Source organism: Podarcis filfolensis, assembly GCF_964270895.1.
Source record: "Podarcis filfolensis genome assembly, chromosome: 6".
NCBI lineage: Eukaryota > Metazoa > Chordata > Lepidosauria > Squamata > Lacertidae > Podarcis > Podarcis filfolensis.
Genome location: NC_139609.1, coordinates 72,815,714 through 73,104,071, shown reverse-complemented (window position 1 = coordinate 73,104,071; position 288,358 = coordinate 72,815,714). Strand labels below are relative to the sequence as shown.

The following is a 288,358-nucleotide window of genomic DNA, read 5'->3' as shown; positions in this document are numbered from 1 at the left end:
GTGCTCTACCCAAGCCTATGCAGAAGGAGGGCAACTGGGTATACTTGCCCTGGGCCTCAGAGAGCTAAGCCAGCTGGGGGGGGGGGCACCAGGGGCCTGTTGGACTTATGCTGTCATGCCAAGAAGAAGACTTCCACCCCAGACCTCAAACAAGCTCTGCATGGGCCTGGCTCTACCACTGAGCTACAGCCCTTCCTCTAACCTCCCTTTAACAAAAGCTTGATAACCCAGAAAGGCTGCAGGTGATGCTTTTGCCATCATTTATGTCCACGCCAGGCAAAGATACTGGAGGCAGAGAGCCCTAAACGTTGTCAGCTCTTCCGCACTGGAATCCAATAATAATCTAGGACAGTCAGCAAACTGTAAGCCAGGTGCTTCAAGGACTCTGGTGGTTTCTTTCTTTCTTTCTTTCTTTCTTTCTTTCTTTAATTGCTCTTAGCCTGGTTTTGCATTTGGAGCTGGGGAACAAGAAGCCAGAGGAAGCAAAGTGACAAAGCCGCACAGGGGCTTCCGGGCTAAGGCACCTTTTATTAAGCTGACATTTTGAGATGATGTGTTTGGAAAAGATTTTAAATGCAAGGAGATAATAGAAGCTGCATGAAGGGGGTAGGGGGTGGAATTGAATAATTCAAATGTGCATATAAAAGCTTCTGTCCTCCAGACACCTTGGGCGGAAAGCTATAGGTTTGTTTCCATTTCAATCATTTTCCTTTTCTTTTTTAACACTCTCAGTTCCTTCCACTTTATTTCTTCCTCTGATTACTGGGCCCCGTGAAACTTGTCCCCAGTAAGAAGCTGTTCCGTTTCAGCCTCCATATTAGGAATAAAAGAGATCCAAATTCCCTCCCTCTGCTGCCACTACAACACAGCAATCATGCCACACTATGAACATAATAGCTATAATAGCAGAAAGAGTTTTCATTCCAGCATGTGGACTAGAGAAATCACCTAGGGCTGGCTTTTATGTTTACTACCCTGAGCTGGCAACTTCTTATGTCGGTTTTATATACATGTTCATAGGCGTCAGAAGAGCTGGTTCACAGATGCACATTCACCATCTGATGACTCAAGTCATTACTTAACTATGCAAACCATCAGGCATCATCATCAAAGCTTTTGCTTCACTTGATGCCAACTCAGATCCAATATTTTTCAGTGGAGATTTCCCATGTAAGGGTCACCCAAGCCTTTTCATGCATTAAGAAAGGAAATAAAGAACTCCAATATGGCAAAGAGAACAGAGTGCTGGTCTAGGGTCTGGGACACTTGGGACTCAGCTGCATTAGTAAAGAAAAAGCATTTTAAACGTGTTATAACACTGTGACACTGTGATGGCGTTGTGGAGTTCCATCTTTCAGCAATGTGATTTCCCATTATGAGGTTTACGATGTGTTTTCCTGAAATGTTTTTTTTTTATGTGTCTAGATCCAGTCTTGGCTGAAATCCCTGATCAGCCATAACATTCACAGGGCCAATCAATCAATATTTCTCTTTTTTATAAAATATTAATCTTTATTGGTTTAAAATCAACACATACACACAAAGAACATTTAGGGGGGAAATGTAGGGAAAGCAAAGAAGAAAACAAAAATAAAACAGACAAAGAAATAGCAAAATTATACAAAAGAAAATATATATATTACATCATTTACAAACAAACAAAGATATGTAACAATCAATATTTCTCAACCTAGACTATATCTCAGGTTGTTGTGAGGATAGGGGGCAGGAGAGAACCACATATGCCTCCCTAAACTCCTTTGGGGAAAGTAAAATTAAAAGGAATAAATGTACATAGGAATGTGTCAGCATCTAACAAGGCTGTCCCTACTGCTAGCAGAATGAGGCAGCTTTAAGTGGCAGATCCTAGGAGGCAAGGAGAGGTGGCAACATGTTGGAAGAAAGATAGTCCTTTCCTTAAAAATGGGATCAGCATAAGCATATGCTCTTCCCATACTGTTTTCACTCATCCTTGCATTTTTCTTCACATTTTACCCAAGCATGTGCATTTTTGTACACATTACTTCACTGGAGAACTGCATTGCAAAATTCAGAAAAGTGTGAATTTTGAGGGAAGGCTGCATTTCAGTTTGCATATTGTTTCAGGGAATGTGGGTTAGATATGCAATACACTTATGAGAAGCTTATGTTTCATCTGTACAAACCATTAGGACCTGTTTTGTGTCAAGGGTAGGAGTGGTTTCTACCTGTACTCCCTCCCAAACTAAGCAGAAGGCCAATGGCTAGGATATATCTGCTTGGGTCTGAAAAGGTAGCTAAGGGTAACTGAAGGTGGTTTTCTTGAGGTCAGGCTTGCTGGTGCTAAATAAAAACACCCTCAGAAATTTCCAAATTCAGAGTTTTAAAGCACTCAATCATCTAAAGCATTTCAAAGGCTAGATAGCAAAATCCCACTTTCTTTTTAGTTGCCTCTGGGCTCCACAGAGGAAAGGGGAGAGAGAGAGGAAAAATTCACATTGCATTATTCCAGGGATCATAATTTCTCTCTTCCATCTTCAGCAGATTTGTCAGTAGAGTGGAAATACATCCCCAAGTCTTAGCTATATTTTCCACCTCTGGACAGATTGCAACCCTCCCTCTTTCCTTGCAAGTGCAATATGTTCTATGTCACACCTGGCTCCATGGAAAATGAAGCTGAGGGAGAGCATTAATATGCTGCTGACCCTTCCTCTCATTTTCAGACGAGGAGAGAAATCAATGAGAAAGTGCCAGAAGAACTCTGTGATGCACTTATGTTCAGGCAGGGCTAAATCCCCCCACCTTATCCTTGGCTGACAGGCCAAGTCACTAAAGCCAGTAGAGGGGCTAGTCAGTTTGAAGTGACAAAGGCAGCTAAGCCGATAGCACCATATGATCCATTACTTTGAAGATGGCCACACCAGGGATCAATCTAGGGGCCTTCAGATTTTAAAGCACAGGGACTGAGAGGTTGAGTTAAGGAACTAAGCTTCTTTGCGTGAGTTTGATCAGATTCGTTTAGGCCATATTCACACCATACATTTAAAGTGATTCAACAGTCAATCCCCTCTTCTCGGGGAATGCTAGGACCTGTAGCTCTGGGAGGTGAAGAAAGGCCTCCTAACAATTCACAGCACCATTAATAAAGGTTCCAAAAATTCTTGTGAATCCATGACTGGTTAAAGTGGTATTACAGCGCTTTAAATGTCTTGATCCAAGTCTGTGCTATGCAGGAACAAAACAGAATTCAAGATGTTTAGCCCTTGAAAGTACCTTGCTTCTGGCGAGTAGAACACACACACAAACTACAAACACAAGATTCCACTACGAAGGCAAATCTTAAATGAAAATATTGCAGAGTTTTTGTTGAGATCTCTGGATTATATCTTGTTTCATCAGTATGTCAAAAGCGACATGGGGACTTTCTCATGGTTGGCAGCTGAAAATAGGCCCCTGGTATGTCCTAGAATGTGTTGTCTGATTTGAATCATCCAAAGTCACTTAGCCAGCAGAACTTCCTCAACCGGGTGTATTGCTCTCCAGAAGCTTCAACGCTTAAATCAACAGGGCTGCTGCACAGCTGCTTGTGCAGTAGTGCAGATGGTTGACTCATGCCAATTGTTGCATTGATACAGAGGTGCTTTATGCTCTGCTAAAGACAGCAGAAATGAAAAGGTAGTCAGAGAAATGATAGCCCAAGTAATTGCATTCCCAGGGAGGGAGATGAGAATGCACAAGGAGAAATATGTTCAGTGGACAATATGAGATAAACCACTTTCATGGGGGGGGCAGGAGCAGGTAACCAAGGGACACAGGAAGCTGCTGTACATGGGGTCAGGCCAGTGGTGTTGTCCAGGCTCTCCAGGGTTTCAAACAGGGGTCCCTTCCTAGCCCTACCTGGAGATGCAGGGGATTGAACCTAGGACCATCTGTGTGCAAAGCAAATGGTCTACCACTGACCTATGGCCCTTCTCATAGAATCATAGAATTGTACAGCTGGAGGGGACCCCAAGAGTCATCTAGTCCAACCCCCTGCAATGCATCCCACAGCCATCACTGGGTGGGATCGAACTGCCAACCTTTTGGTTAACAGCCAGATGCACTGACCCATTGAGCTCAGACAAACCTCTATCCATCAGGATTTATCCATCCTATAGCCTGATAGACAGACTGCCATCTCCAACTCCTCAAAAGAGTCCATCAACGGTGTCTCCAAAAAAATTTACACATCACTTAGGAAGACAGGCAAACTAATATCAGTGTACTGGAAGAAGCAAAGATCACCAGTGTTGAAGCAATGATTCTTCAACATTAACTTCGTTGGACTGGTCATGTTGTGCAGATGCCTGATTATCGTCTTCCAAAGCAACTACTCTATTCCAAACTTAAAAATGGAAAGAGTAATGCTGGTGGTCAACAAAAGAGGCTTAAAGACTGTCTCAAGACAAATCTTTAAAAATGTAGTATAAACACTGACAACTGGGAAACACTCGCCTGCAAGCGCTCCAGTTGGAGAACAGCCTTTACCAAAGGTGTCATGGGCTTTGAAGACACTCGAACTCAGGACGCAAGGGAGAAATGTGCTAAGAGGAAGGCACGCTTGGCAAATCCACCGTGATCAGCTCCCACCCGGAAACCAATGTCCCCACTGTGGAAGGACGTGTGGATCCAGAATTGGCCTCCACAGTCACTTAGGGACTCGTTGTTAAAACTGTGTTTATGGAAGACAATCTTATTTGGCTACGAGTGATCGCCAAAGAAGAAGAGGAGGAGACTGGCTGCTGACAGATTACTATTGAAGGGGGAGCCTGATGAAGCTGATCTTACAGCAGAACGTATCTGTTTATTTGTTCTGTTTGCATTTAACATGCATTTCCTTATTTAAACATGCAAATAGGGGTGGGGATGATAATAATTGTAACCATATCAGGTGTAGAAGGTAATTTTCCTTCCCCTGTTGTGCTCCTGATAAAAACACAGCTCTGAGGAATGTATTTGCATCAGGATGAAATCATTCATTGGAGCTAATGGAAAGAATTAAGCTTCCACATTTGAGGACAGGAATTACTGGAAATATGCAATAGCTTTCCTAATGGTAGTTTGAAATCTACTGGACTCATAAATAAAATGTACTGTCTATATTAATTGTATGTCCACATATACAATAATATTTTGCAACTTTTCACATGTGGTACTTTTATTATGTAACTTTCGTAGCTGAACAAGTTGCTTGACATCAATACAGGGTGTGTATGCATGTATATATTTTCACATCACTCATGCCACTAGGGGTGACTGAATGTCTCTGCCAAATATCCTTGCAGACAGACAAGAGGGGTATTCAAGCAGGAAACAAATTGCTTATCTGAAAAGCAACAGCAAGTTAAATCTCATGCCACAAATGAAAGAAAGGCAAATGCAAGGGGGGCGGGGGAGAAGGATTCTTCCTGAGTGTCTTCTTTTGATGCCATAAAGCTTCAAATGCGCCAACAGCAGTTTAAGAAGGTGGTTCTCAAAATGAAGAGCCAGAAATGGAGGAAGAAGGAGAGGGCTGATTACAAAAAGAAAAGTAAATGTGGGTAATTGAAGAGGGATGTGGTCTGAAATCTCAGCTCTATTATTTAGTGGATGCAGATGAAATGAAATCAATCAAACCGAAAGCTTGAATTAAAGCCCACTTCGATTTGTTCAAAGGACATTTTTGCAGCTGCAGCCAAGAGGCATTATGGGAAGGGAGCGACGCTAAACTCTTGCTGTTTGGAATTTCTTCTCATTCACCATTTCTCTGGAGGAAACGGGGCTGACAGAGAACCCAGATGAGAAAGGGGCCGGGGGGAGAGGAGGAGGTCACAGTCTATCTCACCAGTTGCAAGGCATCATAGGCTGGCCTCAGACCATACAGCGAAGTCTTTCAAAATTCTGTTGCATCTTTATTATTATTCTCTCCCATTGCCTTTCCCTCCCCAGCTCATCCACCCCCTTCTCTTTTTTTGTTTCTTGCAAGAACGCATGAGATTAATTTCCTTGGATCCCTTCTTTGCTCACGTTTGAGAAATTTCCTATTAAGCACTCTGCATAGCATGTGCATTTTGCTGCCACTCTGCAGCCGACCTCCCTTGGCTTTCACAGCAGCTGTGCTGTCTAGATACCTTTTTCCAAGTCAAGGCACTTGCATACATTGTCTCTTTTTTATCGTAGTTTATGGAACATCTGCTGTTTCTGAATTATTTCCTTTGAATGCTATAATCTTTTTAGTTCTGTGCTCCAATAAGCAACTTTGAGCAGCTAGAAATTGCAGTAAGCATCATTCTCAGCTGGTTCTTCCCACAAACTCCATCTGACAACAAAACAAGCCATTTTCCTCCAGTGTCAAATACTCTGCAAAATGATGCTATCACCGATTTACACTGGTTTGGGATGTGATCACTCCAAATTCCCCTGCTGTCATTGAAGTCTGAATATATGGCACTATAGTAAATCTATGCCATTAGAGCTACATACTTGTGCAGTCAGAAGCCAGTGCCATGGGATTGACAAATCTGTCAGTTTCAGTTTCTCTCTATGTCTCATTTTATCAGTCTTAAATTCAGTTAATTCCACTTCTACATCAATTTGCAATCTTTAAAAATAAGTCCTCATAAAAAGTTGTACTAATTTTGGGGGGCATTTATCTTAATATACACACATTTACAATCATTTTCCCTGTTATAATGAATTTTTGTACATTATTTTCACAAATTTATACATTTTGGTGCATAATTTCCCCCTATGAAAGCTTTTTGTGCACTTTTTTTTTGTTGGGAGGGAAGAGGAGTAGCACTTTTTGTAAAGGATGTGTACACTTGAGAAGAGATCCATGACCTGGAGCATGGACGCATACAAGACTTGGGCATGATGCCTTCCTAGGGCAGATTACCAAACATTCAAAAAGGAAAGATACAGTAGTCATGAAGGAAGAGTATACATGAGTAGCTAACAGTTGCAGGGAGAAGGTCAGACACACCAAAGCTCAGAATGAGCTCAGGCTTACAAGAGAGGTTAATAATAATAATAATCAGAATCAGAATATATTTTCAAAGCAAGAGGAAGAGCAAGCAAGTAGTAAGTCCTCTGTGTGGAGAAGACAAATAAATGCTACTGAGTGACACAGAGAGGGTGGAACTGCGCAACACCTACTTTACCTCTGTCTTCAACCAAACAGAAAGTAGTGCCCAACCTGGTGATAGCAAAATAAATGATGCAAGTGGGGGACTGAAGTCCAAGACAGGGAAAGAAATGGTAAGGGAACACCTAGTTACTTTCAATGCATTCAAATCTGCAGTACCTGGTGAGCTGCACCCAAAGGTAATAAAGGAGCTTGCAGGTCTAATCTCAGAGCCTCTGTGTATAGTCTTTGAGAACTCTCAGAGAACAGGTGAGGCCCCTGAAGACTAGAGGCCAAATATTGTCCCCTTCTTTTCCTAACCAGAAACCCTTGTGTTTCACTTAAGCTGTGAGATAGATCTGGGTAATAACCGGACTTACCTTTTCCAGAATGGGAATCATCCACGGCTGCTTTGTCCCAGCATCCTAGCAGCAAGAGGTGAGCCTACGCAGGGGAAGGCTTTGGGTTTATCCATCATCACAGTTTGTCAGATGTGTTCATGCAGCATATTCATACAAACATTTGCGCATAGAATAAATTTTTGTCTTTGTTGTTATCAAAAGTTCTCCTGCGTAAATAATGAAAGTCAATGAAGTGTTCTATTTTTATTTTATTTATTAAGCCAATGTCTTATATCTAGATATCAAAGCATACTTGCCTAGTGCGCCTTATTATTTATGACTTCTTTGATGGTTCAGTTTTGTTGTTTTTCAAAGATGAAGGAAAGAAGCTAACTAAGCCTTTGGGGAGTCTTGAATCTTCCCGTTACTTATTAAAAAGAGATAATTGTAAAAAGACAGTGAAATCAATATGAGATTATCAGTGCCAACAATCCAGGCACTGAATCACCTTGATATAAATCATTCCTTGCATCACCTTGTTAGCCAGCTTATAGGTAAACTGATGATCTATGATGAATATTAGTTTTGTGAAACATTAGCAAGCCAAAATAACATATCAGTACATAAATAAATAGAGAGACTAAGTTTTCATCTAATTCTAAGGTAAGCTCATACTTTGCACAGCTGCTGATGGTCATATAACAAAGGTTACTTTGTGATGCTGTTGCCCCCCACCCCACCCCCACCCCCAAAAAAATCAATCACCATTTGGGACTCTGTTTGAAAAAAAGCATTATATACAAGAAAACATAAATCCATGTAATGGAAATTCTATTGTGTGGTGCCAAGGGAAGACACAGTGGTGGTTTTAATAATTTGCTTGAGTAATATATTCTGATGATCAGGACATATTTCTTAAATGATCATTAATATCTACAACATACATTCATTTTGTTTGTTTGTTTGTTCGTTTTATTTATAAGCTGCTTTTCCACACAATAAAATCATGCTCAAAGCGGCTTACAACAAAGAAATAGGGATGCATTTCAAACAAACACTGCAGAAACAATTTCATAATAACATAGCAAAACAGTAGCAAATATAATCGTATACAAAAAAGCACATTCCAATAGTACAATAAGATTACTTAAACAACATGCAGCATCCACAAGCAAAAATAACAGGCTGCGGTTTATGTAGCCAGAATGGCACCACCCAGGTACAAGATGAAGTTGTCAACCAGGCTTGGTAGAAACAAAGGTTTGCATAAATATAAAAGATCTTGGAGCTGGGGGAACCTTAAGAGGGGAAATATCTAAAACCTTCCCAACAAAGATGGAGCATGCTGAATTGATATTTGTTGCAGTTGATAATTGAAATACTTGCAAACTGCTTAGATGCCTAATTTTGCTTTAAGTGGTTTATTCTTCTTACTCTTTTGTAAGCCAACTTAAGTATAGAACTAAACATACCCTACCAATCAATGCACTGTTTCCCACAAGGTGCATGATAAGACTGAGCGTTCTTCTGCTTTTACACTCACAACAGCAACAACAACAAAAGCCAGGAGGTTTACTGAGCCACTTATAAGCTTCCATAAGTGGTTGTTGAGTTGTGTGTGAGTCACAGGTTGTGCTGGCATAACGTATTTTAATAGCACAAACCCAGCATGGCACCCCAGAGACAAACTACGGTAGCTGAAATGGGCTTCTGGCTCGAGCTGTTCTGCTGCCCTAGGAGCAATGAATTCCTCCCCCTCCCCCCCAGTCTAGTCGCCTGCTAGACAACACAATACTGGCACATTAAATGATGATGAGTTCACCAGGATACTGTTTTTATATTCCGTTCCAGTAACACTGTAGTACTGAGACGATGAATTCTGAATGCAGGGATGGGGGGGGGTAGTTATTCTAGGTTGATATGCATGGACCAGGATGTTTTCCTCTAACACTATGTATGGGGAGTCCTAAGAAACTGCTAAACCAGATAATCACCAAAAAGTAAAGGAACATTTCAGACATTAATTCAAAGAAAGGTTGTGATTAATTTGGCCAGGACCAACCAGATGAAAAACCTCGGCATTCAGTGCTGAGGTCTGATCCCAGTTGCACTAGCAGGAGCCAAATTAATGAGTCCCAGTAGCGCAACACAGTTTTTGCCCCTTTCCTCCCCCTGCCAATCGACGTTGGGTATTCAGGAGATACAGCATCTGTGCTGGATGTTTTTGTGTGTGCTGGAAGCCTCCCAGAGCAGCTGGGAAAACCAATCCAGATGGGCGGAGTATGAATGAATGTATTCTTATTCTTATTCTTAGTACTACTACTACTATTATGTGGGGGGAGGGGAGAGAATCCTACATCTAGCAAGCAAGAATGCTTGTGCTGAAGGAACAATCATATTAATGCAACATTGAATTCCAGCCTCAGTCCTGATGTATGCAAAGAAAGAATAAAGAAAATGCCTCTGAACATCCATACCAACGCAGGAGGAAGGAGCAGCTAGAATGAGATTACTCTAGGCAACGTTAAGTCCCAATACTTTAAAAAAAAAGAAATCAGTGAAAAGAAGGCTGTAGTTCCCCTCTGTGATGGAGTTTGTCTTAGAAACTAAGTGGCACTGAAAAGTGTCAGTCCAATGCTAGGTTGAGATTGACATAGATAATCTTACCATAACACAGAATCATAGAATTGTACAGTTGGATGGGACCACAAGGGTCATCTAGTTCAATCCCCTGCAATGCAAGAATCTTTAACCCAACATGGAGCACGAACCCATGTGAGATTAAGAGTCTCATGCTCTACGAACTAAAATATCCAGGTGTATAATGTTGGACTCCAGCTCCCATCAGCCCAGCCAGCATGGCCAATGGTCAAGGATGATAGGAGTTACAGTACAAAATGGGGGGGGAGGAAGATGAGAGGATAATGAAGTATGAACTAAATAAGATATCAATTTAATATGAAGCGATAGCCTTGTGCCAGGATGCTTTCAGTGGTTCCTGGCTGGTTGCCCAGGAAAGTATAAAGACAAGGAAAAGTTTCTTACAGTCCTTTTTTATTTCAATCTTTACAGAGAGAAGCTATAAAACCCAGCCTCTTGGATAATGGCATTGTCCCAAGTGAATCTCCAACCTCTTCTCTCCCACTTCCTCATTTGTTGTCATCATCACCTCCTCTATGGCTGCCATTAAGTGTCCTCTGTCTTTGAGCTCTTTGCTCTCCTACTTTTGAGGCTCGCCGGGTTCTGGGAGATGGTGGGTCTGGAATACTTACTAATGACAACATGTCAGCCAGGTGTTGCTCTGGCTCTCCCATGTTTTCCCAACTTTTCCCCTCATCCGCCTCTGAACTGTGACCTCTCTCAACCCCCTGCCGCAAATCTATACTGTCTTCCTCTTCCTCCTCCCTGGAAGGGTCAGAATGGGGAGACAGTCTCCACCATTCCTCCTCTGCCCAGTCCCTAACACCTTGTCTTTGTTTTGTAATTTACTTAACTTGGTTTATCCTGTAATGTGTCTGACAAACTGTCACGTACACAACATTCTCACTACCTTAGTCTATGACTGACAGCTATCACTTCTGTTAACACACCTACACTGGCTCTAAACAACTTGTGCCCAGGATACCTTAAGGCCCATCTGAGCCCTTATATTCCAGCCTGATCACTGAGATAATCCAGAGAAGCACTGCTAGTGGTCCGCCATGTTACAGTTGCTCCCATACTGAACCTTATGAGAGCCACTCACTTACTAAACCTGCTAAAGGCCTATTTGAACAACAACACCATCCCATGATGATGATAAACAACAACTGAATAAGGAATATTTGCTTTTAAATGATCTACTATGCAAATTCTGGCTTTAACAACATTACGAAAACACAAGTATTATACATGCACAGTTCTGAATAAGAGTATTCTTCAATTTAATTTTCACCTGGTGAAGAGCTGATTCAGGTTTGAAAAAGGCTGGTTGAATTTCCATAATGAATCTATCTCTGCACCATATTACTGCTTCTTTGTTCCCCTTATCAACAAATTAAATATTTTCTTTTGAAACAGGGACTCCAGCCTTTTCAGACTTTCACAGCTGGTACTTTGAAGCAAATAGGCATAAGGAAATATTATTAGGTAATTTTTATACCTCCTAAAACAGAGGTGGTGTAGTGCAAATTGATTTTGCACCAACACATTCCCGTCTCTTTCAAACATTACTCCTGTCATTGTCTTTTATTATCAGGACCGGTTCATTCATTGGCCTGGTAGCCATGCTTGTACAACGTGCCTATTTCTCACCCAAGTTTCCTCGTGGATTTTGGCATTTCAGATTGTGTTATCTTTGTTCTGAAGCAAAACTGATGCATTAGGAATTCCCTGTTGCTGCACAAGAACATAAGACGAGCCCTGCTGGAACAGCCAAAAGCTCCATCAAGTCCAAAATTCTCTTTGCACATTGGCCACCAACCAATTGCCTTTGAGAAGCCAGCAAGCAGGACCTGAGTGCAACAGCACGCTCTCTATTTGCAATACCCAGCATTTGGTATTCCAAGAGTGGCTGGGGAAACTCAGCCAGATGGACGGGGTATAAATAAATTATTATTATTATTATTATTATTATTATTATTATTATTATTATTATTTTATTATACCTCCATTATTATTATTATTATACCTCCAACAATGGTTTCTTCAACTCCTTCATGTACCATATTTTTCACTCTATAAGACACACTTTTCCCCTCCTAAAAAGTAAGGAGAAATGTGTGTGCGTCTTATGGAGCGAATGCAGGCTGTGCCTTTGAGAAGCCAGCAAGCAGGACCTGAGTGCAACAGCATGCTCTCTATTTGCAATACCCAGCATTTGGTATTCCAAGAGTGGCTGGGGAAATTCAGCCAGATGGACGGGGTATAAATAATAAATTATTATTATTATTATTATTATTATTATTATTATTATTATTATTTTATTATACCTCCATTATTATTATTATTATACCTCCAACAATGGTTTCTTCAACTCCTTCATGTACCATATTTTTCACTCTATAAGACACACTTTTCCCCTCCTAAAAAGTAAGGAGAAATGTGTGTGCGTCTTATGGAGCGAATGCAGGCTGTGTGGCTATCCCAGAAGCCAGAACAGCGAGAGGGATCACCGCGCAGCGCTCCTTCTTGCTGTTCTAGCTTCTGGCTTAGCCGCACGAAGCCTCCTCAGGGGAACGGGAGCCTTCATCCCACTGCCCTGAGGAGGCTTCATGTGGCTATCCCAGAAGCCAGAACAGCGAGAGGGAGCGCTGCGCAGTGCTCCCTCTTGCTGTTCTAGCTTCTGGCTTAGCCCCTCTGTCCCTTCCCCTACCTCCCGGAAAAGCCCCCAAGAGCCGCGCTCCCTTTAAAGAGCCTCATGGAGCATATGTGCGGCTCTTGGGGGCTTTTCCCTGAGGAGGGAGAAGGAGGGAGTGACGGGCTGCCCTTCTCCCTCCTTGGGGAAAAGCCTGCAAGTGCCGCACACACACACACACTCCACACGGCTCATGAAAGGGAGCGCTGAGCAGAGCCTGGGATGCATACAGGCTCTGCTCAGCACTCGCTTTAAATAATTTTTTTTCTTGCATTCCCCCTCTAAAAACTAGGTGTGTCTTGTGGAGCGAAAAATACAGTATTTCCCACCTTCTGCATCGCCAACAGGTATGTGGGCACTGATTAAATACTGCAAAAATGCAATATTGATGTGACTTTAAGGACAGATACATCTGGATTATGTTCCTACAGTGTTTTACTGGTGCAGTTGTACACTTGCAGGTGTACAAAAGTAGTAAGCTTTTATGTGAAGTAAGCTTTTATTCTTTTTATCTATTTGTATCAGTATTCTTTTGTGTGTCCTTTTACCAATGTGCAGGACTGCATGTGCACATTGTTAAAACACCATGCAAAACAAAACAAATCCTGATATAACAATCTATACGATCACATCAAGATTGTTTTGGTGCACTGGTAAATTTGGGGAGGGAAAAGAGGGATATACGGTAAATGAACTTAAAGTTTTGAAAGAAGTTTTGAAAGCAGTGCTCTAGTTCTGGGGAAAAGTATAGAAATTCTTGTTGGTAAACCCGAATATAGAAGTGGCATGCACGGCAGAATGAACATGAGGAAACAGTAAGATAGCAGACTGGGGGGATCCCCTCACTAGCCAGTCATTTTGCCAAGTCCTGGGAAGAGAGGTTAAAGCACAGCAGCTGTTCCAGCAGTTGAGCAAAAATAATCCACAGTTTCCCCATGTATGGATCCTCTGCTAACAGCAGTGCTTTGCACCCACTGTGTTTTGTGCAACATAGGCCCAAGGGAAGGAAACCTTTCTCAGCCCAAGGGCCACATGGCCTCCTGAGCAAAGGATCAGAGGTTACATACAAGTGGTGGACATAGCCAGAGGTAAAAAGTGGCCAGAATGATAGGCTATATTCGGTGCTATTGTTCTAGAAAAAGAGGTGTTGGAACTCACTATGAACACCTCTCTCGTTCTCTTAGAATGGCAATGGTGCCCACTTGAGAGGTGCCCAAACCCACATGAGAGATGCCGGAACTGAGTTCCAGCTGAAAAAAACACAAAACCCTGACTACATTCAAGCCTTGTAAAATCCCAAGGTTTCTGTGCACACACACACTTCCCTGTTCAGATAATTAAAAGTTACACCAGACCCCTATTCCCCAGACAGAGCTGCAATTTCCAGAGTTCCCTATTAAGTGGGATTGATTGTTAAACCAATCTTTAAATGTATGGTGCTTTAAATGCATTGTGTGAATGTGTCCAGAGAGGCTTGAAGGACATTTGGTCCTTGGGCCTGAGATTCTCCACTCTTCTACCTTAGTTAGTCCACCTTTCACTTTGTTGCATTTACAGGTACAGCTGAAAGTTGCATTCAGCCTAACTGACTACTACAGAAAAATGAAGAGTGCCATTGGTACTCCCAGGGCCATCACCCTAGAGCAAATCCAAATGCTTGGTTTTCCACAGTTGTATGTGATCAATTTGCAGGTATGAAGACAGGTATAGTATAAACCAGAGATAAATTCTCACTCAGTTTCTGCCACTTCACATTTCAGACATATATGTTGAGTTGGCTACATGGGAACCTGCCTGTGCATTTGGTTTTGTGTCTGAGAATAATTTCACCAGTTTACGGAGCAATTTGCTGGATCTCTTCTGCTCAGTGGTTTAGTATGTAATGAGCAACCCTTACAGGGTAAAGCTTGTTGCATTTTTAATGGTGGAGCTATGACTTTAGGGCTGCATTTTTATCCTCTCCCCTTGTTTTTAACACTTTTTTCCCACTGTGCAGCTGTTGAAAGATAAATAAAAAATGATAAAAAATGAATAAAAACGTCTGGAAAGATCAAGATGCTTTATGCAAGCAATGTGACTGAGACATAACTCGCAGAATTAATAGCAAACTAGGTGAATCAGAGGACTTTCTTTCCTCTCTTTTTTTCAGAGGAAAAGCTAGCAACATCATTCGCAATTTGCATAGCTCTGCCCGTGGACAAAAGGTTTTACAAGATGCCAACGGGAATACTCCCTAGACTCATTTCTGTCCTGTAAACAATATGTTGGACTGCAACGTAATGCAGCGCATTTCCTGGAAGTTTCACTAGCACAGCTGCACAAACATTTTTGCTCAGTGATTAGAGCAGCCAGAGCCAAATCTGCAGTGCTCCTCCCTTGACCGGGTGTCATTTTTGCAGCAAAGGAAAGCAAATGAGGAGAACACCATGAAAAGCTACAGGCAAGAAGCTCTGCTTAGACAGTTTCACTGCCTTTCACAGGTGCTGAGCATGTTTCACAATGAGGGAATAGCAAAGCATTGGGATGCACTGGGGCAGGAAGGGTTGTTGTTGTTGTTTAGTTGTGTCCGATTCTTTGTGACCCCATGGACCAGAGCACGCCAGGCACTCCTGTTTTCCACTGCCTCCTGCAGTTTGGTCAAACTCATGTTAGTAGCTTCGAGAACACTGTCCAAGCATCTCGTCCTATGTCGTCCCCTTCTCCTTGTGCCCTCAATCTTTCCCAACATCAGGGTCTAGTCCACTGCTGAAACTTGCCTGTGCCCCACTTAATTTCTTTGGAGTAGCACTCCAAGTTGGAAGGTTCAGGACTGATAAGTGAACTATGGGATTCACTCCCACAGAAGGCCGTGATGGCCACCAACTTGAATGGCTAGACAAATTCATGGAAGATAAGGCTGTCAATAGGTTCTAGCCATGATGGCTCTGCTTTGCTTCCATGGTTGGAGGCAGTAATGCTTCTGAATACCGGTTGCTGGAAACTTCAGGAGGGGAGAGTGCTCTTGTGCTCAGGACCTGTTTGCAGGTTTCCGGCTGGCCCTTGTGAGAACAGCATGCTCAACTAGATGGGCTGTTGGCCTGATCCAGCAGGCTTTTCTCATGTTCTTATGTAGGTAGCAGAATTTAGTTTCCCACAGTGCTCCTAGCACAGGCGATTGTGGGAAATTAAAAGGATGGCTGAATGCAGCCACCTGGCACTTCTTGAGGTGCTGCCAGTACTGCTTGGAGCACTCTTTCAGCACTGCCAGATAAGCCTGCCAGTGCTCACTTATCACTTACAGTGGACTGGGGAGGGGTGGCACCAGAGGACACTTTGCCCAGGGTCAAGCCTTGAGCTGCACCTATGAACGAAAAGTTGACATGTCTACACACACTGACCAACAGCAGCTTACACAGTCTGTGGCATATTCTTTTGTGATGGATAATAGAATGGAAATTGGTCTGGGAGATGTCACAATCGGCACCAGACTTCAAGGTGCCCTCAGCACAGAGCCATCACACCCACTCCTCATCACACACACACCAGTGTTGATGCACTTGCCACAGCAGCAACAATATCACTTATCACCCTCCTCTCTGGTCTCTCATGTGTTGCTGTGGGCAGGTGGAACTGCCACTTTTGAGCAAGAGCCAAGCTTAGCTTCCATCCGCATTTGGGGTAAATTAAAATGGTGGCTGATCACCACAGATGGCAGCCATCTTGGTTACCAGTCCCAAGTGGCACCACTGACCAACCACTGCTAAAATGGCTATGGGGGGGCAGTGTAGAGGGTAGGAAGCAGAATAATCAAGATCTCTTTAAGTCCTAACCACTCAATTTTCAATTTAAACCTCAGATTTCAATTTTTTGCATTTACAGTTTGAATGGCACCCTTGCCAATGTTGGCAAGCTTTGAATTTATGCAGGATTTTGTTTTCAGTTCAGTACGCAATCCCTTTTGCACTTTGAGAAGATTATGTGTGTAGGGCACTAGAACTTACCATCTGTGCTCTTCTCCTGGTGGACTAGAAAATGGTAGGCATGTTATTTCTAAGAGCGTAAAGATTTTGACATTTCAATTACACATAGTCTGTGCTACTGTAACACAATTGCACAGATGCGGGAATTTAAAGGAACAATTGTAGGGTCTCTTATGAAATTGCCTAGCAGAGCTCAAATCTGTAATGGAGAAAGTTAGAAGCACTGACGGAATAAGCTTAGGAGCCAGTCATCATAAAACACATGGGCACCCATATTCACACATTCACCACATGGCATGTTTAAACAAACTCTGATGAGGGTCTATAGTTCAATGGAAAAAATATATCAATCTTTAGTTAAAAGATCTGAGGCACTAGGGCTGAAAGAGGGGAGCAGAACATGAATAAGGCCATACCCCTTACTGGTCCTGCACTGACCCTCCATCAGTGTTTTTGCCTGGATGGGGTGTATCCTTGAACTCTGATAAAGTCTCTTGCCTGCTTGGATGTAGGAATAGAGAGGGGTGTGTGAGTGTATGTAGAAACTAGCTTGCTGTACAATGGTAAAATTCACATCCGTTGCTCTGACCACTTTTGCTTCTGGCCTTGCACACCACTAGCATACAGTGACTACTTCAGGATGCGGGATACCACTGAGATCCTGAGACGGCATATCCCACCACTGCGCCTGCCACTGAAGATACAGCCTGAGGGTGCCACTTGGGTGGGTGGCCTGCTGCTGAAGCAGCTGCCGAGGCTGGTTCCAAAATGGCGCCAAGGCTGTTGCCAAGGCCTGTGGCCTACCCGGGAACTTCTGGCCTCCCCGGCAGTGTCGACTTCAAGCTTCTGACAATGCCCACCACAACCACCACGATGGGAGAAGCAGCAGTGGCTTCTGGCAATATCTCACCAGAATCCAGAAACCATTGTTGCAAGCCAGAAACCTGATAAGCCATGCAGGCAGGGGGGCTGCAGGAGGCCCATGGAGGTGTCAGTGGCCAAGGGAGGCAGCATGTTCCCGTTTCACTTCAGGTGACAAAACAAGACAGGCCGCCCCTGGTTCCCAGGATTCTTCTGGGGAGGCAAAGTGATTTAAATATATGGCATTGAAGCGCTGTTGAAGAGCCACCAGCAGTCAGTAGCTAGGTGGAACAGAGACCTGTCTTAATATGAGGGAGCTTATGAAGGCTTATGGAATGGTTTCAAAAAGTGTTTTATTTTCTTTTGATGAACTTTTAAAACACAGACCTTTCAAAACCTAATCCAATAATGCTGTTCTTTTTTAATGAATGCCAGTGGACTTGCTTTTTATTTGGTACCTTATGCATTTACATATAAATTGCTACATAATGGCTCTGCCCTCTATCTCTTTAGCATTTGATGTTAATGAGCTGGAAGAAAGGTCATTGGCTTGAGATTAATGATGTTTTGGGGCTATCGTAAGAGCACCGTCCCAGAGAAAAGGATTCACCGAAACCGTTCCCGCCACCTTAAAAAGCATGACCTCCTCAAATCCAAGCAAAAATTTTATTAATACTGTGCAGACATGTCAGTAAAACCAACTGTCGTCCACGGCAAACAGTCCATGAAAAGGTTGATAAGTACTGAGAGGATGACAAGGCAGTTCAAAGCCCAAAGCTTGGAGCAGGAGATGGGTTCTAGTTGCCTCCATTAAGCAGTCACAATGATAGCTTTATAGGAAGCCATCAGAACAGCTATGTGGGAGAAATACTCCACTTTGTAAAACAGCATTTGCTGGCCCTAGAAACAGATTTTGAGATTAGAGCATAACAGATACAGAAAACTGCCAGAGGTGGGGGACTGGTTTAATAATGCATGTAGGGGCTGGATTAGTCATTATGCTAAAGTCACCAAAGCCAACTTGGAGCCACTGGTGCAATGAAATCTCTGAGCCCCCTTCCATGGATAACTATTTCCATTTCTATGTACTGTTCCTTTAACGTTCTCCATCACTCCCAGCTAAAATAGTTGCTGCCTTGGCATATCACAGGAGAGCAGAGTTCATGCTTCCTGTTCTGGTATCTGCTTCAAGGAGCCTTTTGAAAACGCTTTTTAAAATCTCCTTGCTATTGTCACACAGTAGGTCATTGAATGCACACATCTTCCCACAAAGGACACTGGGAACTGTAGTTAATAATAATAATAATAATAATAATAATAATAATAACAATTTATTATTTATACCCCGCCCATCTGGCTGGGCCTCCCCAGCCACTCTGGGCGGCTTCCATAAAAACCAAAAATACAATAAAATATCACACGTTAAAAACTTCCCTGAACAGGGCTGCCTTAAGATGTCTTCTGAATGTCAGGTAGTTGTTTATCGCTTTGACATCTGCTGGAAGGGCGTTCCACAGGGCGGGCGCCACTACCGAGAAGGCCCTCTGCCTGGTTCCCTGTAGCTTTGCTTCTCGCAATGAGGGAACCGCCAGAAGGCCCTCGGCGCTGGACCTCAGCGTCCGGGCAGAATGATGGGGGTGGAGACGCTCCTTCAGGTATACTGGACCGAGGCCGTTTAGGGCTTTAAAGGTCAGCACCAACACTTTGAATTGTGCTCGGAAACGTACTGGGAGCCAATGTAGGTCTTTCAAGACCGGTGTTATATGGTCTCGGCGGCCGCCCCCAGTCACCAGTCTAGCTGCCGCATTCTGGATTAGTTGTAGTTTCCGAGTCACCTTCAAAGGTAGCCCCACGTAGAGTGCATTGCAGTAGTCCAAGCGGGAGATAACCAGAGCATGCACCACTCTGGCGAGACAGTCCGCAGGCAGATAGGGTCTCAGCCTACGTACCAGATGGAGCTGGTAAACAGCTGCCCTGGACACAGATTTGACCTGTGCCTCCATGGACAGCTGTGAGTCCAAAATGACTCCCAGGCTGCGCACCTGGTCCTTCAGGGGCACAGTTACCCCATTCAGGACCAGGGAATCCTCCACACCTGCCCGCCTCCTGTCCCCCAAAAACAGTACTTCTGTCTTGTCAGGATTCAACCTCAATCTGTTAGCCGCCATCCATCCTCCAACCGCTTCCAGACACTCACACAGGACCTTCACCGCCCTCACTGGTTCTGATTTAAAAGAGAGGTAGAGCTGGGTATCATCCGCATACTGATGAACACCCAGCCCAAACCTCCTGATGATCTCTCCCAGCGGCTGCATGTAAATGTTGAAAAGCATGGGGGAGAGGACAGAACCCTGAGGCACCCCACAAGTGAGAGCCCAGGGGTCTGAACACTCATCCCCCACCACCACTTTCTGAACACGGCCCAGGAGGAAGGAGCGGAACCACTGTATGACAGTGCCTCCAGCTCCCAGCCCCTGAAGACGGTCCAGAAGGATGTTATGGTCGATGGTATCAAACGCCACTGAGAGATCCAGCAGAACTAGGAAACAGCTCTCACCTTTGTCCCTAGCCCGCCGGAGATCATCAACCAGTGCGACCAAGGCAGTTTCAGTCCCATGATGAGGCCTGAATCCCGACTGGAAGGGATCCAAATGGTCCGCTTCTTCCAGGCGTGCCTGGAGTTGTTCGGCAACCGCTCGCTCAATCACCTTGCCCAAGAATGGAAGATTTGAGACTGGGCGATAGTTGGCCATCGTGGCCGCATCTAAAGATGGTTTTTTAAGAAGCGGTTTAATAACCGCCTCTTTCAGCGGGTCTGGGAAGGCTCCCTCACGGAGGGAAGCATTCACCACCCCACGAAGCCCATCGCCCAGTCCTTCCCGGCTAGCTTTTATAAGCCAGGATGGGCAAGGATCCAGGAGACAGGTGGTTGGTTTCACTCGTCCAAGCAGCCTGTCCACATCCTCGGAGGTAACAGATTGGAATTGATCCCACTCAACTTGACTAGACAGAACTCTAGCACTCTCCCGCCCCGGCCCTGCTCCCACGGTGGAGTCTACTTCTTCCCGAATCTGAGCGATTTTATCTGCAAAAAACTTTGCAAAATCATTGCAGGAGAACATGTGGCCCTCACACAACAGTAGTTCCCAGCACCCTTAACAAACTACAGTCCTCAGGACACTTTGGGGGGTGGAGGAAGTCATGTATGTTAAATGTATGGTGTGGGTGTGACTCCATCAGTCCTAGACATCTTTGCTAATAGTTGGTGATGATGGGGGGGATTGTAGTACCACAACAGCTGGAGGTCCTTAGATTCCCTGCCACAATTTATAGAAATCATAGATTCCTAAGTCCCTTCAATTCCCAGAATTAGTGTGTTGCAGAAAAAGCAACCAAGAGTTTTGTGGCCCTTAAAGACCAACAAATTTATTATGGCATAAAGTTTCATGGACTAGACTTCATCCCTAGGATAGCTCATTTGGTAGAGCATAAGACTCTTGTGGGTTTGAGCCCCACCTTGGGCAAAATATTCCTGCATTGCAGGGGTTGGACTAAATGACATTCATGGTCCCTTCCAACTCTACAATTCTATGATTCTAAATGCATTTGTGGTATTTGAGGTGCCACAAAACTCTTTGTTGTTGCTTTTTAATGGGACTTAAATTAGTCACTTGTTCTCAGTTTCAAATTATCCACTGAGCTATGGCCTCATGCTCGGGCTGATGGGAGTTAAGAGTTCAGCAATATCTGGAGGTCCACTGGTTTCTGAGTCCCTGTGCTAAGGTTCAGCTCCCAAGAGATAAGGAGAATGGGTAGAAAGCATGGAAGGCTGATAGCCATACAGATAGAACTGTTAGCTGCTGGAGTTTGCCACCCATATTCCTTCTCCTTTAAAAAGCTGGTGAGGAGACCTATTTTCTTTGGGAAGAGCTTGTCACTAGAACTCGATAAGGCTGCCTTTGATCAAAGCAGGACTCTGTGAGTGAAGTACTTCTTTGTCCATAAAGAATTAGCACACAGAAAGGGAAGGATTGGGGGAAGCCTTGTGCAAAAAGGGAGTGGAAACAAATTCCATCAAGAGTGATTGGCTTTGATGTGACAGAGCCAGAAGGTCTGTGCCACTGTGAAACAGCACAAATATAGTTCTCTAACAAGACCAAGGAGTCTCTGAGTATGGTCAGGACTTGGGATATCAAACAACTCTAACAGCAAGGGATTCTTGATCACCCACATCAATATCTTTCCTTTGTAAATGGATTTACGGGTCTCAAATAGTTGTGCATATGGCATTCCTCTCCTGGAACTTTTCCTGTTGCTATTTGTACTTAGGACACATTAACACAACACAACTAAACCAGTTTCAAACCAGGGGAATGTTTGTTTTTACAAGATTCCTGAGGATTGCAGCCTTGTGAAGATGATGAGATATTGAGCGTGATGGGCTTTCATAGATTATAGAGTTAGAAGGGACCTCAAAGGTCAAATAGTCCAACTTCCTGTCAATACAATTCCAATCAGTCCCAGCCCACATGCCCAATGGCAAAGGATGATGGGAGCTGTAGGTCAGCCAAAATTCCCCCGCATTGGCAACAGAGGAAATCTACTACTGCATTGCCATATCACAGAAGACTATTGTCATCTCAAGGAGATTAGGGTGGTGCCCATCAATTGCCTCTCTCCAGCCCAAAGAATTCCTGCAGATCCTATGGATTTAGGCTTAATTTAAGTGGTTAATTCTGCTTACTTCATATAATAGTTTCTGTGATGGGATGGTGAGCTGCTTGTGCGTAAAATCCTGATCCCTCAGAGCTTGGCTAAGTTCCCAAACCTCTGTCTGTGATGGAGCTCCTTAAGCATGGCTCCATCAATCGCTCGTTGAATCGGACAGTGGGCGTTTACGGAATTTCTTCCAGCATAAAAGCTCCTTGACGGAAACGCGTCTTCTGGACTCTCGGCGTGACAGTTTCCGCCGAGGAGTGGGTGTGCCTACGGGAGGTCCTGAAACCTCTCCACTGTTCCCGCTTGAAGTATCTCTGAGCTCTCCCTCCGACTCACTTTCCCTTGTAACTCCACTTCTCCCCCTGCTGGTCCCCTCCTCCGCTGAGTGGTCTCTCTCACCCTCCATGAGCCCTTTCACCTCCTTCGTCTCAGATGACAGTTCCCTGACATCCACCTCCCCTCTAGGGCCCCCTTCACCCCCTTCCCTCCCCTCCTCTGCGGGAGGCGAGGGAGCAAAACCCCTGAAGGAACCTCCCTCATCTTCCGAAGTTTCGAACACTTCCCTCCACCTTTTGCTGTTCCCGGTTTCCAAGTACTCCTCCTCCTCGGAGTCTGTACCCTCTTCCAACTCCGATTCCCTGAATCCCTCCAGTTCCTCCTCATCGTCGGTGGTGCCAAAGTACTCCCTCCGGAACCTCGCTACTGGTTGAGGTTTCCTGGGGAACCTTTGGTGGAACGTTTCGATCAAGACCTCGTCATGGACCTCCTCTGCCTTCACCCAGGTGTTTTCCGACTCCGGTTCCCCTTCCCACGCGACCAAATACTCCACCTGATTACCCTTCCACCTGGAGTCGATGATTTCTGCCACATAGTTGCGGCTTTCCCTTTCTTCTATGGCTGGCCCCCGTGTGGATACCCCTTCACCTTCCCCCCTGTATGGTGACAGTAATGACCTGTGGAATACTGGGTGCAGTTTCATGTGGTTCGGTAACCGGAGTCTGAAAGCCACTGGGTTGACCTGTTGGATGACCTCAAATGGTCCCAATCTTTTGGGTCTCAATTTCTTGCAACTACCCTTGAACGGCAACCCTTGGGTTGATAGCCAGACCCGACTCCCCACCCTAATTGTTTCACCTTCCCTTCTGCTCTTGTCTGCCTGCCTCTTATATTCTTCTTTGGCCCTTTCTAAGTTGTGTTGGAGTTGACGATGGATCGCTTCCATTTCTTCTACAAAAAGTTCAGCGGCCGGAACACTCCATCTCTCTCCTCCTTCCCCTGGAAACGCCCTGGGGTGGCACCCATAATTAGCCATAAAGGGGCTCATCCCGGTGGACACATTCTCTGCATTATTGTAAGCAAATTCCGCTAGTGCCAACTTTTCGACCCAATCGTTTTCTCTGTCATTGACATAACACCTCAGGTATTGTTGAAGGATACCGTTTGCCCTCTCCGCCTGCCCATTGGTCTCAGGGTGCCTGGCAGTCGAAAAGTTGACCTCTACGTGCAACAAGCTCATAAGCTTCCTCCAGAATCTGGACGTGAACTGTTTCCCTCTGTCGGAAACCAGCCTCAAGGGGGCGCCATGCAGCCTAAAAATATGTTCTACAAACAATTTTGCTGTCTCTTCCGCCGTGACTGCATGTGAGCAAGCTACAAAGTGACCCATCTTAGTTAACTGGTCTACTACGACTAGTATGGCGGTTTTCCCCTGGGATTTGGGCAGATCAGTCATAAAATCTATCGACACCGCCTCCCACGGTCGTTCTGGTGTGGGTAACGGTTCTAAATACCCCGCTGGCGCCCGCCTTTCTCCTTTGGCTCTCTGGCATTGGTCACACCTTCTCACATACTCCCGTACATCCTCCCTCACCTTGGGCCACCAAAACTCCCTGGTCACCAACCACATGGTCTTGTGTTGCCCAAAATGCCCCGCTGTGGGATTGTCGTGCAGCTGTTTGAGTACTCTCCCCCTCAATTCCCCTTCAGGTATATATAGCGCCCCTTTGTAATACAATGCCCCGTTTCTTTCTTCAAAACCTCCGGGGTCTTCTCCCTCTCCCCTTAAACCTCTGAGCTTATCCTGGGCGTACTCATCATTTACCGTTCCCTCTACCAGTTCTCTTTGCCCCACCCAGGCCGCACCACACACCCAGTGGTCCTCTGGGATAATATGTCTCTCTTCTGGCGCTCCCTCCCCCTCCAAATATTCAGGTTTGCGAGAGAGAGCGTCCGCTCTGATGTTTTCCGGACCTGGCACATAGCAGATTTCAAAATGGAATTTGGAGAACTCCTGGGCCCATCTCACTTGTCGTTGGTTGAGCACTCGTGCCGTTCTCCAATACTCCAAATTCTTGTGGTCCGTACATACTTGTACCTTATGCTGTGCACCAATTAGTAAGTGTCTCCATCTCCGGAACGCTTCGTGAATGGCGAGTAGTTCTCGGTCATATACCGTGTAGTTCCTCTCGGATTTGTTCAGCTTACGCGAAAAGAAGGCACACGGTCTCCATTCCGACTTATTGCTCCCTGGCTGAAGCAACACCGCCCCCACCGCGCGGTCTGAGGCATCAGTTTCCACTCTCATGGGTTTTTGTAAATCCACATGCAGGAGCTGTTCTTCCGAAGCGAATGCCTTTTTCAATTCCTCAAAAGCGTGCTCCGCCTCCGCCGTCCAAACGAATTTCTTCTTGCTGCTCAGACAGTCCGTGATGGGAGCCGTTAAGTGGGCAAAGTTCTTGATGAATTTACGGTAAAAGTTCCCAAACCCTAAGAACCTTTGCACATCTTTTTTCGTTTTTGGTGTCTTCCATTCCAGCACCGCCTGTACCTTGCTTGGATCCATGGCTAATCCCTTGTCTGATAGGCGGTACCCCAGGAATTCCACCTCCTTGGCGTGGAACTGACACTTCTCCAATTTCACCCACAACTGGTTTGCTTGCAGCTGGCTCAGCACTTCCCTGACATCCTTTACATGCTGCTCCTCATTCTCTGAATATATCAGCACGTCATCGAGAAAGGCCACGCAATTCTTGTAGAGCAAAGGTCCCAGTACATGGTTCATGAACGATTGAAAACAGGCGGAGCCTGCTTGTAATCCAAAGGGCATAACGAGATATTCGAAAGCCCCTAGGGGGGTGAACATCGTTGTCTTCCATTCATCCCCCTTCTTTATTCGTATCAGGTTGTACGCTCCTCTCAGGTCCAGTTTCGTGAATATCTTTCCCTTCCTCACCCTGGTCAAAATGTCATCAATTCTGGGCATGGGGAAAGTCACTGGTTCTGACACGGCATTCAGCCGCCGGTAGTCCACGATCAATCTCGGTTTATCCGTGTTTTTTTTGTCCACAAAAAACACTGGGCTGCCCCCCACCGCTCTGGACTCTCTGATGAAACCTCTCTTCAGGTTTTTGTCAATAAACTCCCTCAACTCCTGCATTTCCCTGTCTGACATGGCGTACAGCTTGCCCACGGGGAGCTGGGCCCCAGGGACCAGGTTAATTTGGCAGTCAAAGTCTCTATGCGGTGGTAGTTTATCTGCTTCCCTTTCGCTGAAGACCTTGCTCAGGTCAGCGTATTGTTTGGGCACCTTCCCTTTGTCCGCCACTTCCATCCCTGCTAGAGAGGCTTTTGCCCCTTCTGGCACCTTTCCCTCTTTGCAGTGTTCCAGGCAATGTGCTGACCCAAAGGAGACCACTCTCTGATGCCAGCCCACTAGCGGGTCATGCAACGCTAGCCAGCTCATTCCCAAAATGACTGGCGCCCCTCCCAGGGTGGCTACATTGAATGCTATCCTTTCAGTGTGCCTTGCCACCCTCATAACCATTGGGACGGTCTGTAGGCTAACTTCTCCCCCCAACAGCTCCCTCCCATCGATCGTGGTGACCTGCAGGGGGTTGCTTAAAGGGAGTGTCTGTATCTGGTGTTCAGCTGCAAACTCCTTGCTCATAAAATTACAGGAGCTGCCTGAGTCCAACAGCGCCTTGGTCTTTAGTGGGTATCCGTTTGCCAGCTCTAGCAGCACCTCTATTACTAGAGCTGGTCTTGGAGGTTCCGGAGTGGGCACTTTTACTGCTCCTTGGCCTGTCTGCAGTGCCCTGACAGCGGCAGACAGGCGCTGGCTTTTACTGGCTCCTGGACTTCCTCCTCCTTCCCCCCAACAGCTCCCGCCATCCCTTGCCATTCCTTTCTTTGTGGGCAGACTCTAGCAAAGTGACCTGGCTGCTGGCAGAGGTAACATTTCTTGGCGCTCTTTCCCTCCTTCTTCCTCCCTTCACTGGGATTTGAAACTGCGCGCGCGCGCGCTGTTCCAACTTCCATCGGCTCTCCGGGCGGGAAACTGGGTTCTGGAATCTCTGGAATGCGGAAATCCCTCCAACGCTCTCCTTTCCCCTCCCGCTTCTCCAAGGCTCTTGCCTCCTGGCGCGCTCCAATGGTCAACGCTGATTTGGTCAGCTGGTCCATAGACTCCGCCCTGGGCGCCCGGGAAAGTTCGTCTTTCACCGCCGAAGAAAGCCCCTCTTCAAAGAGCATTTGAATGGGTTCCGCCGATAGGTCCCACCCCAATTTATGTATCAACATTGTAAACTCAGTCCAGTACTCACGAACCGATCGGCTCCCCTGTTTGCAAGCCATCAATTGTCTGCGCACCAGTCCCTGTTCAATCTCGCTGGAAAACATCAAATCCATGGCGCGAAAAAACTTCCTCGCGTCCTTCAGCATGTCACTATTCCCTGCCATCAGGGGCCGGACCCAGTCTCTCGCCCCTCCTTCGAGATGGCCAATCACAAACGCCACTCGCGATGCCTCATCGGGAAAGTCGTTAAACTGCAGTTCAAGAGCATACTGCATCTCTGTCCTAAAGGCTTGGTAGTTCCTGGGGTCCCCCCCAAACTTCTGCACCATTCCTGGCATCTTTCTTGCTAGTGTAGCGCCTTTTGCCTTTTCTGCATCCTGCGCCCTCCTTTCTTCTAGCCTCGCCGTTTGCATTGCTAGCTGGAGTTCCAAAACTCTGCACCTTTCTTCCAGAGTTGGACCTTCTCCAGCTCCTGCTGCTCCTCCGGCTCCAGCTGGGTTGCTCATGATGCCTCTCTGCACAAGCTGCTTTCAGGGACTGTCCGATTGCTGTGATGGGATGGTGAGCTGCTTGTGCGTAAAATCCTGATCCCTCAGAGCTTGGCTAAGTTCCCAAACCTCTGTCTGTGATGGAGCTCCTTAAGCATGGCTCCATCAATCGCTCGTTGAATCGGACAGTGGGCGTTTACGGAATTTCTTCCAGCATAAAAGCTCCTTGACGGAAACGCGTCTTCTGGACTCTCGGCGTGACAGTTTCCGCCGAGGAGTGGGTGTGCCTACGGGAGGTCCTGAAACCTCTCCACTGTTCCCGCTTGAAGTATCTCTGAGCTCTCCCTCCGACTCACTTTCCCTTGTAACTCCACTTCTCCCCCTGCTGGTCCCCTCCTCCGCTGAGTGGTCTCTCTCACCCTCCATGAGCCCTTTCACCTCCTTCGTCTCAGATGACAGTTCCCTGACAGTTTCCTACAGCTAGTTTTGCTGATTGTGACCTTCTGGGGGAAATTCTGCAGGAGTCCCATGTGACACCTGCTATAGGAAGTATTGGCTAGTATTAGAAATTATCTATGTGCGAAGTATGACGTTGCCTTTCCCTTTGGGGCAGGAACAGTTGTATCACCCAGTACTAGCTCTGATTTCTGCAACCCCCAGAGCTTATAAATCCGAAGAACACATCTCCATGGGATCTCCATACAGGCTAGACCACAGAACGTACAAACCACATATAGTACAGAATCCTGTTCTCTCACGATAGCCAACCAGATGCCCACAGGAAGCCAACAAGCAGGACCTGAGTACAATAGCACTGTCCTCTCTGCAGAATTTTTAATCATTAAAAGGAGGGCATTAGAAAACTATCTGTTTTTTAAAGTGCAAACCATATCTATATTAATGGTTGCAGCACAGAGCTACGGGCCAGTCTAGACATTGACATCATTCAATGAAACATTACTATAATTGTGGGAATGGATGTTGTCTTTTTCAAGAAGTAAATAGCAGGTAAAGGATATTCAGAATGGGGCCCCAGCAGGAGGGATGAGGGAATCTTTACTTTGCCTCCCCGCCCCCCACTTGCAGTACCAATCTGTACAGAGGGGGAGAGAGAGAAACCTGCTACCTGGAGCAGGGAAAAAAGGCTCCCGTTCTCACCCTTCACCCCATTGGTACCTAAATGTAGCAGGAAATGAAAGGGACAGATGCTATATGTTGATTCAAGCCTTGTCATTCAGAGGCATTTGGCACTCTCCAGGTGCCCGGCTTGATTCCTTGTTGGCCTCCCCCGTCAGCGACTCCCGGCAAGACAAGGCGAGGTCTTGATCGGCCGATCCTTCTTCAAACGTGAGAGAAGAACACAGCCACTCCTCCTCCCTCACTCCCTGCCATCCCCAGGGAGGGGAAAGAGACAGACAGAAATGTATTTACATGCCTTTATTTCTGTCTTTCCTCAGTGCAGAGAACAACATGTCTGCACTCTCTGATACCCAGCTGCAGAGAGAGAGAATAACTCCACCCATGTACTTCCAGTACAGGGTCATGTGACACTCTGAGCTAACATCCGGTGCTCAGAGCACATAATAGACTGTCCCTTCTTCCCACGGTAGAGTCTCAAAACATCAACATCCTGTTTGGCTTTCCAGCCATCTGGAGCACTCAGCTGCATTGCTCCTTTTTCGTAACAACCCCCCCCCAAAAGAATCAATGCATGTTGCGGCAAGCAAAGCGTGATCCAGAGAAGAAAACAAACAGTTGTTATACACATAACACTCCCCTGTTGTTTCAGTTCCACCCTTGGAACTACCCGCCACTGGTTTCCCCAGTGTACCTCTCTGGTTGTCTGGCCTCCAAGGAATGAGTGCTTCTGCATTACCTTGGCTAGCAACTCTCTGTTGTGTCTTTGTCTCTGACTTAGACACAGCTCCAACCTGTCCTCGGTTGTTTACAACAGCAACACATGCAACAGCTAAGTTAGCAAACTCTTTTGAGTACCTCTTGGGTGGTTGACCCTTTGTAACTCTCTCAGACCTACGTATGAGGTGCTGATCCTCTCTGCTCACTGGTTCTGTCTCAGGACTCCTAGGAGAACCAGTTCCAACAGTAAACAGTGGTTCAACCTTCACCTGTGAAGGTCTATCCATTGTGTGAGATGTCCTCTCAATGACTGTGACGATTGAGCTCTCTGAGCTATCACTGTCACTCTCAGTACCACTGTACTCTGTGAAATCATCATCATCATCTGAATCGTCCTCTGTGGGAAATGTGTGTACTATCACTCTCTCCTGTTCAGGAGCACTCTCTAGAAATTTTGTGAGAATCACCTGACCAGATTCAGACAAAATTACTCTGTAGAGACCCTTTTCATATCCCACAAAAATGCCTCTGGCATTCTTTACTCCACCTGGAGCTTCTGTCCTCACATGAGACCCAAAAACCTTGAAATGGGCAACAGAAGGTTTTCTCTGGAACAGTTTCTCAAAAGGAGAACTTCCCAACTCTTTCGAAACCTTTCTCACCCATGCATGACAAAACGACATGAGTGACTCCGCCCAGAACTCATGTGGCAGATGTGAACTAAGTAATTGCGCATTTATTCCCTTTTGCAATTCTTTGTTCACTTTTACACAAACACCCCTGTTCCACGCTTCCGCTGAAACAGCAATCTTGTGTCTGATCCCCTTCTTCTGCAGGAACCTCTGGAAATCCTGTAAAAGAAAAATCTGCTTCTCATCTGTCAAAAGACGATCAATGTTAGCATCATGCATATCTTTAACTTTGTCACAAAACTCCTGAAACCTTTCTAAGGCTTCTTGTGGTTTCTTTAACACATAAACCCAGACAAAGTTAGAGAAATGATCCACACACAGAAGATAAAATCTTGCATTGCCTCTAGATGGTTCTAGAGGACCAATCACATCAGCATACACCCGCTGAAACGCTCTGTCGACCCTGGCCACCTTCTTGGTGCTCGTTTTGGTCACACCTGCAAGAGAAATCATGTTAGACTCAGAATTACATTCCATGTAATCACTTTGGTCAAAGTCCAACAAATACAGTCCACCTTTCTGTCTGGCAGAAAGATATAACTCTCCATCTTTGAAGATCTTGCAGCTCTTATCATCATAGGACAGTTTCAGTCCTATCTTTGCAATCTGCGAAACACTCAGCAGATTGAACTTCAATTCAGGAACCAAGTAAACATTTTGTATTGTCAAGTTCAGACTCTTAAGATAGACAGTCCCTTTTCCGGTCGCTTCCAGCTTCTGACCGTTGGCTTGTTCCACAGCGAAGCTTTGCTTCTCAAACGTCGAAAAGAGTCCTCTGTGCGGGGACATATGAAAATTACATCCAGTGTCAATTACAAACGAGTTCCCAACATCTGGCGTGGTTCCTTTCGCCATTAAAGCCCTTGCAGGTTCCACCATAGGCTTGGTATGACCTTTGCCTGACGCCTCAGGCTTTGCTGAGCGGCCCTTCGCTCCTTTTGGCTGACGTGGCTTCTTGCAGCTCCGCTGAAGATGCCCAGCCTGTCCGCAATTGTAGCATCGGACAACGTTCAAAGCTACAGCATCCTCTCCAGTAGCAACATCAGTGGGGGAATTAGAACTCCGTTCTTCCCTCCCCCTGTCCTTTACTTCCAGTGCAGCATGCCGGCTGTGTTCATCCTGAACCACAGCACTCAGGGGCACTCCCCCCTTCTTGGCATCCATGCTGAACTCAAGTCTCAGCTCTGCACTCTCGAGCTAGTAAAATCCCAAAAGCTCCTTTTGAGCTGTTTTTCTGCCTCTCACTCAGGCAGGCAGGCAATCTCCACAGTCTCACAGTCAAAACAACTTTCGCTTTCCCGGCTCTGACTGAGCCAGCCCCAGGTGTCAGTAGTTTTCCACTTACTGACTGTCGTTGCTTAGCAACCTTCCCCGGGACGGGAATCCTTATCTCACCACAGGAATTTCTGGTATGCAAGCCTTTCTTTCAGAGCTTGTTTTGCCAAACGCAGCTCTCGTGAACCAGAGAATAAATCAATCTGCATTCACACTTTTAGCCCGATATTCAGCATACCTTTTTGGGGCTCCGTCGCTTGGAAAACACCCCCTCTTGGTGTCCTTCCGTCTGTTCAGCTTCTGGCTGCAATACAGACGTTATCTTCTTTCCTTGGTGCAGAGGATGGCACACGATCCATCAACCTCTCACCTCTCATGCTGATTCCCATGGATCAGATAACCAGCAGCGTCTGCTACCATATGTTGATTCAAGCCTTGTCATTCAGAGGCATTTGGCACTCTCCAGGTGCCCGGCTTGATTCCTTGTTGGCCTCCCCCGTCAGCGACTCCCGGCAAGACAAGGCGAGGTCTTGATCGGCCGATCCTTCTTCAAACGTGAGAGAAGAACACAGCCACTCCTCCTCCCTCACTCCCTGCCATCCCCAGGGAGGGGAAAGAGACAGACAGAAATGTATTTACATGCCTTTATTTCTGTCTTTCCTCAGTGCAGAGAACAACATGTCTGCACTCTCTGATACCCAGCTGCAGAGAGAGAGAATAACTCCACCCATGTACTTCCAGTACAGGGTCATGTGACACTCTGAGCTAACATCCGGTGCTCAGAGCACATAATAGACTGTCCCTTCTTCCCACGGTAGAGTCTCAAAACATCAACATCCTGTTTGGCTTTCCAGCCATCTGGAGCACTCAGCTGCATTGCTCCTTTTTCGTAACAATATTCACATTCTTAATCACAATCTAGGGAAGAAAATTCTTTGACTATCACTCATAGCCGACTAAGATTGTCTTCCATAAACACGGTAAAATTGTCTTTTATGACTGCTAGGTGGTGACCCCACTGGGCGTGGTAATCCAGTCAGGTAAAAAGGGAGGCAGACTATGTTTAAGGCACCTTTTCTAGCCCCTCCCCCTTTTTGGGGTGAGCAGAGTGGATCCTAAAACGGGCTGCTCAGTCATGGATACAGCTGCCGAGATGCTCAACTGCCTCGTTCCTTGAGTCAGAACGACTGAATCTGTATCTACCACCCATGTGCCGTTCATGACTAGGGGCTTCCAGATTTCACGATCCTGCCCCCGTTACCATTTGCCAATCGTCATGGGACTTTTGGGGTTTGGGTTGGGTTTTTGGAAGACGCCTGTGCGTGAATTTGTTTTATGTGTGTAGATCAGTGCACGCTGACCGACGCACATTCTTCGCAGTAGGGCTCTGCTCCGATGGCATGAAGTAGTCACGACAAACCGGTAGATTCCTTTCTGCTGCAGCCTTCATCCGCCTTCACAGCCATTGTAACATACCACTTGTTATCATCCACCTGTTCTGCCGCTGAGGACTTCTTGGATCATTCTTTGTCTAGCTCCTTCCTTTTGACCTTACTGCCTTGGGTGACCCTGCTGGGAGTACGAGATTCCCGACAGCTTCGCTCACAAGGGTCATAGGAACGTGCAAGCCCACTCACCACAACAAGGTGATGACCCAGTGAGTGGAAGAAAATAAGGAGCAGGACCCGGAAGCTGTCTGTGGACAAACGCCAGCTCCCTCGGCCAATAAAGCGAGAAGAGCGCCGCAACCCCAGAGTCGGTCACGACTGGACCTAATGGTCAGGGGTCCCTTTACCTTTACCTTATGCAGGGAAGAAAGAAATCAGCCCTGAGTGCTCACTGGAAGGACAGATCCTGAAGCTGAGACTCCAATATTTTGGCCACCTCATGAGAAGACTCCCAGGAAAAGACCCTGATGTTAAGAAAGATGGAGGGCACAAGGAGAAGGGGACGACAGAGGACGAGATGGTTGGACAGTGTTCTCGAAGCTACCAGCATGAGTTTGACCAAACTGCAGGAGGCAGTGGAAGACAGGAGTGCCTGGCGTGCTCTGGTCCATGGGGTCGCGAAGAGTCGGACACGACTAAACGAGTAAACAACAACAACAATGCAGGGAAGAGCAGAGGACTAAAAGACAAGGAGAAATGGAAGCAGGCTAGATCCTTCCATTCACCAAAACCAAGGGTAACCTATTATTATTAATTATTAAATTAATTATTAATTTTATACATATATATATATATATATATATATATATATATATATATATATATATATATTATTTATATCACCCTATACCATAGATCTCAGGATGGTTCACAACATAAGATTACAGTATAAAAAACAAAAAATACATAACAAAAATAAAAACTATGACAACCCAATAATCCTTCCTCCCGCCATATGTAATGCCTTCCAGATGTTGCTGGACTACAACTCCTATTGGTCCCAACCAGCATGGCCAATACTCAGGAATAGTGGGAGTTGTAGTCCAAAAATATCTGGTGGACACCATGTTAACTATGCCTACCCTAGAAAGTCATCCCATGTGAAATGTCATGAGTCTTACCCCTAATATAAAATAAAGGACTGTTTGTGTCTCTAAGAGTCTAGATAGAAGATTTTAACAGCCAGAGAACTAGGAGTCATTATGGCAGCCTTCACCAGCCTGGTCCCTTCCAAATGTTTGGGGCTACAACTCCCACTAGCCCAATCAGCATACGGAGGGCACCATGTTGGTGGAGGCTGCAATTTAGCAATAGTGTAATGATGGCCTGGCATTTTTTTTTCAACCTCTGCTTTAAAATGGGCACTGGGAATCTTTTCATATTGTTAGTAGTTACATTTTTGCATATTAATAGAGACATCTGTCTCTAGGCAGATAAAAAAAATATGATACATACGGTTCACTCACATAAGCTTTATTGCTACAGCATTTTAGGGTTTTTTTCCTGGGAAAAAGCTGGAATAGAAAGAAAAACTTGGCAGATAAAAGTATATGGCAATGTTATGCTGAAGACATTGTTTCTTACTATAGCTGGTAGAATAAATAAGGAAACTATTGGATTTTCCTTATCATTAAATAACCCGCAGAAGAATTGTAAGTCGGGGATGAAAAATAGTTGTTTTTATTCTTTTAACAAGAAAGACACTTATTGCCACTCAACCTGATCAAATGTTTCCAATTATGATCTAAAGCTGCAGCCTTGGCGCTAAAGAAAGGGTTTTTAAAAAATAAATAAATAAAGGTGTCGTTCTATTAAAGCTACAACATTATTTCAGGCTTCTTTTTCTTTTCTTTTTTCTTGCTCTTACTGCCAGGCAGAGAGAGAAAGAAATCTGTCAAATGCTTTAAGAGGGTGATATTTTCCCTCCATTCTCCTTGCAACACTGTCAGAAGCTGTCTATAGAAGAACAAAATGTGTTCTTGTCTGCTTTGTGCTAGTGTGTCGCTTACTAGTTTAGCGTGTCTGGCCATGTCCCCAGGTACTGGCTGAGCCATAGGATCATGGGAATATCCTATGGCTGGGATGGGCTCTCTGTCAGAAGTTATCTTCTTTGCTCAGCTCACAGCTTCTACACTACCGTCAGCTATCAGGCAGCTCAGAATATTGTTATGTGAGCCCCATTTCCCAGCCACAGTCTGCAAGCAATGGCAGACAGGTCCATTTTCTGCTATGGAAGAAAAAGTGTCTGTGGGAGTCATAAAGCCATGGCAGAGGCTTGTAATACTGCAGGGTGCCCCCTGACCTCGGCTGACTCACACTCTGTGCCTTACAATGTATTAGAATGTATTGACCTTATATGGCGATGGGCGTAGCAAAAGCCATGACTGGATGAGGTAACGTGAGACATTGGCAAACGGCCATGCGGCTGGGGAGAACAAAGGAGAATAAATCGGAGAAGGGCAGACAGAGGAGCTGCTCTTACCATCATGAAAATATAACTGGCTCTCTGTGTCATTTTTCTATGCTAAGCCATCTCATGACGGCTGGATTTCCGTCAAGTGTCATTCCATTCATAATAATTGCCCATGCCCATGCAGAGATGGAAAACCTGTGACCCTCCATATGTGATTGGACTCCAACTCCCATAAGCCCCGGCGAACTTGGCTACTGGTTATGGATGATGGGAGCTGTAATCCAACAACATCTAGAGGGCTACAGGTTCCCCATCCCTTGTCTAGACTGACCTAGTAGCTAGAAGGCTTATGTCCAAAACCCCCAGGCTCCCTGGGACAAGGGAATGAGATTTGATGTGGTACCAAGAATTCCATGCAGACCACATTCAGACCATGTGCACATTTCAGGGGCAGCGCTTACCCAAGTTTCGTTTCTGTTGGAGATCACTGGAGACTTAAACATGTCCATACTTTTTGCATTTATTTACAAATATACAGTGGTACCTCGGGTAGCAGATGCTTCAGGTTACAGACGCTTCAGATTACAGACTCCGCTAACCCAGAAATAGTACCTCAGGTTAAGAACTTTGCTTCAGGGTGAGAACAGAAATTGTGCCGCAGCGGCGCGGTGGCAGCAGGAGGCCCCATTAGCTAAAGGTTAAGAACTGTTTCAGGTTAAGAACGGACCTCCAGAACGAATTAAGTTCTTAACCAGAGGTACCACTGTACAAGATGAGCAAAAGCAGAAGGTCACTGTAGCAAAACCCACTGCTCCAATGTCAGATCTCCAGTGAGATGCATCTGCTTCTAAAACTCTGTTTAGCCCTTCCTGTCCCTTTCTCAAAACTAAAAGTTATTTTCTTTTTTAAGAAATGCATGCATTATGTGATCCATCACTGGGTAGGGGAGATAAGAAGTATATGCCCCCATTCAGAACAGAGCAGTCCAGCACCTTCCAGTTATTTCTAGCCATTCTGTTGTAGTCCAAAATGCTTCTTCACCCAAAAGAGGTGCCAGCACAGTCTGTTGTGTACATTGCCTAAACACGGTCTGTACAGAATCCCTGGTACAACAATAGGTCTGGTTCCTTTGTCCTAAGTAGACTATGGGTTCTAGAAAGAAGCCTCCTAGTTACAGGCCATTCTAGTGCAGGGATTTGACCCTCCAGATGTTTTTCACCACAACTCCCATCATCCCTGTTGCCTAGGGCTGATGAGAGCTGCAGTCCAACAACTGATGAGCTGCAGCTGATGAGAGCTGCAGTCCAGAAGGCCACAGACTCCACCCTGTGAATTTTCACTGCAGCTGAGAAATTTCACGATTGTCAATAAACAAGCATGAACTGCAGAAAAATCAAGCTCTCTTAGATTTGACCATCTAGTGCAGGGCTATCTATTCTGTGTGCCTTCAACACCCACCATCCTGCCACTTGGTCATGCTGGTTAAGACTGATGGAAGCTGGAGTCCAGCACATTCTCCATCTCTGCACAAGTTCATAGAGTGTGCAGTTGTAGTATGAAACTAATTTCTTCCTTACCAGAGTTGCCTGAACAGAGTGGCTGTTTTTTCCATTCTAATTGGTTGCTTGTGGTGTTTAGGGTTTTGATTATCTTGATGTGGTGTTGCTTTCCATGCCAGCTAGGTCTGATGGGAATTGTAGTTCAAGATATCTGGAGACCACCGTTGGGAAAGGCTGCCCTAGAGAGTCAGCAACTGCAAGAAATAAAGACAAAACATTTCTCTAATGGTAAGTTTTATGTTTTGTATATGTGCAGGTTAATCGAGCACATCAGTACAACCCAAGTGTTCGGTCTGTGTGTCTTAAATGATAGATCGACACAAATCTACAAAGATGGTGGACTTAATCTGTACATAGAGGGCAATAACAATTGAGGTTTTAGGAAAATGCTTCTCCTCCAGTCTCACATTTGCAGAACTCCTACAGACCTAAGCGTTTAATAAGCAGAATTGGGATAGGAGTTGATGGGAGTTCTGAGGCTGGTCTAGAGGCAGTTGGTTTTGGCAAGGATCTGATAGCAGCAAGTCCATCTGAAGTGGCATCAGAGAGGCTGTAACCAGTTTCCAATTAGCAACGCCTGGGGCAAGGCTCAAGGCTCTTCACTTTTCATCAATTTGTACTTCAAAAAAATCCCTGCTTTGAGCTCTGGCATTGAATAAGTGCAGTGGCTAAGCCCTGACACTGTGACTAATTTGCCCTCATTACCTAGGAAAAGAGCCAAACCTAGCAGTATGTCTAGGCAAGCCATGTAGGGGAGAAACAAAGGGCTGTAAGGGTGGGTGGAACCATGCTGGGACCTAGGGACATGTATTATCCCTGCAGCTTCAGAGTTGTTGTTTGTTTGTTTGTTTATTACCCACCCTTCACCCTAAGGTTCACCAAAAGGGGTGCCAGTAAAGAGAATAGGAGTGTTCCTTGTTTGAATTCCAGCTGAATTTGACGTATGCAGGACATGAATTGCCATTAAACCACTCCAGCAAGCAACGATCAGAACCATATTTCTGAGGTTTACAAGAACAGCTTACATTTAGAGTTTGGCAGTAAGTAAAAGCAAACTAGCAAGCGGGAGGACTTAGATCCACTTTAAGCATCTTTTCCCCTATGGGATACATTTAAGGACAGCACATCAGTCCATTTCAAACACCAAATCTGCAGTAGAGAGCATTCCCAAAAGACATATCAGAGGGAGGGAGAGAGGGAAGGGAGGGAGGGAAGGCAGGGAAGGGAGAGAGGGAGAGAGAGAGAGAGAGAGAGAGAGAGAATCCATAAACATCAAACAATTGCTTTGCAAACTGGCAAATACTGCAAAAATTGTCAGCGGTTTAGGACAGTTTAGAGGACAACATTGTCTAAGGCCACCAATCATTTCACCAAACCAAAAGGAAACATGGAGGGAAGGAAGGTGGTTGTAAAAGACCGAGTGATGTTCTGTCAATCCCAGCAGGGACACGTTTTCTCCCTTTTTATCATGGCTATCCTATACTCTCATACAAATAGCTTCCGCAAAGAAACAAAATGTTCACCCAGTTCAATCGCTGAAATTTCTGTTGTAGCATGTGGGAGCAGGTGGTCTTGCTGGCACTGCTTTGACTATTGTCAGAGAAGCCTCCAGGGGAACCCATGTCTGCTTCTGTTGGAAGGAAATGGCAGGCATGACTCATAACAAAAACCTTACAAGCCTTATTATTTGTAGCGTGGTTGTATCTACACATCAATATAAAGCCCCAGAGTGCTACATGCTGTCTGGACAATAAGAGGCATGGCCTCTGCCACAGAGAGATTACACCATAACTCCCTGGAGAGAAGAAACAATAGCTTCTTGTATAAATGGTTGACCGAAAGCTTATTAGAGAGATAACCTATTATGAATGAACTGCTATTCCACATGATTCATTAGATGCACAAACCTATTGGAACAGAACCATCAAAATGTCATAAGATGGGTTTTAGTAAAGAGGCATGAACATTTGGCAGAGAACGTTAGAAGATCAGGCCAATGGTCCAACTAATCCAGCATCCTGTTCTCACAATGGTCAGCCAGATCCCTATGGGAAACATGTAAACAGGACCTGAGCACAACAACACTCTCCCCACCAATGATTCCCAGGAGCTAGTATTCAGAAGCATAATGCATCTGACAGTGGAGGTAGAACAAAGGCATTGCAGAGCCACAAACTCACCTTTACCATTTCTAAATACCTCCTGAGTGGCGGTAGGCTGAAACAGACACTTCCAGTCCACAACCCCATTCATAGTTGGCAAATTGTCAGTTAACTGAGGTTTATAAACCAGTTAAAAAGCTTGGTTAATAAGCAACCTTTAACCATAGTTAATAAACCATTTTTATGCTGCGGGTCTGGGTTCACATACAATGCACAGCCATGACTTCATAGTTTAATAAGCCATGGTTTAGCGTTATGTGTGAGCCAAACCATTATCTCCGTCTCTTGAATGATCACCAAAAATATGATAACTGGGTTTAAAACAAAGAAACTGCCCGTCATGATGTCCTGCTTGAACACTAGCTCTTTCTCCAATTCAGGAGTAGTAAATCTGTAGAGAGGGCATTTGTTCCAGTCTGGTGGACAGTCAGAAATTGCTGCATACGAGGATCTCTTGGCTGAAACACCATCACTCTCTTCTCCAGGCATAGAAAAATGTGGTCACTGATTGTCAAAAATCTGTACTTGTCAGGATCTCCTACTGGGATACTAATTCTTTCTCCATCCCAGGATTTCATATCTGGAACAAGATCTCCCTCTCCAGGTCAGGCACAGACATATACAAGTATAACTGCAAAATTCAGGTCTGAGCTAAAGTTTGCAAAACTTGAAAAAGAGGGATCTAGAGTCCTAATAAACTTGTTCAACTTAAAGTTTGTTTCACCACACTAAAGCAAATGGGGAGTTCTTTTTAAAATACATTTATAATAAAAGGCAAGCACATGGAAGTTATTGCATTCCTGTATTTTTTAACCAACATACTTCCTTGCTCATTCTGTAATCCTGATCTGCTTATATATACCACAATACACAAATTCTTAAAATTATGTGAATAAGGATGGACATGTAAATAGGTAACTAACCGTGCCTACTCAGATGTCCTATTTAATTCAATGAGGCTTCAAGTTTTGCACATGTAAACTGCTCTGTCACACTGGCACAAAAATTTCACTTTTAAAAAACCCAGAATTTTTGCAGTTAAGAAAGTGATGGGGAAATGCATGGAAAAGTGTGAGAAGAATTAATGAGAATATGTATAACTACCATGTGTGAGTGTGAGAAGAATTAATGAGAATATGTATAACTACCATGCAAAGCTGATCTGGAAGAATTCAAGATGAATCCTCAGTGTCAGATATAACCATTCCATAAACAAGCAAAAATGAAAGCTTAATAAAGACCATACATAGTCTAATCACCATATGGGCTTTGTGCACGCAAATCCAGATGAATATTGAACAAACAAGTCAACTCTCCCAAAGTAGTCAACCAGTGTCTATTGACTGCTGCTGACAGTTCTCTATCTTAATAATAACCCTTAATGCTACCTTCGTAAAAGCAGCTTTCACCAAGTGGATGCCCTCCAGATCCAGCAGGCCATGCTGGATGAGACAGTTGGGAGTTGTTCTTCAAAACATTTGGAAGGCACTAGGTTGGTGAAACCTGCTCTAAACTCCCACACCTTTCTAGTAATGCTGTAGCCTTGGAAACACGCTGCTGAACCCAAAACATTACTTGTCCGGTTAAAAATCATGGAGACACTAAGGTGCACAATTTTAGAAAACATTTCTGATGCATATGTATGAACCTGGTTTTCTTTTCTCCTTAGTGGAAAATCATGCACTTGGAAAAACGACTGCTGTGTTAGTTAGCATAGGGGAATGCAGTATGGGTGAACCCAGTTATTTTAAAAGCTCCATTCAGATAGTTCCTCATACAATTAAAGTAAGGGAAAGAGTGGGCTCTGCCCTGCAACAGCAGACCTGCTGCCACTACCCATGCATTGGAAGACACATTTGTACAGGGGAGTCCAAGATCTCCCTGTGATGTGGAACCCTGATCATGCAGGAGACCAAATTATGGGGTCCTGTATAGGAATATGCAGGAATATGCAGCTGTCTCATATAGGGATCAAACTTGCGACCTTGGCATCATCAGCACCATGCTCTAACCAACTGAGCTATTCAGTCTTAGAGCAGTCCCTCCTCTACATATGTGTCCCCAAACATGTGGACAGCAGTGATGGGGCAGTGGGCTTAGCTGGGGCTATGCCAGCATCCCTCCCTCATCCCACCCCAGACAAGGATACACTGGCATAGCTCCCTCAGCAGGCAGAACTCATCCACACTTACCTTTTGCTCTGCACTTTCTAGGCCTAGGTCCACACTTTAAAGCACTATATCCCTGCCCCCGGCACATTCCTTGTGAAAAGAACACTCTTTAATGATGAATTGGAACAAACAACAGTTTGTGTTTTCCACGGATTGCTGACCTGTGCTTAGAAATGTGGCACAAAATGAAGTCTGGATGAGCGCTTACACCCGTGGAGCACATGATGACAAAGTCTCCAAAAAGGGGCATGAGCAGTGGCATAGGAAGGGGGGGTGCGGTGGGTGCGGGCCGCCCAGGATGTCATCCCTGAAAGGGGATGGCTATGGGCTATGTGACATGGTGGCTCGGGCACCTGCAAGCTCCACGCTGCCCAAAACAGCAGCATGGGGCTTGCAACCACCTCTCCTTCAGCCACCCTACCCGGGGGGGGAGGCTCGATGCAGTTTGCCCTGCCCCAACTCACCCCGCCCAATGGGTGGCTTGCCCTGCCCCCTGGCGGGGGGGGGGACCAGCTACAGATTGCAAACAACAGGAGCAAAGCATAGCAAACAGGTCTGCAACCAACTACCCCTCTAAGAAGGCTTCAGCTGAGCAATTTGGAATGGGCAGCAAGCAGAGGGGTACTGTGGATGTCCTGGTCCCAGGCCCAATTTTGAAAGGGGGTGCAAACAGGCTTTTTCATTGGAGCCTGACTCCACGCCAGAAGGAGATGCACTTCGGCTGCGGAACTTGTGCCTGGCACAGATCCGTGGGGCCCGGGTCAAGCCTGACCCAGGGAAGGGGAACAGGTGAGTGGGCAGCAGCGCCTCTGCCCACCCTCATCGGCCGCTGCGGCAGCTCTACCACCAAGTCACTTCTGACCCAGTGGCGGAGAGCAGGAGAGTGGGCAGCAATGCTGCTGCCTACCCTCCTTGGCTGCAAGGAACCTCCTGCCTGGCTGCAGCAGCTCCGCTGCCAGGTCAGACTACAGCAGGAGGAGAGTGGGCAGCAGCCCTCCGCCCTGCAGAGGGTGCCCTCTGCACACCACTCCCTTGGGGGAGTACCCCGCATGCCCGCCCCAGGCAGCACAGGCATACACTCCGCTGCTGGGCATGAGATGGGGCAAAGAGAGACGTACACCTATTCCAAACCTCGCTCAGCTCAATCACATGGTGACCAGGCAGAACTTACACAGGTGAAAAGGGTGGTGGAAGTCAACCTGTTTTAAAGGCTTGTTTTCCAACTTGAAGGTTGAAGCTAGCTTAGCTAGCAGCTGCCCTCCTCCTAAACAATGTTCGCAATGAACCAGCGTAAGTTCTGTCAACTTCCTATACTTAAATTTGTTCTGTAAATGATGCTTCAGAAGGGGCATGCTGTGCAAACAGCACTGCATAGGGCACAGTATCCCCAGTAATGCGAACGTATGATTTAAGATGGTCCAAACCTTGTTTTGAGAGGCAGCATTTTTTAAATCTCAGTTCCTTATTCAGGCTGATTTGGCAGCCCTGAATTAATAAGGAGTTTCCGGTTTCAGCTGCACCATATATCCAACCCCTGGTGCCATCCTTTATCCAGTCCTGGCCAGATACTTAATTCTGTTCTGTTTCTCATTGAAAGAACAAGCCTAAATTCTTTCAGCCCTTTGCTCACCTGCTGAGAAAAAACCTCTCTGCACAGTAATAAATGGGCACAATTCATAGCAATTAGTATTTCCACAGCAGGTAGTTAACCCCCAGAATAAAGTGTGATTCTCTCTAGTTTCTCTTATTCAGTTATGAATTCAGAACAGGCACTTTATAATGCTTCCTCTATATATAAATCTCTTGTGTGTGCGTGTTTTCTCACCTCCAGAACAGCCATCATCGCTCACAGTCTGATGCCAAGAATACTAGTTATGCTAAGAGGCCCTCTACCTGCACATGTGCCCTATCCAATTCATTTGTTATTTTGCACCAAATTACATTTGCCCAGCAGATGTAAAAAATTCAGTTGCAGAGGGGTTTTTTTAAATAATCTCACTGTGCAGTGCTGTCTAAAAAAGGTCACTGAACATGTGGAAAGAAGTGCAAGTAGGAAGGGAGGGGTGAGAGGAAAGCATAAATGGGTGAGCTGAAGCCGTCCACTAGCCAGATTTCAAAGGAGCACATTCAAATCCAGGAATTTAGGTCCCCAAAACTACTGATAGTACAGTGGTACCTCGGGTTAAGAACTTAATTCGTTCCAGAGGTTCGTTCTTAACCTGAAACTGTTCTTAACCTGAGGTACCACTTTAGCTAATGGGGCCTCCCACTGCCACTGCGCTGCCGCCATGCGATTTCTGTTCTCATCCTGAGGTAAAGTTCTTAACCCGAGGTACTATTTCTAGGTTAGCGGAGTCTGTAACCTGAAGCATCTGTAACCTGAAGCGTCTGTAACCTGAGGTACCACTGTACACCTCTAACCTATATATATATCTGCTCAGAAGTAGAGATGGGGAAATTCAATTCATTTCACATTTAAAGGAGAACCTACTAAGTTTGCTCTTTCAGAAACAATATGACAACCAACAATACAGCTGTTCTTCAAAACATGGACATGTGCCTGGAAAGAGCAGGGCAAAAGGTATGTGTGGGATAATTCCTTAGATCTTGATTCAACCAAGATTATATTATATTATATTTTAGGATATAATCCCCCCCAAGCTCCCAGCATCTTACAAAATGTTATCATTGCAAACAATTAACAACAGAAATATTAAATCATAATATAATAGAGAAGCATAAGAACAAACAGCAGAAATAAAGCAGATGCAAAACAACATTAAAAATCAACATTGTGTTTTATCTAATCTAAACATTGTTTCCTTGAGCACCATGACTGGGCCAGACAAAATGGCTGGAGGGGTGCAATCCCAATGGAAATTCTCTCCCATTGCTGTTTGCCCCAGGAAGTAAATTGCTAGTGAATAGGACAAAATGGTGTTGCTTACTTGTGTGCCTTTGACCAAGATTTTCTGCAGAAGCCAGCAAGCTTTTTTGCAATATTGAGATGGTCTCCTACTACAGATGTAAGTAGTCATCCTTTTCTGTTCTGCGTTGTATTTGTTGCATGCAATGCTGTTTCTGACTTTGTTCCTGTCCCCTAATGTTTCCCTAACTGTTAATTTCTGCATTATATTTAGGCTTTCACCCAACCAAAAATCCACTTCTGGAAATCTAGTGGAATCTGGTGGAAGTTTAGAGCTAATTTCCATGTCAAACAGAAAAAATCAGACTGGAATCCTATTAACCCGGAAAATGGTGAGAGTAAATTGACAAAATTTCGAGTGGTATACCAGTATACAGTTCTTTCCTGACATTTTCATGGGTTAAACATGTTGGGAGGAGGGAGGATTCCTGTGTGGAAAGGAGGAAGAGAATAGCAACATTGTCCATTGATATGTCACACCACATACTGTTGTGAATGAAAATTAGCATGATATGCTGGCATATCCATCAAAAAGCCACCATTCCATAAAGCAACGGATACTGTAGTATGAAAGGAACATTACGAAAAAGTATAGCTGTGCCAGCATTGTCATCAGGAAACCTAACACAATATTCCCCACATCTGAATGCACTTTTTATTTCACTGCAAGGCATTTTCCACCCAAAACTATGTTATTCATTTTACTGTCCATTGTGGAGGAATTACGTAAAGAACTTCTGTGATGTACGTACCTAATTACATAAATTACGTCAGTTATGTCATAATTATGTTATTCCATCCCATTCATTTCACTGCAAAGGAACTGTAAACAAATACAGAGTGGGGGAAATGTAATCCATTCCATGCTATTTGCCGGCTGAGAGCAACAGCAACAATTAATACAAATTGTATTAACTGGATTGATTTCCATGCCAGATGAATAAGTGAACACTGGCCATTTCTGCTCCCATTTCTGTTCTCACCTGAATTATCCAACATCCCTATCACTTTCTAATCCTGTGGATGACCAGAACCAGTGATCAGGACATTTGAGAACTTTGCACATGCCAAAGATACAAGTGTGCCTCAGAGCTCCTCTTTAAAAAGGTAAACCTGGAACAGGTTGCAGGCTTCAAATACATGCCCAGTACAAGGGGCATATAAAACTGTAAAACAGAGCACTGCAAAACCTTATCTCCAAATCCCAGGCATTTGGGCATTTGAGGGTGTTTATATTTTCATCTTAAAATTCCTAAAGTTTCTAGCACCATTTTTCTTCTTTTATAGCTACTTATGCTAGTAAGACTTGTTGTTGTTGTTTTTCTACCAAAAGTAATTGATCTATCTTTACAACTTTAACTCTGTTCCTAATAAAGCCATTTGTCTGGAAATAATAATTTATAGCATCAACAGATTGTTTCCAACTCTATCTCCAGATTATAAATGTTCTTCAACAGCTGGCTTTGATCTCAACTTGCTTCAGATTGCAACATATTAACATCAAACAACCGTGATGAAAAACCTATTTCTTCAACTACTTAAAGCCATGTTGAGAAAATGTATTGGTTAGTTACTCCATTAACCCTGAACAGACCAAGAGGAGTTCTCAGGTTCAAGTCGCAGCACCAAGGCTGTGATAAGAAAAGGCAAATCCTCAAGTAGACACAGAAGCTGGAGACAAAGGATTCTGGGCCCTTCAATGTATCAGAGTGAAGTCTCATCCACACATCTGCTTATGCCATGCCTGCCTAGAAAACATGCATCTGAGTGCATTTCCCCTTTCCCTACTCCTTTCCAATGGAAAACCTGCTCTTTAGCAATAGATCAGAACAAATGGCAATTCAGTGAAAACCCAAATTGCTGTTTGCTCTGATTGAGCACTGCCACCCAATGAGTGTACAGCAGCAGCAGCAGAAGAAGAAGAAGAAGAAGAAGAAGAAGAAGAAGAAGAAGAAGAAGAAGAAGAAGAAGAGGAGTTTGGATTTGATACCCCGCCTTTCACTCCCTTTAAGGAGTCTCTAAGCGGCTAACATTCTCCTTTCCCTTCCTCCCCCACAACAAACTGTGAGGTGAGTGGGGCTGAGAGGCTTCAGAGAAGTGTGACTAGCCCAAGGTCACCCAGCAGCTGCATGTGGAGGAGTGGAGACACGAACCCGGTTCCCCAGATTACGAGACTACCGCTCTTAACCACTACACCACACTGGCTCTGTATGCAAAAACAATGATTCACTTGTAACATTCTATGAGTGTACAGTCTGTGTACACAATAGTTCAAGCTATACAAATCAACAGTTGTAAATTCTTTCACACAAACACTTGTACACATGTACGGACAGCTTGTACCTGTGTTTAGTGTAACATATGAACAAGCCTATTGTCTCCAATATTCCAGGAAACCATTCTTAAATGTTTGCTTCACAGTAAATCTTCATGTTTCCCATTCACAACCAGAACCTTTACACAGATGTTACACACACAAGCTTGTGCCTGCACACATGCACACACACACACACACACTTTCCAATCCTCCCTCAGCCACCTCCAGATATGCATTCTGAAAGCATCTCACTGAAGAGAAGCTGTCATGAATGGGATACCATAAATGGGCTATTATCTGGTTCTATTTCACATTCCATTTCCCCGCACAATGAAAAAAACTGGTGGGACACCGCAATGGACTGAGCTCCTGTCTTTTTTCTTGCTAACCCTTCCATTCCCTTCCTCTCTCCCCATCAGTTGTGTATTGCACTTGCATTTAGAGCCACTCCACTCAGCTCTTTCCATCTCCTCTTTCCCAGCTCTCAGATATGTGCAACTTTCTGTCTGGATTTCCTAGAGTCTCAGTCCTTAATATTGTTCAAGCCATTCCACTTCTGTGCCCTTGACCATAGGTTGCACATAGGAAGACCACTCTGTCCACACTTACCTCCATGACCATGGTAGTCGGTGAACGGGTTTTGTGATGGACAGAGCAAAAACGTGGACCCAGCAAGCTGGTGCAGCCCATGAGGCATATACAGTACATAATGACCCACCAGGGGTTAATCAAACTCTAGGTTTTGCTGCCCACCAGGGCCTGAAAAGGGGATGGTTGCCAAGCTTCTGGCTGACCAGCACACATGGCTGCTGAGCTCTGTTTGATTAGATTTGGGGGAGAAATTTGGTTCACATCAGATTTTAATGGGAACCTACCTTACTCACACATTCTGAAACAAAATGCAAAGTGAAACACAGTTTGGCTTTAACATAAAAACTCACTGAGCAAGTACAGACAATAAGAAATCATGTGGAATAAAAACTTTCCTGTTAAATTTTGCTACCTGGGTCATTATGGAAAGACTCCTTAGGTTAAATTGAGGTTATTCACAAGGGAGAACTTTGGAAAACTTTGTATGCAATAATTCTTATTGCTCACTGGCTCTTCTTGTTGTTATGGGAATTTCTTTTAGACAACCATTCCTCCATTCATATATCCTCCTTTTTTGCACAAAGTGGAAATAGCCCCTCCCAAACTTGCAGTCTACCATGGAAAAATGTACAAGCAGCATCCTCAGGTTGTTGCTGTTGAAATCTCCATTCAGACAACAATTCCTGCTTTCAGGTGTCCTCCTAAATGTTGTCATCATGAGCAGACTGCTTCCCCTTGTTGTACAACAGGGTTGACTCCAGAAGCTTGTTCTCTCATAATACTGGATCCCATCCAATGAAGCAAAATGTGAGAAGGTGCAGGACAGACAGTACATAGCACACAGTTCAATTGTGGGATTCATTCCCACAAAAGGCAGTGATTGCCTTTAAAAGAAGATTGCAGGTGAAGAAAGTGCTTTCAAGCTTCCCATGAGCATCTGGTTGGCCACTGTGAGAGCAGGACTTTGGACAGGACAAGCCTTTGGTCTGATGCAGCAGGACTTTTAGTTTGATTGCATGTTCTCATGTTTTTTGCGATGTACCCTCTCCCACATGGTTGCAACCAGATAGTGGCATTATAGATAGAAGCTCAACTTGCAAAGTCAGACACATTCAAGGTCCTGGTCAACTTTGGCTATCCAAATTACCTGAACAGAGAGGTCCTTTCTGTCTCATGCAAGCCCACCCTTCCAGCCAAATACCCAAGCCATGATAAGATTTCACCTTTAATTCAATGTATTCTATCTGATTTAAAAAAAAAAAATGTAATGAAACATGTGTAGTTGGAAAGGCCATTGCAGTAAAAGAGATATATAGAAAGGCAATGGATCTGGAAAGTTACCTTCAGGCAGTTCCCCGCTGCTGCCGCCCCCCTCTGTTCTGTGTTAAAAAAAGAAAGGGAACAGAGCAATCTCTAGATGAAAACAAAATAATAAGCTACTTAGAGACATTGTCGGTGCTGCTAAGCAAAATGTCCCCATCTATCCTCATCACTGTCACTTATTGGGCAACCTTTAAAGGCTGGCAGCCTTTAAAAATAAGGCCTGATTTCAATGAGAATTTCTGCACATTGCAGAGGCTGCTGGATAGCTTCAATTATGGCCTGCTTGCCAGTGCAGAGAGCTATTAAAGGGCCAGATATAGAAACACGTTCACAAGAACTGGTGGGGCTTTGGGAAAGGGCACAAGGGAGTCGGCAAACAGGGAAAGCACATGGAGGGTCAGTATCAGAAAAGTCTGCATATTCCTTTGGGTACTTTGTCGCAGAGGAGCAGCTACCAGCAGGGTTTTGTTTTGTTTCTAATCAACAGCTAAGGGTTCTTTTTAAAGATCTTGTGCATTGGTTTTGAAAATGGCAAGGGAAGAAAAGCTGGAACCAGAAATAAGGCGTGACTTGGATGTTCCATCCATGGGCATGCAATTACATAAAGGCAACGGTAGGGTGGCCAGACCCACTGCCTCCCACCTACACATTGGGGGAATGTCTGTAAAGGGGAGAGTGTATGATGGGCAACCAAGGATCCCAATCCCAGGATGAGTCACATGCAAGGAGCCTTTTCCAGGTATCCCCCACTCCAATGTGAAGCACCTTGAGATCGACGGATGAAGAGCTGTATACAAGTTAAATAAATGAATATTTTTTTAAAATACTAGAGGGAATATATAAGCAGCACCTGTGGTTGGCAATCCCAGTGAACCCAGACACTGAGAACGGTGTCTACTTGTAACAGTACAGGATTCCACCCTGGATTCTGCTTCTTGGACTGTGGACATGCTAGATTAATTCATGACATGAATCATACCCTTGGTCCATCTAGCCTGGTGCAGTCTATTCTGACTGGCAGCTGGATTGGGATGTCAAGAAAGGGGCTTTAGAGCTCTAAGTGGAACTCAAGGCTCCAACAATTTTCTGGAAATATTGGGTCCTTTTATGACTTCCCTATCTAGCAATCCATCAAGTTGGCATCCTCCACATGGACAATTGCAGTTCAATGACGAAGAACATGGGTTCTCCCTCCAGGGGGGTGAGTAGGAGACAGCATTGTTTTTGTTTTGTTATAAATATCTAGTGATGTATTAGCATGGAAACTAACTTTTGTAAAGCTGAATAAAAATGTTCCAAAAGGAAATGAAAGGGGCTTCCCAACACCTGTTGTCCGAAATCCTTTTAACTATAGAAGCCAGGGATTAAAACTAAGACTTTCTGCAAACATGTGCATGTGCTTTAACCAATAAGGTCCCTCCTCGTTGTAAAACAGAGAGGAGGAGAGAATACCAAATGCTACTAAATAAATCTAGGCAGGCCTTAAAGTTAACATGCCTCCTCCCTCTTCCCTGCCTCCCCCCCCCCCCCCAGAACAGGCATTTCCATTCAGCCATCAACCCTTCAATCTGCAAGAGATAAAGCTGCCTTTTGAATTGTAATTTGTTACTCTGTTACAGCCGTTTTCCATATCAGTTTTATATGGCATCAAAAAAGCCCTTTCATATGTTAAACCCTCCAATTCATATGCTAATATCTAATTTACAACAATGTAATTATTTTTAGTTGAATTTATTATTAGGCATCTTTGCAGAAGGGGAGCAGGGAGGGAGAGAGGCAATGGCTAATTCTGCGCTGGGGAGGAATAGGAGCCAACCTGCCTGGACCTTTCCACTGCTTAGGTGTAAATAGGTGTGAACGTAAAGCGATTATGTTGCCAAGAAACACAAGGGGAAATGAGCAAGCCTCTGGCTGGCTAACCAGATATTTAACCTTTCCCCTCTTACTGTAACAGCCCTTGCCTTCAATCAATAAGCACACACATGCATTTTCTGGCTTTTATTTCAAGTAATGCTTCTGTTGTGGTGCAAGCAACTTCAGCAGCAACTTCAGCAGCCCCTATCAGGGCCCCAGATATGGGTGCAACACAAGAGATGTGTATGTTATGTATTCAGTGCTCTGTGTTTGTCTGAGCTTCAGTCAGGACTAAGGATTTTGAGCCCCTGTGTTGTGATTTGATACATTATATCCAATGACAGAACATTTCAGGATCTGGGCCTCTGCCATTGGCCCTTAAACTCAGAGTCATGATTCACAGCTTGGAAGTTTAGACAGCCAATCACGTTGGGAGTGGGAGTGGCCCAGGCCTTCAGGAATGTATATAAGCAGTTGCTTTGCCCCTGTTGTCCAGTTCTGTTAGTTCAATAAAGGTTCTTGCTGCTATCACAGTGTCTTGCCTCATGGGAACCCACCTACACCAGTGTATGAGTGGAAATTGCCCATAGCTTTATTGACAAACAGGCATCGGTGGGGCAGGCAGGGCATTGGGTTATGGTCTCTTGATATAAAGGATTTCCAGATCAATAATTACATGTTTCTCTTTTTAGACATGCTTGCCTGACCCTTATCTTGGTTATCTTTTAGGCATCAGGTAAATCCCATCCTCTTCTCCCATGTTTTTAATATAGTTTGCACATTTTACTTTGATTGGGTTGCATCCAATGCTAATCCTGCTAAAAGTAAACACATTTAAATTAATGAATCTAAGTTAATGGGCCTTCAATGGGCCTACTCTGAGTAGGACTAGCATCAGATACCACCCATTGTTTTTTGTTGTGTTTAATTGTTTCTATTGGTTATTGCATGTTGCCTTGAGATGCTTCCAAACGATCTCTTCAAGCCGAATAAAGCGTCCATGGGGTCACGAAGAGTCGGACATGACTAAATGACTAAACAAACAAACAGAAGCATGGAAAATTTAAAGTGATGCACATTCAGGCAAAATAAATAAATAAAAATAACAACAATAATAATCCTAACTTCATATTTACCCTAATGGGGCCAGACCCAGCGGTGCCTTAATGGTGGGATATAAAGTAACAGGTGAGCTATAAATTCAATAAATAACAACAAAAAAGACACTTTTCTGGAATTATGTGTGTCTTCTTTGACATAGATTGAAGCCCTAAATGCTCAGAGAGGCCACACCAATACGGCACGCTGTGTACATACTTGGATGACCTAAAATTAGGTTTTTTTATATACTGGCTGATCTAATTAGCACCATTAGGCTGCACATCAGCCAGATGGCTGCTTTGTAAAAGGAAAGAGCTGGGAAACAGGAAAGAAAGGAGAATAGACTTAATATTGTTCAATTGTATTTGCTGTACAACGCTATTGTAATCCGAACCATTACGCCCATGTCACTATTACTGTCAAGCAGAGCAATTCAGAAGGAGTAGAGATGGAGGAAGGGGGGAGGCAGGAAAAAGAGAGAAAGAGAAAATAAAATAGTGAAATACAAAGCCCTGCCCAGTTGGGAAGGGCAGTTTTTCAGGATGGGGCCAGTCCTCCAATGGCTACATATATATATGTACACCCGCTCCAGGGGGGAAAGGGAGAGCTAGGGATACAGTGACTCTAAAGCCTCTCCTGCTCCATCAAAGGCACACTCCTGGAGCACATTCTTTTTACCCTCTCTACCATTAAAACTCTAGTGGCAAAAAATGAAATACAGTGGGACCTCTGGTTACGAACTTAACCAGAGATCCATCCTCTGGAAGATCCATTCTTAAGCTGAAACCATTCTTATCTTTAGGCACGCTGTGGCGTTTGCCTCCTAGGATGGGTCATAAGGAAAGGGTTAAAATGGGTGTGATGTGATTGGCCGGTGAGAATGCAAGGGGGGAGTAAAAGTTAGAGTGGGAGGTTTTGAAAGTCAGTTGAGGTTTGGGAGTTGAGAATTGAGGTTTGGGAGTTGGAGAAGGAAGAGGGAGGGTTGGTAGAGTTGTATTGTGAGAGAGTGAGAGGAATGGTCAGGTGGAGTCAGATAGATAGTTGGGAATAATCAGTTGGGAGTTGTTAGGAACTAAGATTGAGAAACTGACAAAAGAACAATTAACTAAAACCGTACGCTTGTTCCTGTATTTAAAAATAAACTTGATTATTTGTTAATGTTAACAACTGTCTGGACTCCGTGTGTCCCCGTGAGAAGCGGGGTGATGACAGTGAAGAAGGCAATCACAGTGGTGGCACAGGGTCAATAGACCGTCAAACGTCCGGGGGCCCTGTGTGATCGCCACACACGCTTTCGCTAATGGGGCCTCCTGCACACGATTTCCATTCACATCCTGGGACAAAGTTTGCAACCAGGAGCAGCTACTTCAGGGTTAGCAGAGTTCGTATCCCAAAGCGTTCGTAACCAGAGGTACTACTGTAGCTGCAAATGTTTCTGCAGGCGCTTCCTGTCCACATTCGGAAGGAGAGATCATCACTATTTTACAGCCCCTGCAGACCACGGGATTTCAATCTTAATCTCAGGTCACCTCCAGACTGTCAGTGCTTTGCGGGAGGGAGTCAAGCGCACACAAGAAATTAGGATTTGACAAATTGAAGCAGAACAAGATGCTCTGCTGTGTTGGCACAACAAGGCCACTTTTTAGAAATAGGCCTTTTGTGGTTTTGAAGGTTGTGGGGAAATGCATTTAAAAGTGTGGGATGGGCGAAGGATTAAGGGGAAGATGTATGGCCACTCTGCAAGAAAAGCAGAATGAATGCTCATTGTCGTAGAACACAAATCAGGATGAATGCTCAATAATGACGGACATAGTTTAACCTCCGCACAAACTCTGCATAAGCAAATCAGGATGAATGCTCAATATACAGGTCATTTGACCTTAGAACTTTTAAGCAATAAAAGCCCTTTCATTTTTATCATCAGTGTTTTAGTGTGAAGGAAATTGCAATGGGATTGTTTTTTAAAAAAAAAATATTTAGAATAATACAGTCACTATTTTTAAAAGACCTATGTTGCAGCATTGGGTACATTATTAGAACAACTTTGGCTGCATATACAATATGCCTTTAAAGCACACTTGAAGCACTGTTTTGCCCTTGAAGAATTCTGGGCCCTGTGGCCTGTTAAGGGTTTCTGGGAATTGGAACTTTTTGAGGAATAAACTACTCATGACCCAGTGCCCTTGCAGACAGTTTATAGTGGCAGGGAGATTACATGCACAATTTTACCCTCTTGCATGGGACATACCCTGTCCCACTCTGGAAGGGGGGGGGCATTCCTGGTTGCAGAAACATAAAAGAGGTGAAAAATTGCAGTGCCCTCTTCTTCCAATTATCTCACTCCATGCACAACCACTCCAATTTTTCACACTTTTCAGCTTGTGTATTTTTTATTCTTTTTCCAAGTTGTTAACTTGCTGCTTTATTATTTTCATGCTGAAGCTTCTGGGTGATTGAAAAGTATAGAATTAGTTTCTTGAGCTCTTTGCTTATTGGGAAAGTTTAACAGAATAAATGAAATCATGCAGCTGTCAACATCTAGCGGCCAAATTCTGGGCATCCAAGGCTCAGTCAGCTGCCTCCAGCTTATTAGTCTAAGACTCTAACAAAATGTTTGTTAACATGTGTAATAACAGTGCAGATCAGAAGGGTGCCCATGCAGCCAGGCTTGGAGACAAGTGCCAAAAGCATGATAGTGTCAGGGAGTGGGTGGCACTGTGGTCTAAACCACTGATTCTCTTGGGCTTGCCGATCAGAAGTTGGCAGTTCAAGTCCAGGGTGAGCTGTGTCCCAGCTCCTGCCAACCTAGCAGTTTGAAAGCATACCAGCACGAGTAGATAAATAGGTACCACTGTGACGGGAAGGTAAACGGCATTACCATGCACTCTGGCACTCATCACAGTGTCCCATTGTGCCAGAAGCGGTTTAGTCATGCTGGCCACATGACCCAGAAATCTGTCTGGGGCCAAAGCCAGCTCCCTCGGCCTGAAGCGAGACCCCATAGTCAAGTTTGCCTGGACTTGCAGGATCAGGTATCGGGTTCCCATTCCCCTACCCATGTAAATAAGAGACCAATGACGCTGGTTTGGGGGTAAAAACAGGCCACAACTTTATTGAATACAGATGAAAGAGGTTTGGCTTGGGCATGAGGCAATCAAAATATTACTGGCCTGCCCACCAGAAATGACATGTGGTAAATCCAGACAGGGGTTCCTACGACTTACATTAAATAGGGTGACCCCCCACAGGGACTGCTGTCTGGGGGGAGTGTCTTTGGCCCTGGCCCCTGCCTGGGCACAGGGACATGCCCCCCCCCAGATCCCTTTAACAGGCTACCCCAGCGTTTGGAGGGGCAGGTGGAGACTACAACCAAGCAGGAACCAAGCGAAGGAACCAATAGCCCAGGTGTGGGCTGCTTAAATGGGCAAGAGGTGGATCTGAGGGAAGCCTACCTGCTCCGTTGGTTCCGCCCCCTGGCACAGCCCATGTCCCCAGCCTGCATCCCCATTGGCCAAAGCTGGGAGCAGGCTAGGATCCAGTTCCTGATAGGCAGTGGGGGCTTAAACCCCTACCGCCTATCAGGAAGGGCACCGCTGTTCCAGTTCCCAGGTTGGGGCCCGGTGAAGCCTCTGCCGTCCTGCAACGCCGTGGCACCAAAAGAGGTGAGCTGACTTAACTATCCTGGGATCCTTTACCTAGTGTGAGTGTGTAACCTCTGTCTGTGTGGGTCCTATGGGGGCCTAAGTGGAATAAAATTTGCAAATAGTTGAAAGCAAACAGAAATACTTTAGCTGGGACAACAATTATACAGTGGTACCTCAGGTTAAGTGCTTAATTCATTCCGGAGGTCTGTACTTAACCTGAAACTGTTCTTAACCTGAAGCACCACTTTAGCTAGTGGGGCCTCCTGCTGCCGCCGCGCCGCCGGAGCACAATTTCTGTTCTCATCCTGAAGCAAAGTTCTTTACCTGAAGCACTATTTCTGGGTTAGCGGAGTCTGTAACCTGAAGCGTATGTAACCTGAAGCGTATGTAACCTGAGGTACCACTGTAATAAATGTTACAGCAGTTGCCTACGGAAAGCCAAACACATCACTAATGTGTTTAGCACACAAGCAATGCTCTGGTCCCTTTAGGTCCAAAGAGAAAATTAGACTGGCAAAGTTTATAGTTAGCCAGCCCAAAGTTTTTTAAAAATTGACTAAGGCACTGATTTCCCTCCCCCATACACACCCCAAAAAATAGTTCCTAAAGGACATGGCAACCACAGCGACAGGAAAATTAATCATTTGCAGCTTGAACAGCATAACACTGAGAGACGGCTGGAATGGGGAATATTGAGGAAGCAGGAGGAAGGGAAAGATAAGAAAGTTGAGATGCCTCCTGATTAAACCATTAGAAGCTGGCAGCTATCCACAAACCCTCACCTTAGTGCCACATTACCCATACCCCTGCTGATACACAGGAGCAATTCTGCTGCCCAGAGGTTATAGTTGAAGCTCTGCCCTATCAGAACAGCCATACCTGGTCATTAACAAACAAATAAATACAAGTCCCTGCTACAGAATGTCAGGGGTGCCATGTGGTCTTTGGCCACAATAAGGGTGTAAGGTTGCATTAGCTATGGCAAGGACTAATTGGTTTTGCCCCTATGTTGCAGTCCAGCAGCTGCTATGAGACAATATCCTGCTTCACCCAACATTGGTCTCTCTCTTTCTTTGCAATGGCTCTGAGGTCCAGCTCCGAGGGCCGTCTGGGGGTTCCCTCACTGCGAGAAGTGAAGTTACAGGGAACCAGGCAGAGGACCTTCTCGGTAGTGGCGCCCGCCCTGTGGAACACCCTCCCATCAGATGCCAGACAGATAAACAACGATGTGACTTTTAGAAGACACCTGAAGGCAGCCCTGTTTAGGGAAGTTTTTAATGTTTGATGTTTTCATATTTTTCTGGAAGCTGCCCAGGGTGGCAGGAGCAACCCAGTTAAATGGGTGGCACATAAATAAATAAAAATAAAAATTATTATTATTATTATTATTATTATTATTATTATTATTACCACTACTACACTTATAGCTCAGAGCAAAGCCAAACTATACATATAGTCCTGGGGCACATACAGAGTCCCAGCTGATCTGTATTTCTCAGTAACAAGTGCACACACATCCTCCCTGCTTCTCTGCTTTATGAGGAAAGCAGCTGTCAGGCTTCTGAGACAGGTTTGTGTGCAGTGTGCAGTTAGGTCCAAAATGAGGCAGTCAGTAGCTATCGTCTCTAATATGCTGGGGTAAGACGAATGTCTTACAAGGGCCAGGCAGTCAAGTCACAGAGGATTTGGCAAGTCAGCTATCCCAATGGCTTTTGTGAACTGTAACTGCATCGTAGGGAAGAAAGGGATGCAGCAGTTGGATGAAAAATTTAACAGGCCCGGCGATACTGAGCAGCCCTACTTTGTTACTCACTATATTCAAAGCAAGCCTTCACGCTGGCATCAATCTTGGCTCAGAGATTCATTTATATTTCACTTCCAAAATGATTTATTGACGAAAAGGTGGATCAAGAGGAGCTTCGGAGACTATGCAAGAGAGGAGAAATGAGATCTTTAACACTTTAACTGGCAAGAGCCCAAATCAATTAAACAAGAGGGCTCCAGACGCAGGTTACAAGAGCAAAGAATGAAGACAAATCCTTTGGCAGAGCATGGCCTATCTCTTCGCCAATCTCGAACACGCATACATGGAAAGAGCACCAAAAACTCTAACTAAAGCTTTCTCTGCAATAGCACAATACTATTTCCTTCCTTCCTTTCTCATTTTCATTTTCATTTCTTACTAACGCAGCTTAACACTGTAATTTGAATCTGCTCTCCAAAACAGATTTCATGGATCCATGCTCCCTCTCTACAGGAGGCACAATAAATACCAGATTAGGGTCAAACCTGTATCTCAGTCAGTAAGCGCCACAATACACGCTGGACCAGAGAATGTGCTTGCATTGTGTATTTTCCAAAGCTGTAAATGGCAGGCCCAAATAGCGCTGCCCAATTAACAAAACTGAAGAAAGGAAAGAAGCACAAAACTCTCCTCCTGTGCCAACACTGTCAACCACACAGCATTTCTGCTGCACATTTCTGTGTAGAAATGGACGGCATGATCACAGCCATGTTCCTTCGCAGTTTCTTTATTATAGGAATACTCCCTCCCCTCACACACACACACACACACACACACACACACACACACAATTCAGGTCCCATTGATCTTCAGAGTTCCAACATGTCTTATTTCCAGAGCCCACCTGGTGAGCCCCTCACTGTCTGAGCTCGGATGCTCTTGCCATCATAAGATTTTGTACCTATTTCAGCTACTTTGCAATGTGTACGGTCCCTGCCTGCCTGCACCAATGCTCCTAGAGAGCCAGTGTGGTGTAGTGGTTAAGAGCGGTAGTCTCGTAATCTGGGGAACCGGGTTCGCGTCTCCACTCCTCCACATGCAGCTGCTGGGTGACCTTGGGCCAGTCACACTTCTTTGAAGTCTCTCAGCCCCACTCACCTCACAGAGTGTTTGTTGTGGGGGAGGAAGGGAAAGGAGAATGTTAGCCGCTTTGAGACTCCTTCGGGTATGATAAAGCGGGATATCAAATCCAAACTACTACTACTACTACTACTACTACTACTACTACTCTTCTTCTTCTTCTTCTTCCTCTCCGTTCTCCTTTGCTCACCACTGGGATTACCTGTATTATCTCTCAGACAGCTTGTCTCTTCCCAGTCTGGGATAAAGGCTTCCCATCTCCATTCCTTCATGTGTTCCTCTCTTCTTGTCCCTGTTCACTCCTTCCACATCTCTGCCTCTTGCATCTCTGCTCAGCCTCCTCCGAACTCATTTCTCCTTTAGTACTCTGCTTGTTGCCTCCACTCTACCCTGTTTAGGCCCTGTCTGGGATGTGAAGTCAGCCACTGCTTTACCCACCAACTATGCATGCAATCAGAAGCTTCACCTGCATTGTCCTACCTTGTCTGTCCAGCTCACCTTCCAGAATGGCTCAATGAGCATCCAGCTGCACCCCCCAGCCTCAAACAGCCACCTTTTGGGGCATAGCCTACATAAGGCAGTTTAACTATCTTAAATTCACAATCAGATTGAAAACAAAACTAGGCAATTTAAATGGCAGCAGCGAAAAATTATTTTAAAAATATAGGCCAGTCAAAAATAAACAAAAGAGCAAAATGGATTCCAGCAGTTTAAAAAGCTGTTAAACAGTATTCTAAATTAAATTAAATTAAAAATAAAGGCCTAAATTAGGGGGAAAGCAGGCTGAAATAAATAGGTATTTAAAACTTGCTGGAAGATTTCCAGAGCTGAGGTCATCCACACTTCCTTGGAAGGCGAGTTCCAGAATCTAGAGGCCTTGTCTCCCTTGTGCTTTTCCTTAAATTAGGTTCTTAACACCCATCCTAAACTCTTTGTGCAGAAATATGGGCTTTCCTGTTGACTGCTGTGCCAGTGGCAACTTGACACACATAATGGAAATGCACCTGACATTGCCTTGAAGGGGAAAGATGTTACACAGGTGGGTGCTTCATTTACAGTTGCTTGTTTAGGGCCCTGACTTTTTGGCAGATCTTTGTGAGTGGAACAGTTCTTAAAGTTCCTGTTTCAATTGTTTGCATTACATGTGGCCAGCAAAATGTCCACTCTCCCTCCAGGTCTCTAATCCAAGGGGAAGGGCTGTAGCTCAGTAGTAGGATGCAGTGGCGTAGCGTGGGTTGTCAGCACCCGGGGCAAGGCAAGTAATTTGCGCCCCCTAACCCGTGGATTTGCGCCCCCTAACCCGTGGATTTGCCCTAACCCCAGATGTTGCGCCCGGTGCGGCCAGCCCCCCCTGCACCCCCCACGCTACGCCACTGGTAGGATGCATGTTTTGCATGCAAAAGGTCCCAAGTTCAGTCCCTGAAAGATCTGCACAGGGCTGGAAAAGTGTCTGGAGACTAGGAATGGAGAACCTTTTCCAGCCTGGGGACTACATTCCCTCATGGGAAAGCTTCTGGGTGCTACATAATAGCCCATCCTGCAACACAGCACAGCCCAAATTCAGGACACCATCTTCCAGGTCCGAAATCCCGAGTGAGTCACGGACCCAGAAAAATCACCTTTTTTTGTAGGGTGCCCAAAAACGTGTGTTTTAGGCACCACACAAGATCACAGCTCCCCCCACCCCCAATGCTTTTTTCAAGGCAAGATCTTGACGCAAAATTGTGCGTCTCATGGGAGAAAACAGGATGTTCTGGTTTTTCTAGAAGAGTTGGTGGGTATACATAATAGTGAAAGGTGGGGTGAAAGGGGATAAGTTAAGTGTGACCAGAAGCAAAGACAGGAGTAGCAGAAGATGTGATCTTATCGTTGTACAGCAGATTACATTCCAGCCATGGAAAAATCATATGTTTCTGAATTTTCACTCACTCACACATCTCCATCCTCCATTCAGGAAAGCAAGGGGCATTATTACAATTATAAGCAGGTCTCTGCAGAGCTTGTCTGAGGCCTGGAGTGGGAATCCCTGGTCAGCTGGGAGGCACAGGGCATTCTTGGCATGACATCATAAGTCCAGCAGGTGCCTGGGTTTGCCCCCCTGGCAGGCTTTGGTCTCTGAGGTCCTGGGCCTCTTCATGGGCCATGTTCTAAGATATACTTGAAATATAAGAATTGCAATACTGGATCAAAACCAAATATCTAGCTGGTTCACCATTCAGTCTTCACCACGGTCAACCAAATGCCCCTGGAAAGCTCACACAAACATGGCACAATGAATCTTGTATCTGCTGGTATGTGGCAGGGTTTGTTGTTTTTGCTAAAGACAATAGCCCTTGTTAGATCTGCCACCCTAGTCCATATGCCTCTTCTGAGCCCCTGTTAGAACAAAACTCTGAATCACCTTCTTCTGATATAGAAGTGGCATTATTCATTTCAGATCACACTGTGCTGTTCTGAAGGTCTCGCAACAGACATGCGAGAGAAATGGAAGGTGTGGGGGCAGAAGAGTAGGAAGTGAGAGCATATGCTAAACAGAAAAACATGATAGCGGTTTAGTCTTTACCATTTCTCTAACAGTCTATTTTCTGCTTGAAGAGTCAGGTGTTCTTTCTATCCTTCTAGCATCAAACAGCTGACAGGCTGTCGAAGGTGTGATGGCTCCCGGACATTTATATTGCCTTGGATTGCACATTCTTGACACATCTGATAATTATGCCAAATGAGCTCACCTCATCTTTAGACTTCTGAGCTACACATTAAATTAAGTGAAAGTAGGTACCTGCGCTACAAGGAAAAGGCAGGGTGGAGGGAGACCCAAGCCACACGTTGACAGGTGCTGGGAGCCAGGTATGCCTCTTGACATTCTGACATGCGGATTACAGTGACAAAAAGATTGATGGTCTGGAGAGGAAAATCTAAAGTGCTTTAATCTGTCATACAGGCCAGTGTCCTATCTATTTGCCAAGAATTTCCTACTGCTTGATGTCAGTGGTTTCTGCTAGCAACATGATCACGACGGAAAGATTGCGTCGCACCCCTGTCTGAGAAGCCGTCACAAGCATCTATGGATGTGCACTTTTTCTTTTTGCAACTACTCCAGTTCCCAGTGCATTTCAAGTGGAAAGCTCTTGTGATGGCCTGGGAATCTGATTCAGAGGCTGAACCTGAGGAATCCGAAGCCTGCACAGGAGCCCCCACCTCCAGGACTGGCTGAGCTGGGGCTGGGGCATGAGCCTGAAGGGCACTCACCTGTGCCGGATCCTCAGGAGCAGACACCAGCTGAATCCACTCTGGCTCCGGAGGTGATCGAGGACCCATTGCCTGCAGGTGCTCCTCTCCCAGCCCTGTCAGGGGAAGGTGAGGTTGCCTCTGGGTCCAGTAACCCTCCAGCCTCTTCTGAGCTGCAGAGGCTCAGGGCAGAGAGGTGGAGGGAACTAAGTTCTCGCAGGAGGAGTGCTCGCCTCCAGGCCAGGAGAGGCAAGTTACCTGTGGACCGGGGCCGCCCTATGCCTCAGAGGAAATAAAAGCCAACCCGCCCAGTCCCAGGTTGCAGGAGCAACATCGTTGGTTACCTGTTCCTGCCAGCACCCTGTCCTGCTTTCTGCCAGAGTTCCTGACCACACCTGACTCCCTGCCTTGGACCCCGCTTCAGCCTTGGACTGCACATGGACCACGCCGCACAGTAACACCCCCCCCCCCCGGACCAGCACAGCTCTTTTGTGGGGGTTAAAGACTAACAACAAATTGCTAAAAGAAAGAAAAGGGGAGGGCTGTACTTAATATTAATTTCTATACTGTGGTACCTCGGTTTACATACACTTCAGGTTACAGACGCTTCAGGTTACAGACTCCACTAACCCAGAAATAGTACCTTGGGTTAAGAACTTTGCTTCAGGGTGAGAACAGAAATCGTGCTCCAGTGGCATGGCGGCAGCTGGAGGCCCCATTAGCTAAAGTGGTGCTTCAGGTTAAGAACAGTTTCAGGTTAAGAATGGACCTCCGGAACAAATTAAGTACTTAACCCGAGGTACCACTGTATTGCTGTGGGAAATCAGCAGTCCTCCAGATGTTGCTGGAGTACAACTCTCATCATCATCCCCAACAACTGGCCATGACGGCTGGCTGGGGCAAGTAGAAAGAGTCCAAAAACGTCTACAGGGCTGCAGATTTCCCACCTTAGCTGTACAAGGAAGGATTCATGTACACCACCCGTGGAGGCTAAGGCCCATTGGGCCTCATTGGGTGGGGAGGAAGACAGAGTCCAGGTGAGGCCAGGATCACCAATGACAGACAGAGCCAACTAAGAGTTTATCCACACCTCCAATTGCCCTGCTTCAATTTGGACTCATGGCTAGAAAGCATAGGACAAAACCACTTGGATCCTTGCTTTTCAGGCACGGGACTAGTGGAAGTGTAGGGATGGGTTTTGTTCCCATCCACTTCTCTGCTCAGTTCTGTAGGAAGCTGATAGGCAGTGCCACCCCTTGGACTAGATGGAAGTAAGAAGACAAACAGGTGAGGGCTGGTGGAGGGCAGATTGAGGTTAGTGGGGCAGCATCACATTTACCCTCATGGATCAGCCTCCACTGGACACAACGAATAGAACATTTTTGGCCACTGACCTGTGAGTTCAGGGGGTGTGCCTTCTTGCCCTTGCATCTTTTGCAAGATGGATTCAAGTGTGTACTTGCACAATTTAAGTGCCCTGTCACCCTAGTGCAACAAAACCATTTCAAAAAAAGAAATGGGCATTTTGCAGCTAGGAAAGTAGCAGGGAAATGCATTGAAAAGTCTAGAATGAATGATTACTGGGAAGACGTATAAACACCCCACAAGCAAATCAGAATACATGCAGGATGAATGCTCACTATCATATACCCTCCCCACAAAACCAATCAAAATGCATGCTCAATAAAATCCAAGTAACCTTTCTGTAATAAATGTTCAATAAGCAGGTCATCTGGAGGAACCCTTTGTTGCAATCTTCTCTAAAACATGCTCACATAAGAAGTAAGCAAGAGGTGTAACTGGAACCCCAAGCTCTGGTAGAGAAGTATTGTTGAAACACATCCACACCCTACCATATTGCAGTGGGTTCAAAATCTATTCCAGAAACAGAGTGCAAGGCAGACCTAGTACAACCTGGACACAAACCCAGTCTGTTTTATGCCTGCCTCAAATCCTTTGAGATCAATAATAATAATAATAATAATAATAATAATAATAATAATATACACCGCCCTATACCTGGAGGTCTTGTGGCAGTTCACAGATCAGTGCTGGCACTGTACCTTCATGTATTAAAGACCTCAAAGCATGCAAGAATAGATCTACTATAGTCTGAAGACATTCCATGGCCTTCCTAGATCCCATCTTGCATGCCAGAAGGCTTCTAAAGAAGTGAACCTTGCTCAATGTATTTGTTTACACCTTCTCTGCTATTACCAAGTTAAAACAGATACTCTTCACACACCCTACTGTTTCTTGTTTCCTGTAACATGTTCCCCATTTCCATGTTAAAGAAATTTAACAACCAAGTTTTTCTTAATATAATTGAGATCCGTGCGCTTACAACAATGCAGTGAAGCTGTAGGGGTGTGGAGGTGTTAGATATGCTTCAACTAGTCTTTGCTTTGTTGTTCTTTGATCACCAGTGGGTTTGGTCTTTCTGTGTGCATCATTGTGTGCATATGTTCACTGATCTCTGCATGTATCTTTTCATATCTGTTTCTGCCCAAGAATTATTTCATCTCTTCATTTGGTCCTTGACTGTGGCTAACAACAATGTGACCAGGTGATCTTTCACTCTGCATCCTCATACTTGAAGGTCTCGGTTGCTTATTATTTATTCCAGAGTTGTCTTGATTCTGCCTTCATCTTTTTATTACATATACAAGCTATTCACATCATGGGCAATATTTATAGCACAAGTTTTCTTATTGGATTGCAAGCTTTCCCCTTTCTTGGGAAAATTTCACAAATCTTAAGTTGGTCTTGAACATCTCATAGCTATGGCTCACCATGTTTGACTTAACTGGGTGATAACCAACATTAGTCATTATTGGATTAGGTGCATTGGACTCAATAGACTCAAGTACTCTGAGTATGGCGTAGTTGGATATTACCCATTATGCCTAAAAGGTACACAATAGTTTTATGTGACAAGAATGTGGACAGGTTGTAAGCATTTAATAACCTTGCAAGAAACAAGCATTTGATGACGCAACAACAGAACAAAGAATGCACCATGAATGTGGAATACCATAAGTTCTTATGCTTGTTCATTGCAAGATTATTAAAAAGTAAAGAGTAAAGAGGCTGAACTATTATTATTATTTAATTATGTTCCAAAAATTCCTGTTCCAAGGTCATTGTTTTTCACAGATCAGGCAAAAGGGGAAGTGCAATTATATGTATTGCTTCCAAGGTTAGACAACATTCCAATGGTCAGGGATAATGGGAGTCATGCTGGCATCCAACAGCATCTGGAAGACACCATGTGCTCGTAACAAATGTATTTTATATTGCATTGAACACAGTTCAGTTTCCCCACCAACTGAACTAGGGAGAGTCATTTCATTTCATTTTGTTTCGTCTATATCCTGCCTTTCTTCCATCACAGAATTCCTACATAGGGTTCCAGAAGGTTCCCAATCCAGGCACTGACAAGACCCACACTTGCTTAGTTTCAGAAAGGTTGCTGCTTTATGAGCCTTACACCATGCATGGAGACCTTTCTAGCAGTTCTAACCTCCGGCTGTGGGGATGCAGGTGACACTGGACCATTTTTCCAAGCACAAAACAGAGCATGGCCAACCCATGATGCAAGAATAGTCTGCGAGCCTTTGCTGCAGGACCAGGAGAAGTGTCTCGTCTCGCTGCAACACTATGAGGGATGTGCACCACTGCTGGATATAATGGATTTCTTCCCCCATCTTACTTTTCTAATCAGTGTGTGCTTGTCACATTTATTCCAATGACATTAACAAACCAAAATGAAGCAGTAACTCCCTCTGGCTAAACTCTGCATTCATTCATTTTATAATCCTTAGATAAAAGCTCCGAAGCTAGAATATTCATTACCAAGCCAAGACTCTCCGATCAGGCTGGGCAGTAATGGAATGGAGCCGATTTGACACGAGGGACGTTGCGACAGAAATTACCCTGTCATAAGATTACAGGGACTAAGTGTTATTGGGTGATAAGGTGTGATGTGTTAATACAAAATTATCTTGCCAGCAAAGGAAGAAAAAAATGCAACTGATGAAATTCACGTTTATTAAAAGTCTGACTGTGATATTAAAAGATCTCAGATAAGCCAGTTTATTTCTGCTCCGCAGAGCAAATTGAAAGAGTTCTCCAGCAGGAATTTCTTTAAATGAAAGATTACAACAATAAAACAAAAAAGCTTTTCAAGAACGTTAGGTGGCATAAGAAGGCCGAAAAAGCCTCAAACCGCCCTCCCCAGAGGGGGTTAATTATTAACCCCTTGGCACTTTCCTTAGAGCATCAAAACAAGGATTAGCATTGAAAGCTTGAATGCCATAGGATATGCTGCACACACAAAATTCTATATGTATATATAAAAGGGTGATTAATTATGCCCATCTGTATGACATAAAGTATTAGCAAAGGTTTCTGCCTAAATTATAAACCACCAACATGAAGCTTAAGCGATGTCACCCAGAGCACCTAGACAACAATAGAGCCCTATAAGGTCTGGCGTTTTTTAACACTTTTTATTTGTCACCAGTCAGAAAGCTGCAAATAAAACTGACACCTAATGTGCATTTATTTCAAAACTCAGAGTATACAATACATCATATCTGGGTTAATCCGCTTGGCTGTTGGAGCCAACACGGCAACAAGAAGGAGTGATGGGGTGACATTTCAGTGATGGGAGAATCAGAGTAAACATTACGAAATTGGAAGACTTATTGGCACGCAAAATGGAAAAGACAGGGGGAAGCATGGGCTCAAGCTATAAATCCCCGGGGAACATAGGAAGCTGTCGTGTACCAAAATAGGCCATTGGTCCATCTGCCTTAGTGCCGTCTTCGCAGACTGGCAGTAGCTCTCCAGGGTTTCAGACAGGAGTCTTCCCCATCCCTTGAGATGAACCGGGGACCTTTTGCATGCAAAGCAATCGCTCTTCCACTTCTCCAAAAGAGGGAGAGAAGAAGCTGAATTTCTAGCAGCTTCATGGCTCTGGGATTCTTGGTTACTATGCTTTGAAAACCTACCTGTTTCAGGGGGCTCATTTATGAGCTGCAGACAATGCTGATGTAGATAGACCAACGGCCTAAGTCAGTGTAAGACTTCCTATGTGCCTATGGCTGTATCCAGAAAGGGACTTCCAGTAACTGAATGCTCTTCTCATCTTGAATATGGCAGTTAATCTATTCTGGGTGGGACTGCTTGAAATAATAAGTTCAGAAAATGCTTCGGGACCCATCCTTGCTACTGAATTCTGCAGCCCAGCATTCCTTTTATAAACTGTCATGCTTTGCTGTGTTCAGTTCTTGGATTGATTCATTGAGTGCATTCTACATGTGATGGACTTGAGTCTGTCTGGAAATTACAGCTCTTTGCAAAATTTATCCACCTATTTCCTGGTACAATGCAGCAGGAAAGGCCATGGAACGCAGATTATCTGTAGTTTTCATGGTATGACTGGAGGTACTGGTTGTGGCCTCTTAACAGCCTGGGTCCCCTGTATATCTTTGGGAGTACTAGTTTTACCCACATGAATACTGCTATCTGTTGAGATTTAAAGGGGATACCTAGTCGGATGTCCCCTCCATGCATCAACTGGCAGAATGCAGGGTGGGAACTTCTCAGTTTGGTGCCTACCTCTATCTATCCCCCTCTAGAAATCTCTTCTTTTGAGGAGCTGATTTGCAGAGAATCCCAAGTTCACAGACTTAAGGTCATGCTTTTTTTTTCCCCCCCTCACAAAAGCTGTTCACTTCGCATGGGCGAAACAAGGAAATGGTAGTGATGTGGCCCACCTTAGATCCAGCCACCTTACTATTTTGCTATTAAAAGAGAAAAGAGAAAACACAATAACTGGAAATAATTGGTAATTAAATCCCCTCAGGGAACAATGAGTAACTAAGACACAACTAAGAGCCTTTTTATCAGTACTACAGCTGCTGCCACATGGAACAGGAAGCAATACAAGGTGCAGAAGCTTCAAGAAGGAAGCTCATAATTAACATTTGCTGAGCAGGACGTACTTCTGAGTTGACTTTATGGAGCAAACAGGCATCCCTGGATATTTCAGCACCATATTAAGAGTCATATGGAACTTCCATTTTAATTTTACCTCTAGCGATTTGCAGAAAAGCAATGGCTCAGCAGCACCAAAAGGTTCTGATGTGGATGAAACCTAGAATTCCCCTAAGGGCTGTGAAGTGAAAAGTCATTGCTGTCAATTTCACTTTCTCTTGTTCTGTTGCTTTAACCATAATTGGGGAAAAAAAAAATTTTTATTGTGCAGCATTGTACCACAGAAAGGGGGTTGATCCATTGGAAGCAAGTGAATGGAATGTGCAGCACAGCCGCTGCTCCACAGCTCATGAAGCAGCCCTGTTTCGGATCAGCCTCTTGCGTGTCTCATTTCAAGTCGCAAAGCAGACAGGCGGCTTTACAAGCTCAGGCAGCCTTGCAAATGCCTTCAAATGAAAGATTTTGTGGCATGCCAATTTACAGATCCTGTGCTCCTTCAAGCCAGAGCAAGTGCCTTCAGGAGGTTGTATTTGGAGGGATATTTATTTCCAGCTCATAGGGCATCTGATGAAAAATAAAAGAAGCTATTAAATAAATGATGCAAATAAACAACTACAGAGAGAGAAGTCCAAAAAAGAAAATTGACTGGGGATACCTGGCATACCCCTCTGTGTTTATGTATTGTATTTCATTCTGCAATAGGAGGAGGGGGTGTGTCGCTATCCTGCAAAGAAGAAAATTGAATGGGATGAAGAATCTGCATTTTATTTAATGAAAAAAATCCACACACTTACCTTTCATGCTTTGTTGGTTCATCACACAGATTTTTGTCTTTGTTTAAATACCGCTGGACACCATTCTGAACCACCGTGACAGACTTAACCTTTCATAACTGCACTGATTTTTTGGTTTCTTATCATTTCTGAGCAGCGAGGCTGCAAAATGTTTATAAAGTGGAATAAAAAATTGACTAACCCTAACACTTTTCACATAAATGGATAAAATTTGCAGGCAAAGACATCCCTCCAGTTAGTTAAATCTGCCTAATTTCAAGCAGACCCATCCACTCCTTTATTCCCTATACATGTTTTCCTTTTGTATCTTTTAGATCATAGGTTTGCAGGCAGAGGCTGCCTTATTGGTTACTTGATCTTTTGTATGGCACTCTGGAAGCCTTCTCAGCTGCAGAGCAGAGTAAAAATGCTTTATATATAATGAAGAAACCATCTAAAATGTGTGTTACATGCCTGTGTATGAAACATACATCTTGCTCCTTACAGCAAATGTAGGCTTGCCGTTTCTGCTCCTTGACTACCTCCTTATTCTCCCACTATTTATGATCTGCCTGTCCCTACTTCCAACTCCTGCCTTGTACATCTGATGTAGACTGATACCAAGCAACCATGCATTTCTGTGTTCTGGATAGCATCTTATGCAATGTTGAGTCCAAATGTGCGTGTAGTAGCAGTTGAAGACAAATACTTTACAGGGCAATGCAATTTTAAACAGTCGTGTCTCCACTCAGAAAATATTTGACATGAACAATTGCAAGTGCGTGGTGTGGATACCCACAACTGCCCTTTTACATCAGCTTTCCTTGCCCAAACCTCAATATTCTTTAATGTTCAGAAGCAGATAAGATACAAAAATTCTATTTCTTATGGACCAGAGGCCAAGGGAGGCCTTTGCAATATCCAGACTCACAGTGATTGAAGATCACACAGAACAGAATCAGAAGCCATACTGTGAAATGGGTTTGCAGACTCTGTATTATGAAACTGCCTGACCCTGAAGATGATCTACCGAGGCCCCTGCTTCATGTGCTTCCACTACCACCGGAAGTACTACAGGCCAGCACGATGAGTGACAGGTCCTTTTCTGTGACATCAAGGAGGCACCAAGCCCAGAGAAACTTTTCTCATCCCATTGCTGCTTGTCCTTCAGTGGATCATTAATACCTCCCTCACCCCCTGGCATGGCCATTTTTAGGTCCTACTGTTTTAGACTTAAAAAAAAAACAACAACCAATGTTGCTTTTAAAAAAATAAATGGATGCTGCTTTCTGTTATGAATTGTATAGTAATTTTAACTTTATTGTAACTTGACAATTTGGGGTTTCACATTTTTGCTATAACTGTTAGCCAGCTGTTATATTTTTATATACGTAGCTTAAAATATTGTAAATATAAATAAAATATTTATGGTTGGCCTAAGAAGAAGAAATTGCAAGAGAGAAGTTGGAGCAGAACTTTTGGGACTCAATTGCTTTCTGCTGAATATGTTTCTTAGCATAGGCTGGGTGGAATAAGAACATCACAGTCTTTGGCAATGACTGTCTAAGCTGCTGTCACATTATCTGCCCTGTGCCCTGATCACACATTCCACCCCTGTCTCCAATCCACACTTTTACTGTATTATCCAAGGAGGTCAGTGGGAAATCTATTGCAAATGTTCCGATTATGTCTTAAGAGGAAGCGTCAGCAGGCTCTCAGCATGTGTGACCCTGTAGATTTTATCGTCCATCAGATAAGTAATCCCTTTCCGCTGGAGCAATAACTCTGTATATGAAGAAGAGAGTGTGGTTGGGAGCATCCTGGAAGCCTGATCATAATCTTTGCACTAACAGGCAGGGTTAGCGCCAGCTGCACCCTCCCTTCCCAACATGAGCTGTCAGCACAGCTTTTGTCTCTCCTGCTCAATGTGCTGCTGTTAAAGGATGGAAAAACCTGTGCTGATTTAGATCTTCAGCACCTTCCCAGCATGCTGGAAAAACCAATTTCCTCCCTTCCAAACTCAGTTCTGGGGTACATCTGGGAGAGAAGGATGCACAAGACAGAACTTAAGTAGGTGCAGCTTATCAACACCACTGGAAATATTGTCTTCTACACAATTATTACAGGTGCAGGGGACCAGCCCTTCTTTTTACATGCTGCCCCACTTTCTCTCTGCAGCTGCATACACACTGTACATTTAAAAGCATGTGACTTCCCCTAAAGAATCCTGGGAAATGTAGTTTTGTTAAGAGTGCTGTAAACTCTAGCACTATCAGTGTTAAAGTGCAGGTCCCATGATTCTTTGGGGGGAGCCCTGTGCCTTAAATGTATGGTATATAAGCACCCTGTATTTCTCTTCTTTCTTTCCTTTTTTTAAAAACAACAACAACAACACCACAAAAACATTTATTTTGTGGAAATGCCACTGCTATGAGTCACTTTAGGTTGGGGCCTGACCAGCTGAAGACCAAACGAATTGGGTCAGTTTAAGCTTTTCGCTTTAAAACACTAGCGACAGGTCTCAAAACAAAATCTCTGTGTCTCACTGGGAGTCCATCTACTCCCCACGATGCCTTAGGACACAGAAGCACCTCCATAAAGCAAGCAGTTCTCTGGATTCCTCCAGTAACTGGCACAAGCAGAAAAAAGAAACGAGTCTTCTGACAGTATCTTTTTTTCTTTAATTGTATTTTACTACCAATGGCATTGATTATTTCTGTAATCAACAGCTTGTTTCTAGAACTGAAAATCCTTTATTACAGGGTTTATATAAATAATTCTAGACCCAGAGGACAACAAAAATAAGCTGTAGGTGTAGAAATACTGGAAAGCTGTCCTGGTTTGGGTCTGTTTGTATCATGTTCACACAGTGCCATCTACAGGTAAGAACTGTATAAATGGAAATAAATCTCTCTCTCACACACACACACACACACACATACACCCCCCCACACACACACACACAAATACTGATATTCATTAAGAAGCCAAAAAAAGGTGATCATTATATAAGCCTACTTCACATTCTGCATGGGTAATCATGGGTGGAGGGTATAACAGTGTGTATTGCCAGATCCAAAGATGGCACGAGCATATTTATGCTGCACACTGTCCAGAGGTCAGAGGATCCCAACACAGAATCACAGGATTGTAAAGCTGGAAGGGACCGCGAGGGTCATCTAGCCCAACCCCCTTTAATGCAGGAATCTTTTGCCCAATGTGAGGCTCAAACCAATGACCCTGAGATTAAGACTCGCATGCTCTACTGAACTACCATATACAGTCGTACCTTGGTTTTCGAATAGTGTAGTTCTCGAATGTTTTGGCTCCCAAAAACCACAAACCCGGAAGCAAGTGTTCCAGTTTGTGAACTATTTTTGGAAGCCGAACATCTGACGTGGCTTCTGTGGCTTCCAATTGGCTGCAGGAGCTTGGTTTTTGAACATTTTGGAAGTCGAACAGACTTCTGGAACAGATTCTGTTCGAAAACCAAGGTATAACTGTACGGCAGGGGTCAGCAAACTTTTTCATCAGGGAACTGGTTCACTGTGCCTCAGACCTTGTGGGGGGCTGGACTATATTTTGAAAAATATAAATATCCTGCAAGCCGGTCCCACAGCTGACCTCCGGAACTGGAGGAGGAACGCACTCTGCATGCGCTCAGGAGCGCATCTCGGCGCCACCCACTCACCGGTGTTGTTGACGAGCAGCAGCCGCTCCATCAGCCCGTTGTTGACGAGCAGCAGCCGCTCCATCGGCCCGTCCCCATGGAGCTCACAGGCAGCGTGCACCATGCGCTGTGGCCTGTTGTCTGAGGCAAGGTCAGCAGGCAGGCCGCGCACGTGGAGCACTGGGCAGGTAGCGCACAGCTTGCTCTCCAGCTGCTCCAGCACGGCCAACGAGTGCGCCAGCAGCAGCGCTGAGCCGGGCATCAGGCGCGGGGCCAGCAGGCACGCCAAGTTCCAGCTGAAGCCCCGCAACACGCCCATTACAATGCCCATGGTATGGCCCAGGCCAGCCCTCTTCCGCCGGTCTCTCCATCCATGGCCACGGCAGGTTTAACTCAGCGCGCGAGCAGCAAGGCTTCGAATTGGCAGCAGGAGCTTCCTTCAGCCAATTCGAAGCCATGCAAGCGTTGCAGAAGTCAGTCCCCGTGTGGCAAGGCGTCTGCGGCTTCAAGGAAACGCTGCCACACTTGTTTAGCTCAGCGCAGGGACTGACTGAGCGGGCGGCTGGGTCCGTGGGTTGGATTTATGAGCCTGGTAGGCCACATTCAGCTCCCCTGCTGTACAGTATATGCACACATCACAGAACACATACACAGTCTTTACACATAACAAAGTACACAAGTAGACACTTTCTCCCATGGCCAGAACTAGATTTGCATGTTATCCTCTGCCATACTCAGCATTGCAATGGATGACCCCAACTCCTCTCTCACCCTCCCACCAATCAGCATCTACTATTGACAGAGCGACCGGTGGGCAAGACCTGCACACAGCCACTGGAGGTGGTGGCTGAAACTCCAGTAGCTTTTTCTCAAGCCAGAATTCCCATCCTTGTCACCCACCGACTTATCTATCTCATTCCCTGATCTTCTTCTTTTGCCAAAGTCAGAATTGCACAAACATTGTCTGTGGTTATACAAAGAGTCATTTTATCATAATCATTTCTCAGAATAACTTGCTTACAAATACCATGAAGAACGTAAGCTACATGGGATAAAAAACATTTCTCAAATATCAAAATCATTCAACTCACAGGGGGCAAAAATGCCAAGGTTAACATTTGAAATATTTTTGTACCATTAATTAACCGAAAGCCTCTTCCCTTTGAATAAATTCATTGGCTTGCTCTCTTGCCCTCCCCTTGCTGAAACTAACTAAATGAATTAGTCAACCATAAGAAATGTATTCCAGGCTCTCTTAAGCCTGTCATCTATTAGAATTCCAGATCTCTTTCATTTACTGGCAATTTCAGTTCTTGCCATAATAATTAGATTAGTCTGATCTGTGTCTATTCATTCTCTTGTGTAAGAACAGCCCTGCTTGGATGATGTAAACTACTGAAGGAGACAGGAATGCATGACCTATATTACAAGTTATTAGGTCATTCCTCATCCTTATACTGCAGGTTACAAGATGCTCTGCACCATCTAGATTAGGGATGGGGAACATGTGGCCCTCCAGATTTCACTGAACTACAATTCTCATCATCCCTATCCCTTCCTCACACCTCTTTGCCCTCAAAAACACCACATTCTGTCCTTGGTCTGCACTCGGTCATTCAGCAGCAACCATCCTCCACTTGTTGCCAGGGTTGGGGAACCTGAGGCACACTCGAGATGTTTCTGAATTGCAACTTCCATCTTTCCTGACCACTGGCCAGGGTGGCTGGGAGTTGGAGTCCAACATCTGGGGGGGCACAAGTTCTGCAACTGCAACAGGGCACCATGGATTCTGAAGGAATCCTCATATTTTATCCAGAGAACATGCACCATCACTGTAAATAGAACTCCATATGCAAAGCACACTGCTTTGCAGATGCTAATAATTTAAGATCAAAAGTACCATCTTGCTGGACCAGATCAAAATCCATCTGCTCCAGCATTCTGTTCCTAAAGTTAGTCATCCAGGTAGCTATGGAAGATAGAGAAGCAAGGCATGAGAATGATAGTGGTGGCCTCCTGTGTGGTAGACAAAAAACCTTGGGGCATTGCTTGGTCCTATGAAAACCAAGTGCAATCAGTACTGTTGATTCTGTCTTCCTTAACAGATGATCTTGCCAGCAGCCTGCAAGAGAGACAGCTGGACAGCTGGAAGTTTGCTGCAAATAACCATCTCTCTGTCCAGGGCTGGTTGTTGTAAGAGAAAAATTTAGCACATCTAAACTCTGCAAATCACACATATCCTGAGCCAAGTCTATTCAGAACTGCACGCATAACAAAAGGGGACGGAGGACAGGCTAGGCAGCATCATATGCCTGAACAGAGGAGTGGTGTCACTACAAGGTTCTCCTATGTTTTATTATTAAGTAATACAAAATGTTGCGACATGGAGCATTCCTGTTCCAAAGCTACAGCCCAGCCAGCCAGTCACAACCTCTTCCAAGGTACTCCATCCCATTCCTCCTCTCCTCCTCCCAGTTTTCAATTCACATAAACAAGTTGGTCAGCATTCTATTCCCACTGAACATGAACTCAATAGGCTGGTCCCCTGCCCAAATATATTTTGTACTTCTTGTAAACCTTGGGGTTCCCTCGAGCCTGTTGATATCTCCTTCTTGTGGGTAGATGTTTTGGCTGCATTAGGACATGCACTCAGGGAAACAGTTCAGTATCAGTATATAATACTCCTGAGCCCGCTGTGAGAGAACAACCCATGTGGAATTTGCCATTGTGGGTCCCTGCAGACATCTTTTTTTATTGTACATGCATGATGATTTGTGTCCATGAAGGTATTGTGGCTGTTATATTGGGCCCCACTTTCAATACTGTTTGTGGCTGCAAATGTTTTGCTGCGGACATAGTGGTTTGTTTCCAGTTGTTTCCTCTCCTGTAGCATTGAGCCGTAAGCCTCTAATGTTTTATACCACAAATGTTCCAGATTTTGTTTTTCTCTTTATCTGTTACATTTGTCAGTCACCCTATACAAAAGAAAAAAATCTCAAAGCAACGAAGCAGTATAAAATGCAATAGATAAAAGCAACGTGAAACCGGAACAATGTAAAGCAATGAAGAATGCAAGAGACATTAAATGCTGATGCAATAACATATTAATGCTCATGCAATAACATTAATAAGCACAACTCCTATTCACCCCATTAAACAATGAGTAGCAACGCTGGAGGCAACTTAATGACCTGAGTGAATAAAATGCTTTCAGCCTGGTGCCTAAAGACTGAGAACGATGGTGCCAGGTGCAAATTTGTCCTGCTTTTTACAGTATAAAAGTGCCCCTTCAGATGGCAATAATGAGGTAACATTGGAGAAGAATCTCAAAACAACTAATAAAGTGGAAGTGACATGAGGAAGGTACAGTATAAATGCACCGCTGATGCACTAATTATTATTTCAATGACATGTTGCAAAATGCGCCACAAAGAAACCCACCAGCCTTGAAGGGCCCTATATCGAACCTGCCAGAGGAGTAGGAGTACTTGCATGGCAATTTCTAGACAAGCAATCAAAGCATGTTCTGCAGCACATTACAAAAATATCTTTATTTGCCACACTCTAAATATTTGAAAGTGGGGTTTTTTGCTGGCAGAATATTCCCTGATGAGACATAGTAATGGAGACTGAGTGGATCAGACTGTCAGCTCACATACATCAGTATAATTCTGGAGAAATATCACAAAAAGACTTCTGCTGCCAATAAAATAAAATAAAAAGCCTATCACTTTTTATGAGCTGGAGAACGACATAATAGATGCAGCAGAAGCATCAATTTCACAAAGCGGCAAAGGTCCTTTGAGTTCTGAATTAAATCTCAAAGGTGAGGAAGATTTTGAGCACCAAAGACTCGGCCAAAATTCATTAGTTACAGGGTCACAATTCAATTGCGCATTTGATCCATACTTGAGGTAACTTCCACAAAGACTTCCAAACAGGCGTGTGCTAGGCCATTGCTGAAAGTCACATTGTTTGAAGTTTTAGAATGCAGCAGTTGGGTTAGTGACAAAGTGTGGTGGACTCACCCTATTCCCCTAGAAAAGTGTATCGGCCTGTAAGATCATCTAGAAAAATTGTATTTGTGGCATGACAACCTACGGAATATCATAGGGCAGTGGCCTCAAAATAGGCATTTTCTGCTATTGTCCCTGTATTATGGAATGTCCTTTGCATAGGTGATGCAATAATCATCAGTTGCTTCTTTCGGCCCAAGCTTTCCCTGACACATGAGATCAGACCCTGCTTTATGTGTTTGAATCGCCTCATTCCCATTCTACTTTATATGTTTTTATACTGCTTGGGAGTTTCGTTGTTGTTGTTTTTGGCTGCATTTATTTAATGACATTGGGGGGTTAATACTGTACACCGCAGAGAGATGTAAAAAATATTAAGCAGTTTAGAAATCCTTTTAAATAAATAAGGGGAAACAGTATGGTACAGGATTTCATGGTTTTATTGTTTTACCTTTTTGTATACCACTTTGAGGTTTTGTACAGTCAAGCGGTGTGAGAAAATTTTATGAAATAAATAAAACAAAATGAAAACATCATCTGAGCAGTGAGAGGCACAGTCCTACTGATGGATAACAACTCAAGCAACTTTAAAATAGGATCAGACAAGTTCATGTGGAAAATCCATGTGACAATTAGTCATAGTGGGTGACTACTGCTTCCAGTGCCTATGAAAACCGCAAACTGTCATTTTGCATTTCCTGGCGCAGAAAGTATTGATCTGATGTTTAGAGATCTTTCCTATTCTAATTAATTCAAGATGGTTCTGGGAGTTTCTCTGTGTGAAAGAAACAAGCAGAAGGTTCATGATGTTTGGGTTATTCCTTCAGAGAAGCTGAATACAGCTGTCTTAAACTGGTTCTCTTATCTCTTTCTGTCAAGGTCATGCTGACTATAAAAGTAAGGCCAGGAGGAGCCTGGTTTTCACTTTCTTTTTCTATCTCTCTTCCTTCTGGTGTGGTGTTCTGTACATAGTATGGTTAGTGTTAAGGTTTTAGACTTATTATAAGTTATTGTAAGTTAAAGTTAAGTCTGCTGCAACTGGATTTCTTATGACAGTGCCAATCCTGAATGTATTGGATTTGTGACCATTATGCTCATTTGCCTTCAGTAGCAGTAAAGCTCTGCTGGATGAAATATAATTGCTTCTGATCTATTTTTGGGGAATCCTGCAAAGTTTAAGTTTTTACTCTGCTAACTATACATTGGAATTTGCTCTGGATCAATATTGAGTAGAATTTCCAATGACAGTTGCTAAGGTTCATGAGTGGGGAGAGTGCTGTTGCACTCATGCCCTGCCTGGGGCTACCTGGGGGCATCCAATTGACCAGTGTGAAAATACTTAGTACAGAAGGCTGGAGGGAACAACCTTCAGGTCTTCACTTCTAGCTCTAAGTTTTTATGTGATCATGACTTTGAGGTTCTCTCCTTCTCCAGAAAGGAAGTGTGCTTGAATTATGATTGAAGAACCAAAGCTTAAAATGTCTTCATAGGATTTGTGGTGGGGGCTTTTAGTAAAGGAAAACTAGGGATGTGATGAGATTGCATGGGTGGGCATGAACACCTAAAAGCAACCTACAATGTGATAAACATCAATAAGACCAATTAAACATTTATCAAGGACTATGACATGGCAAGAGAATCAATCACATAAGCCTCAGATTCAAATGACAGCTTGAAGATTTTTCAAGCACTTCAGCAAAGAATCTATCATTTTTACTTCCAACAGATGTCACCTGTAAGTGAGGGAATCACCTCCAGTTCCTGTAAGATAACTAGTGAAACGTAGTATTGCAAAGTGCAGACTCTGGAAATTTTATCATAATTCTCCAATAGTTTACGGTATGTTTTCGTAATGCCTCAAGCATTAACTCCAGATGTTCAGGAATTTGATGACTCCATTGGGTCTGGGTTTTCTTTCCCCTCATGTTGTGAAGTTCCCATTTCCTTAACTACTACCGAAGTTGTGAAAATTTGCCACCTAAAATGAAAACTTTATAGCACAAAAGAAAAGAAAGACCTTCTGGGTGCCATTTAACACCTGAACAACTGGAAAAGCACAGCATGGTTCTGAATGGAATTAACAGCACACACATTGAACACTAGGTACAATTATTTATTTTTGGGGGTTTGCTTTCCTATCACATCACCTGCGTATAGATTGAGTATCACCATTTTCCCTAAATAAATCGGATGCTGTTTTACATACTAGCAGGTTGTATCAACTTTGCCACAACTGCCTGAAGGGCTTAAAAGGGAATGCATGCAAAATGCAAAACCTGATCAGGCATACATCGCCACAGTGCTACTCATGGGATAAGAAAAAATTGTGTTTAAGCAAATCATTTTGGCAGGTGATTAAAGGGCTACAAAATGGCGGTCCGTGATGTAGGTGATATATATGTGCTGTTTTGTTGCAGTTTTCCCTAAATGGAGCATGTTTTGACAACAAATGGAGAAGGAGACCACAGAAAGATAAAGAAGTGCTCCGCATGAGGCCTGGGGGCTGGAGCCTGGAAAATGTGGGCTGGAGGAAAAGAATAAGCCTTCAGCGTTTGTTAGAGCAAGACGCTCACTCTCCATGAATCCTGCCTGGCCCCCGCAGGTACCTGATAAAAAGAGGTCAGAACAGATTGTTGATTAGAAGACCATATTCCTTCCTCATAAAACCTAGTGACCCAGATGAACAGCCAACTCTGGAGGAGATCCTCATAATATTGAGAGAGCCTTTCCCTCAATTCTGCTAAATTGTTCTGAGTGCAATGCACCCAGTCATTATTCTGAAGAAGAAACCTTACCACGCCTCAGATAGAAGCAGCGTCTCCATTCCTATCCTGGCCCCCAGCATGCAGTCTACTCATATTCTTTGAGAGAAAACTTATATGGAGGGGGGTGGCTCATCCCTTGTGTTTAGCATTGATCCTGAGATCATGGCTGAAAGACTGTTTTAGCCTTTAAAGAATCCTGAATGTAGATTGGCCTCATGATTCTCATTTTTGGACAATAAGGTGATTAGGTTCTTTGGGAGGCAGACATTAAAGCATGACTTGCACAGTGGAAATTCCAGCTGCGTATTTTCTAAAACAAATTTATTGTCACTGTCTACCCTACATTTAAGTGCTGGTCCCAAGCTTGAGCCAAACCCAAGCAAATAAATCTGAACTATCATAGGAGAGCAGCCCAAGAATGCATTTGTGAAGTGTTCATTGAACTAAGAGCCAGAGTTGAAAGCATTTGTCAAAGCACATTAATGAGGCTTGTGTCACACCTGTGGCTCTGGGATGCAAGTGTACCTGTAGGGCTTTGTCTCAGCAGGAGCTCAACTTTTTTCTCCTCTTTGATATTTTGGTTCCTTGCATCTGGGTCATTTTCACTTAGTGAGCCTTCTGCTCATGATGGAAACTAGAGCACAATGAAATGCTGTTTACCTTTCCACCACAGCAGTACCTATTTATCTACTTGCCCTAGCACGCTTTTGAACTGCTACGTTGGCAGAAACTGGGACAGAGCAACGAGAGTGTTTGTGGGGATTTGAACTGCTGACCTTGCTGTGTGTTTTTTTAAAAAAAATAGCTTTATTTTTAACAGCTGCATTTACTGTTTCATTGAGTATTTTTATATATTTTTTCCTTTTATGATGCTGTGATTTTTTTAAATAGCTTTATGTGAATCACCCCGGAAACATAGTTGAAAGGGGACCTAAACTCCTAATAATAATAGATGGTGATGCTTTGTAGTGAATGAATATAAAACACATCCCAGTATCTTCCCCCAACACCAACTTTCTGCCTCATAGGCCTCTGAATTTGGCTCCCCAGAGAAAAGAAAATACTGTTACATGCAGTGTACATAGGCCCTGAAAAATGAAAAGAAAATGAGAGGTCGCACATTACATGTTAAAATTGGGTTTTTGATGTGAAAAGGTTAGTGACTACTGCCAATGTGAGACAAATGTCAAAGTTTTAGAAATGAGTTATATTAAGTTGTTAAGATATAGAATAGCTTTTGCCCAGCTTGTTATATAAATTAACTCTGCATTGTATTGAGATGTTCAGATCTGTTTTCTAAGCAACCAGAGAGTGCCCTTGTGAATATCTGTTTGCATTATATACAGGGCTTTTTTTCAGCCAGAAATTGCCGGAACTCAGTTCTGGCACCTCTCAGGTGGGTGCCATTGCCATTCTAAGAGAATGAGGGAGGTGTTCCAGAACCTCTTTTCCTAGAAAAATAGCACTGATTATATGTATCACCTCAAAAGGTTCACCCCACTGAAGGTAGAGAAACCTACACACTGTCACCAAATGGCATTTTTTTCTGCTCTCTTGCCAGCCATGTGGTCCTGTACAGAGCCACTCTCCATCTGATCTAGCTCCTGGATATATCAGAAAGGCATTTAATGATCCAGCAGGAAGCCAGTTCCTTATCTGGGCAAAGGTTAACAACACACACTTATTGATGCCAGATGGGCTAAGATAAAGCTCTGCCTTTCCCAGGTGAGTAATATGTGGGAAAGGAATGGGTGATCCTGTAATTGGCTGTGCTCTCCACCGTAATAGGCATCCACAACCCTGCTGAAGGGCCAGCTGCCTTTTCTGCAAAACTTTTCCAGGCAGTAAGAAATCACCAAGGTCTAGGACTGAATAGCAAACAGGTCAGAAGGGCAGAAAAGGTGCAAGAAATCATGGCTAATACAAAGGGTAACAGACTAGTTACCCTTTCTAATAATGCAAGGCCCAGGGGCCATTGGGAGCCAAGGGGTGATGGGTGCAAAACTACCTGGAGCAATGCATTACCAGCGGCATGCCATAGTAGTCTTTTTGCTCAGAATTCCTTTGGACCACATAGCCTGGCATTTGTAGGATTTGCCAGTGAAGTTAACTCTCTTTATTCAAAGATACAAATCAGACTAGTGACCAGAGCAACTTTTCCCAGCAGGTCTTGCCCCATTGAGGTAGTTGTGAACACTGAAGGTCCCTAGCTTCCCCGAGGAAAGAAGGCTCAGAGCCATGGTAGTGGTGGTGGGGCAATGATGAGTGGTCAGAGGGAGCAGGCTGGGAGGATAAGGTGTTGGAAGCTGAAGAGGCAACAGGGTTTAGTGAGCAGGAAGAGGCTGGGGCAGACAGCAGTCCAGAATCAGAGGCAGAAGTGAAGGCTGGAGAGGAGGCAGAGATTAGGCAGACTGGTGAGGAAGCCAAACTGTCTTCCCCTCCTGTGATGGGCAGCTCCTCTCCCCCTGGTCTTCCAGAACCTGAAGAGGTATGAAGAGGGCGGAACAAAGACAGGCAAGAAGACAGTGGAGCCTGAGATTGCTTGAGAAGGAACCAGGGGAGGAGGAGACTTAGAGAGCTAGGGGGAGGCCTTCCGTCCTCGCAACTACCTCATTGGGGCAAGACCTGCTGGAAAGGCTTGCTGTGATCACTGAGCTGTTTTGGTATCTGAATAAAGAGTTAGTTCACTGGCACCAGGTGTTTTAATGCTGACCTGCTCTTGACTCCAGCTCCTGACCCCTGAAGTTGCTGGGAAATGAATTTGGAACCTTCTGAATACAAGGCAAATGCTTTACCACTAAACTACGACAGTCCTTCCATCCTCAGTTTCTGTGCACCACTACATAACTTCTCTAGATCAGATCAGACTTAATTTAGATAAATCATCAGCCTAAGGCATATTGGCTAACAAACTTACAATACATTTCTTTCTAAGTTGAATGCATATCACGGCACAGCACAATTTATAACGGCATACATTTTCCACAGCTGGGGCTCCACAAATATATAAATGTTGCACAGTCGGATTTCTACAACAATGCCCCTGCAGGTGCTGGGAAGAGATTGCTTGGTGTCTTAATCTCAATGAGGCTTTAGGAGGTATTAAATCATGGAGAAAGCTCTCGAGATACGAGGTAAATACTGTGCAAATGATGACATCTGTAAATACTAAATCTTTGAGAGATTCAGCCTGTTGTTCATATGCTTATGCACCCGAACCCAAGACCCAATTTGTTTTGAACATCAGTATGTTAGGGCCCCTCAAACCACCTGCATAAACCAAGGAACAATCCCTTCCTGGCTTCAAAATGCTACCAGTGGCGTAGCGTGGGGGGTGCAGGGGGGGCCGGCCGCACCGGGCGCAACATCTGGGGTTAGGGCAAATCCACGGGTTAGGGGGCGCAAATCCACGGGTTAGGGGGCGCAAATCCACGGGTTAGGGGGCGCAAATTACTTGCCTTGCCCCGGGTGCTGACAACCCACGCTACGCCACAAAATGCTACACAGTTCCATGTACTTGCATTTTATTTTTGTGGTGAGACATCCCACTGTTCTGGACTCTTAATCATGTCCTGCTCCAAAAAACATTTCTTAGGTAGCATATTCTTTTTTAATCCAAGCACTTTAAAACTGTAGAAAAGCTGTCACAAGGATGTTTAATTTTATGGGCGTAAATCCCACTTCTCCTGTAATATATGTTGCTAGTGTTCCTGGTGGAGCACCTAACAAGGATCTTAACATTTTATTTTGTGGGATTTCCAGTGGCTCTCAGTTAAGCCCTAAACCCTTCACCTCATAAATCAGCTCATTATTCCACCTTATTTGATAGAAATATTGTATGCAGCTGCTAAGTGATATCCAGCAGACCATCTGACCGGTAATTAGTAAGGTCAGTTTTGTTGCCTTATTAAAAGATTGCTGCTGTAGTGTTTATATCAGTAAGCAATTTGTCAGGATGTCCATCAATGAAGGATGTCCCCCCAAAAAATCAAGGGAAGCATATTCTTACCCCACACTATAGTACTTCACTAAGGGGTAAGAAGTTCTGACTCAGCACACAGATCACCTGAGTCACTTCCAGGTGCATTAATCCTGATTTGGTTGCAGAAAGGTTATACAATGTCAATTTATTAAGCATTTGTTCTGAACTGCTTGTAGGGAGGTAATACGATTTCCCCATCACTTTCCTTACTGCAAAACATCTTATTGGGGGGGGGAGCAGGTTGGTTGTACAGATGCGACAAATCTGCTTGAATTGTGCAACCTGAATTTGTGAGTAGATGATCAAATCCTACCTACAAAACAGAAACTGCCTGGAAGTGCCCCTGCTCAACCTTCCCCACAACAGTGAGATGCTCTGTGGATGGTATTCAACTAATGTGTCCCAACAGCACAAAAATTTCCACTTGCAGAATGCTCCAGAGGGTTGGAGGAATCCCAAGAGCAGATTTAGGGGGTAGGCAGGGGAAAGATGCTCCATTGTGCAACCAGATAGTCATGCACTGATGGAACGCTCACACAGCGCTACGCTGGACACAACCCTGTGTTTCTGTTTACACCATGGGTGGGCAAACTAAGGCCCGGGGGCCAGATCCGGCCCAATTGCCTTCTAAATCTGGCCTGCGGATGGTCCGGGAATCAGCGTGTTTTTACATGAGTAGAATCTGTCCTTTTATTTAAAATGCAGCTCTGGGTTATTTGTGGGGCATAGGAATTCGTTCATTTTTTTCCTTCAAAATATAGTCCGCCCCCCCCCCCACAAGGTCTGAGGGACAGTGGACAGGCCCACTGCTGAAAAAGTTTGCTGGCCCCTGATTTACACTATAGTCATTATTTCTAAATTTACATCTATGCATGCAAACTAGCATTTGCTAATTTTATGTAACTCCGGTTCCTCTTTTGTCTTCATTTAGGGGCAATGCATTTCTCCTTTTTTTTTTTTTTGGCAATATGTTAAATAGCCACTCTGCAGGGACCCTACGGAAGATCCACAGCTCTAAACAAACTTCTCTTAATGGACCACTTTCTATCTATCTTTCATTAAGAGACAATTAAATAGATTTTGCTGAGGCCTTCCAGCAGAGCTTTGAGCCAGACAAAAGCGGAGGGGGGGGGAGAGAGTGAGACTGCAAACCCCAAGGATACATATAAAATCAATACAGCGGTCTAACTCAATAGCGTGTTCCTGCAATCCATGCAAACCAGGCTCACAAATTCCTCAGGTTTAAAGATAGATTCTCATCAATCCACCAGCCAATGCTTCTGCAAGCAGCAGTTTGTTTCAGCCATGTTGGGGATAAACAGAGAAGAGCATAGAAACAGCAATGCTAGATCCAGATTCGAAGACTTTCCAAATTCAGGGGCCTGTGAGGCAGAGAGGGGAGGGAGATATTAGGATGTGTTTTACATTCATTCACTACAAAGCAATGCCACCTATTATTATGAGGAGTTTAGGTCCCCTTTCAACCATGTTTCCAGGGTGATTCACATAAAGCTATTTTTAAAAATCACAGCATCATAAAAGGAAAAAATATATAAGTACTCAATGAAACAGTGAATGTAGCTGTTAAAACCATTAGAACTTTAGAAGCCTGAGAGAATAGGAAATAGATAGATAGATAGATAGATAGATAGATAGATAGATAGATTCTTTATTGTCATTACACACGTGCAACATTGCACAAGTGCAACGAAATTGGATGCCATCCCTTAAAAACAACAAAAGCAAAACAACAACAACAACCCACAAACCACATTCCAGCCACACCCACACCCACACCCATCAGTAGCTCATCAGCAGAGCATCTGCATTGTATGCAGAAGGTGCCAGGTTCAAATTCCAGTATCTCCAGGTAGGACTGAGAATGTGCCTGGTCTGAAAATCATGGGAAGCTGCTTCCAGCCAGTGTGGACAATACTGAGCTAGATAGGCCAATGGTCTGGCTCAGTATAAAAATGCCTCCTGTATTCCTCTGCTTATATAGAATCAAAAGTTCACTACTGCGGCCCGTGTTTTGTTAGCCCCAAAATGGAAAATGAGCGAGGTTCCAACCAAAGTAGAGTGGCAACTTAAATTGACAGAATACGTGCAGCTTGCAGATATAGACTAAGGGAACAAGAAGAGCCTACGTTTAGAGAATATTGGAAAACGTTTATTGAATATATGGGAAATAACTGTGTACAGCTGAAAACACGGGCAGCATTGAGATAAATTCAACAGTGTAAATAAGTTATGATGCATGTAATAACAGAATACTGAATGGTAGCTTCCGTAAAATATGCAGGGATTTATGATATGTAAAGTGAACCATGGAAAGAGAAGATGAGAAGTCATTGATATTTTAAGGATGTAAAAATGAGTACTTTAAATTGTAAAACAGAAAAGTTAATTTAAAAAATTATATACAAAAAAACAAGTTCTCACCTAGCACCAAAATATGAAACAATTTGGGTGCCAAGTTATATAGATATAGATATATAGTCTTATATAAATGCATTTTGCTTTCCATTGTTCAAGTAGTGAAGTCTCCTTCTCTGCCAATCACTGGCGTAATTCCTAATCTTCTGAGAATTTTGTCTGCCAATTTGTCCATTTTTGTTATGCCCAGTGTTTTAAGTAACCATTGTCTGACTGGAGCTGTGTTGTCATTCTCACTGATAAAGGCCCCTTGAGACAAGCATACCTGTCTAAAGAGGGATTCTTGGACTACTGACACAATTTGACACAGTGCAGACGCTAACAATGCTACTCTGATGGGTTGAGATTATTTGAGAGTTATACAAGGCGCCATTCCAGAGTTGATAGCCAGTTCCAGAATTCCTTATCTTACAGCTGGGAGTGGACAGAAGGTAGATTGGGATCTACTGACAGATCTCTGTGTTACGAAAAAGGAGCAATGCTGCTGAGTGCTCCAGATGGCTGGAAAGCCAAACAGGATGTTGATGTTTTAGGACTGTACCGTGGGAAGCAGGGACAGTCTATTATGTGCTCTGAGCACCGGATGTTAGCTCAGAGTGTCACATGACCCTGTACTGGAAGTACATGGGTGGAGTTATTCTCTCTCTGCTGTGGCTGTACAGAGAGTGCAGACATGTTGTTCTCTGCACTGAGGAAAGACAGAAATAAAGGCATGTAAATACATTTCTGTCTGTCTCTCTCCCCTCCCTGGGAGTGAGGGAGGAGGGATGGTTGTGTTCTTCTTTCACGTTGGGAAGAATCGCCGATTGGAGACCTCCCTTGATCCTGCCGGGAGTCGCAGACAGGAGGTCACAAGGATTCAAGCCGGGCACCTGGAGGGTGGCCAAATTCCTCTGACTGACAAGGCTGAATCAACATATGGTAGCAGAAGCTGCTGGTTATCTGATCCATGGGAATCAGCATGAGAGGTGAGAGGTTGATGGATCGTGTGCCATCCTCTGCACCAAGGAAAGAAGATAACGTCTGCATTGCAGCCAGAAGCTGAACAGACGGAAGGACACCAAGAGGGGGTGTTTTCCAAGCAACGGAGCCCCAAAAAGGTATGCTGAATATCGGGCTAAAAGTGTGAATGCAGAATGATTTATTCTCTGGTTCACGAGAGAGCTGCGTTTGGAAAAACAAGCTCTGAAAGAAAGGCTTGCATACCAGAAATTCCTGTGGTGAGATAAGGATTCCCGTCCCGGGGAAGGTTGCTAAGCAACGACAGTCGGGCAGTGGAAAACTACTGACACCTGGGGCTGGCTCAGTCAGAGCCGGGAAAGCGAAAGTTGTTTTGACTTTGAGACAGCTTTGAGAATTGCCTGCCTGGGAGAGAGGCAGAAAAACAGCTCAAAGGATTTTGGATTTTAACTAGCTCGAGAGTGAAGAGCTGAGACTTGAGTTCAGCATGGATGCCAAGAAGGGGGGAGTGCCCCTGAGTGCCGTGGTTCAGGATGAACACAGCCGGCATGCTGCACTGGAAGTAAAGGACAGGGGGAGGGAAGAACGGAGTTCTAATTCCCCCACTGATGTAGCTACTGGAGAGGATGCTGTAGCTTTGAACGTTGTCCGATGCTACAATTGCGGACAGGCTGGGCATCTTCAGCGGAGCTGCAAGAAGCCACGCCAGCCGAAAGGAGCGAAGGGCCGCTCAGCAAAGCCTGAGGCGTCAGGCAAAGGTCATACCAAGCCTATGGTGGAACCTGCAAGGGCTTTGATGGCGAAAGGAACCACGCCAGATGTTGGGAACGCGTTTATTATCGACACTGCAGCGACGGTTCATATGTCCCCGCACAGAGGACTCTTTTCGACGTTTAAGAAGCAAAGCTTCGCTGTGGAACAAGCCAACGGTCAGAAGCTGGAGGCGACTGGGGTTGGATCTGTGTATCTTAAGAGTCTGAACTTGACAATACACAATGTTTACTTGGTTCCTGAATTGAAGTTCAATCTGCTGAGTGTTTCGCAGATTGCAAAGAAAGGACTGAGACTGTCCTATGATGATAGGAGCTGCGAGATCTTCAAAGATGGAGAGTTATATCTTTCTGCCAGACAGAAAGGTGGACTGTATTTGTTGGACTTTGACCAAAGTGATTACATGGAATGTAATTCTGAGTCTAACATGATTTCTCTTGCAGGTGTGACCAAAACAAGCGCCAAGAAGGTGGCCAGGGTCGACAGAGCGTTTCAGCGGGTGTATGCTGATGTGATTGGTCCTCTAGAACCATCTAGAGGCAATGCAAGATATTATCTTGTGTGTGTGGATCATTTCTCTAACTTTGTCTGGGTTTATGTGTTAGAGAGGCCACAGGAAGCCTTGGAAAGGTTTCAAGAGTTTTGTGACAAGGTTAAAGACATGCATGATGCTAACATTGATTGTCTTTTGACAGATGAGAAGCAGATTTTTCTTTTACAGGATTTCCAGAGGTTCCTGCAGAAGAAGGGGATCAGACACAAGATTGCTGTTTCAGCGGAAGCGTGGAACAGGGGTGTCTGTGTACGGGTGAACAGAGAATTGCAAAAGGGGATGGAAGCGCAATTGCTTAGTTCACATCTGCCACATGAGTTCTGGGCGGAGTCACTCATGTCGTTTTGTCATGCATGGGTGAGAAAGGTTTCGAAAGAGTTGGGAAGTTCTCCTTTTGAGAAACTGTTCCAGAGAAAACCTTCTGTTGCCCATTTCAAGGTTTTTGGGTCTCATGTGAGGACAGGAGCTCCAGGTGGAGTAAAGAATGCCAGAGGCATTTTTGTGGGATATGAAAAGGGTCTCTACAGAGTAATTTTGTCTGAATCTGGTCAGGTGATTCTCACAAAATTTCTAGAGAGTGCTCCTGAAAAGGAGAGAGTGATAGTTCACACATTTCCCACAGAGGACGAGTCAGATGATGATGATGATTTCACAGAGTACAGTGGTACTGAGAGTGACAGTGATAGCTCAGAGAGCTCAGTTGTCACAGTCATTGAGAGGAAATCTCACACATTGGATAGACCTTCACAGGTGAAGGATGAACCACTGTTTACTGTTGGAACTGGTTCTCCTAAGAGTCCTGAGACAGAACCAGTGAGCAGAGAGGATCAGCACCTCACACGCAGGTCTGTGAGAGTCACAAAGGGTGAACCACCCAAAAGGTACTCAGAAGAGTATGCTAATTTAGCTGTTGCATGTGTTGCTGTTGTACACAACCGAGGACAGGTTGGAGCTGTGTCTAAGTCAGAGACAAAGACACAACAGAGAGTTGCTAGCCGAGGTAATGCAGATGCACTCATTCCTTGGAAGCCAGACAACCAGAGAGGTACACTGGGGAAACCAGTGGCGGGTAGTTCCAAGGGTGGAACTGAAACAACAGGGGAGTGTTATGTGTATAACAACTGTTTGTTTTCTTCTCTGGATCACGCTATGCATGCCGCAACACGCATTGATTCTTTTGGGGGAGGTTGTTACGAAAAAGGAGCAATGCTGCTGAGTGCTCCAGATGGCTGGAAAGCCAAACAGGATGTTGATGTTTTAGGACTGTACCGTGGGAAGCAGGGACAGTCTATTATGTGCTCTGAGCACCGGATGTTAGCTCAGAGTGTCACATGACCCTGTACTGGAAGTACATGGGTGGAGTTATTCTCTCTCTGCTGTGGCTGTACAGAGAGTGCAGACATGTTGTTCTCTGCACTGAGGAAAGACAGAAATAAAGGCATGTAAATACATTTCTGTCTGTCTCTCTCCCCTCCCTGGGAGTGAGGGAGGAGGGATGGTTGTGTTCTTCTTTCACGTTGGGAAGAATCGCCGATTGGAGACCTCCCTTGATCCTGCCGGGAGTCGCAGACAGGAGGTCACAAGGATTCAAGCCGGGCACCTGGAGGGTGGCCAAATTCCTCTGACTGACAAGGCTGAATCAACACTCTGGTCATGTGCCACAGACTGGCAAAGATTTCTGACACCCAATTATTTAGCAAGAAAATGACTTTTTTTTTCCTCCCGCCTAATTTAGGCAGCCGAAATGAAGAAAGCTATCCAAGATTAGAGGTTTGTGTGAAAGGATGTGAGCCGAGTTCACTTCCAGTACTAGAGAAACACATCTCTAGGCTTTTTCATTTGATCTGTTACATCAGTTGGCACCTACTGTTGCTAGTCAGTCTTGGGGTTCCACGAAACCTCAAAGTAGATTCAACAAACCTCAAGTTTGCAAACCTATCTCAGCAATATACCAATACACCAGTAATGTTGACAACCCAATGTGGTGTCATTTATGGATTCATTTATCCCAAAGATATCCAATGAGGCTAACAAAGCTAAATTCTTTTTAAGTGTAATGATAAACCAAGATATATATTTTTAAGCAATAAAAGATCAAATCTGTGACATTTCAAAAATATAAGATCCAGCAGTTGCGCTTTTTATTTTCATTTAATTGCCTATTTTTCCAAATACTGGGCTCTGGCGTGCTCCTTTTTGTGGGTGAAGCAGAGTTCCAGAAGGAAGGAAAACCTCTGAGCAGGAGACACCATAGCCTCTTCAGAATGTCTATCATTAATATATAAACATGCAGCCCAATCTCCAAGTGATGAGATGCCAGCACATACCTCAGGTTTGCTTTCCTTGAAAGGAAGGTCACTGGTGATGTTGATGCCTATACGATATGTAGAACATAGGAAGTTGCCTTATAGTACATCAGATGCATCAGGTTATGTAGCTCAGTACACTGTATAGCAGTGGATCCCCAGGGTTTCAGAGCAAGTATGTTTTCAGTCCTACCAAGAGATGCTGGGTACTGAGCCTGGGACCTCCTGCAGGGAAGGCAGATGCTTAACAAAGAGCTACAAACTTTCCCTGTGGTTTTATTTACACATATATACAGGCTGAGCATAAGATGGAAGGGCTCACAGCATTAACACTCCCAACAGATCTCACTCCCCCACTAGGGCTGAATCTAGACATATATTTTTAAAACGCTGTGAAAAATGCTTTTTTAAAAAAAAAGTTTTAAAATACGTATTGAATTTGCCATTAGCTCACCATCGCCATCTAGTGTCAAATTTCTATAATGCACTTAAAATGTTATATTTGCAGCTGTATAGCTGAGTCCTAGGTTTCCAGCAGCAAGGAATAACAAAACCACAGCTCTGGATGCAGCACAGAAAGCAAATTGGGCCTCTGTGTTTTCCCAGCTCCAGCCACAGGACTAGGCTCTGGTTTATTGTTCTCCTATACCCACTATTTATCAACTCCAGCCAGTAGAGTGAAAGAACACCTGCCCCCTTCTTCTGAAAGCATCTCTGGCTATTCATTTCTATGGCAACACACCTGGACCTGGCCAACTCTTTTGTTATCTAGAGAGATGCTTAACAGACTTGGCTGGCGCCAGTAATTTGGGAAAGAGATTGATCTATCCATTTCAGCAGTTCCTTCTTCTACAGAATCCCATCTTAAAGCCACAGGCTTGGAGAGGACCCACAGGTGTAGGTGGGACGGCATTGATCTTCTGTTTTCCAAAAGTTGTGCATCACTGATAGTACCAAGAGGAAAGGGCAAGGCAGTGGGGAACCCTGCATAGGATTAGCTCCACTGCTGTGCTCACACCATGGACAGCTCCCCACTGCCTTACCAATGCAGCCCCATTTGCTCTCTACCACTGGTCACTATGAAGTGCAAGAACCCCTAAAACTCAGTACTGAAGCTGCTGTCAAGCAGCACAAGCTAATCCTCAGCTCTCCCCCCAGTGGGCCCACATCAAGTGTATTTTGCTTTCTGCACATCCTACTGACTTTTAGAGCACTGGTGTTCATCTGGTGGGCCAAACCCAACAAGTAGGTCATGCCTTGCCCTGAGATGGTTCACATCACATGAATGGCACAGTGTTTGCAGATGTTCTTAAAGAGGATGGGAGAGGCAGTGAGAAAAGTGAATAGCAAATGGAATTATCTTCCTTCTCTTTATCTGCAAGAGAAGGAAGATAATTTTGGAAAGTCTATTGCCTCCCTGACAAGCTGTACCTGCAAAAATGCCCTCTTCTATGCAGCTAGGGTTGCCTCCAGACTATCAGCATTTTGTTGAAGGGGTTCAAGTGCTTTGGGTTCACACAGTTACAGTAAATTGAAGTGCTCTATGTCACAGATCCGCTTTTTAAATTAAAGAACCCCCAGTCTCTTTCTGATCAGGCAAGTGATTAGCAAATGCACTGAAAAGTGTGGGATGGGTGAATGATTCCTGGGAAGATGTCGGAAGTGTATCTTGATAAACATTCGTTGTTGTATAACTTCCCCACAAACAAATCAGAACACTTAATGAAGGCCAGACATAGTGTGGCCTCCTTGTAAGCTTTGTGCAAGCAAATCTGAAGAGAGCCTAGCAAAGTACAGGGGCCCTGCTTCTGTTGCATATTATCACACTGAAGGGAGAAGGGGGGGAAACACAGGCACATGGGAAATGAGAAGTGGGCCCCATGTTGCAGTTGAGGGTTAAAACTGGGTTCTGGTTCTGAAAAGGTTGAGAACTACTACCTTCGAAGATCGGCTGACCCTCAAGCTGCAAACCCCTTCCCTGCTTTTTCAAATTCAGATTAAACTTTTGTGTTCACTACAGCTATGCTCCCCCGTGTGTTTTGCACATAAAAGGCACACACTCCCTTTCCTCTCATAAAAGTAAAATCCGCACTATCACTTCAAATTTTATATCCCTCTCTTTTCAAAAGAGGTGAAATATAGGCCACAGTTTGCCTATTTCCAGCAGCTGCAAAGTGGTGTTCTGACCGTAATGACATCCTTCTGCCTCCCATGATATGTTTTTGCTTCAACAGCTCAGGGAGTTTGCAGCAGTGATAAAAACCCATCAGCCCTGCAATGGAACGCAACATTTCCGTTTATTGCCATTGTACTTATAGGGTAAAGATATGTTGAAGAGGGAGAATAAGTCACCACGTATTTACGCAGTGTCACAGCAGGAGACTTTAAAATTCTCCCTGTCTTCTGTTTACCGCCTTGATCTATTCGATTAAATTTATACATATGGTGCTTTGCAATAGAAAAAGAGACACCCTTATGCTCAAAGAAAGATTTCAAAAGCAAGGTATGTTCCTGGAACATACAAGCTTTTATGCAAGCAAAAGGGTTTGTCACAGTGGGTCATATCTAAGCTCATGAATTCTGCCTTCCTGCCTCCAGCAGTGGCCAGTAACTGATGCCTTAAAGAAATATTAGGGAAAGCCCATGATGCATTGAGGCATCTGAATTTTCTGCTATGCATAGGACTGGACAGAGCATCCTGGAATATAATGAAGTGAGTTCTAAGCCTGGTGTGTGAGATTTAATCACCTTTTTCATAATACATAGTTCTTGGGTTACTAGAAGTTGTAAACTTCTTATATCCTTTTAAGCTGGAATCCCATTGGGATCGGCTGCACTTAGTAGTTCCCAGTTGGAAGATCTCAAGCACAGCTGACCTTTGGAAGAAAGTAGGACTTGCAGCTGGCACTGAATTCAAATTCAACCCTAACTGCAAGCCCTACTTTGGGCAGGGTTTTTCCTCTGCAGACTGAGAAAATTGTCTTTTGCAGGTGGAGTTTGAAGCCACACCTTCAAAAGAAGAAAGGTAAAGCATCTGGAGTACATTTAGCGTGAACTTCCAGTTCTTTCTTTTGAAGCTGGGTCATCTGATGTCATGCTGATATCAGATAACTGACAGGTGGAAGGCCCCACCCACCTGTTAAAATGGTCTGCAGGTTGAGGGACTTCCCCACTCCTACTCTTAAAAGAAAAGTTTACCAAGCTTTGTAAGTTCCTTGCATCAGAGTAAAGACTGCTCTCCATATATAACTGGCTGCTAACTTTTCCAAATTACTCTAGGAGCTCATCCCATGATGTAACACAAGCAGCTGAATTTTACATTGAAAAGTAAAAGAAGTCAAAAGGGTAGAGGCATTCAAAAGACACTGATTAGCAGATGAGTTCGTGGTGTCCAGCTTGTTTTCTTTTGTTCGTGGTGTCACATATTTGTAATACAAAGGCATAGCCTAGAGTGCTTTTCTTGTCAGGAAGAACAAAAACCAGACCATTGAATGGTGCTCAATCGCATATGATAAATCAAGGAAGTGGGGACCTTTTCCAGCCAGAAGGCTACATTCCAGTCTGGGCAACCTTCTAGGAACCTCAGACAAGGCCAGAGGCAAAAATGGGCATAGCAATGAATATAAATGTTACCTTCATAAGGTAGGCTAGTTTCTACACACACATCCCTTTCTATCTTCCAAACTAGGCAACCAAGAGTATAAGAACACATTTCAGACAGGCAGAAATGCTCAAGGAGGATAATGAAGCTAGGCTCATATTTCATTTTTGAGGTATGAAATTTACGGCATGTAATGCCCTAAGAGAGAATATTATGAAAATGATATACAGGTGGTACATGACACCAGTCAAGCTTGCAAAAATCTATCATTTGCCCGACAACAAATGTTGGAAATGTAAAGAAAATGAAGGTACATTCTTTCACCTTTGGTGGACGTGCCCAAAGATTAAGGCTTTCTGGGAGATGATCTATAATGAAATGAAAAAGGTATTTAAATATACCTTTCTGAAGAAACCAGAGGCCTTTATCCTGGGCATAGTCGGCCAATTGGTGCCAAAGAAGGATAGAACTTTTTTATGTATGCTACAACAGCAGCAAGAATACTCATTGCAAAGTATTGGAAGACACAAGATTTACCCACCCTGGAAGAATGGCAGGTGAAGGTGATGGACTATATGGAACTGGTGGAAATGACTGGCAGAATCTGAGACCAGGGAGAAGAGTTGGTGGAAGAAGATTGGAAGAAATTTAAAGACTATCTGCAGAAACATTGTAAAATTAATGAATGTTAAAATGATGCTGGATTGAAACTAAGTGGCATTAGCAACAAGGTTATTAAGAATATGTAAAAATGGATTGATAACGGATGAAAATATATAGTTATAATATGTTGAGATATAGAGTTAAGATAAATGAAAGAGGGTAAGGATTTGCTGAACTGACTATGTGAACGGGAATACAAAAAAGGGAGGTGTGAGGAGGTCAGGGAAATAAGCAAACGAAATTCAAGATATGAAAAAAAATGGATTTGTTTTTAATTTTTCCTATTTACTTTTTCTGCATTTTGTATTTTCTTTTTTTTCCTATGTATTTTTGTATTTTTTGTATTTTTCTTTTCTTTTTTTCTCTTGTTTTCTTTTTATTCTGTAATTTTCTGCTTTTTGTAAAACTCTAATAAACATTTTATAAAAAAATAATAATAATGAAGCTAGGCTGTGCCTCAGGAAAGAGTATGTGGCTGTGGAGAGTGTGTGGCTTGGAGAGAGGTCCAGGAGCCAGATTAGAGAGGCCTGTAGGAGGGTGCCTTTGGCCGCTGACATTAGGTTCCTTATCCCTGCAATAAATCAAGATCCAGTCCGCACTTGAGTGTCTGAACATGGAGGAAGAGAATTTCCAGTCCTTTATAAAAAGTGGCAGACTAAACACTTGCCTACCCTCAAACTTCAGTTGTGATAGACTGGAGAATAAGGAAGAACAGACATGAGATGTCTGGTGCAAGGAGGGAAACCAGCTGTAATTTAGAGGATTGGACATGCCATTTCGGATCCTTCAGTCCTCCACCGTGTAGAGAGTGCTTTAGTCCACACGAATTCATCTGTGCTGATTTTTCACTATGGCACACAGACGACAGTAATTGCCAAGTGCTGAGCAACCTAAATGGCTACTTTTCAACTGCAAGCATGAGTCTGTTCCAGGGGGGAAGGTACCTGCTTTTTCTTGGGGTCTAACAATACACTACAGTGCCAATACAGGAACTCGGGAAGCATACCGTTGATTGACCTGAAGTTATTTAAGCGAGTTTGAGTCATTGCATCAACTGGGCATGCCATTATCCCAATAAAGGACTTGCATGTAACAGCAGAACCTAAGCCCAAGTGAGGTAAACCCAAATTAACCTGGCCGTCCCCAGTTCTCCAGTAAAAGTGAGTGAAGTTCTTCAGCATTACCTTGATGTGTAATAGATGAAAAACTCTCCTCTTTACCTTTCTCATGATCTCACACTTCTGACCATTCCTTATGTCATGTGTCAACGCATTTAAAATAAATGCAACATTAAGATGATCCATTGGTTTCCACTGAGCTTAAAACTACTCAGGGCCTCTCCAGACCAGGGTGTTGCTGTTTTGATTTTTGTTATGGGTGTATATATTCTGCAATATGTCACTGATGTGATAATAGCGCATTAGGAGTAGATTTATACTCGACTGTCCAGACATCATTCTGCTTTATTAGCTGTTCTTCTGTTCTTCCCCAGCGTTCCTGTATTCTTGCTGTATGGAGGGGCACTCTTGCACTATAGCACAACAAAAGTGGGACAAAAAAATAAACCCGAACATTTGTGGTATAAAAATGTACATGATTTCAGCAGGAAGTTACAGGACCTTCTCTGATTGGAAGCAAAGCAGTATGTCATCCATGAAACTTTTGTAGGCACAAACAGTACTGAAAGAGGGATTGCATATAACTGCGTCAATACCATAATGAGCGCAATCAAAGTAAAAAGGACTTGGGGGGAGCGGCGGTCCCTAGGAGATGAAAAAAAATACCAGGCTTAGCAGGACTTTCAATGCCAGATCCTTCAGCTATATCTTTGTTTTGAACAGTATTTCTGGAAGCATTTCTTGGCTGTCTTTATGGGATGCTGATTCACTGATGCTTAGTGAAAGCTTTCTGTCATGACTCAGTTTCAGTCAATGGTGTGAAAATGCCTATGTCTTAATCAGATTGCTGAGCGGATTTCTGACACACTAAACCAGCTCGAGTGCTTTTTTTGTGTGCGTATGTGCCTTTCTAAATAATTTCACCAATGTTTTCTTCAAAGTAAGCAATGAGAGCAGCTTGATATAGTGTGGGCCTTTTCATCTGATCCTTTTTTTAAAAAAAAAAGAAGAAACAACCCTATTTTAAAAGATTAAAGGAATAGGAAATTGTGTGCCTTTTGTCGTTGTTGAAAGGATGCATTTATGAAGGGCCTTGTTTACATCAAACTAAATGCATCACAATGGACCGCATGTTTGCTTTGTTTGTAAGGGTGTGTTGTGGTGCCCTCTGGTGGCTCAGTCCACACAGATGTAAAAAAACAAAAATCCCAAACTGCAGAACAGGAACATAGGAAGCTGCCTTATACAGAGTCCACGATTGTACAGAAAGGGGCTAAATGCAGTATTCACTGTAGCACACAATTCAAAACTACATTTATACAGAGCCCGGCCATTGGTCCATCTAGCTTAGTATTGTCTACACGGACTAGCAGAAGCTTTCTCGGATTTTCAGACAGGGAACATTCCCAGCCTTACTTGAAGTTTCTGGGGACTGAGAACCTGGGACAATCTGAATGCTGAGTAGATCGTTTTTCATTAACCATGGCCAGGCAAACATCAAGTGTGGTCCACACACCCTAGCAAGTGTGGTTTTAAATGAGGCTCTCCTGTACCACAGTAATCCAGCAACATCAGTAAAATACCTGTTAAAAGCTTGTTCTTTTTAACTGTTGCCAAAGTTTTCCCCTTCTCCCTCCCCATCCTTTTTTCCTTTTGTACTCTGCTGCCTGGTCTCCTCTTTGAGTAAGGGCAGTAACTCAGACAGTACAGCACATGCATTGCATCCAATCTCTGGTATCCACTTGCAGGACTAGGAATGGCCCCTGCCTGAAACCCAGGCAGATTTCTTCTCTCCATTGTCAACAATGCTGGTTTTGATGCACCACAGGCCTCCCTTGGTATAAGGCTGCTTCCTATTTTCTCCTTGCCCACCCCCCTCCCTCCTTTGGAAGCCCAGTTTGCAAAAGAAATTAATCCGGCAAACTGATAAAGTTTGGCCCGGCTAATTCAATTCCATCACCAAGGAGTGCAAGTAAGCATTAGGTGAATGGCCTGATGAAGGAAAGTTATTTAATTTATTTCAATCAGCAAAGAGCCAGAGATATGCAAAGGGTCCCCCTCCCCTCCTTTCCCCACGAGCTCCAATTTTCCAACAGCCTGTGCTTAATTGGACTTCAACTTTGAACTGCCTCGTGTTTAATAGGGCCTAATCTTCAAACTGAATATATTTAATAAGGCCTGATCTTCATAATGAATGTGTCTGAGGCTCTGAATTTCAAAGGAGCTCCTTCTTACTAGGGTTTGCTTGCAGAGTAGTGCTACTGTATAATCATAGGGCCCGGGTTTTAGCGTGTTTTGTAGGATTTGATGTTTAAAGGGTGGGTGGCTAATAGGACCTAATCTATATACACTCTCTTGCCTCCCATCTCCTCTTCATTTCCTTTCACTATCACACATGATTGGCATTTCTCAGCACCTTTCTCTCCCAGCTGCCCATGATGAGCTGGTCCTGTTCTTACTGAAATTAGGGCTGTGCCTTTTTGGTTCCACTGAATTCACACTTACCGTATTTTTCGCTCTATAGGATGCCCTTTTTCCCCTCCAAAAATGAAGGGGAAATGTGTGTGCGTCCTATGGAGCAAATGCAGGATTTCGCTGAAGCCTGGAGAGCGAGAGGGGTCGGTGCGCACCAACCCCTCTCCAGGCTTCAGGCTTCAGGCAGCTATCTGCAAGCATTCGGAGCGCTCCGAGGGCTTACGGATAGCAGCCTGAAGCCTGAAGCCCCGGGAGCGCAGCTCCAACTCCCGCTGCGCTCCCCAGGCTTCAGGCAGCTATCCGCAAGCCTTCTGAGCGCAGCGGGAGTTCCCGACTGGAGAGGTTGTGTGTGGCTAATGAGAAAGCCAAGACAGCCAGCGGGGTGGATCCTGCTCGCTGTCTTGGCTTCTTTGCTCTTTGGGGCTGGGGGGGGTATAAAAAAAATTTCTTTATTTCCCCCCCCCCTATGGAGCGAAAAATACGGTAACAGCTGGTGCTGCAAACGAGATGGACAGATGCATAAAAAGACAGAGGGAAAGGGACCAGGCTCATGCACCTTCAACTGCTGTGGAGAAGCAGGGATTATCAGCCGGTGTAGTTTTCATGACAAGCTGTAATTTCGTCTTCTAAACACCTGTCAAAGGTGCACAAGCTTGGCCACTTGGCCACCGGGTTGCAGGTAGATTGGGAGGAATTTAACAGTGCTCAGTTAATCAGCTTTGTAGGGTCATTTCCTTGCACATGTTTGCAGGTGTTGCATGTGGTTTAAGATCATACACAGCATATACACTGGATCCTAAAGGAGGACCAACCTTTTTCAAACCAAGGACCATCATGGCCAACCCTCCAGGAATGGGAGTGCAAACTGGGTGTGGGCAAAGTATGGCAAGAACAGGATTTCTCAATGTTGTCTTCCAAAAGAAGAGCTGTCAGTTAAATAATAAATTGATTTTTTAAAAAATTGAATATACATATTTGGAGTGGCCCTTAGAGGCCATAAAAGTACTTTTGACATCACAGTGGGGTACTCGTGGGAGCAGAAATTAAAAAATAAAATATTTAATTCTAAGGTTTTTTAAGGGGAAAATTGAGAGGGCGGCTTGGGGGACCACAGAAAGCTCTTTAGCCTTCAAAGTACCATAGTGGGAGTAGTCAGTAATTTTCAAAATTGTATTTTCCACATACAAATGTATGTACAGTGGTACCTCAGGTTACATACGCTTCAGGTTACATACACTTCAGGTTACAGACTCCACTAACCCAGAAATAGTGCTTCAGGTTAAGAACTTTGTTTCAGGATGAGAACAGAAATCGTGCTCTGGCAGCGCAGCGGCAGCAGAAGGCCCCATTAGCTAAAGTGGTGCTTTAGGTTAAGAACAGCTTCAGGTTAAGAACAGACCTCCAGAACGAATTAAGTACTTAACCTGAGGTACCACTGCATTGTATTCTAGTGGTCACTAAAGTTTACTTCTAAATCATGATCTATTAAAATTGCAGCTTTAATGTAATGTAGCACAAATATAAATATATATTTAAAATATTTATATGAGGTATTGTTTAAAGCTCTATAATATAAATGATTAATTAAGATCATTGATATGAATTCTGAAAGCAGTGGAAAAACTTAAATAGTTCTCTCTTTTTAAAGACAACCTTGGGGTAGCTGAGGAAGCACCAAAACTTTTTGGCATAATGGCTATACATCAGGGGACCCACAGAAGTAGTAAAAGAAAAAGAAAAGCCCACCCAGCAGGGCCACAAGTTTCCCAGTCCTGCTTTAGGCATGTAGTTAATACATTTTTTTATTTGACCAGGCATTCTGGTTGTGTGAATGTTCCCCTTGCTGCTTTGGGATGAATTTAGCATTATTCTGCTTTTTTGGCTTTCTATTTCTTTTTTTTTTTTAATTTTTTATTAAATTTTCCAACATACATTTATAGTATCCAATCTAAATTTATCACATATTTTCTCTTTTAGACTTCCTTCAACCTCTCTGACAATCATCCATTATTCAAATTTTTAAATACGCATTTCCTAATTTTATATTGCATTTTATAAACCTTCACACACTTAGTTTTCATCAGTACAATAGTCCTCTATCATTTACAGAACTTCTTGAAATCCCACTAGCGTTATTTGCTCATCACATACACATTTCAGATAGTCTGAAAATTTTCCCCAGTCTTCAATGAACTTTTGATCTCGTATATATCTGATCTTTCCTGTTAGTTTGTCCAGTTCAGCATACTCCATCAGTTTCATTCTCCATTCTTCGAGCGTCGGCAGTTGTTCCTGTTTCCATCTTTGGGCCAATAATATTCTCGCTGCTGTTACTGCATATTGGAAAAGTTTACAGTCCATTCTATTTATTTCATTTCCTACTATTCCTAAAAGAAAAGCCTCTGGTTTCTTAACAAATGTATATTTCAACATCTTTTTCATCTCATTATATATCATTTCCCAGAAGCCCTTCACCTTCTTACAATCCCACCACATATGATAAAATGTTCCTTCTTTTTCTTTACATTTCCAACACTTATTACATGCTTTATACATTTTTGCCAGTTTCACAGGTGTGATGTACCATCTATAAATCATTTTCATAACATTTTCCTTTAATGCAGTACATGCCGTAAATTTTATACTTTCATTCCACAGTTTTATCCAATCATTAAACTGTATATTATAACCCAAATCTCTGGCCCAGTGTATCATAACCGATTTAACTTCCTCATCTTTTGTATACCATTCTAGCAAGATTTTATACATCTTGGACAAAATTTTATTTTCATTGTTTATTATTTCTATTTGAAATTTTGATTCTTTTTCCTCATAACCTCTTTCTTTTAAGTCCTTTTTAAACATTTCTTAACCTGATAATAATGCAGCCAATCATATACATACTCTTTCACTTCTTCATAGGATTTCATTTTCCATTTTCCTCTTTCCATTATAATCAATTCTTTATATGTAATCCAGTTCCCCCTCATATTGACTTTCTTAAGACTCATAACTTCTAACGGAGATAGCCAGTGGAGAGTTCTTGATTCTAATAAACTTCTATATCTCTCCCGTATTTCTATGAGAGATCTTCTATAAATCTTTCACCTTTTTAGCTTTCTATTTCGCTATATTTCTATTGCATGCTTTGCATTTGTTTCTGTTACTCTGTAAGCTGTCTCGGGGGCTCCCATAACTGAAATGTGGGATATACATTTCTAAATAAATAAAATTCCACAGAGCATTCAGAGCAGCTGTAGACATGCTAGTTGGGAAGCCGCAAAATATAGTTGTTTGAGTGCTGAGTAAATGCTTATTGCATTATTATTATTATTATTATTATTATTATTATTATTATTAAGAATCTGAATTCTGCAAAACAACAACCATGCCTTTGCTGTACAAAAAACAGCAACACCTGGACAAACCTTCATCTTCATCTGCACAGTGTTTGCAAGCCCTTGCAGTTTTTTGAAGTCCTGGAAGTTGGACTCCAATCTTCTATTCCCCCATACAAAGGCTGCTTGTGGGCTTTAGAAGAAGCATGGAGAAGCTACACCTTTGGGTCTACTTACTAGGCCCACCTGGCCTCCTCATTTGACCCACAAGGCCATTCAGCCAAGCCACACCCACTTGTCCTACACATGACATGATGTCAGATGTGGGGCAGGTAAACCTATATGACAGTTGTGGGCTTTGGCCTTTGCAAGCATGACCATGATCACTGGCACTTGCAAAGGCAGAGAGCTTTGCAAGCTGTGACAACCAGCTGATCATCACCAGCACCTGCAATGCTTACTGTCTCTGCCAACACAGTCTGATGTCAACAGGTCACCTGAGGTCATTCTGGTGCCAGCTGACTGATAGCTGAGAAGCAGTGTGGGGCAGCCACCTGAGGCAGCAGATTTGGGGCATCCTGGAATGGCAGCAAATTGTTAGCTATTTAATTTGTTATGATACTGTTTTTACTGCCAAGGGAGACAGGTGCTTGTTGGACTGTCTGCCTCAGGTGCCGAAATAACTTGGCTGGACTTGGGTATTATGCACTTTGATTTGGGGAGCAAACAAGGTTGCTTGCCGCCGCTCTGCCTCTGGCAGCAAAATATCTTGGGCCCCTCTGCTTTGCCCTGCTCCACCCTCAAATACAGTGGTACCTCAGGTTAAGAACTTAATTCGTTCTGGAGGTCCGTGCTTAACCTGAAACTGTTCTTAACCTGAGGTACCACTTTAGCTAATGGGGCCTCCCGCTGCCGCCACACCACCACCATGCGATTTCTGTTCTCATCCTGAAGCAAAGTTCTTAACCCAAGGTACTATTTCTGGGTTAGCAGAGTCTGTAACCTGAGGCATCTGTAACCTGAGGTACCACTGTATGGCTATAACATACAAATTTGTAACACTGTTATGATAACATGCAGAAGCCTAGCACATACTCCATTGCAAAGGGGAGAGCATTAATATAGCTAGATAGACACAGACTCACAGAACATGTTCTTTGCAAAGCAGGGCCAGCCCTATTATTGGACAGAGTGAGGCAGCCACCTCAGTCAGCTGATTTGGTGGATCATCAAAGGGCAGCAAATTCTTAAGTTATTTAATTTGTCATCATTCTATTTTTACCGCAGGGGTGGGGACCATGCACATCCCAGTTCAGACTGAAGTTTCTCCGTCACAGCCACCAAGGGAAGGAACCTGCAGCTCCACAGATGTTCTACTACAACAGCCATCATCCCTGACCATTGTTCTTGCTGGCTGGGGATGATGGGAATTGTAGTCAAACAGCATCTGGGGACCCAAAGCTGAAGAAGGCTGTCTTAGGTAAGATAAGCAGTAAATCTGAACACAAAGTCTGCCAACTGGAAAAAGAAGAAATGAGAATCAAACTCTCAAAATTCTAGGTGTCTGTCTAAGAGATGCCGCAGCTCTTCATCTGTAGTAAAGTTTTCCTGGAGGCATGAAAGCAACCTTACACCCAACAGCCTCTTTAGTGTTCCCCATCAGTCAAGGTATGCTACTGAATTAATTCACCTTCTACTCCCTTTTTATTTGCAGCAGAATCAAACTCTGGTGCAGCCTTAAGATTTATGTCCCACACATGCCTTATTGACAGACAGACAGGTTAGAAGGGTGAAGCCGCAATATGACTCAAATTTGCATAAAACAAGGGCATTTTATAATTTAGCCGATGCTGATTCAGATAAGATGATACTTGCCGACCGTTTTATAATTAGGTGGATAATCATAAAGTAACCTTTGCTAGTCATCAAAAACCATTATGATACAAATGAATTCCAACTCAGCATCTTAACTTATTTTTCTCTTGTCCTTGGAGGCTGAAAGGAGGTGGGGTGCGGGGAGAGACACAGGAAATTCGCTGGCAGGCTTCACTCCCCAGCCAGCCTCACGCTGTTACTGTATTTTATAGACCACAAATGTTTAATCGATAAGGTAGTATTTTCAGGCCCAATGCTCTTCCACAGCTCCCTCTGTGGCAAAAATTGATTGGCCAGCTGCTCACAAATCCTTGGACGGGAGCTGGCCATCTTGGATATACCCTTCGTTGAGCTTAAGGGCAAATTTGTCAGCTGAGCTTTGAAGAATAGAAAAGTTTATTGAGACAAAATCATCCCACTGCCTACCAGCAGCCAAAGAATACATGCTACCCTTGGGCTTGCTAACCAACTTGTCTGAGTAATGAATAGCTCCAGGAAACCATCAAATATGCACTGACTGGTAGCTTAGTGCTTCAGCAAATAAACACAAAAGCTGAACTCTTTCTCCTTAACATGCCAGCAACGGCCTGGCCCGCAAAACACAGTCTTCTGTCATAGCAAGCTGACTTTTATTCCCTGCAGCGAGGCTAGAGGAGCTGAGACTCTGAAGCAAAGATGAAATTGCATTGCTGCAGTCCAACATAATTTAGCCACTCCTGAGCAGTCAAGCATCCTTGCTTACTGCTATCTGGCTGGCAATTGCAGCCCAGGCCTTTCGCACATGCGGCGCTCGAGGGAGATGGGAAGCGTGGGGTTTTGTTAATATGGCAGAGCTATTCAAGTTTAATTAGGAAAAGTCCCAAAAGCAACAGTCTTGCCCAGATCTGATTTTTCAGTAACATTTAGGAGGCTTCAGAATAAATCAGTGAGGATATGTCATGGATTATGAAAACCATTTTCCTCAAAGGCACCCACAGCAGATCAGTGGCAGCAGGGGAGCTTTGTATATATCATATATTTAAAGCATGTGGCTTCCCCAAAGGGATCCTGCGAACTATAGTTTACCCCTCACCAGCACCCTTGACAAATTACAATTCCCAGGATTCCTTGGGGGAAGTAATGTGCTTTTCATGTGTGGTGTCATCATAACTCTTCTACCTGCATGATATGCTATGTCCAATGCAGCATGTTAAGAAGGATGAGGCTGTTTGATAGAGTCCACTCTCCCACTTTGGGGGGGAAATGTGCATATTTTTTAATCTGCTGGTTTGAATTTTAGGAAGACTAGCCTGGTAGATTTCCAGGGTAGTTTAGCCAGCTGCAAAGGTCCCCTATTTACTAGTGCTCGTGATGTCATTGACACACATTCTCCCCATCAACCACCATTCTCAAGGGTAGCTTTGTGGTTTTTCTTTACGTATATTTATTCATCATGAAGGCTAAAGAAGAAGAGGAGGAGGAGGAGGAGGAGGAGGAGGAGGAGGAGGAGGAGGAGGAGGAAGAGGAGGAGTTTGGATCTGATACCCTGCTTTATCACTACCCGAAGGAGTCTCAAAGCAGCTAGCATTCTCCTTTCCCTTCCTCCCCCACAACAAACACTCTGTGAGGTGAGTGAGGCTGAGAGACTTCAAAGAAGAGCCCAAGGTCACCCAGCAGCTGCACGTGGAGGAGCGGAGACGTGAACCCGGTTCCCCAGATTACGAGTCTATCGCTCTTAACCACTACACCACACTGGCTCATATATATATGAATGATAAACATCTATATGAATGAACATCAGGATGGCAGAATCACACAACTGCACAATTCTTCTATCCCATGCTTTACGCAGCAATTATCATTGTTCCCACAGTAATCACCTAAAGTGTGATGGACAGGTGCATGCCCTTCAACATGCAGCTGCTGTCATTCCAAACTTCCTGGTGCATGCTCCTGCATGATTAGGGACCCAAATCTGTTAACATTTCCAGTGTTTACTGCAGAGAGCCCCAGTGAAACACCAGCGTTGCTGTTGCTAATACAACTGCTGCAGGAAGTGTAATGTGACTCTCTCTCTCTCTCTCTCTCTCTCTCTCGCTCTCTGTCTCTCTCTCTCTCGCTCTCTCGCTCTCTCGCTCTCTCGCTCTCTTTCTCTCTCTCCTATGAAATATATTCCATTTGCTTGACTGTTTTGCTGCTCTTCCTGTGGTACAATATAATTGAGATGGGGTGATAAGTAAAGCCATACAGCAGGGGTGGGGAACCTCAGGCTTGGGGCTGAATGCAGCACTCCAGGCCTCTCTATTCAGCTCTCAGGACACCCTTAGGCTACACATGCCATCCCCAGACCATGCCTCTCTCTGCACCAGCCTTGAGTGCTTTTGCCTGGCTAGAATGTGTCCTTGCTCCATGAGCATGCCTCTTTTTGCATGGATGACAGATGGAAAGATGTGGAAGAATAAACACCTCTGCCTTTAGCATGGTGGGAGTGTAGCCTACTGTACAAAGGTAGTGCTCATATCCCTTGTTCTACCCACACTTTGCCTCTGGCCCTGTCAATCACTGGAAAGTTGTCCATGCAGGAATGCAGCCCTCAGGCTGAAAAAGATTCACCACCCATGCTGTACAGAATGATCAAAAATAGGGGTGTGTGTATAAAGGGACTCTGGGGCATTTCACCTTGCTTTCTGTGTTTTTCCTAACCATTCTGCTTGCAGCCAGTGAAAAAACACTGTTGTTATTATATACAATATGATGTCCCTGTTAGGTCAAAATAACCAAAGTAAAGTTACTGTAGGTGGAAGTGGCCATCATATTCAATGTTACTCATTCAAGGATACACAACATGGTCCTCAACTTACTGCTTTCCTGCGCTGTTGCGTTCAGTGGATCGCCAAAATCTTCGGCCCAGAGTCAAAACGCCCATCTCTTTTTCTGTTGAGAGAAAAAAGGAAACTTCCATAGCAATACACCCTTGGGGTGTGGGGTGGGGGATAGTCACCTAATTCATTCCCACATTATTTAATTTCCTCCTCTCATTAAGCCCACAAATTATCTTGAGCGAGTCAGACTTAATTTGTTGCACAAGTCTTCTTAACAAAGTGCATTGACCATTCTCTGGATTTGCCACCTGAGCAAATGTTGAATCAGGCATGGTGTGGATAAAGCAGATAGCAAGAATGTTTTTTCTCACTTTCTTATAATACTAGAACAGGGCCAATGAAGGCGAAAGGCGGAAGATTCAGGGATAGCAACACACAGTTAAACAATGGAATTCGTTCCCACGAGATGTGACCACCAGCTTGGATGTCATTAAAAGGTAACTACTGTAGTCAACGCGGGTGGCGCTGTGGGTTAAACCACAGAGCCTAGGACTTGCCAATCAGAAGGTCGGCGGTTCGAATCCCCGCGACGGGGTGAGCTCCCGTTGCTCAGTCCCTGCTCCTGCCAACCTAGCAGTTCGAAAGCACGTCAAAGTGCAAGTAGATAAATAGGTACTGCTCCAGCGGGAAGGTAAACAGCGTTTCCGTGCGCTGCTCTGGTTCGCCAGAAGCAGCTTAGTCATGCTGGCCACATGACCCAGAAGCTGTACCCTGGCTCCCTCGGCCAATAAAGCGAGATGAGCGCCGCAACCCCAGAGTCAGTCACAACTGGACCTAATGGTCAGGGGTCCCTTTACCTTTACTGTAGTCAAATTCATGATAGATAAGGCTATTGTATCACCCATAATGCCTATGTTTTATCTCCACTGCCAGAGGCAGAATGCATACCAATGGTTGGGAATCACGAATGGAGAGTGTTGTTGCACTCAGGCCCTTATCGCAGGTTTCCCATAGGCATATGGTTTGCAACTATTTAAAGAAAAAGGATGCTGGACTAGATCCAGCAAAGACACTTCTTCTTATAAAATGCTAGAGATACAGCATTATGGACCAATGTGATGTTGGGGTTAAGCACAGTAAAAGGTTTATACTTTCAAACTGCACGCCTCTCCCACCATACCTGGGGTGTTTCATACCATACATGGGATGATACAAATTCATACTCCGCCTCTTCCTTGATCCCTGGGTTTTCCAGGACCGAGGGCCATGGAGGAGTTGCTTTGCGAAGGTGAGTTCATAGATCAGCAGGCAGCAATGGCAAACATGTATTGCAGTAAGACATCAGGACCCTGGACAGAGCACAGCAACGCTGAAGATTATCAATGCTGAAGACCTGCATCAGGCAAGTAATATAGCTCAAGCACTGATCAGAACCCTACTGTGGAACGCCCTCCCATCAGATGTCAAGGAAATAAACAACTATCTGACTTTTAGAAGACATCTGAAGGCAGTCCTGTTTAGGGAAGTTTTTGATGTTTGAAGTTTTATTCTGTTTTCAGTGTTCTGTTGGGGAGCCGCCCATAGTGACTGGGGAAACCCAGCCAGATGGGAGGGGTATAAATAATAAAATTATTGTTATTATTATTACTGATGATAGCTTAAAATATTGTTGCAGGGACAGATGCTGTCTTGGCCACCCCTCACCAGAAATCAATTGCTGACATCTTCATTCTGAAGTGTTGATACCTATCCTGATAGTTGCTTCTGGACCTTAAACCAGCATGACAGGTGGGGTGCCAGTTGTTGGCAACCAGTGATATCAACAGGGAAACACTGATGGAGGACATGGTTGTTGGGTGTTTGTTTCCCTCAACATCTGTAGAGATCCCTGAAGGAGAGGGTCACCTGTGGCTGCTTCCTGAGATGGTTCAGGGTCTCCACCAGACTGGGGCTCTCAAGAGGCCCTCTCCCAAGCAGAGGTTTCTGAGTCTAGCACCAAAGCTATAATACTGATGTTTTTACATTACAAGACAACAAATATTCTACAAACAATATTCTACAAACAATATTATACTGTATGTTCTCATATTCACTAATTTTATGGTTTGCTTCTAAATAATCACAGGTTTGATGTAATGTAGAATAAATGCAATATTTTCTTTAAAAATATACTACATATTATTCAAATGTTATAATATAAATAATTCATTGAAATAATTCATTAATCATGACAGAGGTGAAAAAGCTTTAAATAGATCTAATGGATGTTCTTGTTTCATGTACTAAATTCTCAAATTTTCATTTTCTTCGTCAAGAAGAATTTTCATCAATTTTGTTATTGTGGCAAAATACTAAATGTTACTAAACCATTATTGTTCTATCAGAACTATCAGAGAATTCCTTTTATCTGATATCAATATCTTTGCAGCAGTTAATGAAACACAGGCAGGAAATGTAGGTCCAAAATGAGTGTTCTGGTCTCACCTGTTCTTTAAGATATCCCAGAAGAATTGTTAGAGGGTTCATATGAATGTGAAATCCAATTGTTTCTTGTAATCACACAATAACTTCATCCCAAAAGATAATTGAAACATGGTTCCAAAGCTGACATTTTGTCAGATGTACTATTACGGCAGGATGTGGAGGGCAATCGCCCCAAGCTTTGTTTCAAACGACATGCAATTATTTTCAGGAATAAGTATATCTGTGACCACATCGCTGTTTCTGCGCATTGGCCATTATTAAAAGCACAAACCTCCGTACTTTTAAAGGGGTGTGGATGGGTAGGTGAAGTCCCTGTTTGAATAACTTCACTATAATGCAACCACAACAAACGCTCTTAAAATACACCTTTTTGCACTTGAACTTGCTGTGAATCTCACAATGAGATTTTAGAAATTTGATTTTAAATCCACCCTTCTTCCGAGGAACTCAAGGTGGCAAGTAGAGCTTTTCCTCCCTCATTTTCCCAACCCCATTTTCTTCCCAATCCTGTGTTCTAGGTTAAGTCGAGATGCGATGACTGGTCCAAGATTCCATGGATTGATAACAATTTGGCTCAGCTCTTCCCCAAGGGATGTGAAACCTGTGGCCTCCATATATTATTGAACTACAACTCCCATCATTGGGAATTGGAGCCCAACAATATTTGGAGGACCACAGGTTCCTCACCTCTTCTTTAGCTGCTACAACCCACTGGTTCTCTTCCATTCTTTTCCCCACCCCAGTTAAAATACAGAATTGAGCCCCTGCATTTTGGCTTTCTGAAAGTCCGCAAACTCCATATTACACATTCACCCCTGCATTCTGTAGCTCAAACAAATGTCTCTTTGCCCCAAGGTAACACAAGGTATTCATGTGAATAGTTTCTAGAGCTGAACCTCTCTATTTTTATATTACCCCAAACTGAGCCCCATTAATAAAAAATCTGCATTTTATTTTTTTTTAAAAAAAAAACACCCTCATGGGCTTTAAAAACCAAAGGGCACCTTAGCCATCAACTATTCTAGAAATGAAATATTAAAGCAGTGTGAATAAAGGTCACCACACTAGCACAGTTTGTACATCCATAACACAAATTGGAAAGTGTGAAAATCCCTATAACAACAGTCTCTCTGACCTCCCAGACATAGTTATCAAGATACCTAATTCTTCAGATCCTGAATTATAGAAAGGCAATTTTAAAAGGCTTAAAACACTGGAGTGATTGCATAAAGTATTCACACAGCTGTAACTGTGTCCCGTAAGCTATATAAACAAAGCTTTTCAAGGTCGATTGCTTGCACATCTCCTAAATGCACAATGCTTACATTTTAATTGTCCTGTCACAGAGAGACTACCCTGTTCTATATGTAATGACAATGTGCAACTGAGGCCTCGCAAGGAAGACCATGTACCACCAGTAATAAGAGGGGGAAGGTCACTGGCATGGTATTCCCTACCCCTCAAAGGTTATGTAAACACAATCAGTGTTAATTTTTTTTCTTTTTCTTCAACTGGTAGAAATTAGTGTGATGGAATTATTGGGGTGAATTACCACCCGCGTGCTATTCCATTAAGTGCTAATAAAGAGGGCTTGCCTTGGGGGCTGTTGCAACCTCAACACTCCACGAAAAAGAAAATTAGTGTGTCAGATTTCCTACCATTGTCACAGAAGGTGGCATCTGTGTGGTTTAAAACTCCAAGGCACAGGGAGGGGCTCAGAATGTTGAAATCAGTTTTTCAAATTAATCGATCAAGGTGGGTGGGGTTGGAAGACAGTACAGAATGGCCAAATTAGAACAGATTTATCTGCTGGTGGGAGGATGTGTTGTGATTAGGGTTGAAGCTCTTGGGCTTCATTTCTTCAGATTTCATATCTCCAGAGTTCATATCTCTCAAATTTCTTAAGCTACAGGTGAACCATGCAAGTTTTACATTGCCCATTAACTAAAACTAATGCTGAGGAAATAGGTAAAGGTACCCCTGCCCGTACGGGCCAGTCTTGACAGACTCTAGGGTTGTGCGCTCATCTCACTCTAGAGGCCGGGAGCCAGCGCTGTCCGCAGACACTTCTGGGTCACGTGGCCAGGGTGACGAAGCTGCTCCGGCGAACCGGCACCAGAGCAGCACACGGAACGCCATTTACCTTCCCGCTAGAAAGCGGTACCTATTTATCTACTTGCACTTAATTGTGCTTTCGAACTGCTAGGTGGGCAGGAGCTGGAACCGAACGACGGGAGCTCACCCCGCCATGGGGATTCGAACCGCCGACCATGCGATCGGCAAGTCCTAGGTGCTGAGGTTTTACCCACAGCACCACCCGCGTCCCGGCCGCTGAGGAAATAGTTCCATTTTAATTCACTGCAAGCAATGATTATTTGTATTTATACAGTGCTAATTAGAGTTTCCAGAGCACTTCAAAAAAGTTGTCTTCACAACAACTCGGTATAGTAGATATGTATCATAATTTCATATATGTCCAATGGCAAAACAGATGGAAGATGGAAAAACTAGTGGCTTGGGTAGGTCCACGTTGTCAGTTCATGCCTGAGGTGAGATGCGAGCCAGGACTTCCCAGTCATAGTTTGCCTCTTGAAGTGGTAGAGTTCGGGCTCTCAAATTTCAGTGGCACCCCGTGCAACGCTTAAATTCAGTGCCCCCCTCCCCCACTCTGTTTTGGTGCCCCTTCCAGACTGACTCCCAGTGCGACCTCACCAGTCGTGCTACCCTCAAACCACCTCTGCTATACATTACACCAGTTCTAAAGCAATGTGCTGGAATCGGCTCTTATTTTTAGTACATCAGGCTCTCAAAACACATCACCGTACGGTATGCTTTTAAAACTCCCTTTAGTCTCAAAAGCGATTTGCCATGCAGCATGGACGCCTACCATTTGCGAAAGCCTAAAGGCCCTTTGGGATTGTGGAGTTAGTTTCACAGTTGTACATATTGCTGACCAGAATCTACTTTAAGCTGGAGTTTGATCAATCACAAAACTATTATTCGTCACAAAAAAAGTCATCTTCTCTTTCTCCTGTGAGATAAAGGAGAAGAATGGGGAGGGCACTAATGCAATATCCCTTGTCTCATTTTAATGCCTGTAAAGAATGAGATTTCTTAAGCAGTCTGTTCTCTCCTCTTCCTTGCGACAATACTCCCACTCAGTGGTAAGATTGGAAACTGTGCACAAATGAGATGGTATCATTTGCTAGAGGAAGTGGTCTCCTCTCATAGCAGTGCAAGACCAAACAAGACTCTCTTCGGGGATTTGAAAAACACACCATGTTGTCACCATGGGCTCACCCCCCAATGACTCTGGTAGAGCAACAGCATTTCATTCAAAACATCTCTAGGTAATCCCATTTTGTTTGAACTGGGTCTGAGTTGCTTAGGTCTTGAACTGTGGGGACTTACTGCCCAGCAGCCAGAAGTCTTCTTATTGTGGGATCATAGGTAGGAGGGAAGGGCTGTAGCTGATTGGCAGAGCATCTATCTGCTTTGCGTGCAGAAGATTCGAAGTTCAACTCTTGGCAGTTCCAAGTAAGGCTGGAATGTCCCGTTTGAAATCCTGGGTAGCCACTGTGAGTCAGTGGGTTTGCCAGCACAGTGCCTCTGGAAACCAAAAAGAGAACCAGTAAAGATTCTCAATGCATGAGAGATTGTTTGATATTTCTACAGAATTCCTGTTTGCACTTACATTAAACATGACCACATTTCATTGGACACCACAACTGGATGCATATCCTTCTATTCTGAACAGAGGTTTTCAAAAATATCTTATCTTTGTGAGCAACAGTGTCTGATGTAGGCCTTTTCCTCCCAAATAATAGGGTGGTCAATGCAGGGACATGCCCGCTCCATTTTGTGGTCCTCTTTTAGATATGACAGCAATTTTGTGTTATGTCACACACCCAACGGCAGCCATTTTGTGCTGGCTCCCACAATACTTTCCCAAATTCTACATGTGCCCACTGTCCCAAAAGGGTTGGCAACAATACTGAGCTGGATAAACCAATGGCCGGACTTGTTGTAAGGCAGCTTCCAATGTTCCTGTCGCTTTATTAGAAAGAATTTATATGGCAGAGGGAAAACAATAGAACTATACATTTTGGGCTGTGAGGACAGAGAGATGGCAGGCTTAGAATTTATCTGCTGCTGTTTGGGCTTAATTCAAAAACCAAATTGATAGATTCTGGGAAACAGACAAAATGCTTTAGAGGAACTGAATTTATCTAGTCCTTTAAAAGAGCCCTGATGTGGAATTTGAGTATCCAGTACCTGATACATGATCAAATCACAGATTAAAAGGCTTAGATTGACAATCCCTGGATTTTCAATACTGGACATTTTTATCGTAATTGTGTAATTTTGTCCTGTCAGTTACTGGAGTGAGTACATGTGGATCCCGCACCCTTGCCTGATCCAATAGCAACTAAATGCTTCTGCACAGATGATCTTGCTGAACTGCTCTTTGCTAGGATCCACAAAAGTGGCAGGCTTGTGCCACACTGATAGGGGGCCTTCCAGGAGGTTGAGAGGACAGGCAGCAGCCCACCTTTCTGCCTTGGCCAAGGCTTTTGCCGATGGCTTCACCTCAGTGAGCACCTTTGCAGCAACCCTTCAGTCAGTTGAGGCCTTCTGAGGAAGAGGCAAACACCAAAGTGACTGACTGGGAGCCCCTGGGAAGAGCACAGAGAGAGGTCCCACCAGGCCAGGATTACAAAGAGGGGGGTCAGGGATGGGGGGATACCTGAAGGTGACAGGAGATGTTAGCCAACTGTGTGGGACCCAGAGAGTACAAACCTTGTCTCTCCCCAGATCTCTGGGAGGAGATGGGTGGGTGAAAGGCTACCCCATCACAAGAACTACTGGAATGCTCCAAAGAGAAGGAGAAACAGGTGTGAGAGAGGACAAGAAGAGAAAGGGACAGATCTTTTAAAGGGCAGTCTGTACCTTACCTATCAGCTCTTACTGATGAAACCAGCTGGAGCCAAGGAGAAAGTGGGGTGTCCCTGGCAACCCCTCAGAGGCCCACTCAGCTGAGGGTGGGCAGAGCAGTCATGTGGGAAACAGACCTAGGAGCCCCAGGAAGGAAGGAGCCCGCTCCTGGCAGAACTTGGGGAAAGTAAGTGACGCACAAACTGCTGACAGAGACTTGTTTGTCTAAGGGTAGACCAGCTCCCCTGGGACACCCTCTGCTCTGAAGAATGGTGCAGGAACCACCCCCACCCCATGAATTTAAATAAGTTGGGGAGCACAAAAGGAAACCATCATGTGATGTAACAGGAGGAAGAACAGTCCACAAAAGGATCACTAGCCAGTGCTTCTCCTGCGTCTTTATGTGAGGTGTATGGATCCAATGTTCTTTAATGTACTGCTTTCCCCTGGCTCAGTCACATGCAAGTAGAGAACCTGGGCTTCCTTTGCACACTGGGGATGTGAAGCAGCATCACCAAGAGCCCAGCACAGCTGCTCTGTTAAGCTTCAACTCGGAGTGGATATTACTCCATTTTTTAATCACTATGTAAATGCTGTTTCATGCTTCCAGACACAAATGAAACAAACTGTGCCAGCTACATATACTTAAAGCCTCTTCCAAGCATTTGATATGTTAGTTGACATTGGTGGCGTATGAGTTGAAGCTAATTAGCAATTCATATGGACTAAATTGTCTTAAACTGAGTTGGGTGGAATCTACACGCATATAAAAACCGTTCTGAAAATGCTTTTTTTAAAAAAAGGTGTTTTTAAAAATACGTTGCATTTTCCATAAGGCTCACCATCACCACCTAGTGTCACATTGTATATTGCACCTAAAACACACTTAAAACGTTTTATTTGCAGCTGTATAGCTGAGTTATTTGTGAAACTGGGGGGAAGAATTTATAACTAAACAAAACATTTAGGTCTGAAGAAAGCTATTGATGGCTACTATGTGTGATGGCTATGTGCTCTGCCTCCAAAAATGAAGGCAGCAATGATTCTGCTGGAAACTGCAGAAAAGGAGAGTACTGTTGCTTGCAGATTTCCCATAGGCATCTGTTTGGCCACTGTAGGAAGAGGATGCTGGACTTAATGGCCCATTGGCCTGATCCAGCAGACTCTCCTGATGTTCTTATGTTCAAAAATGGTAAACCATCTTCTCTCCTGTGATAATATTTAGTTTTGCTCAAAACTGGCTGTTGTTCTTTCAGTGTCAGTCAGGGGTAACCATCTCCAGATGTTGCTGCTACATTTCCCATCATTCTTGACGATTAACCACATAGGCTGAGCCTGATAAGAGTTAGGAGTCCAGCAGCATTTGGAAAGCACCATATTGCCTTCCTTGGAGGTAAAGAGTTTATAAATAAAGTCGTACCCTGGAAGTCAAACAGCTCAATTCCGGAACATTTTGGCTCCTGAACATTGCAAACCCAGAAGTGACTGTTCTGGTTTGCAAAGTATTTTTGGAAGCCAAAGTCTGATGGGGCTTCCACGGCTTCTAATTGGCTGCAGGAGGTTCCTGCAACCAATCAGAAGCCGCACTTTGGTTTTCAAACGTTTTGGAAGTCAAATGGACTTCCGGAATGGATTCTGTTCGACTTCCAAGGTACGACTGTAACAGCGAAACTATGAGATCCCTGATTTGTTATTTGTGAGAATGAAGAGGTCTCAATTTGAAGTGAAATGTGGGTGGGGTGTGAGAACAGAACAGAGAGATGAATGAGGCCATTAGCAACACCGCAAATTGCAAATTTCAAAAGATCATAAATCACGCCCTCAAGTAATCCTAAGTGGATTGAAAAAAAATCAATAGTATTTTAAAAGTTATCATAACAGTGAGAATACTTTGTATTTGGCTTCTGGCTTCTAAGGGCACCGTCACTGAATGCAGTCAGAATAAAAAACAGAAGCCACACCACAGTTATGTCTGAAAAGCTTTCATTCGTATTCATCTGCAGGATATCATTTCTGCAGATCTGTCATTTCGAAAGCAAACAGATCAAAACTACTTAACACAACACTCTCTGGTTTGAATTCTTTGTTGATCATAGGATTAACGTAAAACTCCAGGGTTGCAATCTTATAAACACTTACTTGGGAGTAAATTTCATTGAACTTAATAGATCTTCTAAGCGGTCATGTGTAGAATTGCACTGTAGGCTTGTTTAAGTTACAGGTTGACATCATGCATCTTCAAGAATTAGACATTTAAGGACATGTTGTGAAAGTTGTGGGGAATAATTCTGAATTCATGAGATTACTAGCTTGCCATTGCTGTTTAACATGTATGCAGTCAGAGCTTTTTTTTTTTTTTTTTTTACAGCTGGAACTCAGTTCCAGCACCTCTCAGGTGGGAGACATTGCCATTATAGGGGAACAAGGGAGGCCTCTGTGGTGACTTTTGGCACCTCTTCTTCTAGAAAAACAGCACTGTATATGGTTTAGTACTTTTGGTGTTTTCCCCCAATGAGGTTAAAATGCTTAAACTTCAGTGGGGGAGGTTGTTAACATGACAGTGATGAAAGAAGCCACTAGTTAAATACTATCCTTGAGGGCATAGCCAGGACTTCAGAGTGCTAACTTTCTACTGAGATGAGTGGGTGAGCAAAAAAATCTGACTATTGGTCATGGCTCTTCCAGATGAAATTTGAAGAGCTACTTAGAAGTGGGAAATGAGTAAGACAATACTAGATTGCAAAGGTTGCTTCAATTCACAAGGCCTGAAGATTACAGATACTCCTTTCGGGATGAAGAATCAACAGAGCATGGGCCCCTTGTACCAGGTATGTTGATTGGCCAACCTTTCCAGTGAAGAACACCACCATTTAGGGGATCATAGTAAAAGCCTTGCTGCAACAAAGTCATTGTGCACACAGATACATAATTGCACCTACAGGTACATAATTGCACCTACAGGTACGTATTTCTCTAGGTGTTTCGGCACACACAAGTACAGGTAGCATGCAAGGTGATGGGGAAATAATGGAATGTCTTTCTATTCCATCAGATCTGGGTGGCATTCCTAAATGCTTGTCTGCAATCAGTGAAATACTACATTAAAGGGGGGGGCAATTCAGTGCAAAAAACCAGAACTGATGTTACCTGAGGCTCAGTAGAACAGGCTGTGAAAATGCCTGTCCTGGGTGGTTAGTCTCTCTAAAAAAGGGATAGCGAACCTGTAGCCCTCCAAATGCTGCTGAACTGCAACTCCCAGACAGCATGGCTAATAACCAGGTATAATGGCAGCTACACTGCAGCAACATCTGGAGAGCCATAGGTTCCCCTTCTGTGAAGTATCAGGTTGATAACTTGGGTGAAACTTCTGGACCACAGATGGGGAGCCTGTAGCCTTCTGGATATTGCTCGATTGCAACTCCCATCACGCCTGACCACCGGCCATCCTGACTGGAGTCCAACAACACCTGGAAGGCCACAGGTTCCTCATCACTCTTCTAAGGCCCAGCTTTCCTTCTAGAATTCTCAGTAGCGGCATGTGACCCAAAAATGTTCCGTGTCAGCTTTGGCTTATGAACAATGGATGTAAAGGAGAACTGGGTCATCAACCAACATCCTTTGGTTATCCATATTATTCCAAGGACATCAGTGTCTTGGCTGACCTCCATTCCAAGCAAACAGAATCCGGTGGTGTGCGTGCCCCCCCTGGAGTCTCTCACTGCTCTGAGACTGGGGTGGCATCTAACAGGATGTAGTTTGAGCAAGCCACTTCCTTTGTGGGGTACGATGGGGTGCCCTAAATTTCTGGAGAGCTTTTGAAGACTTGCTTCAAAACGCACAGCGCCATACCACCCTGGGAGGAAGCTCCATTGAATTCAATAGGGCGTCCGTCTGAGTAGACAAGGCTGCAATCCCGAGAGTAAATCGCCTCCGAATTCAACAAGGTGTTTTATTAAGAGTAGGGCATATTCTAGGACTGCGCTGGGGAACCTGACGCTTCCTTCCGGGGGGAAATGTTTGTGGATGAGAATATGAATTTGCTTTTTGCTTTGTTTTTTTGGCAAAGGCTGTTTGCAAAATACTTGGGGGGGGGGGGAGCTGAGCGCCCTCCCCGCCCTGGCAACCCGGAGCCGCCTTTCGCCAGCAGAGCGAGCTCCGCCGAACAAAGCCACGACAAGGGGATTAACTTCCAAATGACCCTCGCCGCGCGGCCGAAAGCGCCGCCGGAGCCCCACCCCTCGGACGGCCGGAGGTCTGGCTGCTGATGGTCACATGGGCCTCTCTCAGCATGGTGGGAAGGGAAAGTTTATTTGAATTGCAAGCGCTGCCCGCCTGCCTGGGGACCATCAAACTTGTGCTGTTCCGCTTCCCGGCCAGCTCTGCTGCTGCTGCTCCTTGAAGTTTGCTGCGCCCTCCGCCCCGCCAGCCCGGCTCCAAATGCTTCACACAGTTTGCAAGGTGATTTTTTAAAAAATAATATTGTTTTATATCCATTTCAACCTCTGCTTTTGTTCATGCTCATCCATTTATTGCTTTTGCAACATTTGTGATCGCAGATCCCCTCCTTAACCAGCGTTAAATGCATTTGCTCCTATTTGCGGCTTCTCTTCTTTTGCAACTACTTTTTATTTCTATTTTTTCCTACACCCCCTTAGTTCCCTTTCCCCATTGTCCGCCCTCTGATTCGAGGCTCCGCACGTCAGTCACGGGCTTGACTCTTGCTCCTCCCCGCCTCCCCGATTGAGCGCTGGCTCCCCGCCTTCTTCCTCTGCTTCGTCCTGCCTCCCCAAGGCCGCGTCTGGTTGGGCGGGCGCCGCGCCCGTCACGCGGGGGAGCCAATCGCAGCCGGCCTGCATGCCCACGAGCGAGCCGGGAACTTGCAAGTAAGTGTGCGACTGTGGGTTAGGGGAGCGGCAGAGCTTTTGGGGGAAGGCGGCTGGGAGGGTCGGGATGCTTTGGGAAACCCCTGTCCGGCACCGAAACGCTGGAGAGCCCCCCTGGGTGTCCCTGGAAGTGGGTGAGGGAGGGGAGGTCTGTTGCTTGGAGGAGGGGCAGGATCAGACACCAGGAAGAGTTAAATGTTGCACCCCAGAGTTGTTGTTTTCCAGTACTTAAAAAAAACACACCACAACTCCAGATTTAAAGTTCCCCATGAGATGCAAAATGATGCTCGTCTTCACATACCCTGTGAAAAGTCTGGTGTTCAGTTTGCTGGAGAATCTGCCATCTTTTGCATCTTCTGCTCAGCTAAAAAGGGATTGTGGTTTTTGGAGGGAGGAGGGTTTCTTATAAATGGGTTTGCGGAGGAAGCCCCTTGGATTTATTCCAGCTTCTTGGAGTCTGGTGGTACTGATCTGCAAACCCAAAGACTCTGTTTCGCTCTGTTGTGTTAGAAATGCCAGAGCTGTGCTGTAGGAGTACCTTAGGAGTACTGCAGGTGGAAATAACTGCAGGCTGAACTTAATGTGGGAAACTGGTAGCATCTTTGGTGGCTAGACAGCTATCTAAGCCTGGTGGGGTTTTTATTTTGCAGAAGTGTTTCCGGAAAGCTGTAGATTCACCCTCAAGGTGTGAGTTCAAGAAGGGAGCTTTCCAGTAATTTTTGCATGCCCAACCTGTCATATATCAGCTGTCTGCACTGGAGACCTGTTCATTCCTGGGTCCTTCTAGCTATATAGGCCTAATTCTCTGTTACTATTATCTTACTAATATAGACAATCATTCAATTATGCAAGCCACCCCCTGTGGCTTCAAGTGGTACGGCTCAGATGCAGGTAAACCTGTGTCTGGGCTGTACCACCTCAAGATGCAGATGGAGGCTGGCATAATTGAATGCCCATCCATAAAAGCGAAGTCTAGCTAAGCCTTCTTGCAACTAGTTTTCTATAGGCATGGAAGGTTTTTGAAGGAAGGAGCCTTCCACCATGTGATTTTCCCTCCTGTTGTCTGTACATCCTAGATCCAGTTTGCCCACCCCTATAAGAACAGACCACTAGATGTGCCTTACTCTGTTATCCCTGCAGAGACTTTTGGCTAATAGTGAGGCTTATTTGTCATCTTCTTAAGTGTCTACATTAGCTAATGTCTTGCTTTTATGTTCTGCTGACATGGCTGAGTGAGCCCTGACCGGGAAATGAAACATTTGCATGCTTTTGTTTTGTGCTGAATTGCTTACTTGGAAGTACATCTCAATTGCCTGAATGGCACTTGCTTTCCAAATTTGTCTTTAAAATCACAACCTAAAGCTCAGAAAGTCATTTGTGTGATGCAAATGTTTACTCCCAAATAAAGTGAGATGGTGGTGTTTCAACAAGGCCTGCATCACATGCAGGCTTGCTTCAAGTAAGTACCATTGGACCTGCTGAGATTTACTTCTGAGTAAAGCAACACAGAATGTGGCTTTAGACTTCGAAGTCCATAAAATTAATCTAGGCTGCAAAAAATTATACTAGCCTGCTATGAGTCTCCGTGCTGACCTATCAAGAGAGGAAGCCCTATCTTCCATCACCTGCATGGAAATGCAGGCTTGTGGCTTTTTGGCTGGCTAGTAAAAAAAAAGATCTACCAAATAGACTGGCAGGGGAGTGATGGAGCAATCCACCCCTCCTTTGGCAGCTGTCTGTATTTCTGTGATAGTTGTAGAGAAAAGGGCATCCCTCTCTTTGTGACTTGCACAGAAAGGAAGTAGACTGTGAATAAATCCTTTCCTCTTCCACCAGCCCCCTTGTTTGCCTGCGTGGAATTCCTGGTCACCTGTGGCTGCCACACAAGTTGCTAAAATACAAGCTAACCCCATGCAGTGGTGCAGCTGGAGCTGGACCTGCAGGCAGACTTTTTTGGTAGAGCAAAACCCAAACACGTCAGGTGTGCAGAAGAAAAAACATTAATTGCGTTATTCATAAACCCCATGCTTCTCTAAATAGCCCTGTCTCCCAGATAAGTCCAGGATCTAAATTTGTGTGGCTGTTCCACTGACCCCATGTCAGTTCAAAAACCCAGGGACCCGCTGGAGGTGTCTGTCCATGTGAGACAAATTAGAACATGAGAAAATCCCTGCTAGATCAAGCCAGAGGTTCATCTAGTCTTGCATCCTATTTTCACAGTGGCTGACCAAATGTCTATGGGAAATTTACAAGCACTCCCTGCACTTCTGAGTCCTAGCAATTCAGAAGCATACTGCACCCATCTCTGGAAGTAGAGCATCGCCAACGAGGCTAGTAGCTATTGATGGCCTTCTCCATAAATGTTTGCAATCCTCTCTACGTGTTTGTTTGGAAACAAGCCTCACATACATAAATGATGTTTCCAAGTAAGTGGGTATAGTACTGTAGCCTACAATCATTTCCCAAAACACCTGTATTTCTCCTTAGGGAGGAGAACATACAAACAACAATACATATAAACAAACAGTTCAGCAATAGAGGTATGTACATCCTTCTAAAAGGGGCCTGTTGTAACTGGGAGAACGGCACGTTTGTGTTCCTAAGCTAAATTGATAGTTTACGTGATCGGGGCCACTTGCCAAATAACTCTCTGAAGGTCAGAAAACCAATTAAAGGGGAAAGAATAACCTCTGCTGTGCCTGTGAGGTTTTAACTGGTGTGGGTTCTCTTTTGGCAGCAGAGTCAGAAAGAAAATAATGGCTGGTAATGACGACCTCTTAAAGAATCTGCAGAACAACTTGCAAGAGCTGAACAACCTCCGCTCTAGGTATTACATATCAGCAAAACGTACCTTGTCTGCAGGGGCCAAGGCACTGCTTCGTGACCAGCAACAACTGCCAAGGGAGAATATGAACATCCAGCCGTTTGCTCCTAGAAAGAGCATCCGCCACCGTAACCCCTACTGGCCTGATGAAGAAATCCGGACCTTCATTGAGATCTGGGGCGACGACCAAGTCCAAGCCTCGCTGGCCACCAATTTTCGCAACGAGGCTCAGTATGAGTGGATCTCTGATCGGATGCGGGAATACGGCTATGACAGGGATATGAAGCAGTGCCGTTTGCGTGCCAAAGAGCTTCGGCGAGGATACAAGGCCATTGTTTGTGGAAACAACTCCTCTGTGAGTGGCCAACGTGCCCTGCCATTCTATGATTCCTTGAATAGTTTCCTGTGCATGCACAAAGGCCTGGTGGTATCCAAAGTCTCCCTCTCCATAGATCGGAGGAATCGAGAAGCACAAAAGCTGGGTCTGGAGCAGGAGAAAAACGAAAAACTAAGTGTCGTCCTCGTTTCCGACGACGACGAAGCCTCCATCCCAGAGCCTGCGGATGACTCAAATGGCTATTTTCAAGACCCGCGGATGGATTCCGACCCCGTGAATGCCCAATCTCCAGATGATGAATGGGAGCAGCACGGAGAAGACGACATCCTGGCAGGTGATGAGGCTTTGCCCCATTTCCCCAGTGCTAGAGGAGAGAGCCATTCGGCTGTCAATTCAGGTGAATTTTGAGAATTCAACTCCTGTTTCAAAGATCATTGCTTTTGAGCGATGTCACCTCGGTGGGTCAAGTTAAGATGGTGGTTTGGGCTGAGCTTGATTTCTTTTAAAAAAACAAACAAACTCTGAGATGTGCTGGGAGGACTCCACTTATATACTAGAAGCCTCTCCCTGTAATCTAGGGATTGGGAACCTGTGGTCCTCCAAATGGCAGATTCTACAAAGCCAATAAGTCCCAGCCACCATAGCCCAATAGCCATGGATAATGGGAGTTGTAGTCCAACTGCTTCCCCATCCCTGCTGTAATCCCAAATGTATGAGGTTTGGCTATAGCTACTTAGTGAGGGGGGTTGGTCCACACAAATGTCAGAGGTTGTCTCCTTAGCATTGTTGAGCATGCTCCAGAGCTAAGCCCTAGTGAACACTGGCTGAAATTAAGCTTTCAGTTAGACATGGAGAACCTAGAGCCATCCAGATGTTCCTGGGACTATAGCTCCCATCAGCCACAGCCAGCATGGTCAGTGATGATGGGTTTTGTAGGCCCAACAGCAGCTGCAAGGCCACAGGTTCCCCTCTGCTTTTAACTGCAGGCTGCTGCTGCTGTTTTAACTTCTTTTGGCATCTGGTGTGCTGCTGGCCCCCTGCAGAACGCCTCCGTTTTGTTAACTCCTGCTGTCTTCCATTGCAGGCCCATCCAGCTCCTTCCCCAGGGGGCCCCTGGCCGACACTGACAGAGCGAGCAACCACTGGAGCAGGAAACAGAGGAGGCAACCCGACGCTGCCTCGGACCTCGTGGACGCCATATCGCAAGTGGGCGACAGGCTAGTGTGCACCCTGTCCGATTTGCACTCGAGGCACAGGGAGACGTCTGAGCTTACACAGGCCAGGGAGAGCAATGCCCGCAAGGAGGAGTTGACCATCCTCGCAAGCCACGTGGGCCAGGCCACCAAAAACATGGACAAACTCATCACTCTTATGGAGACGTCGACCAGGCGGATCGCAGATGCCATGGACAGGCAAACAGCTGCCTTGGAGAACCTGGCACGGTTGTTTGCCACCAGGGTGCCACCTCCTCCAGTGCCCTCCAAATCCCAAGGGCAGCCTCCGCATTCCTCCCCAAGCACCTCTGTACTGCTCCCATCATCATCATCATCGCCGCCACCGCTGGCGCTGCACAATGCTCCAAACGCTTTGGGGGCCCACCACGCCAGTGCTCCCAAAGCTCCAGAATCACCAGCTCCCAGCGAGGCTGAGGAATGCCAGCCAGAGAAAAAGAAAATAAAAACAGAAGGCAACTAGTGGAATCTCATCATTTGACAATCCCTCAAACATGCTTCTTTGCTCTCATTGGGTAGACACTCATCCTTAAAAAAAAAAAAACTCCTTTGAGGGGGAAAGTCAGGATGGTGGAAGCTGTAACAAATCTCTTTTTTTTTAATGTAGCCAGAATTTCAGTTTGAAGGTATGTTTGCGTAGAAGAGGGAAGGATGAGTTTTGCCTAGGATGACAAAACTGTAGAGTTCACTGGCATTCCACTGTTCTGTCCCTTGCTCCATATTCTGCTGCTTCGTTATGCAATTCGGACTGCAGTCCCGTGCACAGTTGCTAGGGAGTAAAGCCCCACTGAACTGTGTAAGTGTGGTTCAGATCTAGGCTTAGGCCACAGAGAAGGTTGGTTCAAAATCTCTGCTCAGCCCTGAAGTTGGTTGGTGATCTTTGTCAGCTGCTGTTTTTCCTCTCTCTAAATGGCCAATACAGATAATCTGCACTGCTTGGTGGTTTTGAAGATGAGCAATTTAAAGACTGTGAATCATTGTGCACAGTGAAACTGATATAAATGAGTAGAGAACATTCTTTGTTGATATATAACATGTTGTTGTTAAAATCAGTGAAACGCACGGTGAGCGATGGGCTCTTTTCCTCCCTTGTCTCAATGAAACCACGTCTTTATTGGCAAACAGAAATAGTCTTCAAATACTAAAATAGAACATTTTTAATGTGGTTGCGGCAGCTGCTCTTGCAAGATCAAAGCCCAAGCTTGGTGGTTCTTTCCTTCTCAGGTTATAAGAATGGGGAACCTCTGGCCCTCCAGATGATGTTGAACTACAACTCCCTTCAGCCCAGCAAGTATGACCAATGGCTAGGGATGATGGGAGTTGAACAACATCTGGAGGGCCAAAGCTCCCCACAGCTGGAGGAGGGATAGGCCTGAGTGCGCAGAGCAATGGCCTCCATTTTGTAGCTCATGGAGGACAAAATGGGTTAGTAAGAGAAGCAAAGCAAACCTTTGGCTTTTAAAGAACTCCTTACACTTGAGAGTTCTATGAAACTCATCTCCTCCCAACCACTAACCTTGTAGAAGAGATCAAGGACTAAACATCAGGAAGAACTTTTATGACAGTAAGAGTTGTTTGACATTGGAACAGTCTCCCTCAGGACATTGTGGAGGTTTTTGAGCAGAGGTTGGACGGCCCTTCTGTCATGGATGCTTGAGATTCCTGCATTCCAGAGGGTTGTACTAGATGGCCTTTGGCGGATCCCTTCCAACTCTATGATTCTGTGGCTAAGTCAGGGGTGGAGAACCTCCAGAGTTAATCCTGCAGTGGTGGCACACAGCCTGCTCCCTGTCAAAATTGGCCCTTGAGGACAATCATGGAGTCAAAAAGGTTCCTCACCCCTGAACTCAGGATTTGTTTCTTTAACGTTAGCCTGCCTGTGTTTTCTGGGCAGCACACAAGGTGGGGGTATGAGTGTGACAGCCAAATCTTGCTTAACCCCAGCATCTGGCACTCAGCCAGTGTGGTGTTGTGGTTAAGAGCAGTAGTCTTGTAATCTGGGGAACTGGGTTCGCTTCCCCGCTCTTCCACATGCAGCTGCTGGGTGACCTTGGGCTAGTCACACTTCTCTGAAGTCTCTCAGCCTCACTCACCTCACAGAGTGTTTGTTGTGGGGGAGGAAGGAGAATGTTAGCCGCTTTGAGACTCCTTAGGGTACTGATAAAGCGGGATATCAAATCCAAACTCCTCCTCCTCCTCTTCAAAGCTTATGTTGTCCCTGACCATTGCTTGTGGAGAAATCAGACTCCATGAATTTGTCTTCAAAGCCTCCAAGCTGGGGGCCAGTACTATTTCTTGTGATAGTGAGTTCCATAAGTTAATGTTGTGCAGAGTGAAAAGTACTTCTGCTCATAAGCCCCGAGGTGTACCGACAATCAACTTCGATTATGATGCCAATGTCTAGATATTGGAAGAGTGAAACGCTCTCATCTCCCTTCCTAGTTGCCCCTTCCTCTCTCATTCTTCAGGTGGGCAGCTATGACTGCACAGAAAAAAGATTATTAGCCTCACAAACCAATGCAGTTGGCCTGACAGAGGCGCACTGTGCAGGCTGGAATTTCTCCCATTACAATTTCCTTTATGGGGAATGTAAATTGTATTAGTGCTCAGCTGCGACTGCAAATACCTGCCTGCAGTCACTGTGTGGACGTGAGTGGGGAAAGGGATTGACAAGAGTCCCAGTCCCCATGATGGCAAACAGTTCCAACTGACCTAGGTGAGGCTGAGTGTCCTCATTCCTATACAGTGGTACCTCAGGTTACATACGCTTCAGGTTACAGACTCCGCTAACCCAGAAATAGTGCTTCAGGTTAAGAACTTTGCTTCAGGATGAGAACAGAAATCGTGCTCCGGCGGTGTGGCGGCAGCAGGAGGCCCCATTAGCTAAAGTGGTGCTTCAGGTTAAGAACAGTTTCAGGTTAAGTATGGTCCTCCGGAACGAATTAAGTACTTAACCTGAGGTACCACTGTATTTGAAAGCGCTGTTCACCACCACCCCAGGTGAAGAGCACATTGATTCCTAAACAAAGTATGTGGTCATTTCAGACAAGCAACCCATTTTTAAAAAAATGTGTATTAGGGAACTAGAGGCCTGCATCCAAAGATTTGGCTGGTTATTTCAGCCTTGCAACTAAGGCCCTGATTATTACTAGCCTGTTAAGGGGCCAGCAGCTTCTGTTTCCACGACGGCTACAGAGGAGCCCTACCTCCTCTTGGCATGCTGAGAGAGAGGGAAGAATGCCTTCTACGAAGCAGATTGTGCCAGCCTGCTACATTTTCAGGAAGGCCATGAAGGAAGGAACAAAGCAGACAGCATCAAAATGCCACATATCCTGTAGTGTGGGGCTCACGGAAGTTGCGAGTAAAAGGTGTGTAAGAGAGTATTGCCAATACATTCTAAGCGCATATGCTATTGAAGAGGCACTGCCACTTTTCACTGAAAAGTGCAGTGTGCTCTTGTTTCTCAAATGCCTAGTTGTAACTGGGATCTCTACTGTAGAAGATCAGGGTTATGCTTCACCTAAGTAATACTAATTTTGTTTTGTTTGTTTTTTTAAAAAAGCTCTCAACATTTTTTACATGGCTACCCTACCAATAAAGTTGGATACTAAAAACTTAAAAGTGGTGACCATTTATTAACATTTGGTATGTATGTCCAGCAGTTCAGGTGGGGGGGGGGGAGAGACTTAATATCATTTGAAGTTCTTTTAAACTCAACTATCATTACATTTTAATAAATAGGCTTAGGTTCATTTTGTGAAATGAGTCACTCTGGCATTTTAATGCAGGAAATAAAAATAATCATCATCTTAAAACAATTCCATCTTAGTGAATGTAGCTATCTCTTTTTCATTTTGCCTACAGAAGAAACTGAAAATAGTCTAGGGATTAAGCCTCACAAAACTACAGTTCCTCAGATGTAGTAACGGTATTTGAGCCAGTTTGTGCTTGGAGCATAGAGGTGATTTTAGATACCTATGATTCCAGTGACTGCAGTACAATTACTTGCATATAATAATCTACATTAAGGGGACACACGTTGACACATTCTTAATAAGAGTTTAAATGCCATTTCATAACTGTTCATTGGGAAACTGAATCAATTTAATTTCCCATTAAGCAGGGGTATAATGATGCAACGGGTTGAATGCCTAAGCATCTAATCTATGCTCATAGTAATGCAGCCTTTAAACATAATTCAACAGAGGAAATGTTCATCCCCACACACAGGCCCAATTTCGCTTTGTAGTCAGTTGCTTGTTTTGCCTTTTTCCCCTCCCCAAGTGGTCTAACCTTATGCCAGGTTCCAGTGTTATTTACTTATTCTGTTTGTAAATCACCGTGCTGCAAGGCACACCCATGGTGGTTTATAATATTAAAACACTAAAACAAATTAAATGGTACGAAACAAAGAGTGGAAACCTTTTTCACCCTAGCACCACATTCCATTATGAGGAAACCTTATGAGGGCCATATGCCAGGGGTGGCTGGGGCCAGAGATGAAAGTGGCCCGAACAATGAACCAGAAATTTAGCACTTCTGCAGTAGGGTAGCTTCTGAACACATTCGCACACACCACTCTCTCCATCCAGACAAACGAGACATTATCAGAGGTCAAGGATATATTCTAGCCGGGTAACACTCTCAAGAAGAATGTGAAGAAAGGCCAGTGAGGGTGGGGCCTTGGAAGAAATTCAAGGGTTGTGTGATCTGGGGAGAATTCTGAGTCAGAAAGGGCTGAAGGGAGACAGAAATAGAGCAAGAGCTCTTGGGTTGAAAGCCTCTTCAGGAGCCAATGAAACATGCTGCCTGGTCTGGGCTTCTCCACTTCTGCCTTCCCTCAGAACAGGTCTTTCCAGGGTTGGATGGTTGGATGGCAGGGTGTCCTAACTTCTGTCACTAAACTGCTGCGTGATGGGAAGAGCCAACATTCTTCGTTCATCTCTCAAGCCACAGGCATCATAACATATGCTAACTCACCTCCCATCTCTCCCAACACACCCTTGATGGTCAAAACCGCTATGTGCATCATGGGTACAGGGTACCCATGTTTCTGTGCTCATCAGAAATGCACAAGCTGTTGCTGCAGCACCGTAGACACAGGTTGGTGCAATTGGTAGGAGCTTATTCAGGGCATTTGTCCTCTTTTTATGTTGCTCCCTCCCCCCGCCCCCCCCCCAAATCTGTTCTGGGGCTTCTTCCGAACTCACCAGAGCAGATGAGGATGGTGTTCGCAGGAATAAGAGAAAGTCCCATTGTGCAGACAGATGAAACCCTACATATTGTGATGGTATGGCAACAGAAAGGTTTCTCTTTCTTAACTGCTGATTCAAACATAAAGAGAAATATTAGTAGGAAAAACCAACCTTGAATCAATAGGATATTAAGCACTGGTTGAAATGAATATCCCAGTCCTTAGCACGGTCAATTTACTTCAGATCTGAGGCCTTCACCTCATCCTGTACATTGAGCAAATAATCGTATCCATGAAAAATAAAACTGCAGCTGTATTTTACACTTGCTGGGGAGTAATTCCAACAGAATGCACACCTTGTAAATCCCATTGCAATTACTAGGATGCTTAAGCCTAGGATGCTTGCAATCCTGTGCACGTTGAATCAAAGAGTAAATTCTGTTAAATTCATTTGGTCTAACTTAAGTAAACATGTAGAGGCTTCCCTTACATGTAAGTTCATTTGATGGAATTTCAGCATTTGAGTAAAAGTTTTGAACAAACCTTGTTTCAGAAAGCCTTATGCAAATTATATTTAAAACGGTTTTGATTATCATTATTAAAAAAATTCCCCAGGTATGACTAAGAAATTGATACAGCTAAAAAGAACTGAGTTTAGAATACCAACATGTCTAGATTCACTGCTTCAGAAAAATAAAATGCAAAGTTATCCCATTAATTCAGTTGCATTAATCTTTACTTAAAATCTCCCCGTGCCAGCTGTCAGTTAATTTCCACTTAATGGTACCTGCCATTTTAACGTCAAGTGTTGATTGCAAATTATGGAGGAAATATATGCCAAAAGACATGCCCTGTGTACTGAGAAAGGTTTATAATACCCACAGTGTCCAAGTTGGGTACTGCAAATTGTTCCATCTTTTTTAAAATTTAAAATTTTATTTTGATAAAGTAATCTAAATGAATAAGAATAAAAATGTGCACCCCGCCACTGAGACCATTCCATTGTAACTATCCAACCTCCCAAAATTTCAACATCTCTTACGATGGTTTGACCCCTTTCCGTTTTAACAGTACAAATTCTACAAACACCCTCCATATCTCCTCAAAATCATTTCTCCTGCATATTCCCTGTGTTACCTTAATAGCGCATGTTAATTTATCATAGCTACGTCCCACACCTCTGTATACCATTCTTCCATTTTCTATTCTGCTTGCCCCTTCCACTTTCTAGCTATAATAATTCGTGCAGCTGTCAATAAATTTGTGAGCAAGTCCTTCATAGCCTGTGAACCTTCCACCGCATCGTAAATTGATAATAATGCTACCTCTGGACTTTCAGTCAGCTTTAACCCAGTGCAATTTGTACATCTTACTCAGAATTGTCTACTCTTTTAGTGGTTCTCAGGCAGGAGTCTTTCCCACAACATCTCCCTGGTCTGGAGAGAATATCGCTGTTTGATCCTGCCAATACCAAGGATTGAACCTGGAAACTTCTTCATGAAAAGCATGTGCTTTCCCATTGATATACAGTCCCTCCCCATTGTTATGGTTGAACCCAGTCCAGTATCCAATATAACAGGCTGAACCAGCTTTTGTTTATTCATATCCCACCTTTCCTCCAAAGAGCTCAAACTGGTGTGCATGATTCTCCCTCTACTCCTTTAATCCCCACAGCAACTCTGAGGTTGGGGACATAGCTGTCAACCTTCCCTTTTTTTGCGGGAAATTCCCTTATTCCAGCGCCATTTCCCGCTGCTTCCCGCTGCTATCCCAGATTGTTAGATATCCTGTAGACTGTCCCCGGGACAGGTGTGGCTGCTGATCCCTTATTTTTGAGGCTGCTGATCCCTTATTTTCAAATCTGAAAGTTGACAGCTATGGTTGGGGAGGCTGAGAGGCAGTGAGTGGCCCAAGGTCACCCAGTGAGCTTCATGGCGGAGTGGGGATTTGAACTCTGGTCTCCCAGGTCCTGGGCCAGCACTTTTAACCACTACACCACACTGGCTCTTGATGGCAGAAGCAGTGTGGAACCCATGCCGTTTCTGCTCTGTCACAGTGGGGTCACCCTTTGCAACACCCATTGCCCTTTGTAAGCTCCCAACATCACAGTACCTAAAAATGTGGTTCCATACTAATTCCAGCAGGGCCATGATCTTTGCATGACGTATATTACTTGTGGAACCTTTTTCCAGGCTACATTTCCTTCTAGGGGCCACATGGCAAGAGCAGACAGGGCCAGAGGCAAAAGTGAACAGAAAAATGAATGTGTATTTTACATAAACCTCTCTGTGTTCTCCATCCAGGGCAGGAAGTGGTATCATTATCAGAGCTGAAGGACGCATTCAAGGCAGGCAAAAACACTCAAAGGTGTGAATGGGAACACTGAAGGGTGTGACCTTAGGAGGGTCTTCAGGACCAGGCAGAGGGGGCTAGAGGGCTTCTGTCATCCTCCAGGCCTGAGGTTCGCTACCTCTGTGTTCAAGCTGCTGCCAGACATCTTGCTGCAGTTTTGTTTATTTTCACCCAGACAGGGAAATACAGTGTTCATACACGCAAGGAACTAGCATCTGCATCTGACAGGGAAAGACAGGAAGAACAATGAGGTTACGCAAAACAGATTCCTAATTGGTGCAAGCAAGCAGACAATTCTGCCCCGCTGGTTCCACAGAAGGGACAGACAGTGCAGTGGGAGAGATTTATGGCTTTTGCATCAGGCTTACCTGAGCAGCTGTCCTACATGGGGAAATGGAAATTAGCAAATGGTACCAGTTTTCTGAACAAGAGTAGCAAGAAGCCCTGGAACCAACAAAGCAAAAAGCCAAACAAGCAAACAACTCGAGTGTGCCTTTTCAGAGGACTACAATGGCAGCTCTGCTTGAACAACATCCCAAACACAGCAACAAGACCAGCATGCTAATGTTATTTGTACTGCTCAAGGACAGTATTACATCCTGCAAGAATAAAAAAGATGGTCCTGACTTTGGGACATACAGAACGTTAAAGGAGCGGGAGCAGAAAGGGCTTAGCCAATAAAGGAGCACAGCTAAGTCCATTAACCTCTGACTCTCCACACCTATGCCGAGGTGAGGGAGGAAGAGATGAGCTATGTGGCCGCAGGGGACAGTGGATTCATCTCTTGATCTGCTGCTAGTTGCACAGTCGCAAAGTTCAGCTCAGCCTTTTTACCGGTTCTGAGAAAGTAGTGGTGGGAACTGGTAGGAAAGCATTCTTAGGACTAATCACTGTTTTTTTCTGGGGGTGCACAGGGGTACACATACCCCTAAACATTTTGTAAATCTTTGTACTTTTGTACAGTTACTGTATAGTGGTACCTCGGGTTACAGACGCTTCAGTTTATAGACGCTTCAGACTCCGCTTGTTAAGTTGTGGGCAAACATATCAGACGACACAGCAATTCTTCAAACAGCTCTTCTTTATTCAGATGCCAGAACAGAACTAAGCTGAGGGGCTCAGTCAGCCTGCTTATATAGAGCTCCAGAACAATTGTAACTGTTGCCATTTTCTAAAACTATCCAATCACTGAACGTCACTTTTCGATCCTTCATTTGCATACAAAACTATCCAATCACTGAACGTCACTTTTCGATCCTTCATTTGCATAACTATCTACAGTATCCCCCTGCTGGCCCAGGGTGAGAACATCAGTACATAACACCCCTCCCCACCGAGATAAGGCGTTAGTTGCAATTGTAATGGTTTCCTTATATACAGCACTACACGTAATGGTTCAATTAGGCACAAAAGCATATCGGTTACATTTCACATACTTAGACCAACAGTGATACATGTCCAACAACATAGTCCTTTAAATAAGTTGGGCGCTTGGAAACTCTGACAGACCGCCGGGGACTGGTAGCCAAGTCCGGGGGGCCACACAATTCTTGCTGAGGTTGTGGTGCGACCCTAGGTGGGTGGAGCCTCCGCAAGTGGAGTGGTCTGAGCCTGTGGTAAGTCTGGCAGACCCTCTGAAGTGGCTTGGTTCGGCTCCACGCTGGCAGTTTGCAAGGGAGGTGTAGGTGAAGCCTCGACATCTGTAAGTGTCTCTTCCGGAGCCACGAGTGCAGTTGGGGGCACCACGGTAGTGTCCAAGTCCCCAACCCTGCGCCTAAGCTGGTCTATGTGCCAGCGCCACAAGCATCCGTCTTCGAGTGCCACCTGGTACGAGCGAGGTCCAGTGACTCCCACTACTGTGGCTGGCACCCAAGGAATGTCCCCCACATAGTTCCGGGCAAAGACCTGGTTTCCTGGAACAAATGACCGTGGCGCGTTGGCACAGCCTGGGGGTTCAGCCACGGCAAAGTCTGGGTGCAGCCGGTCGAGCGGTGACCTGAGGCGGTGGCCCATAAGCAGTTCAGCAGGACTCCGCCCTGTGGCCGCATGAGGGGTGATGTGTTGCACGAACAAGTATTCAGCGACTCGCTCGTGCCAGTCTCCCCGGTCCAGGCGCGCCAGTGCCTCTTTTGCCGAGCGCACCATTCTCTCCGCTTGCCCGTTGCTGGATGGATGAAATGGTGCTGTTAGGGCATGGCGGATGCCCAGTCCCAAAAGATACCGCTCAAAAGTGCCTGACGTGAACTGCGGTCCGTTGTCGGAGACAAGGACATCAGGACACCCATGCGTCGTAAAGAGGCCTCGCAGCACCCGGAGGACGGCCTCAGTAGTGGTGGAGGGCATCAGGGCCACCTCCAGCCATTTGGAATAGGCATCCACCACTACCATAAAGGTCTGGCCATGAAAGGGGCCAGCCAGATCGATGTGCACCCTCGACCAGGGTGTCTTGGGCATCTCCCAGGTGTGTCCCTTAGCTGCTGGTGGTGCAGGCCTCGATTCTTGGCACGCTTGACAGGTGGACACCCAGGCAGTGATGGCATCGTCCATGTTAGGCCACCAGACGTAACACCGAGTCAACGCCTTCATTTTGACGATTCCCGGGTGGCCAACGTGCAGAGCCTCCAGGACGCGTTGACGGAGTCTTTGGGGAATCACGACATGGTCTCCCCACAGCAGACAGCAGCGATGAGCCGAGAGTTCATGTTGTCTGGTTGCGAACGGTTGGAACTCCAATGCAAAAGGCCCTTGTGGCCACCCCCTCCACACCCAGTTGAGCACACGGCTGATGGTGCGATCCTGGGCAGATGCGGAGACCACAGTGGCAGCCAATACAGGCGCTGCCGGAAGATCCTCAATCAGGAGGAGCGATGAAGCTGGAGCCGGGTCTTCCCCAAACGCTGGAAGAGGGCAGTGGCTGAGGGCGTCAGCATGGCCCATCGATTTCCCTGGACGATGGACGAGCCGGTAGTGGTAGGCAGCCAGGAAAACAGTCCATCGCAGCACGCGCGGCGAGAGGACCGGTGGAGTTGGACGATCACTGGCGAGGAGGCCCAGGAGTGGCTTGTGGTCAGTGATGAGTTCAAAAGTCCTGCCATAGAAGTATTCATGGAACCTCTTCACTCCAGCCACAAGTGCCAGTGCCTCCTTGTCGAGCTGGCTGTAATTCCGTTCAGTCAGAGATAGCGTCTTGGAAAAGTAGGCAAGCGGTGCTTCTCTTCCATCTGGAAAACGGTGACTAAGGACAGCACCGATGCCAAAAGGTGAGGCGTCGCAGGCAAGGACCAGTGGCCTGGCTTCACTGTACTGTACCAGCACACTGTCCAATGAAAGGAGAGCCTTGACCGCGTTGAAGGCCGCCGTCTCCCGATGACCCCAGGACCAAGGCGTGTTTGTGCTGAGGAGTCGGTGAAGAGGCTCAGCCACCGTGGCTTTGTGGGGCAGGAACATGTTATAAAAGTTCAGCAGCCCCAGGAACGCCTGCAACTCTGTCTTGTTCTTTGGGATGGGGGCCTGCTGGATAGCGCGGATCTTGGATGTGGTCGGGTGAAGGCCGGAGGCGTCGATTCTCGCCGGCATTGGAATCATGGCTTCACTTGTGCCTCTACCGCCGTTTGCGCCAGCCTCTGAATCATGGGACTCCTACCTCGCTCGGTTCGACTGCTACCTCCAAGCCAACGAGCTGACGCAAGTATCACAGGAGCGTAAGCGGGGCCTATTCCTCAGCCTCTGTGGGCCTGAGGTGTTTGAGACGGCCCGACCATTGGTTGCGCCTGAAGCAGTCCAGGCAACACCGTGGGACACGATCCAAGAGAAGCTCCGCAACCACTACGCACCAAAGCCGTCCAAGATTGCTGCCCGCCATGTGTTCTACCACCGGAACCGCTAACCCAGAAATAGTACCTCGGGTTAAGAAATTTGCCCCAGGATGAGAACAGAAATTGCGTGGCAGTGGTGCGGTAGCAGCGGGAGGCGCCGTTAGCTAAAGTGGTACCTTAGGTTAAGAACAATTTCAGGTTAAGAACGGACCTCCAGAATGAATTAAGTTCTTAACCCGAGGTACCACTGTATTTATTTTTCCCAATTTGAACTATAAAATGGTGATTTTCTTGAGCACTGGGACTGATACCCACCACAAGAGAATGCTCCTACAGAGCCAGCAAATCAAATAACTGGGTCTATACCATAGTAGTGTGCTACAAAGGGACACTCAGAAATCTAAGCAAACCAAGGTGATACTAGTGCAGTGCTCCAAATGTTGTTGGACTACAGCTCCCATCATCCCCGACCACTGGCCATGCCAGGCTGGTGCTGATTGGAGCTGTTGTCCCAGTTGGCAATGACCATGTGGTTCCCCAGTTGTGGAATGCTCTCCTAAATGTCTCCATCATTCCTAACTTTCAGGAGGAATCTGAAGATATTCCTGCTTACGCGGGCATTTGGTGGCTAATGAACAGCGTTTGTGGCGATCTCACGATCATTGGATGGAAGAATGTTTTCGACTGTAATTGCTTCCAACTAAAACTGCTTTTAGAGGTTTTGAATTGTAATTGTGTTAAGAATATTTTTCCTGTTTTCGTTTATAAATTGTGTATCTGTTTGCTGCCCTGCGCTCCTTACGGAGGAAGGGCAGGGTATGAATTCGGTTTATAATGAGCAACAGCATCTGGAAGGCCACAGACTTTGCGCCCTTGGGCTGGAGTATCAAGTCTGAGATGTTGCAGATGAGGCTCAACACTTCCACCACAGTTAGGAAGGCCACTGGGAGGCGGGCTTGTACAAGCCAGTTTCTCAGCCCACTCTTATTTCACATGGGTTGCTGAGAGGATAATATTGAAGGGGAAACATGCAACGAAAAGTTGAGCAGTGCAACCTCAGAGGGTGCTTGTGGAATACAGGGTAGTGACAGCAGATAGCCCCTCTGCTTCGAAATACCAAGGGTTGGCGTGGCTTGACTTCATTTAAATAATTTTGAAAGGGGAAATTAGGAAATTACTGTAGCACACAGGAGAATAGTCACCGGTATCCTCAAAGCATGTGCATTAAGCTCAGCCCACCCTCACCCACCCTTCCTGTCCTTGGATTTATCACAGAGGGAGCAATGCCAGGCCTAAAGGTGTGGTTAGATCGAGATTATGGAGAACCACTAGCCTTGCATGGTACAAGTGCCAAACTGTAAGCTGTCAAGCAGGTACCATGTAACTCATATTTGTCTACTCTGAATGCGTCTTCTGCTTATTATTAGATGATAACTCAGTTGATAAGAGCATGAAACTCTTAATCTCAAGGTCATGGGTTCAAGCCTCACATTGGTCAAGTTTCCTGCATTGCAGGGGTTTGGAGTAGAAAACCCTCGTGGTACCTTGCAGCTCTACAGTTCTTCAGTTCTTTATAAATAAAAGAAGGGCCACATACTGGCACTTAGATGCCATGGAATATTTTTTTCTTCCTTTTTTTATTAAAGATTTTCTTGGTTTACAAAAGTATGTGCAATGTCTCTCTTTTTTTAAGTAACATTTTTTTTACAGATCAGTTTCATTTGTTAAGACATTAAGAAGAAAAGGGGGAATGAGGTGGAGGGGGAAAAGGGGAGTGGGGGTGGGGGGGTGGCAATGTTTCTATTTTACTTAATATATGTGGTGTTTTATGTCAGCGTCGCTTGTGCAGGTTCTCTGCTATTCACTTGTGTTTCTTTGGTGGTGAGAGAGGTTGGGGTTGGCCTAGGGTGTGGTTGTTTGTTTGTGACTGGCTGTGGTGATCTTTGTTTTCATGTGTGAGTGGGGTGGGTGGGTGTTTTGGATCAGGTTAGCCATATTGATTTGTATGTTGTTGGTGGATTTTAGTCATTGCCTTGTTGGGCTGTGTATGTGATAAAGGGCAGCCATACCGGGAGATGCCATGGAATTGAATTCTGCCTCACCACGTTGCACAAGCAAACCTCAGCGCTCTCTTCTCCCAAAATTTGCTCAAGGGTGTCTCAATCCACTGGGTGGAGAGTGGCAGGTAAAAGGAGGATGTTGAAGCCCTGTTACATACACAGAAGTCCACTCCACACAGCCAGTCAACCTTGTGGGCAGTATCCAACTAATGGACCCTGTCAGTGCAAAGTTTTACACTTAGGCAGCATAGTGTCTCCCCTCTCCTCCTCCCCACATGCCTCTTAAATCTCTTCTAAGTGTTCCCACTGATTTGGAGAGGTTGGAGGAAGGGCTGAAGAGAGATGGTAAAGTTCCATTGTGGAAGTGTAAATCCTTCTGCTGCTGGGATGTTCATTGGATGCTGCCCTGTATTTTTATTTTAAGAAACCTCTGGGGGAGTTATAGATATGCATAGCATTTACCCATCCACTCCTACATCTATCGCACACACCTCAAATGCTCCTATGAATCCACCACGTTGTTCTGACTCTACCCACAGAGCAGCCAACTCCAGGAGGCCAGCTTTAATTCTGCCAGTGTGAATTATTTTAAGCCCCAGACTAAATAAAATGGAAGGGATGCAAGCTGGAAGCTGAGGTCACTGTGGCCTTTCAGAGCCACTCCTACCAGAAATACCTCATTAATAACATTCAAGAATCACTTCACAATTTAGCTAAAGAAAAAGGCTTTGTAATACTTGAGAGCCGTTCTCTGATATTTTTGGTATCGAAGGCATTTTAAATGTATAACAAGATGTTCATCATGCATCCGAGGTGGGTGGAAGAGGGGAAATGAACTGAAACAGGCATAAGTGTGCCAGCATTGGAGTGCCAGCTTTTGGCTTTGGCAACAGAATTCTTCCTTTTTCAGTTCATTGAACTGAATCTACTATGAGCAAAGCTCTCGCCCTCCACCCCTCACCGCACATGTAATGTTTACAAGCTATTACTAGGTTATAATTCTGTATGTAGCACTTATTATATTGTCTGCCTTCAGCAGAGATGGTGGTGAGCTTTGCACCAATGCTACTACCCAAGGGAGTTTGATCATGGGTACAGTCAACCTGTTCTTAGTGGAGAACCTACAGTCCATGGGTCAAATTAGGGCCATGGGGTTGTGTTCCCCAAGCCTTATCCACCTGTCCTACAACTGATGTCATATATAATGTCAGGTACAGGACAGGTAAAGTCACGGCTACAAAGGAACAATTGGAAACTCCTGGTTGTTCTTGACAAATCTGTAGAGCCAATCCCTGCTTAAAGCAGTATCAATCACATCTGATAGCACCGATCAGTAGCACTTGTCAGTGGTGACATCAAGTCCCACTATGATCAGCTGGACTCTTCCCTTTGCAGCAATTTGAACTCAAGCCACTACAGTATGCAGAAGAAAAATGTGCCACCTGGTCATTGTGATGCCATGCGATTGGCAGGTGAGCAGCCGCAACCACTTGTCAAAGTGGCCTGTCAAGGGTAGGGGAGCTCAGGATCTGGCCGTTCCCCATCCCTAGTATAGTTTGAACGCATATGCATGTGGGTCCTTGGAGCAAAACTCTTGGGTGCATTCCTCCTCCTCCACTACCTGAAGGTAAGCCATGGTTTAGCTTAGTGTGAAATCAGAACTGGCTTATGGGTTGTTCCCCCCGAACTACAAGCAGTAATCCAGTAACAGACCTTGGCTACAGACCATGGTTTGTCTGAAGCAAGACAAACCGAAAGTTCAGGTGGACACGCAATACATGGCTTAGCTCTGGGTAGCTGGAGGATCGGGGAAAGGAATGAAGTGCCACAATTTTTGCTATGAATACAAATATGCCTGCTTACTCACACTAAGCTATGGATTTAGCATTACTTCCAGTCCATGTATCACTGTATCAATCTTCCTCTCCTATCGACATGAATATGGATGAAAAGCAGCACATTCTTCTCCCCAAAAAGGATGGGAGATCAGTCTACTTCTAGTCCTTGTCACTTTTGCATGTGTTCAGTTCAGTTCAGAATTCATTTGGGAGGTTTAAAATTTCTGCATGTAAATTTGCATTTGCGGGCAGTTATTATTGTATCCTGTCTGATCAGCACAAGGATTACCACTAGTGCAAAAGCACCCCACCCCCAAATGTGCTCCCTAAAACAGATTTAGAGAACATGCAAGGAGAGGAAGTTCCATTGCAAGCCAACGGAACTACTTACTTATTACTATGTCGAATACAACCCTATGTTTCAATATGTATTGCTAAATGCATTCTCTCACAACATAAATTTTGGTATGTTTTTGAAGCCAAAAACTCATCCGAACATTTAGGAAATGCAAAGGCGGGTATGAGTCACGGCGAATCTGCTCATTAGTGGAGGCCCAGATAAGGTGAGTTCGTATAAGAATTCACAAAGATTGAATTCCTCAATTATCCCTACTCCCAAGCGCAGCATTACTGCTGCTCAACTCTTTCCAAAACAGAAAGGAAAGGTGATCTGCATTCATCAGGATGTTCTGTAACTCCATATTAGAGCATTTGGTTTGCATGCAGAAGGTCCCAGTTTCCATCTCCTGGTAGGGCTGTCTGAAAAATCCTGGGGAGTCAGAGCTAGATAAACCCAGTGGCGTAGCGTGGGGGGTGCAGGGGGGGCCGGGCGCACCGGGCGCAACATCTGGGGGTTAGGGTGTGCAAATCCACGGGTTAGGGTGTGCAAATCCACGGGTTAGGGGGCGCAAATCCACGGGTTAGGGGGCGCAAATTACTTGCCTTGCCCCGGGTGCTGACAACCCACGCTACGCCACTGGATAAACCAATCATGTGCCTTGGGAATTTTCTATGATCCTGTGTTCTGCAGTCTAGAATAGTAGCCCAGATACCTATTTTCAAGCATCATCTCTCTACTGGTTTCTGGCTAGGAAGAATTATATCTTGCACCTAAAAGAAAATACGAGAGACAAACACACATGCTTGTACTAAGCTCAGAGGAGGGAGCACGCAGCCAGCCAGTGACAATCCTTTAAAAATGTAAGTAGTGCAGTGTCTTCTCGTTGCTTTTTCTTTTCTTAATGGGGACTGGATAAGAATCTGAGGCAGGATAATCACAGGGAAGACACAGGCAACATTGACGGAGCGGCTACTTTTAAAGATCACAAAATGGCTCCAGCAGGCAGAAGGGATTATGTCAATGACCACCTGGGATATTTTGCCTGTGATGCTGAAAGGCGCAAGTGCCACACCCCTCACCACTTTATACAAAGCATTTTAACAAATAACTGTGCCAGGTGGGGGGCATTATCTTCCCCCAGGAACAAGATACAGCACACAAACGATGCTGGGGAAACATCGCTGCAACGTTAGCATAACATGCAAGCTTAGAAAGTGGGACTTTGAGAAATATGTGTTTATTGGGAGAGGATTGAGGAAGACATCTATCCACACACACCCCTTTTGCAGGCCAAATGTAGTAGCTGAATGAGCCTAGATCATGGATAGGCAAACTAAGGCCTGGGGGCTGGATCCAGCCCAGTCGCCTTCTAAATCTGGCCCGCAGACGGTCCAGGAATCCGTGTGTTTTTACATGAGTAGAATGTGTGCTTTTATTTAAAATGCATCTCTGGGGTATTTGTGGGGCATAGGAATTCGTTCATTCCCCCCCCAAAAAAAAAATATAGTTCTGCCCCCCACAAGGTCTGAGGGACAGTGGACTGGTCCCCTGCTGAAAAAGTTTGCTGACCCCACTTTAGATACACGCAAGAATCTTCACAACGAATTTATGTGGATGAAGGAGCTTCTTATCCTTCCAAGACAGACGATCTGCATTGCTAAGAATAGATTCCTTTCAGGCCATCTTCCTCCTCAGCAGGCTGTGCTGCCTATCAGTTTTCTCTTTTCATAGGCACACTGTTCCCCTCGCACCATGAGCCAGCTTTACAGGTCACTCAGGCAGATTCCAGGATGCGATTTAATGTTCAAGTCCCACAGTTTCATTAGCCTGAACACACTTGGTAAGCCTGTGATCTTTGACACCTTACAGAACAGGTATAATTTTATAGTACATCCACACCATTTTTTATTTTAACTCACGCCCAGAATATCACAAGGTATATACCAGCCTTCTTCTCTCAACTATTCCTGTGCAACAAGCTAAGAGCCTAGACTCACAATGATATAACCTATTCTACAGGTGTTAGGACTCGGGGATAACATGGCCAGGCATGTGTTTCAGACAGGAAATGTCTGAGCTTTCCAATTAAAAGTTAATTGTCTTTGTCATTAACAGGCTCCCTCTGTTCATTTCCCCTGAAATTTGCTCAGCACTAGATCTTCCTTAATAAGCAATAAACACATAGCAGGGCACGCTGGTAGAATCAGATTTATGGGATTAGAAATGGCTTTTAATACCTTCATCATAATCTTTTAATTTAGAGCAGACTCCAAATCAAATCGGCCTCACTTTCTACAATGAATGATAATTTATTTAGGGGTTTAGCCATGACAGTGGTTCTAAGAAAGATAAATTCTTAAAGCAAAAATAATACTAATTATTCACCAAGAAAACCTCACCTGTTTTTTCCAAACAGGCATTTACATCGGAACGAACTGTGACATCTTCCCACAAAATAGTCTTACTTTCGTAACAGTTCCTTCCACACAAAAAATCAGAGCCACGCTGTTTGTCTTACATCCATCCCATGAGGCAGGTTAGGCTGAGAAATGGGGTCTTGCTTGCCCAGAGCGATCCAATAAGCTCTTCAGCACAGGTTGACTTAAAGTGCTATTTCAAAGACTGAACGATGGAGAGATAAGAGAAGCATGCCACCCTCCATAAGCACATGTTGCAGAGGCATTGGTCAAATCCATTTTCTTTGTCCAAACATGTGCATTAAAGCACCCACCATAAGGTGCAGGATGTAGATGCACACTTAAAATCTCCAAGCACTTCTGACTGAGCTACAAATCCCATAGCTAAACTATGGGGTTCACCTCCACAAGATGCGAAGATGGCCACCAATTTAGACAACTTTAAAGGGGTTTTAGAACAATTCATGGGAGGTATCGATGGCTACTTATCATGATGGCTATGGTACCTACAAGATCAGAGAAACCATTCCTTTGTCCCAGTTGCTCAGAAACAACTATCTTAATCATGGACTCCCCAGAGGCATCTGATTGGCCATTATGGGATACAGGATATTGGACCAGACCGGCCTTTGGATTGGTCCAGCAGAGCTCTTCTTATACAACTAGACTTCCTACATCCAGATTGTCCTCTAAATCAATGCACTACACCGGTTGCAAGGATTATTTCACATATTATGCAAAGGCAAGCATTGGTTAGTCAATGGGGACCACAGCCAATCACCACTTCCTGCCTAGTGTACCTGCTTGATGCAGGCATTTGCTAACTTATTTGTCATTCATCTATATAGCTGTAAAAACGAAAATGTGTGAAGTGGCTGTTAGCATACATCAGATGGTTGGGAAGTGTGGAAATCTGTGGTGTCGGTCACCAATTTGCAATTCATTTTAGGCATCTAGAACTGATTCAGTTAAGAATGCAGTTTTCACAATGTCTCCTTCTGCAAGATTCATCTGACAACACAACTCATGATATACCCAGGAAGAATACAAAGCCCTAGACAATGAAGTGCTGTGGAGTATACAACACAGAACCACATTACTCTCTGGCCTCTCTTGTTTCAGCTCAGGCCTGGTTAGTGGAGGCCATTAAAAGGAAAAGGTTGATACACTGGGGAAGATGTGTTTGAATTGCTTTCCCAGGGATTACATCAAACTAATCTGAAGCAAAGTGTAAGAGTGCTTTGAAGAACCTATCTATAACATGACTGAAGACAAGTATTGCAAGACAGAGACGTATCTTATCTAGGACACGCTTTCTTTCAAGGGGTAAGGGCCAGACTTTCACTCACATGTGATTTACACAGATCTCTGCAAAAGCTCCTTTTACCATAGCAGTTGTGAAGCGATAAAGCCGATTAACTCTCCCAGCACTGAGCAGACCAGCTCGCTTCAAGCAGCCTGCACCTTTCCTTATATCAGAGCTGGTGTCAAAAGATTGGCATCAGCACCATCTGGTGGACTTGGAAATATAAAATACTCAGAAGCAAACCACAACATCATATGCAAGCAATAGCAGATCAGGGTAAGAGGCAATGGTGTACCTCTTTGGAGGCAGTGATTTTGATATTCTTAAGACTGCAATACTCTGGAGAAGATGTTTTGATGCCTATCTTTACATAGTGCAACAGACCACATCTCAGTTCACAGAGTTTGTCCAATCTAAAGAGCATATTGCAGACATTTCCAACTGCTAGCAGTTCTTCTTCCTTCCATCTCAATCCCTTTGCCCGTTACCATCAGACAAAAGTTCCAAAAGAGCCAGGTGGAACGGGCAGGGACTTTAAACATAATTACACTTGAAGAAACTCAAAGAAGGCAAAACCAAATCCAGAAGTCCAGGGCTTTCTCTTCCCCATGAATTGATTCACTTCTCTTATGTCCCTCTTTGCAAGCCAACTGATTCTTTTTTATCAAAATGAAAAGGGAGGTAGAGAAGGTTTCTCAAGGGAAGTGACAATGTCTCAGCTTAATTAATGCAGGGCTGTTGCCAAAATTTAAAAAAAAAAAATCTTTTCTGAACATTGTTTTCTATATCATGCTTGGAACCCAGAATTTAGAGCAATAAATCAAAACAAGGACATCTATGGTAAAGCTCAGGAGTCACAAAGAAGGAGCTGGTATGAGAATGCCATTCCAGGTTCGGTTCTCTTCCTCTCCCTCCCTCCACCCATGGCTACAAGAGTTTACAAGAGTTCTTCAAGATAAGATTAATGTCCGTGATGTGTGGTTCTGTTTCAACACGCCCAAGACCTGGCGAGCTTTGTCTTGCATGATCAGCTGGTCTTTAGAACCACCACAAGCCACTGTTTTCCAAGCACTGGACATCTAAGGAAGAGAAGAGAAGAGAGAGTCACACTTTTGGGGAAAGCTTCTTGATGCAATTTTGTAAATTAGCCTCACTCAGGAGTCAGAATTGGTTCAGGTGAACCCGTAGGGAAGCTTTTGTAAAAAGTTGAGAATGAGTCCCCGAACTTCTCACTGACCATTGATGTGCTACAAACAACTTAAATGCATAGAGGACTAGTAATTTTGGGGGGTGGGGGTGGATTTACTTGAAAGGCTTCAGTGGGTTTAAGCCATGTAATATATACTGTCCCAGGGCTGTATCCAGTTTTGTTAGAGCAGGGTTTCCCATAGCTGGGTCTCCAGCTGTTGCTGGACTACAACTCCTATCATTCCTAACTAGCAGGACCAGTGGTCAGGGATGATGGGAACTGTAGTCCAAAAACAGCTAGAGGCCCAACTTTGGGAAACGCTGCAAGGGCTTTTCACTGCACAATGGAGCTTCCCCTCCATCTCCTCTCCCCAAATGCCCCCTAAATCCTTTAAGAACATAAGGGCCTGCTAGATCAGGCCAGTGGCCCATCTAGTCCAGCATCCTGTTCCCACAGTGGCCAACCAGATGCCTGTGGGAAGCCTGTGAGCAAGGACATTCTGCCCACCTGTAATTCGCAGCAGCTGGTATTCAGAGGCATAGTGCCTCTGGCAGCGGAGGCCGAACATAGCCATCAATAGACTTGACCTCTATGGATTTCTCTAATCCTCTTGTAAAGCCATACAATTCCATGGGTATCACTGCCTCCAGTGGGAAGCAATTCCATAGTTTTAACTGTTCTGGGAGTTCCAGCAACCTTGCAGAACAGACAGGGTAGGGCACTAGGGATGCATAAGTTCTGCTGTGCAAACTGAAATTCTTACATTAATGGAACTGCTTTGTTGGATATGTTGCCCAGTATTGATAGCCCTAATTATGTGTTTCTTGGGAGCCCAAGTTCCAATAGCCACATTCACTTGCCCACCCCATCCCCACCCCACCAAAGGCATGATTTTAGACGCCAGTGCTGTATCTCTTCCTTCGCTGTCTCCAAAGCAGGCTCTTTGTTGTTATAAGGCTGCATACTTTACGCACACACACACACACACACACACGCACACACACGCACACACACACACACAATATGAATTCTGAAAAGCAATCCTGAATTCCGAACAAACTGCACGATTTCTTCAAAGAAGGAAGTTCACTCATTTTGGATCATATTTTCAGAGGCACAGCCTGCCAGGCAAGGAGTTGTACAGCTTACTCAAGTGTTGAACAGGGTGAGAATTGGGATAGGGAAGCAGGAGGGGGCAAGCAGTGTTCAAGTGCATACTCTTAACAGGCTGAGGTCCCAAATTCAGCCCCAAACATCTCCAGCTAAAAAGGACCCTCCGATAAAAGCAATAAATGGATAAATGGATTGACCAAGTATAAGGCAACTTCCTACATTCCTAAGACCCATTCCCTGAATATTATGCATTAACTGCTGTAGCAGGAAAGATTAATGACTGAAAATCTCAAGACCATTAAAAATAAGTCAGTCAGGTGACTGGGCAAAACCACATTCGCAGAATGACAACCACAATTGCATCTGGCGGTGGTCATCTGTGGTTAACCCCAGTGGCACCACTCCAAAAAGCAGGTAACCCGAAGACTCATACTGCTGGAGTCAGTGTCACAATTGAGGCTACAAGTTATCAATTTGCTGTGAAATTTCAGGTGCCTCACCACAAACTTTTAAGCAGCTTCTATGCCCATCAATTCAAGAAAACAACTTTTCAGCAAGGTTAGAAGAAGGCTCACACAAAATACCATGGTAAATAATATTGATGGAACCTGGGACTGGAGGATAATCTCTCTCTCTCCCCAACCCCACTTGATTCTTTATCAACAGAATTTTGTTTTAAAAACTCGGCCCACTTATTTATAACCTAGATTCTGGGCTCAAATTTCAGTGAGTCTACTCTGAGTAAAGGTCCGTTGAACACCACCCTCCATAGGTGATTTTGTTTTAAGCTTGTATGCAACAATATGGGAAATAGTGACTAAGCAGACTCTAGTCAAATGATGGAAAAATTAACCATCACAACTCTTCATAAACTCCACAATGGACCTTCATTCATTTAAGAAATGCAAAATCATTAACAGGCGAACAACCATATTGCCTGGCACTTGAGCAAAGCACAACATTCACAAAGCTCATGGAGATGGCAGGTTCTGGTACTGAAAGTCTCTCAAATCCCCTTAACTGTGGCACATGCAAAGTTTCCCCAACGGACTGTGCTTACCAGAGGAGGTGGTCTGAATTTGCTTTGGATTCTCTTGGAAGACGGGGCCTTCTCTGCCTTCACATGCACAAACCCCCTGTTGAGCAAGCTGCTGTCATTCCTGCTGCTTGACAAAGAGAGGTTTAGGGACTGCGGAAGGAAGTTCACAGACTGCAACCAACCAAAGGGAAAAACGAAAGTTACAACCAATGGCATTGCTGAGATTAACCTGCTTCATTTTCCTCCCAAATCCTCTTTTTAGAAAAAGGAGGCGGTGGCAGGCAAAGAAGCAAATATTTAATGTAATCAAGTTTCTCTTATCTTTCTGTCACAGTGCAAGTTTCCTAGAGAGAAAGAGGACTTTGTAATCAATCACTGGGGCAGCGATCAGAACAATAAGCCTGATAGCCTAATGCAATGCAGTCTAGCATCATATTCGGCAGTGGCTCTCCGTGACTAAGAAACTCCGTAACCATTACTGTGGAATAATGGAAAAACTCAACTTTTGGCGTTACTCCATAGTTAATTGTCATGGACACCTGCCGGCAAGGAGGTTAGGCAACACGGCTGATGGATAACAGTATCGTGCGTATTGTTCCAATTGCTGCACAAAGGAGTCCTAGAACAAGGGCAATTTCCCCCCCCCCCCAAAAAAAAAACCCCACAACCATTTACATCATGATGGAAGGGTAAGAGATAGGGTTGCCTGCTGGTCACAGAAAACAATAGCTTCTACGGACTCCCAATGGTTTCAACTTTCTCGTCACAATGTGTGTGGAGAAATACTTGAACATTTTTGGCAGGTTAGAAGCTGGGTATCTCAGCAAATTGTGCTGTCTGTGTTGATTGGACTTGAGCCTGGCTCTTATACAGCCCCTTGGTAGGCCCAGGAGAGCTCAGTGTGAACGCTCACAAACTCCTCCCACACCATGTAGCATGTCGTGTGAACAGTGGTGTGGGCAGAAGAGGAATGGTGGCCACAGGAAACTGCAGCTCCAGGATGTTTTCAGAGCAGGAGCAACATCATCTGCCGAAGCACCAGAATAACGGACAGACCTTTCTTGCTCCAGCAAGCGAACAAGGCGAAAAACAAGGTTTTCAAGTTTTACAGTGGAAATCGGGAGGAAAATAATTGAGCAGAATACTGTCCTTGCATGGGGTTCCTGAAACGTGCTTGCAATTTAAATGCCAAAATCATTTGCAAGGTTGCTTCCATTTTAATTAAAAGCTAAAGGTTGCAATTCAGCAGGCTAAAGTGCTTTTGTTAAATCTCAGTGTTTTAAGAAGTTTAACCTGTACAATCAGGAGTACTGCATTCGATGGAGCATATTCCCAGGTAATTCTGCACAGGGCACAAGTCACACAACTCCAACAGGCTAACCACTACACCTGCCTTTGCCAGCTCACTATCCTATGACTGACAGCTGACCCTAATAAGCTGGGGGGGGGGTGTTGTTTTTTTAAAGTATCTCAGGATTCTGTCAACAGGCCTGCTGCCCAAGTCTACCCAGTGAATTCATGAACAAGCTGGAGCAGCCAGGTCTCCCATCCTCCAAGAATCATAAATGTGAAAGTCAACATTTGTGTAAATGTTACACAAATGAGAGGGTGTATTGAACTGTAACACTTCAGAGTTCATCTTATTTGGGGCTGGGGAGAGCAATATTTAAAAAAAAATTCTGACTCACCAACCTAGAATTTATATGCAAGTGTTTTCAATGACAAGGGAGCATTCAATATAAAATGGCCTACTTGGTCTTAAGTGGTACAAATCCAAAATTCCAATCCCTGCTTCTATGAAATGTACAGTATGCTTCTGAAGATGTTTAAACTATAATGCTTAAGCACACAACCAGGATTAAATATAACTGAACTCAATGGGATATGTATTTATGAGAAAATACGCATATATACACAAATCAGAAGCACACAAAACAAGTTCCACCTAAGGGCACAGTTGGGCAACAATGCATATGGATTCATCAGAGGTAGCCAACACAACACCCTGCAGATGTTGCTGGACTCCAGACTCCTATCAGCCCCAGCCAAAATGGCCAATGATAAGGAATAATGTGAATTGTAGTTCTAAAGACCTGGAAGGCATCATATTTGTTGTTGTTTAGTCGTGTCCGACCCTTTGTGACCCCATGGACCAGAGCACGCCAGGCACTCCTGTCTTCCACTGCCTCCCGCAGTTTGGTCAGACTCATGCTGGTAGCTTCGAGAACACTGTCCAACCATCTCGTCCTCTGTCATCCTCTTCTTCTTGTGCCCTCAACCTTTCCCAACATCAGGGTCTTTTCCAGGGAGTCTTCTCTTCTCATGAGGTGGCCAAAGTATTGGAGCCTCAGCTTCACGATCTGTCCTTCCAGTGAGCACTCAGGGCTGATTTCCTTCAGAATGGATAGGTTTGATCTTCTTGCAGTCCATGGGACTCAAGAGTCTCCTCCAGCACCATAATTCAAAAGCATCAATTCTTTGGCGGCATCATATTAGCTGCCCCTTACTATAGATGTTAACATAATACAGTGATACCTTGGTTCCCGAACTGCTTAGTTGTGGAACAAATCGGCTCCCGGATGCTGCAAACCCAGAAGTGTGTATCCCAGTTTGTGAACGTTTTTCGGAAGCCGAACATCTGACACTGCTTCTCCTTGAGTGCAGGAAGCTCCTGCAGCCAATCGGAAGCCGCACCTTGGTTTTTGAACGGTTTCAGGAGTCAAACGGACACTCGGAATGGATTAAGTTCAAGAACCAAGGTTCCACTGTAAACATGTCACAAGGAAACAGGTTGGCTTTACCAGCTTCCAATGTGTCCTTTTTTTCAGCACCATTCCTAGATGTGCTTCATCTTATTTTCTCTCTCTCTCTCTCTTGCATTTCCCCCCATTTCTTATGAGCCAATCGCCCAGCAGGTTTTTACCACCCTTTTTACCTGCAACAACCTGAGCCTCTCATTGGCAGACTGCCACGGCATGGTTGCTAAAAGCATGGGCCAAATGCAGCCTTGCTGCAACTCTACAGAGGTTAACCGTTTTACAGCATGCATGAGAAAAGCCGTAGCCTGCCGGTTTGTACTGCACAAGTGCACCCCGTTATCAAGGAAAACATTGATTATTGTATCAGAATTAATGAGGGTCAAACATCCAGCAATTGTTTTTAAAAGCCGTATGGGATTTGTCTCGATTAAAAACAAACCTAGAGTTCCAAGGTAATTCATTAGCATGGACAGGCAAGTCACTAACATGCCACTTGCAGAAATGAGTGCCACCAAGGGTTGCCTCACAAGGAAACCGTTCATTTAAATTCCCAGATTCTAGTACTGAAGGCACTTGCAATGCACTAAGCAAATGTCTCTGAAATGAGTCAGCCTGGCTGCTCCCACCTGTCAGCGAAGTCAAAGCTGCGATTGATAAGCAAGTTGTTTGGCGGTAGAAATCCCTGGGGTCCTAATGAGCTGCTGTTTCCACCTCCCTTTACTGCACTTTCCTTGCTTCTGGCTGATTTTTTTAAGTAATCCTTGGAATCTCCAGTGTTTGCCCTTTCTTTTCCCCTAGCAACCAGAATGCAGTGTTCCTGTGGTAGGGTCATCTGAGATCAGATACTCCCTAGAACTTGTTTTCTGTGAATAAGTGTGGTGAGTGTTCAAGAATCCCCTCCTTAAAGGGCAAATCTATGTTGTGAAAACTCTGCAATAGACTGTGCAGAAGCTAAAGACCAGGCACTCTTTAAGAATTCACTTTGGTTTAGGATTGGCATTGGAGAAAACAGGGTTCTTGTGCCTTTCAGTTGTACTCCTTATGCTGGTCTGTGACTGTAATAAAGTTCATTCATTCATTCACAGTTATACTTTCCACAATCCAGAAAAGGAGGAGCTATAATGACTGTACAGTGGTACCTCGGGTTAAATATGCTTCAGGTTACAGACTCCGCTAACCCAGAAATAGTGCTTCAGGTTAAGAACTTTGCTTCAGGATGAGAACAGAAATCGTGCTCTGGCGGCACAGCAGCAGCAGGAGACCCCATTAGCTAAAGTGGTGCTTCAGGTTAAGAACGGACCTCCAGAACGAATTAAGTACTTAACCTGAGGTACCACTGTACTCTCTTAATTCTGTGTTATGTCATGTCCCCAAGGCAGCCATTTTTTCGTTGGCACCCTCACTACTGTCTCGAAATTCAAAATGTGCCCACTGATCCACACATCTGGGCAATCAAAGCCCAGTACGGCCTACTTTGACTTGAAGCAGCTCTTGAAAATCTTCAACAGATGTTTTTTCTCTGACTGACTGCAAGGAATTCAACTTAAGACATTTTGTATTCAAATGCACTACCACTGAGCTATGGCCTGCCTCAGTGCATATCCATTGCCACAAAAAAATATGGAGGCATCCAAAAGCCAAACTAGACGAGACGCAACAAAAGTGCCTTGTCTAGTTTGTTCCTCACTGAAATACACCCAAGGGTGGGGAGCAGAATTGATTCAGGTAGTGCTGGTGCAGAATGGGGGACTTAACCCTCTTTCCAATCAAAATGGCAATCTCGTATTTTGTGGGAAGGAAGCATCCACTTCTCTGATGAAATCTGCTGTCCACTGTGGTTACATTCTGGCAAAGGTAACACAAACCCCTGTCAGATATTTGTCCCAAGTCTCATATAGTTTGGCCTGTTCCAAGCTTTTTTATTCAGAACAATGAGGACCAGATACTTGTGGTTTTTAAAAATGATCTTAAAGAGTTTCTAGTCGCTAAATCTACTCCCCACTATCACCGCCACCCATCTGATTACGACTCACCTGAGATCTTTTGAAGCAAACAGGTTTGGCCGTGGTGGAAACTGTCAGCTTCAAGTCTTCATCCACAATATCAAGGGCTAAAGATTTCCTGACCTTCTTAATGGGACTCCTGTGCATCTGGAAAGACAAGAGAAGAATATTTAAGTCCCAACAAAAAAACAGGAGGCAACAATTTGGGGATGAAGTAGCATTGTATACTAATTTTAGAACAAAGGGAAAGCTTCATGGGGCACCAGTAAGTTATGGAGAACGAATTCATTTGAGTACACTTGACAGCTGTCAGGAAGACTCCATACCACTATCTCTGCAGTTACATAGGAACAAAGGAATCTGCCTTCTATAAAGTCAGACAACTGGTTCATCTAATGTAGGACTATCTACACCAGAGGTGAGGAACCTTCCGCCCTCCAGATGCTGCTGGACTACAACTCCCATCATCCCTGACTGTTGACGACGCTCATTGAGAATGATGGGAGTTGTAATCTGGCAACATCCGGAGGGCCACAGGTTCCCCAGCCCAGACTGAGTGGCGGTGGCTCTCCAGAGTTTCAGACAGGAGTCTCTTCATGCCTTATGTAGATACGTGAGTGATTAAACGTGGGCCCTTCTGCGTGAAAATCAGGGCGCTCTACCACTGAGCTACAGCCTTTCACCATAACGATGTGCAAACTGGCAGACCACATACATGCATTGGCTGTCATGACTGCAGCACCGGGGAAGTACAGAGCTGGCTTCAAACCGCCAGTGCAATACCGCCGGTGCAAAGCTGAATTTGCTAGCTGCAATGCCTATGGACAAAATATCATGCCTGGGAAAGAGAATCTGCTGTGGTCCACAATGAATGTCTTATTACCAGTTTTTAAAGATGCTGCAGCACACTTTATTTTTTTGGGGGGGGGTGCAGCCAACACAGTTAGCAAATGCTCAGCATTCTGGATGCATCAAATTCCTGCAGAACCCTAATGGTCCCAATGACCCAGCCTGCTCTTACATACTTGAGCAGGTATCTCACTTATCCAGTACTGGTCCTCATGTAGTCAGAATAGCTCTAGGCACACGCAAGAGGGAGCTCTCAGAAGGCTTGGAGCAACTCTGCAGTTTGCAGAAGTACCAAAAGTATTTAGAAACTATATAGCCCTTGAGAAGAACCCACCTACTCCCGGTAAAAGCACCTCAATGAGGAGTTAGCGTGCTCAATGGGCACTGAATGCCGACTGAAGGTTTGACGAGCAAGGGATGAAACCCTAAAGAGAACCACTCCACACTGCACCGTTTTCCTGCAGATCATACTTGTACAATATACCTACACCCTGTTTCCTCTTCTGTCTCTCTGGCTTCACATCATCTTCTATGATCAGCTCAATACCAGCCTCGCTCCGTAGTACTTCTTTCAAATCCTCTTCCAGGTTAGGCGTTTGAGGCTGGGGTTAGGGATGCAGGAAGAAGAGAAAAATTTGCACTTCCAGACTTTCCATCATGAACAATATATGTGACCAGTACATGTAGCACAGGCCAAGAACATAAAATTGTTTCGTAGCCACTGTGCAGATCTCCATCATAGATAAAGGCTCTTTCTGGTAGCGCACAAAAGTCTGTGTCTCTAAACTGGCTCTTAGCTAACCTGACCTGGAAGGACTCACATGGCACACTTCTCTTAGGACTAATGTTTCCCCAAGAACACCTACATGCTCAAAGACAGCGGCAAAGCCCAGCATGCAGCTTTGAGGGAAGAGCTGTGCGTCTGAAAAACTGCAAGAGCCTTAGAACTATTGGAGCACAATAGCCTCCGGATATTTATCCTCCTTACGAAGAACCTAAAAAAGGTGGCAAGATCAAGTCCCCATAACCTTATTACATAGCTTGACTGATATGGCATCCATAGCCTTTTAGGGAAAAAACATATCTAAAAATAAGGAAACTGCATGATTCCTTCATAGAGAAAAATACAATAAAATGCCAGCCTTAAAGTGCTTGGGCTTGCTGAGAGCTGTAATGAAACTGAAAGCTGCTGTTTTGGACCTACTTTGTTAACCTATTAAAAAAAAATCAACATTGTTCAGACAAGCAGAACACCATCTCACAGGCCAAAAAACCTGACAGGTTGAATCTAGCTGACAGTCTCAAAATCTGCTAACCTTTTAATTTTCATGTGAAGCATCATTTCATTCTATACTAATGTAAGGATATTTCTGCTGAATACTGGCTTCATGTTTTTGCTTAAGATGGGGGACTTGGTCCAGAATTCTAGCACTGCGGTCCCAGCAGCAGAAGCACAATGGAATGCAATACAGGTAGGACCCACGAAACAGCTATACAGTGTACACACACGCAGAGAGGCAGAGAGAGAGAGAGAGAGAGAGAGAGAGACATACCAAAGGCCTAATTGGTCCATACTTCTCCAGAGCATTCTTGAAAGGTGTGGGTGTATGAGGCGTATTGTCCGTGATGTACTTCTGATCAGGTGTCACAAATCTGAAAGCACCAGAGAGGAGAGGAAAGAGGTTTGCTGCGGGAATTTTTAGGTCTTACAGATTTTGTGACTTGCCGATTAACTGTTGCATTTTAATTGCCGCTTGATTGTAAGCTACCCAGACAACACTGTTACTGGGAAGCATACAAGGAATACAAACAGATATCCAAACAATTAAAAAATACCGGCTCACATGCTCTTCCTTGAAGGAAGGTCAGTGGGATTTGCATGGAACGCGTTGCACAGTGGTCCCTTGCCCAAGACCACACCACTGTAGCTTCACTGGTGTCACTATAGGATTAGGTGCTCCCAGCACTGAACACTAGGCCCAGACACATCCGTGAAGCCAACAGGATACATGCTGGAGTGAGAGTGAGGGGAAGAAAATACTTACACTGAGTTTTTCTGAAGCAACGGTGTCTTGTCTCTGTGTAGCGGGGTAGTCACTATCACTTTCTGGCTGCACACAGGAGTGGAAGTTAAAGATGGGTTCTCAAGGTCAAGAGTGTCTTGCTTGGTCCAAAAATTCAGGAACTGCCAAAGAAAGGAAATTAGAAGAGTCGACACACATCAGCTGAATTGGATTAATTAACGGATTGGTTTTCAAATCTATTTCAGCTTTGCGTAGCGATTCCTGAGCCCTGGATTTTACATTTTCAGTATAATATGACCAAGGACAGTTTTCCATGTTGTAAACACCTGGCCATAAGGAAGCATGGGAGGCTGTGCCTTCCTCCACCACAAGTGGCTGAATCTGTGGTCAAGTAGGTCCAAGACCTGTAAAATATGTCTGGAGAGTGAGGGTCTAAAGCAGTCTGTGTTATCTCTGACAAGTCATGCGACCAGGACACCCTGATCTTTCTTGGATAAAGGTCTTCCAAGCTGTATACTTAAATATGGAAGTGTAAGAAGAGTATCTAACATGACTTTAAAAAAAAATACTATAGGAAATCAGGCTCTAAAGCAAATTTTGTGTTTCTGTCTGGTTCCCATTGATTTTACCAACTCAAGTGAGCAATCTCCATATAAAAGCCATGTGAGCTCCAGTGAACCATTAATAAATGGGAGGACATCACTCAAGAATAAAAGGGTGATTTGCAGAAGATAAAATGTCATGCATGAAGGCGGCCACTGACTCACTCTTGCTGCCCACTCTTTGAAGCTCCATACCTGGGAGGGGGAGAATGGCAGCGTCTTGACAGGGGTGCTCTTAGGCGTCATGCTGTTGCAGGAGTCCTGGAAAGAGAGGTTGCCACTGGTCCACCCTTCTGGAACAGGCGAGAGTGCGACTTTCCTCTTCTTCTGCCGCTTAAGCACAGAAGGCGGTGTACCGAAGCTCATGTCCGTGCAAGGGGAGATGGGGATGAGCTCGCCTTTGCTGCCTTTGCTCAGGTCCGAAATGGTGTGGCCATCCAAACGGTACTCTGTCACGTTCTGCGAGGTGGAGGAGGGCTTGAGGGATGTTTGCCTATCTGGGCTGCTGCTGTTACTTGTAGACAGGTAGTCAGGGAGGTCAAATTGAAACAGATCACACCAACCATCTGGGTCCTGCCAGAATAGGAAAGTTCAGAACGTTTGGGAGGATAAAACTGCAGACAAGAATGTGGCAGGGCAGAATGGGTGGCAGAATAACTTGGCACAAGTAGATTTGAGCAATTTCAATGCAAACCAAGTGCACGAGCTATGTACTGGAACCTTAGGCCTTGGATATGGAGCAAGTTATTTTCACAGAGACCCCATTCAAATCCATGTAGAAAAGCTAACTTAACATCTAACTTACCGTATTTTTGCTCTATTGGACGCACCGGACCATAGGAGGGGGAGAACAGGAAAAAAAAAATTTTTTCTTGTTCTCCCCCTCTAAAACAAGGTGTGTTCTGTGCGTTCAAGGTGCGTTCACCCGAAGCCTCCGGAGCCCAGTGGGAATTCCCACTGGGCTCTGGAGGCTTTGGGTTCCTTTCGACCTGCTCTTTGAGGCTGGGGGGGGGGGGAAGCACTGCTTGCAGATCCCAAGGCTTGCAGATCCCAAGGCTTGCAGATCCCTGCCCGAAGCCCGGGGCGCGCTGCGCACCGACCCCTCTCGCTCTCCAGGCTTCAGCGAAAGCCTGCATTCGCTCCATAGGACGCACACACATTTCCCCTTCATTTTTGGAGGGGAAAAAGTGTGCCCTATAGAGCGAAATATACGGCAAGTCCTCTTGATTTGAATGGGAACTAAGTGCAATAAACCTGTGCCACAATCCTCTACAAACTTTGCTTGAAAAATCAATACCCAACACTGGACAAAAATGCAGCATAGCTGGGTTTCATTTTACATATAATGGCAGGCCAGTTTTAAATTGTCTCAGCCACAAATACTAAAAACCAGTAGTAAACTGGAGGGAGGGAAAGTGCTTCCAAGAACATTAAAGGATCCCTGCTGGATCAGACCAAACGGATATCTAATAACCATTCTGTTCCCCACAGTGGCCAATGGAAGGCTTAAGGAAGGCCTGCACGCAGGACATGAATGCAACACCAACCTCCTGCTCGTGTTCCCCAGCAGCTTCTGAGATTGGAAGTAGCATCCAGCCACCATGACTAGTAGACATTGATAGCCTTTATCCGCCATGAATTTGCCTAACCCATCTCCATAGTGGCTATTGCCCCATGCCATAGAAGAAAAACTCCATAGTTTAACTATGTGCTGTGTGAAGAAGTCCTCACTTTTGTCTGCCCTGAACCTGCCACCCCATTCAGCATCAATGGATGGCTCCACATTCATGAAAAGGGAAGAAAATTCTCTTCTGCTGCACCAAGCATAGTTTTTTCACACCTCAACTACGACCGCCCTTACTGTGCCAATTCCCTGCCGATAAGGTGGGGAGGGGATTGTTTGTGCTGGTATTTGAATGCTTTGTATTTTATTGTTAGTCACGGTTGCAGTGATGATCAACTTGAGATGTTTGTTGGCCCTATTGATATTGGTGTTTTAATTGTTTTAGCTGTTAGCGCAGTGGTTCCCAATTGGGGATCTGCATAACCCATCCAGGAGGTTCACGGCACCATTCACGTAACAAAAACTACCATAGAGATATCAAAATTTTCAAAAGTAGGGCGTCCAAGGCTTGGCTTTTGCAAAAAAACAGCACTTCGATAATAGGGAACCACTGTTAGAGCATTATCTTGAAACGTTATATTTTATTCTGCATGTTGCTGTGAGCTGCTTTGAGCATAGCTTTACCAAGAAGAAGCAGCATACAGTGGTACCTCAGGTTACAAACACCTCGGGTTACAGACTCCGCTAACCTGGAAGTAGTACCTTGGGTTAAGAACTTTACCTCAGGATGAGAACAGAAATCGCGTGGCGGCGGCAGCGGGAGGCCCCATTAGCTGCAGTGGTACCTCAGGTTAAGAACAGTTTCATGTTAAGAACGGACCTCTGGAATGAATTAAGTTCGTAACCAGAGGTACCAGTGTACAGTGGTACCTCAGGTTACATACGCTTCAGGTTACATACGCTTCAGGTTACAGACTCCGCTAACCCAGAAATAGTGCTTCAGGTTAAGAACTTTGCTTCACGATGAGAACAGAAATCGTGCTCCAGCAGCGCGGTGGTGGCAGGAGGCCCCATTAGCTAGTGGTGCTTCAGGTTAAGAACAGTTTCAGGTTAAGTACGGACCTCCGGAACGAATTAAGTACTTAACCTGAGGTACCACTGTACAAATAAACTTGATGGTGATTATGATCATAGCAAAAAAGAGCCTATGATGAGCAAAGCCTACATGCAAACTCCTCATCCCTAAACGTACTACGGAAATAAACATCAATCCACTTCTTACAGATTCAATCATGTCCAGAGCTTCTGTAATAGCTGGGGCCGTAGAGGTGCACAAATAACTGCCTGCTTCGACCACCCATGTGTACTGAGATGAGCCTTCCTTCAGGTCACTGTCAGGCGCTGTGTTTTCTGATGCTCCCGCGATACTGTCGTCCGCCAGGCTTTCTGGGAGTTGCTCAGGAGGCAGCTTTGGCAGGCCAACAGATTCTTCATCCATGGCTACCTCCTGCTTTATTTCCAAGGGCTGAACAGGCCAGTCTGTCAACAAGGTTTGCTGTGGAAAGCAAATGAGGATTTGTGTGACTACTACACAACAACAATAAAAGCAAATCAAGTACACGGCTGCACTCAAAGAGCATCAAGGCTGCAAAATCAGGTACTAAAATCATGAGCCAATGTCCAAAACAGTATTCGGCAGTGCTAAATCAGACCCTTCACAGTAAAAGCACAAAGTCATGAAACATTTCCGAAGCATCCAAATGAGGCTGCAGTCCTAACCCCACGGACCACTTCTTGATATATGAGGATTATGTTGTTAAAGATTTATTTTGAAGCTTCAGTGCCAACTCCTGTTGGATTACAAAATGCAAATGAGAAAAAGTTGAGCGGTTATGATGCAAACAGTTCTGCCTTCATTGATTCCAAAACCAGCATCTTGGCTACAAAGAAAACTCCTGCTTTCATCTGCCGTTTGGATCCCTGACTAAAAAATGAGTGGATTTTGCAAAATGCTTTTTACAAATGTAAAACCGAAGTTTGCAACCTTATTCCAACGTACCAAAAAAAGGCAGATTAATTTAAGGCCGTATAGAATATTGTGACAGTATCACCTGGAAGTTTGCCTAAATATATTCTCTGTTTAATGAAGTTTTCAGAGACATAAAAAAGCTTTGTAATACCTGGCTTTCGACTTCTTGTGCAGTTTGGCTTTCCTTTCCTTCCACCTCCACCAGGAGATAGAGGGGCTTAGAGTCTTTTGCTTTGCTAAGAAAGCCTCCTGTCTCCACCTTCCTTTTGATTGTGGAATTCCAGTGGTTTTTCACAGCATTGTCTGTCCTGTAAAGCAGAAAGTGCACACACATCACTGAAAAGTGAATCACAAGAGGAGAAGCATCCTAGGAACAGACGAAGCTCCTTGGGCCAAGTCAGGCCATTGATTGGTCCATCTAGCGTAATAATGTCTACACTGATTGGCAGTGACTCTCCAGAGTGCTAGACAGGGCTTTCTCCCAGCACCAGGGGTTGAACCTGGGATCTTCTGCATGCAAAGAAGATGGCCACCCACCGACCTCCTCCATTTTCTTGTTTGATAGATCCATCCCAGTATGGGACACAAGAATGCAAAGGTCCGTAAGGAACCTACCTCCCAGGCAGCAACTTCGCAATTTCGGCCCAGCGGTTCCCCAGAACCTTGTGAGCCTCACAAATGATACGGTCTTCTTCCTCTGTCCACGATGACTTTTTCACCTCCGGGTTCAGGTGGTTGTGCCAGCGTTCTCTACACTGCTTGCCCAGCCGGCCTTTCAAGTGCTTGGCTATGAGCGTCCATTGCTTTGTGCCATACTTCTTCACTAATTCAGTGACCTCATAAGGGGAGAAAGGACAAATTGTTATTCACTGTGTGATCACGGTGGCAGACTCCATCCTCACTGTGCATTAAAGGGAAAAGGGAAAGGACCCCTGGACGGTTAAGTCCAGTCAAAGGCGACTATGGGGTTGCGGCGCTCATCTCGCTTTCAGGCCGAGGGAGCCAGCGTTTGTCCATAAGACAGTTTTCCAGGTCATGTGGCCAGCATGACTAAACCACTTCTGGCACAACGAAACACTGTGATGGAAGCCAGTGCACACGGAAACTCCATTTACCTTCCCGCCACAGCGGTACCTATTTATCTACTTGCACTGGCATGCTTTTGAACTGCTAGGTTGGCAGGAGCTGGGACAGAGCAACAGGAGCTCACCCCATCGTGGGGATTCGAACCGCCAACCTTCTGATCAGCAAGCCCAAGAGGCTCAGTGGTTAAGAACACAGCACCACCTGCATCCCTCTTCACTGTGCATATGTTCAACTCTATCATTCTATGATTCTACCCAGAAGAAAAATTCTTCTGAGTTCAGTGCAAGAGTGTAGGATTCAACTGAATAGCTGCAGGGAACCTGTGCATGTACAATTACATGCAAAGGGCTCTCTCAATAAACCTGGGTAGCTGGCAAAAGCAGAGCTCCCGACTGGGTTGAGAATATCCAATGTGTGTAGTTGTGTGTGTGTGTGTGTGTGTGTGTGTGTGTGTGTGTGTGTAGGCTCCATGCAGCTACTGAATTGCAGGAGGGGGGGTGTAGATCTCACTATCCCACACCGCAGCACCGCTCAACAGAATTGCATTGAAACAATAATATGAGCTTCTGTGCTTGCTACCTTTTTAATACATTGCTGTTTCACAATTGCCCAACTTAACAGCCATTAGCGTTAGATAACTCATGTTCGATTTCTACCGAGCAACCTAAGTTACTTTACCCTAAGGACAGTGCCATGACTGCATAGAGTGTACAAACGTTACCAAGTTACTAAAAGTGCAAGCCTATTTCGCTGGAACTTACTCCCTCGTAAAAGCACACAGGAATGCAACCTTAGGATAGCAGCTGATGGTGGAGAGTTAAGACAGCATGGTGCTCTGTGTGTTTTTAAGGGTGATATTTAAGAATTAAATCAGAGTCTTACCAAAAAGCTGCTAGGGTTAGGAATCTGTACCACGGTCAAAATAGACCCTGTATTTGATAGATGAAGAGTGGCAGCCAATACTGCAGGATCTTTCAAATACTGGGATTCTAGAGAGATTCTACCTGCAAGATGGAATTCTAATTTCTTCAACTATAAGAGACACATGTTGAGAAATAGTTACCTTCTGATCTTCTTGTTTAGTCCAAGGGCCTTTAACCAGGACAGGGTTTAGCACCCGAAGCCAGCGATATTGACACTGCTGCTCAGTGCGGTTCTATGAGCAAACGTAAATAAGTACATGCTTAAGTGAAGATTGATAAGGCAGGCATAAAGAGAAACAAAAAGTATCAGGCAGAGAGATTTTTTAAAAAACTAGCAGCTTGATCTTTTGCAACTCTGTCATACCCCTCTCTGCTCCAAAACACCCCACCAGCAAAATCTTCTCCACTTACAGGAAACTGACTTGCTAGGAACTTCCAGTCATGTCCAAACTGTGTCACCAGTGAATTCAAAAGCTCATCCTGCAAAAAAGCAAAGCCATCAGCTTTGGCACACAAGTAACATATACGGTATGTTGTTTCATTACCTAAATTATGTATTTCAGGAACAAAAGAATGGAATTTACCAAAACAGAAGTTTGTGACACCATGACATCATGAGATACAGCATGGCAAGGAAAGGAACAGAGGTTTGACCTTCAACACAGCATTCCAGCTACTTCTATGTGCCATCTAGCTGCTAGCTAGAAACTAGGTCTTGTGTTGCACTCTAAAGCAGCAGGGTGCTATAGCAGAAAGCAGGATGAACTGGGTAGCTCTATCTTATTTGTCAGGGACAGAATGCCTATTTCGCAGTTGCTCCAGGAGCCTCTCCTCATGGCACAATAGCTAAGATGGTGATAAAGGCCCAGTCTTTAACAAGACACACACACACACACACACACAAGTCCACTGGTTCATATTTTTTTCCACTCCGTTTGGCCAATTTGGGAAACGTAATGCTATACGTATTCCAAAAATTTGACATGCAATACGTTAAGCACAGAACTTTGGCCTCCGGAGAATGCCTGGGCTCGTTTCTAGTCCTCATGAAAGTAGGGAAAGCAGCAGGAGAGAAGAGGGGAACATGGCTGGAATAGGCAAATTATGCATTCCATTCCCATTTTATTTCTTTATTGGATGCGTATACAAAGACTTCTGTAAGGATTTTCAAAGTAGCACATATCTCACGTCAGCAAAGCGTTTTCCATTCAGCTAAGCTCCCCAAGGCCACACCCCCTACTTTCCTCAACACGTGACATACCTCTTCACGTGACCACTTGACTTTGCATCTGTTATCCCGCCGTTCAGATGCATCTGAATCTTGGTAATGCAGTTGATCTTGCTCTTCACTATTGCAAACAAAATTTAAAAGCAAATGGGAAAAGAGAGCATGTAAGTATCTTGCTTTACAGATTTTTAATTACCCCCCCCCCCAATATTCTACCACCGACTAGAATCTCCAGCCCATACCTCAGAACCCATTGAAACAATACAAAGGAGAAAGATAGGTAGGCAGATAAAAACAAATACTTAAACTTCCTTCAATGTGAACACTGCATCTGCTGGTTTGCTACTGGGACAGGTTCAAGGCACTTGTGGTAATTCACAAAGTCCTAAACAACTTGGGGACAAAGTAGTTGAAGGACTGGACTCCTTATGCTCTACCTCCATCTCCAAGATCTTCTGCACCCATGAGGTTCAGCTGAACTTCACTGGGGCTGAGGCTTTAGTGTAGCAGGCCCTGCCCTATAGAATTTGCTACCAGCAGAATCACAGAACTATAGAATTGTAGAGTTGGTCCAACCCCTACAATGCAGGAATCTTTTTGCCCAACATGGGGCTCGAATCCAGTAACCTGAGATTAAGTGTCTGAGCTATCGATCCTTCAGCAGGAACCACCCAGGCCTGCTTTTAGGTAACTTCTGAAAACTGTACTGTTGTTTGGACAGGCCACTGCAATATGAATTTCCCCTTTTACCCAACCAGTAGTAATGTTTTTGACTGTTTTTACTGTAACTTTTGTACCTTAATGGAAAGGATGGATTACAAACAAAAATAAGTGGCTTTAAGCATGTGCCCTCATAAGACATTTAGTGGGACTTAATAGAAAGTAAGAAGAGTTCAGAATTGCAGCTTTAGATGGAAATAAAAGGTTAAGAAACAGAGATGAACAAGCAATGGGGGAGAAGGCTCCATATGTAATTTCATATGTTATTTCAAAATCGTTTGCAAATCTGGCTGCTGTCCTCATCTTTGGAATTGTCTCTCTCTGGAGACTTACCAAAGCACAAGACATTGTTATTCCAACATATTTTTGGTAGCCAGAGTTTTGGTAGAACTCACCACGTCACTATATGACTCGCCCAAGTCCTCAAGATCAAGTGGGATATACACCCAACCAAATAAACTAAATTAAAACACCGCCACTAGGGCTAGGTAAAAACATCATCCAATCTTCAGCCAGTTAGAATATTCATGAATATTTTTACTGAAGGATTCAAAAAGATCCCTGCACAAATATTCCTAGTGGGCAAAGCGGCTTAGGCCAGAGCTGGGAAGTTCAAGACCCTCAGATGTTGTTGGGCTCACTCCCTCACTCCTGACCATTGGCCTCGCTGGCTGGGGTTAATGGGAACTGGAGGCCAACCCACGTCCTTGGGCCACAGGTTCCACATCCCTAAGGTAAAGGTAAAGGGACCCCTGACCATTAGGTCCAGTCGTGACCTACTCTGTGGTTGCAGCGCTCATCTCGCTTTATTGGCCGAGGGAGCTGGCGTACAGCTTCCGGGTCATGTGGCCAGCATGACTAAGCCGCTTCTGGTGAACTAGAGCAGCGCGCGGAAACGCCGTTTACCTTCCTGCTGGAGCGGTACCTATTTATCTACTTGCACTTTGACGTGCTTTCGAACTGCTAGGCTGGCAGGAGCAGGGACCGAACAACGGGAGCTCACCCCGTCACCGGGATTCGAACCGCCGACCTTCTGATCGGCAAGTCCTAGGCTCTGTGGTTTAACCCACAGCACCATCCGCGTCCTTCCACATCCAGACATCTAGGCCACTTACATGTGCAGTGCTTATTTAGAATGTTAGACTAGACCAGGGTCCAAATTCCCCCTCAACCATGATGGTTGGTCTCCCAGCCTAATGCACCTCACAGGTAACTTGCTGTGTGGCTCAACAGGGAAAGGGGAGATCCATGCACACCATTTTAAACACCTTGGGAAAAAATGTGAGCTATTAACACAACACCAAATAATATAAGTAATGCCATGCTGTCTTTCACACATTGTTGTTGTTGTTTAGTAGTGTCCGACTCTTCGTGACTCCATGGACCAGAGCACGCCAGGCACTCCTGTCTTCCACTGCCTCCCGCAGCTTGGTCAAACTCACAGCAACCTAAATGGCCAGAACATTCCCAACAGTCTCCTCGCAGATAGTGTGTCTACTCAGAAGTAAGCACTATTGAATTCAGTGGGGCCTACCGCCCAGTAAAGTGAGTTTAGGATGCAGCCATAAGCCATGATTTTTCACAGCTTTCCCAACTACCCCCACCTGGTAGCTGGACCTGGCAGTCCTCATATAACAACCATTAGGTCCACCATCCAGGCAATCCCAATTCAAGTCTTTGCCAGCTCGTTATCAGTTCCTCTCCTTGCTTTAGCACCAGAAGGCCTCTAAACAAGATCGGGGGAGGGGGGGGTCCCGCTCCAGACTGTGGCCCACGATCCCTTTCATAACTGAACTGCTCTTCCTTGCAGAAGGATTAGCTTAATACTAATAATGATGATGAAAAAAAGGAGAAAATAGATCACTAGGGAAAGCAGAGTGACGCTCTTCCTTTCTCCCTCCCGCACCGCTTGGCGCAAAAAAGAGCTAAGTTCCTCTCCCCGCCCTTGCAAATTCACGCGGGCCATTTTAAGCACCTTTAAAGCAGCTTTAAGCAGCTTTCTCCCTTTCAGATCGCGCCAAATAAATCATCCGCGATATAATTTTACAGATCTATCCCTGTGCATGCTCCACTACCGTGGACGGTGGGTCAATCAGTTGGGGGGGGAAAGGGCGGGGGGAGGAGAGGAGAGAAAGGAAAAGAAAACAGGCGGGGAACGGATTTCCCACTACCTTTCCAACCCATCCTAAATAATGCCTCCAAAAACAGCTGCAATATTCTCTTTTCCCGCCCCCCGCCTCAAATGCAACTCACCAGCGAGCCCTGCGAGACATTCTGCCTTTTTTTCTTCTGCGTTCAAATCATGCGATGGCCAAAAATAATAATAAAATGAAACTTTCAAAAGAACAGAAAAGGCTACCAGAACTTGGAGGGGAGGGTGGGGGGACGGATGCCGCTAAAGGACCCCCTCTGAATAGCGCGCGCAAGCCAGGCTGCTGCTACTGCTGCAGCTCCATGGCTCGCGCCCGCCCGGGACTCCGAAAAGCACTTTCCTATCTCGCGCCAACTCCGCCCCAGCCAGCCACTTTTTCCGGCGGAGTGACGCTACGCGCGCGAGGCTGACGACACACAGGATATTCTTGGGAGGGGAAAAGAGGAGGCGGAGGAAGAAGAGGGCAAAAAAAAGTGGCGCGCGCGGGCAAGTTGCAGCTTTGTATACTGTATTATCTCTCTATTAGCACCCACATAAAGTTTTTATTTTCCTTTTTAAAGGAGAAAGCCGCTCCAAATCTAAGAAAGTGAAATATGATGTTGCGACACTGCAGCAAGCAATGAAGAAACAAAAGCCAAAATGCTTACGTGGGAAATAAGATGGGTGCAGTCGGTTTCTCATTATTTCAATAGGCGAAATCATTATTATTATTATTATTATTATTATTATTATTAGTGCTACATTTCTTAAACAGACTGTATTTGTGGATTGCAGGTATTTATATAACCCGCCTCTTTATTTTGGGTTTTTTTTCTCCTATAAAGGAGAATATGTGTTGAGATTGAATGAGCAGCGTCCCTTTTTCCTTTCACTTTTAGAGTTCGCTTATTAGCACTGCTAAAATGTAACTTTTCCCATTAATAAATTCCGACACGGGGGTGGTTTCTTACGGTTAGTGGACGGCGCTTCCCGCTTTCCGGTTTAGTACTTTTATCCTGCCCTTCCTCCAAGAGGTTAGAGTGGAGGAGTTCAGAGTGTCGATGCTGCGCACAAACTCCGGGCCATTTTGTCCTCCTAACAACCCTTTGAGGTAGGCAAGGGGCTGAGAGAAAGTGACGGGTCCCAGCAAACCCGAAGCGAGCTTCATGGTTGACCGAGGAGACTCTTAGGTCCAACAATTAACCCTACACAGCTTCCCTCTGTGCACCCCATATCATTGCGACCCTAGGATTGCAATCCTTGTTTCTAGCAGGGCATCTACGTTTTTCATTATTGCTGCGCAACAGGCAGAAATTCAAGAGGCGGTGCCTTTTCCATCCTCCACTAATTCAGTGCTGGGAACGCTTCACTCACTGGATTTCTGCCTGCCATTGAAATGTTAAAAGCTGAGAAAGCCCCTGCAAGAGAGAAAAAGTGCCTGAAGGACTATTGTGCCTTAACAGGCAGACGAACACAAAGTCAGTAAGGGGGTAGCAAGCTACCAATGAGATCAAGAGGTGGTACAGGGAAAGAGAACCTATGGTCCTCCAGATGTTGAACTCCTATCGAGTGCAGCTGCTATAGCCAGTGGAGGCGTAGTCCAGTCCAACAACATCTGCAGGCAGTGCCAGATTTACATATAGCTATAGCATAGGGCCCCACTCTTTTGGGGGCCCAAAAAAAAAATTAAAGAGAAAAAATGTATGTACATTTCCAAAATATAAGATAAAAAACAAATGAAATAAAACCTACATACAGCAACAGTGTTTTGTGTTGTGTAGGCTCCTATGATGTAAGTCATGGGCCCCGCCTGCTAGCCTGCTCCCTAAAATATCACTGGTTTGCTCATTTCTATATATAGGGTGCCTACATTCTGCATGTGCAAATGTCTTTAGATACCTATTATGTCTCTAAATTACCATATAGCATATATTCAACACAAAAACAGCAACAATTTGTTGTTGATGAAGGACACCTGGACATATCAAGGGCCGCATTACCTTCAGTATCTTAGGGCCTCATCAAACCTAAATCCGCCCCCGTCTTCAGGGCAGCTTAGTTGCCTGTTCCTGTTATTTCTTTGCAAAGAATGAATGCTGATTGTATTACAATATCAGGTTTCCCTTTGTTTCATTATCACATGACACAGTTGCTCCATTAAATGTAGATATGTATCGCTTTTTCTCCCCCCAGCTTCCAGTAGGTGGTAGGAAGATAAGCAGCTTGGGAGGCATCAAGAACTACCTCTCCCCATATGAACTGACCTGGACCCAGCAGTCATAATCTGAGGCCCTTCTTCATGTGCCTCTTCTGCGAGAGTTCCAGAGGGTGGCAACACAAGAAGGGGCCTTTTCTGCGGTGGCTCCCCATTTGTGAAATGCTCTCCCCAAGGAGGTTTGCCTGGTGGCTAAGTTGCATATCTTTAGGCACCAGGCAAAATACATTCCTCTACTCCCAGGCCTTTGGCTAATTAAACAACCTATGACCTTTTAAAAGTGTGTGTGTGTGTAATTGATTGTTACTAATTACAGGTAGGTAGCCGTGTTGGTCTGCCGTAGTCGAAACAAAATAAAAAATATCCTTCCAGTAGCACCTTAGAGACCAAATAAGTTTGTTATTGGTATGAGCTTTCGTGTGCATGCACACTTCTTCAGATATCAGTAACAAACTTAGTTGGTCTCTAAATTGCAACTGGAAGGAATTTTCTTATTTTGTTTTGATTGTTACTAAGTTCTGCATTTTTATGTTTTTATATTGCAAGCTGCCTTGTGATCCTTGGGTGAAGGGCAGTGTAGAAATTTAATAAAAAACAAGTAATAATAAAGAATAATTATTTAATAAAAAATCAAGTCATTTTTTTTCTCAAAGCACGACTTCTTCACTGTACTAAATGTACAGGTCAGTTACTTGCTCCTGCAGTTGTTAAAAACAATAGCAAAGCTTTCATTCACATCAGGTGGTTTCTCAAAAGGAAGCAAAACTCAGACATGATGTGCTGTGCTGAGCTTGTACCTGCTTAGCCTTGAACAAGTCATTTTTTCCCCCAAGGACTGTTATGAAAATAAAAATAGGCTAATCTCCCTGCTGCATCCCACATATTTGTGGTGATGTCCGATAGGTGGGATCTTGTGGGTCCTTTTGCTGAGATGACTCCTTCTTGTCATGCCAAAGTCACCCAGCCTAGGAGGGCGCCCTTGACATGGAAAGGAGCCATGGTGGTTGCCTGAGGCAGAGAATTCCTCTCATCCTAACAGATGTTACTGGAACAGCATGTACCATGGTCATAACAGGAAGAATAGCTTTTATCTGATTTACAACCAGCCACCAGCCTGGTGTTGGTTACACCCACTCCCACTTAATCTTGGACTCATTTACGCCATGCATGATAATGTGACACACCCAGTGGAGGCTATTGGCCCTTTAATCCCTTTGTTGTTGTTTAAAAAAATACTCTAATGTTGGGGAGACCACTTTATGCATCTGATAAGGTGGACTCTAGCCCATGACAGCTTCTATCACAATACGTCTGTTAGTCTTCCTTGCCACTGAAGTTCTTCCTAAGGATATAAATTATATTTGGGTATAGGTCTGATGTATTTCAGCAACTAAGGTGCCCCAGTTGAAAGATTCCGTACCTGCAAAATGAAGGCAGGCGCTAATCAGCAAAGTAAGGGATTTCCAGAAGTCTTATATCTGGAAATAAGTCCCATTGACCTCAATGGACTTTGCACTGTTAACCATTTTGTCAAGATTAGACATTTGTTGTCACTGCCGGTAGATGGCGCTGATGTTTCTTATAAACTCAACAAATGAAACCAATTTGTAAAAAAATGTTACATTAAAAAAAAAAAATACGAGAGAGACATTGCATGTACCTTTGCAAATCAAGAAAATCTTTAAGCACCCTGGTTTATTTTAATGCGGCTCTGGTGATTTGAAAGGCAACACTCGGCCATCATATGCATTCTAGCTGCCACCACAAATGCAACTGCAGGATAGGCAGTCTGTGTGGTTTGTGCCTTCTTAGGAGTCGGGGTAAGAAAGCATGTGTAAGTTGAAAGTAAATCCCTTTGAGTTTAATGGGAATTTAGGCTGCAGTCCTTCCTAGGGAGTAAGCCCTGTGAATTCAGCAGGCCTTAACAAACGCGTTGGAGTGTACTGCATCTCAAAGTGCATGGAACAGCAGCCTAAGGCACTGAACTTTTGTGGGACTTATTTTGACTAAAAATGTATCAGCTAGGGCTTTGTAGCACTGTTTTTCAACACATGAACCAGAATGATCCACCTACAACAAGGTGACAGACAGGTTCCATGATTATGTAGCTCACTCTTTTTTTTAAAAAAAAAAAGGTAGCTTTATTTTTTTAATGTATTTTTATTTAAAAATTTCTTGATTTACAAAGGTATGTGCAATGTCTCGTGTGTTTTTTACATGTAACTTTTTTTACAAAACAGTTTCATTTGTTGAGACATTAGGAAGAAAAGGGGGAAAGAGGTGGAGGGGGGAAAAGATGAGGGGTGGGTGGGGTCGGGTGACCATGTTTCTATTTTACTTAATATATGTGGGAGTTTGTGTAAGCGTTGCTTGTGCAGGTTCTCTGCTGTTCACTTGTGTTCCTTTGGTGGTGAGAGAGGTTGGGCACAATCAAAAAACAATGGGAGGATGACATCGGCTATGAGATTAACCCCACTCAATGGACCAGAATGTGGTCTAAACCCCCCTTTAAATCCATATCAACAGAAAGAAAAGAACTCACTCTGAAAATCACCTACAGGTGGTACCTAACACCAAGAAAACTAGCGCTAATACGCCCAGGAACCTCACCAAAATGCTGGAGGGGGGGCACCTCCACAGGCAGATACCTCCACATGTGGTGGGAGTGTCCCAATATCCAACTAGTCTGGACAACAGCCATACGAGAAATATGTAAAATAACCAAGCAAGTATTAGAAATCACCCCAGAATTGGCCCTACTAAACATCTTCCAAGACAACAATGCCCACTTGCACCACAAAGACCTCGTAACCCACCTACTCTCAGCAGCCAGAAACATCATAAGCAGACACTGGAGAGACTTGTCAGTAGCTCACTCCTTTGGAGCACAGGTAGGTAGCCGTGTTGGTCTGCCGTAGTTGAAACAAAATTAAAAAAAATCCTTCCACACACGAAAGTTCATACCAATAACAAACTTAGTTGGTCTCTAAGGTGCTACTGGAAGGCATTTTTTCCTTTTGAGCATTTATATAGAATTTATATAGAATCATGTTGTTTATGGCACCCGTCTTTCTCAGGAGACAATGGAGGAGTGTGCCTTTGGGGGTGAGGTCAAGCTGTTGGACATGGAATCTCAGAATCATGGAGTTGGAAGGCACCCCAAGGGTTATATAGTCCAACCCCCTGGAATGCAGGATTTATTAATTTATTAATCTGTCCCTTTGCTTCAGTGTGTGAGAAAGTGCCTATCTCTGTGTGTTGGATCAGCGAACACTTTGAATACACATTTCACATTCACTTATTTTTTAAAAATGCACATTGTTCTAATGGCCAGGGTATGCACCATGACTGCTGTTTACTCAGATGTAAATCCCATTGAGTCCAATGGGTCTTACTCGCAAGCAAACATGATTGTTCTGTATCACTGAAGCCCATTATGTTTCTCTGCACTGCATTCCTCTCATACTGAAATGAAAAATAGCTCAGAAGATGGAGAGAGCCACCACCTCCCCCGTTGCCTAGGCAACCAGATAAAGAAAGGTGCTAGCTTTCACATGTGCCTTCTGGCAAGTATTCTTTTAACACTCACTCCCCCCTCAACCAGCAATACAGCAAGGAATTGTCTAGAGAAAACAGAACGCGGTTCTATAAAGTCACAGAAACATTTCTACTCAAAGTAGGACCTCTGTTTTGCAAATTTTGGATAGAAACACTTATTTCTCCCCAGCCTGAGTTTCAAGGCCATCTTTCACCAGCCAGCTGCCCGCCATATCTTTTGGACTGGAACTCCCATCAAGCCGCAGCCAGCACAGAGGGTGTCAGGTTGAGGAGGGCTCACCTAGGCTGTTTAACAGCTTCATAGCATACAACAGGTGTAGCAGTCATCTCATCAATACATCTCCATGCCAAGAGGAACTGCACCCGCTGTATTACCACCTGCTATGCAGTTGGTAAAGAAGCAGGAGTAACAGCGCTAATTTGACCAAGGGGTTCAAATGTGCCTTCACTAGCTGCAAAATGAATAATACTGGAGAAAATGATAGCTGAAAGCTTGTCACCGTTTTGTGACATCTTGCTTGGTTCTAATAAAAGTATTGCTTTTAAAATAGATTAAAATCCAGGTTTTTTTGCTTATGGACCAACTCATTTCCCTTTGATTTTTGTGCCCTGGAGAATTTAACAACCTAGCCGTTCCCGGAGGGATCTACATACAGAGGAAGTTTTAATTTCTTTTCTGCCACGTTTTGAGGATTACATCCCCTTAAACCTACAGAATTTGTCTTCAGTTGTCTCTTTTCACCCAGATTGATCTCCAGCTATGCTAATATAAAGGCAAACATGTTTCTCTCTACTTCTGCTTAACCAGAAACCTAGATCTGGGTAACAGACAGGCTTTATGGTGATTTAAAATAGGGAGCCACCATGGTTTCTTTATCCCAAAATCTTTGGTATGTAATCTGATGTCTGTAGCATCTAAAGGAGGCTTTTCCAGTCTACAACATCCAGCTTAACACTGTTTTGGGCTGCACTATTTTATGACATTTCAGTTTGTCCTAATAAAAGTATTGCCCAGTGGTCGCCAATTCATACAATGGCACCTTAATCACTCATCAATATTATTACGGCATAAGCATTTGTGGACTAGATTGCACATGGTGATAAAGGTTGAGCAGTTGTAAGCAGTGAGGCCAGAGGGAATAAAATGTAAGTACTGTAATAATATAATGACAGTTCAGTTACGGCTAAAATGCATGCACAGTCACTCTTGACAGCAGAGGTGAGAGGTGATAAAACAATCAATTTAGTAATGGCCAAATTAATTAACATCTATAGTGGGGAAAAGAATTATGGCTTCTATTCAGACCCAAATGAATAGAGCTGAACTTCTTGATCAATTGCAATTCAGTTGCTTCCGTCCTCAGGAAATAGTTGCAATTAATACTTTTAAGCTCTGCTGGTTCAAAGATCCAGGTTGTATACTTAAGGGGAACAAAATTGTTGCAGGGTTGATGGCTAAAACAGTTTCAGGTGGTGTCTTCCAAACACCCTTGCAAACTAGCTTAATTAGAAAATCAAGGAAGTGTGCCACAATCTGTCATGAGGATTTATAAGAATCAGCTGCAGTGGTGCTACTTAAGAAGATTGCTGTTTATGAGGGGGGAAAGTAAGTAAAACTCTTAGAAGTGGGTTTTGATAAGTAAAGAAACCTACAGTGTTAAAAATAAGTAATTGCCTTTATTGGTTTCTGTTTAAAGGTTTTTTTTGGGGGGGGGTGGAATAAGTATAGCTTAGCAGTAAAGTATTGATACTAAATTAGGAAGCTATCACTTCAGACCTAAGCCAGAAGAACTTCAGTTTTCTAGTTATTAGCCAGATTTCTTCCTTTGACTCATGTGAAACTATATTAGCTCTTTCTGAACTGTGTCTATTTTGGGTTATGATCTTGGGCAGAAGAAATAACTGCTTTTCTTATTCTGGGGAGATTGAAATATACCCTGTTAAGTTCTTGACTTCTTTTTTTTTAAAAAATGTCTTTGTCCCCTTGTCAGCTTCCTCTACTCTAGGCTTTGCAGAGAAACTTGCCTTTGTAGAGGAGTATGCAGATTTCAGGCTAGTGGGGGGGCAGTGTGAAGACTTGGCTTTTGGCTTTGCTGTGTTGCAGGGCCAACCCCCTAGCATTCAATGGAGTGAGACAACCGTGGATAGGCAGTGGCAGTGGCAAGGTGTCATAAGGCTAGGGCTCTGTGGGCGACACACAGCTTGTCATGCTTCTGTTAAACTAGTTTAGTATAATATTTTCTACATTAGTTGACAGCGGCTCTCCAGGGTTTCAGACAATAGACTTTTTTCAGCCTTACATGGAGGCCATAGGTGCCAACTCCCTGGGACCCTGGGTGGCCAAGCACCCACAAAATTCTCCATGAAGGGTCCGGGCACCCACAAATTTTGATGCCAAGGAGTATACATGCCCCTGGCACCCATGGTCGTGGGGCGAAGTGGGCACTCCTGGTGCAGGCAGCAGGGGGTTGAATTAGGAATCTTCCATTTGCTCCACTTCTGAGCTCTGACTCCCCATTGCGAAAATGTTTTGGGCCATACCTGCAAGGTTGGAACAGCTCTGACGCCTACAAAAATGGCTGCCCAACATTGTTTCAGACAAGTATTGGAGCAAACTTGATTAATTTAAACCTAAGTCACAGGAGCCAGCTCCTAGGGGCCGAGATCCCTTCACTCCCACAATAAAATATTTGAGGGGGCTGCACCCCCAAGTTGATGGGCAGTGCCATTCAAATGGTGTGTGTGTGCCGTGTCATGTGATTATATGGGGCACGGCTTATCTGCCTCCCCACCCCAATATTTTATTTAAGTTGACACCCCTGACCTAAGTCCATTTTAGTGAGTGCACATTGTTCCCTAGTGTTAAATTTTAGACTGGAGGCTCTTGATCGCAAAAAACCTGCCCTCTTCGACTTTTAAGTGCTAGATACATAATACCTTCGCTATACAGTGGTACCTCAGGTTAAGTACTTAATTCATTCCGGAGGTCTGTACTTAACCTGAAACTGTTCTTAACCTGAAGCACCACTTTAGCTAATGGGGCCTCCCGATGCGGCCGCGCCGCTGGAGCACGATTTCTGTTCTCAACCTGAAGCAAAGTTCTTAACCTGAAGCACTATTTCTGGGTTAGCAGAGTCTGTAACCTGAAGCGTATGTAACCTGAAGCGTATGTAACCCAAGGTACCACTGTAATCCTATACATGCACAAAGCATATTCTGAATAAATAAGCTTTGGCTCACGCTGCATGATGAAATAAAATTATCTGGCATTAGTGGAGAAAAAGCAAGTGTCTAAATCTAGTTTGTAACTTGGGGTGATGGGTAACTGAATAAACAAAACTCCTTTGAATTCCATCTCCAGGTGCCCCTAGGATTCTGAAGACTGACCTCTTTTCCTTGGGAACCAAAAAATGTCTTCTCAAAACTGTTCTAGTTCTCTGTCACTGAAAGACATATTCGAAAATGGATTTCTGATTGGTGCTTCTGGTTACAGCATCTCTCCGGGTAGCAGCTGTTTCCTAGAAATGAGCAGCATCCCCCAGCCTGATGCATGCGACAGTGCAAGCAAGATGCAGAATGTGACAAAGGGAAGCTCTCTGGCTCTAAAGGCAACAGACTCCTCCATCAGCAGCACAAAGGAGAACCTGCAGGCCTCATCGGATGCTCTTGCATCTTTCTGCAAGACTCCCATCCAGGCATGTGCCTTTGACTTGTCAAGCTCAAGCTCTGCAAATGACAGCAAAACCAATTACACAGAGGGTGTGTTCCACAATACCAAATCTTCTACTCCATGCAGGGAAGATAATCCCTCTAAACCGACAACTGAGAATATGTCGAAGAGCTCTGAAATAAATGATGTTGCAGTCTTCAAGAAGCCGCCACCGCCACCACCAATATTGGAGATCTCTGGAATACAAGCCACTCTGGGCAATGTACTTTCTCCAGAAGCAAGCTTAGAAGAATTTGGGTCCCTGGGCTCTGTGAAGCTTGATACACCATCTCTGGAGATGTCAAACCTTGCCATGCCTCTGGGTGGTGGTAGTGCTGTGTCTGTTACTATTACAAGACACTAGGCTCCTGCACTTTGATCTAATGTTTCACTGGTTGGGCAAAAGCTCCAGGTGGTTTGCACCATCCAGCTGTCTTGCTATGTTTCTTGCATTCTCTTTTTCCAGCTAACAAGTGAAGCATAAATGCAAATAAAGAACTGGTCACATAAGGCACTCGTGCTACGTGGACAAAGGCATGAAACCATCCGATAAGGAAGCACCTGGACAACTCTGTCCTTTTCTTGCTGAAGGTAACTCAGAGGCCTGTGTAGTCAACCCTAACTGGTAGCTGAACAGCCATACTTCAGAGCTGAACAAGCTTTAGGGGGATGTTTTACAAGCCCCAACAGCCAAGAGGCAACCGCCACTCCCCCCTCCAGCTGGTGGTAAATGGTTGTTGCTCTGCTAATGGCTTGGAAGTGAGACTTGAGTATGCTGTTCAGCTTGTTGCAAGATTAGGTATTTTATGTAAACGGGCAGTACCATTTCTCTGGACAACATTCATACCGTCTACTGTAAATAGAACATCATTGATTTCCTAATTATCAAGTCTAGTCTACTCTGGTCTAGTTGGTACAGTGCCACATGGTTTTTGATCACGTGTAGTGAGAACCGCATGATTGAAAGCTTCTCTTTTTTCCAGTGAGCACTTTTTCACATAGTTCATTTGTCATGGCTTCCCCATACAATAATCACCTTAGTACAGGGTAAAACGATTTTGCACTTTTGCAGTTCTACTTTGGGTGACTGCCATCTTAAATACAAAGTTAAGTTTACACATGCTGCAGTGGTTACTGTAAACAGAGGCCTGTTCCCACTAGAAAGAGAAGTTAAGAAACATATTGCAGCTGTTATTCTAAAGCCCATTATTCCAATTGCCTATTTTGGAGTGTGATGTCAATAAATTGTGCTCATCTAAAATGTGGGTTGCAACATACTTGCTCCCCCAGCCTACTTCAGTCTCAGTTCACCCTTCACATCTATTTACTAATTCTCAGGGGATTGTAATAATGGGAAGAAGATCATGCCTCTAGTATGAGTCTGTGCAGTGTTCTTCATATTGGCCATACTCTCAAGATCATAGCCTTAGTAACAGAACACAATTCTTTTCATCTTTTATGTTTTAGGATTCACTACCCTTATATTTTCAATTATCCCTCCAAGCGAGGAGGGACTGAGGCCCGACTGACCAAAATTGCCAAAGCAAAATTCCACATTCAAAGCACCCTTTTGAAAGAGCCTTCTTTTTTAAAAAAAAAAAAGAGGATCACAAATCACCCATATTGGTGAGATGCCATGGATGATTCAAATCTAGAAGTGAGAGTTTATAGATGCATTTACAACTTTGTAGCTTTCCAAGTCTTAGTATTGGCCCTGCAAACTTATATCATTATGTTGCTAAAATGCAGCAGTTGGAATGCACATCTTTTGATTTCTTAAAATTGTATGCATTTCTCATGGCTTTTGACTGTTACTTTTAAGTATTCTAAACTCTTATAAGTTTTGCCAGCTCAGTAATACATGCATCTGTCAAGGCAGATAAGTGACATTAATGATCTGAAAAGGAGCAAGTGCCCAGATGAGGTTGGAAAAACCACACACAGTGGGTGGGAGACATACACTTGCCTTTAGAATATACCAGGCATCCCCAACCTTCAGCCCTCCAGATGTTTTAGACTACAATTCCCATCATCCCTGTCCACTGGTCCTGTTAGCTAGGGATCATGGGAGTTGTAGGCCAAAACATCTGGAAGGCCGCAGGTTGGGGATGCCTGGAATATACTCTCCTAAACATCCACTCCAAGGCAATCCCTAACTTGCAAGAGGATTTACAGGACATGGTTGCAGCAGCGGAGCTACAGCAAAGACCAAACAAGGCCATTAGTCAGAATGTACAAAATCTTGAGTAAAAAGGAGCAAGCAAGCTTGTGACAACACCCACCCTACTTATAGGTATATGCTGTTTGTTGTATAGCTATGCTTTTACCTTCTAGAAGATTATCTGCTTCTTCCCCACTGTATATGCATACTGTATTAATCCACACACAGAGACGCATTGAAGGGTGACAGCTAGAAACAAGAATTTTAGGTTGTACAAAATGTGATATTTATTTGTTTATAAATAGAAATATTAAATATGGAATGCTTCATACATAAGAAATTATCAAAATTATTGCTGCCTATAAGGCAATCCCTCATTTGGCTTCGGCGTTTTAGACTATCTACATATTTGTAAGGTAACATAGGGTACAGAAAATGGCAGGAAGAAGCAAAGCAAGCCAGTTTATTGAAGAAAAAAACCCAAAACAAAATAAGAGAAGCTGTTCTATTATCCTTCCCTTTGACATCAAATTTTCTTTCAAATATTCAAAAGCCACCCTGGAATCCAGCTTCACTTGTATCAATATCGTGCTCCTTTAAAGAAAAGAAAAAGGATATTTATCAATACATACAAATGACTCTAGGCTCCTTTGCATTTTCAGGGTCCAAAATAAAATTTAAATGGTCTTGAAGGTTTTCAGCTCCTGGACTTTATGGCCCAGGGCCGATACAATGTTCCCAAACTTGCCCATGTTTAACAGATTAGGAGCACCCTGAAGGCTCACACACTCTTCTTCCCCACTCTTCTCATGTAAATTCCTCTTCCTATTTCCATAGCTGACTATCAATGTCCGTAAAAATGTTACCACTAACCAGTTTGTAGTCACAGCTAGAAATGGGACTGAAAACTCTGGGTTTAGACAGCCCTGGTTAGCATTAACATTGGTGCACATATAACACTGCCCGAGGGTTGCTGCTAAAATGAAGGAGGGAATCTGGCAGTCAAGGAAGGAGGAAGCATAAAGTCTAATATGCTCAACTATCAACTAGGTATTTAATATTGCTTTCTATAAGGAGCACACAGAATCACAAAAAAGCTAGAAAGCATTCTCTCCACCCATCTTTTTTTTCTTCTGAAAGAGGTGTTGGAACAGAATACTCAATTAACTTGAAAAGCAAATTAGATAAAGCTCAAGTCCTGTTTTATTATTAATTTTAATGCGGCGCCTCCTCTATAGATCACTGAGATCAGGAAGGAGTCTGCTTTCCCAGAAACCTGGCTTTCATATCTTCCCAATGATCACTGGACAGGGCTTCAAGAAAAATGTCCATTAGTTTACCTGATTTAACTTCTTGAACTCCACCACTTGGAAGAAAATGTGCTCCAGGATATGTTTGGCATCTTGCTGCTCCTTTGGTAGTTTGTTAGTTACCCCTAGGATGTCCCCACATTTTCTTACATAGAATTCCAGATCATCTTCAGTGCCTAATAAGGACATAAAAGTAGCATAATACACACAAAATTTGCCAAACCATTTAAAGATATTATATGGGTTTCCACAAGCAGAGAAGGGATGCAGAGCCTATATGCAGCCACACATTACTAGACCACAGGATCCTTCATCCCTGACCACTGGGGCTGGGCTGGAGGTAACTGGTGTCCAATAACATCCAGAGGGCCACATATTATCTATCCTGATCTAGAGTACCTCCATTAGCATGAGGAAACAGATTTAAAAGATCTGGTTTTCTTAACAAAATGCAAAGTATTTTGGAAAAATTTTAAGGTATGCATAATATGGAGGACTTCAGTAATTTTCAGCTTTCTAAAGTGTGCCCTGGAGATAAAAGTTTGAGAAGCTCTTCATCTAGAAAGTTCCCCTGCCCATCCCACAAATAGTTTAGCAATCCCAAGTTCAAATGTTTGCACTACTTACATTTGTTTGTTATTTGAGCAAGGCGAGCTTTCTCAGAAGAGAAAGTTTCATCCAAATCAAACAGGTCCAGGCTGGGAGGAGGCAGCTCTCTGAAGGCCGGTGGAAAAACCTAGTAAAGATTAGGCAAAACTTAACACACTGAGTCTGCCCATACTTGTTCAGAGAAAAACAGCATTGGTGCAGGCTCTAATTAAACTACTCGCATGCTGTAATCTTGTTTATACTATGTAAGCCTCAGAAAGTAAACTATTCTGTTTATAGCCCCTTCAAAAACATATACAGGTTTGACATTTCCAATTTCTACTTCGGGAAAATCAGTGACATTCAGTTTAAGCCTTTTGGTGAGAGGAAAGAAAGCACCAGATTACTTGTTTCCTAACCACAGGATGTCAGGTCTTGGAAAAGTGTGTTCAGGGCATAGCCTGAATTGAGAGAAATGTGATTAGCTGCAAGGACTGGACACATAAAATAAGTTAGGCTGTCCATGTAGGGAATTTCTAACTTTGAGGAATGATGGGCAGAACATAATGTCTGGGTTAAACTTTTCCTCATTTTTACTGCCTTCCTTTGAAAAACAAACTTTTGGTCAGCTACAACAGTGTTTCCCAACCGGGGCCCATATGCCCCCTGGGCCCTTCCATTTCAGGCGTCGGGGAAATGGCTTCCTCCCCCCCCCCCCTTTGGCTGTGCATCAGAAGAACAAAGCAGTTAAAGTCCCTTGCAAGTTTAAGAGTGTTTAATGATCACAGACAAAGAACAAAACAGCCATTCTCAAAGTTAAGGTGCTGCCAATTAGGTTTTCCTCCTACTCCCCCCCCCCCCGAGCCATCCTCGTCACTTCCCCTTCTGGCAACCTGATCTTGCAACCACTGAGCCTTCTGCGAAGTAACCTTATCAGCTCTCTTTGCCCTTGGAGAGAGAGGCTGGACAATTTCCAGCGAAGGGGAGTCAGTTATCTCTCTCTCTTCCTGTTCTGTTTCTCCGTTCCCCACTCAGCTCTGCCCAGCTTTTGTCTTCCGAACTATGTCCCTCTGCAAACCAATTCTCTATACGGCTCTTCCCACCATTCCTCATCAGAGCTGTAATCCTCAGTCTGGTCTCTGACACCCCAGGATATTCCAAGGGGTCCACAGGTGAAAAACGCATAAATGGGACACCATGGCATGAGACTAGGGAGCAACAGAGGGGAAGTGAAAAGTGAAGAAAATAGAAAAGTGACCAAGAAAAGAAAAAAGAAAACAAAGAAGTGAAGAAAAGAGAAAACAGAGACGTAGAGGGAGCAGAGAAGTGACCGTGATTCCCAATGGATGGAGTGCCACACGCACTTTGCAGCGAAGTCGCTTCCAGTTCCTTCTCCCTCCCACTTCTGCACTCCACTACTGCATGCACCAAGCTGTCCACATGTCGTTTGTCACGGGCAAGATGCGTGGCTGCAGCAGTGTTAGTGTGTGGGGTGCTGTTTCTTCGTGCAAGTATTACTGCGAAAGGAGGCATGTTGCTGCATGCAATTGTTACTCAGCCTCACGCAGAATCGGCTCAACGTAATGGACAGAGGTGATCTTCAGTTATCCCTCGCAGCAAAAGAACCAGATATAAAAAAAGCTTGTTTCTGGTCACCAGGCACAAGGGTCACATTGATCGAGAAATACTTAAAGTATAATTTTTTGTATTTTGTAGAAATTATAAATATATATATAACATGTTCTATTTACAAACAAAACATCTGAATAGCTACTCTTTCTGCCAGTAGGACGGGGGGGCCACAGGAAGGAAACAAGGTCTGAAGGAGGCCACGGTTGGAAAAAGGTTGAGAAACACTGACCTACAATTCACAGACCTGCTTCAACACACATTGTAACTTTCAGTCATTCTGCCAAGATGACCTGCCTGATCCTCTCTTCCTACCCCGTAAGCCTTGAACTCTCCCTGCACTATATATTGTGTTGCCTCTTCTGTTTCTGAAATCACCCAAGACCCATCTGTTCACCCTACTCATAAATGCTTGTCACCTTATTTCCTTCCTCTCCCAAGACAGTTACTTACAGCTGGCTGAAGTGCAGGCAACGGAGTTTCAAACTGAGGCTGAATTAGTTGGAGCGGTTCGTATTTCACATTCAGCTGCTCATAAGACCTGCAACGTATAACAATGTGTAAAGTTTGCAGCATTGGCTAAAGGTTTTTTGCTTTGGAGTTTTGGCATGCGTTAACAACTTTTACTATCACCACGAGTCCAGGATAGATATTAATTTAACTATGCCAAAATTTTAACTAGGATTAGAAGTGTACATGGGCAAAACCCCAAATTTAACCACCTTTCTGCTGATGGTGCATAACATATTGAAATTCAAGTCAAAGTGCTGATACTGAACATTAAAAATGCTGAACAGCTCGAGGCCACGTTATATGAAGGCCTGCATCTGCCCATATGAACCTTGAAGACAACAGCATCAGAAGCTCTGCTTCTGTGCCACCTTTAAGATTGTTAAGATTGGCGGACACCAAGGATAGGGTCTTTGCAGTAGTGGCCCCTGTTCTTTGTAACTCCCAAAGGATACACAGTGGCCTTTTCAGTCTTGGCATTCAAAAAGACTTTAAAAACCCTACATGTTTCAAGTGGCTTTTACCTGGTGCACTTTGCTGATGATTCTATTGCTTATTTTATATTGCTGCCTACTGTTGTATATTTTAAATTTTTAAAAAGTATTTAACAAAATGTATTTTTATTGTAATTTAATGTTTGTGTTATTGTTCTCCACCTTGTTCTCCAGCTTGAGAGGACTCTGTCCTCAAAGAGCCTATAAACAACGAAAATAATGCAGTAAATAGGCCCTAAAATCTATTAAACTAAAATGAAGAAGAAAAAGACACCGAGTTGGATCCAGACTTTGCTGTCTGCAAATGGAAGATCTCCTTTTGTACACAGGAAACTTTTGATCAGGTGTGTGTGTGTGTGTATAATGTGACTTCTGCTGTTTCTCCCAGCCCCCTATCCTCTGGAGCAGAGTTTCACAGGGTGCAAAGTGATGGGGAAAACTGGTAAAAGTTGCCTCCTCACTCCTGCTGCTGGCAACAAAATCTGGATTCAACCCATTGTTTTGGGAAACATAAATGAGGTCACCAACTTGATGATTTTCGGAAGTGCAGTGGTATCCAGCTGGTAAATAGACATGTCAAAAAGTGTTGTGAAGTCTCGTGGATTTTCATCTCCCTCCTGCAGGCAAACTCGCAGTCGCTCTGACAGGGTTGCTATATCTGGAAGCATTGTATAATCAGATATCTGGAGGAAAAGCACACGGAAATTGCTGTGAACAAAGAGACAGCTTACACTAAAAATGGAATCTTTCCAGTGAGCTAAACAACTACATGATAAAAGAAACATATATCCAACATATATCTTGAAACATATATCCAAGAAACAATACACTTAAGAGTGCGGATTTTAATTTAGTTTGGCCAATTTTCTAACCGTCATAGTTATGAGCACTTATATACATCTCTTGATATAGGAAACGGATTTCAAAAGCTTCTTCAACAGTTAAATAAGTTTGGTCGAAATAAATTTATCTTCTGTACGTACTTCTAAATTCACATATATTATGATCCCTCTTTATTTTTCATGATAAAACCTATTTGTTGATGGCAGACATCATAGGAAAGAAAATTAACTTTAATTTTTCATCTCAGTGTATTCTTCACAACATGACATTACTACAAACTGCTAAGTAATTTTAAAGTTTCGGATAATTGGAAAGTTGAAACAGTGATAGAACCGAATAAACTTTACAGAGCAAGTGTAAAAATTAACAACTCAACTTTTTGTCTTTAAGTTAAGAGTAGTCAATGAGGTCCACTGTAGATGTTATCAAACTCCCAACCCACAACAGTCCCGGTTCCCATGGCCAATGGTCAAGGATAATGGGAGTTGGAGCCTGCATCTAAAGGGCACAGCACCAGCTACCCCTGCTTTCAGCTTATCAAGGCTTTCTTCTTGGCAGGGACAAAAGTAAAAGATGCAAAAATAGAAATTCAGCAAAGTTGGCAGCTATACTTTATGATATACAAAGCTAATGTTACTAAATAATGTTGAATTAGTTCCCCTTACCTCGGGATCTTCTGCATCAATCTGGTTTAAATGGATGTCGCTTGTTGTAAGCCACTGGAACAGTACATCCTAAGAAACCAAAGAGCCCAGTTATAATTGTGGAATTCTTTGAATTATCAAGATTAACAGTGCAAAACAACAACAACAACAACAACAACAACAACAACAACAACAACAACAACAACAACAACAACAACAACAACAGAAGTTCCTTGGCATATTCAAACAATCACACTTAGGACACGACACATATAGGTAAATTGGCTGCAAGCAGAAAACATTATTTAGAGTAAATGATTACAAGAGAGGTGGTGGCTGCATTCTGATGTCACACTAAACCAGTCCTGTCTTGCATCCCTTTCCTAGCCACCACTGGCAACCAGGAATTCTAAAGTGGAACTGCTTCCAGGCGAGTGAAAGCAAGAGAGTGCTCTGTTTTGCCAGCCCAATCATCTTCACTACTGGCTGCAGAGGTTTGTCACCTCCTTCATGGCCAGTATGGAATCTCATCTGGCTGATGAAGCAGAGTGCTCTGTTCCATTTCTCTAGCTTGACCAGCTCCTGCAGCCAATCGGAAGCCGCGGAAACTCCATTGGATGTTTGGCTTCCAAAAATAGTTCGCAAACCAGAACAGTCACTTCCGGGGTTGCGGCATTCAGGAGCCAAAACATTTGAGAACTAGGCTGTTTGAAAACCAAGGTACGACTGTATTGCAAAAAAGACTACACACCATAGCGTCCAAAAGAATTAAGTAGCAAAAACTTCAACTTGATATGGTTGAAAAGACAGCTCACTCTGCTGAATAACTCCTAAGCTTCAAATAAACCTGGTCAACTGATCGTTAGAGGGCATACATTATTAAAGTATTAGCAGTGAAGTTGACAATAGAGGCTCACCATAATCTTGCTGTTTTCCTCTTTTTCCAAATATTGGTCACTGAACATATGACAAGATCCTAGTACAGCTAACTTGCCACCTTGATTCTATCAAAGAAGAAATCAGTAGAACACATTTAATAACTTATACTGTACATCAATGCTTTGTCTTACCAGGTGTACTTTTTATATTACACTCGTTAACATTCTGCATTACATTGAAGGATTGGGGAATCTGGTCTGACCAACAGGCCAGATCCCTCTGTCCACTACACCTCACAAGCCAGATGTGACAGGTGACCATGGTGTTTTCATAGATTGGCTGTGTGGGATAGGTATTGGAGGCACGGTACTACAGTAGCTCTTTGAATTCCACCTCATCTGTCTTGAACAGATTCTAGATTTTCCTTCTGATCATTTTCTCTGCCCTAACAGACATGCTACCATTTTCTTCAGAATCCTCTTGCACACGTTCCAAGCTGCCAACATCCTTATTATACCATGGTGCCCAGACCTGGACACAGTACTCCTGATCGGGTCTGACCAAGGCAGAACAGAGCAAACTATTACTTCCCTGTATCTAGACTATATACTTCTGTTGATGCAGCCTAGAATTGGCTGGGACACCAAAAATTAATTTGTCTCAGTTTTGAGGACACCATATACTCATATTACATGTTTCTATGAAGGCATTAAAAGCTCATACAGATTATGACACTATTGGGGGCAGAATAAAGAAAAGATTACAAGGCATACTTGTTTGGAATGGCTTTAATAACTGGGATAAACTATGTGTACAAATGTCAAGTTATCTTGTTTTTATCCATCTCAGTTGAATTTGTATGGATGCTTAACATGCTGTTCCCTTTTCCAAATATTTTGGGATAAGCTAAGAAAATAAGTAAGTAAATTCAAATGAACATATTTACCATACATTATTTAAAGTTAGTAAACTACACTAAAAATGAAGTAAAAGTATGATAATGTAAATTTAGAAGAGGGCCTATCTTTAGTTTTATTCACTTTTCAGCATTTTGTCTTAGAAGTGTTTTAGAAATGGTATAATAATTATTATTACTAATGATTGATAAAACTGGGGAGGAACTGCAATAACAGTTCAATGTGCTTCCCTACCCGTTATAGGTCAACTCTTTTCAAAGGTTCCAACATAAAGGAGCTTTTATCTGAATGCTTTCCTGCTAAAGTTGCACAAGATGTGCAAGTAACAGAAATTATGAATGAAGTTACAAAATATCATGTTTTACAAGTATTTGATGGCTCATGCAGTTATGTACCTTAAAGTGATAAAAAGCCAAGATGGGTCTATTAAGAGGAAAGCAGACAGATCCCGTGGACAGAACAGCCACTGCTGGTTTCATCACATTAAGTGTAGCACCAAATGGATACACAAAAGTGAGAGCCCTACAAAATAGTACAAAGACTGTCATAAGCATTTTCTATATTTCACAGAATTGCAATGCTGTCAAACACAAACAACCATTCTCTCTGTCCACACCCCTTCATGTTCTTCTGCTGGTAGGAGGGTTTTTTTCTTTAAAAAAGAAAAAAGATACTTTGCCTTTGTAACACTCTAGAATTAATTGTGATGGCTTAGATCCAAAGAACCAAAAGTGGACGAAAGGTGCATTTGCACTGCTCAGCAAGCATTCACAGAAGTCTTCTACTTCTCCCAGGGCAGTACCACAATTTAGCAGAGGTTACAATACTGTATAGGCAACAGACTGAACAAGGAAGGAAAAAGGCTCAAGTTTATAGACTCCAGGCCACAAGAAAGTCTTGAGAAGGAACCTGTGCTTCAAAAAGAGCTTGTGACAATGCAATAACTTCTTGGGATTTGGGTGTCTCTTTTTGAAAACTGTGCTCTTCCATTGCATTGTGAGTGGAAGAGGCCTTCCAATAGTGGATCCAAATCAGTAATTAAAAGGACTATACTTTACGATGTATTAAAATCCTGTTTTTCTTGCTTTCTGTGGTGACATGTTTAAAGCATGTATAAAAAATGTCCATAAACAGTAAAAAACAAAAAAAAAACCAGAACATTGTGCAAAACTGTTCCCTTCCTTGGATTTTGTAGCATAACTCCCCTTAAGCAGCATTTCAAGAGGCAAAATGCAAAATCTTAGGCATTAATTAGAATATTCTACATATTTCAAGAGCACTTCCCACACAATGCTTTATTATAACTTTTTGGAATGAACATTGATGGCATATGTAACATGTTTGGAAAGAAGGTACTTACTGTGAATCATTTCCACTGTTGTCTTCATCTATTATCCCAGACACTGTTTTTCCAGCAGCTCTACTGATTTCCCTTATAGATGGAAACCCAAAAATAACTGATTTGTAGTTGCAAAATATAGCTAAGTTACACAAGATAAAATGTGAATGCACCCACACACCATCCACTATCAAATACTTACCGATTTAAAACTCCATTGGAGACCAAAGCTTCTTTAGGATGGAAGTATTTATAATACACATTTCTCACCACAGAGTCTTAAGAGAAATGAAAAATAATATTTTTTCCAGTAAGATGCAGCGCTGCAAAGTATGGGCTATGGATTCTAGATCCTGGTTCTCTCTAATTGTATGAAGGCTGATGTTGCCAACAAAGCACCTTCTGACTTCATATGACCCCCACCCCACCCCCCCTACTAAAATTTGGCTTGAAAGAAGAATAGTAGCCAATTGATTGGCTGCAGTGTGTGCCTGGCTGAGGTGTGCATGTGATGCCCACAACAGTTTCTGTTTGCAAATGTGCCCAAGGTCCTTAAAAAGCTGGCAAATCTCTCATATTTTCCTTGTGGCAGCCCATAAGAAGATGCAGATGTACAATCATAGCAAAAGTACAAATGGAACAGTCACAAAGAAAGATAAGAGGTGCAGTGGCTCTTTTGCTGTATCAGAAGCAATTCATCAAGCTATTCACTTTAGGCCAAGGCAGTTCTACATCGCACATGAATCCACCTTCCCCAAGCCCTTGCATTGCTCTGCTCTTGCATCCACTGAATGCAGTCCATGCACTGAGGCCACAGAGAGGAGGGGCTGCTGAATATTCGAATGTGCAGTGCACACAATGGTCTAAAGAAAAATGAAAATTACAGCGCAACGGTGCGCAGCAAGAGATGTTCACTTAGAGCCTAACAGAGAGGAACTCTGTGGACCTTGCTCTCTGCTCACACAGAGTTCAGGCCTGCCGCCATACCAAATATCCCTCAGACTTGGATGTAATTTATCGTAGTACTGTTCACTTGCTTAGTATTTTCAAAATCAGCAAACATGGAAAAGGGAAGATGGCAAAGCTACAATCATACTCTGTCGCTAGCTCTTTTGGGACCTAGCAATATCAAATTAATAAAGCACACTCAAATTGCTCTAAGTTGGGTCACTTGTTTGTGGTTTCTGACTATATGATATGCAAACATTCTCAAGACTGACCAAAGAAGAAAGCTTGTCCTCAGGTCAGTTATTACCATTATTGACCATGATCCCATATTCTTCCAATAAAAAGTTGATGTTGGTGTCATATCGAGATTCACCACCTTCTCCCAGCATCACCAGGATATCCCCACCACTTTCTAGATACTTCTTCAGAACCTCAAACTGTAAAGGAAAAAAAGCAACAAAGTCTTAAGTGCCAGGATGAAAGGTTTTCCTGCTTTTACAGAATTTAACCCTTGAAAATTAGAATAGCAACACAACACAGCTTGCACATCCTTACAAATACTAAGTCCCCTTTGGTAAAGAAACCCCACCTTATTATTCTTACAAGACAAAGGGGAAATTAACCCTAAAGATGGTTAAAGTTTAAGCAGTGCAAATAGGCATTTAAGCTAACAAACTACCTGCTGTTTGGGATACGGCAGAACAGGGCTAACTTTAGTCTTTCATAGTCCACTTTTTTCTTTTCTGTTTTTCATCTGTGAGTCCACCAATGTGTTTTAAATTTATCAAGTATAAGTGCATACTCAAGGTCTCTTTACAAGTTATGGCATAATTAATCTGCTCTAAGCAATTCTGAAAGTAAGCCCCATTGAATCCAACAGGACAGACTTCTGAGTAGACATGGTTAGAATTGTACAGTTAGGGCGGTGTTCAGCTAAATAATTTAGTGATTGTCCCTCTTCACGCTGTCTCCAGATTTGCTGCAGAGGACTGGGGGAATGCGTAGAACAGATTTATGGGGTGCACAGGGGAGGAGAGGGGGAGAATGTTCCACTGCATAAGGAAAAATCCTTGCATTGACAGAACGTGAACCTTAATACTGCACTGAATTCTGCCCTATGTCTAGCACTCTTTGCAAAAATCCCAACAAGAAGGCATTAGGTAATCCATTAGTAAACAGTGAACAGCCCACCTAACATACATACAGGGTACAGCACTGTGGCTCAGACACATTTGCAAGGCACTAATCCTGCCCCAGATCATACAAAACAGGACGGCCAGAGTGTGCATCATCCTGCTCTGCTTCTATGAATCCAAAAAGCCTATAAGATATGATGCAAGAGAACCACTAAATCCTGAAGAAGTTCACAGGATCAAAATACTAGACAAGATCAGCAAGGTAAATAGATCTTTAAACAGTTATTGAGGTATTTAAGACAATTACATACTTCAGCAGCTGTGAACTTTTCCCTAGGTCCTGATGTAATCCAGAGTTTTACTCCGGTCAGCTTCTCTGAAGTTATTTCATCTTTTAAACTATGGACAAATTAATAGAAGACATGTTACCCAATAACGCATATCATTGGCAAACCACAATTCCAGGATTGGACATAACACAAAGACAGTGATCGTGTTTTGTTTTTTCTCAGCAGGGAGAAGGAAAAGAGCCATTTTAGCAGTGTTCAGGGTGAACTATGGCTTACTATGACATGCATGCTCGGTCAATACCTCAATTGTCTAGGCAGATGTTGCATTATAATGTATTTTTAGTTTTCTTCTCTACTTTGAAAATGACTACAAAAATAAGAAGGTATTCAACCCTAAAATAAAGACTGATGTTCCTGAACAAGATTACCAAATCTCATTCTATTATCAAAATGTTCAAGGGAGATATATTACAAACCACGAAGACCTAATGCCAAATGCATATAGGTATATTAAGCTAAAAGCCTCATTTCACTTGCACAATTATCCCCACAACGAGGTTGAAGGGCTGATGCTTTAAAGAACAGGGGCTTAGACACATCTTGAAAAGCTGTGGTTGAGGTAAGGCTTGAATGAAAGACTATGAAACCCACACTCTGCCAATATCCTACACTAACAAAATAAGCTTGTTTAAAATCTGCAATCAGATATACAGATATTGTACAAGATACAAGGAGAGCAAAAATTTAACTGTTAGGGGCAGCCATTGTCCTGGGTACTTTCAAGCAATTTTATGCCTTCATCAAACTTCAATGCTGGTCTAGAAACAAAAGATGGCTCGCCTTCTCCTCTCAGAACAGCAGTAGTAAAAAGCAGGAAGCTAACACAGATCAGAAAAAAGAAAACAATACATACTCCACTCACCTCTGTATTTTCCAGTTGCTTCGAAGCTTTTTTTGTAGAATCCTATAACCATTGTTCATAGTAAAAATTTCCTTTTTAGAAGCATTGAAGACGATTATATTACGAAGTTCTCCCTCCATAGTTACCTCAAAAATGAAAGAGCACAGGCAAATAAACAAAAAACAAAGCAAAATGAAAAAGTGCTATCATTATTCAGAAATTCTAAGAACCCTTCCCAGATTAATGTAGAATTAATGAATACCCACAATTAACCAAATAACATTGTGTTTTATTGATTGATCTAGCACGGTGGAAAGAAAGAAAATCTGGGTTCTCTGCAAGGATTTTTGACTTCCGACTTTCCAAATGCCCGAACCTGCCAAAAAGAATGCTAGTGAAAATGAAGAAAGCTTGGGGCGACAAGGGTATTTTGGAGTGGTATGTCAGCTTTGTTTGGTTCTTAGCTATGACTTTTGTATCAGGCTACAGCTGGTGGATCTAAGAGAAAGCAAGCCACCCTGTTCCAGCAATTGGGACAATTAAATAGTAGGCCAGAATCTCTTGTTCTTGAGCTATATTACTACACACTCTCTCCAAGGGCTAGTTCCCAGGACTCTTTTGGGAGAGCTATAGCAGTGAATAAGCTGGCATAAAATCATTACAAGCTTGCAGTGCTGAGATTTCCTAAGCATTTGTAGTTCGAAAAATGAGGGTAATTCTATCAGTAAGTCTATGATTTGGCACTGAGGAACAGAAATACAGTAAGTAGATTTGGAAGCAAGTAGGAGTTGCATCTAGTAATTAAAAAAACAATCTGCCTGAAATTGCATTTTTACAAAAGTTTATCTTAATTCCATTATAGAATCTCCCTCTCCAGAGGCTGAAGCATGAAGAATCATGATGTAGCTGGTGTTTTCTGACACAGCCATGGCACGAAAACATGGATCTGAGGCATTGGGCAGATTTTTCACATAGGTTTTATACAGAATGCCACCAAAACCACTATGACGTCTGTTGTCACAGGCACCTCAAAACTCAGCGTAACCAGCACCTCAAAACTCACATTAACAGCATTAACCATTGGATCTAGGCCTAGGGGGCACAGATCCTTACAGATTCTTGAACAGGCGCCTCTCCCTCAAACCACAATCAAATCACATTACATCTGTATCCTCAGACCGTGCCACAATGTTTCTGGTGTTGGCTGACATGTTACAGGTGTCATGTTTTTAATAGTAGGGTTTTTTGGGGGGGGGGAATCAGTATAAAAATATTGCAAGTTTGCTGCACCACAAAGTGTGGGATCTATTCCTGCACTGCAGGAGATTGGACTAGATGATCCTCAGGGTTGCTTCCAACTCTACAATTCTCTGATTCTGTATGATTCAGTCTGTTAGGCGCAGATATGATCTGTGATTTGATAGTGGTTTCCATGTATCCTATTTTTAAAAAAATCAAATTCCATAGGACTCTTGGACTGGAGTAAAGTTTGTTTGAGGGGGCTTTTGTTGCTGCTATTGAATTTTTTTTGTCCATTTGTTTTGGGTCTTATTATGATTTATGTGGGAATTTTCCAATATGGTTGCATGCTTTTGGATGTGTTTTATTTATTGCTGCTGCCTGCTTTTGCTATGTTTGTAATTATGCAATTCCCGCCCCGTCCCTCGTTTGTAAGCCGCCTTTCAGCATGGTTTTTCTGGCTACGGAAAGGCGGGAGGCAACTAAAATTTACCAGCTCGGGCTTCTACAAGGTCCCAAGGTGAGGGGAGCCAGGGTCGAGCCTACAAAGTAACCCTCCGCCTCCATAAATGGTCCCGAGGGAGGGGGAAACACCTCTCCAACGCCACCACAAAAGTTGACTTACCTGCGGGGTCGCCACCATCCTTTCCCCGTCCCCTCCAACCGCGGAGCAGCAGCAACGCGCGGTAACTAAGGGCCTTCTTCCTCCTTAGCAACGCGAGCCCTTTCCGTCTGCGCAGGCGCCCAAAGCGGCTTCGCTGGCAAAAGCAGGAGGCGGGGGAGAGGAAGGGAAAGCCTCGTTGCGTCCGACGTGATGACGACACAGGCCCGCCTAGAGTCTCCTTGAGCTACAGGGAAAGGCTCATTCAGCGCTGGAATCTTCCATTCTCAATGGTGGAGGGGAGTCTGCCAACGTCGGCAGCGGCAGGAGCAGGGGAAATCTCTCTTGGCAACGTGTGTTGTTGTTGTTGTTTGCTTTGGAAGAGTTATGGAAACAGCAGAGGGCACTGGATGTGGTGTAGTGTGACTTGAAGGGTTAGATCTAAATCCCAGCAATCTCATTCTCCCCCCTCCCCACTTTCGTGCTGAGTAGCAGCGCGTTCCTCACACGTACTGTATTATTCTGTTGGTCATTTTGTCACTGTTCCTTGTGTGGTCGCGTCAGCTCTCTTGGCAACTTGTACCCGTTTATGTTTAATGTTTACAGGCAAGCAATAAATACATAAACCACAAATAAATAAAAAGGAGTCTCCCTCCTACATAATGCAGCTAATTACATATTGCAAAAAAATAGAAAATGGATCACACCCACCCACACACACCCACAAAAGGGCAGACATTGGCACATGCTAATTACTATGTACAGTATAGGTACAAATTCAGGAATAGTTGCTGTGTTATAAAGAGAAATACAATATATCTCACCACCGTGTGGAGACGATCACCTGTGTTGCTTGCTCAGTTTGTTGTTCGGGTGCTGAAAGTTGTTGGCCCCTGCCCTCCTTCCTTAAAGCTCTTTTTTCTTTAAACCGGACAGCTCTTCAAGTAGAGGACTGTCTTTAGTAAACTAGCACACATGGCCATTTTGAGCCCTCACTCCTCCCCACCCCTCCAACACATACATAGACACACACACCTGCTTATGTCATACCTATGGTTTGTTCTCACCTGCTATGGAAGAGAACACTCCAAGAGAGTTTGCAATTGCTTGCAAAACAGAACCAAGGGATGAGAAGCTTTCAGGTCAATGTGCTGAATTGCAGCCCCTCTCTAATGTATTTCAATAATGACCATTTGAAGATGGGTACATTACTTGGCTATACAGTGGTACCTTGGGTTAAGTATACTTAATTCGTTCTGGAGGTCAGTTCTTAACCTGAAACTGTTATTAAGCTGAAGCACCACTTTAGCTAATGGGGCCTCCCACTGCCGCCGCACTGCCGGAGCACGATTTCTGTTCTCATCCTGAAGCAAAGTTCTTAACCCGAGGTACTATTTCTGGGTTAGCGGAGTCTGTAACCTGAAGCGTCTGTAACCCGAAGTACCACTGTATTGCAAAACATGCAGGCTAGGGAACTGAATCCCAACCCATTTCAATTATTCTCCAATACATGTGTCAAGACTACCTTGTGTGTCTTCAGGTGATGATAAGAAAATAAGAAGAGCCTAGTATTGGGTCAGGCCTGTGGCCCATCTAGCCCAATATCCAGGTGCTTGTGGGAAAGCTGTGATTTCCATTAACTGGTGTTCAGAAGCATACTGCCTCTGCCACCACTAGTAGACATTGCTAGACAGATTCATGGCGGTCTAATTGTATATGAAAGCCATCATAGCTCCATAGTTTAACTATGCACTGCATTGAGTATTTTCTTTCAGCTATCCTGAATCTCCCGACATTCAATTTCAATACACAATATACATTTCAAATTCAATACACAATATTATGAAAGAGGAAGAAAAACCTTTCTGTATCCACATTCTCCATGCCATGCATAAATTTCTATTATGTCACCTCTTCATTTTTTCTCTAAACTAAAAAATCTGCAAACTTTCCTTATGGGGGAGTTCTTCCACCCCCTTGATAATTTTGGTTGCCCTTTTTTGAAACTTTTTGAACTCCAGAATATCCTTTCTGAGGATAGCTTTAGTTGCATTTCGCTGGTCAACTAACCTGTGAAAATGATTATCACTAGTATCTGCTTCCCTGCTTGTATATTTATTTATTGGTCAGTTTATCAGATGTGTGCTCCTAAGGGTTTCATCAGGTAGCATTAAGAGTGAAAGGGAAGCGATGTTTGCTTCCGTACAATGAGGCAAATATTATTTTGCAGCTGTTAAAGAAAAAGCAGATACGTCACATTAGTAAGGCAAGACTATGCTTACTAAAAACAAGCAATGTGCTTCAGTTTGTAGAATACCAAAAAAGTTTATTAAGTGCTTTGCTGAGACTCCCAGAAATATTCATTAAGTCTGTGAGCGGGGGTTGAAATTCCAGTGTAGGGAAAGGTAACTTAGCTAGGCTGATGTGTACACAGTTAAATGGTGAGTATTAAGGAACCTTGTTGTTCCCTTTACTGTCTGGTTTGCATTTAGTACTTAAGATCTTGGACAGATGTTAAAAAGGACAGAAAAATATGGTTACTTTTTACACAGCCACCTAAACATTACCATAAAAAACACCCACCGTGTTTTTTATCAGTCATGCAACAGTTTGCTTTAAAATATATTATTTTATTTATTAAACTCTTAAATACTCAACAAAATAAAAACTGGGGTTAGGAAGAGATCTTTCAACATGATTATGGAGTTATATCAGCATATCCACAACACTCAAAGAGGAGCAGTCATGCAAGCACTATTATATTTCCCCCCACCATAGCCTTGACAACAAACGCAAGCAAGCAAGCAAAAAGAAAATTCCACAGCAGGCTTGGACACTAGACACATTTCTTAACACATATCTAAACATCCATAGTGTCTAAAAATTAAAATGCACAGAGATGGTGGATGCTTTTCAAGCTAAACATGGACATAGTGTTTTGTTTTTAAAGGCAGGTGTTTAAGAGGTACAAAGGCACCAAAACTGGCAGTTATTTCTGTAGTATATATTATCACAGTTGAATCCTCCACACCCCAAGTTTGCACCTTGATCCTTGTGCTGTTTTAAATAGCAAAATAAAAATTATCATTCTGCGTTATTTCAGGTTGGCAATGACATTCACACTTGTGCTTATATGTATGCTGGCAGCCCATTCTAGTCACCTCAGCACATCCCACCTTCATAATTCATCAGGGTGGATGTGTTTTACCTTTAGCTGGTAGCAGGGGAAATTTATTTCCAGAATCAGCCTGCTTTGTTACTTAATCCAATACCTTTATATCCATGTTTTGTAGGAAGATCCCTTACCAGCATAAGAAGAATATATAATTTTAAATTATTTTGACTAAGAATCAATGATTAAAGGGTTCCATAGAAACATCCTGGGACAGGTAACAATTTTGTATAAACTGAGGGTAATGACACTACTCCCTGTGGCAGCTATAGTTGCACCAGCTCTCAGTTTTGTAAATAAAAGATCACACATTGGTACAATTCATCTCTGCTCAGGAGTTCTTAATAGGCAGGTCTTTTTTAAAAAAGAGACCTATATTTTTTTCCTTACTTTATCTTCGTAAAAAGAAAATCCATTGGCTGTTCTCTATCTATGCAGTAAAGAGGTAGTTATGACCAGATGCTTATCACTGCACACCTTCCAGATAAAAGGGGGAAATAAATACAATTACTAAAAATGTAAGCAGTGTGCTATCAACATTTCCAAGTTAAAATCACAAATCACTATATCTAGCACAGGTGTGGTGCGATAGAGCTGCTCCCATCAGTGCCATTTAGCTAGAGAGCAATGCTTTCAGCTGTGAAAAGAAACACTCATGCAAATTGTAGGTGGCATCACCTGTGGTTCATAATACTGAAAGGAAAAAAGAAAGAAAAAAAGCTCCAGAGGCAATCAATTTGGAAATACACAATTCTGTGCAAAAGCTGTAAAAGGACCAGCTACAAGGAATTGGGGAGAGGATTCCTGGATTCTCTGGATAGTTCCAAAGGTCTTTTCTAAGAATCCCCTGTAGCAGCCAATGTTGTGGGACTACAACTCCCATCACCCCCTGCTCGCATGTCCAAAGCTTGGAGATAATGGGAACTGTAGTCCAACAACATATGAACTAAATTGGCTACTCCCTAAGAGTATGTAGCCAGAACATGGACCCAACTGAGGTGAACCACAAACTAAAGTGACAAAATATCTGAACAGGTAGTGTACCTACTATAAACCCACTGAGCCCAGAACAGCTGGTTATCCAGAATACCTTGGGTGGCAATTCAAACAGAGGTTAGCCTGCATTCTCATAAGAGGACATCAATTTTGGCACAAGATTGTATCATTAAATGTGTTCAAGTTTGTACAAATAAAACAATTCTAGCTAGAATAATCAACATTTCCTCCTTTAGAGGAGCATTCACATTATGAGGTCTTATATGTCATGGAAGGAAAGCTTGGTTCTGTTCCAGTTAGAAGATTAGTCAGAGGGTAGTGGCTTCCTCTCTGTTTAAATGGAGAGCAAAAACTGGGTTTCTCAAGCCTTGTTGACATAGGTTGCTTTAGTCTTCATCATTTGGTGCATAAGAAAATCCCAAAAAAGCATCTGTTGCACTGCAACTACTGGTAGCAAAGTCGGGGGTACGGATGATGGAGCTGGAGACCGCTTCCTGAGTAAATTCTGGGTCAAAATGCCGTAGATCAGCAGGACCAGCCTTGAAAAGGAACGGTAAGTTATTTTTTCTCTATTCTGCAAGCCTCAGCTTATGACAGCAATACTAATACTGTTTTTATTATTACCAATGACAGAGGAGATGGTAACATAGGAAGATCCCTGCTGGATCAGACCAAAGGCCTGTCAAGTCCAGCATTGTATTTTCCACTTTGGCCAACCAGATACCTGCTGAAAGCCCACAGACAGGACACGAGGGCAATTGTTATGTAATGTTATGTCAAGCCTGAGCAAACTATGGCTCTTCTAAACCAGAACTGGATACCATTTCCAACCCTGGTTGAGAGGCAAATGATATTATGCAACCCCAATGACCAACACATGGCTATGATGCTTGGACTTGGCCAGCATATTGCAAGCTTAGCTCTGATTCCTGCATCACAAGTGGTTGTACTAGATGACCATCAGAATCCCCTCCAACTCTACAGTCCTATGAAGTCAGGAAGCTCCCTGACCAGTTATATCAGGCATGAGGAACCTGTGGCATTCCAGATGTTGTTGCATGCCAGCTCCCCCTGGCCCCAATGAGCATGGCCAATGGACAAAGAGGGTGGGATTTATAGTCCAGCAACATCTGAAGAACCACAAGTTACTGTGCCTTGGATTGTATGATCTTGGGGAGAGGTGGAGGTTCTGCCCAGAAATCCTAAAAGAAGATGGAGCAGGTGATCTCTTTAAGCATTTCTTAATGTTCCATCAGGATCCTCCCCCAACTGCGGAATTCCATCAGGCTCTAGGAAAGGGGAAGATGGGACAACAAGGGCTCTCCATTGGCTCCACTGAAAATACTAGCAACTCTTGGCTCATCCTATCCTAATTTGTTCCATTCCAGTTGGTTATTACAATAAGAAGCAGTGCCTGAACTTGCTACCTTCCTGCCCCATCCATTTTCCTCTTGTGTCTTTTTAGGCTGCAGGCTTGATGGCAAGGACTATCTTCCCCCTTGCTATCTGTAAGCTGCTCTAGAAGCCTTTTCTCCTGAAAAGTGGGATAAAACAGTTTAAATTAAATAATGCCCAGTCTCTATTCATCATTACGAAGTAGAAAACTTTCCACTTACCACTTTAGGGTCAAATGGAGGTGTGATCCTCTTACTGTACAAGTCGTCCCAGTTTATTGGACTGAAGAACACGTGGTTCTTTATCTCAAGCTGTGAAGAAAATGAATGTCACTCCAGAGTAAGCCATAAATTCTTAGAACTTAGATGTTGGGCACATTCACTTGTATCTACTCACAAAAACCTGTACATTTAAATTTCCATGCATCCCCCCCACCTCAAAAAAAACAGCACCACCATGGCCATCTCTCAGCTCATCTGAGATCTCTTAAGCATTTCCCTTCTGCAGAGCTCAGGTGAACACAACTTTCTGTAAACACAGTCAGCAATATGTATTTGCATGCATATAATTTCAAAAAATAGTACATTAATCAAGAGAAAGCAGCAGCACCGACATACAAAATCAAGCTGCAATGTGGGCAAAGCAAGAAATGCATACGAAAATGTCGACATATTTTCAAGTATCATAGTATGCAAGGAAAGCGATCACTAGCAGCCAATTAAATACTGCTAACTATGAAAGTTAGCAGTAGCCCTCTGTACTGAATGTGTTGCCTACTCTGATCTTATCCCCATACTGCTTCTACTCGTCCTTGGGTTTCCCCAGACATCCTTTTTATGGTGCATTCATGATGATTTGTGCTCATGATGGTATCAGGGCAGTTATACGTGGTCCTGCTTTCAAAAGCTTTGGTGTGTACATACTGGGTGGCATTCAGCTATTTCAGTTTTTACTCAGAGTAAACCCATTGAAATTACTGGGCATAACTTAGCCATGTTCACTCATTTCAGTGAGTCTGCTGTAAGTAAAACTTAGTTGAATACCACTCATTGCTTCATTTTCAACCAGTGCATATCTCATAAATACCTGCTGTGGTATAAAATGTCCCCATGTTTTTGGTCCCACTTTTGTTGCACCAAAGTGCAATAGTGCCCTTCCAGATAGCAATAATAGGGTAACATTGGAGGAACACTGCGAAACAACAAATATAGCAGAATGATATATGAATGAGTCTGTATAAATCCACCACTAAAGTACTGTTATTGTGCCCATGGCATGTTGGAGAATACATCCACATTTTAAAAAAATACCAGTCTGGAGGAGTTATTATCCTTGGAGTTATTATCACTGCTGCTAACAGGAATGGGAAAAGGAATGGGGGAAAAAATTCAGTTCAGTTCACATTTAAAGGTGAACCTATTTCATTCACCCTTTCCAATGCACCCAAAGAATTCGCACTTCTACAAATTTTGCAGTGCAGTTCTCCAGTCAAAGAATATGTGCAAAATATGCATATACTAGGGCAAAGCATGCATAAAAATGCATATATTAAGGAAAACAAGATGCAAAATGCATTTTGGTTTGCAAAAATATTAGGAGAAATTCCATACAAATGTGTTGGGAGAAATTCATGCTAAAATGCCAATTAATTTTCATGATGCCTTTTTTTTATGTAAACTGATGTGAAAGACTGAATTTAATGACGGAAAATGAGAAACTGAGAGAAACCAAGACTGACAGATTCACCCAGTGCTAGCTGCTAATATGAAACATTGATTACACAGCCGCAGCAGAGTCTCTAGTCCCCTAAAACATAGAAATGACATGGTCACATCTTAGGGGTTTTGCAATCAATGCAAGGCAGAAGGACAAAAATGAAGGATGTGGAGACAACCTGATAAAAGAGCAGCAAAGATGACAGGGGACAGTGCAGATCAGCCAATAACTGACACAGAAAATGGGAGGCTGCAGGTGTTTCAACAGGTGTTAAAATATTGCTCTCTCGGGGAAGGATGAAATTCTTAGTGAAAACAAGGAATGAGTAATGGTGACTAGCGCTCTAAACGTACAAAGTCTGTCTTGGCTCCCAGCCTCTTCTTCTGATCTTTATGGAGAAGTCCTTGCAGGATATCGCAAGCTGCTATGGTCTTGGTTCCTTGAATCTGAAGTGGCTTGTGCAGAATATTATCATACATCTGAGACACATCCCGGCTGTAAAACGGAGGCTGATAGGAGAGAAGTGGGAGGGGAGAAGAAGAAGAAGGAGAAAAGTCAAGTTGCATAAGCATGCATTGCAATATTGCAGAGACATCAAATTCATGCTAGTTGTTTTTTTTCTACAGTTCAACAGGAGAGCTAGGAAACGGAGGGGATAGTGCTTCTTAAAATTTTGCTTTATATACTACTGTGGAAAGTTTCAGATAAATCATCAGTTGCTTAGCAATGACTAAGCATGTAGTGCACAGCTTGCTCTGTTTTATTAACGCAACCTCAGTCTAACCTACACTCAAGCAAAAGGTAGCCAACACAGCTGGGAATCAGATACTTATGGTTCATATATGGTGCACCAATTTGTGACACTGTTTGCAACAGGTTGCTACAAGCACAAATCAACAGTCAGATACAGGACAGTGTCAGCAGCTGCTGAACGATCAACTTTTGTACCCAAAACATAGCTATGCCTGGGCTATGCTTGTACTAAGCTAATTCCACTGGCACAGAGGAGTAAGGAGGAGCCAGGCTCATGTCAATAGTGTAAGACTAGTGTGAGTTAGCATATGACAAACTTCAGCTGGATCGAAGTCCAGTGTTCTGTTCCCACAAGTGCCTAAGGGAAGCTTGCAAGGATGACATGATTGCAATAGCCCTCTCTCACGTGTGATTCACAGCAAATAGTATTTAGAGGCAGGCATATTGCACCTATGGGGTCATGAAGAGTCGGACATGACAAAAAAACAACATATTGCATCTGATACTGGAGGCAATGTAACCACCATAACCAGTAGCCATCAGAAGCCTTATCGCCTGTGAATTTGTCTAAGTCCCTTTTCAAGCTGTCCAAGTTGGTGACCATCGCCACACCTTGTGGTAGCAAATTCCATTTTCAAACTTTGTTGTTTCTGTGCTTCCTGTGTCTCCCCAACATTCAGCTTCATTGAATGCTTCTGGATTATAGCATTATTAAAGAGGCTGGGGTGGGGTGGGACTTCTTTCCAGAGAGCTGAAAGTGGCTTGAATGAGGGATCATTGTAAATGGGTATAAACGCCTCTGCTTTTTGCATCTGGTTAAACAGGATGGCAGCTTTTTCTATTGCTCCAAACACCTGTAAAAACCGTTTGTCCTACTGTTGCCTGTGGTCTAAATTGGCTTGCCCACAGCTTAGGATTCTCTTTCAAACCACTTTCAGCACTTGAACTGTTGCCTGCAAAAGCAACATCAGTTTTTGAAAGCTCACCAAACCAAACAACATTTCGTAGAGAACAGCTCCAAGGCACCACCAGTCTACAGTTCTGTCATAGGGCTGTTTCTTCAGCACTTCTGGAGCCAAATACTGTGAAAGGACAAGAAGATTTAAAAACAGAGCACACCACCACGAAGTGTCCCTATAACTTTCCAGAAGCCGCATAGGTAAGGTGAAAAAGGTAGAGGACCCCTGGATGGTTAAGCTGAGTCAAAGGTGACTATGGGGTTGTGGCGCTCATCTTGCTTTCAGGCCAAGGGAGCCGGTGTTTATCCACAGACAGCTTTCCGGGTCATGTGGCCAGTAGGACTAAACTGCTTCTGGAGCAATGGAACACCGTGACAGAAGCCAGAGCACACGGAAATGCCATTTACCTTCCCGCCACAGCGGTACCTATTTATCAACTTGCACTGATGTGCTTTCAAACTGCTAGGTTGGCAGGAGCTGGGACAGAGCAACGGGAGCTCACCCCATCACAGGGATTTGAACCGCCGACCTTCCGATCAGCAAGCCCAAGAGGCTCAGTGCTTTAGACCACAGCGTCACATAGGTATCCTTGATTGGTAGTCCAGCAACATCTGGAGGATTCAAGCTTCTTTATGTGACAGACTGTTGCCCTGTGTTGTCGTATGAAAACGTACGACTCCCACCATCCCTGTCCATTGGCCACGCTGGCTGGGGTTGATGGGAGTCCAACAACATTTGTAGGGCCACAAGTTCCCTACTCCTGTCATAAAGTATAATGCTTCTAAATTCTCACTGGAGTACGGGGTGGGGAGGAAAAAGGATAGGAGAAATTCAACCCATCCAGTTTCAAGTTAAGTTTAACAACCCTTTTTTGTTTTTACTGCGGCTTGTTAACAGATTACTCAGCATGTTTTAAATAGGAGCATAGCCTCACACCTCCAATTCAGGCCTAAATTCATAGTTTTGACACTTTCAGCTCCTCCTAACAGAATTATAAGTTACTTCAGCTCATGATGTCCACTGTCCCTACAGAGTTCACACAACTGGCAGAGAAGAGAAGGGGACCAATTTGCAGCTTCAGATTCAGTACTTTGACTGTTGTTTGTTTTAGACTTAGAGCAGATGTCCTCAACTTTTGGGGGCCAGGTAGCACATTCAGAAATGTAAGTAAGTGTCATGGGCACCACAGAATACCCATTTCACATATGGAAAAAGGGCAAACAATAAGCAAAACATCCACCCACACTCCAAAACAAACACAGATTTAAAAAACAACAACCAGGCAGCAACCCCCAAACAAAAAGCACCTTCCAACAAATAGCCAACCCCCGAAAAACCAAAGCAGTCAAAACATCCTGCAACACCCCCCACAAAAAAATCAGGCAAAACAAATGGGCAAGCAGAAAACAGGCAATGCATCTCCATATGGGTCCCATAAGAGCATGGGTATCTGGCTGTTACTTGCATTTCATTTTCCATCAATCCTACTGTCACTTATTCTAAAAAAGAACGAACATCTAACCTGAATTAAAAATAAATAAATCACAACTTGAGAGGGGCAGAGGGCTTTGGCAGGCACCAAGGGGTGTCTGATAGTACCACAATGCCCATGACCACTAGTTTCATGATCCCAGATATAGAGAATGGCAATGTGTGTCATGGTACAACAACATCAGTAGGGACTACTCCGCGTAAGCCTACAGGACTAAAAAGCCCACTCAGCTGGCACAGTCCATTCTCAGTGGTGGTGCTCAGTTCCTTGGAAAAGTCAAAGCAGAGACAAAATCACCTATTGAAACACATAGACTTGTTTTCATAATGATACCTCTGGGGTGCCGCAGAAAGTAGATGTTGTTTCCTCTGGCTCCATTCCTTCTTTGCAAAGTCCAAAATCAGTCAGTACAACATGGCCCTAAAAGGAAAAGGAGAAATATTGAGCTCCTTAGGAAGTTGTATTCCATCTTTTGCTACTTTTGCGTTCCTATTTGACTTGGTTGTCCCAGTTTAATTACAAAACTTTTCCTACCAACAAATAACTGATGTAGATCACACAGTGATTTGCAAGGATCCGTAAATACATACCTGACAATCCAAGAGAATATTTTCAGGTTTCAAGTCCCTAAAGAAAGGAGGAAAGAGAATAAGGGAGGTGGGAATATGGTGATTAAAATCTGGTGGGATTTCAGGGAATCCTCCTAACCAGCTTCAAGTGCTTAGATGTATCTGTTAAAAGAATTACACCTTGCAGATTCCAAAAAGTCTCCAGAGCTACCTTTCACAAACCAATGAAATCGGTTCTCTTATACGCTTGCTTTATTTTCTAGCGTTTCCAGATCATCTGTTCATTGGCACAATGTTTGGTCATTATGCCACACTTTTTAGTGCAGACATCCTGCTACTCTTCTAACCTTGAAGGGGCCGATAAAAAAGTGATGGAAAATTGCACTGCTGTGTAAGACTCCAGCTCCCATCAGCCCATGCCAACATGGCCAGTGGCCAGGAATAATGGGAGCTGTAGTCCAACAACAGGAGGGGTATAGGTTTCCCACCCCCCTGTTAAGTAGCTCTGGGGTGGGAAAGAAACACATTAGGACAAACAGGGAATGGTTAGTGATATGGAGGATTGCCTCTTGACGGCTACTAATCTAGTTCATCAACTCTTTAACGGCTGGGGTGGGGGGGAGGTTGACATTCCAAACTATTCTTTTTTTAAAAAAAGAGTTAAAATTTTATCTTCTTTAAAGGCAACACTATTCTGAAACAAAAACACTCCAACCTTAATGTATCACAGCAGCAGCAGCATCATTATTGAAATTGCTTCCTATGAAACATCTTAATATATCTTACTAAAGCTACCTGCTGTTATTGCAAAAAAACTGTACCGGTAGATGATGTTCAGTGAATGGAGGTAGCCCACCGCACTGGCCATTTCAGCTGCATAGAATCGGGCTCGAGGTTCACAGAAGCAACGTTCTCTTTGCAAATGGAAGAAGAGCTATGAACCAAGATGGGAGAATTTGAGGCCGGAGAAAACTTATTCCGTAAGTACTTCTATGCCTGAGTCAAGAGACTGAACAGGTTGCTTATAACAGGGTCATCTGGATTTGACACACTTTTCTCAGAAAACAGCTTCATTATTCCACACTCCTTGGCTATTTCAGGAACACAGCAACCTGGTGCCCTCCAGATGTTTTGAACCACAACTCTTCCCATCAGAGATGCGGTACAAGACATCTGGATGCACTGGGCTGGGGAAATTACGTAGCTTATATAAATTATGTAATTAATTACATACATTATGTTGTCATTATGTTGTTCTACACCATTCATTTCAGTGCAAATGGGGGGGGGGGAGAGAATGCAATCAGTGATGTATCATTTGCAAGAACAACAATAAATATCAATCACATTCAGTAGACCACTTTCCATTCCTGATACGGGATGAATAAGTGACCACAAGCAATTTCTTCACCTGTTTCCATTTTCGTTGGAATTCTCTAACATCCCTCACTGTCCCTTTTCCCTTGTCTGTCATGTTTTGTTAAGATTATAAGCCTGCCGGCAGGGACTGCCTTGTTTTAATTGTTTGTAAGATGCTTTGGGAGATTTTTTTTTTTTTGCTGAGGAGTGGTGTACAAATGGTCTAAATGAATGAATAAATAAGTAGTCCTAAGTTTGAAAAAGTTGAAGACCACAGGGGTACAGTGTATTAAATATGATAACTAGAACTGAACATATGCCGAATCATACAAAGACTTTTAATATTGCACCTATTCACGTTAAAGGTAAAGCCCAGAATGATAGCACTGACAGAACCCAATGCTCTGCGTGATGTAAAAAACTGACACTCACTCACCTCTCCTCCATTTACATAGTCCAGTACAAAGTATAGTTTCTCTTTGGTCTGGAAGGAATAGTGGAGCCCCACAAGGAAAGGATGCTTCACATTCTTCAGGAGCACATTGCGTTCTGCCATTATGTGATTTTGCTACGAAGAACCGAGAGAGAGAGAGAGAGAGAGAGAGAGAGAGAGAGAGGGAGGGAGGGAGGGCTAAGTTCACAGATCAAGTTTTGTTTCGTTTTAAAATTAAATTCACTACAGTCACACACATATACATAAATGTCTTTAGCAAAGGCTAGCAGCAACTTCAAGGGAAGGAGGAATTTTAAACGGATCTCTGGCATGGGACAAAATGGTTACACCCTCTCCCTCCCCTCGAGCGAGAGCTGGGGTCCTAATTGGAGCCATGGATGGGATTTTCTGAAAATCTTGATGTTCAGCTTCTATACACCGATTTTATTTTTCTAATTCCTACCTTACTCTTTGATCTCAACAAGAAGAGAGGGGGTTGTTTTGCTAGCTCCAACAAAAATGCAAAATATTCTCGTATATTATTTGCATTATAATACATACATACAACAATGCATACAACTGTATGAAAATGCTTATTATTCTACAAGGGCTGACTCTCATGCATATTACAAGCATAATGTATGTATAATTTTGCATATAATTAGTCAGGCTTTAAAAAGAAAAATAAATGCATGGGTGCTCAGACATAAGCAGAAGCTCAATGAAGCACAGTCAGGTTGCGACTGCCAAATTATGTGTACAAACCCATTTGAAATGGATTCTTTTTCCATCCCTGAGACCCTCACAAGTGCAATTTATAGATTAAAAGAAAGAAAGAAGAACAATTCATTCCTCTACAAGGGACACATTTAGTGTTGTGTGCAGTTTGGCCCTCAGACCAATGTGATGCAGTTCACCAATGGCAGACCATGTTTTTTGGTTAGGACAGAGGCTGGATCTAGACACAAGCAAAAAAACGTTTCAGGAAAACGCGTTGTAAACCTCATAATGGGAAATAACGTTGCTGAAAGACAGAACTCCACAGCGCCATCTAGTGTCACAGCGTTATAATGCATTTTAAACACTTTTTTTTTTACTAATGTAGCTGACTCCAGGGAGATGGCAAGTATAAAATAGCTTTCAAAGCCCAGAAATTATTCACCTGAAGAGCTATTAAGAGTTGTGCTCCTGCAGATATAGACACAGATAGAATCTTTCACGCACACACAGAGAGGGGGGCACGTTATACAGAGCATGGGGAGAGAGTAATAAAACTCATTTGTTGAAAGTGCAAGTAGATTCCTTTGAAATGATACCTCTTTTTTCTTGAGAATAGATTTCTTCTGCAGAACTTTCACAGCATAGAACCTCCCGTCAGTTTTGCGTTTCGCCAAAAGGACCTGAAGCGGGATTGAAAAACAGAGGGGGTAAAAGAAGTGTCCAGCTTTCATGTCCTTAACTAATTGGTCAGTGTTTTATGTTCACATTACAGTGGCATGCCAAGTTGGCAGCTGCACAATGTACAGGGCAGGGAGACTTTGCTTCCTCCATTGTGCCAATCAGCAGACCCCATTCCTAGGAACAATTTGGTGTTGGTGTTGGGGTGAATCGATGCATAACTGAACATATTTTGGATTCCCAATAATCAAGAGCAGCAGCAGCTTATCACTAATTAATCCATTGCACACAGTAACTGCTCCCTACCTTAGGCACAAAAGTAAAATTGAAAAGAGAATGGCATTGAAACTTCTTAATACGACTTTCATTATTAAAATGGACCCTTTAAAGGTATCACTGAGATGCCGTGAGTGAGCATGTCAGGCTAAGAATTAGGGAGTTCCAGTTCATATGCCTGCTAAGCCATGATGGTCACTTAACAGGATGGTTGAGAAGATAAAGACGGGGACTAGGTTCGGCACCCTGAGTCCCTTGAAGGTTCCGTTCTCCAGATTGCATTCTAGCTCCTTACTTTAAGATGGCAAAAGGGAGTGGCAGACTAAAGAGCAGGAACAGCCATAACACATGGGGAGGGGAAAAATCACATTGTTGGTACAAATGCTAAAATTTAGGGCACCATTTCAAAAGCACCAGAAGCCATGCATATGAAAGCAAAGTGGGAAAAGAAATGGGATGATGGTTGCCAAGTGTCATTGACACAGTAATAAAAGTAAATAAATAAAATTCTTCCAAACTAGGCCACTTACTTTTCCAAAGCTACCTTTGCCAATTATCTTTAGGAAGTCAAAATCTGTTGGCTTGGCACTGTTAGAAAAAGGAAACAGAGTAAAACACACAAAGCTCTTTTCTTCAGTCAGCTAGATTCTCCCCACCACAACCAATGAAGAACATCAGAAGGACACACTGCTGTATTTTATTCTTTCCTCAATTCCATCATTCTGTCCTGGCAGATAAAGACACAGGATGGTAGTCAGCTAAGGTTTATTCAGAGTGGAGATTAATGGACCCAATTTAGTCATGTTCATTAATTTAAATAGGTCTATTCTGAGTAAACATCAGCTGACTACCACTACCGTTCTTACAGACATTCAACTCTTCATAACCAGATAACCTGCTATTCTCTTGGGTGATTGCTTGGCTAAGCGTTCAACTAGTGCATTGTTGTAGCTTAAGGTACATATTTTGGAAAACCAAGCAGAAAATAGGAGCAAAAGGTTCAGATACAAACACAGTAAAATAATCTCTCACAAGGAAGTGATAGAAAGGACATTTGGGTTAATGGTTATTGTATCAGGGATTATTTGTAAAAGCCCTCTTTGCTTCCAAACTTGAGTCCCAGGGCTGAGGAATCTGTGACCCTCCAGATGTGGATGGGCTCCAACTCCCATCATCCCTGAAAATTTGTCAGGCTGGCTGGCAGCTGGTGGGAGCTGGGAGCTAAACAACAGCTGAAGGGCTGCAGCTAGCCCACCCCTGCTGGAAATGCTAATTATTAGGAGTAGATGAGCATGAGGGATCGTAGCATGGATTCCAAAGCTGTCCTCCTCCACACAAATCTGTTTCAGAGCTCCTAGCACTGTATCAACAACAACATTTCTATCTGGCTCTTCCTTCCAAACAAATCCAAAACAACACCAGGGATGGGCAGAATATAGATCTCTGGGTGATCCATAGTAGATCACCAAAGATTTTGGATTCCCAATTCTTTTAACAATAGGAGCTTTCCCCTAAATTAGTCCACTATAACAAAGAAATCTGAGGCTGGAGGGGATACCCAGAATGTGTGTGAAAGGCCCATCAGCTCAGCACTGCAAACAAATGTCTAGCCTAAAGTGCACCCAGATGTGCCCTCTTCCTCAATTCTATATGCATCTCTGTTCCTTGTCTCTCAGCCACTGTTTTGTATTTCGGTCCAGCTAGTGGATCTTGGGGTTCTAGGGGAAAAGCAAAGCAGATGTTATCGAGCTTGATGCCCACCCACCTTTGTAGGAGACAACTCGCAGTCAGAGAATGAAGGAGTGACTGGGGATCTCACAAACCCAGGTTTCCCAAAGTATTAAAGCTGACCCACAATCTCTGATCAAGAGTGTAGTTAGAGCTCTTCGTCTCTCCCCAGTAAAAGAAGATTGGCTTGTCTTGATGCTAAGGCTTTATATTTCATTGTTTGAGAGATGTATGTGCTGGGGTTACACAGCTTGTGGGGGTGGGCAACAGGAGGACAAATGGATTTTTAGGAGGATAAATAGGTCACACAATTGTTGGGATAAGTGGGATGTTTCCCTTGAGGCTGTGCTTTTGTTGCAGGAATGTCGTTGCAATAACCAATTGCGTTCGATTTTCTTCACAGAAACACAGATTTTTTTCCTTCACAGTTAGTACATCCATTGCTGTTGTGTGACTGCAATATAGTATGTCCCAAGCACCTACTAAGATAAGGGTTGTGACAAGAATAGTGAGAACAAGCAACATAGCTATACCCCATTTGATGCTGTTATGCAACCTTTATGAACAATATTGATTTGTTGCACACAATACAAATGTCTTAATTTGAGGAAGCACTTTTGTTTTAGTGACATTGCATTTTCCCAGCTCTCAAACCGCAATATGTCATTGCTGGAAATACATGACCCCCCCCCCCCACAGCTAACAGTGGCACAGCTACCTGGAGTGCTGGTAGGAGTGGGGTTGCACAGCTAACAGTGGCACAGCTACCTGGAGTGCTGGTAGGAGTGGGGTTGCATGTATTTTGACCATATACTGGCTAGTGTCTGTGACGTCACCAACAAGGTACGATAAAACTCCCACCACTACCCTGCCTTGCCTACAATCCAACACTTCACTTTTGCAAACAGAAGATGTGTTCAGGAGCTCCAGACACCTCAGAAGAGCAAATTAAGGAAAGTGAAGTAGAGTTTCATTGCATTTCTTAACCTTGCAAAATGTGTTGACTTTTGCATGCACTCACTTGGGGTTAGCAGAAGGTCCAAGGTTGATGTTGTCTGTTGGTGATGAAGGCTGAAAAATGACAGAAGTACAGAGCTGACATTAGCTAAGACCGCCAGGGTTGAGCAACAGTGTGAGAGAAGGTGGAGCTTTCTGGTACAGTAAATACATACCAGCAAAGCCTACTGCAATGGATGAGGCTTTCCAGTCCCCCTCCCCACAGACACTCTTGGACAGGTAAGGAACTGAGCTTCTTAAAATTCTCCACCTTCATATTTGAACCTATCTAAATACATTTGAGAAAGAAGGTACCTGGACCTTACCTGGCTGTCATCTTGGCTTTTGGAACGGTCCATTAAGGTGGCAACCCTTTCAGCACTGTGAAAAACAAGACAACAGTCAGTTTCGGAGATGTGGAGAGCAGGGCAACTCTAGCCTCTGCCTCAACAGGGAGAGCCCTCAAGTCGCAGATGTTATTCTAACTTAGAGGGATAAGTTGTCAGCCATAGGTGGAAAAATAACACCTGAGGGAGCTGTTTATTAAGTGTGTATTCTATCAAGCCCATAACTGAGATTTTATTATTACTGAATACAGATGATGTAGCCGGCCCATCTGACTGGCAAGACAGTGCGCAGGCAGGCAGGGTCTCAGCCGCATACCAGATGGACACAGAATTAACCCCTCTCCTGCCTCCATGCAAGACAGTAAGAAACTAAACCCTCAGCAGCAAAATAGTTATCTGTCCTCTTTCCTGCTTTTAGCATACAGTAGCTGGTACTGTAGATGTGATGTTTATGCATGCTGTGCTATTTCTGATGCCATATCTCCATTCTAGGTGCCTTAATTAGGGGCCAAAGTCCACACAATGCCAGTGTCATTTTCAAAGTTTAAAAGCAGCCCCTGGGAGCTGGCAAAATTGAATTAAGGGGAAGGGTCCAACCCTTCTCCATCTGTAGCATTTTGCTGATCAAAGGCTACCTCCAAGTGGCAATTAGTCCCCCTTATTAGTGGGTGGGAGACAGACAGACATTCATATTGTACATTCCTTCCCCCCGCCCCCCAAATAAGGAATATCAGCTAACAAAACCAGGTGACACAAACTGTAGCACATGAATATAAACAAAGTGAATATTCATCCCCCTTACTGATATGCTGATAGGAAGAACACTCTTGCTATTAAAGCCCCAGGGGAAATCCTAACCGTCAAGCTTCCCCTTCAGGAAAGTTACAAGACAAAACCTTTTGACATTTAATACTCTCCACCCCTCTCCACAAGAGATTGCGAGACAGCCCAAACCCCTTCCCTTATTTTGTAAGTCCTACAGTTCCACAGAAGCCCCTTATTTCAAAGCATGCTGTGAATAGACATCACTGCTCAAAAGGATCTCATTTTGAAACATCTCATTTAGCAGCGTTACTTACATCTGCATGAGTAAAAGCCTTCATCCGAAGCAGAGTTGAGCAACAAAGCCATACTGAGCAACAAGTCCCAGTTTGTGCAAGAGATGCTTCCCTCTGCAACACACCCCGTGCCAGCCAGCTCAATTCACTGCTTATTGCTTGTGGGAGATTATGATCAGGCTCAGCTTTAAAGCGACAGTGACCCCCTAATAGAAAGAGCCTTATACTCACTAGGAACACAGTCTGGAACTGGAGGTCTTGATCGTCTGTTCTAACCTCTCTCGCCCGTGCTTTATGAGATCTACAGGAAAGGGAGGAGGAGAAAGTTAGCAAACTGTTCCACTGGCAGCAATCGCAAGAAATACACACAGAGATACATTTGTTCTGAAGTGACCTTGCCCTTCTCAAGCATCCACCCACAAAACAAAATAAGCAAACTTTATTGGAGCTAGGGAAGAGACTCGGTTGCTGCAAAAGGAAGCTTCTAACCTTATTCGGACAGGAGTGCAGAAGCAAAATTTGGAAACCAGCGAGTGATGTCCTGTAAACGACAGCCTCCCTTTCCAAGGATACTACCCGGGATTGTCCTGCTTTTCTGTGAGACACAGATCACAAGGCAGAGGAGCTGCCCCTTTGATACATCATACTTGGCACAAGCTCAGTCCCTCTCATTCAAAGCTTTCCAAGCATTTTACGAACATGCATTGCGCATCACAGCACAAGCACTATCCTCCTTTCTCAAAGGAGAATGCTGAAATGATTTGCCCAGGTCAGTGAGACATTCAGTAGACTTGTATAGATTTTGCTGCAATTGTTGTGGTTGTCTATTAGAGAGTGATGAACAGAACTGGGCTGGCTTGTTTCGTTTTAGTGCATTAACACAACCTATTCACAGAAGCAAGGAAAATTCCTATGCAAGTTAAATTTACCTTAAGAGTGAAATTGACTGGACCAGAAGTTTCTTCCAGTCCAATCAAGAAGCTTCACCATGATAACCTAAAGGAAGCCATCTAGTTAAGAAAACTCGCCTTTTCTTCTACAATCACAGTTCCTCCCGCCCTGCCATGATAGCTGCAGTTATATTGACAATGCTGGATCAAGGCCAATGTCACAGAAGGAGGAAGAGAGAGAGAAAAACATAAAAGCAGGCTTTTAAAAATCCCTCCCCTCCTATGTGCAAATATGCAATGGACAATGAAGAACCTGAATGGTCACCAAACTGGATGACTTTAAAAGTGAATTAGACAAATTCATGGAGAATATGGCTACTATTACTGGCCACTAGCCATTTCTTCCAGTATCAAAGGAGCATGCCTCTGGATTCCAGCTGCTCTGGATTCCAGCTGCTGAGAAAAATGAGTTAATGAGCGCTACTGCCCTTCTTTATTTTATAAAGTCCTCTCATGTGATATTTGCCTGGTCTTTTATTTTGTCTCTCCCAATAAAAGGACAGAACAGCACCTCCGAATATTTAACTAGTGAAACCTACTGTGGAATTTGTTTTGCCCACATTTTGTCACAATAAAGACAGCAATAAAATAAGACTGCTGGCCTGATGCCCTGAGAAAGGAGCATGAAAACAAACTTATTCAGAAGACAGTTTTGCTATGGGAAAAACACAAAGAAACCCATTGCACTTTGACTCAAGAGCTTGAAGAATTAAAAAACGGGTTCTTCTACTCCAGCATTCTGCTTGTAGCAATAACCAGCAACATGCCCTGGAACTTCAGGCAAGGCATGATATAGTACCACACTCTATTTTCTCCCAGCATCAGTACACTGCAGCTAACCATGGAGGCCCCATTTGTCACTGACCATATTCAATGACAGAACTAGCTTGAACTTGAAGTGGGAGAACTTGAAGATATGTCTCCCAACAAATGGAGATAGGGAGATATGACACCTTTAAAAACCTAGTATTGTGTGTGCATCAATTCTCTGATCAATGAAAACTTAAATGGCACACAACGTTTTCATGTTCTCTATTCATATATACAGGTTGAGCATAAGTGAAGACAGGGATGCCAACTTGAATAAAATATTGGGAGGGGGGCAGGTAAGCCCTGCCATGCATAATCAATCACAAGATGTGGTGCAAACACACCATTTGAATGGCAATGTCCATCAACTTGGGGGGTGATGGCCCCCTCAAATATTTTATTGGGGGCCTCAAAGGGACTTCGGCCCCTAGGAGTTGGCTCCTATGGGTGAAGATATAACTTAACTCCAAAAAAGGTCCTAAATGCATAGTTCCTCATTAGATTTTTAGGGGAACTGCCAACACTATCAAATTCCTTACAAAAAAGCCCTTCCCCCTTCTTTTTAAAGCAGACTGACATGGAAATGTGAAAATCTGAACTTAAGATTGGAAATGAGAAGCTGAGAGAAAGAAAAACTGACATATCCATACATCCCTACTTATTTGCAAGAAAGTATTTCAGTAGGAACAGAACATAATCAGACTGGTTACTTTCGTAACTTTAGCTTTTCACTTTCAGCTTAAAAGTTCATGTTTTGGGCATGGAGCCTGGGATTGCCTCAACCACAACATATCTACTCTAGAATTTCTACCAGCAAAACTGAAGTTCTATCTAAATCTTAAGCACACCTCATACATAAGAAAGCAGCTGATCCATCTTCGTTTATTCAAGGCCAGGCTAACTCTACCACTGAGTACGTGCTGTAAATAATGAGCCTCCTCCTCGGCAAGGAAGTGCTGGGTCAAGTGCAGAGAGATTGTTTAGAGAATCAGGATGAGATGTTTTGGAGGTGAAGAGGACAGCTTGACCCAAAGCTGCATCAGTCTCTGAAGTTTCACTCCAGCTGCAACTTTATGGTGAAAAATTTCACATGGAGTCCACTAAATCCTCACTTTCCCAGACTGCTCTGGTCCACATCCATCTTTATTAGGATTCCATCCTGACTTGGATAAACTTCACGTTCATCACCAACTGTCCTCCTACAATGTAGCTGTGATCCAGCCTAGGGACAGGCAAATTAGTCAATTTCAGTTTCTCTCAACATCTCATTTCTCTAATCTTAAACTGAGTTATGCACATTTCCACAGAAATTTGCCACGGTTAAAAGAAAATCACAAGAATGCCAACTTTTTTTTTTTACTTGAATCTCCCCTAATAAACACGTTTTCACTAATATTAATGCATACTTTTCCATCTTGATCACTGAGATCCTCTGATGGGGCACTACTTGCAGTTCCCCACTCTTAATATTGGCAGAAAGAACCTCAGGGGAGTAAGCGATTGGCAGGAATCATTCTCTCATTGTTTTAGACATCTCCAAAAAAATGCTGTCATTCAGACAGGACTCTGCAATGAGAATTTCTTTTCGCCAACCAATATTTACTGATGTTTTTATTGCGCTTATTGCAATTTTGTAAGATGCGCACCGCCTTGCTGTATCCTCTATCCAGGCAAGCAGGAGGGATTATCAGAGTTCAAGGATAAATTCCAGTTAGTAAAAAAAAACACTCAAGGAGGGTGCAGCTCAGGGCCCGTGTGAGAGCTGTGATTTGGGGAGAGTGGGAGTGATTGAGGAGTGGGAGTGAGAAGAGTAGCCAAGGGTGAGTCTCCAGGGCTAGAGGGCACTAGAGGGATGTATTTAGCCCCTGGGCTCAAATCTCCCCACCCCTGTTCCCCACTGACTCTCACCATGGTTTGAGAGTCCTACCTGGAGATTCTGGGAATCGAACCTGGAATCATTTGCAGGCGACACATGTCCTCTACCCTGAACTGCAGAGCCCCGCTTTAGTGATCATGTTGGGTCCCCCAAATATTTTCAATTGGAAAATCTTCCTATGCAAATTACAGTAATCTCCACCGGAAAATTTACTGAGTGGTCTAATATTGCAGGTTTGTTTCACGTGCATTCAGTAAACCAAGCTGACAACTTTGAAATTGCCAAGCTTGCCTAATACAGTGGTACCTCGGGTTACAGATGCTTCAGGTTACAGACTCCGCTAACTCAGAAATAGTACCTCGAGTTAAGAATTTTGTTTCAGGGTGAGAACAGAAATCGTGCTCCGGCGGCAGCAGGAGGCCCAATTAGCTAAAGTGGTGCTTCAGGTTAAGAACAGTTTCAGGTTAAGAACAGACCTCCAGAACAAATTAAGTTCTTAACCAGAGGTACCACTGTATTGCATTTGCAAATGGCATCCGTTCATTGTTCCTAAGAAGAGAAGAAGACTTTGGATTTGATATTCCGCTTTATCACTATCCAAAGGAGTCTCAAAGCGGCTAACATTATCCTTTCCCTTCCTCCCCCACAACAATAAAATTGTTAATAAATTAATGAAACACAAACTTCATAGAATCATATTAAATAAACACTGGGGGGGGGGTTAGATTCCATTTGGGGAAAATTTTCTACCCCCAAATCCCTGAGCCTTCCTGTAAGTCAGCTAAAGTGCCCCAACATTTTAGCTTCTCATCATACGGAAAGTGCTCCCACCTCTTGATGTTGTTTGTCTTTTTCAATTCTACAGCCAAATGCAGCCATACCAGATATTTTTCTGCAGACATTACAATACTGGCTGTTTAATTTTCATTCCCCTACTTACTCAACCCTAGCATGGAATGTATCTTTCCTTTGCTGCCAAAGACCTTCTTGACATTTCCTTACTAACCAACATGATGACCCCAACAGCAATTTCCCAAGCAGTTACAGTTCAGATCCTATCAGTGTATACCTAAAGTTGGAAACATTGGTCCCAATAAGCTTCACTTTGCAGTTCAAACGCCCATGCCATTGTGCTGCCCTTTTCATTGACTGAAAAAAAGGGGAAGAAATCCCTCCAAGGATCAAGATACAGCTTAATTTTTGTATATCAACATACACAGATCCCATTTTAACAGCCAGTGTTTTCGCAAACCACACTTAAAAGCAGCCCATTGATTCCAAGCTTATAATAAATCAATTGAAAAAAGAATCCGTTTGCAATACAATTCCTACCTTACAAGAAAAAGGCAGCCTCAAAGTCTCATTCTGCAAGCTTCCCCAAACACCCACCCCTCTCTTGCCCGATTATCATCCACCTTACTGCATCATCTAACCTAGATTGTAAACTTCAAACACAGATCTCATCTGCAGCTTACCCAAGAAGCACTAACTTTCACTTCAAGATGACAAGCACTGAGCTATTTTCTACTGCTACTCCAGAGGGAGAGCCGTGCCTAGTCTGTTACAGCACATGCAAAAGGGTCTTGCAAGTGCGAGCATTAATATATTTAAAAGTCAGAGTTAAATATTATGTCCAAAGCTCATGTTCTTGGAAAGGCATTTTTAAATATTAAGGGGTTGCCCACTGGCACCTAGACGCACACGACCAATGATCTTGCTAGTGCTGTTGCCCAGTTTTCAGTAAGAGGATTCACAGCAGATTTTATTTTCTTTTTTTACACCAAGGTCACCTTCATAACTTCTAGGCACATATGTAGCCCAATTTCACCCTGGACTTGGTCTTCGCATAAACTAATACTACACAGGCCTGCAGCTTAAGTGAGTCAGAACTGCCTGGTCCCTAATTTTATTTATCTGTTTATTTATTTATACATACATACATACATACATACATACCCTACCCATCTGGCTGGGTTTCCGCAGCCACTATGGGCGGCTCCCAACAGAATAATAAAAACATGATAAAACATTAAACATTAAAAACTTCCTTAAACAGCGATGCCTTCAGATGTCTTCTAAAAGTCAGATAGTTGTTTATTTCCTTGACATCTGATGGGAGGGCGTTCCACAGGGTGGGCGCCACTACTGAGAACGCCTTCTGCCTGCTTCCTTACTACTTACCTTTGCATTAGTCAGGAGGAGGAGGAAGCAGCAGGTATTGGAAGGAATTATTATTAAATTTGTATATCACCCTTCATCCAAAGATGAGTGGTTCACAACAGAAAAATACAAAACGAGAAGACAAGCAGACCAAGGCAAGCCAGTACTAGAATTATCACACTTTTTTCCTAGCCATGGGCTCCCAAAGCACTTAATAGTTAAAATCTACTGCAACACAATGTAATGTGTTTGTGGGTGCCAGACACCCTAAATTCCTGGGTCCAGTAGGGGTTAGAATTTAATCAAGTCAAAATTTAAAATAGAAGCCAAGACAGTTGGTGATGGGACATTAGGAAGACAAAGGTAATGAGCCGTTAGGAGAGCCAGATGGCAAGCAGGTGAGACCTTGGCTCAGATGTAGTGTTGAAGACAAAGCAGAATTAGAAAGAGAGTTTTAGAGTTCGCTGTGATATGACCTGGAGGGAAAAGGTTACACTCTGGTAAAGGCAGCAAGCTGAAAAAAGGGTCAGAGCACAATGGCTGATGTTTTGAATCCATGGCTGCAGCTATGGGAAAAGAAAGACCTTCTTGGTTTGTTGTTGCTGTGAACACCTTCATCGTAGGCTCAGGTTGTATATAAGTGTAAATAAACTATATATCATATATCACTGTGCCTCATTTCCAAAAGGAAACACAGACCCTAGGTAAGAAGAGGTAAGAAGAAGAGTTTGGATTTGATATCCCGCTTTATCACTACCCTAAGGAGTCTCAAAGCGGCTAACATTCTCCTTTGCCTTCCTCCCTCACAACAAACACTCTGTGAGGTGAGTGGGGCTGAGAGACTTCAAAGAAGTGTGACTAGCCCAAGGTCACCCAGCAGCTGCATGGGGGGGAGCGGAGACGCGAACCCGGTTCACCAGATTACGAGTCCACCGCTCCTTATCACTACACCACGCTGGTAAGCGCCTGAAACCCCAGGGTCTCGTTTCTCCTATAGCCACAGCCCTAGATTCAACAGAAGTTAACCATTGTGCTTTGACCCTCTCTGCAGCTTGCTATTGTTACCAGCCTGCAACCTCTTCCGCCTCCAGACCACATCACGGCCAACTCTTAACTCTGCAACCACACCAACCTGCTCAACACCTGATGTCATATAGAATATGAGATCTGGGGCAGGTACAGTCAGCTGTAAAGAAACAATTGGAAGCTTAACGTATGCCCTAGATTGGTTTTTGAGGAGCAGGGTTTTCTGACAGAGCTGACAGTGAGCACCTTTGAAGTTGTCCCTTTGCAGATATGGTTCAAATTTAAACCACACCTGTGAATGCACAAAGTGGGGTTAAAGACAGTTCTACACCCCTGCAGAAAATCACGAACTGTCTGTATCTACACTCCAACATTTGACTCACTATTCGCCTTATCTTGAGCAAACTGGGATACAGTTAGAAATCCAGCAGTGACATATTTCCTATCACAATTTCAGTGCCATGCCTTGTTTCACTTGTTGAGGTTCCTTTGCCACTTGAAGTAGTTCATAAGCACTACTTATCCTCACCACAGAATTAAACTTGCGTGTAAATCTTGCATGTAATATCTCCCACATCTCAATGCTTTCCTACATCACAGTCCTGTGGACCCTCCTGTCTGAATTATGGAAATAAATGGAATTAAATCTGTGCAGATGACAACATTGCCAAATTGTAAATTAAATGTAAGAGTAAGGAACAGAGAAATAAGCACACACCTGTCAACCTGTCACAGCTTCTGTCAGGTGAGTGAACATCCTGGTTGAGTAAAGAAAACAAGCAAGTTGCTAGCTGCTTTCAAGTAACCTACAAGCCATTCTCTGTCATGCTACCCAAAAACAGCTTTTCTAAAGCCACCAGTTGAGATTCCTGCATTGCAAGGGACTGGACTTGATGACCCTCAGGTGCTTTCCCAACACTACAGTTCTATGAAATAATAAACAAGGGGATTATTTCACTTCACTTTGATGTGTTTTATCCTCTGGAAGTTTTTCTTTCAAGCTTTTCTCCTTAGCCACAAGGGTGTGAGATATGTTGAATATTCGCTTTGATGAAGTAAAATCAATGCAAATATTAATTTCCATTTTGCCTCACTGGAATTCTGCCTGGGCCTCAGCATGCTCAGAGAAACTTGCAGCCTGTGTTGTTCTGCACAGCTCAAGGTCATGGCCTGGGGTGGGGTGAGTGGCAGAACCTGATTAACAACTGCTTCCTGTAGCCCCAGGTGTAGAACTCGGCACTCACATCCTCTCTAGTCCCACCACACTGTTCAGCACAGTTGTGTCCATGTTCTGCACAGCATGGGATATAAATCCAATACATGCTCCTTGAAACTACTGGGAGAGGGCAGAAAAGGATTTTCTCATTGCCAGATTTGCACACAAACTAAGTAAGCTACGGCTTATTCGGATTATGAAGGGCCTCTAAATAATAATGGAAGGCGGCTAAATTTCAAGATTTCCACAAAAGAAAGTGTTTTCTGTTATGTGCAAAATACACACAGTGCTTGTTGCATTTCCCCTTCCATTTAGTAAGCACTAAACTGGGTATGTGTAACTGTTACTGCACGGTTGCACATTAAAATTTTAATATATGCAATGTAAAATAAATAAATCCCAGTGTCTTTTCTTTTAAAGGGGATTTGTATGCAAATAGGTAATTGAGAGAGGAGGGAGGTGATGCTGTTGTGATGCCGCTGTGTTGAGGCAGAGGTGTAGGCCAAACCATCTAACATGACGATGCCCAAATCCAGGACACCATCTTGAAATCCTGCACAAGTCATGTGACCTGCATGAGATTGTGGACCTGGAAAAAGTGCTTTTCCAAAATGGTCACTGTGCTCTTGTGGGAAAAATGGGATGTCCCAATTTTTCTGGGGCAGTTGATGGGTGTGGTATGCTAGAGGAAGGGATGGGTTTTTAAAATTTGTTTCTGTTCTTGTTTTTATTACGTATTTTGTCTTCTCATTTTGTATTTTCATGTTATGAACCACCCTGTGATCTTCAGATGAAGGGTGTATACAAATTTAATAAAAAAATTAATAATAAAAAATAAGTATTCCCATCATTGTGAAATCATTGGCTCCCTCCATGTGTGAGTGGTACATAAAACCAGTTAAAAAGCAACTGCGCTGGTTGCCAGCTTGCTTCTGGGCCCAATTCAAGGTACTCACATTAGGAGTTGAAGCCCTAAACAACTTAGGTCCCAAATATCTGAAAGGCTACCTATGAACCCACACACATTACAATAATAACAAAGCTGAGCTTGTCAGAAGTGGTAGAGTAGGAACTGATTTGTGGCTTCTTCTGATAATAGACAAAATTAGTAAGGTGTTTGGGGAAATGGGCACTCCTATACAATGCAAGAAATTCATGGGGGGGGGACAAGGCTCCACCACTAAGTAGCAGGAAGAAGGGACCCCTCAAACTAGGTCAATTATACAATATTTTTGTCTAACAAACTGAGAAAGTTACAGAGTGAGGGACGCTGTGCAAATTGCTCCTTCTCTTTGCATGAATATGAGGAAAATTGCTTGTCTGGACCAACCTTATGTGCCTCCTTTCATATATTTTAAGAGCTGCTTGCTACTTAAAGAGGTATTGCACATTCTAGCACCAGTCACCCCCTCCCACTCAAGTCAAGAGTGGACACTGAGGTCCAGCCACAAGGGCCTTCTGGCGGTTCCCTCCCTGCGAGATGTGAGGTTAGGGAACCAGGCAGAGGGCCTTTTTGATAGTGGCACCCGCCCTGTGGAACGCCCTCTCATCAGATGTCAAGGAAATAAACAACTAGCTGACTTTTAGAAGACACCTGAAGGCAGCCCTGTTTAGGGAAGTTTTTAATGTCTGATGTTTTATTCTGTTCTTAATCTGTTGGGAGCCACTCAGAGTGGTTGGTGAAACCCAGCCAGATGGGCGGGGTACAAATAAATTATTATTATTATTATTAACCTGTTATCTGAAATTACTGCACTCAAAGTGGCCTTGCATCAGACACAATAAGACAATTAAATTTGTTACATGAATCATCAAAGCCAACAACCACAGATGAATACAATACTCAGTTCCTATTATACCAGAACAACTAACACTACTGTGATGACAGCATTCACTAGAGAGTTCCAGATAGTTACCCAAGCAATTAAAAAAAAAACTTCAAGAGAATCCAGCAATAAAAATAAAATTAAGCTGAGATAAAAACGTAACAGGTGCAATGAGAGTATTAAAATAGACTGCAAAAAAACCAAACAAGCTCTAAAAACGCACAGAGTAGACAGATATTTTTCAAATGAAAAGGGGTGTGGCAGAGAGGCTGGTTTAGGGCTGCTAACATTTTTAACAGCAGCACGATCTGAAAACATCAGCAGGTGATAATGCCCACCTCCATGGCATAAAAACCTTCTCCTACTGATTTCTTTAATGCTGTTAAAGGCAAAAGAGCTGGCCAGACTGGATTTCTTTTAGTCAGTTGGCAACCTTGCAGATGCCACACACAGACAACACTATTTGCATTCAATGATAATTACCACTCGAACCCCTAAATGTTTATTGCTGCTCCAATTCACCCATAAAAATGAGCTGGAATTGGTGGGAAGAAATCTATATATTTTTTTACCACTTTGAAACCATACTGGGCCAGTGCAATACTATTTAAAGGATGTTAAAAGGTAAGCAATCCATGTTAGTTCTATTAAGAGTACATGCTGTAAGTCATAGAGTCCAAGAGTTTACCTGACATTAGAGATCAGCTCCTTCGTCTTTTTTGACAGGTGTGGAATAAGCTGGACTTTACCTTTTGCCTTTCCCAGTGTTTCAAAGACGGTCTCTATCCCAGGTGGGTGCATCAAGTCAGCCTGGAAATGTATATGCTGGTTTGTTTGTTTTTTGAGAAATTCTGGGTCAGCTTTCTTGTCCAATTGACCTTGGACAAGCAGTCTAGGCAGCAAGGAATACAGAGAGGTAATTTGAAGGTCTCTGATCTTATGTCCTTCTCCTGCAAATGTTAAGGTCAGCTCTCCTACAGGTAGGAAATAAAAAGCAAGACGTGATTATGCATTGGCTGCATGCCAGCAATTGAGTCTGAACACAGGTGGAAACTCATTATCATGCTAAGGCCACATTCACACCATATATTTAAAGAGGTATGATACCATTTTAAATAGTCATAGCTTTCCCACAAAGAATTATGGGTGCTGTAGTTGGTTAAGGGTGCTAAGAGTTGTTAGGAAACTCCTATTCCCCTTGCATAGCTACAGTTTCCAGAGTCACTTAAGAATCCATTCCTCTTCACATGAAACTCTAGGCATTTGTGATTATTCCCATTTCACCTTCAGCAGCAGAACAGGATTCACTGCCCCTGTGGCAGAGGGACACCACCAAATCCAACCCCTCCCCAGCCAAGAAGAAGGGAGAAGAGGTTGGACTGCTCAGTTCTTCTCTTAATTTTTTTTTTCTGGAAGAGATCTCAAAGTCTCAGAACACAGCACCATTATGACCTCAATAGGTGCCTCTCCCCATTGGCAGGGCAGCAGTGGTGATGGACCCAAACTTTTTGGCACTCCACCCATCTAACTTACTGGAGTGTGTATAGGCACTGCCATACAAATTCAGCAGTATTTTAAATGCTGAAAGATCAGAACCAGGGCAGCAAGGAACACAAAGTAAAATGAAATCAAATGAAATGTGACAAGAGTGCTGGTCTGGATGCACCATGGCTTGGAATAATTCCCAAGATGCTGTTGACCCTTAGGCTAGTTTCCTGTTGGTCTCTCAAACTTTCGGGAACAGCTGTTCCAAGAAGACTGCTGAAAATGACTTTGACAGCTCATTGGGGAATCCATAAAGCATCCTTTGAGACAACTAATTTTTTTTATAAAAACAGAAAAATGGTACAGTTCAATATAATACACAGGAAATGCAACCCAACTGGAGCATGAGCTATTCAGAATTTCTCTTGACCCACAATGTGTCTCTGCTAGTCCTGCCTGGGATGGTGAAGTCGTTTGAAATCCAAAGAGAGATGTGAGAGACAAATACATTTCACATAAACCAAAGTCCTAGAGAGGTGCATAGTGATACGCAGTTGTGGCCAACACTACTGTTCTTCTTGTGCAGTGGATGTCTGCTTGCTCTCTTCTCCCTGGCAACCTTTCTGTGCACCCTCATAATCTGTTCCAGAAGATTGGGGAACTTTGCTTGCATAGCATTAGACCCAACCCATTAATCCACCCCCCCACCAACCACCAATGCTTGAACATAAGTTTTGTGAAGGGTCCTGAACCCTGAGTGTATGTAGTCCAAAAAGGAAGCTTTTAAAAGATAAAAACGTAACCAAAACATTACATAGAATCTGCCCCATCTTCTGCCAGCATAGGTCTCAAGAGGCTATGATACTATATACCAAAACCATTTTTTTGGCAATAGTTTAAGAACTGCAGCCATATGGTGCACTGTGGAAAGTTTTCCACGCTTGGAGGTGCTCGCATGTCAGGAGCAAAGTCCTGTACTCAAGTAATACAAGTGTTACTGTATTATCGTGCTGTGTTATTAACTCTGACTAAGCAAAGGAGCATATCCAGTAGCAGAGCTTCTGCTTATCACATGTGGTTGCTGTTGTGCGTCACATGAAGTCACCATTCCCTGGATTTATTCCAGAAGGATACATACAAGCGGCTAAGTATAAACAGAACTGGTGCTGCTCTTCTTTGCCACCCATAGCATTTGGCCTTGAAACAATGAATGAATTGACTAACAGAGAATGGGAAACCTGTGGCCCTCCAGGTTTGTCTGGACTCCAATTCCCATCAGCCTCAGCCAGCAGGACCAATGGTAGTTGATGGTAGTTGTGGTGCAGCAACACCTGTTCCCTATTCCTGCTTTAAAAGGAATGGTTGACAAGCGTAGCAAGAGCAGTATTTATGCACGCCTCGGATGTTCAACCTTGAAATCTTGTTGTGGTCTCGTTTTGTCCAAGTCTACAGTACTGTGAGCAATTCATAGCTAAGAGCTGCTGCTGCTGTGGGAACCGATGCATCAGAAATCTTCAGCTAATTGCCGTCTTATGCTTGGACAAATGTCAGCCTTGTATGCACTGTTTTCCTCTTCTCCTTTTACTAAGAATCCCTGTGGTCCACTGATATGTCTTAAATGTGCAAAGTAAGGGTGCGCCTTCAGGATCCCTTAGCAGCTGAGGCGTAACTAAATGTGTTAAGTGACCTTGAGCATTCACTCTTGTGTAAGAACACAAGATGTGTCTTGCTGAATTAGACTATGGTTGGTCCTTCTAGTCCAACATTGTTTCCAGGAATCCTAGCAACTAGGAGGCTGTAGGAAGCCCAACAGAAATGGGTCACTGTTTCACCAGCCTAACTTTTGCCCCACCCCCACCCCAAAATGGCAGAATGGAGGAGGAAAGAGGGGCAGGAGGGAACAGGACAAACATGTGTCAACCAAAGAGAGCTGGTATGGTGTAGCACGGTGATCTTTCTTTCTTTCTTTCTTTCTTTCTTTCTTTCTTTTCCTTCCTTTGGCGGAGGACACCAATTCCATGGCTCTTGTTAGCGCAATAAAAGTTTATGAATGGTGAGTAACAACAGGCTTAAGGCAGTGGTGGTGGGAGAAAGAGCTGTGTTCAAATCCTAACTCAGCCATGAATCTGAAAGGTGATTTGGGTCAGTTTTTGTTTATTTAGCATGCTGTTTGGCAGTGGAATGGACTGCCTTAGAAGGTGGTGGACTCTCTTTCACTGGAGATTTTCAAATAGAGGTTGGGTGGCCATATGCCAGGGATTCTTTAGCTATGGTTCCTGCATTGCTGGGGGTTGGACTAGATGACCCTTAGGGTACTTTACAACTCTACAATCCTATGATTTTATGCTACAGGCATAGGGATCTAGCGTGGCTATTGAGGTACTCAACAAGTGTACAACCCACATACACAATAGCTGAGCTGTGCAAATCAGCAAATGCACATTATTTCATAAACACTTGGACACGTGCAGAGACAGCTTGTACCTGCATCCAGTGGAACTTGTGAACAAGCCTATTAAGCCCTGCTTTACCAAGGACAGTCATCTATTTGAAGTGCCATCTGTTCCCAGTTCAGTTCAGAGATAAAGAGCCGTAAGTAGAGCACACACACTACATTATATTTCTAAAATAATTACAAGGATGGAGTCGGGGCAGTTGATGAAGAGAGAGACTAGGTTTGGCACACTCTCTGCCCAGACAGCTCCCATTTGTTATTCTGGTATCAAGACAGTTCTCAGGGTAGCAAAAGGCTTAATCAACAGCTGTAAATTATCCTACCTGCACATTTTGCCCTCTGTGGGAGTCCCCATTTGCCATGCCTTCTTCCCTCTTGAGACCAACTTCAAGTCAAAAGAAGAACTAGGCTGCTTAATAATTAAACGCAGAAATTAAATATTAAGCAGCCAAGATCGTTTCAATGCTGACGGAACTCCAGAGACAAAAGGCCAAAATTACAGCTTTGTATGCCTAATATAATTTGGCCCACCCTCACAATTGATCTAAGGCCTGCTTGCACATTTTTATTTTATTGTTTTTAGATCCCACCTTTTCCTTTGAGGAGCTCAAGGTTCCTCATTTCATCCCCACAACAAACCTGTGAGGTAGGCTAGGTTGAGAGGCAGTGACTGGCTCAAGGTCACCCAGTAAGCTTCATGTCTAAGTAAGGATTTGAACCCTGGTCTCCCAGGCCCTAGTCCAATGCTCTAGCCATTGTACCACATTAGCATTAGGGGTGAGAACCCTGTGGGTGCCATGCTCTATCTATGTATCACTTACCAGCATTGAATATATTTTGACTGGACAACACCCCTAGATGTGTGTTGCTGAGAATGGATGAATAAATTTGGGCTGGGTCCAGTGGTTTGGAGAATGCCTCCTTTCAGTGCCCTTGGCTGCTGCCAGCACTGTTATCTACTATCATCATGTTTACTCTCTCTTTTTGTACATGAAAGGCAGGGAGATCAAATGGTGGCATGCAATAAGCAACACAGGTCAGCAGCAGGGTAGGGGAACCTCATGCATCATCTGCACCATCAACTTACTTTGTAATCAGGGTCAGATGCTTAGCCTGGAGGTCCAAATCAGCCACATCCAAACAAGGCCCACAGCTTAAACCATGCACATAGGCCTCTGCTTCATACTTCTACACAAAGGGTAACATATGGACTCTCACGTGCCCCTGAATAGAAATGCACGAGCTGTGAGGACTAAAAATGAATTGCCGTGCATGGATTAATATATTTGGGTTCCTTGCAGTTTGGAGATACTGGATGCTGCCTCCTGTGCCCGCCTCTGTTAAGGGTGGGTAGATGTGTCAATGTCACTTTCTCTCAAGTTTCTTATTTGTCTGCTCTTAAAGTTCCATTCTCCTCATTTCATCCTCAGTTTGCAATTTAAAAACAAAACAAGTCATTGTGAAAATTCAGCAGCATTTTAGAGTGCATTTCTCTAAAAAAAAAAATCTGAAAGAAATTTTGCCTAGTATATGCATTTTTGCAACGCAGTTTCCCCTTATATAATGGATTTCTGCATGCTATTTCCACTAATATATGCATTTTCATACAAATGACTTGGCTGGAGAACTGCATTGCAAAATTCAGAGAATTTCAATGGACAGCTGTGTTTAAGTTGGTGTATTGTTTCAGAAAGTATGGATTGGTAGGTTCCCCTTTAAATGCAAACTAAATTGAATTTCACCTTCATCCCTAACCTCAATGCAATGATCTCCCTTGCAGTCGTCATGATTATCTATTGCCCTCATGTTTGCTTTTTTTGAACATGCAATGAGCAATAGGGGTCAGCATCAGGGAAGGATGTACAGAACACCATGCAGTTCTCCATCATCAGCTTACTTTGTTATCAGGTGTTGCTTCCAGACTGTCACTAATTTCAGGTAGGATTCAGTCGCAAAGCAGAAAATTCAAGTTTGTGCAGTTAAAGCTGATTTGGAGCTCTTGTGCAACAAACCTGCTTCCTGCCCAAACCTGGACTTATGCAATAGGAAAAGGGGTGGGGAAATGCACTGAAAAGTGTGGGATAGCATTTGCTTGACCCAACATCATCAAAACTTCCCACAAACAAATCAGAATGAATGTTCATTGAACAGCTGACATCATCTAACCTAATGTTTGGGCAACAGAATGTACCTCAAATTAATGGAAGAATAACTGAAGGAGACTCTGCAAAGGCTAAACATTTTTCATTTTCATTTTCTGAGTAATTTTAAAAATTATTATGAAATGAACAGTTTCCTCCTTTTTCTTATTGATAGTTTTACTATGTGGCCCACTCCAGAGAAGCAATCTCTTCCTTTCCACAGTCTAGTTCCCAGAGAAATAACAATAAGTGAAGAGAGATTTCCTCAGTTCTCATGCCCCAGATGTTCTCAAACATGCTACTAAGGAAGCCTTTGCCCACCTAGTGATGTTCAGGTGTTTTGGACTACATCAGCCCCAGTCAGCACAGCGATCATTGGTCTGAATTACAGTCTGGAAGCCCTGCTTTGCTCTTGCATGGTTTGCCTATATCACTGCCTACCTGAAACCATGGGGTCTGTTCTTCCTAATGATCCTGCAACTCCTCCTTCACACAACCACAAACACTCACACAGAGAAGTTGCACCCTTCATCTGTAATACCCAAGCAAGAGCTTTCAGGAGCATAGAATGGAGAAGCCTGTTGCTCACAAAACCTCAAACCCAGTGTGGAAAGATGCAATTGTCCTACTTCAACTGCCTATTAAGGCATAGCACTCTTTTTGAGCCAGGATTTATGCTTGCACGATGGAACCTGTCTCCCCTCTCCTCCCCTCATTCCTCTTAAATCTCTTATGGGTCACCTCCCCCCCCAATCCCCCTGAGCAGATCTGGGGAGGACACAGGACACGTACAAGCAGGGAGAAGGGGGGAAAGGCCTGTTCCAGAATTATAAATCCTTGCACTGATGGGACTGTTACTTAACACTATGTTGGATACAAGCCCAGGTCTTTGGGGCAGAAGTTCAGGGCTTCAGCTCAACAGAATGAGCAGCAGAGCCCTAAACACAGCAGAGCTGTCTTACCATTGCAAATGAAATCATATACAGGTTAGCATCTAAAGACAAGCGCCACAGAAGACCATGACAGCTGGAGTTTAAAATTACCTAACTGTCCCACTGCCCGAGCAGATCTATCCACCTATACTCTGCATGGTTTTAGGATCAGTTTATTCCCGAAGCACTTCCTTGGTGAGTCTTCAGAAATACCTGAGTAAGTGTGCAGATCCAAAGTTTGCTCATTCGGGGATGGAATTCGAGAAGGCAGGGGTCTCAAGGCCTCTCAGGAAGCTGAAGAATGCCAACCTGTAACTACAGTAGTCCTGTTTGCAAGACTCCCTCTCTCCAGCTCTGACTGTTGTTTTCGTTTTTATGAATTAGCATGAAGGTCACAAGTATATTTTCGAGGAGTGGCTTATGCCGGGAAGTAAATTATTACCCTGCTATTGGCTTGGAGGGGTGAAAATGCTGCTGGTGGTGTTGGTGGAGGAGAGCAGCTTTCCTCACCGGAAGATTAGAGGCCAGCTCAGCCCCTCAGATGAAAATGAAAACTGCTTAAACAAAGTGCACTGTTGTCTGGAAGCAAGTCACATGCTGGGACCAAACGGATGTAATTAAAGCTTGCAGTTGCTTTTTAAATGCCGGCAGCAGTGACAGTTTGGGAACTGTGAGTGCTACTTTACCCTGAATACCTTTGACTGTGCCAGCCATGTCTATGATCTCAGGAGTTCCGCCATCAGCCACGCACCACAACCTGACCAGATTTTTATGTAGTGTGGCTCCTCTTTGTGTTCCATGCACCATACAGCTCTCTTTTTGGCCACCTCCTGCTGCTTCCATTTCCTCAGGCTTGTTTTTCACATTATACTGAACACAGGGACAAGCTGTTTCTGCGCCATGTACAAGCTTTTGGGTGAAGGAATGAGCACTTGTTGCAGCTCAGCTATTGTATATACCGACTGGGCACTTGTTGAACGTCGAGCACGAATAACTGTATGAGTGTGCAGCTGAACTATTGTGTGCACAAGTACACAGACTGTGCATTTGTTGAATGTAAAGTGCGAGCGCCACTCTTGCTAAACGTGCATCCTCTGTGAGCAGCAGAATACCATGGGGTATTCTGTGGAAACTGGGCTACCGCAATTCTCATGGTTTAGCTGCTATTAATGCTCTTTGACTTCAACTTTCCCATACGTGTGTTTGTATATCTGGCCTCCTCCAGTCAGCCTCCTCATTGAGCATTCATCCTGATCTGCTTACACAAAGCTGACCCAGAGGTTATAATATTTCTGATCTTTATTTGAGCATTCATTTTAATGTGTTTGCAGAGAGGTTATACAACAATGAACAGTCCTCCTGATAATGCCATGCTTTTCAGAGCACTTCCTTGTAACTTTCCTAACAACAAGAAGTTAATTTCTTTTTTAAAACTGCCATAGAGCACTTCCATCCACTGGTATATGCTTGAATCTTTCCTGCAAAATACTGACAGTCATAGATCAGATAAATCAACAAGCAGTTTGATCAAACCACTTGTTGATTTATCTGATCTATGACATCATGTGGATTTAGCAAAAAATAATTATCCCACAATGAACACCCACCCGGAAATATCCTTAGAAGCTTGCTCAGTGTCTCATTCATCCCATTTAGCCAGTCTTGCCTTTCCAATGCCATTAAACTGTGCCTATTTACTTGGAAGTAAGCCCCACTGTCTTCACGTAAATCCCTTTGTAGCAAGGGTATTTAGAATTGCAGCCTAAGCCTCTCGGAATCTCAATCCTCCATTGCCTAATTTTCTTGATGCTTAAAAGAAGGAAGGATTGGTCTACCCAAAAAATATTATAAGCCTGTCACACAAACCCAGTCCCAGTATCATTTGGGAGCCTGAGCTGTGGATTATGGCAAGCCTCTTGTCCAGAAGGAATTGCCATTGATTTTGTTTTCTGTAAGTGGCTAACTGTAAGCCTGCCTGTCTTACCAGACAAGTCTGAGTATGTTGACTCAGAAGAAAGGCTGCAATCCTCACCACACTTTCCTGGGAGTACGTCCTAAAGTTGTGTTTTAATTTATAACTTTACTTCTTTAGAGTCTGGTGTTTAAAAAAGTGGCCAACATCAGCACCATTTATTTCCTCCTCCCCAGCCTTGTCTCCTAAACCGACCTTTCTTCAATTTCATTGGACACTATGCATTTCCTATTTCAGGATGTAAAGAGCTCATTATCTCCTGATGTTCTTTTTTTAAAAAAAAAATTCATAGGTACATCTATCCCCTTCTTTTATGTGTGGCAGGACATCACATTACTGACACCAGATTGCCATCAATGCCATAATTGGACTAATTTAAATAATGAAAGCAGTTTTTTAAAAAAAAAATGTCTGGAAAGGCCAGTTAAAGAACAGCAGAGAACATTCACCACAAGAACACACATCTAGCCATCAAATCCAGCTCACTTTTCTCAATAAAAAAACAGCATACCTGGCCATTGCCTGTAGCCATGGGCACAAGCAGTTCAAAAATGGCGGCTTGTGTCCTTGCATATATTGTTAAGCAACCCAGATCAGTCACTAGCCACAGATGCATGCAAGGGTTAACAAGTGGAATCTTTTATTATCTTGCTCTGTTGTCTTGCCTTAGTGAAAACAGAGACTGCCCTTTTTCTCATAGCTGCTACAAGTTCACATAAACAGTTCTTAATATCAGAAACAAAGAGAAGGGAGGTTTTCTCAAGACTAGCCAGAGCAGGCTATGTCTCACACAACTGGCGTGTGAAAACATGGTTTTGTGTTTAGGACAACAGCAAGGGGTATCAGCTCTTATGAGCAGAACCATCATCACTGCTTAATTACTATAATTACATCGGTATAAAGACTATCTTCCAAGAAGCTCGTGGTGGTGTCCATTTATCCCTCGGCACCTCTATTATCCTTGCAACCCCCCTGTGAGGTAGATTTGGGAGAGAGATGGTGGGGGACCCAAGAGAAGTTTGTGTTTGAGCAAAGCTCTGAATCTGGTTGAAGTCTAAGGTATCATACTACATTGGCTCTAGTGACTAGAATTCTGGGTCAGTAAACTGAGTTCAGCATACTGATGCAGGCATTTCATGCTCTTTTTTTAACAGCTAGCTACAGATGACTGGAGGGACGCGGGTGGCGCTGTGGGTTAAACCACAGAGCCTAGGACTTGCCGATCAGAAGGTCGGCGGGTTTGAAACCCCGTGACGGGATGAGCTCCCATTGCTCGGTCCCTGCTCCTGCCAACCTAGCAGTTCGAAAGCACGTCAAAGTGCAAGTAGATAAATAGGTACCGCTCCGGTGGGAAGGTAAACTGTGTTTCCGTGTGCTGCTCTGGTTCGCCAGAAGCTGCTTAGTTATGCTGGCCACATGACCCGGAAGCTGTACGCCGGCTCCCTCAGCCAATAAAGTGAGATGAGCGCCACAACCCCAGTTGGCCACGACTGGACCTAATGGTCAGGGGTCCCTTTACCTTTACAGATGACCGGAGGAGGATGTGCAAGGAACTGGAAAGAGGGACAAAGGAGTCGTGTGAACTTGGTGGAGATCTGAAGAAGTTGGGTACTTTTACAGAAGAAAATGATAAGTGCAAGGTGTGCACAGAGAAAATATCCAGGTTGTGTGCATCCACTATCTATTTCAGAGGGTATTTCTGCTTGTAAAAAGATTGCACCAGGCATAGGCAAACTCGGCCCTCTAGATGTTTTGGGACTACAACTCTCGTCATCCCTAGCTAACAGGACCAGTGGTCAGGGATGGTGGGAATTGTAGTCCCAAAACATCTGGAGGGCCGAGTTTGCCTATGCCTGGATTACATTAACAGTAGGCAGCAATTGCCTCCTGGTTCTTGCTTACGTTTATTTATACTTAGAGGAAAACATAGTAGTCACACTCTATAGCATAGAAATGAGTGGTCAAGTAGAATGCAATCATAAGCTGACAGAATATATTAACACTTTGGAATTTCCATAGGCCTCCAAATATTTCTAAGAGCAGACGCAGAAGCATTTTCAAAGATTTTATGTATGTATGTTTGGAGATCCATTACAAAAGGAGACACAGAGATTACCACAGCTGCTTTGGCAGTTAAAGTTCATCTCACAATATTTCCATCCCTAGGTGTAACCCATGCAATCTTCTAAGTGCCTCCATTACAGATGTTATATTGCTCACACAAGGCCACTTGTGTGAACTATGGTGATTCAATGGTGTTTATGTTTGTAGCCGTATGTTTAAAACATTCCCACCAACCAAACAGTGCAAAGAATAATAAAGGATAAAAAAACACAAGGGAGAAATATCAGACTGGGATGCCTCCCCCTTGCATTAGTTTTACTCATGGGAAAGTGCTCCAACTTGCAGTTAGCTAGAAAGAATGTTTATTGAGATGCCTCCTGAGACTCCGTAGGGAAACTGAGGGACTGCCAACTTATGACTGTTACTGCTTCTTTCCCTGCCAGCTGGAAAGTAGAGGCGCCCCAAAGGCTTCCCTTACCACCTCAAGAGATTGGCACACTGGTTATGACCCTAGTGTGTCCTAAGGAGGTAGAAGTAGCAGAACCACTGGACATGTTACTTTCCTAGCCCCATAGCCTTGAGAAAGGGGTTACTAGGTTGCCTTAGAAGCTGGGGAGGCCCTGTTATCAACCAGCCCAGCACACTGAGATCAGACTGAATTGTAAGGCTTATGGCCAATGTAGCACCAAGTACCTGCCCCACCAGTGCAGGGATTTACACTTGTGCAACAGGAATTCCCCCCTTCTCCCTCTCCACATGTGTGCCTGACACCCTTCCCCAAATCTTCTCTGGAGAGGTAAATCCCCAGAACAGATTTAGGGTTAAGAAAGGGGGGAAAGTTTTGTTGCATGAGGGTAAATCCTTGCACTGATGGGAGGGTTACTTATTGCTAAACTGGATATATGCCTCTGGTGAAGACCCCAACATGGAGAAAGGCATGGTGGACATCATTAAGGACAGGCTATTACGCTTGTATTTTGTTGAGGTTCTGGCCTGTATTACTTGAAGGAAGTGAGTGTACTATGTGACAAAGTCTCAACAGAGTTACTACACTCAGGTGTATGTCGTCAGCAGTTTGGGCTCATGGTGGGCATATTCCCCCATTCAATGTGCCATTCCCCCATGATAAGCACTCTCACACACGCCTTTAAAAACGCAATGAATTCCAGGTTTTGTTTACTTTGAATATTCATTTCAACTTTATTTTACATACATCATCATAACCATTATTAAATGATTCATAATAAAATCCCTGAAAACAACAAAAACATCAACTCTATATCATTTGTATAATTCCATAATTCACATTTATTGTTATTGTAAAACACTGACGAAACATATCACATCTTGCTTTTTTTTTATATTAACCTTCTGTATACTCAGGACACAAAGTTCCAGAATAGCTGCACTGGATACAATTATAGTATTTCCATCATGAAAACACAAAGGTGCAAATATCAAAAGACAAATTAAACAAGTGCAAATGAATGAAAGTGCAAAAAAGCTTCGGTTCCATGAAAATGCTTCTTCTGAAAACTCCGCCTCTGCCCTCTGCGAAAGCTGGTCCCTAAAACAAAGGGCATTTGGGCAGGATTTGTCACACCTACCTGACTTTTCCCTCCCTCCCCATTTAGGGTGAACCCAGCAGTCCCAGGGACCATGGGGAAAGGAAGAAGAAAAGATGGAGAGTGATCAAGGGTTTTTGAAGACTTCCTGTCTTCCATTGCACTCAAGCCCCAAATAAGCCCTAAACAGTAAACCTGCCTTATCATTTTGATTTGGACTTTTGCATTTCAAAAGTGCTTGAAGTTGATGTCGAAACTGGATTTCTGGGGTGGGAGTAATCAAGGGTAATCAAGGGTGCAAAGGAATGCACATTGCGTGGACAGGCGGAGTCCCCAGATCCCGCGCGGTCCCCCCGTCATGTGGAATAACGACTCAAGACAACGTGCTATGGGATTAAATTGGCCACAACTTTATTAAATTTCAAATGTGGGTAGACCTTGGCTCAGGCATTGGGCGTTCTCCCTCCCCAGTCCCCAGCCGGGGACCTAGGGAGCATCAGGGTTATCCAGTGTGTGTGTGGGGGGGATGGGCCGGCTCTGGAGAACATATGTTCAAGCAGAGATAGCCGCCCCCGTAACGCCGCCGCCGCAGGGGAGAGCAATGACCTTTCGGCGTACGGTCAAAGCCTCCCTTCAGAAAACCCCTTTAACGGGGAACCCTGGTATCGCCGCCGCAAAGAGGAAAATGGACAAAAGGATTCCGCCCAAGGCCTGATACCGCCAAAGTTGTGACGTTTTGCTACGGGAAAGGCGAAACCTGCCAATGCAGGGAAATTTCTTTCCGGCCCTTTAACAGCGACCTTAACGTAGCAGCGCCCGCATACCTGTGAAGAAAAGTTAACCTGCAAAATAAGACATTAACTGAGGGTGGGTAGGGTGGGAGAAGCTCTGGAGCCAAGTGAGGATTCCCAGGTAAGATCCTCCCTCTATTGTGTGGGCAGGTAATCCCTCCCCTACCTGGCCTGGTCTCCTTGGCAACGCTTCCCCCAGGTGGGATTGGACAACTGACTGAGGTAGGTGGAGACCTCCAGGTATCCCACCTGAGGGAAGGGAAAACCAAGCCTATGCTGTTGGAGCCGCTCCAGATCTAGGGGCTGCACGCGTCCACACAAAGGGCGCCCCCCGTTTAAGCGGGGAGCGGTCATTCCTGTTCTGGCTGTGACTCAGCAACAGGAACATCCATCTTTGAGCAACATTATGTCACTTCTGCAGCGTGAAAGGGATCCTTAGCTGGCCCACACATCTGCAATGAGTGCCGGATCTCCTGATAAAAGAGTTCCTAAAGGAGTATGAGTCTTGGGCTAGCAGTTAAGAAGGCCTTTTAAAGTGAAGAGTTTTCTAGGCAGTAAATTCACATTTGTTCCACGCAGCCTACCCAGATTTCAAGCTAACACAATGACATTTTCTGAGCAATCAAACCAAACTATTTTGTAACGAAGAAGAAAATGCATCCCCCCCCCCAGATAATACACTCACTGCTAGAGGTCCTGATCCACTTAGGGAGAAATTCATGTGCAGCTGCACAAGGAACTGTGCAAGCAAAAGTTCTCTTGCTTTTTTTTGCTTGCTAGCCTGATACTGCGGTGAGGGCTACTCATGAATAAACCCAATCAGTAACTGAACTATAGCACCAACCAGCTTGGGGCAGTAAACATGGCACCTGTCAAATCCTGCACTACAACTCACATCATCCCTTATCATTGGGCAATGCTGTCTGGGGTGATGGGAGTTGTAGTCCAATAATAGGTAACTGTTTGCTGCATATATACATGACTGGATTGTGGCAATTGTGAGCAATGATACTGCTTGCGACTGGGGATAGTTTGCATCTTAATTACAGATGAGTAACAACTCTCACACACCCCTCCTGCGATACACACTAGCCTTCACCATATTGTGAACTGATTATTTATAATGTAATGTGTTTTTAACAAAAATAAAAATGAAAAACCTTTAGAGGTTATGCGGTCCCTGCTCTATACCCCTCTACGGTACAACTCAGCCATGATTCAGTGTAAGATTAGGTGCGCTTCAACCCATGGATTTTCACAGGTTAAGAAGCTAGTGTCCTCAACACAAGAATCCCGCTGCAAACAAGTAATTCTAATGCCTTTTCCCCAGATTTTCTGGCTTGATCTTTTATGAAATCTGATGTTCCATATCACAGAGTGGCTCCAGAATTAGTGTCAGGGTTTTACTGATTCCCATCAGTTCTTAACAAGAACAGGGATCTAAATCTCTTAATGGGCTACATAAATCATTCCAGCAACAGCAATGCAAAGAATAATTAGAAGAGCTCTCTGTGCAGCACCCTTGTGAAGTCATTGTAACCTTTACTCTGTATAAGCATCACTCAGTATATTGCCATTAGCAAATCGTGGGGGGGGGGGGTCTCCTCGGCCCCTGGGATTGGTGCCTGGCTGATTGTCTCGCTTGGTCTTAGAAGAAATAATCTCAAGCCTACTAAGGAGGAATTGACTAGGATACAAGTACAGAACCTGAGGACTGATGGGAGTATTCTGCTCAGGAGACATTTTAGCTGCCATTAGCTCCCCGCAAAAAGGAGCCATTATTTAGATGCTTGAGACAAAATAACTCCTATGGTGTTTCAGCTAATACATAATTCTACTGACAGCAGTAGTACCAGAGCGGGAAATGGCCTACTGAGGTGAGGTTCTGAGAACCAGTCTGGTGCTTCTCTTAGTTCTCCAGTATTCCTAAACATAAGGAGAAAAACAGTGGTAAATGGAACTGGACATACAAGCAGTATAAAATGGGCTGCCTTATATACTGCAAGATCCATCTAGGGTTCTGCCATCTGTTCAGATTGGCAGAAGCTCTCTAGGGCCTCTGGCCGAGGTCTTCATCAGCCCTGCCACTTGGAGGTGCCAAAGGTTTCAAGACAGAATCTGGTGAGGCCCAGGCTGCCTCCTCTCTCTCTGACACTCGCTGCCTTTCTGAGCAAATGTTTGGCAGGAACATGCGCAGAAATAGCAATGAGCGAACACAGGAAAGGTAGTTTCATTTTAACCCTCCCTCACATACATGCACACATATAAGATTGGGGTTTAACTTTGGTTTCTTTATACCAGTGGTAGCCAATATGATGTCCTCCAGATGTTCTGGACTCCAGCTCCCATCTTCCCTGATGGTTGGCCATGCTGTCTAGGACTGATGGGAGTTTGAGTCCAAAACATCTGGAGGCTATCATATTGGCTACCCCTCCTTTACATCAAATATAAGGTTCCAACCATATTATAGCAGGAAATATCCCTTGGCCATCTGTGCAATTGCCTCAGAAGGACAAGAAGTATGAGGTTGCACACCTACGGCAGTAGATGAATGGGAATAGGTGGTGAGGGCTGGAGTTACTTAAAAGTGTGTATATTCCTAACAACTAAAATAATTGTTTCTGTCTCCCACACATACATACACAAAAACACAAGCACACAATATTAGATCACGCATTTTACACACTTCCAATTGAGGATAATTTTCTTCTCTGGAGGAACTTGGGGTCAATGGGAACAGTGCACTATCTAGACTCCATTCCTGGTGCAAATCGAGTTCAGCTTGCTCAGTAGCCAGCATGACAGAGTGGGGAAGAGGGATTTGGTGTGAAATCTAGGACAGATTATGTGCCCAAGTCCAAAAGCCTACATGAATAACCATTTGGCACCAAGGACCTCAAGGGGCCACCTGCTGCAGTTCAGCGTACAAGACCCATCAGAAAATTACATTTCACCTGAGCCAAACAACAGAGGCTCAAACCTTTGAAGAGGCAGAGAGGCAAACTGTCTCAAAATGGCACAAAAGAAGCCATTTTCTTCATGGCTATAGTTCCAGCAGGACAATAGCAAAGATGGCCTCAACACCATTAAACACTTCCTGTTTCTTTCAAGTGGTCTTAACAGCACCCAAACACCTCTGCTTAGCAGAGTATGTCCCGAACCAGCCATATTCCTCCTCATCGAGTTTCAAATTCAGAGACAAACGCCTTGCAACTCCCAGCAATCCATCCATTGAGTTGGCAAAGTCCCTGTCTCAAATATAAGAGGAAAGTATACATAATTGGAGATTTAAAATTAATGTTAATAAGAACATTCATAATAAGAATGTTAATGATACAAAATCTTGCTTTGTAGGGTTGGTTCCTACAAATATGCTGACTGATCTTTATATAAGCAGCTAAAACAGCAAACTGGACATTTTTTTTTTTAAAAAAAGGGGAAGTTTTCCTTTTAAAACCCACCAAGAATCACCTGGGCATGTCAAGTGGTTCTTTTCTTCTTCATCTTTCCTGGCTGACTAAAAAGAGCATCTCTTTGGATATGGGGATAGTTTGGCACCATCCAGCAGCATCTGTGAGAAGGATTTGATTCAAAAATGAAAAATGTCCTTCTCAGTATTCTGCCTCCTAACAAGTAAACAGAAGGGGGAGTCAACCAGCAGGAAACTCGCTAAAGAAAGAAATGCTTGCCATGACAGAGAGAGAGAGAAATCAAGATATAAATTTATCTTGGAACAGCAAGCAGCCAGCAGTTAAAATAGAGACCTAAATAGTGACCAAGTATTCATTAATATCAGAGTCAAATTGCTGCATTTCCATGGGAAGCTTAGCGTGAATTTGACCCAAACATTAGAAAGTAGACTTCACAGACCACACTGCTATGAGACAGGTTGCTGGTGTATGTATGGTTAAGAAACTTTAGACTTTCCTTCACAGACTTAAGGGGGACAAAAAACAACTTTAAGTTGGTTTTAAGGAGGTTCATACACTAAGAAATACACTTAGAATGCTTTGTAGCAAATGGGAAGAGGGTTGGATTTGGGTCTAAGAAACCTAGATCCAAATCAGTGCTTGCGTATGGAAGCCTTCAATCATAATTTATTACATGGGACCACCGTCAAGCAAGATGACTGATGGAGAATGGAGTGGAAAACGTCCAGAATTAAATCTAGGACTGCTGAAATTAGAAGGGATTCCCCAACTTCATAGGACCATTCCAAGGTATTTTGGCACTGGAGGTGTAAAATTCATATGGCATTCCAACCTCCATCAAACAAACAATAATACATTAACAGGATAGTAGTTGTCCTTTAACGGCATTCAGAAATATGCTGCCTGAGGCCAGTTCCTCACTATCTAAGGGTAGAACTGATGTTGCAACCTGAGCCTTTTAGTCACATAGCTACACTATAGGGAAGGTAGCTCATCAGAACAGCCTCTGTCATTGCTTCATTAGTCAACATCAAGGGGGCACAGGAAAAAACCCCATGTAGTCAACAGCAGAATTATTTTCAAAAGCTTGAAAGCTTAGGCTCACATTGTATCCATATGGTAAAAAACTTCTTTTTTTTTAAAGCCAGCTTCTCGTTTTCAAGGGACACTATCAAGCAGCTGAATGTAAACATTTCGCACACACTGAACTAAATATGGTTTGATGGGGCACAGCTGATGCGTCCAGAACAAAGAAATTAAGAACTGCTGCATTGTACAGAATCTGTTTTCTTTTTCTCATACAATACAGCACCTGCCAGGCCAGAACGACGTTAGCTGGCTATCCCTAAGAGCAGTCACTCCTCCCATGGATCAGAAGAATGTCTTTGCTTAAAGTACAAATGTTGCTAGTTTGCTTGTTTTCTGTGACACTCTGCTCCACACATTTTTTTATATATTAAAAATAAAAATTGCTTGAAGTGTGATTTGCAGAAGAAAAAAAGGTAAACCAAGGAACATTATTACATGATCTTCTTTGTTTCTCTCATCCTCCACAAGTAGCATGGCAATATTACAAGTCTATAAATTCTGAGCACCAATTTTTTTTGCAACAGCAGAAATGACTCCAGAATTGTTAGGATGGATTCCTTCATCAATAATGTACTTAGTCCTGTAGCCTGTCTTGGAAGGACCAACACTTACTTAGTGCTTCAGCCAGTCCCTGGATATATTGTAGATACTCTGCCCCTTGTGAAGTTCACGATCGAATCCCTGATTATTAGAGACTGACATTTGCCCTGAAACATCAGAGGTGCTTCCCAGTGCGTGCTGCCATTTGGTGATCACGCTGGTGGTCCATTTGTAGATATTTTCCTCTTCTGCATCATGCGAATCCAGGCACGCTTTATAATGTAAGAACCTGGGCAGCTGAGTAAGTTAAATTCAAGGCAGGTTAAACCCGATAGCAAACCAAATCTCCAAATTCCTGTTGCGTGTGCCTTTAAAACCATCAGGAGAATAGGGTCTGTGAGATTGGGCAGGTCAGTGCTGGAGCTCCACTGCTAGACAGGAATCAGGGCAGTATTTGGAAAGGCTGGCTGGAGGAAGACAGACAGGGAATGGATTTGGCATGTAAACAAAGACGAAGACTCAAAAGAGAGAGCAAGTTGGCAGGATTTTACAGCTGCAGCAGCCGGGAAGGTCTCTACTCTGCCGAGACAGAGAGTTTGGCAGCTCCCACGTGGGAGAAAAGTCAAAGGGTGGTTCACTTCAAGGTATCATCAGCGTTCTTGAACATGAGGATGGCATTGTAGATTTTAAGCGCTGGGCCAAGTTTGACGCTCATGATCTTCACGATGTCAGTCTGAGTCAGCAGAAGGAATGCCTCACCATCAATCATCTGGGGAGGAAAAGAGAGATGGTTGAAGGTGCCTGTTTCTCATGCAAGGGTACACAAAGCAAAAATGTTATACAACAGTGTTTTCATTGCTGGATTTTGCTGAGTGATTTTATTGTACGGAACCTTTCAAAATTCTGTCGATATGCCAATAAAAGGTTTGAGATTGAGATTGCAAGCTATCTGCACTCAATGCTTCCTCTGGAATAAAATGCAGTTTTTGTAGCAGTGCATCACATCCCAGCATCTGACCAGGAAGCTTGATCCCAATCTGATCCACCAGGCCATGTATATAGCTAATGACTCCAGGACATGCCTTGGTTGTTTGATAGTTATGGCTGGCATCCAAAACTTGAGAAGGGAATATTGTGGGCAAAGTGTTATCTCTTTTTCCAAGAACTGGCCAGTCTATGTTTGCATGCTGGATTTCCCAAAAAAGAGCAGATGTGTGCCAGGAGTCAATGGATACTTTTGAAGCACCAACACTGAGCTAAATTCAATGGGTACATTTGAAAATATTGTCAATGACCTGGAATGGGGAAGAAATTTGATTCAGCTCACATTTAAAGCAGATGCACCTAATCTGCACTGCCAATACAATACACAAACTGAAACACAGATGCCCTTCAAAATCTACACCTCTCCAAATTTTGCAATGCAGTTCTCCAGCCACATAACATGAACAGAAACACATATACTAGGGTAGAGTGTGCACAAAAATGCATATGTTCGTGAAAATAACATAAAAATGCATGATATTCGGGGAAAGCGCTTTGGAAAAATTCGTACATGAGGCTGGAACTGTGGACAGTGGATTTTCATGAAGCTGCCTTTTTAAAAAGAAAAATATTGTGAACTGATGTGGGAATGTGTAATGAAAGAGTAGAAAAAGTGAGAAAATGAAGCTGACAAATTCACCCATCCCTATTGATGGCCTTTCAGTATTTGAAAACAGGACTTTGCAGACCTATGCATAATGTGGCTAAGCAACTGCTGATCCCCGATAATGAGCCCCTCCTGCTGGGTTTTTGCCAGGTGTCAACCCAATGATGGCACCACTCTTTTTGAAAGCTGAACCCCAATTCCGTTGCCATTCAACCTCTTTTTCCCACTCAGCCAGTTGTACAATGTATACTGATACAGTGGAATTTCGGGCTGCAGACGTAATCCGTGATGGAGGCATGTCCGCAACCTGTAGCGTTCATAACCTGCAGCATCACGTCTGTGCACACGTGTGATGTGGTTTGGTGCTTCTGCGCATGCACAAGTGGTGAAACCCAGAAGTAACCCTTTCCAGTACTTCCGGGTTTCCCGTGGTACACAACCTGAAAACATGTAACCCGAAGCATCTGTAAACTGAGGTACCACTGTACTCTGGATCATGTAAAAATACTTTTATAAATAATTTAACCCCTTGCAGTCAGAAATGAGGTGATCACGTGGCCACATTTTCTTGCATGCAGCATCTTTTGCTCTCTAGTTCTAAAAGGCCAGGGATACTGCAGTCATTTCTGTTTAGTTTGTTGTAAATTTACGAAGATCAGTAAGATCAATAAGAATTAAATTCATAAAACTCATTGCTTTGTAGCTATAAAGTTGTACCTTGTTTTGCGACTGGGATCCAGCCCCAGTTGTACCTTGTTTTGCGACTGGGATCCATTCCGGAGCCCCAGGACGCAGAGCAAAACACCATGTCTGCACATGCATGGAGCGGTTTGCAAACCCAGAAGTAACCCGTTCCGGTACTTCTGGGTTTGCCGCAGACGTTTGATGGAATGGATGCTAAACGAGGCGGACGTTCGCAGAAGTATTGCTGTATAGTGGAAGGAGCCAATGGGCCTCCTGCTATCCTCTCTCTGGACCAGCTCTCCTCTCCTGCTTGCTGTGGGCCAAAACTAAATCATGTTTGATACAAAAGGTAGGGGAGCGGCCTTGTCTCCAGGAAGGTGGTTGCCATGTAACTCTCAGCCAGACCAACAGAAAAAGGCTCCTGGTGGTTTTTCCTGTTTGTACAACTCCTGAGTGTGATCTTCATGGTGCTATTATATATGTTTGCACATGAAAATATGGAATTCACTTCACAGACATCAAATATTTAAAATGTTAGCCACACTGTATCAATCCTATCTCTTTTGGTTTTGTCTCTGAGAAAACGGAACAGAGGGGAAACTATATACCAAACAGGATGCGTTGTTGCCAAGATGGGCTTTTAGGACCAGCCTGCAATTGATGGTTCTACTACTGCATTGTTCTCCAAATACCAATGGAATTTCCACTCCAAGAGACTATGTCCCATATCTTTACCTCGTCCTTGAAGAGTTTCGCTTGGTCCTCACAACCTGTCAGTGTCTGTACGAAGCTGAAGACCTTTGCAGAAAAGACACAACAGGAAATAACTGAGGGAATGGAAAGAAGCACTTCCCTTTCTTTCTCTTTCTCTCTCTCCCTCTCCCTCTCTCTCTGCCTCCTCTGCCTTTCAGAGAAAACCTATGTATTATTATTATTACCATCTATTGAATTTGTTAGTCACTGTTTTTTGCCCAGGGCAACCTAAAACAACTTACAACCTAAGCAACAGCAAACCCAAACGCCCAAATATTCCAGATGGTTTTATTTAATCTGGCCTTTGTATAAAATTCATGTTATTGTGTGTTCTGGTGTTGCTTAAAATTCCTGTTCCGTTTTGTTTATCTTTTTTTTTGGGGGGTGCACCTGCATGATTTACTTTGCTTTGTACTATATACTGATGTGAACTAAGGCATCTTGTGTATGTTTTGTTTACAAAGTGGGGTCCAAATCAATCAACAGTAATGATAACAACAAGAGGAATGGCTCACCTCATCAATGGTCCACTTGGCTACAGTAGATGCTGTGATCCCAGCCACTCCAGGCAGGAGCTTACAGTGCTGTTCCCAGCAGAGGGAGAGGGAACGGTCTGGGTGCGCTGACAAGGCTGACATAAAGAGAGACTGGTGCATATTGTCTGAAGAAATAGCTGGCAATGACATTCAAAGCATCAAGTCAGGCTAGCGTGCAAAGAAAGAGGCCCCTTTTCTTCTTCTCTTAGACCTTAAGGTCTGAATGATTTGTGAAGCCTGGAGAGATTCAGGGCCAAGCAGGACCTAACAGCACAGCAGCAAACCCATGTGTTAAAAGCTAGGCTTGCTGCAAAATAAATCCATGGAAGCGGTACATGAGTGAAGCTAAATCCTTCCAGTGCCTGTGCACACAGAATCACTGCACCCCAGCTGGGCTATCTTTCTTCTTTTCCTCCTGGTTCTGCTCCATCCATCCAGGCGATTTGCAACCCGTCAGGGATGTGCATAGGCACTTATTTAAACTGCAACCTAAATGTGCATGTGGCTGGGTAGAAATGGTTTAACTTTTGCTCCCATAATCCCCAGCCAGCTCTGCTAATGGGCAGGGATGAGGGAAGTCACCCACCATCACATCTGGAGGGCCACAAGTTCCCCAACCCCGGCATAGACAATCGTAGGACTTAATGAACCTATCAGGAATCACCAGCTGGTTGTTGGGAGAAGCTTTCCTGGAAACTGCCTAGGCTGACAGCTGCTAGCGCCGAAAAGGATGCAGTGCAAAGGGCTAAGGGAGAGGTGGCTTGCAGCCATGTGGGTGCAAGCTTCTGGCTTACAGAAGTCCAAGAAGCATCTCAATAGCATCTTAACCCTTTTCACATTCCATTTTAGGACGATTTTAGTCACTGGTGATATGCACAGTAATCTAAACAGCATAAACATGCATTTATGCGGGAAGCATCAGTCCGTATCTTAACAAACATACTGCTCAAAATATAAAATAAAAATCATATTTAAAATGCATGTCTTAGGTGTGTTGTTTCTAATTTAAACTGCAATTTTTATATATTTTTTTACTAAAAAGTGCATTTTGTCCATTTGTTAAGGATCTAAAAAGAGTCCCTGTTGTATTGTCTGTCCACCTTTTAACACACTCTTATAGGAGGAGCTCTTACTTTGGAAGTCTTCCTGCTGGATTTTCCGGTATTTCGGAGGTCGTCCCCTAGAGAAATAAAACAAGCTTCATCTTCAAAATCCACAGTGCATGAATTGAAAGATGACAAGTTCTGGTAAATCCCATTTACTGAAGCCTGGTTCACACATCTTTTTAAGGTCAGGGGAGAATTGTCTGAACCAGGTCTCCGTATGTCCAGGCCAGGCATAGGCAAACTCGGCCCTCCAGATGTTTTGGGACTATAACTCCCATGATCCCTAGCTAACAGGACCAGTGATCAGGGATTATGGGAATTGTAGTGCCTGGTCTAGGCATTTGCTTAACGCATCTGGTTCACATTGAGGATTATCACTGTAACGGAGGGGAATGGGGGCAAACTTGCTCCTTCAACATGGAAGGACAGTGCGTCTCGCTGCAGAAATAGGGCTGGATTCAGTTCCATTAGCAGAAGCTATTGCAATGGGGCTGCACCCCATCTTTCCTCCCCAAGACCTCCCCCAAATCCACCCTGAAGGGTTAAAAGAACCCACATAACAGCATGGGGGGCAGAAATCTTGTGTGGATGGGAACAAGCCTTTTAGCACTATGTTGAGTTCCACCCTGAAGCAGGGCAGTAGGCTAGTTTCTACACACAATTGCACACCCATCTCTAGCCTCCCAGCAAGCGTTATAAGAGTTCAAGGACACATCCTACCTGGGGGGGGGACACAAGGAGGGTGTAAAACAGGGCTAGTAGAGGGCATGGCCTGGGGAACAACATGGTCCAGACAGGGAAGTGTGGAGTGGGGGCTTGTCTTCGGTTTGTGCACCAGAGGTTCCCCAAACTTGCTATGGATATGGAGGGGTAATATAAAATGGCTAAGCTCTATTGAGCATCCACAGAGCAAAGAAGAGAAAAACTGTAGGAATGATTGCTGGGTCCGGAGCACACTCCCCACCCGCAGGCAGCCTCAGCCTGCCTGCACGCGTGACCTTGGGGTGCGGGGCACACTCCCCCTCACAGACAAAGCCACAGCTGTCTGAACATCGTGCCCTCTGTCTAACCTTTTGCGGTCTCAGTAGTCCGCGGTGCCCTGCCTGTAACCTTTGTCTCTCGAGACCTTTTGTCTCCTTCGTCATACACTGTGCAAGGGGAAAATGATGCGGTGGAAACAGGTGCCGAAATAACTTTGTACCACCCCACAATCTCGGGACTGGAAGATGTGTACAGGTCACAGCCCAAAATGTATCTGCCTGGGTTTGCATATTTGTGTGAATAAAAGGAGGCTCCACAGAGCTGGCCGGCAGCTTGCTTGAAGCTCACCTGTGCGCAGCTCACCTGCATTATCAACTCCTTCCTCATGTCCTTCACTTCAAAAAACGTTTCACTTGGGTGTGATAATATACTAATCTCAGTGTGGAAGTCCAAGTGTATCAGCAGGGCCAGCTGCCTTCTTACCTTCCATGGTGCCGTGATTTCTTCCGCTGAGAGAAGCCGATCAAGTTCCTCTTTCGGACGGAGTTTTCTGTGTCTGAGAGATCTGCCTTCATTCTTCCCTGGTTCTTCTCTGCCAGGGGGCACCCTGAGATGCAGTAATGTGCTGTAAATCTCCCGGTCACATGACCTGAGCCATCGCAACCGGGGGTTGGACACTTCCTGGAGAACAGGGGAAGCAGAAAGGAGTGCTTAGTTCTGAGTATTACTGACAGCTGTCACGTATAGGGGCAGTTGCCACATAAGGCACAACCGCGTCCAACCTCTGATCTATCAAGCCAAATGCAACCCAACCACCATGTACTGTATCTTGCCAGGGCTTGATAGCCCCACATGCTTTTCCAATCTGTGACAGCCCAACAACGACAGAAGCTTGTTGATCCATACATGGCTGGTGGATACAGTCTTGGTGAGCCACACGTTGTGCAGATAAAGCACAATTAACTTACATTGACAACCCATATTCCAGGTAAACTGCATGGGCCACCACAGTACTTGCTTCCTTGGCTATGGGTAGTGGGAACCTGGGGGGATGTAGCCTACAGCAGTAGACTCACCAACGAGTTTCCTCTGTACCTTATGGCAAGAGCTCACCTGTGAAAGCTGTATTTGGAACTCTTGGTGGTGGGGAGGGTCTTACAGGCCAAAGTTGGGCAGCTCCCATTGGCAGAAGAGACAGGTTCCTTTGGCCCTGCACAAGAAGGGGAGGAAAATTATCCAGATTAAGATTTCTAGGGGAAGGGCATGTGCTTTGCATTCAGAAAGGTCCCTGGTTCAATCTGCAGCACCTCCACATAGGATTAGAAATGTCCCCTGTCTGAAACCCTGGACAACCACCAAGATGGTCATAGGCATCCTTCAAACACCACTTTAAACCATAGCTCAGTTGTGGCTTAAAGGTGAATGCATGCTATGGATTGCATGAAAGAGGAAACGTGCAGTCCGAAAATTACCTCCCACTTTCCCTGCTCCTGACCCACTGCTGGAGCTAAACTACTGGTTTAGCATTATGTTCAAAACTGGGTGCATGCTTTGCTTCTCTCCAAACCAAGAGCTATAACCATGGTCTGTTATCGGCTTACCACTCATAGCTTGTTGGGGAGAAACAAACCAAAAGTCTGCCTTTGGATGTAACGCTAAGCCAAGCCATGGCTTAACTCCCAACAGTGCGGCAGCAGTGAGACCAGAGGAGAAGTGCCCACTATTTTTAACAGTGTGACCAACACACTTTAAATTGTGGTTTAAAACTGATGTGTGAACTAGGCCTTGGGGACCTGAGTTTGCTACTGCTGCTATATGCTAAACAGAGCTGCAGCGAACGCTTGCACCATGCACAATATTTGTCCTTACTGAGAGGAGGCTGCAGTGGATGCCCCGTTTTTGAGCACCACCCCACTGGGTGAATGTCTGGGTGGTCCGAGTCTATCCAGAAATCGTAGATATGGCTCCAGCCATCAAAATGGATCTGTAGGGCACAAATCAACAGGTTGCCATTAGACTTAGAAATCCATCTCCTGAGCATTAAACCAGCATGGAGGAAGGCAACAAGCATGTTCTGAGACACACATGCATCCAGGGCTGCTTATTCAATGTTATATCAGAAGATTTGCTCTTGCTTCCAATGTAGGCCAACCACCCCTATTAACAACTGGCCTATATTTCAGTGATTCACCAATAAGGTATAAGTACTGAGCAAGGAAGAAACCCACCTTTACCCTGTAGTCTTCTACATCCTCCACACAGGCTGCTCGGATCAGGGAGGGAGTTCTTCGGTCCACTGCCTCCAACCTCATGTTGATCAGGAAGCCGTGGGGCTGCCTCTGGAGAGGGAAGAGAATGGGGTGGTTAGAACAGTTCTCTATCCATCCATATCTGCAGAATGATGGACTTGGAGAGTTTACTAGTTTGGCAAGAGTGTGAAGCCTTGCAAATTGCTAAAATTCAACCTGAATTCAACCCAGCTGGATTAGACTCCCACACTAGCCAATCAAATGCTTATTGGAAACTCACAGGCAAGACATGAGCCCAATAGCACTCTCCTGCTTGGGATCCTTAGCAACTGATATTGAGAGGCATACTGCTTCCAATACGGGAGGTAACAGACCCATCATGAGTCATAGCCACTGATAACCCTATCCTTCACGTAAAGTTGCATTGTGAGCATTTGCACAGGACATGCATCAAGGTCAGATTCCTCGCCTGTACCCAATTCACCACCATTGCCACAACCCTTCCTGGAAATGTTTGCTTATATATGGTAGAGACTACTCACCACCTTAAAGGCCCAAGTTGGCACCGCAGAAGCACCTGTTTCTGCCAAGTATTTTTCCCAGCTGAAGTTCTCAGGATCAGGGTAGTCTGGAAATGAAAGGGTCTGCCAGATGACAGGCTTTTGCTAGAGAGAATCCTTCACTAGTTGCAATAAGCTCTCAGGAACTCAAGATGGTCAGCAGCAGCTATGTGAAAATCACTGACCTATCAAGTGGATTCCCCCGCAATGTTTGTCCACCCTGTGACCGTCAACCCATGCTATACAAAGGTAGGCTTTACAATTGATTTATGGCTGTTCAGCTCTATTTCTAATTGAAATTTAAGAAATAAACAATACACTGATGGGAATGCAGGCACCAGCTTTAAAAACTGCCATGAACTGAATAATCATAGGATTTTTGAGAGATTATTCTGACTCTGCTCCAGCAAATTCTGCACTGATATCCATTTCAACAAAGACTTTCAGCTGCTTCACTTTTTCTGATGTGGAGATCATGTCCACATGGATGTGTAGTTTGTGTGAATGCTACTGTGAGTTTCTAGGTGGTCAAAAACTAAAAACTTGCAATTGATAACAGTACCAAGCAATATGGCCCAATGGGCATGTCTTGTGTGGTGTGGAAGCAGCTGCAGTAAGAAGCAGAATAGACAACAATTGTGTATTCACCTTGTGGAGGAGTGAGGGGCTTCCCATGTTCCTGACACCAACCAACCGGGTGGATGTAGGGACTGCTGGGGTCACACCTGCAATACAAATAGTGGCGGGGAGAAATTTGATTAAATCTGCATTTAAAGGCAAAGCTACCAAATGTACACTTTCCAAAAGTATATGCAGACTGAAACACAGTCATCCTTCAAAATGCACACTCTTCCAAATTTTGATATGCAGTTCTCAAGCCAAGTAGTGTGTACATAAATGTATCTACTAGGGTAAAGCGTGCATATAAATGCCTATATTGGTGACAATAAGATACAAGAACACATTATACTAGGGAAATTGCTTTGCAAAATTACACGTGTTAGGCAAAACACAGAAAAGAGTCGATTCAGATAAATCTCACTGAAATGGCAGGGAATTTTCATTGTCTTTTTTTAAAAATTGCAAATTGATACAGAAATACGGAGAAATGAACTTAAGGTGGGAAAAAGGAGAAAGCGAGAAAGCTGAGAATGACAGATCCATCCATCCAAAAATGCAAATTAGATTAGTTTTTTTTTTTATTGAAATATTTATTAGGATTTTCAAATTCAATACAAAAGAAATAAAAAAAACAAAAAAATACAAAAAAATAAAAAAGGAAAAATTTAAAAACACATAAAATTTACAATTCCATATTTTCATTACCATAATTCCCAGACTTCCCCACACTTCCCCTTCTTGCATTCCAATTCAAGTTGTTTGTTCAACAAGTTCTTATCCCCAATTTTTAACCTTTTTATATTTAATTCATTTTTTAAACTTATTTTAACTTATAAACATCAATATTTGTACCTCAATACACAAATCTTTTTCCTAAAGTCGACCCTGATTCCATTCCACGAATTTCCCAATTTTCATATTAATAACCAAACAAAAAAAAAAAAAGACAGATCATAATTATACACCCCTTGGATTCTCAAACCCCACCACCCCCTTTCCCGGTTCCGATCCCCAACAAATGTCCAGTTTTAATCTTCTATCAGCCTGGAGATCTCACGTCCGAGGCTCTTAATTCTCTCTCAGTTCCTCTCTGCCGGTTTTTTTGATTAGATTAGATTAGTTATGTAGCATGAGCACAACACACACTTGCTACCATGGCAATATATTTGGAAAGATGGCAGCTGTTAAAAAATAGGCCCAAAATATTGACCCAAAAGTGGAACGTTTTAAAAGCCCACTCCCTCACCACCTGGAACAAAACAAGTATAAAGGGTATATGTTAAAGGAGGTTTATTTGCTGATGTTGATTTAACTTGCACTCTTTATAACCTTTAATATATATTTTATTATACTTTCTAGTCATTGGCTGTGTGGCGGGGTGGAATCACAGATCTGCCCTCCCAACTCTGGTACAGCACTCATTTCACTTCAGACCAAGGGAGCCGGTGTTTGTCCGCAGACAGCTTTCCAGGTCACGTGGCCAGCATGACTAAACTGCTTCTGGCGCAACGGGACACCGTGACGAGTGCCAGAGTACACAGAAACGCCATTTCCCTTCCTGTCGCAGCAGCACCTATTTATCTACTTGCACTGATATGCTTTTGAACTGCTAGGTTGGCAGAAGCTGGAACAGAGCAAAGGGCGCTCATCCCGCTGGGCAGATTCAAACCGCCGACCTTCAAATTGGCAAACCCAAGAGGCTCAGTGGTTTAGACCACAGCGCCACTCACTCCCTACCGGTGTTACTACACGTACCTGGATTGGGCTTAGGCAGGGTGGCAGTAGGTTTGGGCTATGCAGGTGCACCCATGCCACCGTGACCTCACCTCCATCCACCAAATCTACAGTAAAGCTGGGGGCAGAGGGGCAGCTCCATGTCTCTGCCCCACAACCCAGATTGCATGAATTTGACCAAACTGCGGGAGGCAGTGGAAGACAGGAGTGCCTGGCGTGCTCTGGTCCATGGGGTCACGAAGAGTCGGACACGACTAAACGATTAAACAACAACAGACCACCTCTTTTAAAAGAGTTCATCAGATGCTTCCAAACCATCTTTAATGGCGCCCCCCTCTCCTCAATCAACTAACTAATGCCCAAATACTCTAACACAGGATCAATAATGTTTGGGACAGGGAGGTTGCACAGAAATTGAGTAGGTACAAAAAGGCCTGCAAACAGTAACTTTGTACAAGTTACCATGTAACAGCTGAGTGGAAAAAAATGTGACTAATCTTTGTAAATGATAATGCTAATAAACTTGGTTCCATTTCTGAACTGTTACAACCAAGATTCCAGTAAAATACAAAATGGTGCTCCAAGACAGTAGACTTGATGGAACAGAGAGCGTGGCTCAATGAGAGGTGTGCAATTATAACTCTCATGACAATTTCATGTTAACGTTCCTTGAAATTCTGAAAGGCTTTCCTCAAGCAAGATACACCTACAGCTCAGCCTAAGACTGCTTTTTCTATGCAATCTTTCTACTCCTCTCTCACCTACCAGTAGTCATATGTGTCATCCCAGTTGTCAAAGTGCACCAAAAAGCGATTGTCCACCACATCTGTCACCGTGGCAACGCATATCAAAGAAGGATTCATGCGGTCCACTGCTTCAAGCTTCATACCCACTTGGAACCCTGTAGGAGCAGCGTTCTGAGGAAACAGAAGAAAGAAAGAAAACGGGCCCTTTTCATACATGCACCCATGTGCTGCAATCCTGAGGTGTAGCAGTGATGTGTGAATCGCACAAACATGTAGGTGGAGCTGATGGTGCACCTATCTTGCACTTCCTTCGGGGCATCAACTACAAAAACAACAAACAGCTATAATGCAGTATTGGTAATTTATTTAAATTCCATCAAGCAGTGGTGTAGCGTGGGGGGTGCAGGGGGGGCCGGCCGCACTGGGCGCAACATCTGGGGTTAGGGCAAATCCACGGGTTAGGGGGCGCAAATCCACGGGTTAGGGGGCGCAAATTACTTGCCTTGCCCTGGGTGCTGACAACCCACGCTACGCCACTGCCATCAAGTAATCAATCTGTGGAAGGCCACAGTATTAATCCAATTCAATTCTTTATTCTGTTGAGAGCCTTATTTTTATGATGGGCTCCTCCAGATAACCTGTTTACTGAGCAGTTCTTCTGGTTTCCTTACACAAAACTTTTGTGGAGATCAGATGATATCTAGTGTTTATTGAGCATTTGCTCTGATTTGTTTGTGGGATGTTTATATGACGATAAGCATTCATCCTCCATTCATCCTGATCTGCTTGAGGAGTGCTGACACATCTTCCTGTTACTCATTCCTGCATTCCACACTATTCAAGGCATATCCCTGTCACTTTCCAAGTGTTGCTGTTTTAAAAGGAGGGAGGGACTTGCTGCAATAGGACCTTAATCCACTTTAACTGCAGAAACCTTAATTTCCAGTATGCCGGATATACTGACAGTCTGGTGGGGTCCTGCATGTGCATCAATACTAAACTTACTCCTCTGAAGCTTTCCAATCCTGGGGCCACACTAATGGGGCAGGCTAGGTTCTTTTGTGTGTCGTTGTATGCAGAAATATTTCTCTTGCCACAATTTCCAGAGCACAGAGAATGGGGGTAGTTTGTAGGCAAACGGGTCAGCTACTGTCATGGTATTGCCAGAGCAGGAACAGGCAGAGGGAGGGGGGCAGGAAGTGGCGATTGAGGAAGGAGGGGACAGCCAGGAGGCGGGATGGCTCTCAGATGTTGAACCAGAGCCTCAGCACCACACAGGAAGTTCTGGCACAGACAGTGAGACAATGCCTATTCCGTTTGCCAGGGAAAGGAGAGAGTTAAAGAGGAGGGGGGAGAGGCATCACGTGAAACTTCCCTGCTTTTTCTGTTGGAGAAGAAGCCACTCCCAGAATCTGAGCCGGAGGATTCAGATGCATAATTGTAATGCGCTGCTTGTACATATGTAAAATAAAAATTGTGTGTATGTGTGTGTATATCTATTTATCTATCATCTATCTATCTATATAGATATATATCTGAGTGAGCAGAGGTACTTCTTGCGAAGAGCATTCACAAGCCATCACAGCTACTCACACTGTCTGGAGTGAAAAATAGGTGCTTTGGAGCAGCCTGAGCTTTGGTTATCCTCAGATAGTTGGCCCAGTTGAAATCTTCTTCCTTGTAACCTAGACACCCTAAAATAAAAAAAAGAGGGGGAAAGAAGCATTTCAGTGGGCAGCCACACTTCCCTCTTTGACCTGCGGAAACAAGTGAACAGAGGTGGTGCTTCTCAGCTTCCTCAAATATCAGCTTCTTTTGGGATGGCACTGAGATACTTTAAGGCCACATTCACACCATACATTTAAAGCGCTGTGGTACCACTTTAAGCAGTCATGATTCCCACCCCCCAAAAAATTATGTGAGCTGTAGTTTATTGAGGGTACCAAGGGTTGTTGGGAGACTCCACGTCACCTCCCAGAGCTACAATTCCCAGAGCAGTTTAACAATCAATCCCTTTTCATTCTGCGAATTGTAGCTCTGTAGGGGGAACAGCACCCTTAACAAACTAGTTCCCAGGATTTTTTAGGGGGAGCCATGCCTGTTTAAATTGCTACCATGGTGCTTTAGATGCACAGTATTAATGTTTCCTTAAGACACTGATGGGGAACCTGTGGACCCCACACATTAATGGACTCTAATCCCCATCAGCCCCAGGCAGCACCATTAATGTTTAACTGGATTCCCCCCCCCCTATGTTTCCAGCTGTTCCTATTTTAGCTTTAAGCCACCTCGAGTCCCTATCAGGGAAAAAGGCTGGATAGAAAGAGCAACCACCACAGCATCTAGAAAGCCACGTTTTCCCCACCCACACCTTGAAAGCTACTGAGGACCCTCTCTCAAACCAATTTACCTATGGTGCAATTTACACGACTCAGTTATGCAAATAGGGCTGTGATTCAGGTTCCCACATGCCAGCAGCCACTCTTGCTTGGCTATCTTCACTCTTGGGGAGATGCTGAGATTTCTCCTGCAGCAAGGATGGAAGCTGTGCCTGCAGATGCACCACCCTAATTCACTCACCTTTTGGGGGCTGGAGTTTGTGTCCTGTTTTTTCAAACCAGCCGGCAGGATGAATGTTGGGGGAGTCAGCGTTCAGCCAGAAATCATGGCATTCAGAGTAGCCATCAAAATGAAGGCGCATCCTATATCCACATACCTGTATGCAGGAAAAGCAACAGAAAGGGACATGCCATCTCAATAAATGGGTTTTCATTCTGCAACTCTTTCTGGATAGGATAAGCCAAACTTACTTGTTATTTCCATCCCTTACCGGGCTGGTGCGTCAAAATTCTGACATGCTGGGTCCAGCAACCAGTTATTTTTCTACCTCCTGAGAGGTAGGAATCTGGCACAGGTAAATGATGCTTACATCATAGTTTGTACATTTCCCAGTCTGCGTGTAAAATCTACAATAGTGTGAGCATTTACATTTGATTTCTAACTGGTACATAGCTGCTTTCTATCTCAAATTAACAATGTCTAATGAAATGGGTTCTGCAAACACAGGGATGGATCCGAAGTTCAGTGGGTCTAGTCTAACCCCTGGCAGGCAGCAATGGGGCTTAACAGGGAAAAGCATTCCAATATATAACAGCGAGACTGTTATATGCACAAAGATGGAAAGATACAGCCTTACCTACTACGGTGGAATGGTTTATAACATTATTGGACTTAGCCAAGATGGCAAAGTTAATTAGAGACAAATCATTACTGACATTTATTAAAGATTGGAAACTTTTCCTGGACTTTTTGAGTAAAAGAGAAAATGAACTTGTAATATCTGAATTTGAAGATTGAAAAAATATTTTATTTTATTTTCCATTTTATTTTCTCTCTCTTTTTTCTTTTTCTTTTCCTTTTTCCTTCTTTTTGCTCCTGTTTTTTTTCCCTTCTTTTTTTTTAGATTAGATTTTAAATGTGTGTTTTTTTATTCTGGTGTATTATATAAAGATACTTTGTATTGGGCCTGAACTTTTGTATAAGTATCAATAAAAATAGATATGTCAAAATAAAAAAAACAGAGCAGAAGAGCTATTGTCACATTCAGAGCCCTGCCAGCTACAGTTGGCAGGTGGGAATTAAACTCCAGTATTTTTTGCTATGTCAGCTCCAGGCAGGTGCAGCAGAGGTCAGGATCAGACCTGTTGCATCAACCTTCTGGTACCTGGACCAGCTCAGAATACAGTGGATCCCTGGCCAGCCCAGCTTGAGCCTGTTTAAGGGATATATTCCAAACACCAGCAGCCAGACCTGTGGTAGGTGCTCTTGGGAGATTCACAGTGGCCAAAGCCCCAACCAGCAGATCCCAACCCAGCCCAGCCGAGTTTGACAAAGGGCACCTCTGCCTCATCCTAACCCCTTACAGTACAGCGGTTTGGGATTCTGGATTGTTCTGCAAGTTTGGCTTGAACCCAGAGCCTTGGAGTGCTCCATGAAGTGAGAGTCTACAAAACCCTTTGCAAGGATCTGATAACTCCATTTCAGGGAGATCTGTGACTTATTTAAGCCTTGTACTTCAGCAAATGCTCATAAAACAGATCTGATGGTGCTGTGCTCTAGTTGTATTTAGAATAGCCAGAAAGAAACCCAGAGGGAGGCAATGGGTGGTATCCTACTAACATGTCCTGTTAGCACAAGGATTTCAGCATGCCCCCTGGCCCCTGCGTCCTCCCCCAATATGCAGGTCCTCCTAGAACACATTTAGGGCATATGCAGGGGAAGGAGACGGGAGAGAAGTCCCATTACACAAGCGGAAATCCATGCGCCGGTGGGGCGCATTACTCAGTGCTACTTTAGATGCAACCTATCATGGCGTTCAGCAGCTCAGATGCAAGAGAATGCAAATGGACAGACCCATCTCACCTCGGCCACAGTCAGGATGAAGTACATAGAAGGGTGCTGAGGATCGATCCCCTCCAGTTTCATCCCCACTTTGAAACCATTCTTCTGCTGGGGGGTCGACTGGTGCTAAAAGGAACAAACCACAGGAAAAGGTGAAAAATGTTTTATTGCTATTGCTGGGCTGCTTGTCTTTTACACCGTTCACCCAATGGAATTCTGCATTATATCAGGGGGGAAATGGTTTGCAAAAAAATGTGTGTATTGGGGGAAACAGCATACAAAAATGTGTGTATTAGGAGAACTTATCATTAAAATGCTGTTGGTTTTCATGGGAACTTAAAAACAACAACAACCTGCAAACTGATGAGGACATGTGTAGAAGATTGAAAAAATGAGGAACTGAGAGAAACCAAAACTGGCATATGCATAATAAAGAATTGGCTTGCCAATCATGGTTTGTTGGAGTGAAACAAAGCATGAACCTTGGGTTTGGACACAGCACTAAGTCAAGGATCATAGTTAGTTTTTCCCCTGCAGGAATAAGAAGGCCCAAACCAAGCACACATTATTTGCCTAATACTCCATGCTTTATGTATGAACACAGCCTTTATTAAAACACACACAAAGCAGCTCCAGAGAGGTGTATGCCTTGAGTGATGTCACAGGTACTAGTTAATAGACCCCTGCAGCAGCCATACACACAGCTTTTATTCTCCATCTGGGAAGAGGAATCAGATTCTCTCAGGCTTAGCATGAAGTGTGCTGAAAATGTGGAAGACTGGTTTATCTAGAACACCCAGCAGGATGGGGAAAACGTGTACGAAAATGGGGAGTAAGTGATGCAGCCTCCTCACTAATCCAAAAATACTGCCTACATGGTCAAATCAAGTTAATCTCAAACAGAGCGCTTCCAATGGATACATTAAACTACTATGGATCACTTAAAAAACATGTAATACTTTCAAAAGAATACACTGTAGATTCATTTTATTCCCTCAACAACTTTTTAGAATTACTCTCCCATGTGATTTTCCACTGACAGAAAAGCAAAAAACAAACAAACAAAACCCCCCCTGAAAATAAATGGAAGTGAGAAGAATCACATAAAAGCATGATTAGACTTTTAAGGAAAATAAAGCAAAATCCATGATTAAATTGTTGAGTTGGAAACAAGGACACATGGGTGGAAGGCAGCAGAAGATAGAGACTGACTCCTAACGGAATAAGAGGTTTCCTCACACTTGGCCATATTTACATTCCTAATTTACCCAATTTTTATTTCAGTCTAACTGCTACAGATTCTCACAAAGGATCCTGCAAACTGTGGTCAGTAGATGGTGCTAAGAATTCTTTGACAGAGATCCCTCTCATGGAACTACAGTTCGTAGAATTTGCTGGGATTAGGTACACCCACAGATGACAGAAACCAGGGACACTGTTAACTCACTTCCTGGAACAGATTTAGAGGAGCAGCAATGGCTTTCTGTTCTTCAAGGTAAGATGCCCAGGTCCAACCTTCTGTCTTCTCCTCACTGGAAACTGAGAACAGCAAGACAAGGACCAAATTTAAATGGTCAAAGCAATAATAGCTTTATTGGCATTTAGACATTTTGGGGGCAAGGTTCAGAAAACAGGAAAATGAGTTCCCCTGTCCTGTCCTCTCTTGGTGCTGCCCTCCTGCCACACATACAGTGGTACCTCGGGTTAAGAACTTAATTCATTCTGGAGGTCCGTTCTTAACCTGAAACTGTTCTTAACCTGAGGTACCACTTTAGCTAATGGGGCCTCCCACCGCCGCCCCGCCGCTGCCGTGTGATTTCTGTTCTCATCCTGAAGCAAAGTTCTTAACCCGAGGTACTATTTCTGGGTTAGTGGAGTCTGTAACCTGAAGCGTCTGTAACCTGAAGCATCTGTAACCCGAGGTACCACTGTACTGCCATTTATGACCCTCAACTACTTCCGCCTTTTGAAGACACAGTAATTGAGGGCAGGACAAGTGATGTATGTTACCCAAAAGCATGGTGTTCTGACTTTGATTCAGCAGTTGCCCTCTTGCTGGTCAGACACTGGGAATATAAGAAAAACAGCTGCTGGATTAGACCAAAGGCCCATCTAGTCCAGCATCTTTTTTTTACCATAGGAAGCCCACAAGCAGGGCAGGTGAACTGTAATGTTCTCCCCCTGCCCCATGTTTACCAACAGCTGTTATTCAGAGGCATACAAGTGGCCATTGATAGCCTTAACCTTCATGAATTTGTCTAGTCCCCTTTTAAAGCTGTCCAGCTTGGTGACCATCACTACATCTTGTGGTAGCAAATTTCATAATTAATAATCATAATCATAATTTTATTATTTGTACCCCACCTGCCCCAGCCACTCTGGGCAGCTTCCAGCATATACAGAAACATAATAAAACATCAAACATTATCTTAGTGCATAATTTAACCATGCACTGTGTGTAATAATAATAATAAAAAAAACTTCCTTTTCTCTGCCTTGAATATCCCAGCATCCATCTTCACTGGATGACACCAGGATTCTAGCATTAGGAGAGATTGGAGGGGGGAGACTTCTATCTAGTTTCCCTCCACATTATGCATAATGTTACTCCATCATGTGACAACTCAGTTAATGGGATGCTGGCCAACCCTTTATAATCATGAGTGGATTGCATTTCTGATGCAGTATATAAGGAAAGCACTTCCTATATTGAGCTTCCCCTTTTCCCCAAGGCGGCAGACAGAGGGCAGATGGGTGGACCCCTCCTAGAACGTTTAGTTTTCATTATGTTAATTAAGGCTTTGGTCCTCTCTCTACTGAAGCATCAGCAAAAGCAAGCAGGCTGTATTCTCCCCACTTGCACAGTATGAAGTAAACCTCTTCCTGCCTCCCAGTGCGCTGGTCAATCAATGCAAAGGGATGACTTAGGAGACTCAGCACTAACAATGTAATTGCATTACACTGTTGCTTTATTGAAACGATTCAATCGATTAAATAACTTTAAATGTAATAGACTTAAGTATTTCATTTTTTGCTCTTTTACATTGACTTACAATAGCCTCCAACAGCACCACCACCATCTCTCCTCTGCACCCAAACTACTAATACTTTCTAGCTAAATGCCTCCCGCCTCCAGTTGTAAGCTAATGGCAGGGACTGCCATACAAAAATATTATATGAAGCCAAAAATCCAAGTTGTGTAGACAGATACATGCACTTGCTTGAATGGTTTAACTGCTAGATATAAATGTAGGAAATAACAACAACGACTACTTCTAATAATGTCTATTTTATGGTTTCAGGTGTTTCTGTGTGTTTTGTAATCTCTGCAGCGTTCTGAAATGCACCACTGGATCATAAGACTCTAGAAGAACTCTTGATTGACTATCCGATCAGGAACTTCTAAACCAAACCCACTCCATCCCAATACAGTTTACCCTCCACCTTCCAGAGAACAGGAGTAAATAAGGAGTGCCACACTTTATTTACGCAAGGAATCATCTTAGTAAACAGAAAATCTGAATGGCTTGAGCAAGAGATCTATGCCATGAGCTTACCAGGCTGACTTGTGTTCCATTCGTCATGCCCCATGCTGCCAGCAGGAAGTTCTCCTCCAGAGCCATTTGTCTCCTCTTGCTTCACTTCCTACACCATACAAACAAAAATCAAACCTTCCTACTCTGAATTAATTTACTGCTAACTTCAGACTCCCCTATTTATCCACGTGAAAGGAAGTCCTAAGGTAGTTGCTGTAAGATCAGTTTCCCCATAATAAAACAATACTGAAATTCTGCATCATTTTATGCTATCTGTGGGCTCCTCTAGACACCTTGTTTATTGACCATTCATCCTGATTTGCTTGCACTGAGCTTATGCAGAGCTTAGACTATGTCTGGTCTTTATTGCGCATTCCTCCTGGTTTGCTTGTGGGGCATTTATATGCCTTCTATTCAGCATTCATTCTCCCCACACTTTTCAGTGCATTTCCCCATCACTTTCCAAACTGCAAAAAACCCAGCTATTGTCAAGAGTAGATTTGTTGCACTAGGACAGGAGAGAGCTCTAATCCACTTTAACAGTGCATGTACATTTGAATCCCTCACACAAGTTTTGATAGTCAAAGTATTTTTAAAAAATCAGTTAGAAACAAGTCAGTCAGGTCAATGAAATGAGGAATTGTATATATGAAAACAAAATGTTGCTTAGGGACCTCTTGCACATATATGGAAGAACACCCCAGCTGTACCATTTGCTCTGATTCTTCCTCTTCCTCCTCGGAGGGGCTTTGGTAATCTTTCCTCTTCCGCTTCTTCACTGGCTTGAGGATTTCAGTGGAGTTGGTGCTGCCAGCAGAATTCTCCACGATGACAGACCTACAAAGCAAAGCAAACCTTTGCAGACTCAGGACTTCTACCGCCAACCATGTTTTCCAAGCAATGGGAACTGCTTGGCCTTGAGCACTAGAATCGGCTCCTGCAACAATATTGTGATCGCTGTAGAAACTGAACGAAGGAGGCAAAGCCTCACTTTGGAGGGGATTGACTTCTTAGGGAAGCAAGACCTATTTGTACCAACCAGATAATATTGTGTTGGGCTAAGAAGATGAGAGGTTCAAGTCCCTGTACAGCTGTGAAGCTGACAGGGAAGCCCATAGTATGTCAGCATATGCTCCGGCCTACCTCACTGGCCTGTTTTAAGGATAAAATGTGATACCCCAGCCCTGTCCCAACAGGCTGCCCTGTTTAGGGAAGCTTTTAATGTTTAATAGGTTATTGTATTTTAGTGTTCTGTTGGAAGCCGCCCAGAGTGGCTGGGGAAACCCAGCCAGATGGGCAGGGTATAAATAATAATTATTATTATTATTATTATTATTATTATTATTATTATTATTATTAATTATTACCACTCATGTAAGTCACTCTGGACTCCCTGGAAGCATGGTGAGACACAAATGCTATAAATATTGCTCTTAAAACCCTCCTAGATGTGTTGCCTCTCTTTCATCCTACAAATCAAGTCACCAGCAGTCTGCGCTCTGCCCACCTTCTCAGATGCCGACACTTCAGCTAAAAGCCAAGGGGAAGACATCATGAGGTAACTTGTCCCAAGGGGCCTTTTTCTGATGAGGAAGTGCAGACAGTCATGGAGGTGGCAGAGTGCTGGAGAAACGTTTAATGGAAAGAAGAAACATGCACACTACTCTTGGCCCATTTGTGAGCTCAAAATCCCCCTGAATTCTTGTGACTGAGGCAATAAAAATGGACGTCTCTTCTTCTTGAGAAACTGGGGCAGGGGAGCACATTTCAGCACAGGAGTAGGTTTAATATAACCCACCCAAAGGAAAGAGAGCTTCCAGTCCTGGCAGATACACAGCAGCATTTCTTTCTCTCCATTTCTTCTTTCTCCAAATCAGAAGAATTAGGAATATGCAGAGCTGCAAAATTCCTCCCCTCCTGCTGCCTATCATGCAAGGATAGCGTCTCCCCCCCCCCCTTCTTTTTTTTACCTTTCTTTGAATTGCCGGTGGCAGTTCTCACTGCAAAACCCTCTTCCTTCCTGGGCTGACCCTGAAACGTTTCTTCGGCCGCAGGTGCTGCAATGGCACAGGCTGTCCACGGTTGGCAGCTTGGGAGCCTCTGGGACATCAGAGTCTAGGGAAACCAAAAGAGAAGCAAAAACTCAAATGGGCCACATTGGTCACAAGCGAACTCAACAGCAGCAGGCTGGCCAGCTGGCCAAGATTCTGGCGTGGTTGTCTGAGCACTCGTGTCAGAAGCACAATGCTAAGAACCAGCTTTAGGTTGTCTGCACAGTGACACACAAGCTCAAAATTTTGCCTTGTAACAAAGCACTCAGAGACTAGATAGAAAATAAACTCAGGTAACCCGAATAACTAAGACTGCATAGATTAGTGGTTCCAAATCTTTTTCACCCCCACATGGACCACCTGAAAATTGCTAGGGGTGAACAACTGAATCATTTTTCTGCCTCTTGCAGCTACTGTAATGTCCCGTGCTACAAGTATCATTTATATTTATATTTTTATTGCTTGTGTTATTTCTTATGCATTGGATTTGTACTCTGTTGGAGTCACAGTGCAGTCAGTCCAAAATGGGCATTTTTTCACATTGCCCCTGCCTTTCCCTCTGCCATGCGTGATCTGCCACATTTTATTTCAGACATCATGTGAAGGCATATATATTTGTCCAGGTTTTCCCCAACCCATAAGATTGGATCCTTTCACCTCAGTTTTTATGTTGCTGGCTTAGTGTTTGTGCCCTGCTGAGAGATTTTAACCATTAAGCAATTTAGAAATGTTTTAAAATAAATCAATCAATGATCTTTCATACACACACCGCCGATTCTGCGATTTGACACAGACACCCAGTGTTCTCGAACAACAGTTAGGCCAAATTCACACCATACATTTAAAGCACTTTAAACCGTCATGGCTTACCCCAAAGAATTCTGGGAGCCGTAGTTTGCTTGCTAAGAGTTACTGAAAGACCCCCTGTTCCCCTTACAGAACTACAACATGCAGAGTAGTATAACAACAAATCTCTCTTCACAAGGAACTTGGAAAAGTAACTCTGTGAAGGGAATAGGGGTCTGCTAACAACGCCCTCCCAGGATTCCTTAGAGGAAGACACGCTGGTTTAAAGTGGTATCATAGTGCTTTAAATGTGTGCTGTGAACGCGGCCATCCAACAGAAAAAAAAATCTGAGGAACCTGTAATTATACATTTAAATCACACATTTCTTCACATGTGTGAAGCCAGAGAAGCATTAAGAGGTAGCAATATCACCCCAGCATTCTCATTATCACTATGGCCCAGCAGGGGCTTCTACAAGTGTAATTCCATGCAAAGTTTTGAACCCTTGCTGAGGAGCAATCCTCACCTTGAGTCACGGTGGGATTATCCTTGCTGAGAGGTGCTGCTGCCTCATCCTCTCCCTCTCTTTCTGAGTGGCATTCCTTTAGGGGCTCTGTTGGCAAAAGCTTGTCAGCACTGACCACTTTCAGCGTCCCATATTCATTTATCCGAAACTACAGCAATAAGAGAGGGAAGGTTAACAAGTTATAGGAGGAAAAAAAACCAAGAGAAATCTAGGCACAATGGCTGTATTGTGCTGGAATGAAATCAAGGCGGTATCATCAATACACCTGCATCCTGCCTTTGCCCCAACGAGATTAGGGAAAATGAACATGGGGCCACTCTATTTCATCCTCACAACAATCCTGTAAGGTAGGATAGATTGGAAAAATAGCTCAAGAGCAAGCAGTGAGTTTCGTGCTGTCGCTGAAGATTCCAAAGGGGAAGTTTAAAGTGCCACATTCAAGCAAAAAAAAAAAAAAAGCTCAGAATGCAAGGACCTAGCCTTCCACTATGTATAACCCTTTGTGTAATGTTAAGAAGCCTCTGGTGCTACCATTACTGCTTTTAGTGTCGCAGCTCCATCCCTCTGGAATCAGTTACCAACTAAAATTAGACAAGCACCCAGTGCCTTACTATTTCAGCATCTATTAAAGATATTTTTGTTCAAGAAGGCGTTCCTGGAAGTGTGACCCCGTCATTTTATGGAATAATAAATCGTACAATACTTTTATTGTTTTTAAAGAGTTTGTAGTGTCTTTTCTTATTTTTTCCTTTATTTTACTGTACACTGTTTGAGCAACGTTTGCTTCTAAAGCGATTTATGAATTTGAAACGAAGCAATAAATAAACCCAACGCTCCCTTAGAAAGCTGAGGAGAAAGGGATTTAGGAACAGCAAAGAGACTTTCTTCCGCTTACCCTCAGGTTGCTTCCGGGGAGAGTGGCCACTCCATCCTTCCATTCCAGAACCCGGATGGTGTTGCAGGTCTGAACTCCACTGATCTGGGGGATGACTGTCGCTGTGATTGGCTCGCTTCCCAGGCCCTCTCTTTGCCTCTCGGACCCCACGCTTTTCTGGGGTTCCCGAGGGAATCGCTGGATTTCTAAGGTGCTTGTTGGAAGGTTTACAGTGGTTGTGTTTGCTTGTGAAGAAGGGAAGGAAAGCAGTGTGTCACCACCATCTCCTGGCGCATGCATGTGCAAAACATCTCCCACAGCAGAGACAGTCAGAAGATTTCGACACAAAGGAGGAACACAGCATTACAGTCTGGGCAGAGTAGAGGGCTGGAAGAGAACATGGGTAGGGAGGATATGCCCAAATCCTTACCTATAAGGCAGAGGTGGGTGGGGGACCTGTGGCCCTCCAGATGTTGCTGGAGTCCAACTCCAGTAAGCTGGGTCAGGGATGAAGGGAGTTGTAGTCCAGCAGCAAAATCTGGGGGGCTGCAGAGTTCTCATCCCTGCTATACATGTATGTGATGTAAGATTAATGACTTCTAGAGGGATAGCTCAGGTGGTAGAGAATCAGACTCTTGATCTCAGGGGCATGGGTTTGAGCCCCACGTCGGGCAAAAGACTCCTGCATTGCAAAAGGTTGGATTAGATTGCCCTTGGGGGTCCCTTCCAACTGTACCACCCTATGAGTCTATGAAGCTTGCCAAGGCTTCCCACCCACTTTGCATAGTCCCACGTTACCATTATTTGGTGAAGAACAGCTTTAGGTCCCGGCAAAACAAAAACAAACTTGATAGTTAAGCCTACAAGCTTAAATTGCTCTCCTTAGTCTCAACATGTTACAGTCTGGATGCATGAAGGAAACGTTGCTTCTTCCTTTCCTACCCCAAGAACGCCGTGATCAATAGATGCAGAGCAAATTCAAGTCCTAAAGGCACATGTCTACTGCAAGTTAGATCATTACATCTTGGTTCGCGTTGCTTTTCTTACAGCACTTATCTACGCCATGAGATGTTTCTACAACTTTATCTGCTCTCATACCTGATCCGAGTTTTAAATGAATGGGCTGTATCCACAGTAGCACCGAGTAATGCTACTCATCAGTGCAAGGATTTCTGCTTGCATAATGAGACTCCCCCCTGCTCCCACCCTCTATTTGTTCTGGGGGCTCCCCCAACCCTCCAGAAATTTGACGGTGCGGGGTGTGCATGGCTGGAAGAGAGAGGGGGGGAAATCATGTTGCACAAATGGAAATCCATGCATACAGTGGTACCTTCGTTCTCAAACTTAATCCGTTCCGGAAGTCCGTTCCAAAACCAAAGTGTCCCAAAACCAAGGTGAGCTTTCCCATAGAAAGTAATGCAAAACGAATTAATCCATCCCAGACTTTTAAAAGCAACTCCTAAAACAGCAATTTAACATGAATTTTACTATCTATAGAGACCACTGATCCATAAAATGAAAGCAATAATCAATGTACTGTACTAGAAAATAAATAAGACAGTATTGCAGATGATAAAAATCAAAATTAATTTTTTTTCTTACCTGCACTGATGATATTCATTGTTTGGATGAGGGGCTTTTATCCATTTCCATAGTCACACAATCAAGCAATCAATCAGTAGCTGTACCGGGTTCCACACAGTCACAAAAACAAATTAACCGAAAAAGCCTCAAAAACAAAAACGGAAAAACAAATAGCAAAAACAAAAGCGCCAAACTGAATCCGTTCCGGAAGTCCATTTGACTTCCGAAATGTTCGAAAACCAAGGTGCAGCTTCTGATTGGTGCAGGGCCCCTGGAAACAATAGCAGACAGCTGCATCAGACGTTCGGCTTCCAAAAACATTTGAAAACCGGAACACACACTTCTGGGTTTTAGGCATTTGAGAACCAAGGGGTTTGAGAACCAAGGTACCACTGTAGATGGGATGTGTTAGCTGGACGCCACCCTCTACTTTGCTCACAAGCTTCAGAGGTATGCCTGGCAGGGGTCTGTGGGTGGGGGTGGGTCCTCGTTCACCACACTGCACACAGGCCAGCTTTGAATAACGTACCCTGAAAATGCATTCAACTGCAAACTGAACGACCAAACACACAGAACCCAATGGACAGAGCGGGTGGGATATTAGCTTTGCCTTTTGGGCCATAAACATAAGTTGTTGCCTTTTGGACCAGAAAAAATGGAAGCAATGGCAGCAGGAGACTCTGAAAATACAGTGAGATGCTTCAAGTTCCAAGGACCTACCTGGTATGATGAAGGCGGTTGCTGGTAGGTGGGCATTTTGCACAGTATTCTCATTGGCAACCAAATGGACACTGACTTCCCCTGTCGCGTTGCCTTTTGTGCTTCTTATCACTTCCATCTCTGCTCGTCCATCCATCACCTTGCCTAAGCCACACAGAACAGAACTGGAACACAACCAGGAAGAAGAGATCCCATTTAGCATTTGGGAGGAAGTGTAAGTGAATCACAGGCAACAGAGGCTGAACTTAAGATGTATCACCATTATTTTTCTTTAAAGGGACAGATATAGACAGCAGAGTCCCCTCTCATGCGAGATTTTGCATGCACATCTCTCATTTGTTTTTGCACACATGGATGGAATATTGGATGATCAAATTAACTATCCATAATGGTTAATCAATGTCTGTTTTTAACCTTTTTATGGTTTTATTCTTGTAAACTGCTTTGTTATTTTTTATGATATAGCAATATGCAAATACTTTTATAAATAAATAAACTCCTGCGCTAAGGATAACTATGACCATGAAATAGATACTTGTCCTGTTCCTGATGGGGCTGTACTTTCCTAAAGGATCAGGTCCACAACTTGAAGATGCTCTTCGATCTGTCTCAATGAATGGATGCAGAAAGTGCCTTCAATCATCTTGTCCGGTGCACCAGCTACAATCTTCCTGGAAAAACCCTTCCATCTTCTGATAACATACAGATTACATTACTGGAATGCATTTTGTGTAGCACTGCCTTTAAAGACTGTTTGGAAACTTCAGCTGCCTGCTTCCTGGTGCAGCTAGAAATGAATTTTTCTGATCAGTGCTAACAGAGCTTAATTTGCTGCCAGTTCATTTCTAGGCATGAAAGTGTTAATTTTTATCTCCAAGGCCCGAATGCCGTGAGCCTTTGCATGTTTAAAGGTAAAGGTAAAGGTACCCCTGCCCGTATGGGCCAGTTGTGACTGACTCTGGGGTTGCGCGCCCATCTCGCTTAAGAGGCCAGGGGCCAGCGCTGTCCGGAGACACTTCCGGGTCACGTGGCCAGCGTGACAAAGCTGCTCTGGCGAGCCTGCACCAGCGCAGCACACGGAAACGCCATTTACCTTCCCGCTATAAAGCGGTACCTATTTATCTACTTGCACTTAAGAGTGCTTTCGAACTGCTAGGTGGGCAGGAGCTGGGACCGAACGACGGGAGCTCACCCCGCCACGGGGATTCGAACCGCCGACCATACGATCGGCAAGTCCTAGGCGCTGAGGTTTTACCCACAGTGCCACCCGCGTCCCTGTTTACTCCGAAACAAATGATGTTCAACAGCGCTTGCTCTCAGGTAAGTGTGTACAGGATTGCACCTCAACTATGCAATCCTACACATGTCTATTTGGAAGTTAGTTCCACTGATATGAGTAAGGGAGCTGAGGTTTACTTCTAGGTACAGGGATGAACAGCTTTTTAGTCCTCAAAGGACGTTCATCCCCCATGCACTGTCCTTCCCTTATAAATCACACTGGCCCAGTGCAGGGAGGTCAGCAACATTCAGCAGCGGTTGGAAATTTTGCAGGTGTGGGTGTGTGCAGTTTGGGTACCTGCACAGGCTTCAATGAAAACCCTTGATGGCTGAACACAGTACATAGGATTGCAGTCTCCCAATCCTGTGGTAAACAGGACTGCAGCCCAATCAGTCACCCACTTATCTATGCGGCCCTTGGGGGCTAAAATGTTCTCCATTCCTGTTAGGTAAAGGTAAAGGGACCCCTGACCATTAGGTCCAGTCGTGACCGACTCTGGGGTTGCAGCGCTCATCTCGCTTTATTGGCCGAGGGAGCTGGCGTACAGCTTCCAGGTCATGTGGCCAGCATGAGTAAGCCACTTCTGGTGAACCAGAGCAGCACACGGAAATGTCGTTTACCTTCCCGCTGGTGCGGTACCTATTTATCTACTTGCACTTTGACGTGCTTTCGAACTGCTAGGTTGGCAGGAGCAGGGACCGAGCAATGGGAGCTCACCCCGTCGCGGGGATTTGAACCCCTGACCTTCTGATTGGCAAGTCCTAGGCTCTGTGGTTTAACCCACAGCACGACCCGCGTCCCACCCATTCCTGTTACACACCCTCAGATCTCTTACTGAAATCAATGGAACTTACACCTGAGTAGACATGTATAGGAATGCACATATTTGAAGGACCACCTTCTCCCAATACGAACCAGTCTGGTTATTGAGCACCTTCCCGGAGACCCAACTCAGGGCACCTTTACTTCTGAGGTGAGCGGACATCAGAAACAAGAACACATGATGGCACCACACCTGTTGTATGGAGTTTCTTCTCCTTACCACTTCACCTGACGCTGACATTTCAGCAGCAGGTAAAAGTGACTGTGTTTTCCGCGGGGTGGGGCGAGTAGATGAATTTTATTTATTTAGTAATTGATCTTGAGGAGTTTATGGCTGCTGGAAAACTCTGCTGTTTTATTTGGTAATGGTTGATTCTAAACCTAAGTTGTGAGCTGCCTGGAAAGTATTCAAATGTGGGATAAACATGTTTATATAAAACATATTGAAAGAGGAAAATACTCAAACACGAACTCTCCCAGGCTTCAGTAGCACAAGGGAGTGCTGCCATAATTATAACGTTTTTAAAGTCACAAATGGCATGTCATTGGTATGGAGAGGGTTGTGTCACTCATCAATGCTGGTATCATGGCAGTGTCCAATAATAGCTTGTTCACGCAATCGTATTTCACACAACACTGTCACAACCAAAACAACGGAATTTTCCCTGGTATGAGTGTGGAAAGCTGAGGAATCTCTGCAGGAGAAATGTAGCATGCAGCTCTGGATCCCCTGCAAAAAAAGGGGGAACAACGGTGCATTTATCATTGCTCTGGAAAGCCTCAAAATCCCTTTGGAAGCTTGGAGTCAAAAGCACAGCTGATCCTCAGTGTTCTTATGGCCACTGGAGGGCAACAGAAGAATGCAAATAGATGGTTATCAACTCTGTGGAGTTAAGAGTGCACATGTGTCATCAGTATGTTCTGATGAACATCCGAGTAGAACAGAAAAGAATACCAGAAACTGCAGTGAGAGGGATGTTGTCAGGGATACTGGACCAAAGTAGCATAGGGCAGTCTGGCCTCGTTATAACTTATCTTATGAAATATTTTTAAGAGTGAATTTGTCTGCATCTTTGCTCACATGTCACTGATACTTGAAACTGAGCATGAGGTTTTCCTTTCCACATGAATGGTGGGTTGTGTCCAAATTGAGAAAATTTCCATGGCTGGAGTCACCCCTCCTCATGTTCCTCCAGCAAGTAAATGTTGGCATTATGAGCCTGCACATAATGTTTCATTTGTTTGTTTTTAAATTTAATGTCTGGTACTCCATAATTCTAATCTTATGGGAGTACAGGAGATCAGAAGAGAACTCTTCGGGTCTGCCTGAGCTAGGGTGAACCTGGTTCTTGTGATAAAATTTTGTCTGCAGCTAATGGTTGCTGTTATAGGAAGTACTTTTGACTTAGTACCATTGTCTCCACCTGCCATGCCTCTCTTCTGAACTGAGTTTGCAAACTGACAGCTCTCACTGTATCGGATTTTAATGACACCCCTTTATAGATGCTGGCAGGAATTCCACTGAACAGGAATGACCCAGCGCCTACTCAGAGGGCTTAGTACTCCTGGGAAACAGGTTTCGTCTCAAGGTCTCAAACCAATTGCTTCTGGTAAAACAAAACAAAACAAAACAAAACTCACAACTCCTGAAATCTCTCCACAAATTTCTTTGCAGCTAGCCTAATAAAAGCAGCTGTTTTCATATAAACAAGCTTGTGCTACGTTTAAAACCCATCTGTCAGCAGCACACAGAGCTTCAGTCTTCAAACCTTGTTCCTACATCAAAATGCTTTGAAATCCACATACCAGCATTTGTCAGAAAGGCCTGAGAGACACCTCCAACAGCCACAGGTCTGGCTAGCCCCAAATATTATCTATTCAGACAGTCACAATGGGAGGCTACTGGGGGGGGGGGAGAGAGACTAAGTTCAATTTAACAAGGAGTTAGGTCTGCCACATCCCCACAAACCCTTTCTGCTGTACCTTTACATCTTCCAAGGCTGAAAGAAATCAATTCAGTATTTCTTTCCCTATGGAGAGGATGCAGAGATTAGAGCTCCTTCTTCTTCACCACATGTTATATGTGTTTGCTGATTCTGGATTACACTTCACGTGCCAGATAAAGAGAACTGTGATCCACAATACATCTGCTCATCTCTGAGGTGCCACAAGATGATTCTTTGTTGGTTTTGCTACAATGGACCAACATGGCTACCCTTCTGGAAATTAGCTCCTAATAATACAGTGAGAACTGCCTTGATGAAGCCGAGCAAGGTCCCATATATACCAGCATTCTTGTGCCTCCAGCAGCCAGTCAAATGCATTGCAGGACAATGATGGGCTAGCCTATCCCTTATTGTTTGTCCCTGCTATTGCACAGCACCATTCTATTTTGTGGTGCCGTTCTCAAGACACCAGATATAAAAGAAGCACACAGGCAATCACCGCAGCCTTTCAGAAGAGAACGAAATAGTTATTCAGTTGCCCCAGTTACAGAAGACAATACTTTTTTAAAAAAAAACAACCTATCTGATAGTTCAATTGTTGCTAAAATTGTGCAAGCACCAAGTTAGTAATTGTAGCATTATATTCCAGTCCCTGTGTAATAGATTTGGTAGCTTGCTACTTGGAGACTATGTTTGCTACTCTAAGAATAAACACGTTTGTGTTTGCGTTTTCTTTTAGTTATTCATCAGGGGAGATGCATAGTGATGGAAGGGGGAATGAGTGTAAAGAACTTTTTTGGGGGGGGAGCAAAATGTGTGTGAGGTGTGGCAGAGCACTGTTATGCTGGGAAGGCTGGTGTCTGCCGTTTTTAAGACTTATATCAGCTTTGTAAATAAGCCCACAAGCGTTACTAGCCTGAAAAATGGTTTACCAGGCTACTGGGAAGTGGAACAGAGAGCTCCATCCCTCTTGCAGCTGCCCACTGCGTTTCTACACTGGGCACAGAGGAGAAACTAAAGAAGTTGTGTTAAACTAGATGCCATGAAACGGGGGGGTCAAATTACTGACTTATTTATTTACATATATTTAGCAATATTTATATATAATCGAAATGGTTTACATAACATAGTATAGAATATTCATTCAAAAAGGGTAAAAAAGCACACTTTTAAAACAGTCAACATAATAGCATTATCAAACTATAGATAAAATCAACAACTTTAAAAACCAATGCAAATCACAAAATTTAAAATCTGAGCAGGCTTCCCTAAACAAACAAAAAACGTGTTTGGCAGGCATCAAAAATAGTTCAACAAAGGCATCTCCCTTACAGGCTGTTCCAGAGAGTAGCTGCTGACTTGAAATGTATTGGGCCAAATAATTGACTTTCAGTGCGGCTTTGAGGTCTTGCTACCTTTGTCTTCTTCCTAGAGTTTGCCTAATCTGCACACAGCTCAGGCTGCAACCTCAAACATGCTAGCTGAGAAATAAATTCGAACGGAATCACCAGGGCTCACTTTCTAGTGAGGACCAGGCTGTCAGTTTTGCTCCATGTACAATTGCTTCTCTTCGCCAGAGGCTCAGATCTCTGTGGTTTCAGGGACTGGGAGGAGCAAATGTTGCACTTTTGGTTCTAAAGATGCTCTATACATATCCCAAATTGCAGAACTCTCAGATCTAGATTATTTAGTTTTGCTTCTGACAGGAAATAAGCCTGTCTCCTGCTTCTGCTTTTTTTTCTTCAAAAAACAGAGCTGAACGCCATTCCTCCTCTGGCAAATCATTTGTTGTAATCAGTGCTTTTCTTCTAGAAAAAAGGTGCCGGGACTGTGTACCTTTCAGTAGCCCCAGGAAAAAAAACACTGATTATAACACAAGGTACAAAGAAAGAAAAGTTGCCTTACACTCCACACGTACTGAGCTAGGCATTATGAGCATCGCCATTCTGCCATGGGGCACAGCACACAAAACACTTCATTACCTTGGCGCAAACTGCCGTGTCCACCAAGCATGGAACATACACTGTCCATGGAGCCTACACAAATGCTTGGACATTATACACAAACGTGCACACACAATGCAAAAATTCTGCACCCACGCACCCGAAGAAAGGGCAAAAGAAGCTGCAGGTTTGCATAAAATGTGCATAATGACTTACTATGACTTACTAATTTGAGTTGAAATTGTAGCAAGGAGGTCTGTGAGTGGTGACCTGCTAAGTCTCCTGCCTGTGTGCTAAGTGCTGGTGAGCAACTTCAGAGGAAGCAAAGCAGTTTCTCAGCTGATATAAGAACTAACAAATGAAAGGGGGGCATTCATTCAATGGGTTTGGAAAGAGCTAAAACCCTAGGGAGAAAAAAAAAAATCCTGCATTCCCCTCCCCTCTGGACTTTTGCATCTGAACTACCCAGTTGTTTTGCCTTCAGCTTCCTGAGATCCCACACATTTGTCTTGCCCTTTTAAGATCCTAAGAAAGCCCTGCTGAGTCAAGGCAGTGACCCATCCAGTCTACGTAGCATCCTGTTCTCACAGTGACAAGCAGACATGCCCCTATGGGAAGCCAGATGCATGGACCTGAATGCAGCAGCATTCTCCCCAGCTGTGATTCCCAGCAATACAGAGGCACACAGCCTCCAACAGGGAGGCAAAACAGAACCATGCTGGCTAGCGGCATTGAGAGCCTTATCTTCCATAAATATTTTCAACAGATGGAAGAAGTGATGTGTGGAGCAAGGGAGATGGGTGGTGGTGATGGCAGCTCCTGCCTCCAATTTAAATCCATTCAAATCTAATGAAAAGACTCTACATGTGTGCCACTGTATGTCTGAAGTGTTCTTTCCCATGGCACAAGTATAAATTGTGGGTGGCTCTTGCAGCCACAATCCCAGTCCACAAACACATTTGCATGTTACACACTCAGTTTCTCAGCATTGGATGATTGGAAACAGCTTTCGTAGGAGGCTGAGCTCAGCTGTGGAAGCCTGCAATGGTTTTTTTTTTTTTTTTTTTTTTGAGGGTTTTAGAAAAATCCACACACTCCGATTCAGGTTGTACACGCACCACACAATGCGTTCACAGTAAAGCAATCTGCTGTCATGTGGAATTTAGCAATCCTTCAAAGCACTGCTCAAATATAACTACAGTGGCCGGTAATAAGGAGACCTCAGGAGACCCAGACTACTTGGTTGCTGAAAAAGTGAGTATTCACATTATCTGAAATGGAATTAACAGAACTCACTGTCAAGGCTGCAACACTTCCGATGAAAGATGGAGGTCTCAAACTGCCTGTTCTTATTTGCAAAAGACTGTGTGCCTGCTTTTTGCTTTTTTCCTTTCAGAGATATAATCTGAAACGACACTTCTCTCCTTTTTCATATCTATTGTTTCCAATGGCCTGCATATATCCTTTCTTCCGATACCAAAACCTGATGTCTTCTATCCATATCCATCCTGCTTAATTTCAAAAACAAGAGGCTCTTCAGTTCTCTTCTGATCATGAAAGCCCTCGTAATAATTCCAAATGTGTTGTTCTTGCTGATCAGTAGTAAGGCACAGGTATGCTACTCTGCACATGTTCAAACACTTTCTCATCTTGATTATCCCACTCCTCTCCCGGTATCCCAGTATACACAGGCAGGGGCAGCTCTAGGTTTGAGGGGTTCCTGGACAACTTCACTCTTGTGGGTCCCTCACATATCTCTGGCGGGTTCAAGGGGACAGCAGCACTCCAACCAGTATGGGCACTTGGGCCTAACCACCACTTTAATTTCCCACAATACCTAAAAGGAACATCGGGACATTGCTGGAAATTAAAATGGAGGCTAGCTGGCCAAGGCAGCCAGGGGCTTCTCGGAGTGCAAGGCTAGGGGCAATTTAAGAATGTAGGAATGAATGAATGAATGAATGAATGAGGGGCAGCTATAGGGAGCAGGGGGTCCTGCTGAGGTGCTGGGGCCCTGACAACTGTCAAACAATGTCAGGTGCTGACATCAGCTCTGTACAAATAATTTCCTAATGGTCTCTCATCTAGACACTTTACAAAACCAGAACTGCAGCACAGTGGCATCGCATGCCTGTTTCAGACAACTCTTGGGAATGATACCAAGCACCAAACTGTGGCTTTGTTGAAATTCTTGCAATAAATTGCCACGACAGTTACCTTCTTACTCCTACCCACTCCAGCCACTGAGCAGCAACCAGGGATTCCCGCAAAGGATACTACTGTTTGCAGTCTGTATACAGATAACTTATAAAGCCCTGAATGACTTGGGACCTAAATGCCATTCGCTATATAATCCTGCTCAGAAGTTAAGCACTAACAGGTAGGGCCTCCTGAGCACCCCGCCATTAAGAAGTGATAAATCTGGTGACGGTGCATGGTCAAGCCTTCTTTGCATGGCATCCTGTCCCCCTAAAGAAGCTTTGGAACTACCAGCCCCTTGAAATATGGCCGGTGCTCTCCCTTTTGGTATTTAAGCACCAGATCAAGGCATGGGTTTTTAAGGGGGCTTTTGAAAGGCTGTTGTAAGATGGCACATACGTTGCAGGTTTTAAAAGCATTGTTGATCTTACTGAAATGATGAAATATATTTACGACGTTGTCACGACTCGGCCCGTTATCTATGATACAAGCGTGTGATGGAAAAACAACACTATTAACCCACCACTGGACGCCATATTATTTTCCAATCTTCACCGCCCTTGTACAACCTGCAACCCATCAAAACAAAGGCAGCCTTCACAACAACAACACCACCACACCACCATGTACATAGGCTGGTTTGTCAATAGCACAATAAACTGAATGGTTTATGTTTGGTGCTTCCCATCCCCACCCCCCACTTTCTCCTGCACATAGACATCTCAGAGGCCTCAATACAAGCTGGTCAGTTATGTTCATTTTGATGGGTCTCATGCCTGTTAAAGGGCAATGGCTTCTTTTTTCCTTCCTTCACCCACTCTTGTTCCCAAACAGCATAAACACACAAGATGTTACATTACTGGAAAATGAACTAAAAGGAAAAATAAAAAATCATAAGCAAAAGATCTGACAGGGTGGAACTGTCAAGCTACCACGACTGGTTTTGTCAGAGAAAGTGGGGAAATGAGAAAAATGAACAGAAAGGGGAGAACAATCCTTTTCCCCACCTGCAAGGATGGAGCAGCTGCCATCCTCCAGATGTTGCTGGAATACAACTCCCATCATCCCTAAAAACTGGCTGAGGCCCTACTGAAAAGGAGTCGAAGTATGTGTTAAGTGGTATAAGTGCATATTCATCTCCTGATTACCCCAGCTTCAGTTCCCTCCTCATCTTCTGTTGTCTCCCTTGAGACAATTTTTAGATTGTAAACTCCAAAGGGCAAAGCCCTGTCCTTTTCTACTTTGCACCATGCTAAGTACAGTATATTGATGGCACAACATCAGAAGGAAGGAAGGAAGGAAGGAAGGAAGGAAGGAAGGAAGGAAGGAAGAACTCTGTAAGCATAAAGTTGCATACAAGTTAGAACTGGAACTGCTGTGATAGATTAAAATGGAAAGTGGTTCCCAGATCTAAAATAGGGTGAGGGAAAACCACTATTTTACTCCACATTTCTACCGGCAGTCTGTAAAACAAGGACAAGGTTTTAGGTTATCAATTTCATACCCAGGTTCTGGGCCATAAGCCTCTGTACATTGGAATTCTGTTTATATTGCACTATATAGTAATCCACCCTGAGCTGGTGGGCTATGATGGGCTATAAACTGAGATAAACAACCAGCAATTTAAAAGGAATTCAAACAAAAGGAATCAGTAAGCGTAGCTCAGTCTTCAGACATAACTGACTTAAGCCACGGAAAGGAGATGGAGCACTGAAATCTCCCTTTACGAACATTGCAAAAGTTGAGGGGGAATAATACATCCTTGCATGTTTATTCAATGAGCAGCAACTCTGAACATCACCAGCCGCATAGATACACATCAAAGCTCTCCACGTGGGGGGAAAGCAAACAAAAACAAATCCAGATACCTCAAGAATATGTAGCGCTTGGAAACAGTTGTGCAATGACCATTAATACTTGATTTTTCCAAAGACACACCCCACGTTAGAGAATTAGTAGTAAAATAAAAATCCAATAAACGGCAAGAAGGGCATTTACGCCATTTCCCAAGACTGCCTGTAGTGTGTTGTGGGCACATAAAATGCCATTAAATGTCACTGCAATAAAATGGTCCAATCGGGCACTTTATCCACTCTTGTGATTGATGATGGTTTTATTATATAATTTGAAAACACAATTCCCAGCTATTAAAGAATCATCACGGCCATTTCCATTTCTAGCGCTCTCCTTAACAGAGGACTCATAAGGAAACAGAAGAGAAAATACCACGATTTTGGAGCAAAAGTGGGAAAATCTTGTTATTTCTAGGTAATGGTCTTTTGTAATACCTAAAGTGTGGCAGATCATGTGTTGCATAAGCCATAAACTGACTGCTACAAATGCCTGGCTCCTTATCACATCTATGACATTGCCATCAGAATTATTTTCAGTGTTAAGCATTTTGAGTAAGTTTCAATAACAGGTGCTAATCTTACCTTCTCATCTAGCTGCTCAATTCTACAGCCACTGTGGCTGTGATATCTATTAATAATATAAAGTTCTAACGTTAAGGATTAGCAATTAGCACTACACTATCATTAGTAGGATTCTGCAAGCATGAGTGGTTAATTAAAAGGAAGCCTCGTCCAAGACCATTCAAACAAGTAACAGAAATCACAGATTCTACACAAAAGCATGCTTCTCCCCTCGACTTTAGCAAACAGCAAGATGATCACACCTCATTGCTATTTAACAAGCAGTTCATAAAAATGTTTCCAGTGTGATGGACTTCACAAAAACCCCAAACCAATGGGGAGGAAAACATTGCAGAAGGGGGCAGGATAGGGATGGGAGAAAGTGACACAGAAATTCCCGAGACCCTTTATTTTTGTTAAGAGATGGATGATGGAGTCAGGTGTGTTGAAACCCGCACGTTTAAAAAATGGGCCCATGTGCTGGAGGGAATATGGTAATAGCCCATGCACACTTCCAGAATTAAAACCACAAATGAAACACAGACAAAAAAACAAAAAAAAACTTGGGCCAATACTTCCAAGGCAGCTCAGACCTCAAGGGAGATGCTATTGGTACTGCCTGTGCGCCCCCATAATAAAGTACCTGGGTTGCAGAAATTGTTCTCAGCAAATATTCACTTTCATGCATCAGAATCCCAATATTCCAAGAGGTGAAAGGGAGGCTCCCCCCACCTTAAAATGAAAAGGATAAAGACATCGCTGCACACACAGGCAAAGCTTGAGTTGGGTCCCTCTCTCTGGTCTCCAGCAAAGGGCGGCTACTACAAACCCGTCAAAGTCTTTACTTTTAAAAAAACATCAAAATGGCGGAATTCTCCCTCTTTTTATTCTGTTGCACAGGCAGAGATCCCCTTCATTGGAAAGAGAGGCAAGGCATGGAATTACTCGAAGGAGAAAGTTTGTGAAAACGACCCCTTTTCTCTCCCTCCCTTCCAAAATCATTGCCCACATCTCATCTCCCCTCCCCTCGTCCCCCCCTTCCTGCATAGCTTCATCCCAACTCTTTTATGTCGTATTTATGGGAGAAGGGCTTCAAATTATCATTCCCCGCGTGTAAAACATGGAAACTGCAATATGGAAAAAGCGCCCCAGATTTTTGCACAGCCCAATTTTGCAACAAACCCGGCCACTAAGTCTTGGGGTGCTTTCCCCCCTCTGTTCCCCCTCCCGCCTTCTCTCTCTCTCTGTCTCTGCCAATCTTGCAGATTCCCCCCCCCCCTTTAGTTTTAACTACATTGTTCCTTGCAAAAAGCAAATGCAACTGAAATGAATTCGCGGTCCCCACTCGAGTGGGGTGGTGGGAGGAAGAAGAAGGGGAGAAAATCAAAATGCTGGCATATCCACTTGCAAAATAAATAAATAAATAAACAGGCAGGCACCACAATTTCGAATCGATGCATTGCATGCAAAGCGGAGCAAAAGGTCTGCAGAGCACGCGGCGGACCTTTACCGAGCTTCATTTTGATGATTTAAAGAGGTTTATAAATTACTTTCTTATCTGATTCCTTACCTACAATCATCAGCCTGTGGTCACTGAATGCTGAGCCTGCGGGAACCTCAGGCTGGCCGCGCCTGCGCGCACAGGGGGCGGAGCTGCCTTCCCTGCAGAAATGCACAGGGCGATGAAATTGACAAGCAAAGCATATTTAATATACAGAAAAAGAGAGACAGAGAGCGAGAGAGGGAGAGTGGAGGGGGCGGGAGAGAAGGAGCCGAGCATTATCCACGCTGCAATCCCCATTTTCACAGAAATATAATATTAACCCAACTAGTAACCTGTCTTTTTCCCACCCTGTACAGAAAGCAGGCTTTCTATCCTGATGCGACCGTGCTGGGGAGGGTTTCCTCCGATGCACTTCCACATCCCCCACCCCCTTCGCTATATCTCAAATAAAATGCAAACACCGTTTTTCCTTTTTGAGTGTGTTTACGTGCTTGGTGTTTTTTTTTTAAAAAAGCATCCTGTCAACGCATCCAGATTTTAGTGTCATGCATGCACCAAATTATAGGTGTCTCTCTTTCTGCATTGGGGTCCGAGGGAGGCGAAGGGATTTCTTTATTTATTTTAACGGTATCTAAATGATCCTGGCTTGTCTTCTCTCCCTCCTCCCCCCCCCTTCCTAACTAAGCTTCCCAATTCCACCTCCCTGGGTTGAAGATGGCCAGCTCCTTACGCTGCGCAAACGTCGCCTGGTTCCTGGAGGATCCCGGTCCTTGGAGGTGCGCAAGGCACCCCCTCCTCCCCCGTTTTCAGGGCTCAGTCCCTCCGCTTTTTACCGCATCCTGCCCCTGCCTGCCGCCGCCACCCCACCAAAATCCGGCCCCCCGGATTGTGTTTTAAGGGCTCGTCCGCCCCGGTTGCATCGCGGGAGGAGGCGCATTCTGGAAACCTGTCGAGAGCGAGGGAGTGGGCGCGGAAGCAGCTAGATCCGTTTTCGAGGGCGCTGGTGTAAACGAGAGCGGAGCGAAACCCGTTCCATGGAGCCACGAGCCGGCTGCCCGCTCGGCGAGGAGGACCGTTTCCAGCACAGCAGAGAAAAACGCAGGGGCGTTTGGTTTTGGGTCCGTCCGCTGCGTCGGGCAGAGGCGGATTTAAGTGAGCGTGGCCGCACTACGCACGCCTCCGCCAACATGCATCGGATGAAAATAGGGACGTCCAACATTTCACTGATGAAAATAGGGACGCCCTATTTAACAACAACAACAATTTTGCTGTTTACACCCCACCCATCTGACTGGGTTGCTCCAGCCACTCTGAGTGGCTTCCGACAGATACAGTGGTACCTCGGGTTACATACGCTTCAGGTTACATACACTTCAGGTTACAGACTCCACTAACACAGAAATAGTACCTCGGGTTAAGAACTTTGCTTCAGGATGAGAACAGAAATCGTGTTCCGGCGGCGCAGCGGCAGCGGGAGGCCCCATTAGCTAAAGTGGTGCTTCAGGTTAAGAACAGTTTCAGGTTAAGAACAGACTTCCCGAACGAATTAAGTTCTTAACCCGAGGTACCACTGTATAATAAAACATTAAACATATATATAAAACTTCCCTATACAGGGCTGCCTTCTGATGGCTCGGAGATTGGATAAGTCCATACCCTCCAACATTTCTCCAATGAAAGCTGTGGGTTAAACCACAGAGCCTAGGACTTGCCAATCAGAAGGTCAGTGGTTCGAATCCCCGTGACGGGGTAAGCTCCCGTTGCTCGGTCCCTGCTCCCGCCAACCTAGCAGTTCAAAAGCACGTCAAAGTGCAAGTAGATAAATAGGCAGGAAGGTAAACGGCATTTCCGTGCACTGCTCTGGTTCTCCAGAAGTGGCTTAGTCATGCTGGCCACATGACCCGGAAGCTGTACGCCGGCTCCCTCCGCCAGTAAAGCGAGATGAGCGCCGCAACCCCAGAGTCGGCCACGACTGGACCTAATGGTCAGGGGTCCCTTTACCTTTACTTTAAGGAAAAGCAGGAAATTCCAAGATCAAATCAGAAACCAGGATGGCTTCTCTCCCTGGAAAATAGGGACACATGGAGGTCTGTGGACACTACATCAGGGAACACCCCAACTATGGTTTAGAATGGAGTGTGAGAAACGATTGGTGCACTGATTTTGGGCGTCACACAGGCACCACTGAAATTTGAGACACCCTTGTGTATGTACCACGTGTCCACATGTTGGCTGTGCAAATGGGGCTTGTATGGTGAGCCGTTGTGAAAGGGTCCAGCGAGAAGCACCACTGTGCACAAGCTATACCAGGGGTAGGCAACCTAAGGCCCAGTGGCCGGATCCAGCCCAATCGCCTTCTCAATCTGGCCCACGGACGGTCCAGGAATCAGCGTGTTTTTACCTGAGTAGAATGTGTGCTTTTATTTAAAATGCATCTCTGGGTTATTTGTGGGGCATAGGAATTCGTTCATCCCCCCCCCCCAATATAGTCCGGCCCACCACATGGTCTGAGGGACAGTGGACCGGCCTACGGCTGAAAAAGGTTGCTGACCCCTGTGCTATACCTTTAAAGCCCATTCCTAGCCCATTTTCCCTACTCAGAGAAGTCTGGGCCTTTTGGCTTGTTAAGGGTTGCTGGGATTCATAACTCTGTGAAGGGTAAACTACAGCACCCATAATTCTTTGAGGGAGAGAACGTGATTCAAATTAGCTTTAAGGGATTAGTAGTTTGTTTTACAAGACAACTTGATTTACAAAAGGAATAAAACAATAAAATTGTCAACTGAAAAAGCAGAAAGAACAATTTAAAACATTCAAAAAATAATCAAAACCAACAATAAGCTAAAAATCAGGTTAAAATATGGCAACGCTCTACATGTCTGGTATAGGCTGCTTCCGGACAACCTCTGTTTTTGAGGTTAGGATTCAATTACATGCCAGCAAATTAGGTTGGGCAATTAAAGTTGGTTTTGGAGGTCTTGCGCAACAAATCCGCTTCTCCAAAAAAGTCCAAAAGGACTTTTTGCTGATGTCATCTAATCTCTTTGCAAACAAAGCTCAATATATGGGTTATTCAGAAGCAACCAACAAAATCCAATTTGGGGGAGGGGAGAACCAGGTTTGTTGTGTCAATGAACTGTAAATGTGCAGCCTGAATTTGCAGGTGTGTGACTGAATCCCACCCCAAAATAGTGACCGTCTAGAAGCACCTGTTCTGATACTCCAAATTGATGGGAAGAAGTGTGAGGGAACATTTGCAGGGTGCAACATTGTTTAACCTTGTTGCAAGCAAGTCAGAATGAATGCTCAACAACAGGGTTGCCATTATGTCCTTTTCCCCCAGGACACAAATGCCATATTACGCTCCTGTAGGGAAGGGGTGTCAATCTCGTTTTTTCTCAGTTTCTCATTTTGGATTTAAATACTTTTTGGCAAATATTTTAAAACTATATTTAAATCCAATACAGTTGGATACATCAGCATTTTATTACGTATTTCTCCTGTTATGCACATTTTGTATGCAATTTCCCCTAAAATAATGCATTTTTGTATGTTATCCTCATATTTCACTCTAGCATATAGAGCATGGGTAGGCAAACTAAGGCCAGGGGGCCGGATCTGGCCCAATTGCCTTCTAAATCCAGCCCACGGACGGTCCAGGAATCAGCATGTTTTTACATGAGTAGAATGCGTCCTTTTATTTAAAATGCGTCTCTGGGTTATTTGTGGGGCATAGGAATTCGTTCATTATTTTTTTCAAAATATAGTCCGCCCCCCCCCCACAAGGTCTGAGGGACAGTGGACCGGCCCCCTGATGAAAAAGTTTGCTGACCCCTGATATAGAGAGCTGCATTGCAAAATTCAGAGAAATGTAAATTTGGAAGGATGTCTCTGTTCCAGTTCACATATGGTTTCAGAAAGTGCAAATTAGAGAAGTTCACCTAAAATGCGAAATGAATCAAATCTCTCCCCCATCCCTATTAACCAGACAGCAAATCTGAAAGCAGCAGGCTAGCTCTGGGGTTCGCAAAGCAGACCATGGGAGGACACCAACACCTCGCCACCCGTCCAGCAATTGCTGCCTCAAGCAGTCACTTCATTCTGCCTAATGGTAGGGCCGGCATTGTGTAGCATCATCATCAGACTGTTAATCTTGTGTGTTTTCTCCGCGCTTCTACTTTTTTCCAAACTGCAGATACTCCAATTGTTATTGTTGCTGAAAGTGTGGAACTGAAGTGCAAGCTCCCCTTAATAGCCTTCATACTATTCTTCCATTACAATTATTATTTTATTTTTATTTTTAAAGAGGTGTGATTTTTATGCGTGCAGTGACCTGTTTGGGGACAAGAGTGGTGAGCCTGTTGTCATGAATCTATTTCACTGCACCTTCACTATTATTTTTCCAAGTGGCACAATTTTATCAACATGGTTGTTTTCATTTGTGCTAAAATATATCCTCACACAATATAGTCACACACAATAAAATATAGTCACACAATAGCACTAAAAGTGTTTTAGCCCAAATTTAAAACTGATATAAATAAGCATGCTGCCTTTTCCAGTCTCATCAGTTAGCATAATTTTATGTTTATCCCCATATTCTGATTCTGATCTTCCTTAAACCCTTTAAAAAGCTTTAAGTCATAATGTAAAAATTATTAAATTAAAAGGGCACTTTGGCCAAAATGTTGTTGGTTTTTTAAAGGTGTATTCAGCAAAATTGTTCTTTCCCTGCCCACATACCAACACACATAAAAATGTGCATCTTGAGAGAAAATACTTTTAGAAATTCATATTTTCCAAAAAAAAAAAAAATGGATTTAAATATTTTTAAGTAACTATATTAAAACTGCTTTTAAATAAAAAATTTAAACCTTAAAAATATATATATAAATCAGATTAATGTGGAATTATGAATGAACATATGGGAAAGTGACAAGGGCTGAGAATACAGTGATTTATCCATCTCTTTCTAAAACACACACACAGCAGCAGCAAGAGGAAATAACCTTTAGGGCGCCAAATTTTGGCCTTGCATAAGGCACCATATTATGAAAGATTACTGAAGTCCACCCCTGCCTAAAATTGTTATTCAGGATAAATAGACTAACTGGAGGACAGACAGTTTGCTAATCTTGAGTGATTTTTGTTGTTGTTACACCTTCAAAAGAACATCAGTCCCTATTTTTGATTTTTTAAGTCTCTTCTCTCCTTCCCCACCCCTGGATTTTTCAGCTTTAAATGCATGTATGTGTGCATGTGGAGTTTTAGCTGTCCCAGTTTCCATAACGACACAATATACTTGTTCTTCAGGACTGCAGTGTCAATTTTTAATCATATCACATTATTTTGGAATTTGATTGCATTGGTGTGGAACTTGGGTTGCTATAACAACTGTGCAGTTAAATATATATATATATATATATATATATATATATATATATATATATACATATACATACACACACACACACACACACACAATTCTACGTTGCGGTAACATAGTCCTAACACCTAAATAGGTAACAGGTTTTGTGTTTATTTAAATTTGCAGTCTGCTTCATCTCCCAAGGCTTCAGGCAGGTGACTCTTCACAAACTCATAAATGCCTGTATTTTATTTTTAAACATATATGAAACTAATATGGGGCGGAGGAGGAAAGAGAGCAATCACAGGCATCACCCTTTTTTAAAAAAACAATTTTTTATTAACTTTCTTTTCTATCATTACATACATCTCATATCAATAACATACATATTACACCTCTTCACCCCTTCCCTCCCAGGCTTCCCTCAGCTTCCATTTCTGGTTTGTTACCTTCTTATTACATACTGCTGTTTCTTAAAATCCACTGTATCATTTCTTCATTATTTTAAATGTTTTCTGTTAATAAAGATGTGAATGTTTATTTAAATCCTGCCATCAAGTTGATGTTCTTTCTTTGTTCATGCAAATATATTATAAAAGGTTCCCACTCTTTTTCAAAGTCACTGTTGTGCTTTTCCCGTAGTCTATCTGTCAGTTTTGCCAGTTCTGCATAATTCATCCGTTGTTCTTTTGTTGGAATTTCTCCAGTCTTGTGCTATCAGAATTCTCGCCACCGTAGTAACATACATAAAGAACGTCCTCTTCTCTTTCAGCAGATCTTGACCTAAGATACCTAACAGGAAGGCTTCTGGTTGTTTAACAAATGTTATTTTCAACATTTTATTCAATTCATTGTGTATCATTTCCCAATATATTTTTACATTTTTACAATCCCACCACATATGATAAAAAGTACCTTCAGCCTCACAACTCCAACACTCCTTTTCATTTTTATACATTTTGCTAATTTGACTGGTGATATATACCATCTATAAATCATCTTCATGTAATTCTCTCTCAGCAATATACAGTCCGTAAATTTCAAATTTACTTTCCACAGTTTTGGCCAGTCTTCAAATTGTATATTGTGGCCTATATCTTGTGCCCATTTTATCATCACCGACTTTACTTCTTCATCTTCCTTTTGGAATTTGGAAACCGAATATGAAAAACCTTTCTTATTATCCTCTTTGAAAATATCCTTTAGCTGTTTATGGTGCAACCAACTTTGAAGATGCTCTTTTAATTCTCTATATGTTGGCTATTCTCCCTTTTCCCCCAATGTTTTAAGTGACAATGCCTCAATAGGTGATAGCCACCAAGGTGTATTAGATTCTAGTAATTCTTTATATTTTCCCCAAACTTTGAACAATGATCTCCTTATTATATGATTGTGGAACCCTTTATGTATTTTTGCCTTTCCATACCATAGATAAGCATGCCATCCAAACCTGTTGTCATGTCCTTCCAGTTTGTTATTTCTCCTTATCTAACCACAGGCATCACCCTTGAGAAACTTGGAGGAAAAGCTATGGGGAAAGTGGTCCTTTGCCTCCTCCTTATCAGCCCTGCTCTGTACAGGCTCAGCCACTCAAAGTCAGCTCAAAAGCAAAGATGTCTTGAAATACTTCTAGAAGGTGCAGATGGTTCAGCTTTGGTGAATCTTCAGGAAGAGGGAACCTAGGATTCCTGCCTTTTCAAGTGGCAAATTATGATGTAGAACAGGGGTAGGCAATCTAAGGCCCGGGGGGGCGGATCTGGCCCAATCGCCTTCTAAATCTGGCCCGCAGACGGTCCAGGAATCAGTGTGTTTTTACATGAGTAGAATGTGTCCTTTTATTTAAAGTGCCTCTCTGGGTTATTTGTGGGGCATAGGAATTATTTATTTATTTATTTATTTATTTCAAATTACAGTGGTATCTCGGGTTACATACGCTTCAAGTTACATACGCTTCAGATTACAGACTCTGCTAACCCAGAAATAGTACCTCGGGTTAAGAACTTTGCTTCAGGATGTGAACAGAAATCGCATGGCAGCAGCAGCGGGAGGTCCCATTAGCTAAAGTGGTGCTTCAGGTTAAGAACAGTTTCAGGTTAAGAACGAACCTCCGGAATGAATTAAGTATGTAACCAGAGGTACCACTGTATAGTTCGGCCCACCACATGGTCTGAGGGACGGTGGACTGGTCCACGGCTGGAAAAGGTTGCTGACCCCTGGTGTAGAAGGACTCCAGTCCTATATCCAATACCTCAAGGATCACCTCTCTCCATATGAACCTACCAGGACTGCTGGGGTGGGTTCCCCCTTCCCCCCTGCTGCTACAAAACATGGAGGTTCCCCAGCCATAACAGACACTTGCTTATACAGCCATGATTACTCAGGGTTAGAATAACAGAATTATAGAGCTGGAAGGGACCACAATGGTCATCTATTCCAACCCCCACAGTGTGGGAATCTTTTGTCCTACTTGGGGCTGTAACCAATGTTAGTCTTACTCAGAGCAGACCGATTGAAATTCATTGACATGGACTAACTTAGGTTCATTCATTTCTTTTCTTTTTAAATTTTTTTTGACAAAGTAATCATCATAAATAAATAAGAATAAAAATGTGCACCCCACCACCAAGACCATTCCATTATAACTATCCAACCTCCCAAAATTTAAATGGTTTGACCCCTTTCCATTTTAACAGTACAAATTCTACAAACACCCTCCCTATCTCCTCAAAATAATTTCTCCTGCATATTCCCCATGTTACCTTAATGGTGCATGTTAATTCATCATTAATAGCTATGCCCCCCACCTCTTTATCCCATTCTTCCATTTTATATTCTGCTTGCCCCTTCCACTTCCTAGCTATAATAATTCGTGCAGCTGTCAATAAATTTGTGAGCAAGTCCTTCATAGCCTGTGAACCTCCACCCCATCGTAAATTGATAATAATGCTACCTCTGGACTTTTGGTCAGCTTTAACCCAGTGATTTCTGTTATCTCCTTAAACACCCATTGCCATTTTTAAAAAAACATATTTACACCCCTACTACATGTGAACATAATTCTGTTTCCTGGCATCCCCTCCAACATAACACCGAATATTCCTTGTTAGGTTTATTCATTTCAAAGGGAATACACTACCAAAAAAAATGTAGTTGGATACAACCCTCAACACTTAAAGTTTGCTATCAATATCAGATGACTTACTGCAGGAATGAGGCAGCTCAGGGGCCAAATGTGGCCCTCCAGGCCTCTCTACCTGGCCCTTGGAACTCTTTATTTTTTATTTTATTTATTAAGTTCATGTACCACCCTTCATCCACAGATCACAGGGTGGCTTATAGTATAAAAACACAGAATAGATAACATAATAACAAAAACAAACCAATAAAAATAATATTCCCTCAGGGGTCACAACTCTCACTCACCATGCTTCACACCTTAAACATTTTTACCGGCCTGGAATGAGTCCTTGAACTCTTACAAGGCTTTTTCTTGTCTGGGTGGAATGTAGAAAGGGTTGTAGGTAGACTATGGTATGAAGGTAAAAACTACAATAATCACTCCACTCACTTTTGCTACTTGCTCTGTCTGTCACTGTGGTCTATGACCCTCAGAAAGTAGCCCACAAGGAAATGCAGCTCTCAGGCTCAGAAAGGTTCCTCACTCCCAACATTTACAGTGAGGGGGGAAAGTATTTGATCCCCTGCTAAATTTGCCCGTTTGCCCTCTGACGAAGAAATGACCAGTCCATAATTTAAATGGAAGGTTTATTGTAGCTGTGAGAGAAAGAATAACAACACCTCACGTTATAGTTCTATGCTATCAGTGTCATCCTCTAGATGTCAGGCTAACCATCTTGCTCACCGAATTTTGTGACAACGTGGATCTTTCTTGCTGTCACTGCTCATTGTTTTGTTTTAACTGCTGTTTTATATTGAATCTTGTCCGCTGCTTCATTTTTTATTGTTGCCATTTGTTATCTAAGATTATCCACCTTCGTCTGTAGCAGTTTCCAGAGCAGTTAGGTCTGTTCATCAGTTGCAGCAGAAGAGCAAAGAGACTAGTGGTGCCTTAAAGACTAATACAGTTATTAGAAGACTAAAACAGTATACAGTACACTTCTTTGGATGTGGGAAGTATTTTTCTGAGTCACAGAAGTCTCTCTCTCTCTCTCTCTCTCTCTCTCTCTCTCTCTCTCTCTCTCTCACACACACACACACACACACAATCACTTACTTACCAGGGATTATGAACCAGTGAGGTCAGAGAGAAAGAAAATGTTTTCTCTCTGGCCTCACTGTTTATAATCCCTCTTTCAACAATTTGTGTGTGTGCATACTTACATCCAAGCGCTTGTTATACAAAAATCAACTTATCCAAACACAAGAAATGAGTATCCAAATCTTGATATACACACCACAGATTCAGATATCCAAACAGCCAGACCTGCTTCTAGTACTGTAAGCAAATAAGCAGCCTAAAACAAGGTTTACTTTTTTGTGCTTTGCTGGTTTGCGGCAGCCATTTTGCCAGAAACCATGGTGCGATGGAGGGGGAAAGAGGGAGAGGTCAGACAAATAATTGATTGCCTTTTGCCAGGTTTCAGAGGTTTTCCTGGATTTTCCCTGTGTTCTTTTGTCATTCTGGGGTCAAAATTCTATGGTCAGGAATGCATTAGAAATTTCTCCATAGGAAAAAAAAATGGAAATTGCCTCATTTTTATGCAAACGTTTGCCTAAAAGAAGATTTCCTGAAAACACATTGTGTTTATATAGCAGGACTTGCACTTAATGTAGCTGATGAAGTGGACCATCACCCCCATTCTGAACCATAGTCATTAAGGTGCCATCAGACTCTTTGTTGTTTCTCCAACAACATGGCTGCCTCTGTGGAAATTTACACAGTTCTGATGTTCTGTAAGATTGTGGGTAAAAAACAACAACCTTGTAGTCCCCTGGGATGGGCCCCCTCAACCTTAAAGTCAATCCTGGCTGTGGGAGAGGATGCCTGGGAAATAGAGTGCTTCCACTTGACAGCTTTCTTATTTCTTTCCAGGCATAATTCAAGGTGCTCATTTTGCTCTATGGGTTCTGCTTCCACATAACAGCTTATTGTGAACTCCTCGATGCTCATCCACACAAGTTTTGCATGACTTCAAAATGCCATACCATATCCCTGCTCCCCTTCTCACTTTAATCCAGATTTACTTTTCTCATGAGCCTTCCCCCCCCTAGATTTTCCGCAGAAGTGGTAAAGCTGAATCAAATGGGACCATAATATAGGATGTCATTTTGATGAGGATATTGTCATGTGAAATGCTGCACAAAAGATGCATGCAGGAGCAGCCCCAAGTCCACTACCCGCTGCCATGTGGAAGCAGCACTCACAGATCCAAAGTAGTCTGGAAGACAATAGGAAGCCCGTGGAGACTCTAGTTAAATGCACTTTTATTGGACTGCTGCTTCCTTCATCATTTGGAGCTTTTATATCAAGCACGTTACAATAACTACGCCCAATGTTTTGAAGTGTAATCTTGTTGAAATACAATTGTTAGTCTGAATCCTACAACAAAATAACAGCTTTCCCCACAAATGGATTTGAAAAGAGCTTCAAGTTGATAACCAACCACTCAGATATTGCAGCGAGCGCAAAGACAACAGTGCTTCACAATTCCTCTCTCTGCCTCTCATCGAAAGGGAAAAGAAATGCATCCACCCAGTTTCAGAAGAAAATATACACCTCACAGTGGGGAGCAACTAAATAATAATAATAATAATAATAATAATAATAATAATAATAATAATTTATTTGTACCCCGCCCATCTGGCTGGGTTTCCCCAGCCACTCTGGGCAGCTTCCAACAAAGATTAAAAATACATTAAAACATCACACATTAAAAACTTCCCTGTATCATTCTCCCCTACCGCCATTGGACTTCAGGAGATGGGAGAGAAACCATAAACCCACTCTCTTTCTCATGGTTTCTTTAGCACGTTCAAAGAGACTCTGATATATCTTAGAGTCTCAGGTATTATTGCAATGGATCCAGGGATATTTCAAATTTAAGAAGCCAGTACTCTGTCACTAACAGGAGTCACTATTCTTCCCAGTTCAAAAGGGCTTCCTTTATTATTGTCCATATTCAGCATTAACTGGATCATCTGTACCCAGTCATTGGGTAGCTGGGTCCAAGCCTTGTTTTGGATAAAAAGGTATAATGAAGTTTTTAGTGCTATCAGAAAACACTAACACTGGACCTCCCCCTTTTTTTGCAGTGTTATCCAACAGCCAGATAATATACAGCCATACCTTGGATCTCAAATGTCTTGGCTCCCAAACAAAATGACTCCCAAGTGATCGAATCCTGGAAGTGAGTGTTCCCGTTTTTGAACGATTTTTGGAAGCTGAATGTCTGGTATGGCTTCCGCGGCTTCTGATTGGCTGCAGGAGTTTCTTACAGCCAACTGGAAGCTGCGCTTTGGTTTCTGAATGTTTTGGAAGTCGAATGGACTTCCAGAACAGATTTTGTTTGACTTCCAAGGTACGACTGTACATTGAATTGTACAGGGAGAGGGAGCAAGATGGGGTCTTGCAGCACTCCACACTGATCCCAATGTAAAGGAAGGCAGGAAGATAGCAATTGCTTGCTATCATCCTTTCCCTGCTAGGAATGGCGATAATCATTTGAGTGGTCCTGAAAAACACCCGACCAGGTCTTCTCATCATATATCCCCAGCCCTCATGATAGTATCAAATCATGCCCAAAAGATCTACTATTATTGATGACATTTATAAAACAAAGCAGGTATGGTTTCAAATTCGATGGGAGACCATGTGTTGAGATTCCCTCATAATTCTATGAGTCGATGATCTTAAGATTGTCAACCAAAGTGCATCACTCCTCCTCCCCGCCCTCCCTTTTAACACAACACATTTGTAATGTATTCTAGTGTTCCCTGCTTTGGAATGCATCATTTCAGAATGAAATGGGCTATACGAAGTGAAAGGCTTGTATTTAAATCAACTTCACTTTCTAATTCACAAATGTGAGAAATTAAATACATATATTTAGCATCACCTGTGAAACTCCCTAGCATTATATTTAATTTGAAAGCAGGATTAACACATTTGATAGGAGGCTACAGAGTTCTGAAGAAATATTTACTGGAAATATATACACCACTCTCTGCTGCTATGCAACAAGGTGACATGAGAATGAGGCAGAAAACTGGGTGCCTCTTTAGCAGAGGAAGAAAACGATCGAGAAATCAAAGAACAGATTTCAGCACAGCACTATTCTGTAGCAGCTACTTGCTCCCCTCCACACACATCAGTGTCCAGGTTCTTGATGCTTGGGCCAGTTAGCACACATGGGAGGTGGAAAGTTGTCACTTTGGACAGCACCTTGAAGTATTAAAAGAGGAAGAGAGTGACTTTCTTTCTTTCAGTCTTCTAGGTAATGTCCAGAGTCACTTCCAGACACAGCATTGAGAGCCCCAAGTTCTCACATCCTTGAGATTCCACAGCAAGCAGGAGATTGTGCAACTTTGTCTGCAAAATGGTAGACAAGCATAAACTTCATCAGGTTGTTCATCATCCCCGGCACCTTGACTAGGTTGACTCTTTACAGATTTAAGGGCAACTACAGCTGCCACAAGGGAAGCGGGTGGCGCCGTGGGTTAAACCACAGAGCCTAGGACTTGCCAATCAGAAAGTTGACGATTTGAATCCCCGTGATGGGGTGAGCTCCTGTTGCTCGGTCCCTGCTCCTTCCAACCTAGCAGTTCAAAAGCATGTCAAAGTGCAAGTAGATAAATAGGTACCGCTTCTGCAGGAAGGTAAATGGCGTTTCCGTGTGCTGCTCTGGATCGCCAGAAGTAGCTTAGTCATGCTGGTCATGTGACCCGGAAGCTGTACGCCGGCTCCCTTGGCCAATAAAGTGAGATGAGCGCCGCAACGCCAGAGTCGGTCACGGGGTCCCTTTACCTTTTTACAGCTGCCACAGCAGTCTATGTAAAGTTAACTCTGTGGCAAGTGGTTGAGCGCTGTGTGTAGTGGAATACAATGTGTGTTTTAGTAACTTACCCTCCTGGCTCCATCTGCCTGAGAATGTAAATCAGAAGTACTTGGACTGGAAAGCTGTGGGAGAACGTACCTGAGAAAAGCACTGGCCATGGCCAACATATTGTTCCTCAGCTTTTGACATGGCAAGAATTTTAGATGCAAAGGGTGCAGGATGCCATCAATATCAGGGGGTGGGAACTCCTCAGGGAATTCTGGAATCCAATTGACTCAAAGGTCAGACTAAACCAACCAGATACAGTGGTACCTCGGGTTAAGTACTTAATTCGTTCCGGAGGTCCATTCTTAACCTGAAACTGTTCTTAACCTGAAGCATCACTTTAGCTAATGGGGCCTCCCGCCGCTGCCACGCTGCCGGAGCATGATTTCTGTTCTCATCATGAAGCAAAGTTCTTAACCTGAGGTGATATTTCTGGGTTAGCGGAGTCTGTAACCTGTAGTGTATGTAACCCGAGGTACCACTGTATAAAATACCGGGATAGCTGGCTCATTGGTTTGACCTTGAAATGCTGTTGTTGCATTATGGAGATGATGATAGCCATACATGATTGGTAAACAAAACTGCATACAATGGAACTCCCATCATCTAAAGTCTAAATATATTGCAGTGCTTTTTGTATTCCGTTCACTGTGTTTCCCTCATGCAGCTTTAGGGCAAAGTGAGGACCCTTCCCATTTATCTAAACCTCACTGGTAAATTACAGCAGATATTGCTGGATATGCATGCAAATAGCTTTAGATACAATAAAACTTAATTATTGCACTGTTGATAAAAACCATTAACATGCTATGTCACTGATAATTAGAGTAATAATGGTTAACATCTCATCTTGTGCCTGCCATGCATTTACTGAAAAGCCAAATATGTGTAACACAGCCACAAAAGGAAAGGGGGCTGAGGGGAAAGATGACCAGAATGCAATCTCTTTGGGACAAAGGAACAGTTTTCAGGTGTCACAGCTCTTTGGAAACACACAGTGTGATCCACAGCATTTTTGGGAGGAAAAAGCTATAATCTGTACTTTTACAGGTTGCAGCACGACTGGATATTTATTTAATTAACTTGTATTAAAGAGCACATCAATTAGGATATGTGTGCCACTCTGGGCTCCTTTAAAAGAGTGAGATATAACATTTATTAATAAATAAAATGTTTGTGTGTGGGGGGGGGTGTATCTGTGCCTTGCCTAAATCAATTGCCTGAAGTGCAACCACAGAATTAAAACAGCACCAGATGCAGTGTAGGCTGGCCCATTAGGGCAAATGGAGCAAACAGGGAGCTGCCCAACCCTCTGCCAGCCTTATCTGCTTGCCATCTTCCTTACAACTACTCAGGGTGTGGGTGTAACTGCCTATCATTGCACAGGGCACTGCTGAACTGCGACAACCCCAAGGTCTGCCAATGCTGGTGACACCAACCATAGGATGGAAACCAACATTGAGCAAACAAGACTTCCTTCCTTCCTTTCCTCCTTCTGCAGCTCCTGGCCTGCCGCCCCAACCTTCCAGAGCAGACTTTGGGAGATGTTACCGAGGGCTGCAAGGGGAAGGAGAGGAAGGGGACATTCAGTTGCATGAGCTCATGCACTG

The 288,358-nt window shown here is 43.8% G+C and overlaps 5 protein-coding genes and 1 long non-coding RNA gene across 30 annotated transcripts; 2 read left to right on the top strand and 4 right to left on the bottom strand.

Annotated features, from left to right (window-relative positions):
- The first annotated feature begins 116,511 nt into the window (after window positions 1-116,511).
- Window positions 116,512-125,266, top strand: LOC310765325 (uncharacterized protein). 9 transcript variants are annotated; one of them, XM_083620138.1, is made up of 5 exons: window positions 116,545-116,827; window positions 117,025-117,252; window positions 119,473-119,678; window positions 119,990-120,810; window positions 121,498-125,266. In XM_083620138.1, exons 4-5 carry the CDS (start codon window positions 120,009-120,011, stop codon window positions 122,106-122,108), a joined length of 1,413 nt encoding a protein of 470 aa, XP_083476264.1. In that variant the 5' UTR covers window positions 116,545-116,827; window positions 117,025-117,252; window positions 119,473-119,678; window positions 119,990-120,008; the 3' UTR covers window positions 122,109-125,266. The 9 variants fall into 9 exon arrangements, with proteins under 9 accessions (XP_083476269.1, XP_083476268.1, XP_083476262.1 ...); XM_083620142.1 differs by lacking the exon at window positions 119,473-119,678 and having other exon boundaries at window positions 116,539-116,827; window positions 119,990-120,747; XM_083620136.1 differs by lacking the exon at window positions 119,473-119,678 and having other exon boundaries at window positions 116,544-116,827.
- A 14,176-nt stretch (window positions 125,267-139,442) lies between these two features.
- MYBL2 (MYB proto-oncogene like 2) lies at window positions 139,443-162,649 on the bottom strand. 2 transcript variants are annotated; one of them, XM_083618659.1, is made up of 14 exons: window positions 162,349-162,649; window positions 159,409-159,496; window positions 158,559-158,627; window positions 158,288-158,380; window positions 156,754-156,974; window positions 156,290-156,446; window positions 155,392-155,664; window positions 152,741-153,118; window positions 151,965-152,104; window positions 151,473-151,572; window positions 150,408-150,521; window positions 149,101-149,217; window positions 144,330-144,479; window positions 139,443-142,046 (listed from the first exon to the last, which is right to left on the bottom strand). In XM_083618659.1, the coding sequence occupies exons 1-14, from the start codon at window positions 162,366-162,368 to the stop codon at window positions 141,918-141,920; spliced, it is 2,049 nt and encodes a 682-aa protein (XP_083474785.1). In that variant the 5' UTR covers window positions 162,369-162,649; the 3' UTR covers window positions 139,443-141,917. The 2 variants fall into 2 exon arrangements, with proteins under 2 accessions (XP_083474785.1, XP_083474786.1); XM_083618660.1 differs by having other exon boundaries at window positions 144,330-144,458.
- An 11,482-nt stretch (window positions 162,650-174,131) lies between these two features.
- Window positions 174,132-188,379, bottom strand: IFT52 (intraflagellar transport 52). Of its 2 annotated transcripts, XM_083621080.1 has the most exons (14): window positions 188,162-188,379; window positions 186,319-186,443; window positions 185,418-185,505; window positions 184,278-184,407; window positions 183,225-183,300; window positions 183,044-183,115; window positions 182,079-182,205; window positions 180,805-180,891; window positions 179,909-179,977; window positions 178,929-179,083; window positions 177,850-177,937; window positions 175,807-175,915; window positions 175,210-175,355; window positions 174,132-174,463 (listed from the first exon to the last, which is right to left on the bottom strand). In XM_083621080.1, the coding sequence occupies exons 1-14, from the start codon at window positions 188,177-188,179 to the stop codon at window positions 174,416-174,418; spliced, it is 1,338 nt and encodes a 445-aa protein (XP_083477206.1). In that variant the 5' UTR covers window positions 188,180-188,379; the 3' UTR covers window positions 174,132-174,415. The 2 variants fall into 2 exon arrangements, with proteins under 2 accessions (XP_083477206.1, XP_083477207.1); XM_083621081.1 differs by lacking the exon at window positions 182,079-182,205 and having other exon boundaries at window positions 188,162-188,250.
- Window positions 188,380-190,442: 2,063 nt separating this feature from the next.
- On the bottom strand, window positions 190,443-224,071 carry SGK2 (serum/glucocorticoid regulated kinase 2). Of its 12 annotated transcripts, XR_014549190.1 has the most exons (16): window positions 223,875-224,025; window positions 217,398-217,622; window positions 207,016-207,085; window positions 205,706-205,760; window positions 205,405-205,454; window positions 203,186-203,243; window positions 202,298-202,381; window positions 200,985-201,116; window positions 200,011-200,123; window positions 199,211-199,247; window positions 198,954-199,040; window positions 197,156-197,251; window positions 195,770-195,925; window positions 193,922-194,011; window positions 192,257-192,844; window positions 190,443-192,179 (listed from the first exon to the last, which is right to left on the bottom strand). XR_014549190.1 is itself a non-coding variant. In XM_083618958.1 (15 exons), the coding sequence occupies exons 2-15, from the start codon at window positions 217,447-217,449 to the stop codon at window positions 192,692-192,694; spliced, it is 1,233 nt and encodes a 410-aa protein (XP_083475084.1). In that variant the 5' UTR covers window positions 217,450-217,622; window positions 223,875-224,071; the 3' UTR covers window positions 190,443-192,691. The 12 variants fall into 12 exon arrangements, 9 of the variants coding, with proteins under 9 accessions (XP_083475084.1, XP_083475087.1, XP_083475081.1 ...); XR_014549191.1 differs by lacking the exons at window positions 217,398-217,622; window positions 223,875-224,025 and adding an exon at window positions 207,274-209,177; XM_083618958.1 differs by having other exon boundaries at window positions 190,443-192,844; window positions 223,875-224,071.
- A 35-nt stretch (window positions 224,072-224,106) lies between these two features.
- LOC310764867 lies at window positions 224,107-229,496 on the top strand. The gene is made up of 2 exons (XR_014549297.1): window positions 224,107-224,274; window positions 229,332-229,496. It is a non-coding gene; the product is annotated as an uncharacterized lncRNA (long non-coding RNA).
- A 914-nt stretch (window positions 229,497-230,410) lies between these two features.
- Window positions 230,411-274,429, bottom strand: L3MBTL1 (L3MBTL histone methyl-lysine binding protein 1). Of its 4 annotated transcripts, XM_083618533.1 has the most exons (24): window positions 274,051-274,429; window positions 273,387-273,478; window positions 271,838-271,883; window positions 261,214-261,377; window positions 258,931-259,154; window positions 258,036-258,183; window positions 256,642-256,786; window positions 255,382-255,508; window positions 254,693-254,780; window positions 252,583-252,674; window positions 251,157-251,261; window positions 249,315-249,450; window positions 248,328-248,428; window positions 246,754-246,905; window positions 244,282-244,358; window positions 243,616-243,701; window positions 243,053-243,163; window positions 242,694-242,808; window positions 241,938-242,034; window positions 241,308-241,505; window positions 239,871-239,917; window positions 238,717-238,874; window positions 238,184-238,246; window positions 230,411-235,882 (listed from the first exon to the last, which is right to left on the bottom strand). In XM_083618533.1, the coding sequence occupies exons 3-24, from the start codon at window positions 271,843-271,845 to the stop codon at window positions 235,748-235,750; spliced, it is 2,577 nt and encodes an 858-aa protein (XP_083474659.1). In that variant the 5' UTR covers window positions 271,846-271,883; window positions 273,387-273,478; window positions 274,051-274,429; the 3' UTR covers window positions 230,411-235,747. The 4 variants fall into 4 exon arrangements, with proteins under 4 accessions (XP_083474659.1, XP_083474660.1, XP_083474661.1 ...); XM_083618534.1 differs by lacking the exon at window positions 271,838-271,883 and having other exon boundaries at window positions 274,051-274,428; XM_083618535.1 differs by lacking the exons at window positions 271,838-271,883; window positions 273,387-273,478; window positions 274,051-274,429 and adding an exon at window positions 272,460-272,586.
- Between the last annotated feature and the right edge of the window lie 13,929 nt (window positions 274,430-288,358).

Bases quoted from the DNA above. Each gene is read 5' to 3' on its own strand.
- LOC310765325 (XM_083620135.1), top strand. From the start codon at position 118,665: ATGGTGGTGTTTCAACAAGGCCTGCATCACATGCAGGCTTGCTTCAA. The intron at 118,712-119,989 runs GTAAGTACCATT...CTCTTTTGGCAG, and splicing joins CACATGCAGGCTTGCTTCAA to CAGAGTCAGAAAGAAAATAA. The intron at 120,811-121,497 runs GTGAATTTTGAG...CTTCCATTGCAG, and splicing joins CCATTCGGCTGTCAATTCAG to GCCCATCCAGCTCCTTCCCC.
- MYBL2 (XM_083618659.1), bottom strand. From the start codon at position 162,368: ATGTCTCGCAGGGCTCGCTG. The intron at 158,628-159,408 runs GTATGTCACGTG...GCTTTTTTGCAG, and splicing joins TCAAGTGGTCACGTGAAGAG to GATGAGCTTTTGAATTCACT. The intron at 142,047-144,329 runs GTAAGCACAGTC...TCTCTTCCTTAG, and splicing joins AATTCAGACCACCTCCTCTG to ATGTCCAGTGCTTGGAAAAC.
- IFT52 (XM_083621080.1), bottom strand. The intron at 183,116-183,224 runs GTAAGTATTTGA...TCCATCTATAAG, and splicing joins TCCAATGGAGTTTTAAATCG to GGAAATCAGTAGAGCTGCTG. The intron at 174,464-175,209 runs GTAAACTAATGG...TTTTCTTTAAAG, and splicing joins AGTTCAAGAAGTTAAATCAG to GAGCACGATATTGATACAAG.
- SGK2 (XM_083618958.1), bottom strand. From the start codon at position 217,449: ATGCACCCACCTGGGATAGAGACCGTCTTTGAAACACTGGGAAAGGCA. The intron at 203,244-205,404 runs GTGAGTGCATGC...TTTTTCTAACAG, and splicing joins GGACCTTCTGCTAACCCCAA to TGCCAAGCCAACAGATTTTG. The intron at 201,117-202,297 runs GTATCATTTCAA...GGTTCTTCGTAG, and splicing joins CTATTCTCAAGAAAAAAGAG to CAAAATCACATAATGGCAGA.
- L3MBTL1 (XM_083618533.1), bottom strand. The intron at 249,451-251,156 runs GTGAGATGGGTC...TCCTGCATACAG, and splicing joins TCATCCTGACTGTGGCCGAG to GTATGTGGATATAGGATGCG. The intron at 238,875-239,870 runs GTAAGAGCTCCT...TGTCATTGCCAG, and splicing joins CCAGCAGGAAGACTTCCAAA to CTATTTCTTCAGACAATATG.